Here is a 217,203-nt window from a genome sequence, read left to right on the forward strand (position 1 = left end):
ACACACACACACACACACACACACACACACACACACACACACACACGTACATACAATTATACTCTTTTTTCATGCAGATCTTAGCATGAGAGCGTCTATACTATCAAGGCATCATTCATTTAAGGTTGTGTGAGTAACTACTGAACCCATGATTTCCCAACTTTCAGGAGACCAAGTTCAAGGCCTGAGCTTGATGTAAAAAATGGGTGCAAGATATCAACATATTGTCTTCATCATTGTTCAAAGGCTTTTTTGTTTTGTTTTTCTTTCATTTGGGGAGGACTGTGACAGGGCAGAGGCACACAGGACTGGGGAGGGGGAAAGAGTTATCATTTTGAACCCAGTTTATTGTCTATATGTAAACATCTAGTGACATTTGAGATGATCCAAAATATCAGTTTGGGATGGTAAGGACACAGAGAAAATTCCTCATGGCAGCACCATGTCAGTTTGAATAAACGAAGCCCTAGGTCTCCACTAATAGGAAGGGTAAATGTAGGCACCTTGCTTGCCTGTGGACTGAGCACATAGGTGTATACACCTGTGTTTAGTCCGAGTATTAACCCTGCCTTGATGCTTATATTTTGTTTGGAATTATTATTTCAAAGAAGAAGCCACCATTTTCACACAATTCTCATAACAGCTGGGTTACTACTGTGACCAGGTAAATAGTGCTGAGTGACTTTCATGGGCTGCTCTGAACAGGAGGAACTGCCAGTTCTTCTGTTATAGTGCTGTCACGACATTGGAGAGATGTGCTGGGACCACACTTGAACATTGTGCAACTGTTCAGTTTTCCTGTTTTAGCTTCTGTACAACATCATAGACAATCTCTGAAACTGTGGCTGCCAACCCCCAAACACTTGACAGCTTTATCCGATGACATTTAGACTGACTTGAAACATGTGCAAAGTTTGGCCTGTCTCCAGAGCCAAAGTAGAGAGCCACCTCCACCACCATAGCCTGTTTGCATCTTATTCCTGTTTCAGGAGAAACTTGGAGGGCCCAAAAAATATGCAGTCTACCATGCAGTCACTGTGCTATAGCTTATGCAGCCCAAACCATTCAGCCCTGTTGTGCCTGTAGCAGCTGGGATCTCAAGTCCTTGTTTCGTCTTCAGACTTCATCAGGACCATGGCCCAAAACATGAGTCTCTACTGTGGGTCACCTCCTGTCTCCCTTGACATTACAACATCACCCCCCCCACACACACACTATTTATTGACCTTTTGCTCTTCTCAACAAACATTTGGATGTACCACTTTTTTAATTCCAATATCAGTTTGATCACCCTTCCAGTTTTCATGCTCAGATTATATTTTACTTACCTATAATAACATCAGCCTTGATGAGCTAGCAAGATAAACTTCTTGGAAGGAGTCCTTATGAAAGGTGTGTTTTAGATGGATACTGTCAGAGTGGAGAGATCCAACATTGCTAATACAGCAGCTGCGGATGTTGGAAGTGTTGATCCTACACAGCTTCTACTCCTGTTTCTGGAAAAAAACCACCTGAGTGGATCACAGGCCTGAGCTAGCAGGACACTTCTTTCATATCTCTTTTCCAGACTACTGTGTATTCAGCTAGGCCATGCAGTTCACCTGAAAAATGGTAAGGGACAAAATTTTTGTCTTCTCAAACTGTAGACAATGTGCCTTGTATGGAGATATATCAGAGAAGAAGGTTACTACCTTTTCCCCTATCTCAACTGAATTCTCACCTCCCACCTTGACCTGGAATCACTCTCACAGGGCTGATGGAAAAGTTGTGGGATGAACTCCTCCTGTCCTGTTTCTGTTAAAATGACCTACAATAGAAAAGACATTTCAGTTATCCTGAGCAATCTAATGCCTTTCAGCTTTCCTTCCCAAAAGAAAAGTAGATGTCATCAATTGATCACAGACTGCTGTGATTGAGAATAGTGTGGGCAGGTTCAGAGGTGTGACATGATCCTTAGGTCTGCACAGAAGCCTGTTCCCATTAAGGAAAGAGGTGGGAAGAAGCTTATTTGGTGAAAATGATGAAATGCACCTGTGGAAGGTGTGTACAGTGCATTTCAAAGGTATGTCAACAAGTATAAAGCACTTTGGTTAAACAGAGCCATTTCATTCTTTAACTAGAACTCAGCTGATGTCCTTTCAGTACTAGGGAAGATGTGTAAAAATCAGGTCTCAGATTTAGTATGTTTTGCTCTTTTTGAACACTACTAAGGAGGTTTCACAGACTGTTACTGAATATGCCAAAATGGAGTAATATATTCCATTTGTTGTTCATTCTTAAAATGGAAACTCACGTGTTCTCATACTTGAATACCTTCTTTTTTAAGTCAAGAAAGGATCCTGCTGAGCAATAGTCAAAACAACTCCTATAATGACAAGAAGGCTCACAATATCATTCTGTATTCATAAAAGAACTCTCTGAATTTTGCTTTTTCAGAGCATCTTGTTTAGAAAGAAATCAGATTTTAGGGTTTTTTTACAAAATTCTGTGAAGAAATATCCAACACAGTACTCCCAGGATAAAAGAAGCAAGCAGGAAATAAAGCTATCTGTCCTTTATAACCAGAATGCAGTTAATAATCTGAGAAACTTAGATAATTTATTTTGCTTCAAAATTGATACTTTGGCCTCAGTAAGTTTTCAGAGAATGCTTGATTCAGTATCAGAACTGAAGCAGAATCCTCAAGTCCTGACTCTCAAACCCATATTAGACCCAAGGGAGCCAGAACTGTCCCTTAGGAAAAGTTAAATTAAAATTAATTTTAACTCCAAAGACCACAGTTCTGTGGCTGTCTTCATCACTGGATTATTACTGATGATCTGTTCCGATTTGGAACAGAGACAAAACGACAATTATGCTTCCTAATATGTCTTGAAATAACCCATCAGCTTTGAGATGCTACAAGAAATTTCTCTTTTCACGTATTATTATTGGCTGGGACAACGAGGTTCTAGTCCCATTTTTCTGCAGATATCCCTTTGCACCAAACTCTGATTTCTTACTTAACTAATCAGTGAGCACAGAGAGAACAATCCAGAAAATTAAGCATATAAGAATATACTCCTCAACACCCACCAGAACAGCTCAATTCACCAGTTAGGTGAGGCCCTGTGACTACGGTAGAATATGTGAGGAGAATTAGGTACCCGAGGGTAAGGTCCCTGCAAGTAGATGACCATGTGAATTAGTCAAGAAAAAGTAAAGAGTAGAAGAGTAAAGCCTAAATTCTGACATGCCCTTGGAGCTGGCTGTTTAGCACTGCACTGGGGATACTGCCTTCATTTGAAATTCAGCTATGAAGCCTGGGCAGGGGAGATGCTCTGACAGAAAATCAATCCTGCTTTGTCCATAACACAGGAGGCTTCCCATGGCCACAGCTCTTTTCACTTAGAAGCCCTTGGTTAGTGCTCATATCTGAATCTATAAGAGTTAAGTCAAATCCATCAGGTCTTTTAAAAAGTGGCCATTGGGTAACTCAGGGCACTGCAAATCTGTTTAGTCTGAGTTAATCCTGAGCGTGAATTGGCACCTGGAGTGTAATAAAAGAAATGGACACTATGAAAGAAGAAGAGTTGAAAACCACATTGAAACGCAGAAAATACAGATTGACAGAGGGGAAGTTTTAATCAACAGCTTCTAAAAGACACAGGAGCTAGGAAAAAAAAGGAATCAAATGTAGTTCTGAAACTCTCAATACTTTTAAGCAGTTTCCATTTAGTGCTCTGGTGGAATGGGCAGCACATTAAATGGTGTTACAGAAACCTGCACTCACAGGAGAAACCAAGCACATGAGCAAGTGTGTTCTAAACAGATCACACAGGAAAGTTTGGTTTCTCAAGCCTGTAGACAGTGGGAAAAGAGTGGTGAGGGAGGCTAATCCTTTCAATGACCAGACTGGACCGATAGAGGGGTCTGATGTGTAAAGTCAGCAAATCAATTCTTGAAAAAGCAAGAAGAATTTTCCCATCAGGAAAAATCTTCCTGTACATCCTGAAGCTTACTAAAAGTGACAAAGGCTCTAAGAACATAACTATGGGAAAAATATAATTCAAAATAAATAAAGAAATCTGAGGCAGAATTACATTTGAAATTTCGGGTCAGAAGGTTTTGAAATTTGTAAAATTATGGATTGTGGCAACCAAAACTCTTACTTGGACAAGGAAACCATTGGTGTAACTTATCAGTTGGTTACTCCTGAAGTGAAACAAAACAGAGGCTGAAACACAAAGAAGAACACAGAGAAAAGCTAATTCTACTAACACAGGCCCTGTGGAAAAATGTTGCAACAACTCAGTCTTGATTATTTACCTGAAAGCAAATGGACATTTCAAATTGGTCATAAATGTTTTAGGCAAAACAGTGTTATTGATAGATTGATCCAGAAAGAATGAGAAGCCACTGAGACATTTGTTTATTGAACCAGGCAATAGAAGGGAGGCATCAGAGCTGCTAATGGGGAACAGCAAATCTACAATTATAGAAATAAAAATGTGCTGAAGTTGCTGTAATGATTGACATACAGCTGATTGACTGAACTCAATCACCCGTCCAAGGAATACAGGTGTAAAAATAAAGGTAGTAGTAAAGATAGTAACCGAGGACTTATGCTTCTGTTTAATACTTTGAATCTCTATTCTTTGATTAAAGCCATTTGGCTACATTTGTCCACTTCTAGCTTGTAACCCTCAATGTAATGCTTCAGTTAGTGCATCTGTAAGTCTATTCAATGGAATTACTTGCCTGAGCTATTCTGTTCCTTACACTTCTCTTTTTACTTCTTACTGCATTGAACACAAAGAAATAATTGTTCAAATTGCCATTGCCTGCCATCATTCTGCTGATAGCTGTGTATGACTCCACAGTGGTGGTGACACAGAAATGTGCCATGAGACACCTTGGGTAGGTCCATCTTAATTATATACACAGAACTCTGTGAAATTATTAGAAAGGTGAAAACTGCTAAAACTCCTAAAGTCAATCAGTAAAGAAGATATTAATATCCTCGGTGCAATGTGGAGAAGAGCTGCAGTTAAAACTGGCCAGTTCAGGCTACTCCTGCACATGTAGCTGACATATTTCTTCACCAAATAGTCACTGAATTAGTTGAAGGTAATGCCACTTTCAATTTCATTTTGTAAACAGTAAGGTCATTATTGAAGACTATGGGGTTTGTTGTATTTTTTTTTTAATTCTATTGAATTAATTGACTTACAATGATTTAACTTGGAACAAATGAAAAGAGATCTGTTCCTACAGATTTTTCCTCAAGAAAAGTGGTGGTTTAGTTACTGAAGCCATTCGGACTAGAGACCTCAACTGAATGTGGTATAAACTTCATATTTCTTTTGCCAAAGGTATAATTGGATATCGACAATTTGAACCCAAAGAAAGTAAACAATCTGGAAAAAAACCAACAAGATAAAAAATTACTTCCTATTTAAACTATCCATGTTAAAAATATATTAATAGGGGAAAAAAAGGAATTGAGCAAGAAAATCAATCTTTACAGGAAATGAAGACATGATGACCTAACTGCAGAACCAACTGATTTAAACATTATGAAAGAAATAGAAAGCAAGCCGACAAGGTTTTCTAGAAGTATAAATAAAAAGAGACTAAGAACAGAAATGCAGGGGAAGTGAGGCCAAGAGCAAAGATTATTTGGGTACAAGCCAAAAAAAATACCAAGTAAATACATAATAAATCAGGTTATCAGATCCAATATGGAAACAAAACCCAAAGAAAATAAGGCTTTCTCACCAGGAGAACATCACACTCTTTGTCCCAGAATCCTGAAAAAACTGGCATATTGATTGTCATATGAGTGTTTTCAGTAAATCTGTCAAACTGAGTGCCAGTACGTGCACAAGGAATAGTCAACATGTTACCTGTAGTCTAATAGTGAGAAGGTGATCTGTACAGATACCAGTTGGCAGTCTGGCTTCAGGAGCAGACAGGGCTGTAAGAGCTTCTTTCTTTTAAAAGACAGGGGTAAACAGAAAATGTAACATGACTAAGAAAGAACAAATGCAATTTGTGGGATGCAGCAGAAGTTTTTGTCACTGGGGAAGGGGAAGTATTGCTAAGATACTAAGATCTAAAATACTGCAAACCTGTGGTTTTTTATTTGTGGTATTTGTAGGAATTGAACAAAAGACAGGTCAGAAAAACACTTTTGTTTTCCATTGGCCTTCGGGCACTTGGAAAGGATCCTCAACTTCATTCAAAATTTCAGGAAAGATAGAGCCTGAGAAAGTTACAGCCCATATTTATACACAAATATGGCCATCCATATTGAGAGCAGAGGAGTTCAAACTAGGTCAGGTGCAGAAGTGGGCCACCCTCCACCCTAATGACAAAACAGAGGGATTATCTTCTTATGAGAAGAGACACACTGAGTCAGCTTGTTTAACTTCAGCAAAGTGGAGGCTGCAAAAATATATGCTGTCTGTCAATACATCAGTGTGTGATCACTGGGGAGGCAAACACAACTGTGAGCGGACAGGACAGTGCTGGCAGAAACAAATGGGAATGTACTCCTCATGATTAATTTAGGCTGAAAACAAGAAGGGTTATGACTAGTTGAGGAGTAAGATTATGTGACACTCTTGCATCAGAAGCACCAGAGGAGAGACAAACACAGCCATGGAGATGCAGTCTGACCTGCTTTGCACAGGATTATGTGACGTCCCATGGGAGCACAGACGTAATGACCTAAGGGATTGATTTCCATCAGATGTTTTATTTTTCTGTAATTTGCCTCACTGCCCACTGGTCTTTTTATCTCATAACCTGTCAGATTGAAAAATCCCAGTACCATCAAGGTTAAGGCAGATGTTTTGCTACTGCGAGATAAAAATTGTTCCTTGTGTGTTTGAGTTTCAGTTTCATGCAAAGCTTCAGAATTTTAGATCTCCACAAGACCCTGCACCTCCCTGAGATCCAAGAGAGAGCACAGTTTAACTGGTGCAGTTGCTTGGGTGGTAGTCGTTATGATAACATCTTACTGTAGCCTTACATGGCATAGTTCAGCTCAAAGGATTTCATATGGCTTTAAAAATTTATGACCTGATAAAACTATTCATAATGAGTTTTGTTTCACTTAATGGCTAGATCTACAGAGGGAGTAAGATCAGGTGAGAATGTGTCAGAATTCAGTTCTCAACAAAACAGTATGTGGTGTGGGCACCCTCCACACATGTGAATCCAATCTATAAGCACCAAAATGCAAACTCCTGAGGAACAAAATATGCCAAAAACTACATTGTGATTTGGGAAGACAGAAGTTTATGGCAGGCCATCTATTATAAGGCCTTCTATAATAAGACACCAGAATGAGTAAACTATGCTCTTCCTGACGGATCACAGCTGATAAGGAGTCCCTGCTCCTTAGAAAAATGCAACGTGTACATCCCAAAACTATCCTTGGAAGAAATTTCATAATCAGGTTAGAAACAGGGAGAACAGGGCTAAACTGTGTCATTCCACAACGCCTTGGACACTGGCAGATGTCAGAGACTGTGTAGGTGAGACCTTCCAAGACAGACCTGTTATACATTCAAACCACCAGAAATCCTAAAAAGATGTAGTTATTTAGCCAGACTACCAGACTTGCCTCCCAATCCAGAGAAGAAGTTATGTTTTGTGCAGGGGGCAGAATAAATAGCAAACTAGGGGATGGGCAGTTCACCAGTCCCCTTTCCTGCATATCTTTGTATTGCTATTGCTGACAACATTGAGGATCCATTGTCATGGGTGTAGCAAAATCATAATATAAAAGCTCATTCCTGCACCAAGCTTTTATTAATGCAATGGGAAAAGTTAATACTAGAAAGATAACAATAACAGAAAAAATGACTTAGACAAATATATGCCTTTGAGAACCTTTATAGCATCTCTTCACTTGAAAAATTCATTCATTAGAGCTGTCAAACTTTGAAACATTAGTGAAAATCAGCAAGAACTTTACAAGCTTGCAGGAGACAAACAACAGTCTTTTGCTTGCCATGTTTGACCTAGTCTGTTCATGAATCAAAAAGTGTTGTGTAGCTTCTTGTAATAAATGAAAGAACATTCTGCAATCCCTCACGCTCCTCCTTTGTGTGGGGTGTGTGTTTTTAGTTATATGGTGACATATCACTTTGTTCATAAAATATGTTCCCTACTTATTACCAAAAATTTGGGGATTTTTTTTTTCTGGGATAAAAACAGAGATTTGCTTGCTTTACAAGATCCTCTAGTCTCATACAGAGGCAGGTAACTCTAGGTCAATAGTCTGCAGCTTTCCCATCTCTTGGGGTCAGCAGTAGAATTTATAACTAGGTTGTTATTTTGAAGCTATTCATTATTTCAACTCTTTTTCAATTGCCTCTTTTCATATTTTGTTGCCTTGCCCTTTCCTAATGCAGCCTCACACCATCCTTGTGGTTACCCAGCACAGAGCACTGAACAGATGTTTTCTTTGAGCTGTGCTCAGCCATATCTAGGCCCTTTCCCTCAGTAATTACAGTTAATTCTAGGAATCCTCAGTGAATATTAATAGTGGAAATTGTTCCATCAAATATCCATAACATTACACTTAATGCTCTTTCACAATGCAGTACTCAATTGCGCAGATGCATTACATCATCCTGAAGTTGCATGTACTCTTCTTTATGCTTAATTAGGTTGAAAAAGAGTGCCTGGGGGAGTGGGGGAATGGACTGTGGGTTCCCATAAATCCCTAAAGCACAGTATACCCCACACTCAGAAATGTCTCTCTCCTTAACGTTTAATTTTGGGTATTTGCTAATAATTTTGGGTGTTTATTCTCTAGCATGATGGAAAGGAGCTACTTGCCTTGAAATTTATAAAGGCTTTCCATCCTGTACCCTGCTCAGTTTCTCCTGTTCAGTCCTGCAGTAAAGACACAGATCTGTCATAGTTAGACTAAAACACTGCCTATAACTATGTCATTGACTGTCATCATCCCAGGTTTAGTCTATGACTTCATCCCAGGGCCAGACAGGGGAGTGGAATGGGAAGCAAAGGATAATGGCTGTGATTAAGTACAAATCACCAGAGCAATTACAGAACGTGACCAGACTGTAAAAAGCACAGGGAGATGTCTCTCTGTCCAACGAATTCACAGGGGTTTTTTTCTAGTCATAAAGCTGGTTTTGATGTTTACCACCTTCTTTACTCCTACTCTGTTTAAGGAAGGTTGCCTGGGCAAAGAAAAGCTACAAAGGCAAATAACCTGGTCTTTGTACCCAGCAGCTGTAGAACTGCACCCATGGTGGAGGGCAGAGAAACAATTCTCTAAAGCACATGATGCTCTCTGAAGCCAACAAGGAGCACAACTCTCTGTCTGCCCTCTGACTTGGGCAAGCAACTCTCACTTACAGCTCTCTCTCTATTGGCTGATTTATTGAAAGAAATCTCTGAAGCGTTTCTGTTGGCTTCTATTATCGAATCAGGCACTCAAGAAGATCTGGTTGTCTTGCAGTCATATAGAAATTTGCTCTATAAAGCTGGAATCATAATGTGTATAATTAGCCCTCTGTCCAGACCTAGCAGTCAGTCATTAAGCAAGTCTGAACACTGCACAAAGTCTTATGAAAATAGGATTCTGGTTAGCACAATAAAAATTTGACTAACGGTGTTTCATATAAAAGAAGGAAAGACTTGCTATAAAGGATGTGAAAGAAGCTAAGGAATTATATATTGCAGAGGTGTCCTGTGAAACAGATCGAGAAAGACCATCTGACCATCACCTGCAGTCACATTTTCAAGGTCATAGCCACAGGCCATAGAAACCTCTTAGGGAGGTACTCCCTGGTGTTGTTGTCCCCAGGAGCCATGCAGACCATGGAAGCCAAGACGTCACTCAACCTCGGGTCCAATGTCCTGTGACATTGTTACATTACATAACCACTCAAGGATGGAGTTGCAATCATGCTCTGTAAAAAGTGAACAGACATAAACCCATTGGCCCAATGCTGTAAAACTGCCCAGCGAAGTGCTTGCAGCTGCATTCAACTTGTGTGCATTATGCTATAGGTCTGGCTTTCTCATAAATATTAATATTGATCCTTTAGCACCTTTGGTCTAAGGATCCCAAAGCAGCTGACAAGTATAAATTACCAAAGCTTTGTAACACCCAGAAGGAGAGGGTAAGTGCTACATTCTTTTAACACAAGGCATAAAATGGCAAAATGAGGTTAACTGATTTGTCCAGGGTCAGGCAGTGAGTCAGTCTGGGAGTTGGAAAGTGATACCCAGGAGTCACCATTCTGCTGCTGCTGAATGCACATAAGAAGAGGAAACTGGGGAGTTGCCTGAGCAATGTTTGCTACAGCTTGTGCTGAGTCTCACAGCCCCTTATTCTGTGCATAGTGCACTCAAGAGCTGAAGCACAAACACACTCTCAGCCCATATGCTCAGATGCTGGGAGCATCCCAGAGAGCTTCTACAGGTGCTATGAAGAGGATTTCTCTGAGCTGATGAATGTAGAGAATGATTTTAAACAGTGTGTGAGTTCAGCATGAAAGGGGAGTAGGCAGTGTTGGACTCCTTTTTCTGCGTTTCCAGTAACTTCTTTAGGGCAATTTCTCTGTTGCCATTATCATTCAGGTAGGTGTAAGGATTCTTTTTTAACTTTTTTTTTTGAGATATCCTGCATTGGTAGCAACAAGAATAATATTGTTATGTTTCCTGATTTCAAGTTGCTGAAATTGCAAAAATTTCATTGGTCTGAAATGTAGATAAATCATAAGGTTTCCATTTCACAGATCAGTACTTGGAGGCTAAGGAAGCCCATCTGTAGCAGAACTAGGAACTGAAAATCTTTTAGAGACACTGGACAGCTTTCCTTTGTGGCTACAGGTTTTATATATGAACATGATAAAAATTTAAATTAATCTGCTAGGACATTACCCTGTATACTGACACTAAAAACACTATCTAAAAGAGAGCACAATAAAGATCATTACCATAATTACCAGCCTAGCCAAAGCTATTACCAAAGCCAAAGCCATGGCTGAAATCACTAATGGTACCATGGTTCAGAAATTCCTGCTCTAAGCTAACATTTTTTGTCTCACAGCTGTACAGGGCTATGGATGTATGCATGACCACTTACCATGCCCAGCTGATAGTCAATAACCTGTTACACAATGATGCATTGATTGCTTTGGCTTAAGCAATTGCTTAGACCTCTACTCTAAATTTTGGCTACATTAAAATAACCTTCATCTACCATGTTTTTTTCTCAGTGTAAGTGGAGATTTTTCCTGTCCCACATATGCACAAGGCAGTGGCTGCTTTCCTCCTGCTGTCAAACGTCCACTGGGAATGGATCATCCACTCTGTCATCCCAAAATAAATGCTGCCCGAGTCAGCTATAAAGCAGAGTTGATCTCTGAGGCACACTGGCTCCATGTTGCTCAACCTACACTGATACAATGTAGGGCACAGTGCCACAATCCAGCTGTTGAGATATGAATAAACTACCAGGAATAATTTACAGAGAAATTTAAATACTGCTGACTTAGGGAAAATAAAATCACTGAAGCACTGAGCGATGCTGGCAGGCTTGAAGCCAAAATCATGTTTGCTTTTGTTCTGCTCTGACATGGGGTGTAATTGGGTTACAGCGACAACATTGAAATAATCTTTTTTTAAGGTGAGGAACACAAAAACATTTCTGATAGTGGTCCGTAGCATGTGAGCAACACTAATTGTTCATCAAGAATCAGACAGAATCATAGAATATGATTGGAAAGGACCCATCAGGATCATCGAGTCCAACTCCTGGCCCTGTTCATGACATCCCAAGAATCACACCATGTGCCTGAGAGCATTGTCCAAATGCTTCTTGAACTCTGTCAGGCTTGGTGCTGTGACCACTGCCCTGGGGAGCCTATTCCAGTGCCCAGGCACCTTCTGGTGAAAAACTTTTTCCTGATATCCAAGCTAAACCTCCCACAACTCAGCTTCATGCCATTTCCTTGAGTCCTGTTGCTGGTTACGAAAATAAAGAGAACGTGCCTCTGCTTCCCCTCATGCAGATGTTGTAGACCACTGTGAGGTCTCCCCTCAGTCTCCTCTTCTCCAGGCTGAACAAACTTTACCATCTTCATGGCCCTCCTTTGCTTACCTCTAATGGCTTGATGTCTTTTTTAGGTTGTGGTGCCCAAAACTGCCACAATATCCAAGGTGAGGCTTCACCAGCACAGCTCAGAGCAGGACAATCCCCTCCCTTGACTGTCTGGTGATGCTTTGCCCGATGCCCCCCAGTACACAGTTGGCCCTCCTGGCTGCCAGGGCACTGCTGACTCATATTCAACCTGCCATTTAGCAGAACCCTCAGCTCCCTTTCCACAGTGCTGCTCTCCAGCCTCTCATTCCCCAGTCTATACACACATCCAGGGTTGCCCCTGACTGTGACTGTGTCTGGCCTTCCAGACACTCAGACAGGCAGTGGTCATTTCTGTTAACTCCAGAAAGTTACTAACAAAAACAAAAAAAATTCCTCTAGAATGAGTGTAAAAATAATATTTTTTCTTTTTTCCTTTTTTTTTTTAATTTCAATTAAGTAATAAAGAAAATGTTAAAATATCCAGAATGCATAAACTGATATTTGTTTCACTGAGGGTAATGGGACCCACCAGTGATGGTTTTTCCAAACTTTCTGCGGAAATATGGACTGAAAGCACTTTCTCCCCACACTGAGGTGTGCACGGGTGGGGATGGGACTGCGGTTGGCCCCTCACAGCCCCTCTGGACTGCTCCTCCTACCCCCCCATCTCCCTGCCCCAGCACAGGCCATTCCCTGGGCTGCAGCCCTTCAGTGGGGAGCTGTGCAGCACAGACAGCTGGCACAACTCCCTTGGGAAAGCAGGGGAGCAACAGATGGCTGAGACAGAAGATAGTGTTTAGACTGGAAATGAATTTCAGCTTTTCCAAGCCCTTGGCCTCTGCAGTGCTAGGAATGGATTTTGAGGGTGGTTGCAAATTCTATTTTGGGTTGTCTGGTTTGGGGACTCTTGGTTTTGCCAATATAACATATCACCAGGCACTGTCTGCAGGAGCCAAGGCAGGTCCAGCTGTATCACCTCTTGGAGTCCATCCACCACTGCAAGTGACAACTTCCGAGGAGTTCTCTTTGACATTTACTTGGCTCATGCTGCCTTACCACTAACACACTTCTGCTGCCTCCTTGAGAGAAACACAGGACACCAAAATGCCTTTAAATCACCTGTTTCAGCCATAAAATTTTATTAACAATGAATGAATTTCTGTTATTGAGCAGCACTAGTTGTTTCTTCATGACCATACCATGCCCTTGATTCTTCAGCCTGTCAGACTGAGCAGCTCATTCTGGGGTGCCTGGGGGCACTGCTTTTACCCTTGCAAGTACTTGCAGAAGGTGTTGAATTCCTACCTTCTTCTGCATGGCTATTATTTATTAATGTATTAGACTTTTGCTCACCATATATTCTTGGATTTAGCTTGCAATGAGATATACAGACGTTCAGTCTGCTCAGCTAGCCACCAAAAGTCAATAAAATGCTGTAACCTGAGGAGGGAGAGAAGTTGCACGTTATAGGTTCTGAATTGGTTAACCCGAGACCAAAGCCAGTGTATCTTTCCCAGTAGGATTGGAATGGCAATTATCCCATGAGAACTGGTAGGTGAGGGCAGAATTCACCCTTTTAAGTATTTAATATCTCAGAGCCAGAAGGCTGTATTTTAAAATGAAAAGATTAAAGTTTAAAGCAGACTAGGAAGGATTCATTTAGATGCTCATCCATTAAGGTGGTAACAATGTTTTGCTAAGGTGAGAAAGGAGTTGATAGAAACATGTTGCATTGTTTTTTCCTAGTAAAATGTTTTGGTTTATGTTGATTTTTTTCTAGGACAAATTCTGTATCTCTTTGTAGTGCAAAGTACAGTGTGTCCTCAGGGTGGGAAGGAGCAAGCAATGAGATGGAAAAAAAGAGCAGTGGGCAGTTACAAGATAAATTTCAAAGTCTTTTGGCACTGGCAAGCCTTAGAGGCAAAAAACCCACTAAGTTGCCTTTTGTGTATATCCCAGGGGAATGTTTTCTCCTTTGGCATGTTGAATCTGTGTGTTTACTCATGTATTAAAATTGCTGCTTGGTCTGCAGTGTAAAGATAACACAAAATGAATCCTAAATACCAGATATAGGTTTACAGCTGGAGATACTCTCTAGAGCTGTCATCACTTCTGGGTTGTGGTTGTGCTGGGAGGTAATGTTTTGTGCTCTGCAGCTTCTGGACAATGCCAAGGCTAAAGGCATTTAGAGAAAGTGACCAACAGATGTGGGCTGGGAGACTATGAGGGAAACACGCAGCAAGTAATGAGGAATTGCCAAGGAGGAGAAAAACAGTGCAGAGGGGCAAGATTAAAAATGTAGGTTATCACCTTGCAAAGTTTATCCTACCTTGCTGTGTCAAAAGCTCTGTTAGGGACTGAAGTTCATGGGGACTTGGGGACTGACACAAGCAGGTCCCAGACTTCCATGGAGAAGAGGAGGGGGAGCAAGTTGCAGCTCTCAGGCAGACAGAAAGTGGTCTCATTCCTCAAGGTCACAGCAGCCACTGTGCACTAGATGGAGTTGTTTTATCTCATAGTGTCAATATTACTTGCCTCAGTGGGGTGGAGAGAGGTAAATCTCAGAACACAATGGCAGCCAAGAGTGGCTGTCTTTGATGTGGTCCTGCATAACCAAAAGGAACTCATCTTTCCTTGTGATGGTATTACCTGTGAGATTTTTGCCAGTTTACACACCCACAGCCTGGGAGCTCACAGCACCACAGGAATGAACTTTTGCCCAGGGAGAGCTCTCTGCCTAGTCTGACATGCCACGTCCCAGAGATGATTTTTCCCCATTCCTCAGGAGTATAAGTGCTCCTGAAGTGGTACAGTTGTGTTGACAGCAGCTGTCTTCATCAAAATGGGCTGTGCTGGCAGACACCACTTGGGCTGCATGGCATTTGGGAAGGGTGCAGGGAGGGTGATTCCTCTTACTGTGGGTAACCTCCTCCTTACCCCGTGAGCCAGTGGCTGTATTATGGCAGGGTTTCATTTGTGATTAATGAGCTATTATCAGCATTATTAGAAAATCCACCATAGTTGTTTGTCACCAGATAACATTAATCTCCTACTCAATTTCTGCTTTTGGCTGTCAGGCTTTGGCTGAAATCACACACTAACGTGGAAGCACTGGAAGGCAATGGATGATTTCAATTTAAGGTTATATAAAGAGACCAGTTGCTCTGCAAAAGCACACCTCTGTGTGTTTGGTATTGATAGCACTAGTGCAAGGTTATTCATATTCCAAGATTGTAAACTGGCTCCAGGTTAAATAATATGTCCTGCAAAGGAAATTACCAAGCCCCTGTTTCTTAATAACACAGAACAGGCTTTTTTTTTTTTTTTTAATGAATTTTTAGTACAAGTCTCACACTTCAGGAGTGTCTCAACAAGGCTCCCTTAACTGAAGTTTTGTTAGCACAGTGGGTCCTGGAAATTTCCAGAAAATATTGGCCCTGTAACCTTTGTAAATTTGCACTTCCTAAGGTCTCTGTAGTGGTTTGAACCAGGTTTTTCCCCTGAAGCTAAGAAAGTGGTAAACCCCAGGGGGTGGTGACCATTGAAGTTTTGAAGTTTTACCCAATGGACGCTTCTGCGAAATATAAACATATCACAACCAGAATGGAAGAGAAAAGTAGTTGTAGTTTGGTTGAAGAAGTGGTAGCCATGTTGTAGGAGCCACGAGGAGAAACAGCAGCAGCAGCCCACCAGGGGCTGGGCCCCCCCCAGCCCCAGTTGGGGGCTGCAGGGACCTGGAACAGCATAAATCTGGGCTAGGTGCCTGCAGCTGGAAGCTAAATAAGTTTTCTCCACCGTGAGTGAGCAGAGACAGAGCGGCAAAAGCAGCGTCCAGAGATTGTGGCTAAGAGCCAGAAAAGATAAGAACTGAACTGGAGAAGGAGCAGACACAGCATGCAGCTGAGCAAGGAAGACAGAGTTGCCTGGGAGAGCCGAGAGAAAGCCAGCAGCTGAGAGACAGAGTTTTGAGGGTAAGAACTGAACCAGACACCCCTCCCCCAAAAAACTCCTTGGAAACCCCTCACGTCCTAGAAGGGAGGGGTGAAGTGCGACATGCACTGCAGAGAAGAGCTAAGAAGCTCAGTCATCCTGAGAGCTCAGCCAGGACAGAATGTGTGAGAGGTGGACCTTGGGCCCTCCCTCGCTGCAGCTATAGAGAAGCTAGCAGCTTGGAATCAGGCTTGAAATCCCCTGAAGATACCAGACCGTCACGGAGACTCCTGTGCTTCGTTGATATGACCGTGGTGGAGCGACCTTTGTCTGGGGTGACCACAGTGCACGGACAGACCCCTCACTTGGAAGACAAGTGGCCAAGGGGCTTGGATACCCCCTCGTGTGTGCTGGCAGAGATCCAGCAACAGCTGCATGCATGAGAGAGAGATAGACTGCTACTCTGAAGAAGCTGCTGCCCTGAGAGTTGGAAGGGATCTTTTTCTTCTCCCCTCCTGGACTTTTATTTGGGAGGGAGAAGAGATCTGATCCATTGTAAATACTATTATGTCATGGTAGAGATAGCTAAGATTGTATATAATGTATTGTAGTATTTATTTGTACAGTCATTGTAATATATTCCCTTTCCCCCCACTTTGAGTCTCGTGTGATTGTCTGGAAAACACATTTCACACTGGGTTGAGATGTGGGAGGCGGGATGGAGCTAGGGAATTAGATTTTGGAGATCTCAAACCATGACAATCTCCTTCAACAGAACTCTAGATTTGTTCTGCATGCTCTGATTGCCTGTGTAACTCAGGGGAAGGCAGCATTAGGTATGGTCTGACATCACCCAGGAGAATTGTGAAGATAGCAGAATTAATTTATTGGGTTATTGTTAATTCGGTTCTAAGAGAAACCTCCCATCAGAAATGTTACCTCTGTTGTTTTGGATCCTGCCTCTGTAGAGTGTTTCAAAATTGTGGGAATCATAAGAGCACTGCCAGACTGCACTGAGAGGCTGTATGTGAAGTTACCTTGTCTTCCTGTCTGCAAGAAGAAATTGGTGAGGTGTATGCTTAAAGTATGCTTATGGTCAGATATCAGACTGACACCAGAAAGCAAAAAAAGCATAATTTTCAGATATGTGATTAGAGTCAAGCAGCTTCTTTGAATTATCTTATCTTGAATTGTGTGGACAATATTTCATTCTCACAAGACAGGGCTTCTGGCATGTATTTGTGTCGGATGACATTTTGTCTACAATTTCAGTTCCCACTTGTCACCAGCAAGCAAACATTAGGCAGGTGAGCTAACCTTATGTCTCATATTTGTCAGTCTGTGGAAAGCAGCAGGACATGTAACATACAGGGGTTCAGTAGGTCTTCATCAGCAGTAGGGTTTAATTAGTTTGAACATGGACATGTTGAATAAAGGCAATCATTTCATTTTGGCACCAGGTCTATAGAAGCCAGTGGCTCATTCTGTATGTGGGCTATACATCACTCTTCTGTTCTGTTCTTCCTCTCTTCTGTCATTACATGCGAGACAGTAGAGATCTTACTCAACTTAGGTGATACCTCTCACCCACAAATATTTGCATTAAAGTTGAGAGGATTACAGAGACACCATAACACTGAGCGTGCATAAAGATGCCTGCCACTTTCTGGCTTTAAATAGTTGTCAGATCCTCTTAGCAACTGGTTTTTGCATATGCAATAAAGTGTTTTTCATGAGTGCCAATTGTCAGACATTGATGCCCATGCTGGAAAGTTAACATTGATGCCCTCTTTGTGCTGCAGCTGTTACTCAGAGATTTGTTCACATTGTACAACTAGATCAAATGATCCTCTTACATGTCTCTTTTTAATATTTCCTTGAGGGTAAATAGAAGCATTTACTTAAGAAATAAATTTGTTACTTAATTTTCCCTTGGTTTGCTTTAGCTTTGAAAACAGACGCTTCAAATCAGCACTGATGCTGATGGAAAACTTTACTCTGTTAGTTTGTGGTGGTATGTCATCCCACAAACCCATGAAATGATCCCCACTTTTGCTGTTTATTGAATCACTGCATTTTAAATTAACATAAAACCTCATCCAGTCATAAGCAGTTTTTTTCAGCAGCCTGTGGCATCATTTGTTCTTATGTCATGGTAAAGACCTCCATTCTGTTGCCAGACAATTTGATCCAGAGCTTGATTTTGCCAAAAATATCCAGAAACCTCTCATTTCCTTAACGCTTTTCTCTATATATATATTAAGGTAAAACATTCTTTCTTGTCTTTAACTGTCAATTGCCTCCCAGAACAGCTGCAGATTTTGTTTAGAGTATTAGTGAATGAAGGCAAGGAGGAAAAAGTATGATGCTTTTTCATATTCTCATATTAAGGGGCAATGAAGCATTTGAGGTTTTCAACCTTGACTTTGAAATGGCTTTGTAATTATGCTTTCTTATGACAGTAGGTTTTAAAGTCTGCTTGTTGCTGACTGAGTGGGAGAAGGAATCTTGTCATTCATGATGGCTGATAACTCGCTTGCCAGATCAAAATTAAGAATAACCTTTCACCATCAGTTCTAGCACAGCCCTCATCCTTTCTGCCTTCTCAGTGGGTACCAATGAGCTTACAGTCAGTTTGCACATGACAAACCAAAAATAACCCCAGCAGTCTGTTAAAATTTAACTCCCCCAAAAGATTACATCCTCACAAGCTCTGCAGCCTAGTGTGGTTCAGCTGATCAATGGGAGGTGAATCATATGCTTTATTTTTCTCAAAGTTTTCAAAAATCTCAGTCAGAAAAGAATTCGTGTTGTGAACAGGGAATGATGTATCATGATGTAATATCCAGCACAGATTGCACAGTAACGTCTTTGCACGATTAGAGCCCCAGGCCTTCAGAAGTGATACGGTAAAATTCAGAACTAACTCTTTCTCCTAATAAAACCTTAGCTAAATCCTGTCTGCTTCCACTCCCTGGGCCTTCATTGCCTTAGTAGGTTTCTCCTATTCTGTACATATCTGTCTGCTGGAAAGCACATAAAACTATGATATTAGCTAAGGGGCAGCTCAATTTGCCACCTGTACTCCAAGCAATTACAATGAAAAGGTTTTTTTTACAGTTGTAAGATATCTCTTTAAATTGCTCTTTAAGGTGTCTCCCATTCACCAGAGACACAGGTACTCAGAATTGGTCGGGTAAAAATTCTTAAGGTGACAAAAGTTGGCTGGGAAAAAAAAAAAGAGAGAAAACATCAAAGAAAAATAATCAGCAACTTTGAACATCTTGAGTTCAGTGCACAGTGACAGTATGTTTGGGGCCATCTCCCCCAAAGAGGGAAATCATCAGATATCAGAAGTGCTTAGGTCACTGAAGTGTGGAGATTTTCACATGAAAGAGTTTGGCTATAGGCTTTGCTGCCTGGCTGCCACCATTTCTCTCTACCTACTGTCTTTCATCATTGCCCTGTTTCTTTTCTTCCCCTCTTGGGTTCATGCTTTAAACTCTGATCTTCCACTATTAAAGTCACTGACAGTTTTGCCAGTAATTTCTATAAGCATAAGATCAATCTCTGGCTTTCCTTTCATACTCTTTCCTAAGTTTCCAAATGTTTCTTTCTAGACTTCGTTCCCCCAGGCACAGGTGTTCATTTTGTCTCTCTATTTCTTTTCTTGTTTTTTTTTTTTTTAGCTAAAGAGTAGAAACACTTCACAAAATCAATTAATAATTTAATTTGTCAGATTTGTTCAAGCATTTTGGGAAATCCTCTTTAGGATGGGGTGATGATCAAAGTAGTTTAGATCTTTCAGCTCTCCTAGAAGTAGCAAACCAATATCTGTAGGACGTTTAGTTGCCAGCGAATAAATTCACATACACATTCACATGCTCACTCCCACATACAAACCTGCCTCTAAGTAATTTGGTATTCATGTTAAAAATAATTAAATAATTTCTGGTTGCTCACATCTAAGCTCTGTGAACAATTCATGCAGTTAAAGTTGCTAAATTAAACCTTCCTGACTCCATAATGCTGGTATATCAAGCAGATGTGTTCCGGAGTACTACCCACTGCCTTGATATCTACTGAATAGCTGCACAAAAAGAGGGAAGAACATTCATGTAACACTGTCTATAAATATAACAACCAGCATACGCTCTGGAGATGTTGTGAGGGCTCCAAAGTTAAGTTTAGTTTGAGGTTTTGAGCTCAAATCAGAACTAAAACTGCCGTAGAAGATATTATAATGATAGAATATACTTTCCAGATTAAACATCTTCACAACCCTTTTTAATTTCCTGTAATATTTTTAGCTCACATGAAAAGATGTTCTCCCTATTCATCAAAAGTTATTTTAAACCTGACAGGGGGAAAATGAAGTTACTGATGTCTGCTTCCTTTATTTAGTACTTTTCACTTGACATCCTGTGCTGTCATGTCAGCTTCTTACAGCTGTTCTGGGAACCAGGGAGAAGAGCTGGTCAGTAAAATTGCAGGGAGTGTAGAAACATGGGATAAGGAGAAAGATAGGCATTTGGGACCGGAAGGTATATTAAGTTTGCTGCTGATGCTAAATTGGGAGAAGCTGTTCACTCCCTCAAAGGCAGGGAGGCCCTGCAGAGTGATCTTGACAAATTCAAGGGCTGGGCAAATTGCCAACCACGTGAAGTTTAACAAGGGCAGGTGCTGGATTCTGCATATGGGACAGGGCAATCCTGGATGTTTGACCAGGCTGGGGAACCAGAAGCTGGAAAGCAGTGCTGGGAAAGGGACCTGCAGGTCCTGGTCGATGGCAAGTTGAATATGAGTCAGCAGTGCCCTGGCAGCCAGGAGGGCCAACCCTGTCCTGGAGGGCATCAGGCAAAGCATCACCAGCTGGGCAAGGAAGGGGATTGTCCTGCTTTGCTCTGCACTGGGGCAGCCTCACTTTGAATATTGTAGCAGTTTTGGGCACTGCGATATAAAAAAGACATTAAGCCATTAGAGAGTGTGCAAAGGAGGGCCATGAAGATGGTAAAGGTCTGGAGGGGAAGCCGTAGAAGGAGCAGCTGAGGACACTTAGTTTGTTCAGCCTGGAGACTGAGGGGAGACCTCATTGTAGTTTACAACTTCCTCACAAGGGGAATCAGAGGAACAGGCATGATCTTTTCTCTCTGATGACCAGTGACAGGACCCAAGGGAATGACTTGAAGCTGCGTCAGGGGAGGTTTAGGTTGAATAGTAGGAAAGGGTTCTTCACTCAGAGAGTGGTCACTAGAACAGGCTCCCCAGGGCAGTTGTCACAGCACCAAGCCTGACAGAGTTCAAGAAGCATTTGGACAATGCTCTCAGTCACATGGTGGAATTATTGGGATTGTCCTGTACAGGACCACGAGTTGGATTTGATGGGTCCCTTCCAAGCCAGGATATTCTATGATTCTATGACCTTTCCATGTTCATTTCAGGAGTGTGTCCACTGCATGTGCAGGAGTTACAACCCCTCCAGCACTTCCATGCTGGATGGTCAGCCTCCAGAATCACTGGAAAAGGCTACAAGGACCAACAGCTTCAGTCATATGTAGTCACAGAAGATTAAGTGTTTTCTTCAGATGATATCAGAGATGCAGTGCATTCACCAGGACAATGACAAAGTCATCTCTACAATGTGTCTGAATCATTTAAATAAAAAAGTCCTATACTGAAGACCAAGTGTGTGAAGATTGAGACACTAATCATTTCTTGCTATAACAAAATAATTCCCAGATAAGCCTAAGAAATAGGCAATGCCTTATGTTCCAGGGAAAAGAAAATAAAATATCTAGGCCTAAGCCAATACTCAATGCCAGAGTGAAACACCTGATGCCAAATCTGGTGCTTGGCTTAACTAAGACTGTGGAAGTAAGATATACAAAGTGTGTCATTCTGTGCATCGAAGACTTCCTGGATTTTATGCACTTTTGTTCAAGCTGTCATTACTTTCCTTCAATGATGGCCTTTGCAGATGTACTGCTTTTAATAAACAAAAAACACAAGTATGGCACAGGTTTCAGTGGGATGTAGAAATACCTGAGCCTGCTTTATCCACACTACAATGATAATGGGAGCAGATTAACTGTGAAAGCATAGGACTTTGTGCTCTCACGTTAATTAATTCCTTCTTAGCGTGAAAAATTAACCCATTCTACTTCAGCTACATTTATCTTAATGCCCTTGATAGATTCATTAATTCTAGCACTTTCATACTAACACACCCTACAATTAAATTAGAGGTACTAATAAGTAACAGTAATAGTGTGGCCTGCTGTTTGACCAGATCTGGTTCTCCATCTTGGGGGTAAGGTTTAAGGGTGTGTGTACAGAAACTTGTTTTCAGGGAGCACAGATGATATTTTTTTCTTATTAATCAGGATCGAAATCCCATTACAGAGTAACTAGAGGGATATCAACGTAAATTTGTGGTGCTTAATGAAGGCTGGGCAACAGATTCATGTGGTCTGAACTAACCCTAAGCCCAGTATTGCCAAGGTCCAGACTATAAGGCTGAGGGTAGGATAGAATTATGGTTATCCGAATCTGCCCAGGGTAATATTTTAGGTTTTCTGAGTTCCCACTGGGCACCAACAAATGAGTAACAGAGAAGAAGGTACTCCTGAGAGGATCACCAGGAGACAGTTAACCCAGGATAACTTTGTCATATCTTTACACTGGATGTTGGTTCTCCTGAATGCTGGCAGGTGGACTGCACAAGCTTGAGTCTTGCCATGTCTCCAGATCACTGAGGTGCTCTGTATCCTGTCTTATGCAACAGTGCTCAAGTGGTCTTTTAAATTCCTCAGCCAAGACACTTCTGCATCGACCTGTTAGTTTTGTCCACACGGTAGAGGTCCTGAGGCACCTAAATCCATCAAACAGCATGTAGGATTTGAAGGATTACCTGCTCTGCCTCCATTTTAGAATTTCCTCACCAGGCAAGCAAGCTGGTTCATGGCCTGGAGGAGTCTTAATTCCATCTTGCAGGAGGAGGAGACTAAATGCAGAGGAGGACCTGAAGGCACAGGCAAAAGCATACAAACCATACCAATGCATGCTGACTCTAAAAAGTCATTAAGATATTAGAAGTGGTAGCTCCCAAAAGCATAGGCATGTATTTCATATATATCTATGAAATAAATGATATCCTAGAAAATGTGTCTATACTTAATTTGTTCCTAGCTGAATGAAGGAAAACATGCACTCAAAAGATTTCTGATCTGATGCATTGCTACTTTATCAATTAGGAACATTAGCTGAAGGAATTGTTAGAGTAACTCCAATCTAGCTAGGTTGCTGTACCATAAAAGCAAGTGGAGAGGAACCAGCAACCCCTGCATTCAATCCTTTTTTAACTGTTATTTCTTGCTTCTTCCTTTATCATCCAACTCATGATGTTTGAATCTGTGGGACATCAACTAACTGATAGGGATTGTTGCTAAATCAGCCTATGAAGTCATTGGTGGATCTGATAGCTACAATATAAACCCTGCTTTTGAGCTGAAAATGGAAAGATTAATGCTGTAACAAAAGATAAATAGACAGACATACAATTTATTCCATGCTCTGTAAATTAGGGTACTAATAAAAGCTATGCTAGAAATAAATAGAAAATCTGAAACAACTTTCAGAAGGTAAAAAAACTTTTATATGTGACAGTATCGTCCAACATAAAGAATTGCCACATGTTAAATAATTACAGAAAGAATAAAGCTGACCTTAGCTTAAGCACTGGAGCAAGGTTGAAAGATGCAACAGAATGTACAAGATGACCATTGCATTATTAATTTCTGCTGTGCTGGCCCAAGGGAAAAGCTGCTCCTGCTTTTGTGCACAGTGGGACATGTCTTGCATAAGGACAACAACTCAAAATTCCTGGCAAAAAAATATTTGTGTTTGAAAGATTTCACACTTTTGTATTCTTCTGTCCTGTGAAGAAAAGAACATAGTGATCCATGCTGGAAGAAGGAGCACAAGTTCCCTCAAGAGTCTAAAGAATGAAATATTTCTTAGCCTGCCCCCTAACTCCAACAGTGGTGTGTGCAGAACTTAATTACATGCTTTCTATTGTGGGCATGTTGAGTCACTTGTGTTAGATAAACAGCATCCGCAGCCACATTACATCTGTTTAGTGCACACTTAAAGCAGGCATCTTGAGACACATCTAATAACCTTGCAAGCAAGCTGAGCATAACCATGTGCTTATTTTTAAAATGTCACAATGACCAAAATAGTGGCAGTAATTTAATGTGAAGTATTCACCATGAAATCCTTTCAAATTTTGTTCTTGTGAGTAATTAACTTTATCATTAAATTTACCACAGCACCCCCAGACTTCTAATAACTTGAAAACTAATAGTTTCAAGGTCTCCCCCCCCCCCCCCCCCCCCCCCCCCCCCCCCCCCGCTAACAAGCTGCCTGGAACTGGCTCCTTAATTTCCTGTTTAAAAAAAATATGAACTACTGTGAGTATAGATCAGAATTCTGAACCTTTGTGGGACTACTGCTGCTGGTAAGCAATGGAAAAATCAATGTGCAATCAGTCATGAGCATCTTGATCAAGACTACTCAGAAAACATCCCTGGAGCAGTTAGACCCTATGAGCTAAATAATTAATCAGTGTTGAGAACAGCTTCAAGCCATGTTATACCAGATAAAAATGTACAGCCAATGCTGTAGATAGCCAGGGCTAATATCCCTATGTGATCAGAGCATTGAGATACTGGAGGGATCATCTGATTCAGTATGTTTTTCACCCAGGAAAGAGTTACAGCCTAGTGCTCACTGTTTTCTGTAGTCACATGGCAAGTATGTCACCCTATCCCTGGAGATGTCTTGGTGGGATGTGGAGAGAGGAAAACCTGACTTTCCACACACTTTAGATGCATGTGTCAACCATCACAGTTGTCTGGGAGGTCAGTAAAAGCCTAGACCTGACATTTATCCCTCTGTATCAGTCCTAATTTAACAGGAAAAGGGCAAAGCTCTATATGTCAGATGCAATCCTTCCCCATCATCCCAGTATTCGGGACTGGCAGAGGCACTGGAAGTTGTAAGCAGAGCATCAGTATTGCTGCTTTCTGCTCCAGGCTTTCTGTTCACCTGCATGAGATGAGATTCAATGGATGATTTAGATACTCAGTTCAGGCACCCAAATATCTGTGTGCACACATATGAGTTAAGTATCTGCTCTCCCACTAATCCAACTGGTACAGTCTGTGCAGCTCAGGGCTGTTCTGCTCTCTGAGTGAGCTTTGTTGCTGGCTGGTCAGATCTGTCGTGCTATATCTGAAAATGGATGTAACTCTCCACTCTTACAGATTCATTATTAGGCCACTCTCTGCATTGATACCACAACAGAAGGAGGTGGCAAAGCTTGAATTAGGAATAGGAATTCCTGTTCCCATGGATGTCAAGTAAGAACAGGAAAGTTATGCCGAGGCTGTGTCCCACTGTGCCCGGCACTCCTCTGTTATAGAGGAATATCCTTCAGTAAAAACAACTATTCCACTAAGGAGAGACCCAAAGATTCATGTATTTTGAGGACACAAACGCGTGAGTCCCAACAGAGTTGTTAGCAGAGATTAAACTGCTTTGCTAGATTGCATTCTGCAATAAGAACTGCAAATTGGGTTTTATTTTTCTAAATGGACTTTACATATGCTGAATTCTGTGCCATTTCAGTTTACTTGTTTGACTCAATAGAGCTCTTTCTTCAAAGAAAATCAGATAATAATATTCCCTTCCATATTGCCATTTTTTCCTGAAGGTTTCATAGAATTGTCTTTGTTTGAACCTGTCCGGTTGAACGGGGATAGTGTAATCTGAGATATTAATGAGTCAGCTAAGCAAAAGGGCCATCATACATTGTGTTGAGAAGCATTGTTGCAGATGCTGGTGAAACACTTCAGGAATAAAATTGGACAGGTCTGGAAAAGGCTGATAACCTCCTCCAACGACTTCAGAGTTCAAATGAAATATCACATGCTTACAGATGATTGTTCTGAATTCTGAATGCTGATTAATTGCTTATGGCAATGCAAACCAGCAGAAATACTGCAAAACAGCATCAAATTTACACAGGTACAAATACTGTGTGCTATTGTTACTGCCTGGTTGTATAAATCAGACTTCTGAGGATACAATGACCTCCAAAGAGCTTATCCACAGTTCACCTTCAAGGAGGGTGTGATTCATTTGCCATGATAACACAACTCATCAGTTACTAATGAATGTGAACTGGAGATGAAAAAGAAGCACAAATAAGTTATCTGTGCCACACACTCCGGCTGTTCCTGTGTTGGTCTCAGTGGCTCCATTAGCACTGTGGACCTGCATCTGCAGATCCTTCAGTGCTCTTTCCTTTGGAGGTGCAGCTCTTACAGAAATTCCATATGACACAGCCTCTGTAAGCACCTTTGCTGAATCACTTTAAAGTTATTGACATATTCTCATTATTTTAAAGGCACAATATTGAAAACCCCTCACTATTATAAAGGTATTTGCCTCTAAACAATTGATCATCACCCTCACATTTCTATCCAGACCACATATCTCGTTACATATTAAATCATCAAAGCAGGAGCTGACATTTTAGGGTTGAAATCCACTTTCTGTCCCTCTTCTGTCTTCATAGAATCATAGAATCATAGAATCAGACAGGTTGGAAAGGACCTCTGAGATCATCAAGTCCAATCCTTGATTGACTACCACCACAGTTGCTAGACCATGGCACTAAGTGCCACGTCCAACCTCATCTTAAAAACCTCCAGGGACGGAGAATCTACCACTTCCCTGGGCAGCCCATTCCAATGGCTGATTACCCTCTCTGGAAAGAATTTCTTTCTAATGTCTAACCTAAACCTCCCCTGGCGCAGCTTAAGGCCATGGCCCTTGTCCTGCTGCTGGTTGCCTGGGAGAAGACACCAACCCCCACCTGGCTACAACCTCCTCGCAGGTAGTTGTAGAGAGTGATGAGGTCTCCCTGAGCCTCCTCTTCTCAAGGCTAAACAACCCCAGCTCCCTCAGCCTCTCCTCATAAAAATGTTTAAAAAAATTCCAATGTTCATACAGAACTACCAGAGAAGAGAAGCCCTCACATACATTTTGAAAGGCAGGTAATAAACTGCGTAAGACCTGTGGCAGTGGTTTGATTGGTGTGAGTCTGAGTTACGGGGAGTGGTTTCATTTCTGCACTGAGAGAAAGGACATGGCAGCAAGCACTGAGCCATCTGGGGAAGGTGTGATTATGAGACCATGCTGCCCGGGTAACATCCTAAAGGCATCCAAAAGTTGCACCAGGTAGTCCATCATTATCAGATAAAAGCCCATCCCTTGCAATCAGACTGAGATAAGACTCTTATATTGAAAGGCTTAAAAATGGCTAATTTCACATGGTATCTGAGATAATCCAGAGCCTCTGAGACATTCCCAGTTCTTTTCTAGAGATATATTTTAGAATATTCTACATTCAGTGGCCTTTCCCTGGCCTCCAGCTAATACCGTTTTCTGGGTACTAGAAATGGGCCAGAGCTGTGAATCTTTGTTGCCTGACCAATCATCAATGCCAAACTACAGACTGCTTATCTATGGAGCACAAAGGAAAAATGAAGAATCTGGTGTAAGAAAAGGTTTACAGGAACAGCATCAAGTCAAACTGGATTAAAAATCTGGTTTAATTTGCAGGGAAAGTGAGTCTATTAACACAGTATTCTGTCTGTCTCAATTTGTTTATTCCAAGAAAAAGCACTCCTCCACACTACCACTGTTCATTATATTCACAGTTCCTGTAATGTGGGTTTAGACCTTGCATCTTTTAGCACAAATCCTTTCTCCTCTTTTCCTCTTTCGGTGGATAAAGTGAGAGCAGCTCATCTGCTTTGCATTCTGCACAGTAAGAAATCCTTCCCTGTCTGATTGGTGTGAGCTTGTTCTGCAGTACTACTGGGTCTGTGAATCGGTCATAGCCTACAGACCAGATTGTTAAGGAAAGCTGATGTGCAGTGTTGTAACATAGGCTAAGATGCAGCAATGACTCTGCACTCTTCACTTATATAAAAATCAGAAACTTTTCAGAAAGTCCTCATGGATTTAAAAAAACCCCAGCAACTGGATTGTTCAAAGCAAAGATCTGAGACCTTTGCCTGATTTTCTCCAGTTTAGGCCATGATTAAACACCATGTGGGAAAGAACTCTCTTTCATTCTAGCTGCAATACTTCATGCTTTTAGCTGGAAAAATCCTGAATCAGGTGGCCCGTGTCACAGTCACATATATGACCACCTCAGGTGCAAAATGATAGAGCTCTCTGTGAAGTTAATGCCAGGAAATATAGAGATCCTACTTAATCTGAGAGAATTGAGCCATACATTTGGCTCCACAGGAGTTTCATTATGAGGACTCCGTTCCTTGCCCATAATGGAAAACCCACTAAACTGTTACCTGGACCTGGAGAGTACAAGCAGTGTTGTGGGGTGCAGGTCATGTGCAGCCACACAGCTCTTCCTTACATAGCTGCAAATCTTTGACCATGCTACAATATCCATTGGGAATGGATATTGCATGCAACTTTTCTTCTCAGTGTCCCACTCCATTTGAAAACTGAGATCATTGCATGAAGTGCTCATGTTCACACGTAAAGGTGAGTGTGTGATGGAGTTTGAGAAGGCACATGCAAAGAAGATACAGTCCCAACTGGAAATGGTTTTTTCACTTGGCAATCCCACCTGGTTGAAAGTGCTGTGTCAGGTTGAAAGTACTGGAATTTTTAGAAGTTTTTTTTTTTTTTGCAACGTAGGGTCAAAAATAGAAAAAAACCCCACAACTATCAAAACCTCCAAACTGGTTGAAGTCTTGGATAAAGAGCAAAGACTCACTGTAAGAATCTGTCTGACCATCAAATTAACATTGTTAATTCCCTACCTAGAAACTCTGTATTAGAGACTACAGAGGCTATTTCTGGACAGTACTGCCTTCACATTAGAAATTCACTTTCAGCTATATCACCTTTGGAGGACCTAAAATATTTGATGTGAGTGACTGTGAAAAAAGGGAATTTGGTCAAGTCCTAGAAAGGATGGGTGGGTGGGCTCTTTCACTGGTTTTTTTTTTTCTGGTTGTTTGTTTTTTTCTATCTCCTACAGTCTTTTGATTTTCATTGATTTAAAATGGGAAGGTAGAAAATGTCAATGACAGTGTTTTCAGTCATGGCAAAAGGCACAACAGACATTTCAGAAGTTTCTCCCGTTTGCATTTTTTGGAGCTTTCTAAAAATTTACTCAGAGTATATAACTCATTCCTCTCCTCCTTTCTAAAGAAATGTGAAGAGTTTGTGGGAAGATCAGTGCATGTCTGTGTGAAAGATTCAAATTCTTGTGTAGCTCTGAGATTTTGTCATGTTTGAAGTAGACTCCTTGATCTTTTTTCTCTCTGGACACAGCAGCGTTCGTGATATTTAAAAAGGTACCTTCATGGAAATTCTTCTCCAGATGTTTAGGCATTCGTATGGATGATTACCACACTTACCTTAGGCTCTTTATATAATGTGAATTCACTTCTTTACAAGGGTTGCTGAAGGCTGGGCACTTGACAGGCTGACTTTCAAATGTCCTACACTTTTATTTTGCAAAAATTAGAAGAAACCAATGTATGAATCTTAAAGTTTACCTTCAAATGGCTTCACACAAGTTTGTTGATGTTTTTTGGAGAATGTCCTGTCAGAAGCATTTCTGAAACTCCTTTGATTTGTGGGTTCTGCAGCTGGGGCTGCTGGGTGATGCAGTTGGGCTCTGTGCTCTCCCTGCTTTGCTGTGCTGCATGGCTCTCCGTGTTTCCTTGTCTGTGTGTCTCAACTCAATTAGCAGCACGCTGCCAGCCAGAGATAATCCCATGGATAAGCATACTGGTCAGGGCAGATAAAAGCCCCAAACAATGGTTCAGTCCAATGCCCTTCACTTAATATAAAAATAGAATTTAAACCCCCTAACGAAGTAACTCAGAATATTTAGTTGCAATGGTCAGAAGCTTTTCTGTCTTTATTCAAGCTGCAGGAGGATAGAAGAAAACTCCTTGGGAGCTAATGCTGTCATTGCCTCTCCTTTGCTCCTGCCATCTATCTCCCAGTCAGTCACCCATGTGATGAGATATCTAGGTCTCTCCTAGTAACTTATATATGCCAGGCCTCTTAGAGCACCTTTAACACTTGTCTCAAGAGGGATATAGGATCTTGGTGGATGACTCTTGTCTTCCAAGCTGAGTAAAACCAGGAAGGGAAATGTAGTGTTCTGGGCTGTTTTGCAGTCTTATGCCAGCAAATCTGGGAAATGTGTCAGGCCATTCTCCTGAAATGTCCCCTGGAGCAGAAAATCCAGGTTGATGGTGTCTGTGCTATCTGGCATTGCTGACCCAAAATACTTTGTACCAGCATGCCAGACTCCCTAAGAAAGCTGGCAATAGTGGTCAACAGACACCAAAGAAAAAGGTTTTTAGGATGGACCTGAGGAAAAAGCAACAAGACAAAGCGGCTTTAATGTGAGTCTCGGCTTATACACAGAGGAAAGAGGAATCATCTGATATAAAAGCTGTTCTTCTGCACCCTGGGTGCCCTGCTGTGAAGCACAGCTTTCCTCTCCCAGATCTTGATTTTAAAAGCTTTCCAGACTTAAGGAAAGGGTAGTGAAACTGATTCAGAGGCATTCCTGCCAATGAGAACATCAAAAACCTGGCATGAGCGAGGGTTTGGGCTTTTCTTGCTCAGCTTCCTACCATGCAAGGGACAATGTCTGTCACTTCTGTCACCAATGGACTAGTGTCATTCTGGGCTACCACCTCATCACCTGTCAGATGAGCTTGTATGACAGTGAGACTAGGGTACTTTTGGTGAACTTTCTTTACTTCTTAGAGTTTTCTTCTGCATCTTGTGGAGGAACTTGCTCTGCCTCTGCCACTGCAGCAGAGCAGGAGTGTAATTCATCTTACTGAGTGTGGCATTTCTACCCTGTCCTTGCTGTATGATGGCATAGAAACAGGGATTCCTGCATGGAACCATATGTACTCAGTGGAATCTTTTGAACATCCCTACCTGTAGGACTTGCTGCTTTTTCCCTTCTCCAGGACCTCCACTAAGTGTCTCGGTGCTTTTCCCTGCACACCCTGTACTTTTGTAGCCTCACAAAGTGTTTGGATTTTTCCTGTCACCTTATCTCAGTACTGATCTCTGTCTTATTGCTTGGAAGAGCAGAGATTCAAGAATCTGAATATTAAACAGTGAATATTCCCAAGTCTGTGGAAATCAGGCATGCATTCCCTTCTCTCTGAAGAGCTGTTCTCAAATATTTGGTAATGATTTTTTTTTTTTTTTAGTGTTAAAAATCCCAACTCAAGCCTCTCATTAGCAACCATAAAACGATCAGTGCAAGATACTGCAGATGTTCTGTGAAAAATGACGTTTGGATGAAGAGAAAAAGATGGTGGGTAGGAATATAGAGCAACTGAAAAAACTGTGAGAAAAGATGCATTTTTAATCCTTATGGGTAAAAGCAATAGTTGAAGAAAATAAGGTTGTTCCAATATGAAATTTGGGAAAGTGTGTGGGAATCATGGTTTAGAACCATATTGCTTTGAGTACCCTAAACCAAAAATTTAGCAAAACATTGCCAGATTTTCCTTATATATCACAATCTTAGAGAATTTCATTAGCATTTACCAGGTGGCAGAACATAATGAAACCAGAGCACAAGCTTTAAGGGAAGATATGAAAGTTTGAAATGAAGCAAAGCAGAAAAATCTAAGATCCATATGAACATTTGGAGGCAGAAGAAATCCCAATGGCTTAAAAGAAATGGTATTGAAGAAGTGAGAGCAAGCAGAAGTCTGCACTGTCACACTGCAGAGGATTTCTTACTTATAGCTGTTCAAGAGACTTTCCTGCCTAGACCCTGCATTATTATTTTATAACCAGGATCCTTGACCACATGTAGATGTGATACCTGAATTTACAGCAAGGGAATTCAGAAAAATCTGGTCATGTAAGAAGTGGGCTGCTGTGGCCAGGAGACAAATTCTTTTAGTAGTTGAAATACATGAACATTATTAAAAGGTGGTGCTTGTAATTATATCCAAACCAGGGCTGAACATAAGAAGTGGCATTCAGCTAACTTACACAGGAAACATCCCCATTGGAGCTGGTCACCAGAGTCTGTCCCTACATTTACAGAGGAGAAATGGCCTCTCTAGATACTTCTGACAAGCTTGAGCTCTCTACTTCGAGGCAGCATAAGTTGAACACTAGAAGCACACATTACTATCAACTAAGTCTTGTTGAGATTTAAGATTTTGTCACACAGCACAAAAATTTGCCAAAATGATGCCACATGCAAATGTTTGGCCTGCCTATGATGTATGTAGTCCTCATAACAGCTTCAAAAGCACTGCTATGGTTTGGAATGGACTACAGGTAAATTACGATGTGATCTGCCCCTACAATTTTGAAGAAAGGGATGGTGAAAAGGAAACATGATAAGCACCTGTATATAAAAAATATAAAGGTTCTCAGCTAGATCTACATTCTTTTGGCTTCAAATGAAAGCTGATAGATAAGAAAATCTCAAAAAATGGGAAATATTAAAATCAGTAAAAATTTACCAAACAAAACAGTCTGTGAAGCTCATCCAAGAAACATTAGATTCATGATCATGCATAGTCATAAATTACTTCTTCTTTTCTGGAAAATTATATATTGTTTTTGGAATGCTGTTTTTAATACACCAAAATATCATAACTAGAAAACATGATTATTAAATACGTGATTTCTAAAACTAAGAATATTTACAAGAAAAACATATTACTTGTGACAGTGACAAAAGAGCACTGCCATTTGGTGATCTGCAACTTATGCATACAACAAAGTAATCAGATTTTAGGCATAATGCTGCAAACAGGGACAATGCAATGTGCTGTGAAAAATTATGTAAAATAATAGCAAGGATAATTTTAAAAAGCTGAAGAACCACATTCAGGTACTTATTTGGTATATGTGATTTACACACTTGAAGTCTGGACTGCCACCTGCTGAAACACTGTTTAACAGTAAGCTTCGGCTTAATAGGACTCAATTTTCATTTCAAACTTTGATTTTTACCCTATTTCTTTCTTCTAACCTTTGGTACCTGTGTCCCACGAATCCCACAGTATGGGCAGAAGCAGTAAGGGGAAGATGTACCTTGTTATCATCTTTGCTGAGCAAGGGAGACTATGAAGAAAAGATGACATCTGTGTAACATCTTCCAGAGAAAGAGGACACAAGAAGACTTGCAGGCTTCACAAACACCAAGATCCAAAACAGAAGAGGCTGGGCTGCATAGCATCAATGCAAAATAAAATTCATGGAGTGCTCTGAATCGCAGTTGCAATTGCAAACGCTCAGGAAGGATTTCTGAGATGTGAGTTGATTAACTTGTGGGTGTTTGCAGTTGGTGTTTATCCTTTGGAAATGGTGCAGCAGGAGAACAGCTGACCTTCCAAGGTGGATTGCACCTATGTATACAAACACAGGCTTTTCATCCCTTCACACCCCGGATTACTGCAGGAAGGGGCAGGAGCCTCGCTCTGTGGTCTGTGTGGTTTTTGGGACCGCAAATTCAGCAATTGCTTCTCTGAGGTGCATTCATGCACTTCCTGCAACAAGGGTTTCAGACCACACTCCCTGCTCAGATTTGACCTTAAAATTATTCATTGTCGATTGTGATCTCCTGGCTCACTCTCTCACCCTATTTTTACTGAGCTTTTGTCCTGCATGATCTTTTGTTTTCATGGGTGGGCTCTCACTTGGTGCACTGGATCTTGCAGCATGAGCTGTGCCACAGGTAGCAATCAAACAAGCAGCACCCCTTGTCCATTAATATCAGCACTTAGGATTTTTAGTGACCAAGAAAAAGCTCTTTCACCACCGTGAGACTCCTTTTCTTGTATATCAAATACATGGGTGCAATCACCTGAACATACCTGCCCTGAGCCTGTTTCATGGGGAAGGAAAACAAGAGCGAGCATTATCCCCTTGCTCAATGGAGCACCGGTACCCTCTAGTGGTAAAACCGCCGGCATTTTTAGGCAAAAGATGACGATTTCATTACTAATATCTTCTGTCTTCCTCTTGGACAAAAATCTGTACATCATCTTTAATTGACAGTGGTGTTCTGTGGGATGATATGGGAAATTCACGCCTTTAAGTAGCTAATGATGTAATGCAATGATGTAATTTCCTTGGACTGTTTTCACTGTGTTTCATGTTTCATTAAATCATTTAAATGGTGCTTGTGAGCTGATGGGTGACTGAATTTTCACATGAATAAATGTGAAATAAAGAAATGTCTGTAATGGAAAGTACCAAGAGGCAGCTGCCCAAGGCTTTAAGTGAAGTGTTAGTGATGGTACCACTGTAATGGCTGTAATGTGGCAGATCCAGAGCTTATAGATAATCAAAGGAATCGTTGTCTTGGTTGAGGTTTCACTAGTTTGCTCATGGAGTTGCAGAATAGCTGGATTAGGAGTCTTGGCAAGCCAGAGAGCCACTGGTTTCATAACTGCAAGGTGGGGACAACAAGGTATGGTGTGACAAATCAAGAGGACATAACAGGAGCATCACAGAATTGCTAAGTGAAGGCCAAATGTCTTGAGCAGTGAGAGTGTGGTTGTAGGTAGATGGGAAAAGACACATTCTGGACCCCACAGCTGTTTCCTACCAACTACATAACTCATGCTATGGAGCGTGTCTGGTGAGTGGAAAAAGGCGAAACTTGTCAAAGAAATTCAAAATTATTTAGCATGAGAAAACACATTTATTTCTGTTCTAAACTTGCTCAGAATGGCTGATCTGAAATTTTCCTGGCATAAGAAACTTCAGTCTGAACAGCTAATTTTAGGAAACCACAGCAAATTAATCCTTCAGGGTTTGCTGTGAAGTGTTTCACTGTTGTCTTTTCCTTGCATGGAGGTTGCTAGTGGATGGAAATTCCCCCCCAAAAGGCAGCGGGAGTTATCTGGAGCTCAACTCTGCCATTTACTCCACCTGCAAAGAAGTTGCAAATTCTCAGAACACAGTTCTCTAGCCCTAGGTTTTTTCATACATGAAGGAAATGAAAACCCAAGGCAGGTTAGAGGACACGTGTCTCTGAGCTGAGCCCTTGCACGCTGCCTCCACACTGCAGGACGTGGCTCTGCTCATTTCACCCAGTGAAACAAAGTGGAGTTTTACTCAGCAAGAAATGAAATCACACTACAGGTATCAGATTGAAATTCAAAATAGGTAGTACAGACTAAACACAGCTTGATTCCTCACAAGCTTTTTCCCCTGGATGATTTCAGTACCTTATGCCTATCATTTCTTTGATGTACCATAGCTATGAAAGCAGGGGATCCAGAGCTTTTATGGAGACATCCTTCCAATTTATTTACTAAACTCAAAGTATTTCTGTGGCCACCTGCCCCTCTGTTCCTGTGGATCAGATTTTGGAAGCACATTAAAATGCCCATGATCTGGGTACACAAAGTACCAGAATATGAGCTTTGCCCACTCTGCTTCACAGTAATCACTTATGAGACTCCCTTGATTTTTTTACCTCTTTGTATATAAAGGGTTTTGAGTAGCTTGACTCTGGGAATAGCAGATCAACGAGATTGAATTGGATTTACCAGCAGTGGGAGTTAAATTTTTGGTTAAATCCCTGCGTTCTGGAGCCTCACAGGCAGTCTGATTTATCATGCACTGTGTTTACTGGAGAGCAGAAATTTACCCTCTCCTATTTCTCTTTCAAACCTTTTCATCTTTTCATCTGCATAGAAATGAGTGCAAAAAGAAAAAGAAAAAAAAAAAAAAAGAAATGCAGTGCAGTTTTCAAGGGAGGGTTTGTCCTGGTGCTGCATTGTAAATAAGCGTTTACTGTTTCCCAGGTCTCAGGAAGCGCCAAGTAGATTCATTCCACTGTAACTGTAGTGCCATTCTGGGAAGCACACAGCACATCAGCTTGGAATAGACCTCCTGAGCAATACAGTCCTCTGCCATATCATACAATTCATTCCAAAAATGCAGTATCACCCATTTCATTCTTGAAGAATGCAAATGAGTTAATTAATGCATGTCTGTTCCAGGAATATTCTGACTTAGGATCTTGCCATCACTGCTAGTTTCCCCTGCTCCATCCTGGTTGAGAATCCTTGGTCTTCATGAAAGCCCACCTCTCTGCTCACAAATAGGAAGGGGCCATCCCCTGATGGATTTTATAGGCAATATCTCCAATTCAAATACAGAGAGGGGTAACAGTACTGTGTTTTTTTTCTTTTATTTCATTCCAGGTTTCTGATTGTCTTGGGGTGTTTGATCTTAGCTGTCCTGACAACTTTCAAGGAGTATGAAACTGTTTCGGGAGACTGGCTCCTCTTGCTGGTAAGTAGACTGTGGCTTGTTCTTCACTCCAGTAACGCCCTTGAATTGAAATCAGCCCCATCAGCAGGGATGGAAGCTTACTCCCAGCTCTGCATGTCATAAGGTTTCTGCCGTTGGTCCTGGAACAGTGACTATACACTTACCTACTGAAGAGTTCCTAGTCCATCGTCAACAACAACTGATTAAAAAGAAAGTGAGGTTCCTGAGTAAAAAGAAAATGAGAGGAAAAATACCAGCCTGAGGCTTTTAAGCATTTGCCTAACAGTCCTTCCATCAAATTCCTATTAACCATGCCAGACTTAAGCACATTTGAAAACTATTTTTTGGGGGGATCTTTCAAATATTCTGATTCTCTCTGTAGTAGTCTACTAATCCCAGTATTTTTTTCAAGGGAGGTCATCAGAATCGAACTCATGCTTGTGCCCAATAGCAGCATAACTAAAATTGTTGCAGGCAGTGCCTCTGAGACAAAATGTATTTGCAGCAAATACATTCCTTTCTCTATGTATTCCAGAATGCTGGTTCTATAAATGTTGAAGTTCATGCTCAAGACTTTATTTCTGTAGGCCTCCCATTTGGCAGAAGAGTTAAAAAATAGAGAACACTCCCCCACACTAAGTACAAACATGGCATACTCAAAGTTTTATGAAAATGACCTTAACAGTGAACTTCCTCTGCTCTCATAGCTGTCATGAAATAGAGAGCATGCCATCTCGCTTAACCTGTCCTTGTCTAAAGTATCCCCAGCAAAATTAATTTTAGGGTTTCAATTTCTCTTTCCCCTTGTACCCCCAGAGGCATGTAGATCTGAGCAACAGCAAAATGCCATAAGGAATGAAAAGTGAATTCCCCTTGCACGTTTCTTCTCAAAAAGTGCCTATATGAAAACACCCTCATCCCTTAGGGAGTGTGAAACTTGCTTTTGGTCTCTGTTACCCTGCTTATAGCCCATCTTTCACCTTTGAAAAAGCCTGAGGTTATTTTTTTTCCTCCTGTGCTTGTTTGTATGTGGTTCTCAGCAGTTTTCAGAAGCATCCAGGAGCTGTGGGTTTGAGCATGAGGAAAAGTGCCCCTTTCCTCCTTGCCAGCTCTTCACAGAGAGGAAGAGTAACCACATGCCCAGGCTGCCCTTGGCCCATCTCTGCTGAGCACCTCAGAGAAGCCCTCTCCTCCCCATTCCCTCCCCATACTTAGAAAGGTTATTGAGCAAGGTGGAAAATCCCATTTTTTTGTCCACCAAAATTTAGGGGAACAATACATGTCTTAAATTTGTCCTATATATGTCTTTATCATTGCCTTAAATTTATGACCATATGAATATACTGTGTCCTGCCCTGTCTCTATAGATTTGGCTGCATGAATGAGCTGCTGGTTGGTGGTCCTGGGTTATGGGTATAGAATGCACTGAGGACTTTGCAGTCACCACTCACATATGCCTCCCCCTTTTGTGTGGAACAAGAGGTCTTTCTGTGAAGTAATTGCCCTTACATTAAGGCAGGGTGAGCACTTCACATTTACCCAACAGCAGGGGCAAATCCTCCTGCAGACTATTTAGAAGGCTGGAAAGGCATTTCCCACTTTGCCTTGCCTCTTTCATCAACCTGTATTCTTCCTCCTTTTTTTTTCCTCTGCCTCTCACACATGTCCTAACACTTGTGCCTCATTTCCTTCAGCTATTTCCTTTGGGACCTTCTGTCCAGAATTACTGCAAAACTTGTTATGAGACTAACAACGTAGTTTGTGTCTTGATACAGGAAACTTTTGCCATTTTCATCTTTGGAGCAGAGTTTGCCTTAAGAATCTGGGCTGCTGGCTGTTGCTGTCGCTACAAAGGATGGAGGGGGAGACTCAAATTTGCCAGGAAGCCTTTGTGCATGCTGGGTAGGCACAAGCTCTCTACTATTGTTTTCTCTGATATGTCCTTTTCTTCTAAGCCAGTTTGGGGAATGTCAAAGAACTGGTGAATGGCAGTGCAAAGAGCACTGAAATCAGATCTGCCCTTTATGCTAAGACTTGTGTCCTGCTTGGAGTAGTTTTTTGAAGTAGCCAGCAATAATTAATTTGAGAGACACTTGGGTATCTAGTCAGTGAGAAAAAAAATGAATCCTTCTACTCTTCAAACACATTGTCCTTATCCTGAGTCCCACTGCATTTTTCTTAAACTCTTCCCCAAAAAGACTCTCTCTGCCTTCAGTTTCAAACGACTTCAGATCCCAACCCTATCCCATCTTCCTCAGCCCTCTCATGTTTGTGTTGTGGTTTACCATTGTATTGTCAGTCTGCATTTGCAAACAGGTATCTTTGTGATTTCACCTATGTTGTCTTTCAGGCTTGGAAGGCACTGCCTATTACTATCCATAAAACTACTCATTATTCATGTTTGAATCCCCTCCTGCAACTCCTCATCATAACCACAAACCAAACAGACAGTATTTAGGAGCTCACTCTGCCCCAAGCACCTGTCTTACACATCCCCATTCATTCATTTGTACAGCACACAGCACTCTGGGGAGCTGTGGTGCCACATGAATGCACACCTCTCTTCCCTCGCCCTCCTTTTGTTCACCTCTTGGCTCTAAATTGTAGACAAAATTGTAACAAATTTTGTTTGTGCATCTGTGTTATCCTCAATTTGGTAGTGCTCCTTTATATTCTACTGTTGTATAGATACATCTTATACTTCTAATAGGTTTGTGAAGTCAGAAGAGTGTGGTGTGAGCAAATGGGATTGACCCTGTCTCATGCCTTCTTGGTAAAATTGCCATCTCACTTCTGAGAATGGATCTTCATTGATATCTGGGTAAAGAACAGAAAATATTTTGGACTTATTGATATCATCTTTCATTTATCACTGCTGCAAATTTGTTTTGAGAATGATTGGAAGTGAATAAATCTGAAATCCCCTCTTTTTGGCTGGAAATAGAATATAAAGACAATTTATATTATTATAAATTTTATGTTATTCTAAATTATATATTATTATTTATATATGCTCAGAGCATGTTTGAAGCTGTTTGATACCACTTTCTTCTTGTATATGTATAGGATAAAAAGCAAGAGGGAAACAAGGAAAAGAGAAAAAAAAAAAGAAGTCAATGCGATTTTGCGTTTCAAACCTCTTCAGCTGATCAGCAAATTGGTCCTGTGAGCACTTAACAAAAAAAAAAAATTGCACTAGCTTGGAGATTTTAATGGGAAAACTCAGCCAAAAGAATCAAATACTAGGTGTACCATCAAAACTGAATTTCCCATCTGCTGACCTGTTCGCTGTGGTGTTCCTGTAGTGCAGATGAATAAAAGTCTGTTTTTCTGTCAGCCTTAGGACACTGTTTCTGTGCATCCCTAAGCAGGCTCAGACAGAGTCTCAAGTCCAGTGCATCAATCTGTAAACAGATGCTGAGGCTTTCCGGTAGGTTTTGTTTGTGATGCTGCCTGTGTGGCAGGTGCAGATATCTGTTCAATTAGAAAGAGCAGGCATTCCCAGGCAGCTTCAAAATTTGCCGTGGGAAATTTTCAGCACAACCAGATGGGATTAAGAAGCAGGTGATAGGGCCACTCTCGTTGGCAGGCTTTGTTCTTTTCACCTTGCAGATATCTTTGTGCTGATTGCTTCAGTGCCAGTGGTTGCTGTTGGGAACCAGGGCAATGTTCTGGCCACGTCTCTCAGAAGCCTCCGCTTCCTTCAGATCCTACGGATGCTCCGAATGGACAGGCGGGGCGGCACCTGGAAACTTTTAGGATCAGCTATTTGTGCACATAGCAAAGTAAGTGAGGAGCTTGCAGGGCTCAGCTGGGGCTTGGGGAGAAAGATTGAAGGGAAAGAGAAGGGATACACAGGTACAGCAATGCCTTGGGTTTATGTTTAGTAGTTCCAAAAATAGTTCTGTTCTTTAAGTTTTATTCCCTCTTCCTTTCTCTGAACCATTTCTACCCCTTGTTTTACCCTTCTCCACTCAATAGTGGTGCTGGGAAGGGAGAGTATGTTCATTCCCAGACATTACTACAGGAATTTTGCCTTTACACTGAATGAGAGCAGGGACAACCCTTTAATGGTGAAAGATGCTGAAATTTTTGACAGAAATGCCTGCGAAGCTGCAATGTGTTTGTAGTGGCTTCTCAGACTTGTCTGATCAACAGATGGAGCAGGACTCCAAAGGGATGGCAAGAGGCTGATTAGCAGAAATGTGGTTTCAGAGTGAGCTACTGGTAAAATTTTTCTGTGTAAGCATGGGTCAGACAATACAGAAATGCACACAGTGTGAACCCAGACAGGGAAAATTTCTAAAATCTTCTTTCTTTGGTCTAACTTGATGTTGTAGTCAGACACACTCTGTCTTGCACCAGACAGATACTTGTGTTCTTGAATTTTCACAAAACATTATTACAAGTTAAAAACTATCTGCATAATAATCCTCTAGATAAGATTTCTCATCTGCAAAGGGTGTAAAAAAATTACATAGACTCTGTGCTACATACTGCTATTTCTTATCCATGAGTGACATTCCTGACATTTTAGGGGGGGTTGAAAATTAAAATACCAGCTGGTACAGCATAATTAGACTTTGCTTCTGCATGGTGGCTGATGGGGATACCCACCCTGCTTCATTGCTTACCAGCTTCTGTTTCTTCCCTGTATAAACTTGCTACAAGGCAGGTGGCACATAAACAGAGTCAAAAATGTTTCCTGGGAAACAGATCATGGAAGAAGTTTGTACCAAAGACATTGTTTAGAAATCGTTTAAGGCTTCACTTTGTGGAATTTCATTCACATGCTGCTTGTTTGGTTGCCCACCACCACCCTTTGGATCTCAGCTGGCTCAGAGAGATAAGAAGTGGTTTAAGAACTTTGCTTTATTGGAGACAATGAAGAAACAATTTTGCTAACAGTTTTCTTCTGTGATTGCACACCAGAAATTAGCTGAGAAAGTTCACTTATCTCAAGATTCAATTTTGAAGTTCCCAGCTTGAATGCTTTATTTTTTTTTCTTCCAATACAGTTCTCATAAAATTAAGTGGAATATTGATTTTTTTTACCCATTTTTGAAGAACTTCACCAATTTTTTCTCTTCTTTGTTTCAGACATTGTTGGGATTTTAACTTGGGTGGCTTCATCTCCCACCTCAGTAGGATTAGACACATACTCCAGTCACTCTCCCTAAAACAGGGAGGCTCAGGTTTTGTTTTCACACAGATACTTTTCAAGGTCTGTTCTTATTGCATGAATTCATGTTGAAAACATCATTCATTTATGATGGAATCCACTTTGATATGGCTAAAGAGAAGGAACTGCATCCTGCTGTCTTGGGGTATCTGTTGGTAGGTTTCGGCCCGTGAGGAAAAGAACACACACACACACATGAACAGAGTGATGAGACAAGGGGTGTCAGTCTGCTCAGTGTAGCAGGCAGCCTTTATTGAGCTCGCTCGCCTCTACTTTCTCACACACATAATATAAACATATTCTTGCAAAAACACTTAGGAATGTAACACCTGCACACAGTCAAACAGCTTTGTCCTTGTATTCCTTAAAACTCAAGGCTGTGTCCATGGGAACATCCAATTAGCCTTACTGTTCTCATGGGAAATGGCCTAACACTATCCAATATTTCAAACTCCTCAAGCTTCAGGGGTTTCGTGGAGCTGCCACTTCCCCCCACATCCTGCAGCTGTGGCTCTCTGGAGGGAGGGAGAGGGCAGAGCTGTGATTTGCTGGCTAAGACTGACCAAGCCCAGGGGCAGAAGAGATGTGAAGAGCCAAGGTCAGGGACAGAGCCCTGCAGCAGCTGTGTCACGGGTGCAGCTACGTCCTTAGCCCAGCTTTATGCAGAACTACAACTGCAGATTACTCCGAGCTGTTCCCCAGGAAGATGCCATGTAAGGGCTAATTCTTGTAAATCTCTGCATTATTTCCCACTGAGTGCTGAGCTGGGCTGGGCAGGGTCTGTGACCAGGCCAGCAGTGACAGCTCTGCTGTTACCCTGTGTGCTTCTCTCTCCTCCTGATGTTTACTCTACCACTGTGGGTATTGAGGATGTTTTCAGCCCCTTCATGTCCATCTGTTTCTTTTGCAGGAACTCATCACTGCTTGGTACATTGGGTTCTTGACGCTCATCTTATCCTCGTTTCTTGTTTATCTGGTTGAAAAAGATGTTCCTGAAAAAGATGCTAATGGAGTGGAGATGAAAGAAGAGTTTGAAACCTATGCAGATGCACTGTGGTGGGGGCTGGTAAGTGACTCCAAAAGTACCTTATCCCCTTCTTAAAAACTTTATACCCAAGAAGAGATAAGATGTTGATGTTAGAAATTATAGTGCAAGAGCTGCTATATTTGGGTAAAAGGCATGTTACCCGTGTAAAATTACCAAAGTAGGGGTGCCCCTACAACCAAATAACAGAACTTACATCCTTGTTGATTTTCAGGTTGATTTTCAGTCAGACAAAGGCTCTTAGGTGCTTAAGCCTCCTTCAGAAATCAGTCTGTGCTCCTGGCTTCTGGGATCCCTCTCTTTTAGAGGAGTATCTCTTCAGATACAACTGCACTATGCCTGTGGAAGACCTGGCTCTCATGAAAGCAGTGTCTTACCTGTGGGAGCTGCATCCCTCAGAAGATGGCAGAACCAGAGCTGCCAATGGATGGTTCTGTTGGACAAGCAAAGAGCACCAAAAGTTTGGGCAATGAGGTAGACACTCATGGAAGTTTGGTTCTTAAGGAGCCAGTGACTGAAGATGTCTCTGGATTCAGATGCAGGAAGTAGAAAAATATTTCTGGAAAGGCTAACTCAGCAATTCTCATGTCTTACATGTATTCCACAAAAATCAGGCAGTAGGATGCTGAACAAGAGGAACCTTTGATACATCTGTTCTTGTCTCTTCTGATGAAGAGAGGACTATTGGTTTAGATCACTAACTTATTTGATCACAAAATATTCCTGTCATTCCAGCATTCATGTTGCTTTGCTACTGAGAGAAGCCTATGTTATGCTGTAACTAAAATTCAGCAGCTTATTTTTTATTTAATGTAGTTCACTCATAAATGGTAAGATATTTCCCCACACCTCCCCAACCTCCCCATTATTAGTCAAAAGGTACTGTTGCATAGAACACCTGGATGTTTTCATATCCTTTCATATCCAGGACATTTAGACAGAGTCTCACTGGTGAGAAGAGGTACACAACTGGAAATTAACAACTGAGAAGGAAAGGAGTAAGTTTTCACAAAGTCGTCTTTGTTTTAAAAAGACCAGGAGCTCACACAGAGCTCGTCCTGACTGGTTGTTAAATGCCTGTAAGTTGTTAACTGGCAAGTCCCATTCCTAACTGTGCACTGATGGTGGGTAGGAAACTCACTGTACAGGCAATGTCCCATGAAGTTCCCTGGCAGCAAATGCATCCTAGAGAGGCAGCTGCTTCAGGACTAAATGCATTCTCCGTGCAATGCCTTGGGACTGTGACACCATTAAAGAAAATTGGTTGGCCCATCATCAAGTTCCTATTTCAAGGAGCTGTGCATGAGCACCCACAGAGCAAAGTGAGTTATGAAGGTTTTGTGGTGACATTTAAAGCAGAGCTGTTGTTTTTTTTTTCTCATGGGGAGTCCTGCTCATTCTGCCCACAGATCACCCTGGCTACGATTGGGTACGGCGACAAGACCCCCAAAACATGGGAGGGACGGCTGATTGCAGCTACCTTCTCTCTCATTGGAGTGTCTTTCTTTGCTCTTCCTGCAGTAAGTACCTTCCCCCTCCTCTCTTAGACATAGCCCAGTGCTTTGGACTTGCAAAACAAACCATAAAGCGAACAAAACTTTCTGTAGAACCAAATCCCCTTTTAAGAATTAATTCAGAGACCTGAGGGTGTCTATATCAGTAAACTAAACCTGTTTCTTCCCAACTTTGCATAGAACTTATTGGGAGTAATATACCACCCCAATACTCATCAAATCATGGGTGGGCATTGCTGGCTGGCACACAAACAGAATTAATCCAGCAAGTGAACAGTCTGGGAAATCACAAGGTAGTTCATGAGACTGTACCCTGGCACATGTTAGTTTACTGGTATTGAGATAGGCCCCACAGGACATATTTTTGAAGGATTTACAGCCTATTGTTTTGATAATTAGAATTGGGCCCATCTTACCCAGCCTTGTATTTCCCTTACCAGCAAAGTCCTCAGGTGAGAATGAGACAAGATCTGAGTGGGATGGTCTGAATAGCAACAGAAAGTGTCCCAAGCCCAGATTTCAGGATACTTTTCCTTTACATCGGAACCTGGAAAGACTTTCACAGAGGATGGCAAGTCCTGCACACCCAAATCCAGAGTACGGTTTAGCATAGCTCTTGTATCACACAAACACAGTTTCACTCTCCCCTGAAGTAATACACCAGATGGACACCTCCATGTGAAGTAATACACCACATGGACACCTCCATGTGAAGTAATACACCACATGGACACCTCCAGCTTGGAAAGGCAGTAGACATTGAAAAAGCCTGTTGAGGACCTTAAAATGGTCTGTGGTCCTTGAGAAGACCATGAACATCTCCTGTCTTATGAGTGGAGCAGTAGAAAAGACATGCTGTCTCAATCTCCCTCCACAGACCTGTTTTTTCTCATCATTAATCCATTTTTTTCTAAGAATTCTCTAAAATCTTGTATCACTCTGTGTTTTCAGGGCATTCTGGGCTCAGGGCTGGCACTGAAGGTCCAGGAGCAACATCGTCAAAAACATTTTGAGAAAAGAAGAAAGCCAGCAGCTGAACTCATTCAGGTTTGCAGCCACTTATGCTTTCCTTGAGAAAGTGTTGTGTATGAAAACTGGTCAATCATGTTAAAATGGGCCACCACTTCTCCCCCACCCAAATTCTCATTTCCCATTCCAGGATGTGGGAAGCTGTGTTTGTTAGTTTTTTCACACTGAGCTAGATAATTCAGAGGTCCTTGCAGTTTTTGAGGAATTGTTCAACTCTCAGAATATCTTTCAGAAGAACGGCTTTAAAGAAAGAGTCTCATCTGCTAGGTTCTGGAAACCAACTAACTTCTGCATCAGTGCCACAAAATCACAGAAAACAAGCTGTTGAAAACATATTCTTTCTAAAATACAGGTTTTGTTAGTTCCCTTGAGAGAGTGCTTTTATGTGCAAACAAAGTTACGTTGGTATTGATGTGAAAACAGCAATAAAAGTAACACAATGGACAGCGACTGTTTCAATCAAGGCAAATAAATAGAATGTATGGTTTTAAAAAACTAAAACACACTCTGGATCTTCTGTTATGTCACTGAATGATCTGAGAATTCACTGGGAAGAGAGTCCTTAGCTCACCTGGATTTCAGTTACGGCCTTTATTATTAATTCAGAAAATTAAGCTTAAAAACACTAGTCTTGATGCTGACAAGTTTGACAGGAGTTACTCTTACTAGATATAGAGCGCATCCTGATGGCAGTGAAGGAAATAGAAGCATTTTTACAGAGGGATAAAGAAAGTTTCTGTGATATCAGATGAAAGTGTTGGTGCTCAGAACTGCCCAGGATCAAACCAGTCCTCAGGATAAACAGACTGAGTGGCATATTATGCTGTTCTCATTAAAAACACTCTTTAGCAAACAGAAGGATCTGCAGTCATGAGTTGTGAATGGAATTCATATTTTAAATCAAAGCATCTTCCCTTAGCAGGTAGTTTGCTTAGCTACAGTGGGTTTTGGGTATGTGCTTAAAGAATTTTCTTTGGAGAATTTTGATTGGAGCTAAATGCTGAAATAGAAGATCGCTCAGCAAAATTTTCTCTGGTGATACATTAGGTAATAAACTACCTTAAACACTTCCAGAATTACTGCACAAGTCCAGCAGCACTTGAAGCTCTTTAAGCTCTTTCTCTCTCAGAAAGGAGAATAAAGCCAGTTTAGTCTAATGTAATGTCATGTTGATATTGGTGGTTCTCTCCTTGTTCTGTCTCCTTTACAGCCCTCCCAGATCATAATCCAGTGTCAGTAGTTGTACCATATAGTGCTACTCATTTGGTATGGCTGATCAGTAATTAATTTCTAGATAGTCACTCAGGTGCATTGTTGTGTTCTTTCAAAGTCTGGCTGCAGTCAGCCTGGGCAATATGTTTACTGGACACTAATTATTTCCTCTCCCCTGTAATTCAGGCTGCCTGGAGATACTATGCTACTAACCCCAACAGGATTGATTTAGTTGCTACCTGGAGGTTTTATGAATCAATTGTATCATTTCCATTTTTCAGGTAAGTGCATTGTCCGCCTCTCCGTCATCATTCTCTGTGAAGTATCAGTCAGGACAGGAAACACAGACTTTATACATATCAATGAGGCTTTTGTAGGTAACAGGTATTTCCCAGAAAACTGTTCTGAGGAAAAGGAAACTCTTCTGAGGTTGTGGTTTTATTTCATTCACCACTTCTGAGTTTATTGGAAAGCATTCCACACATAAAGACATTCAGATATAATGGATGCTCATGTGTTTATGGCCATGAGTCTGTCTGATTCTCGTTTTTCTTGCCTGTCAAACAGGCGCCTTTCTCACACTCAGGTCTTAAATTTTAAAATGTTGTTTAAAAACCTATATGGCCCTATGAAAGCCGAGATTTTAGCAATAGACTATGAGCTGCTAATAATAGAAATTACTTATCCAAGTTAATGTTTTAAGCTTTCATTCTAGACTTGCTGTGGGGCCTCATTCCGAAAATAAAGTACCCTTAAACTAGTCCTTGGCTCAAACAGAGCTCTCCACATGTAAGTTGTGTTCACTGCACTAATACTGCAGCTCCAGCTGTTGCTCAAAACTGACCTAAAAAGTTTCAGGCTCCTGCCTTCACAAAGTGCAAATTGCAAATACTAAATCTTTATTTTATTTGCAATATATTTCTTTAGGATCAATTTCATATACTTCAAAAAGAAAATCTCTAAAAATAAACCCACCGTAAGTGTTTAATTAAGGCTCAGTACATGTCTTTCCTTTTCTTTAGCCTTTCTCACTATCTGTCTATTCTAACCTTTTCCATTATGGAGTAATTTTTAGAGGGTTTCTGGACCTAAGGCTTTTTTTGAGAAGAATTCCAGGCTTGTGAAGAGTCCAGACTAATTACTGTGACTTCAAGTTTGTTCATTGTATGTAGGTTCCTCTGATTTGAACATAACCTGAAATTTAATAGGTGTTTTGCAAATAAGGCTCTGGGAGAGAGGGCAGAAGAGATCACCTCTCACCAAAGACTGGATTGCCAATCTAAGCAGCACAGATTGGTTTCAGGAATCTATATCACTTTCTTTGCTTTATGGCTAATTGAAAATATTACTTTTATTCTACTGTCAGTTATGGTCACAGAACAAAAGATGTATAATCTATTAGCATAGATGTATAATCTATTAGATTAGTAATTTATATTAAAAAAATTGCTGAATTTGTTATGTGACTCCTTTTTCTTGCTTTTTTGTATTGCTTCCTCTCTTCTATAAAAGGAAAGAGCAATTGGATGGTACTGCCAGGTATGTAGGTGCCATGATTTTATATATATGTTTTAATACAGTTATTGGAGGATGCAAGTTAAATAGTTCTTTGTGGATTCATGAGCTGTTAACCAAAACATGCTACTAACACCACAGGTAGCCATAAAAAAATTATTAACCAATCCATTTTCTAACTGCTTGCTTTTTTCCAAATATAACAACACAGCTAAAATGCTAACTGTACAAAGGCAGTGTTGCTTGCTGATTGTCTGTAAACAGCTTTATTGTTTGTTATGATTAATCATGGTCTAGATTTCTCCTGATCCATGCCATAGAGCCAGGGTTTAGCATCCAAGCTGGTCTGGGGGGGAATTTAAAGTTCTGCTTCATGCTGTTGTTTCATAGTCTTGCATAGAGCAATGTTATGGTGTAAGGGATGAAGTCTCTGTTGATTTACCATGTGCAAAGATTTCTTAACAATAAATACTAAGATGGATGTCTCAGATGGAACAGCAGGATAGTCAATCTCTCTGGCAGTACTGTAAAAGCTACATTAAATTTGAGGCTTTGGTCCCACCCCTGCTGAAAAAAATGGGAAAGCTCCCCATCACACTGGGGAATTTACAAGCAATGAAAATGAAGGAGTCATCAATCCTAATACTGGTCAGTCACTGAAGACTGCAGCAGAGCAGTCATTGTCAGTCAACCTGCAAGGTCTCAAATGGAAATGATATATTTATAATCCTCTTCAGCTAAGTAGAAGAGTCAAAGGCACATACAGTAATTCTGAGGCAAAAGTTTAAGCTAAACTGCTATCAATGGATCATCCATAATGAAATTCAATAGCAATTAAAAGAAAAACAGCTCCACAGACTCCTGCTGAAGCTAGGTCTGTTTGTATCCCCATTTACAGTGTAGAGAAAAGGAACAAGAATTGTAGCAATATTTGAAAAATGTTAGTCGGGGTCAGGCTTGAGTTCCAGTCCCTGGCCTGATGAAAAATTGTCTTTTATTTGTTTGTTTTTTATGCAACACATGACAGCTTCAATAAAGGAAGTTGGAAAAAAAAATATTAACACTTGCTGTTCTCTGAATTTTTGAGGTTCAAACCTCCTTTAACAGAAAGAGAAAACCTATGCCAAGTTTTCTTACAATACAGGCAAGTGTTGTAGTGACAAGTTATTGGGAAAGGTTGTCTTCCCCCTCTTGCCACCATAATCATGAGCTAACCTGCTCCTCTTCGAAGACTGCCTGGATGGGAGCTACCTAGTTTGGGAACCCTCAGAAATCTTATGTACTCCACATCCATGGCACTGCCCAGACTAAGCAGTCACTAACATAGACATCTGGAGATTTCAGCTGTCTGCAGTGTCAACAACAGCTGAATTTTGGTTTTTAATATGTAGGAGAGAGCTTAGGAGCTGAAATCCTTTTGAGTATGTAATTCCATACCTTGAGTCAAAATGTTCTGACTCACATGCAGCAGCAGATTAAAATCAGGTAATTGAATGGCTGCTGCTGTTGACTGTTGGTCACAGCCCCCCAGAGAAGCTCCTGCACTTGCAGCAGCCAAACAGTTTGTGGAGTAGTTTCTGAGTTAGTGTAGCTTTCAGATGTGTAGAAATCATTTTATCTTGACACACTGAATTGAAAATGGAAAAGTATGACTCACAACTCAAACTCTTTAAAACTGTAATCCCAAGGCCCCTCATTCTAGCTGGATATATCTTGCTTTTATGTTGTTACATATGTAATAACCTCCAGCAAAATCATCAGTAAACCTGCCTTGGAGCCTTCCTGTTAGCAGGAATGCGTTTATGGAATGAAGCATTCAATTAAAGGTATTGGAAACCCTCCAGGTAAAGAGACAAATGATGGTACTTGTGGGAGCATCCACTGACTTCAGCAGAACTGGGATTGAGCCATAAAATCTGGTTGTTTTGACAGTCCTACCTCCCATCTCTCATAAAACTCTTATTTACAGACCAGATAATTTAAAAAAAAAAAAAAAGGGGGGAAAAAAATCTTCTTCCTCCTACAGTGATTTAGGATAGAATGTATTACTCATACTCCACTGCAGTTTGTGCTTTTGCTGTACTGAAATAAATGAGCAATAAAGGAATGTGGTACTACTGGAGAGAACAGCCCACAAATGCCCTCAGTCTCCAGGTTCTTCCATCAGTTAAGTACTTAATGGGAAAGCTGCTATAGTAATAAATGGCATTGTCTAATCAGTGGTTGATAAAGAAGAGAGAAGAATTGGTCCAAAGCTTTCACAGAAGCTTTTAATAAACTAAAAATTACACCTGGCTGTTTCAAAATTTGAGGATTGGGAGCGCTTTAAGTGTCAGCGTTTCTACTGAGTGGTGTGAAAACTCTTTAGGAACTCCACAGTTCTAGAGTTAAACACTGTGACAGATCCTTCCATGATCACTCCTTGGAAGCAGGAGCTGGCATTACGAAAAAGACACAGCTACATACAGGTCCTTGTTCTTGGACCATTTGGGAAAAACATAGAGGACACAATAGAGTGGAAGAGTCCATTTCAGAAGCTGGAACCCAAGGCAAGGCTGCAAGAAAGGACTTGTCATAGTAGAAGACCAATTGAGGTTTGGCAGCAGCCCCTTCAAGGCTTTACTGAAGCTCCCTTTAAACTAAAACTGTGAAGATATGAGATATGATGAAGAAGACAATTGACTGCCCTGGAGCTGGACTGGGTCCTGTGAGCAATGAAGGGAAGAGGAACATGTAATGCAGCTCTGTTAAGAATAGCATTTTCCCTATAGGCTCTGTATAGTTCCCCAAACCAGGAGGAACCATGGCTCACTGGTGGGGAGTTTACTGCTTTTATGCCAGAGGTACCTCCAGCTTTATTTTTTCCTTAATCGTTGCCTGAACCTACCAGCTCCATGAAATCTCAGATAGCAATTGCTCTTCTGCCAGTATTGCAAAGCCTTTTCATCTATTCGGCTCTCAAGAAGGAAGATTTATGAGAAAAAGATACTAATGCTCATTTCTGCTGGAGTGCAGCAAATTGTTTAGCAAACATTTGGTAGCCTGACCTACATTTAAGATGGGCCTTTGCTTGATGGGCATATTGTTTATTCTGAACCAACTTTTTATGTCTAAGTTTGGTAATGAATATTGAGCCTAATTTTTCAGTGCTGTTGTTAGCAGCTGTTCAACTGATTTTGACTAGTGTTGAAACTTCAGCACTTGAATGGACAGGCATTTCAATGAAGAGCTTTGAACTTTCTCCTAGGGTCCTATTCCTAATCTTCATTTTCCAGCTGTAGAACTAGACATCAGGAGAGCATGTTCATTCCTAGATCTATTATTATGTGATTGCAGAGAAGTCATTTATCCCTGTTTCCTTATCTCTACAAGATAAATAATATTTCTCTGCCTTTGGAAAGTTGGTTCAGTTTTTTTAAGTGGTATAATCAGTACCAGTCCTTCCTATTATGCATGAAAGAATTCATAAAATGTGGCGCATTTTTGTATTGTCAGTGTTAGCAACAAAATGAAAATAAAACCATACTTTGCAAGGTGTAAAATTTCACTGTCAGCATTTCATCTTAATACATCTGCCCAAAACAGGAAGGAGAAAAAAGCCACTCTGATCTCCACACTACATTAACTACAAATGAAAGGCTGTTCCCATTCTTTTTCATAGAGCTTTTCATGGGTAATCATTAACGTCTCATCTTAATAACTTTTCTTCACTTTACAGTAATGTCATGTTTAGTAGGGAGTCATTCTTTGGATCAAGCCTCACAAGAAAACTTAGGTATATACATTCAAGTAACAGTTGAGCCTTATTCTTTTCATATTTCTTGCATGCCATTCCCTGCCTGCACTTTCTGTTTTTACTACAGTAGTTCACCTACTGCAATCAAAAGTAAGGGGCAATAAGACTGAAAAGTTATTAAGCATAAAAAGGAAGTTGCATGACCTTGCAAATAGTTAATTGTTCTGCTGTTCAGAAAATATGGAATATAATCCTGGCTCTCCCAATGATATGCTTAGAAAGAAGTGCTTTTCTCTGTTTTCATAGAATAGGAGTGATACTAACCTACTCTGCAAATCATTTTGAAATTTACTGTAAAAAAATATACTGTAAGAGCTAAACACTGTTCCTTATGCAGTCCCAACCCTGCCAACACAAATTCATGCAAGTTACTTGGAATCTGAGTTCACTGGAAGAGCATCCTTGCATGTGTATTTGCAGGTTTTGGTTCAGCAAATGGAAAAGAAGTGGATGCTTTTGATCACCTGAAAAAGTTAGTGACATGCTTGAATATCTTGCTGAACTGTGACCTAAGAGGAAGGGCAAGAACTTTATCTTCCTTCAAAGAGTCGTAGAAATAATCCTTCTCATTTCAGGAATAAGAAAGAAATATCATTAGAAATAATATTTTGACTGAATTGTCAAACATTTTATCCTATCCCATACAAACTCTTTGCTGTCATTCAACTTTAGCTCATTGTTCTCTTTCCCACTTCATTCCACAAACATGAAATCATCAACACACAACTCAGCTTTTCTAGCTGAATCTCTTCAACTTTTGGAGAGCAGCTAGTGACGCTCTTTGTTTTTTTCATTTGGTGATTGACCCATACAAAATGGTCAGAAGACACCGATTTGGCAGTTTTATTTGCTTTCTAGTGGTTGATACATATGTTCACTTCAAAGCAAAAAGTGGGTCAACATCCATATGGTTTCTACCTACAATGGCTGCATGCACTGGTGAAAAATATCCATCCTGTTTTGACAAAGAATTGGATTTGGATCATTCTTCCCATAGATTTATGTGACATTGTTTATTTTTGCCCATTCCCAATCACTTTTGAAAGCATGGATGAGAAAAGGGGCTAAGCAAAGGCCTTTAGTGTGCACAAGGTCTCTTTCTGTTTCTGAAGGGCATCAAAGTTGAACGCAAGTTGGACTTGTGTTCATGTTTCTGGGTAGATAATCTGGGTGATAGAAGAGTTTGGATTTGGAGTCACACTCAGCCTTAAATACCAATGAGGTATTGAGTTAGAAGGGATGTTTTCTCCTCAGACATTTGAAACTTGTAAATTTAGACCTCAAGGTTCAGGATGCAAAGTGACAATTTCAGTTGTCAGGAAGCTGGGGTCAACTATTTTGACATTTTTGTGAGATCCTCTCTGCAGAAAAGAATGTCACTCAATAAAAGGGAAAGCTGATTGGCCAAAGTTCAGAAGTACCTTGGAAGTGCAGAATGTTCTTTGTTTTATCTTAAGGAAACTCACAGACTCTCAGAGATCATTTGAACACGTTCAGTGCAGGATTCATGTCTGTCTTTATAACATTAGTTTTGTGCTAATTTCTATTAAGAAGAGTTCAAATTAAAATACTTCTGGAAATCTCACTCAATGTTTGTTTTTCCAAATCTAAGTTCACCCATATAAGTTCAGCTGATAAGGTATAAAAATATTGGAGTAAACATGACTGCCTTTTGCTTCTAGTTACTTGAGACTAACTGAATCCAGTGATTAGCTAACCTGTGAAAAATATGGAAAAATTCCCTGATTATTTTTATTTCTTGTTAGGTGAAAGTGGTAAACACATGGCAGAGGGCTGTTTGATTCACTGTTAGCATTAATTTATTATTTTTCTCCTCATACATGTACCATTTGTTTATGAAACTGCAATACTAGGCAGAGGACAGAGAGGAGAGTATCTGGCTTGCATGATGGGATGTAACTGCATTGTTTCTTTGCATGTCTGTTTCTGGAAAAGTATTTCTAGTTCAGTGGTTCCCACTCTTTATTCTGAGCAAGGGTAAAACGTGCTGCAGAAGCCAGGCATCTCTTGTATATATCCACCCACCAAATTAATCCCTCTGGTAGTCCAAAGTAATTCCCACTGCCCTTGGGGAAAAAGAATTTGAGAGCTGAATTTTTCTTTAGGAAGGAAGAAGCTGTCTGCACTGCTTCCACCTTCCTCCCTTTATGTATCTACCACAGAGTTAAGGAATTCTCATCTTGGGTCCCCATTTCAAACACATAGGTTTTGGAACACATGAGGGAGAGGATGCAATAGCATGCAAGATGAGCAATGGAAACATATCCAAAGTAGTCAGAGAAACTACTCTGCATTTTTATCAGCATGTTTGGAATGCATTTGAATCTCCCCAGTTCCTGGAACTGTGTTGGAAGTTGGGAATCACATTTTATTGAATGTAAGAGAGACAAATGAAATGGGCACACTGTTCCAAGGGGAGGAAGAGTAGCTAACACCAGCAGGAGGATTCTGAAGGAGACAGGCAGCAGTACATGAAGCTGTGGGTGGGAACCACTGTCCTAGCCATTCTCATGGAGGATGATGTGACTGCGCATGCTTCATACCCCGGGACTGAGCCATGCGCATGCTGCCCTAATGAAGGAGATTGTGTCATGAGAACAAATGTTGCCTAAGTCTTTTCAAAAAAAGATCAACGAAAACAAAAACCCCAGCAGATCCAGATTTCATCCCTTGGAAATGAGAATAAAGTCCATTTTTTTTCCTGATGACAGCTAGTCATTATCTGGAAAGAAGCTTGGGTTTTGTTTTGGGTTCTTTTGTATACAACATACTGTTGTACTTTTGGATGTGAAGCTGATTACTTATTTTCTGATGATTCTACTGCTCTGGCTGCCTAGTTATGAACACAATTGTCATATTTATTGCATAAACATACTGTTACGAATCTGAATGTTACTTTAAGGGTTAATCATCAGGATTCAATTAACGAGGAGGGCTTCAGCTCAAGTAATTTTAGCTTAGACTAGAGACCTGCTTTTTAAATGACCTCTCATCTAGATCTTTCTGTAATCAGTAACAAGAGCCAAGTTCCCCAAGCGTAAAGTCTTCCCAAGCTGAACCACACTCTTCCCACTGACTGGTTAGGGTTGCTAACTTCCCACTGATTACAGATATAAGTCTAGAGATTAATCTTAGACAGGAAGTTAAGCTTTTTTAACAGCTTAAGGCAGATCAGATGAGTTCTAGCTCCTAAATTTAAGATGCTAGACGAACAGTCTCGGGAGAATAGTTTGTTCCTAAACTGACATTTATCAATGAGGATAGCTGAGAAACTCCCTGGAAAGAGAGTTTGGGAATGCTTTTAGTTCATGTTATCTACTGTAAATCCCACCCCAAAAAAAAAAAAAAAAAAAAAAAGAAGCACCCCACAAATGCATGTGCCTACATATCCAGTAGAAACTGTCACTGCAAATAAGTAGAGTTTTGTGTTCAATGCAGAGGATTATTTTGATCTGTTTTCATCTATGAGGATGAAATCAAATTTTTGTCAATCCTATTTTTGTATAGCTCCATGACAGAGCTTACTGCATATGTTTCCTATTCCATTGGAAAAAAAAAATTCACTAGAGTAATGTTTTGGATACTTTGCATCATCCACTGACCCTTTTCTTTCTGGTCTGATTCTTATAGAGCCTTGCAGTGCACTTTCTAGCTCCTTGTGTTTTGGTAAGGAAGGCAATTATAACAGGAGTTTTAAGGGGGAAATTTTGGGATATCTGGATACGCATTTTGAAGCACTAAGCAGGTTTCAGGGGAGAGAGTCAGAGACCACCTGTAGTGGCACGTATTTTCTTCTTATATAGTATTAAACTGCTTTTTATAAACAGTAGCAATCTTCTTTCTAATCTATTTTTCTGCTTCTTCATATTTCAGGTTCTGTGCCTTAAATGTATTCTCTTGAGATCTTCTCTGTAGTGTTACTAACTCAAATCTTGTCACATTTAATATGTTGCTCGAAGCCAGTATGTAGTATGTGACCTCTTCTTGCCTTTGAGGAAATTACCTCATCATCTGAAATCATCTGATTTTCACTGCTAGATTTAATCCTTCTCATCCTGTAAGGTCTCTCCAAAAGCTCTGAATCTTAAATCCTGAAGAATAGGTTGACTACACTCTTTCTTTCATTTGAGATTTGTCTATCAATTGTCTATCATTGGTGACCTGTTAATCCTCCCACCAGGAAAAAACTGATCTCCACAAAAAGCCTTTTGAACGTACCTTTTTTTTTCAGATCCAGGGATAAATTTCTTCATTTTATTATCATTGAACAGATCTCATTCTAAAACTGCTTTGATTTCTTCCTTCTTGTAGCTTAGCTTATTTCAGTCTCCTTCTGTCTACAAAGATCACCACCATACCATGCTTGCCTAAGTGCTCTTTTTTCTTTATATTAAAGAAATGCTCACTCTCACAAGCTCATTCTCTCTAACACCTTCAGGCTCATCAGTTTCGATTGCCTGGCTGATTCTGTTATCACTCAGCTAGATTTCTGGTGCATTTCTTTGCATTAAAATTCTTTTCAGTGATGTACATGATTCCAGACTCTTCTTGACCATCCTTCTCAAAATTAATTCCTCCTTCAAACTTTGATTTTATTATTATTGAGACATGTGAATTTATTTTCCCTACTTTACTCTCCCAAAAAACCTCCATACAGATCATTCTGTTGACTTTTACTTCCTCACCTTTATTTTTTCATGCTCTTTCAAAATTGCTCAGTAGTTGTTATCTTCTCCTCTGTATATTTTTCCTATGTGTGGTAGCCAAGTGCTTGAAGAATGCAAATTTCACAGAAATACCATGGAGTTAAGACATCTGTCTTGTAAAGCAATACTGCTCCAAACATGGCCTCTGAAATAGAGAAGTGAAAGAAAAGAGGTCACAGGATTCTTCCTGAGTAGAACACTTGTTGGCATTCTGCACTCACCATTTAGAGTGCCTTGGTGGGCCAATCAGATCAAGATTCCAACCCAAAAGCAAGAACTATGGAAGTAATTTTTAAAATGGGTTCCCAAAACGTAGTTTGTAAAAAAATATGAGATGTTACTTGTTGACATCCATGACAAAGAAGTAATTAATCCCTGATTTTTGCTAATTACATTTGTCTGAACTTTGTGCCATGAATTATTCAGGAAATGACAATAGGGCAAAGTTTGAGTAATACTGCTATCATTCACTTGGACTGTTCTAATTCTTCACTCAATCCAGGCTTTCATCTCCTGGAAATGCTGATATATCAGGACTAATTGTGTGTCTCCATACACAAGTTGTTCTTAGTTTCCAGTTCCATACTTGCACACACATATGAACTTCATACATGCAATGACAGGACAAGAGTCTGAATTTACTGGGCTGCATTCACAAGTATATGTCATGGTTTGAGAGCTCCAAACTCCAATTCCCTAGTCCAAACCCCCTCCCACATCTCAACCCAGTGTGAGATGGGTTTTCCAGACACCACACGAAACTCAAAATGGGGGAAAGGGATAATATATTACAATGACTGTACAAATAAATACTACAATACATTATATACAATCTTAGCTATCTCTACCATGACATAAAAGTATTTACAATGGATCAAATCTCTTCTCCCCTCCAAATAAAAGTCCAGGAGGGAAGAAGGAAAGATCCTTTCCACTTTCAGAACAGCATTCTCTTCAGAGTATCAGTCTATCTCTCTCTCTCTTCCATGCGGCAGCTGTAGCTGGATCTCTGCCAATACACTCGAGGGGGTATCCAAGCCCCTCGGCCCATCGTCTCCAAGCGAGGGTCTTTCTCTTCCGTGGACTGCATAGCAGGGACAAAACTCGCTTCACCACATCATATCATGGGGTGTAAGACCCCCATGAAGGTCCCTTCCTCAGGGGATTCACCCCTGAGTCAGAACATCTTGGGCAGCTTTCAGTTGAAGGCCTTTGCCTCAAGAGTTCTATCAGAGCTTCTGTGCTCTGACCTCAGGCTGCTAGCTTAGCTTGGCAGCAGCGGCAAGGGGGGCCAAGGTCACCCCCTCTGCATTCCTTTGGCCGTCCTGGTCCAGCTTTCCAGGACGCCTGAGCTTTTCAGCTCCTCTCTGCAGTGCTACTGCACTTCACCCCTCCCTTCTAGGAGGGGTCTCCAAGGAGTTTGGGGGCTTTTGATTCAGTTCTTACCCCAGAACTCTGTCTCTGTCTGTAGAGCTTAGTCTTGCTCTCTCTGCTGCTGGTTCTCTTTCTCTTTCTCTCTCTCCTTACAGGAGTTCTCTCTGTGTTGCTTCCTGCCTGTTGGTGCTGCTCGGTCTTCTCTCTTCTGGCTCTCTGCCACTTTCTCCGTCCACTGCTGTTCTGCCGCTGCTTTTCAGTATCTTTTGCTGCGGCTCACAGTGGAGAAACATACCCTGGCTCAGCTAGAGACACTTAGCCCAGTCTTACACTGTTCCAAGTCCTTGCAGCCCCCAGTCGGGGCTGGGGGGGGGGCTTAGCCCCCAAATGGGGCTCCTGCCCCATCTCCTTGTGGCCTCAGAACATGGCCACCTCTCCTACAACTACCTTCTTTCCGTTCTGCTTGTGTTATGTTTATATTTTGCAGAAGTACTCATTGGGTAAAACTTTAAGGGTCACCACCCCCTGGGGATTTACCATTTTATAACTTCAGGGGGAAAACTGTTTCCCCCCACCACAGCATATCAACAAGAAAATTCAGAAGGGCTGAAAAAACTTCCTACCCAAAGCTTTAGTGCTTTCCTCTTTTTGTGACAGGGAAGCCCATATTTCATTACTTCCTGGGTCAAAGATATATTAATCAGAAACAGCTAGCAGAAATAAGGACCTCAGTAATTAATGTAGAAAAAAACCAACAAAAAAACTTGCAAGAGCTGTGATGTTCAGTGCTCAGATCAGGTGTGAATTTTGTATGCTGTAAATTACAGTATTTTTACTAGAGTTAGCACTCTTATGAAAGCTGTGCTGCCATCAAGCATATCTTTAAGTCTTTCCTTTATCATTTTAAGAGGAATTTCCTAAGGACTTCCATTATGGCAGAATACTCTGAGATAGAAATAGATGCTTTTTTCACACTTGCAAGGTCAGCAGCCAAGTCTTCATCTTTGTCTACTATGTCCTTGCATGGTGGACCCTCCCCACACTTGCCTCTCCTGCCAGCAGGTTTAGTGGCTTCAGCTGATCCTACTGCACAGATCCCTTACTGAATACCTATTAATTCTTTCCTCTGGTAACCATGGCTGTTTATCCTTCAGCTCTGCTCTCACCCATGGCTCTCAGAAACCTGCCAGCTGTGATGGCTTCTTCCCTCCCTGCCTCCCCACACTCAACCTGCTTGACCTGGTGTCCCACACAGAACTGCCTCTTGATCATGTGTGCACAATTCACCTCTCCTAGAGTTGTCCCACACTTCAGCATCCAGAAATATGTTAAAAGGCAGACTTTCTTCCCATGGCTTAGCCCTGCTTTTTTTTTTTTTTTTAAATAACAAATGTGCAATTAACAAATGTTTGAGCAGCAAAGTGAACAAGCAAATCAAATATTTAAACCATCTATCACCTAAAAAGTGTTTAGAACATATATAAGCTTATATACTCACTAGCAGACTCCTTTTCTGTTGCTCTTTTCCATAGTATCAGTGATTGCCTTTTAGGTGGTTTCAGTCATCAGGCTGTCAGGGTTAGTGATGCTGGTAAAACGGCAGATAGATGAAATTCTAGCTATATGTTGTCACTGAAGGACAAGTGTCTTTGGGCAGTAAATCTGTAAGAGGACAGTGCAAGGAATCATCAGAGGAACAAAATATGTCACTTCACTACAACTCACATAGGTCACCTCAATTCTTGGAGTAGTGAGATATGGCTGACAGCAAATGTTGGAGAGAACAGGGCAGCCTGCCCTGCCATGTATGTAGTCATTGCTTGGCAATGCCTTGCCAGAGTTTTGCTGGTAATTTACTTTGTTCACAGCACATCTGACTTTCTTTTACTCCTGACTATGCACAGCTCTTCTATGAATAAACGGCTGAGAGAGTTGGGGTTGTTGCATTTGGATAAGAGAAGGCTCTGGGAAGACCTCAGAGCACCTTCCAGTAACAAAAGGGGGACTGCAAGAAAGCAGGAGAGGGACTTTTAGCAAGGATATGTAGTTACAGGACAAGGGGGAATGGCTTCTAACTGAAAGAGGGCAGATTTAGACTAGATATTAGGAAGAAATTCTTCACTGTGAGGGAAGAGAGGCACTGGAACAGGTTGCTCAGAGAAGTTGTGGATGCCCCATCTCTGGAAGTGTTCAAGGCCAGGCTGGATGGGGCTTTGAGCAACCTGGTCTAGTGGAAGGTATCCCTGCTCATGGCAGTAGTGGTGTTTTGTCCTAATACTAAAATTAATGCTTTAGGCATGCTACATGAGCTGAAGTACTATGATACCTTGCATGGAGAGGATAGCAAAATCCTCTGTTAACATTTATACAAAAGTGCTCATAAAAAGCAGTTAATTATCTGTGGAGCTTAACTGTTGCTTATGAAGACATTCATTTATTATGGTAGCCCCAGCAGTGTCCTTGCATATAAAACATTTACTTAACCCATTATATACTTAAAGCATCATGAAAACAAATTAATAGTGTACAAAGGAGGAAAATGTTTACTTTTGCTTATTTTGTAGCCAAAAGCTGGGTCTCTTGGATCGGGTTCGTGGTACCAATACTAAAGGAAAGCTATTTACCCCTCTGAATGTAGATGCCATTGAAGAAAGTCCTTCAAAAGAACCTAAGAATGTTGTCTTGAATAATAAGGAGCGTTTTCGCACTGCATTCCGAATGAAAGCGTACGCTTTTTGGCAAAGCTCAGAAGGTAGCCCATCTGTGTTGGTTTGTGTCTATGCATCCCCTGTTCTCTCCATTTTACTTTGTTCCTCTGCATCTTCTATTGAAGGTTTGTGACTTTCTGGGCTAAGCATGTCTGGTACCTGGTTTTATGTGGTACAATTGGGGAAGCCCAAGGAAATGAATCCTGGAGTCCAGGCAACACAGCGCTTGAAAAAAGACAGGAACCATCCATGAAAACAGCAATTGATATGGGATAAAGCCAGTGTTGCAATCAGCCTATTTGACCTAGAAAAAGAGGGCACGCTGGGCAGTGAATGTATATCCCCTAAAAAACCTATGCCATCATGGCTCGGTTTATCAGCAGGGCTGCCATGCTAAGGTAGCTCTCTCCTAGACTGCATCCAGCCTTGCACTAGCCTGTGTCCAGGCATCTCAAATTGCCATCTCATAACACCTGGTTTTATAGAGTCAAGGTATTCTTCCCCTCTGCCCCTAAGCAGATTTCCATTGGGTGTCCACACATTTTTCCTCTTCACAGGACAGAAATGTCCACAGGGCATTTTTCCTCTCAGCTTCCCTGACCACACATTTTCCTCCTCCTTCCTATAGCATCCAAATGGTCTTTAAATAACAGTTTCTCCTTTATTGAACCAACTGGCATCAGTGCTGGACATACTACCATAGATATAGTCAGGGTGTCCACACTGGAAACTTGATTATTCTTCTTCATGAGGGTACATGAGCTGCAAGCAGTGCAAGTGAAAGGAGAGCTTGGCCTGTGGCTTCTAAACCTGTTTTAGCCTTTATGTTAAATATTTGGGCAAAGATCCACTGTAAAGGAAAATATGTTCCTAACATTTCAGAAATGCTGGAATCTGAGAGGAGATCCCTCAAATAATGTGACTTATAGATGTCCCAGAACTATTAAATCCCTTTCAAGAGCTGAACAGCGAAAGAGGAACATGTAAGAGATGGTCCTTTACTAAACTGCACTTACTTTAAGCAGCGCTTTAGTCAGACAGACATCCCTCTAATTACTGTGTGGTCAGATGTTCACACAGCTGGTTTATGGCCTGCTTTGCAGATGCAGGAACAGGGGAACCCATGGCAGAAGACAGAGGCGACAGTAATGATTTTCTTATGGAAGATATGATCCCCACATTCAAGACAGCCATCCGAGCTGTCAGGTAAATATCTCCACTGATCCTCAATGCCTATTTTTTTTCCTCTCTTTTTTTTCCCTTTTTTTTTTTCTTCCCAATGTTTATGCTTCAGAAAATCACTTCACCACATTGCTACATGTTGATTCATTGTTGCTGTTATTGCTTTTTTAAAATGCAATAGAATAGATAATTCTGACTGCATTCAAAAGCACAAGACAGACCCTATTCAAAGGCTGTTGAAAAGATGCAGAAAGGAGAATGTTTTTCAATAACATTGACCATGTCATTTTTGCAAGATAATTATATTTATTATAAAGTAATATTGTATACAGTTCCTCATTAAAATACTATATAAATATGATATATTACTCACTTTAGTGACTAATATTTGTATTAAACTGGAATTTTCACTAAACAAAAAACTCTGAACTGACTCAGCTTTTCTTTATTCACAATCATATGAGTGTGCAATATACTTTTCAGCTATCATCTTTTAATAGATGCTGAGGTCTCCATTTCAGCAGTTTTTGGCTTGTGACATGTATCACCTCTATTTTCCTGTCACAAGAGATATTCCCTGGGGTTAGAAAACTCCTAGTAAGCCTCAATAATATGCTTAGCACATCAAGCAAATAGAATTCATTCACTGATGCCCTGTTACTTCTCAGTGTTCTGTTTTCCCTTGAAAAATGCTCCCATATGAAAATACTCTGCTTTCATTGCAATTGCTGTTTATTTTATTCCAGAAGTTACTAAGTTTTGGGTCAGAGACTTATCACCTTCCAGGTGAAATACTGCAAGTCTGGAGTGCCCAAAAATCATCTAAGAAAAACTTCAAGGAAGATGGTTGTAAAAATATAACCATATATTATATGTATATAACCATCGTATGTACTTTCCTGGTTCTCTTCCAGTTGGGTGCAGGAGAACCAGCCACTAAAAATCCCAAGTTTTCTCAAGCCTGCTGAAAGCCACGTCCCACAGGCTTTGCTCGTGCTACCCAAGGCTGCTTCCCTCCCATTGGAAGTTTCTTCATCCCTATGTCCTCCATAGTTTTCCCTTTCTTTCCCTGATACCTGCTTGCTTTCTAACTCAGAGACATGTTACTTATTACTTTTGCAAAACTTCTTTCCCACATCCTGTCCAAATCTAATTGATTCATGCAATTTCCCTTTAAACTCAATCAGGAGCCAAGATTTTTTTTTCTTGTGTAGTTTATCCAGACCTTGAATGTTAATGGGAAGTAATTCTTTCAGACAACACCACTTAATGGATTTCAGGGTCATGACCAAGGAGATTTTAAATTGAAATTGCTAACAGTGTGATTCCTGTTTTTCATTTATGTCTTTTAATGTATAATTTTGCTGTTATCATATATGATTTGACTAAAATAGGCATAGTTATAATTCTGAAATCTTGAAAGATTTATAAGCAACAGAGTTGAAGAGTCAGCAGCCCTTAAAGAGTCATAATAGAATTATGTTTGCTAAATGAAAGTTTATGCAGATTTTAAAAACATTAAAAAACCCACCAACATTAAATAAAAAACAAGTCAGAATCTTAGCAGATAACAGGAATTCCCCAATTCAGACCAACAAGAACATGAAGACTACTGAGAAAACAAACCCCCAGAACCCAAGCCTAAAACATATGAAGATAAAGATTTCATTCTTTAAACATGTTTATTCTATTTGTTTAATCTACCAAGACTTAACAGTTTAAAACAATGTATAAACAGAAAAGAATGAAGAAAAATAATGCCAAATATTTTTTAAGTGCTCTGGCCAGCAGTGGTCCTTATTATAAAAATTCTGTTACTAATTACTAAGTCATTTTATAATAATAGTAATAATAACAGCAATTATTATCATTACAACAACAAGAAAAATGTTATACTGCTGATTCTTCAAGGACAGTTCAAACAGTTTTAATAATTTTTCTTCTCTTCACAACTTGAACTGCTGCTAACTTCCTAACTTCCACATTTATATCTAATTCGCGTTTCCTATCCAAAATTCTCCGAGGTGCAAAATGAAACCCAAGATGAAAATGATTCAGCATTACATATACTATAAATTAGCTTTGTAATGGGCCAAAGCATTAAAAAGCAACTTCCACATCACAGCTTCAAAATCTCCCATGGCTTGTATTGTTAAAATTCAAACTCCAAATAAGATTCTGTAGCTTTTAACCATTTGTTTTATCCTATTAATTATGAAAAGTATTTCCAAATGTGGTATGATGTTAGAGATTCTCTGCTTATATTTTATTGACTTGTTTGGAAATAATGTGCTCAATGTCCAAACACCCAGTGTATTTATCAATTATTTGATGAAACTGGAAATTATCACTATGAAGTTTATATAATAAATTAATATTTTTTCTGTTTATTATGCAGAATACTACAGTTTCGTCTCTATAAAAAAAAATTCAAGGAGACTTTGAGGCCTTATGATGTAAAGGATGTGATAGAGCAATACTCAGCAGGGCATCTTGATATGCTTTCCAGAATAAAATACCTTCAGGCAAGGTAAGAATCTTCTGGCTAATGGGGAAAATGTTTAGCTTTGCTGGCAAAATGAAGGCATACTCGGCCTATTTGTGTAAGGTCACCCAGAAGCTATGACTTTGCATAGTGTAGCTGGTCTACTGAGGTCCCCAGTCAGTCTGAGCAGCAAAATGCCACACAGATAATTCCTTTCATGAATAGGCTGAGGGAGAGCAACCCTTGCTGCACACTCAGACCTTGGCTTTGTAAGGCTGCTCTGGTCCTTTTGTTGGACATTGTAATTTCTTATTTGGAAGTGATTTTCCATGTACTGGGCTATCTCTTTTTCATGTATATAACATGCCTGGTTCCTACCTCCCTATTATTGCTCTAGGAAAACTTCTTTGTTTGATTATGTTCCACAAACCACCATTGTTACTCTGTAAAATGAGCTCTGCATCACATGAGCTTAGATTTTTTAATGCAGTAATATCTTCTTGAACTCAAGAAGTTGAGGAGTGCTCATGATATTAGAAATCTGCACCATCTATGGTGGGTTCTATATGTCTTATACTAGAGATCCTTCCATTACCTCAGACTGAGGTGTTGCATTTTGGACAACAGTACCTCTCAGATACTCTCTTGACTCCTGGCAGCACTAAAAGTGCTTGATATGATTAGGTCCATCTCACACAGTGGTTATGTCAGAGCTTTGGGGGATGGAGTCACATTCCAGGCAGTCAGGGCAAGAATCACAGCACAGCCCTGGTGTTCAACTCAGCAGCACCATAAAAAATCACCAGTGGCAGAACTGCAAAATTTCAACAGCCATGTTGCATCTATACAGACCTTTTTAGAGGTCTTTTGAAGAAAAATCATAATCCTGCAAACCCACATGAGATTCCTCTTATGGTTAACAGAGAGCTAGCCAGCACAATTGTTCTTTATGGCCCATCTAATCCCTGCTTAAATCAGATGTATTCATGTAATCAGCTGAATCTCCCTTACTGTCTCACAAATTTTCTTCACTGTGTTGGCTGGATCTCCACTGATTGCAACTGGACACAACCAGGGAGGTATATCCTACTTGTTGAGTTTATGAATAGCAAGGGGCCATAGAAGTTTGAAGAGACATGGACTGATGTCTCAGCAGTGCTTGGGGGCCTAGCCAATATTTAGCTATCTTTGTGAGGCTTGTCTTGAGCTTTTTCAAGTTCCATTTTCAAAACTCCATGGGGCACTGTGAAGCCATGTAATGCATGGGTTGTCTGATCATACAAGCAGCTGGTCTGTGCACTAGTGCTGACTGATATCAGGTCAGTTTGGGGTGTGAGCTGAAAGAACAGAGACTTGCACCCGAGCAACTGGATATGCCAAATGAAAGAACATTTTGATATAGTAAAAGAGTGTAATTTAATGTGCTGAAGCCTTCCAAACAATCCTTTTGCTTTTGTGTCAAATAAAAAGTCAAGTAGGATTCATTGTGAAACTTCATTTAAAGTTATGTTTTTCAAACTAAAAAAAAAAATAAAATAGTAAATACAAAAATATTACCGGACAATTAGATACAGCAACTGCCAGAATGTCCTTGGTTTATTAAGAATTTAAGGAATTCTACTTTTCACCAAGTTCGATTTTCATTATCCAGCATAGAACCTGATGGGTCTCCTGACATTTTTAAGAGCAGCTGCTATTGGGGATTTTTTAACAATCATGCTGTTTGGTTCCTTTGAAGGAAAAGAAGTCATGTGTTTCAAATGTTGAAATTTGGAAACTGTGAGCTAGAGCATTACTTAATTGCCATTAAATTACCACGTAATTGCAATTCAGTGTATTGGTTGTGGACCCAGAACAGAACAAACACACCATGACCCTCAACATATTACCAAATCAACACCTGCTTTTTTTTTGAATCTTTGCTTCAGACATGCATAGCATATTCTGTCACCTGTTAGCATTTGGAGATGGACTTATGCGGTTGCACTTTTCTTTTTTTCAGAGTAGATATGATTTTTACACCTGGACCTCCATCTACTCCCAAGCATAAGAAATCCCAAAAAGGAGGAGCTTTTTCTTACCCTTCACAACAGTCTCCCAGGTGAATTTTTTTATGCCTAGTATTTAGCACAGACCAAAAATAAAAAGTTAATTCATACTAATAAGCATGACCTTTATTCAGCCACAGTTACAATGATGATACTGAGAGCATATGTTGCTGTAAGATATGCATGTGGGTAAAATGTTGAGCCAGAAAGTCACTACCTTCCCTAAAAACAAAGTATGATGGAAATCTAAGCAATGGCATCTTATTTGTCTAGGTCAGCTTCTCCACAGTTTGGAAATATGATTTTAAATTAATTAGGCACATTTGATTGCTGATGTGCTGAATTTCTAACATTCAACTAGTAAACTCACTTAAAAGCTTGAAATTAACAATAGTTCGAAAGTAAACTAGTTATCTTCCCGAAGTGAAAAAAGCTTCATTACGGCCCCCACCAAGTGCCAAGCAAAGATTTTTAATGCTGCTGCTTTTAAAACAATGATTGCTGAGAAATGCTCAAAATAAATTGTAATACCAGGTTTCTGGGTGTGAAAGTTGCAGCATCTTATTGTATTGCTGCATTCCTGGTAGCAAGAATTCAATAATAAATGACATTTCTTCTGTTGTTTACAACTATCAATCTGTCAATAAATACCCATCAAGAACCACACAAGACCATCAACAATCTGTCCCCAAAGCTGTCGTAGCTGCTCAGAACAAAAGCAATCTTACAGAAAATAAATTATCCCCCCTGGAAAAAATCTGAACCCATGTAAATGGGAAGAGAGAGACATAAGCATATGGAAGAGACAGTGATCATTTGGGAAACAAAGCAGATTGCAAAAATTGAATGAGCCCATATCACCAATAACTCAATGTGGAAAATCTGACATATTTTAGTTATAGTTTCTGCTCTGGTAATATCACTGTTGTATTTTGGATTTTGTCAGAAGGTGAAGAACTGGACCTGTTAAAAGTTTTAGTGTATTTGTTACAATTCATGTTAAAGAGCAAGTGCTTAGAAACTGTTTTCCTAAACTTTGGCATAGGTTATGGGAAGACACAGATTCCTTTGAGTTTGGGGGATGGAGTCACATTCCAGGCAGTCAGGGCAAGAATCACAGCACAGCCCTGGTGTTCAACTCAGCAACACCATAAAGAATCACCAGTGGCAGAACTGCAGAAACCATTTGATAAAGTTTTAACTTGATCATGAGCAGCCTAGCTCCCATGAAGTTATAAATCAAAGCTCTTTAGTTAGAGATCATCTTCTTACCTCCTGAGGTTTGTCCATATGGTGGACAGGAAGGAAGAAATTGCATAGATGAAAATTCATTCTGGAATCTGCTGCCAGACTGTCTCTTTTCAGCATTTCCAGTCTCTGCCACTTATTATTTGGTTTAATGAAATCGAGAAAAAAAACACACTCATCCTTGAAACTCAGATTCAGTCTCTAAATACACTAATTATAAAGAATTAGATTTGAAAACACATGGCCATCTGCAGACCCACTAACTAGACTATCTCGATATTTGTCACAAACCTGAAATTATTCCACCAATCAGAGATTAATTTCAACATTATTTTGAATTTTTTTGCTTTTGGCTTTTCTTAATTTTTATCTTAATCGTGAACAAAAAAAATTAAATTAAAAATTAATAGTACAATTTTTAGAATTGAATTAGAATCACATAGAATTTTTACTCTTGTTTTTATGATAAATAACTAAATGGTCTCCGAGGGTCTATAAGAATGCATCACCAAGATGTGAATTGTTTCTAACAGAAATTGCTTACTGCAATGCAAAAATTGAGCACTAATTAGAATTATTAATTCTTTGTAGAAATGATCCGTATGTAGCCAAAGCATCTACAGCAGACACTGAAGACCAAAGTATGATGGGCAAATTTGTCAAAGTTGAACGACAGGTATGTAATTTCATGACAATGATGGAGGCTGAGGTGCTTGTACAGGAATGGTAGAGCTGACATAAATTCTGTATGACTCTGGCTGACCCAGGAAGAATTCTACTGCTGGTTGTTAGTTTTTCATGATAGAATTTACTTACCAGGGATGTGTGCATTTTGAAACCTGTTGAATCAATATCATTATATATGGCAGAAGATCCTAACCATGACGTTTAAGTGGGACTTTTTCATTTCCCTAAACGCCATATACATCACACCTGATGTTCTGTCTTGAGCAACCCCTTCTTCTGCAGGGTCTGGCACTCAAAATGATTGGCCCCAAAGATATTTTTGGGCCCTATCAAAAGAGAAAGGGAATGAGTCCTGAAATGTAACCCTGATGTTGTGGGACTGTTAAGAGTTAGAGAATAGGTCTGTCTGCAGAGGTACTTCCATATGTTGTATTTTGGTAATGGCTATTTACCATATGGTATCAAGATTTTGTAATAATGTTGTAGACTGCTGGTGGATACTGGACTGTTAAATATCCAGCTACACTAAGAATTTTTTTGGCAGAGTTCATAGGGACAGGTCTTGTTATTCTGAGGCAGTTAGAGGATAAGCTGGCATCCACTGCAGTCCAGCTTGTGAGGGAAGGTCATGATTATCCTGTAATTACCTTCATGATCAATAAAGATGACAGCACACCATTGCTGGAGGCAGTGCATGTATGGAAGCATGGATTCTCTTGTTGAACAACTGACTTGAGGCAATGTCATGACATTGGTATTTTTCAGGTAAATGACATGGGGAAGAAACTGGATTTTCTTGTTGATATGCATATGCATCATATGGAACAGCTGCAAATACAAGTCGCCGAGATAAGTCCATTGAAAGAAACTGCTTCTCCTGCAAGGGAGAAGAGAGAAGAAAACAAATATTCTGAATTAAAAACAATAATATATAAATACACTGAGCAGTGTGCTCGTGAAACTCCTTACAATTTCCAGCAGGTTCCAGTCAACAAAGTCAGTCCTTATGGTTTCTCAGCTCGAGGTCATACGACTCATTCACAACCTTTATCAACAGGTGGGCAAAACTCTGGCAAACTGCAAGCCACACCTTCCTCAACTTCGTATGCAGAAAGGCCAACAGTTCTGCCTATATTCACGCTGATGGACTCCCAGGTTAGCTACCACTCCCAAGGAGACCTACAAAGCCCTTACTCAGACAAGGTGTCTCCAAGGCAGAGAAGGAGCCTAACAAGAGACAGTGACACTCCATTGTCCCTTCTCTCAGTCAACCATGAGGAACTCGAGCGCTCCCCAAGTGGCTTCAGTATCTCCCAGGAGAGAGACGACTTCCCGTTTGGCCCCAATGGGGGATCGGCGTGGATGAGAGAGAAACGCTACCTAGCAGAGGGGGAGACAGACACAGACACAGACCCTTTCACACCAAGTGGCTCCATGCCTTTGTCTTCTACAGGAGATGGGATTTCAGATTCAATATGGACCCCTTCGAACAAGCCAGTCTAAAAGTGCGTGTGGGGGCAGTCACTGGTTGACTTCTCCATGTAATGTAAGCATACTTTGTATATCTCACTTACTCTACACCCAAAGCTTACTAGTTCCAAACACCAATGGCTGCATAAGATGCATGTGATATTAGTGGTAGTCATTCTGCACCATTTCATACGATTTAATAATGCAGTTTTTTTCATGCTACCAAAACTAAGGAGCTTAGTTTTGAGCATGGTTTGCATGACTTTACCCTGTATAAATGGTACAGCTGATTTCTTCTATGATACATATCTATCTGATACTCTTCAATACAACAATGGTGAATTGATAACAGGCAAGATATGGTGGTCCTTGCTATATTTTGTAAACAGAGCAGCAAAGTAAAAATATTTTCAGGAGCAATATCCCTTTGTGGAAACATAATGTATTAATCATTTTTCAGTATAAGTCAATCTCTAACCAACCTAGCCAAGAACTTCTACTGTCAAAAGCAGGGAAAAAGCTGAGTCAAAGTATGACCTTATTGAAATGGGTTTCTGAACTAAGTGTTTCTCATGTGATTTCTTATATAATTACCCCTGAAATATAATGTTGAAATTAAATTAAGGGTAGAATTTTAAATCATCAAAACCACCTTATGGGATTGATCATAGCTATTTATTTATTGTAAAATGTAAATATAAATCCCTCAAACTACTTTGAAAGTCTTCACTAGTGTTTATAAAATTGCTCAAAGTGTGACTGCAATGCTATTTTGTAGAAAATCTTTCGCTAAGTTGATTTGTTACTTATGGGGCCAAATTTTCTTTCTGTTCCAAAAATAAGGTTATTCAGTGTAGGGAAGCCCAGGTTTATACACTCCACTCGTTCACTGATTTGTGTGCTGCTGAGTAAGATGCATAACGTAACACTGCCTCAGTTTCCCAATCTGTTAACTGGGAGTTATAGTTCCACACATAAACACAGGTTGTAAGGCTCAAGTCACTAATATTTGCCAAGTGCTTTGAGCTCCTCAGATGTACAGAACATCATTATTCTGTCTTCTGTGAGTCCCACAGTGTGAGATGCTACCAGGATCTGTTTCACTCTGTTTACTGCTTCTCTTGGAAATAGACTGCTCCAAATCCATGAATGTTTCCCATATTTAAGATCTATGTACGAGTAAATAAACACCATTTTTGTCACCTGTCTCTGAGCAGCAGAGGGGTCAAGATGCTCCCTAAGCCTTGGCCAAGTATTATTTTCACAGAAATTGGATATTATATTGAGGGAGAGCAGGAAATTCATTCAACCCACTGGGAAGAAACAAATCAAAGATCTCACCAGCAGAAATGTAGTACCTAAAAAGCTAGTGAAACTAAGCCTATCTGAATATCCTATGCAGGTCTAACCTGTGTCAATTGAGGTGTCCATAAAATAACATCCATTTGATTTCAAGTTTGATGGCTGTACACTCTTTACAGCTGGTGGGAAATTAAGCAGTGCAGTCAGTGAGCACAGGGTACAAGAACCAAGGCACACATCAGCTTTAGGATGAGATTCATCTCACCTTTAACTCAATTATCTACAATGACCAAATTACTACCAGCTTCACAGGGAGCAGAGGGTGACTTGCTTTGATGTCAAATGATCAGAGACACCCACAGTCAGTGGGAAGGCTCTCACCTCTACCCCACTGATCCAAGGTGCAGCCTCTCTGTCATGGCTCCTGTCAAGAACGACACCTGTCACTCCACACAATGGCCAGAGCACTGACCAACAAAGACACAAGCATTTGGTTCATGTAAGATGTTAGAAAGTGGTCTTTCTGTAGTGACTGCTGGTATTATACTGCAGTTGCATAACTGAGCATCCTTTGCACACTCAGAGCACAAGAACACGTTACTGGGCTTCCCAGTACTTAGTGGGTATTGAACAGCCCTGGATAGAGTGCACTTGAATAGATGATATTTCGTTGGGTTTTGCTCACCATAGGAAACTTCATGTTCAATTCCTCAGCATTGTTGACATCTCCTAACAGTAATTCCATCCAGGAGCTTCTATTCCTTTCCAGATGTAGGCATTGCCTTCATCTTCATTGTTTATTCTGTATTGGAAGAGACATCTAAAGGATTAGGATCTTCTTACTTCGTCTGCTTCTTCTGCTAAATCATGCTGCATCCTTTTGGGATGGATCTTCAGGGAGAACAAATTGCTGTTGTTAGTGGAGTAAATAACGCAGACCAGTTACAGCCTTTGAAGACTGGCCTGAGTCCATGGAGCTGTTCTGAGGCTGGTAACTATGATGACATGAGGCACAATTTTGGTAATTACTTAATTGACAGAATAGCCATTGACGTGAAAGATAATCTCTGTTTGGTGCAATTTTTGTGGCTAAATTTGCAGAGAATAAAACTAACTGACAAACTCATTATAATTTGGTATATTGAGAAGAATTCTTTGGCCTTTGATGATTCTTGGAAATACCTGTTTTGCACCTGCTGCAGGCTTTCTGATATAGGAATAGATGCCCGTGGCAAATCGTGAGATTTAACCCTCACACAACAAGAGAATGAAAAACAATGAAAAATGACTTTGACATTGCAACACTTCTGAAATTGGTGTAAGTGTATGCTAGACAAGCCTGCTTATTTGTCAAGGGCCTGTCATTCCCACTGATTTCATATGAGTTTGGTCCTTCTTAAAATGCTTTCTGGATCAGAGCAATCAAAAATCAAGGCAGTTCCCTGTCCAATTCCGACTTAAATTCTTCAGTTCAAGTTTCTATTCTTTCCCATTCCAGGTGATATAAAAGGAATCTTCACTCACTATTAACTCTGGCTGAAAATCCATAAATAACCTCATTATAAAGGTATGTTCAAGAGAAAATCCAAGCAAGGGTAGAGACTTGGATGAGTCTTCACCTGCACACAGAGTGCAGCCCCAGAGAAAGCACGATTTGGGCTGCCCTGCACTCTGTACACTTACCAGCTCAACTGCCTTTAAGTTAGTGTTTTTTATGGCCTGTCATCACCAATTTGCTATATGCAGCTTAAAGGCACCAGGTCAGGTATTAGCAGCCACATCATGAAATATTTAATGATTTGCTAACTGGCCAGATGAGGTCTGCCTCTTCTTAAAAAGCACTGGTGGTAAACTCAACAAGACCCTCTGCAGGGGACATCTGTGGAATCTGTGGAGAAGACCCAAGAAATGGGACAAGGAAGATCTGAGTGGTTTATTTTATTTCTTCCTACACACTTCTTCACACTGAAACCTGTTGCTGCTCTGTTCAGAAGGGTGATGTGCTTAGCAGCTCTCTACCCTCTACATCATCTGGATTAAAAATAGGGTGTGCATCAGTTCTGCTGTCTGTGATGACCACAGACAATGTGCCAAGGTGTCACCAGCCAGGCGAGATCTGGAGACCATCCCTGATCTGGGATGTGCACACAAACTTCATCAGACTGTAGTTCAGATGAGTCCACAGAGAGCATCCACCTTTGCACTGCAGTTTATGTGCCTGCCATAGATACTGGACAAAACAAAACAAAATATGTGTGACTCTGGTAACATTTAGAAGGTCAGGGTCTTTTTCCACATGCAGTTCACAATTTCATTTGAGAGAGCTGTCTGGGTCAACAATAGTCATCACAATAGGAATGAATTAGATTTATTCCTTCTGTTTCTGTGTGATGGTTCAATTTAAGAGCTACCAATGCTCTTTGGGTCAGATCCTTCTAACATCTCAACTGACACTGACACTTTGTTTATATGTGGTTAATATAAAAGAGAACTGACCACTGAAATCCCCTCTTTGATGACTCTTAATTCAGTCCTTGAGATATTTTTCATAATCAGAAAGTGTGGAGCTTTTCTCTGTTCTCTTGAATTCAGAAACCTTCTCAGACTGATGCAGTGGGAGCAGGACTGAGTCCTAACTTGCCTTTATTTGTTAATTTCCTTGTGAAAGACAGCACTGATCTGGAAACATTTTTCTGGGCTACATTTTTAGGCTGATTTTCAGTCCCTAGTGAGTGCCACACATCTGAAAGTTTTCAAAAAGATGAATCTGTGTTTACACTGTGTGCCTCTCTTTGCAGCATTATTATCAATTGAGGCTCCTCACTTTAGATTCAAAGTGGGAATACTTGATTAAGGCAGAATGTTTAGTTGAAGTATGCAGGTATAGAAAGTGTAGTTTATGCTCTATTTAAGGAGAACTTAAAAAAAAAAAAATCTAGTCAGGTAATGGCTGTTGTCGCTGCCTTGGCTTTTCCCTGCACTGAATTAATTAGTTTGGCTCCCATCAAAATAAAAGGGAATTCAACATGTGGAGAGATTGATTAAAAAGTCCCTAAACTGACTTTGGCTATATTTGCTCTGTTTTTATCTGTAACTTTGCTGCATTGTTACAGTTCAGAGTGGAAGTAGTTTAAAATTTTTCTGCTCCAAGTTGTGGCCAGGGAGCACCACAAATTCAACCCGACCTCAACCCGCACGTAGCGGGGCCGCTGCCTCGTGGCCTTCAGGCAAGCACCGAGGTCCAACCAGTTTGCAAGATCACAGCCTAAAGCAGTCAGAAAATTCAGAGTAAGGAGCAAATTTGGCCCTGCTGGGAGCCCAGTTGCTGCAGAGGTGTCATATCTGCTTAGGTAAGAGCTAAATTCATACTGCTTTAACTGAAGAGCAGATGAGAAAGAGCTGGATTTTGACTCCTTGCACCCCACAGCTCCCACCACCAAGCTTTAGGTGCCTAAGAGGGCAAACCTAAATCTTCTGAATTTGGTGGGATATCACTTTTTCAGGAGCCCAGCTGAATGTGGATGTTCACCCTGGAAGATTATTTTCAGAGGTACGGAGGAATAAGGGGCCATTTTCAACTGTTTTTAGCTGGGCGCTGTGGGAATGAAGATCCTGGGTATCAGTTTTGCTTCTGATTATTTAGGCTGTAAGTATTGATTCTTCCAAATTCAGCTTTGAGTAACTTCCCTCTGAAGTCAAGTGAAACAAAATACTGAAAGTGGGATCCTATTCCATCATCGAGAACGTGCTGGGACTGAAGGTTACATAGCCAACTGCATTTTGTTTTCTAGTTATAGCATCTTATTATTACTAGTATTTGTGCCTTGCTCACTGAAATTTTCTCCATGCTACAAAGATGCTTTTTCAGATTCTGGCTGACAAGGGAACACAACTTTTATACAAGTGGCCTTTAGTGCTCTTTATAATATTATTTATTGTAATTTTTAAACAGTATGTGTAATTTCTATTCTGGCACTGTCCAATATTTGAACAACTTTAATATGTTTATTTCAATATATTATGCAAACAATACTTCTTAACTGATTTTTTTATGTTCTGTCTTTAAAAACTGCACCACTTATTAATAAATAGAAATTTCAATTATGATGTGGATGGATTTATTTTCATTTAAGTCACAATATCTTCACGCATATTCAAAGAACACATTGTCAAATGTACCCTCAGCAGAGACATTGACAAAGACCCTTTTGACTTCATCTAGGCAGGACTGAACTCACAGCTACAGGTAGATTTTGTCTGGCTTCCACAGCTAGTCCTGTTTTAATACAGTACACAGTAGATCCCACTATTTGTGACTTTTTATATGTCTGTGAGGAAATGAAAACTGGGGGAAAATACATTCATATTAGAGACATTAATATGCTAAAATATTATGAAACTGCAAACAAATATATAGAGAACACAGTAATGGCACATGAGTGAACAGAATATCCTCTGCAGGGAAATCGCTTGAATTCTGCCCGTGGTTGTGTTGCAGCATTTCTATGTGGTCTTGTGTCTGAATGAGACAGGAAGGGAAACACATCAAAAGTCACCTCTTCACAAAACAGCTGGACTCAGTGAGGTAATTTCAAGGCATTCCCTGTGTCTTCCTGGCCGTCACCAAAGAACCTGCTCTGCTCAACACTTGAAATACAACCTAGAAAGGGTTTCTTAATTTTTTGTGGTAAGTAAAAAATTATTCAGCATTTATTCTGTGTCTTATCCCACTTCTGTATCCCTGTAAAGTGAGGATAATTAAAAAATCCTTTAGTACTGCAACATCATGTTGTGGTGCTTTTTGAGTTAGTTTGTTAGTTTTAAATGGATTTATTTAAATAAAAATAATAAATCAATAAGAAACAGGATGAGTACCAGGCTCTCACAGCCAAGTTCTATCATTTTGTCCAAAGATTGACAGTCTGGGTTTTTTTTAAACCAATGCACCAGAGCATGGAATTCTGAATCTCTTGGCTTCGGTTTTCCACATGGCTCTGAAGACTATGTACAACACTAGCACTTTCTCTATTCCCTACATTTTTTTCGAGGAAAACAAAAAGGTACTTCAAATATCTTAACTTTTATAGGCAACATTACCCCACATCATCATTGATGACTTAGCAGTGAATATCCCAGCTTGAACTGAAGAGCAGCTGCTCAGCAGCCACAGCAATGACATTTAAATGAGTGTTTCACAGATACAACAGGTGAACCACTCAGCTTTTGTTCACCTGCACTGAAATGTATTGCATTAACATTTCCCCTTGGCTGTCACGCAAATACAGAACCCTGACAAATCACTAGATTTCAGTAAGGCACTGGGTCTGATCTTTAAAGAAACAGATTCTAAAACGGTAACAAGGTGTGATACCTATCCTCAGGCAAAGCCCAGCTTATATCCAGGGAGTTTTTCCCTCCAACAAGCTATGCTTATGTTTATATGGGATTTCTGATGTCTTATATAATTGTCCCCCTCCTAAGCAGAGTAAGACTTAGACTTAACAGTTTAGAAAGGGTAAATATTGATGCATCCAGTATAGCTCAAGCAACAGTGTCAGGACTGGAAGTTTCTCAGTGTATCCTTCTCTTTCTTCTCAAGATGTTTTGATTTTTAAGACTTACCAGGGTAAAATGGTCACTTGATTAACATAAAGCATCCTCTTGGAGCACAGAAAATGGATGGAATCAGGAAAGCCAAGTCCCATGGCACAGAGCAGCAGGAGAGCTAGACTGTCTTTAAAGAAATTACCCTCTAAGATGATGGTTGATAGCCCAGCGTGCTTGAGACAGCACCACAGCTTTTATCCTGCTTCCTTGTGTCAGACGTAGATGGTCAGCAGAATACGACAAAGAACCATGAAAAAAGATGTGAGATGTGCTATGAATGTTTTGGCAGATTTGAAGGGATCAGTTATGTGTCTGGCACATATCCTAACAGAAATAAAATTGCTGGGTAGGTCAATAAATATTTTTCTAAGTAAGTTCTGGACAGCTGCAACTTCTCTGTATCTTATCAAAGCTTCATGAGACTCTGTATTTACAAATGCCAAATGCTTGATCACGATCTTTGGAAACCCCAAAGGAGCAGTGCACACTAGCATGTGGGCCTGTAAATATCTCGTGTGATGTATCTAACACACAGATAACAAAGAAGACCACTCGGACTTCATGCCTCTCATCCCTTCATATTTTCACAATTTCCACGCCTCCTTTTTTTTTCAGTTTTTCTCCTTTTTCCGCCCTAAGAATATGCTTGAATTCATAAAAGTTTTACAATGTCAGAAACTTCAAAAGAAAGTATTGCCTGCTTTAGACAAACAAATATACAACATATTCTTACTGAAAACAGTAAAAGTGAATGCTTGTAAAATTTAATGCTCATTCTTTTCAGGAAGTTTTGTGGTGTTAGTACCAATCTTAGCAAAATATTGATAAGAAGAATTAAAGAAAGAATGTTATAAAGGGCAGGAATTATTTGCAATTCTAAATACATTTTCTGAAAGAAAGTTCTGTGAATGGGAATAAATATATGTTTATGTGCAACTATATATTTAGGGTTCAGCAAAGCAATGTGCTGGATCCTGCACTTGGGTCACAACAACCCCAGGTAGCACTACAGGCTGGTGAAGAGTGTCTGGAAAGGTGCCCAGAGGAAAAGGACCTGGGGATGCTGATCAACAGCCACTGAATATGAGCCAGAGTGCCCAGGTGGGCAAGAAGGCCAAGGGCATCCTGGCTTGTATCTCAAATAGTGGGACCAGCAGGACCAAGGAAGTGATTTGTCCCCCTGTACTCAGCACTGGTGAGGCCACACCTTAAATCCTGTGTCCGATTTTGGGCCCCTCATGACAAGAAAGACATTGAGGTGCTGGAGCAGGTCCAGAGAAGAGCAACAGAGCTGGGGAAGGATCTGGAGCACAAGTCCTATAAGGAGAGGCTGAGAGACTTGGGGTTGTTCAGTCTGGAGAAAAGGAAGCTCAGGGGAGACCTTATCACTCTCTACAGCTCCCTGAAAGAATGTCTGGAGCCAGGTGGGGTTTGGCCTCTTCCCCAGGCATCAAGTGACAGAACAAGAGGAAATGGCCTCAAGTTGCACCAGGGGAGGTTAGATTCGATATTAGAAGAGATTTCTTCAATTAAAAGGTTGTCAAGCACTGGAACAGGCTGCCCAGGGAAGTGGTGGAATCACCATCCCCAGAGACATTTAAAAAATGTGTAGATGTGGCACTTGGGGACATGGTTTAGTGGTAGACTTGACAGTGCTGGGTTAATGGTTGGACTCGATGATCTTAGAGGTCTTTTCCAACCTTAATGACCCTATGGTTTTATATACAGTTTTAAGAGATGAAATATTATTCTTCTAAAAAAGACTGACAAATAAACATAATTACATTTAGAGAACTATCCTTAATAGAATTTTTGCATAAATAAATAAAATAGAAGAACGTTGATAACATATGAAGTTAAATTCAGATGAAAATAAACTTTATAGCGCTAGTGAATTTCTTAATAAAATAAACTAAATATCTTGTAAAATTGTAATGGCAGAGGAAAAACAGAGAAGTGTTGAACTGCAATCAGGCTTTTTCAGAAAAAATGGAATGTACACAGCTGATACTTTTCTAAAGAAAGTTTATTAACCAATTACTCAAAATGTGCTTTCATGGAAACATTTGCCACAGTATAAGGAAGTGTAACTGAAAATAAGAATTCAATCCTCTGGAGTAAGCTTGGGTTAGGTTTGCTTCTTTGTTCTTTATTTAAAATCAGCATTTCCTTCTCTATTGCACATCAGCATCTGGTGAGAGAAGGGCACAGTTGGACATTTGTTTTCCTGCTAGGCATATAAGACAGGTTTGCAAGATGCTTTAGGTACTACAATATTCCATGTACCACAGCTCATTTTTAGGGCCCAGATGGTTCACACCTCAGCCAGGGTGGAGGGTGGTGCTACCTGAGGACAGCGGCAGACCAGGACAGACCAGGTGGGAGGGGATGCTGGCTGGTGATGCCGTCACAAGAACATATGTCTGGAGCCCTTGCAGTCACTCACACGTATCACAATTGCTATGTAGAAATGTGGTGTTTAAAACATGTTTAAAAGATTAAGAAAAAGCCAGAAGGAAAAAATAATGCATTGCTTTCAGATTGTGTTTCTCAGCCCACAGAGAGATAAAGCACCAACATTCAGATTTCATTTTCTCCCTCCTTACCAGAACACCACACCACACTGTCCTCTCTCTTACAGTTAAACCGCAAGCATTTCCTTGAATGTGTGTTTATTTGAATTGCATTAGCAGAGACTTGACCTGCCTAACCTTCAGCAAATGAATGCATTTACTCAGTATTTTATATGAATTATAACTCTGTTACTAAGAGACGCTAAAAATGTGTTCTTTTTCTATTCTGGATTTTGGGATGCTAGTTATGGGCACAGTTCTGCCACACAAAGGGATGCTGGAAAAAGAAATCATGTAAAGACTATACTCCTGAGAAAGCTAGTTGCTCAGAGGGATGCTCTGAGTGAGAACACAGCATTGTCCCCAAGAGTCAAAGTTGGGGCTGAACAATAGCCCCCTCCCTGGTCACCTGAGCATTGCTCGGCATCTGAGGAAAGTTAAAATTACAGAGTCCCAGGGTAAAATGCAGCATGAGGCAAAACCTGCTGAAAGTCTAATTATCCTCACAGCCAAACATCAAACGGCTGGAACTGATCCCAGTGCACACATCTTCCTGGCTATACCTGGTTTTGTCAGCTGTTACAGAGAGGACTTTCATCCCAGCCTTCTTGATGTGATATTGAGCAACTGGTAATTAAGTCAGTAAAAGTAAGTCTTGTCAAAGAAAAGCTGCAGCATTTAGTCACGAGTCACAAAATTTTCCTTTTATCACACCTGTAACTTCCATATAGAATTAAATAATTTTAGATGCGATGACATGCCTGGCCATAATGCTTTTTTGTGAAAGGCAGAGTGAAAGAAAACAAAGGTAAGATTGTGCATGTATTTGCACAGACACGTGTAAGCATGTAATTTACCAGCTATAGCTCTATTAAATTGGCTGCAGTTGCCTTCCAGCCTCTGAAGTTCTTGGTGAAGGCAGGGTTTTCAGGCAGACAGAGACACAGCCCAACCACACACATAACCTGATCACTAAAGAACTTTTTATTTCACAAACTGACTGTGAATCCACTTAGCTTTCCTTTTATTAATTGCTACAAGGTTGTGAGTTATTTCACAAATTGGAATATTTTGTGGCTTCTGATAAAATTACTGAACGGAGAACCACTGGCTTTTAACAGTTTGCATCTAAGCTCACTTATATCAGAGGAATCACTTGCAGTCCACTAGATTAAATGGGAGCAGAATATTATCCACTGTTTCTAACAGTGATCATCTCTTGGGTACTACTAAACATCACTCAGCATCACTGAAATTGCCCTATGTCATTGTTGTGACTAGATCTCTCTCTCCCTTCCTCACCTCTTCACCGTGATGCCAAGCAATTTTCTGTTTTAACTGTCATTTTATTCCTTTCAAGGTTCCACACTTAAGACACACTTCTGGTTTCATCTCTGTTATCCTGACAATGTCCCTTGTTTGAATTGAAGGATGGCTAAAGCTTTACCAAAGGGGCTTAACCTTGCCTGCCTCTCACCATCAAAGGTGGCATTGGTCTAATTGCAGTAAGATGAGCTGTTCCTTTAAAAGGGAAAAAAAATCCTCCATAATTCAATTCTACTGCCAAAAGGAGCTTCCAATACCCACCTGACCTGCCACAGAGTCTTTCCATTTGAGATTCAACAGGCACTTTATGTGCTTATGATTGTGTTACCTCTAGTTAGTCCTTCGGGGATTAAGATGATAATTTTCACAGGATTTTAAGGAAAGACTGTCAAGCCTGTCTACTCAAAGTTTTTCACAAAGTGTTTATTAAGACCTGGCAATAACCTCCAGTTTTATATAGGCTCTGAAGATTACAATCTTTGTCAAGAGAAGTCAGGTAAGTTGATATTAACTATTCCAGATCTTGGTGTTTTCGCACGTACTTGGAGGAAACCATTTCAGCTGTGTTATTAAAGCTCAGTGGAAATGTAGCAAATGAAATGTATTTTTATTAAATGTATATTTATTGCATTTTATTGCATTCTCACACAAATAAACCTGAACTTAAAAAGTAGTTGTAGCAATGTAATGAAGCATGTAGTTGTAACATGGGCATATTTTCACATTAACTTGAAATATTTCTTTAGAACTCGTGCATGATGGTCTTCTTAAAATGAGAGATGACCTTTAGATGTTGGAACTGAATGAAGGTAAGGGAATTCTCTTAACTTCTGTTCTGCTCTGTTAAGCGTGAAGACATGAGGGAACTACTTGATATCTCATTGAACTCTGTTTGTACAGGAAAAATGGAAACAATTCAAACTTCATGGTTACCTGCTACATTAAAATGAGTTCTACTGAAGCACAGCTAATAAATACATTGGTTTCAGATTGCTGTTAGCCCAGAGTAACAGAGAGGTATTTAATGAGAGGTATTTAATAAGAGGTCTTCATGAGTGTATAAAGGTAATCGAACTGGATTAAAATCTCCAGTTCAGCAGTTCAAGGAACTCTGGATCAACAGTTCTAAGTAAAATGAATTCTACAAATATCATTCAGCTTAAAATAAACAGAGGAGGATTATCATATCCAGTAGAGGTGAAGGAGAATTTGTAACCAAAGGCTTGACCTTCAGTCTCTATCAGATAAATGTTTGGAAGGAAAATATTCTCTGAGTCAGTTTATGGGTTTTCTCTCTGCTCACAGCTGTGTGGCACCTGTGCCTTCAGTGCCTGTGAATTTCAGTATGGTTTGAAATGAAAATTGTGATTTTGAGCTGGAGGACAATAAGGGTTTCATATTTGCAATCTGAACATGTATTTCAGTCATCACAGTAGTGTCACTTCAAGAGAGATACGGTTACAAAGTAATAAAGACTTGCCCATGATAAATGAAAATTAGATATCAAATAAGCAGAGCAACGCAAATGTGACGTATCGTAAGAGTTAATATTACTAATATTCACACTGCTGAGAGATAAGGTATTTCAGGCAACAGTTCTAGGAATTTTTGTCACACATGGCTTTGAAATTTAGACAGCACAAATTTCAGACGGTTAATGCTGGCAATAGACTTTGGGAAGCAGCTAAAAGCTAATGCCTCAAAATTAAACCAGCCTCTACCAATTGAGGAGCAAAGGTGGTCTGTAGTGATGTCCCTAGTATTAGGACTTATCTTCAATTTCTTTTTAAGCATCTTCTACTAGCCAGGGGTAAATCTGGCATTCAGGCAAAATAAACAGTCCCATGAATGGAGGATTTTTCATCATTTTATACCAACAATATTCAATATTTCTTTGCTAGAAGTAAAACAAGATTTGTCTTATTACGATCCATCCTTTCAGGTTATATTTGTCTATTGTCCCAATCCTTAGATGCTTTGCCTGGTTGAGTCTGTAGTGTGTTATGGCCACACTAATGCCTTCTCTGAATTCCTGCTGGAAATCAGCATTGTATGTGGAGAAAATTGTGTTTGTTAGCATGGAGGAAGAGCTCAGCAGGGAGAACAGCAGGGAACTGACAGTTTAGGTGAGCAAGAAAGCATCTCCAAATACGCAAGGGATGCTTCGAAGTACAACTTTGCACCTCACTCTATTTTGTTTGTACTTTTACAGCTGTTTTTCCTCTTTCTCTCCCTCATTCAGTGCTTTGTAAGATAGTCCTTTCGTGTGTTAATCCTCTTGCCTCTTCTCTGTCTCTTAGGAATATGCTCTCTCTTAGACCCTGCTCTCACCTGCTTATGTCAAATGACTTTTCCCTGGCCCACCACCATGAAAAACTCTGAGTCAGTTTAAATAAATCAGTAATAAGTTAGATCTTTGACAGGAAATTATCTACCATCTACCACTTTACTTACGAACCTTTATAAAACAGTTCTGTTTGCCCATCAGTCTGTGAAATGCTTTTATTAAGGATTTCAGTGTTAGTCAAAGTGTGATTCACTGGTGACCCAGGAGATCCCATGCTCCTCAATGAAGGTCCTGGAAATCAAAATTTCTCACTCTGGATGAGCACTGGCCTTTGATCTATAGAGGTAGACTGAAAATGGGGCAGGGGATGCCCTCTTCTCCCACCTCCTAGGTCTATTATTTGCCATGCAGACAAAATCCTTGTGAAGGGCAGAGGTGTGGGGTCTTTCAGGGCTGCAGGGACCCTCCAGCCAACCAGCCTCACATCTCAGGGACAGTACAGTGGCAGTAGTTCTGTTGGCCATGTTTCCTGCTGATGTCCCTTGGGTCAGTGAGCACAGAGACAGCACTGGCCTGGTCACACCTGTGTGCAGGGAACAGGTCATGAGGCATGTACTCAGAGGGTCTGTGGCTCATAAACACTGAACCATCATCATGAGGTATGACTCATCCTAATGTAAATTTTGCAGAGCCAAGGAGACACTCACTTCTCATAGTACAATCCAAATTCATAATGTTCTGTTCATAAACCAGCACATCAACCCATTTCTGACCTCAAAGACAATAACCAGTAGTTCCCCTTCAACGGGACACTTGATTGACTAGATGCACCAGCCACTCTAGACTCCCTGCTCCAAACACATACATACCTCCCTTTACATGATCACCCAACTCCCCATCTCCCAAAGCCTTCTCTCCCCAGCAGCCGTGTCCCTGCACCTGTGAAATGTACCAGTTCCTCACACTCAGCTCCACTGAGGCTTATCTCTCACTAACTCCTCTCTACTTCATTCAACCAAACCAAAAAGGACAAAAAATACAAATCTTGAGCAAAATCCAGAGATGTGGATTCATTTTATACCTGTCTCCATGCAGACGAAATCACCACTGCTTCCATCACATCAGGATGTGAGTGAGCATGAGCTACCATAGTAGTCTCCCCTAAGTACAGAGTCCAGAGATCAATGAAAAAAAGCTGTTACAAGCCCCAGCAAGCTTCATAAGACCAGAGAGTGGAAGTGGGGATAGCCCCTTACCAGGCAGGGTGTCAGGCCCTGTGATTTTCAGGACAGCAATATATTCATGGTCTGTAATCTAGTAGTTTGTCGGATCCCAAATACTGTTCCAAGAAGAGTCAAGTTTAGGATTCTTTGGTGCTAGACTGGTCCACAGGACATTGGATTCTGTCCATGCAAAATTAGTCCGGCTCACAGGGAAGGTGATGGAGTACAAAGTCTGGGGACTGAGATTTGGCCAACGCTTTCTCTCTTTCTCAGTCCTGTGCTTCTGCACATGCTGTGAAGAAACCATGGATGAGTCCAGGCTTGGGGCTGAGTAAAAAGGATTAGGCAGATGGGCTAAATAGATAGGATGAACTGCCCTAAAGCTTTCAGAGCTTTGCTTGAATTAGCAGAGCTGGCACTTACACACTTTTCACTCATTAGACAAGCAAATACAGACATTTCAAACACAGAAATACTTAGTATTGTTTCATCATCCCAAGGAAGAGTCTCTTTAGAGCCACTACGTACAAATTACCACATTTTCAGAATGTGTTAATTCTCTAGTGAGTTCAATATGAGAAATATTTTAAATATGATGATAATAGTTTGCTAATCAAACAGTATTATCTTCAAGATAATGATTTGCTGTGCACTTGCAAGATTAGCTATTCCAAGAGGATATTAAAAAAAAAAGTGGACTTTTTCTTTGCTAATTTTCATATGGTACCTCATTTTCTGACAATTATAGAGTTATTTGGCATGTTCCAATACTACAAAAAGAGGGGAAACACGAAAAGAATTTGGTTTTATTTCCCCCTAAATATCTTCAATTATATCTTTGAAATCTGGAAAGGAGCTCATGATCTGAAAGGCAGAACACTGTTAATCCTTCCCAAGCAGCTAAACAAGGCAGCACAGGACAGAACCTGGTGACAATAACTACAGAAATACAAGACTAGGGATGACTGGACAAGCAACATTTCTGCACAAAAGAAGCTCAGTCGATATCTGGCCTAAAATTGAACATAAGCAAATTTTATCTTGTTTTAACAGAAAGGATTTAGGCACCCAATGTGTCAGTGTCATTTAGGCACACGTTATCCTGCTAGAGAAGAAGATTGTACCAAGTCCCAAAAAAAGGCACAGCTATGTAGGACTCAAAAATCAAGAGTTACATGCTAAACTCATGACACCCACACGTATATAGAAAATACCGATTGTGGGATTTCTGTTTCTTTGCCATTTCCACCATCAACCTTTCTCTGCATCACAGAGATCTACTATTTCTCCCGTGGTCAAATCATTCTGGGACAAGGGCTGGACAAAATTGCACAACAACACAAACATCACCAAAAGAGCATTTCTCTCTCCTAGACCAACCAAACCTGGTGGAAGTCAGCATCCATAATGCAGTGGTTCTGCTGGCATGTGGCAGTGAAGATGAGCCTAGGATTTCTGTGTCTTTTTCTGGTTTTCAGCACAGGTAAGGATGATGGTTTGGTGTTTCCCATGGAATAATCCAGGTGTCTCTTTTCCAACTGGTCCCACAGATCCATTCCCACATCTGTGGCAGGCTTGGTTCTTTCACCCTGTGTAGGCAAGGCTGATGGGCTGGAGCTCCACGGCTGGTCCCATGCAGCAGGGCAGAACAGATTATGTCTGTTCTTGGATCCCATGCCAATAATCTGGGGTCAAAAGGCTTGTAAGAAAAGAGAGAGAAGGGTTAAAAAAGCTCCTAACACTTAGATTTTCAGTCCAAATTTAGGTCTTACTAAGTGAGAGTTGTTAATAGATCTGATTAATACTGAAGAGTTACAATTTACAAGCCCTGGACCATAGATTTCTCCTTTACACACACACATGTGTGTGTGTGTGTGTGTGTGTGTGTGTGTATAAAGGGAAGCCTGGATGGATTGAGAAGCTGAAGCTTCAGAGGGACATGGAAGTTCAGCATTTGCTAGCTAACATTTGAAGATCCTTCTACATTACTCTTTGGCAGCATTCATCTCTCCACTGGTGGGATAGGGAACTTAAACCCCAAACACCTGTTTTCAACCTGTTCTGTGATGTCTAAATCACTGCTCTGCACCTTGGTTGGTCACTGAGCGAATTCAAGAAAGCCAGTCCAATCTCCTGAGCCCAGCTCCAGCTCATTCCTCTTGCAACACAGTGGCTCTTGAGAACAGTTCTCAATTTCATGATGGCTCTGAATAACAGACATGCTCACAGGCTGGCAATATTGGTTTAGATATGGCCTTATTTTACTGTGTACCTTGCAGCAAATGTTGTGTGGAAGCCTAGTGAAGATCTCTACAAATGTTTACTACTATATTTTCCTTTTGATTCTTGAGGGTCAAGCTCAGACATTAAATCTGTTTTCTTTCCTTAGCTGGCAGCTGAAGGACCTGGCAAGTCCTTTAGTACATCCTTATTCTCAGGTACTTGATGAATGGATTCTTGCTGGCCTGCTCTGCAGTGTTGATGTCCATCAGCTTCTGAGCTCTAATAAGCAAGAGCAGAGAGCTCAACAGAGAGTTGTGTGGTGTCTCAACTGTTCCTCAGTCTTTTTCTTCACTTTTCAGCTTCGTGCATAAGAAGAGAAAATAAGAAGGAGAAGCAAGTGGCAGTGTTGGCTACTGCAGGTAACAAGTAGCACGTCAAGAGACACAGTGTCAGGGTGTTAATGGGAGTGGGAGATGTTGTGCTGGGCATGGAGGCGGCGGCAGCAGATGGGCCCTTCTCCTTCAGAGTTTGTGAGCCCAAACCCACCCCTGCTGTAAAGGCACCTCACCCAATCCAGGGTTTACCCGAGTCCTGGGCCAGGTTGACCACTGTCCTTCCAAAATCTAATCTGCTTTCTCTTTTTCCTTTCTCTCCTTCCCTGTTCTTCATTTACTTTTGTTTTTCCTTTCCTCTCTTCAGTGCTGTGGACAACCACTGATTTTAACCCTAGGGTGCAGCTTGGCTTCAAATTGGTTATAAACAACAGTGATGTCACTGGAAAATTGTATTTCTCCACAAATTTGATTTTGTTCTCATCTCAGCTTTCTGTGCTTCATTTTCCACCCTGTTCTGCTTTTCCTCTCTCTGTCATGCACACACAGACCCTCCTCCTCTCACACAGACACCAGCCTGCTCTGCTTTGGCGTGACTTTGTGTGAGGGAAGTAAGAGAACATCTTCAGAAATTTTGACTTGGTAAAAGCAAATAAGCGACATTGACAAAAAGAAAGGATGATAAAACAAAAAGTGTGATTTGGCTGCGGTAAAATTATTCTGTTGTAGCAGTAGAGCCACTGAGGCAGCTGAAAAAAAAATCTGTATTTTTATGTAGGGTTGGGGTAGGGGGAATATTTCCTGGGCAGTTGCTCTGCTGTTTCTAACCCGCAAAGGGAGATCTAGTGCCCTGTTGGCAACAAACACCCATCGCCCAGCAGGAGGGGGCACCAGCACGCCAGGGAATGCTCAAGGGAATGCTCAAGGGCAGAGCTGACAGACCTGAATTTTGGGCCACCATGCACTGCTGCTTTATCTTGCTATTTTTCAGACTCCTCTCTGCACTCCTGGAACTTTATTTTTTCATCAGTGGTTTTTTGGTGTGCTCTGGTACATAATCTGCTCATTTTGGTTCTCCCATTCCTGAAGATTTCTACCGTACATAAGCAGGAGATGAGCAGCCGTTTCCTCACACCTTTATGCACCCCTTTTTTTTCAGAGCTGCCGGCAAAGTCCCTGGACCTGGCTGCTATTAACCTCACGGAGTTGGTGAATGGGATGCTGAGCTCTGCGCTCAGAGGTAACGGGACACAGCTGGGGAGGTCACAGCCTGTCAGCCCAGCAGTGCCGGAGATAAAGCACTAACAGCATTAGCAGGAGAAGCTGTAAACATGTGCTGTCTGCCTCCAAAATTGCTTCTAGGAGCACATTAGCCTCACACACTTATAATGCAGGTGGCTGTCTGACCCAAAGAACTAAGAAATTAGTGTGGGTTTATAACATAATTACTTATGGGATGCCTTTAGAAAGTGCTTTATAATCCAGTGTAAGTTTCAACTAAAAAAAAAAAGAAAAAAAAGAAAGAAGTAATACAACTGATCCTTTTCTCAGTGGAAATGAGAAGAAACTGAGTGTCAGGCAGCTGTATCATATCAGCACCTCAGGAATCCTTTGGACACTAAATTAGCAGAGTCAAAACATGCTGTTCTCATAATTTGTTCCAACTGCTAATGGCATGGGCATGTGTTTCTACAGGTACCAAAAAACTGTTCTCTTTGTTGAGTGTCACGTCTTACAGCTCATTCGCCTTCCACAAAGTGTCAGTCACCATTTATAACAGTGAGTGTCTGGTGTTTTGTTCTGCTCAGGGGTGGTTTCTCTCTCATAGCATGTGCAACAAGATACTCATTTTTTCTCTCTCTCCCTACAGTCTCTAATGCAAAAAATGTTGACCCTGGCAAGTTCCCTATGCACTACTGCTACTGTCTGAACAATGTGACAAATGACTTGACAGGTGGGCACACAAGGGAGGTTGGCAATTGCATGTGTTTAAGCTGAATTACTTCCTTTGGAGCTGAAGGCTGTAGCCTGAATTCTGCAGACTGCATCCTTATGAGTAGCATCACCACACTGAGATCAACAGCCATAACTCATGATGAATGGCTGCTCTGAGTCAGTGAGCCAGGTCTCAGGTGGCTGCATCCAGCCAGCCAGTCTGGGATGGAGCCATCAGTCAAGCGGCTGGAGTGGTTTGCCTGGCGAAAAGACCTCCCTTTCCTCCTCGGAATACAAACTGCAGCACAGGAGAGACAACCACCAATGTATGATACATCACCTTGGCCACTTTGCTCTCCTGAGATAACCCACAGGAGATAAACAAGGGCTTCTCTGTGCCGATGGACTCCAGTAACTTCAAAGAGCCCAAGAGAAGTGAAAAGCAAGGACCAATTTTATACAGCAGTTTGATTGAGTGTGAAATGCTTTTGGGCAAACCCTTCACCTATAATCCTCATTCACACACCCTGATAATTTCAGGATGCATCTGAGCATTTGGATTCTATGACTGGTTAATGTAAGGTATCAAGAGTAGCTCAGCAGCTTGGGACCAGAACCCAAACCCTCTATGCTGCATGTGGTGACCCCATCTATGAGCCACAGTAGCTTTCATGGCTTTTTCTGGACCCACATATCTCACGAGCCTTACTGCATAATGACCCACTCTGCCTTGGACAATAACAGAGAAACTTCAATCTTTCTCCCTCAAATCCAGAATATCTTGGTGATTAGAGCATTCTCCAAAGTAGTAAAAGGGCTCAACACAAGGCTCATGTCCATCACTCCCTAAGTGAGAACACTGACCTGTTACTGCTAAAAGGTACCACTACAGCACCAGCAGCCATTTTTCAGGCTGACAACATCATCTGTATGTCTGAGGAGACAGTCTGATGCCTCTTGGGAGATCCTACACGGTAGATAGTCAGTTAGAGCAAGCAAAGCCTGCAGGCTCTAGATCTCCTTCTATATTTAAGCAAACCACGTCAAGTATTACTTTAAAATGTTCTCTTGAACAGATAAATTCCATTCAAATTTACTTTTAAGCACATTGTTGTTATTTTGGATATCACCTTTGAAATATATTTCTGCAGAATATTCTCCCAGCTTCTTGAGTCCAGTCCCATCCAGGAAAAACACTGGGAACTTTAAAACATTTTAAACTTTGTCATATATGAGCATATATCCAAAATATCATCATGTGTAAAAGTGAATTTTTGACTCGGCATACATGATGGACTATGTGCTTCAACAGTAAATTTTCTATATTTGTTTTCTAGATTTTACAGCTTTACTTGTTGATATCATTGGAAACTCCACCAGTTATCTCACAGAAATTTTTAAATCCACTTCTATTCTCTCAGGTTTGAATTTCTTTTTAACATTTTCATTATCTTATTTGTCTCATTTACTTCTGGCCTGGAAACAAGCATAGAAATGCAGATAAAAGCCTATTGCTCTTACTCAGTAACAATTGTTTTGCAAAGTATGGAACAAGATATGTATATAATGTGTGTGTATGTAATATAGAGACACATGTTTCTATGAGCAGCTATGTTTTGTTTGAATGTTTGGTCAATAATTACTAAAACCTGGTATTTTTGAGAATCATTATTAAATACTCATATTTGGGGCAATTATGATTCCCAAGAATAATTATGAGCTATATTATCTGAATAATTTTTTTCCATATAAAAATACTTGTAATTTAGAATTTTTATTAGATAGAAACATTTTCCCTGAAAATCTTAAACATGTGGATTTGATGCTGGTTTGAGGTTTTGTCAAAAATCAGATAAGAAGGAAAATATTTGACCAGCTGCCATAACCACATACCATATTTTGTTTGTTTTCTCAACTGTTTAAGATAATGTCATATAATGAAAAGTGGTAACAATGATCTCTTTTACATTTTTTTGCCTTTCAGTACGTCAGAGCAATGACTCAGATTGCATCTATATCTGTGTGATGACAGGGCAGACAGGTAAAAGTTAAAACCATTCCACCCAAAAATATTGCCCTGTTTATTCTCAGTGATGACATACTAGAAAAAAAAAAGCCTTTCTTGATATTTGTAAGCATTTCTATTTGCAGGGAAAAATCTGTCTGACTTTTGGGAAATATTAGAGAAGTCTCCTGTTATTAATTACACATTTTCCAGTAACACATCATCTGACCTGGGTAAGTACATCCTGGGGTATAAAAGGAAACAGTAACAACAGTGAAAACCACATCCATGTAGCACTTGCAATAGTACTCCATCTTCATAGTGTAAAAATACTTTAAACGTTATTTTATATTTTTATTATTGCTCCATAAGCAATAATATATTTACACATTATTATGTACTACACTATAATTAAAATAGAATTATATTTTATATTATTGTATGTTTAATATACTAATCATATCATAAGTAAATTTTACAAACTTTTAAATTATTTGTTATAAGGTCTTCTAGTGGAGGAATAAACGAAGCGTGCTGGGATGAGAGCTTTTACAGAATTCAGCACTGGGCTGGGGAGGGTCCCTAGTGCTCTAATCTTCCTTAGCTCTCAGCACAAATGACCTCCCATGTGAGTTAGTTACCTTCAGAAAGGACTGGAATATGGTCAGTGTGCTGCATGGTTCCTCCACTCAAAGATGCTTTGCCAGGCTGAGCTGCACTTCTGATGCTCACCTCTCACTGCTGCCCATGACTCTCATTTTCAAGGTTTGATTAAAGTGGGCAGATAGACAGTGAAATCAGTGGCAAGTTATGTGTGCTGAAAGCTGTAGGATCCTTCTCTCCTGCTAAAAATAAAAAAATCAGGTACTTTGGAAAACAAGACAAAAAAAGAAAAAAACAAACAAACCTTTAATTAAAAAAGATAACAGCTATTTCTATGATACCAGAACCTGATTTCTTTTTTTTTTATCACAAAATATGTGACGGATGGTGAGTGCTCTAACCCTGCCTTCTCATACCTCAAAGACTTAGAATCGATTTTCTCAAGTTTCGTGAAGTTACAGGAAGAGCCAAACAAGACCCTGGATCCATCAGCAGAACATGTGTGGGCACTCAAAAGTGAGCACATATTGTCAGAACTGAATTTGTGCCATCCTTGACTAATGTCTTGACAAGTGATCATGTATGTTTGCTGCACAGCACTGTGATGTTACCTACAATTACAGAGTAACATAAATGTTTGTTGGAAATAATAGGAGGTGAGGTCAGTAATGCATTGACTAGCTGGAGGATAGAAAAACTATTGTAAAAAGTAATTTTATTAGAAAAATATGTCTTGTAAAGCGACAGAGAAGTAAAAAAAAAAAGCGGTTGCTGGCTTCAAACCAAAAACCAAGACTGTTTAAATTGTTTCCTCTTCTTTTTTATTGCAATTTTTTTCTGTATTCATCTCTATCTTCCTCTTTATATGACAGTCAGTTGTTTTTACCTGAGCATTGCATAACTTCAGTAGATTTAACTTTGCCACAGGACTTCAAGATAGCAAAGTGCTGGTGTGCCACATTTTGGAAGCCAAAAAACAAGGCTTTGCACTTGCTCGTACATAGTAGAAATCAATAGAAATTCAGACCTTGACTTCATACCTCCTTGTCACTGCAGCTGCATCTCTCTGGTGCAAAATTTCCACATTTTCCATAGTCAGTCTGATGTCTTTTTATAAACTTTTTTAATTTCCTTAACCACATGCCAACCTTTATCATCTCTTCTAGCCATGAGTGTCATTTCAGTTCTCAAACGGCAATATTTGCCTCCAGTACCTGCCTGCTAACCTTCACACAGAGATCTTTTATCTCTTTCCTCTGTAGTGAAGCAGCTTAGGAAATAAAAAAATAAATTATGTGAAGAAAAGAAACAAAACACTTTGCAGTAGCATTTTGGTTTCCTTTTTTGTTTGTGAAAATTTGCACATTAAAATGCTCTCAGTTAAAATTTCAAACATTATTGGCACTCCCTGTGTTTTCATACTTAAAATGAAATGGAAACATGGTCACTCACCTGGCAGAGAAGCACTCAAGGAGTAGATGGGATTTTCTGGGTGTATTTTAGATATCTTTGTTCCTCAGTGTGTTGCACTCTCTGCTGCCTTGGGGCACCAGTGTCCCCAGTGTGCTGGTGCCCTCCCTCTGTCTCTCTTTCTTCTCCAGCCACCAGGATCCCTCTTGCCCAGAAAGGGGAGGAAGTCCCCAGCACAAGATTCCCACCATGGCCAAAGACAGCTGGAGTAAAAGGATCGTGGTTTCCATCACCCCATGTGGAAGCTTCCAGATCACAAGACACAGCTGGATCCCCTCCTACTCCTGGGAGGAGCTCAGTCACATCCCCAGCCCCACAGTCCAGCCCCAGTGAGTAGAGGGAGGAGGACTGGAACCTGCTTCACCCCACTGGCTGTGGGGTTTGGCCAAATGTCTCTGAGGTGCAGGTTAGGAGGCCCCTCAGGGAGACCCACTGTGGGTCACTAGTGAGTTGATTACTTTATTGCAGAAGTGCTAAAATCAGCTATAGGCAACCAATGTGTAGTTTCTTATCCTTTAGAGAAAAACTCAGTCTTGCTCCTCATAGATGCTTCTGCCACTTGGGTCTTCCCTCACATTTTGCTCCAAATTTGGTGAGCAAACCTGTGGAAAAGCAATATAGAGCTGCTTCTCTTGGTCTCCTCTAAACACACCTTCTTTAAATCCTGCCCTTCCATAGCCCACAGGCTTTTCAAGCTCTAGTCAACTTTAGCTTTTGTCCTTCCTACTTCATCTTGACATTTTTATATACCACTGGCAGTACTGGGTGAGGACCTCTGGCTGTTGAGCTGTCTCATACACAGCAATTCTTCTCAGTAGACAGATAAATAACAAATATGAATGACAGGCAGCGTGTCTCTCTGTTCCCATAGCTGACATGCCCATGTTTTGGATGCAGACAGCGTCTCTACAAGAAACCAGCAAACAGATGCAAACAGAGCCAGGTAAGACTGGGCTGGGATAGCAACAAAGTGTGTCAGTTGGCACATTTATTAAATAGAAAGTAATATATAGGAATAAGTGAGTGATAATATATTTATTCATCAATGTCTATGTAAGTGTTTATTAGTGAACTATGACTTCAATGTTTGGTTTTTTTTTTCTTTTCTGTTACTCCTTCAGTCAACCTTCCTTTTTGTTTTAAGGTGTCAAAGGAAGTTATATTTGTTTCCTTCCCTCAGATTTGCCTTCCTCAGTACTGTCTATGCCACCTTCCTATAGACCTGGTGTGACACTGAAACTTTACTCAGCTACCAGTAAGTAGATGCACCTCATGGAGCAAAAATAGTAGTATATTTGAAAGTAATGCAAGATGCAAATTTTCCCATGCAGCCACAACATACATGTTTAATTTGCTTATGGTAGTTTATGTATATAAACCACCCAAGATGTCCAAGGGACTGTTTCCATAATTGTTTCATACACAATTGCACATTCAAAACATAGATTGTACTGTGCTGATAGATATAAGACAGGTACTCTGTGTGCCAATTTTAGCATCAATTAGTTATTGGAGAATCTTGAAATTCATTCTGAAAGAAAATATCATGCTTTAAATCTCATTGCTACAAGTAAAAAGATGAAGCCAACTCATGCCACATGAAATCTCCAGAATTAATCTGAATTTCCAATACTGCAAACTGCTTCCTCAGATAAAGAAAGATCATCATCAACTAGGTTTTTGTGACAGCTCAGTTCTTTTTAAGCACCTAAACAAAAGGTTAGAAATTAAGAGCTAGAGTAAGATGATGAGTCTCTCCATTTACAAGTCTTATACCTATATGGACAATAAAACTATATTTACAGAGAAGTATTTTGTAAGAAACTACATACTTTGAAAAACTGGACCTGATTCAATGCCAGGAAGACAGTCTCAACTCTGGGAGAGTCCAGCAGCTACTCTTGATGCTAAGCATGTGTGTGTGTCTGGCTGGTGTGAAAGCTCCTGTAGTACAAGATGCTGGGGCAGTGCCTGTGCTCAGCTTGAGACTAGAAAAGAAGTAATGGTCCTCAGTTTTCCAAAAAAAGTGGGTGGCTCAGTTCCAAATTTTCCCTTCATTAGGACTATGTCCTTCCAGTTTGGCTGCTTAGAGTTGTGATGGAGCTCTGAGCCCATGGGATGCTCAGGGAAGAGGAAGGGGCTGTTCTTGGTCCCTCCTCACTGAAGTTAACTCTCCTGCTACCTCAAATAAGTGAGAATATGAGCCTGGCCGGGTGGTGAGGGCTGATGGAGGCAATTTTGGAAGTCTGTCTCTCACTTGCTTCTGTTTCTGTGTGGTGACTGTCTCAGAAAAGCATGGATGCTGTGTAGAGCAAAGAATATATCGGACTAAATTGCAGGGGTCTTCAATGTCCTTTGAATTTGCTATTACAGATAAAACCAGAGGAGTCTAAAGAACTAAAATACCAGGCAAAACATATTTTTCAAAGGTCTATTTGAACATCTAGGAAATAAAACCAGGAAAAATTGGTAATATGAATGAGCAAATAAAGACTTACATAAAGACTCCGGAGGATGGTAGGTGAGAAGAGCAGAAAGAAATGCTGATTATATGGTTTGTGATGGATTAACAGGAAATGTGGAAAAAGTAAACTGCACTATTCTTATATCGTCAAACGAAATTGTGGGTCTTTGGTATGGTTTCCTGATAAACCTGAATAAGAGAAGATTGCTGCCTGTCAAAAGAAGAGAGGTGAGGTGAAAACTGAGCATCACCAGGCAGGTTTGTGCATGAAGGGAAACCGCAGCCTTGTGGTCCTTCTCTGCTAGTGGAGCTGACCCTGAGCACCAGGGGTGTCACCAGCTCCCTGGCTCCATATAGGCAACCTTTGGATCTTCATTTTGGGATTATTTGGAGGCTTGAAATGCAAGCTCTGATCTGGATTCTCTGCTAATCTCACAATTTCTAGTCATATTTGGATTATTGACTTCTCCTGGCTCGTTGATGAATTCCAGTGTAGCTTTACTTATCTGTAAAGGTGTTTTTTGGGGGGTAAACATATGTGACTCAGAGAGTGTCATGGTTTGAGATACCCCAAAATCCAGTTCCCTAGCTCCATCCCCCCCCCCCGTCGCATTTCAACCTAATATGAGATGGGTTTGCCAGACAAAACATGCCAGACTCAGAATGGGGGAAAGGGAATATATTACAATGACTGTACAAATAAATATCATAATACATTATACACAAAATCACAACTATCTCCACCATGACATAAGTATTTACAATGGATCAGATCTCTTCTCCCCTCCAAATAAAAGTCCAGGAGGGAAGAAGAACAGATCCTTTCCAGTCTCTAAGCAGGAGTATCTTCTAAGGCAGCAGGTTCTCCTCATGTCATGCATGCAGCAGCTGTGGCTGGCTTTCTGACAGCACTCGTGAGGGAGGTATCCAAGCTCCCTCAGCCCCTTTTGACGCAGGCAAAGGAGTCTTCCTCCATGGACTACGTCACCCCAGACAAGGTCGTTCCACCACGGTCATATCACGAGCACAGGGGGCTTTGTGACAGTCTGGTATCTCCAGGAGATTCAAGCTCCTTGCAGGGCCTCTGTGCCCTGCCTGAGGCTGTGAGCTTCTCCGTAGCTTGCAGAAAAGGAGGGCCCCTAAGGCCAACCTCCCGCACCGTCCTGGCTGAGCTCTCAGGACGACTGAGCCTCTCAGCTCCTCTCCCTCTCCGGTACTGCATGTCCAAAACTCTTCTCCTTAACAGAAGTCCATCTCCCTCTTTTTCTCAGAGGGGTCTCAAAAGAGTTTGGGGGGTCTGGTACAGTTCTTACCCCAAAAACTCTCTCTCTGCTGCCGGCTCTCTATCACGGCTCGAGCAACTCTGAGTCTTCCTTGGTTGCATGCTGTTTACTGTCCCTTCAGTTATCTCTTGGCTCTTAGCCATAACCTCTGGATGCTGCCGCTTCTTCTTCTCTGTTTCTGCTCACTCACAGTGGAAAAAAAAACATCCCCCAGCTTAACTACAGACACTTAGTCCAGTTTAACACTGTTCCAAGTCTCTGTAGCCCCCAACTGGGGCTGGGGGGGGGGGGCAGAGGCCCCCCAGAGGGCTCCTGCCCTCTCCTCGTGGCTCCTACAACATGGCCACTTCTCCTACTACCAAAACTACAACTCATCTCTTCCGTTTGGTTGTGGAATGTTTACATTTTGCAGGAGCGCCCATTGGACAAGACTTCAAAACCTCCAGGGGTTTCCACCCCTTGGGGTTTTACCATTTTTTAGCCTCTGGGGGAAAACAAGATTTAAACCACTACAGAGAGAAAGATTCTTTCACAAATCTTCAGTTTTTCTGTCACTGGGAATAATTGCACAGTGAGCAATAGTATCTTACAATTTTGGTGTCATTTGCTTCTTCATTGGTTTTGCTGGTTTTGCCTATTGCAACAACCCAAGACCAGGATCCTGTGCTGTTAATTGTTTTAGCTTTTGCTGATATAGATCAGGTTTTTCATAGTCCTATGCTGGTTATCTGAACTATCAACATATGTTGGGTTGCTTGCCTTCCCCCCCCTGCCCCCCCCATACTATTAAAAAAGAAAGTATTTAAGGGCATATTGCTCAGTGGGTCATCTGTTTTCAGAATAAAGTAGCATTTTCAAGTTAAGAAGATGACAATAAACCCCAAAGTTTGACAACATCCTCTAGTGATCATACAAATACAACTGCTGCAGACAGGCAGTGTCACAGGGGGAGGAAACTATTGCCCAGGAGGCCTGAGAACACTGCAGTAAAAATACTATAAACTGAGACTCATTTCCAAGGAAAAGACTCATTGGTGCTGAGCCAAGGAGCAGTTCTTAATGTAAAAGACCCTTCAAACCATGGAGATAGGAAGCCAAATAACTTCAGATTTCATGGTCATCTTTTTAACTCTGATAATGCTTCTGAATTCTGAAAACTGATGATCTTTCTCTCATTTAAAGATCTCCAAATATCAGAGTATCCTCTTACCTCACATGACATACACTGGTTGCATGAAGGAAATGAGTCAGTACCATAACATGTGAATATAGTTTGATTTCTTGACACTCTTGATAGTGTGAAGAGAAGAATTTAGGATGAACTAGATCTTAAACTTACTGGGAGCAGAATATGTTACAACAATTCTCATCCATCAAAGATTCTGCAAAAGACCAAAGTTGTCTGTGTGTCTTGTTTGCTTTGAGTGAATTTGAGTTGAGGATTAACCAGCAGTCAGCCATTTGGAAGTTGCTGGAGTGTGTGACTGGACTTGTGGTGTGCACAGCCCAGAGTTTGTTCATGTGCCCCTGCTGTCAGAAGGGTAAATCTACAGACTCTGGAGAACCTAGGACTGGGAACAGCCCATTTTGAAAAGGTTGGGAAACATGGATTTCAGTGAGATCAGTGCATGGAGAGTCACCAATTGCCTCTCTATCAGAACCATGATGGCAGAGGCTGCCTGCCTGCATCTAGCAATCATGAATTTGGGGAAATAAATCGAACAGTAGGATCACAAAGAAAGGAAGGACATCAGCATCGTTCTGGGTGCTGAGACATTATTACAGTAATTCATTTCTTGCATCACGAAAGTTGGTGCCAACTTGTAAAATATGCAAATGTGCATATTAGAGCATGCAGGGAGGGATATTTTAGGTCTGAATCATTTGCAGTAACCATAACGTTGCTTTTCACTGGCAGCAAAATTTAATCTCAGTGTCAGAGGGGTGTGATATTGAGTTAATAAAGGAACTGTCTGTTTACTTCAAGAGTTGGTCACTTCTCTGCCTGTGACAGTATGTGGCAATTTCAAATATGCAGGAGCAAAGCTCTGCACAGCGGGCTCTCGTCCCTGCCTTTTCTGGTCTCTTTTGACTGAATCAATTTCTTAGGAAAGAGCATTCTTAGAAAAGAAAGTTCTGAAATAATTCCTACTTTTAATTATTTTTTTTTTTATTTCAATCCAAATCTGTATGAGTTTATGAATGGAATACAAAAAATACATTTCACAATAGATATGTATTACAGAAGAAATATAAAACATGACTATGGATCACTGAAAATTTTAATTTTAATTATATGATGTGAGTATACTATGCATTCTAAAAGAAATTAAATACTACATGAATTGAAAAAGAATTTCAGCATTAAATAAATAGAGTATTATGCAAATGCGGTGTTAATTTAAAATTAGGATGTTGTCAAAAATGAAAACTAGAGCAATTTCCTTAGCTTTTAGCTTTTTTATTTGACTTCTCTTTTCCACACAGATGACTCAAAATTGAAATTACCATTGTTCAATGTACAGTTAGACAAAGCTGAATTTCTGCTGGAAAAAAAATAGTTTGAGTAAAGCATTTAGCACCCGTTTGGCAGGATGGGAGTCCCCACATCGGCAGAGGCTGAGATTCGCAGGACAGTAACCTTTAGGAAATTTGGATCATTCACATCAACTGTAACATTACTTTTCAGGGGCAACTTACATTGAAACCTCATTGCCTCATGCTTTGATATTTGGTTATTAACATGAAGTATATTTACTGTAGCAAGAAATCATTAATTTTTTATTGATATGAATGAAAAAATGTCAAAGTGTGTCAAATACTATTAAGTGGACAAAGCCTAATTGCATTTTTACAAAGTAGCTGAGATTAAGAGAAATGGGGCTCCCTGGCTAATTACACCTGATATTTGTGTAGTGCCTTTGACAAACAACTGGTTTTCAGAGGGGCCTGTGAGTTTGGGAGCTGTCAGTGTCTGCCCCTTACTCCTCCATGACTCCTCCTACTTTGAGCAAGCGCTACCAGAAGAGAAATAGTTTAGTAGCAATCTCTTTCAGGTTGGCAGAGCCTTTATTTTCCTCCTGCCCAAGAATGCCATTTTATATTAAACTTCTTGTCAGCACTAGATGACTCAAGCTTATTTCAACAGAACTTCATTAGTCCAAATTTAACCCCCATAACCTCTGCTATCACATAACATAAGATGGCCCAAAGCTATAAAGTGTGGGAGACATGTGAACCTGGAAATGCAATTACAGTGTCTAAGGGGATTATACTCAGCAGGTAAGTCAGTTTATCCACACATGGCCAAAGCCTACTGCTAGTTACACAAATGGAAGAAATAGTTGACAATCACACAGCGGCCACTTTTGCACTGCTTGTTCAGCTCTTCCACCCCAATGGGTGCATGTGAAGGGGACACCCATATCATGCAAAATGTGCCTTCTCACAGCCTGGGCCCTGGTTATCTTTTCAGAGCCTCAGGGTGGTGTTTTCAGGGGTTTCCCTTGCTTTTCAGAGTGCTGGAGTAGGGAAGGCATTGTTCTGGAGCTCATAGCCCATATAAAGTGTTGCAAGACGTTTATTGGGATCAGTATTTGGACTAGTTCAGAGCTGTGTTTTTTCCCCCAGGGTGCCCACAGGCAATCCTCAGAGAGCCTCGTGTGACCTCCCCTCCTGTCACTCTTATAGTGCAGAAGATCAACCCCTGTGTGATGGAGCTCTGTAGATTCTTTCAGCTGTGCCTCTGTGTTGGTCAGAGAAGATATTCCAGAAAGGAAGCCATGAGGTAAAACCTGGCACTAGTTTCTCTTTCCCTCTCTGCTTTAAATACTCCATCAGGTTTTTTTCCAAATGACAATTTTCAATCACTAATGCTTATTTTTGAGAGTCTGTGGCTACTGGCTGAGACCCGAATGGGTACCAGGGCAATGATCAGTAGCTGATCTGGCTTCCTGTATTCAGACTAAGTGAATAAAGCCCAGCTTCATTTTTCCAAATATCTGATGACTGGACTCTAGCTTTTTATTTCCATATTCAATAGTACCAGCATGGTATACTGTGCTTATAGAATCATATAATGGTTTAGGTTGGAAAGGACCTTAAAGACCATCCAGTTTCAATCCCCCTGACATGGACAGGGAACATGTTCCAATAGACCAGGTTACTCAAAGCCTCGTCTAGCCTGGCCTTGAACACTTACAGGGATGGGACATCCACAACTTCTCTGAAAAACCTGTGCCAGTGCCTCACCACCCTTCTGGTAAAGAATTTCTTCCCAATGTCTAATCTAAACCTGCTCTCATTTAGTTTAATGTCAATCTAAACCTGCTCTCATTCAGTTTAAGGTCATTCCCTCTTGTCCTGTCAGTACATGACCTTGTGAAAAGTCCCTCTCCTTAATGAAAGATAAGCTACTACTCTCCTAACTTTAACTACATCTTCAGGTACTGTGTTGAATACTATTCTTGGTTTGTGAAAAATGCAAGTTTTGTCTGTGAAAGAGTCAAAAGAGTTACCTCCCACAGTAAGTACATTTTCTCTTTGTATCTCTATATCTCTACACACCTTATTGTGTAAATATAACAAAAAATTTTACATATTCAAAGACTATTTGCTGTCTTTCATCAGATAGCTATTTTATCTGATAATGATTTTTAAGGGATTAAAAAAAAAGGATTATTTGACCTTCATGTATGTTTTTAGCATTTCCTCATAAACCCTAATTAACATTTTCTTGTGTCCTTCCAGCCTTAAAGCAAAAATGCCTCAAAAACATCTGTGCATCAGTTTAGAGCATTGAGAAATGATACTGCAAGTTGGAAGACTGTGGCAATTTTAGTTGTCTTTTTGATTTCTCAGTGTAAACACCAGAATGCAACGTTTTTTGCAAATATTTGTAATAAGAAAAGCTATTAACTAGATGTTAACCTAGAAACTTCTCTTCCTCCAAGACATTGTAAAAATAATGTGTACAAACAGATATATTTTATACAAGTGATGTAACTACAATAAAAGAATTGAAAGGCTTTTAAAAATCTTATTTTATAAAGGATATTTATATGGTTGGCCAGTAAATGAAAATAGATTATACTAGTTTTGTTTACAATTAAGACATAGTAATCAACATGAACAAATACAAAATAATTTTAAAGCAACCTGAAATACTGAAGACAAGGAGGACTTTCCCTAGTGTTAAACACCGGCAGATTATCTTCTAAATAAAGAGTTTCCCAGTACTCAGCAACACATGGATTGCAGAGGTCAACCCAGGAAGTGTTCAGGCCTCTTTTACTTTCACTCTGAGACATATTTGTGTGAGCTTACCAGGATTCATAGAAACAGGGAATCATAGAGTTGTTTGGGTTGGAAGAAACCTTAAAGATCGTTTACTTTCAATCCCCCTTCCATGGGGATGTCACCCATGAGATCAGGTTGCTCATTCAACCTGGTCTTGAGCACTTCATGTCCTTCTTTATATGCAAATCTGGTGAACTAAAAGCCAGTTCTAAAAAATGAAACAATTACCAAATCAATTGCATGAGCCCATAGTTTGCTACCCTGCAGCAATATCATTCTGCTATCTCCCCAAAGTGTATCATCAAACCATTAATATTCTTTTACATAAGTTTATTTGCACCATATCTGGTGCACATTGATGTTTCACTGAAGAAATATGTATTCAAAGTAAGATAAAGCTGAGGAGAAAGATGGCACCATAAGGAATACTGACCACAGGGAGAGATGGGATGGCAGCAACCCTCTTTCCAAATACATTTCACTGTTGTGCCCATGACAGAAGCATTTCTTTCATGTCAAAGAGCAGGACAGATTGGAGTAGTACCAATTACAGTTCATATTGAAAGTTAGGCTACTGGAATAAGTAGGAATGTTGATACATTGGGAATGTTAGCATGGCTGTGGTACTGTGATGCTGTAGGAGATTTCGCTCTGCAGCAGCTCTCTCAGTGTGTGCCCACTGCCTCTTGTCATGGGAGTCTCTTATCAGAGACTGGCTCTGTCCTCTTTGCACCCTCCCCTTGGGTGATCATGGGCATTGATGAGGTCCCACTGTGACTTCTCTAATGAAGAGTCGCAGCTCTCTTGTCCCCTCCTCACAAGAGATGTTCTAGCCCATCACCTTTGTGGCCCTTCTTTGAACTGTCTCAAGTTTGTCTGTGTCTGTCTTACACTGAGGAGCCCAGAACTGGACCTCACCAGTGCTGAGTAGAGGGGACCCACTCCTTTGATCTGTGGGCAGTACTTTGCCAAATGCAGCCGAGGACATCCTCAGCCTTCTCTGCTGCAAGGGCATGCTGCTTGCTCAAGTTCAACCTAGTGTCCAGCAGGACCCCAAGTCCTTTTCTACCAAGCTGCTTTCCATCTGAGTGGCCCCCAGCATATATTTGTGTATGAGGCTGTACCTCCCCAGGTGCAGGACTTTGCACTTGTTGAACTTCCTGAAGTTCCTGTTGGCCCATTTCTTCAGGGTGTTGAGATCCCTCTGGATGGCAGCATGACCCTTTGAAATATCAGTCACTCCTCTCAGTTCAGTGTCATTTGCCAACCTACTGAGAGTACACTCTGCCCCATCATCCAGATCATTGATGAAGATGCTAAGCAAGACTGGACCCAGCACTGACCACTGGCACACACCACTAGTCACTGACCTCCAAATAGACTTTGTGCCACTGACTGCCACCCTCTGGGCCCCATCATTCAGTTTTCAACCCACCTCACCAGGCACGTCCAGCACAGATGTCAACAGCTTCTCTATGAGGATCTTATGGGCCACCATGTCAAAGGCCTTTCTGAAAACCATGTAGTTCACAGGGTCTGAAGGAATCAAGCCTGTTCTTCATGTGAGTATTTTCACAATTTCAAATTTGTCAGACTTCTCCATGCCAAAATTCAGTGGACAGTTTGCCTTTGTTGGTGGGCTCTTTGCAGGGTAGCTGTGTCTGGCCCTGGCAGAAAGCACACCTTCCCAATGAGGAGAATCCTTCCCAAAGCTCATTGACTCAACCTTTCCCTGGATTTCTCTCAGCCTTGGATCAGAGACTCCGTGGATAGACAAGAGCAGACTTCCCAGCCCTGAGGAATGCCAGTGTTTAAAGCTGTGTAAATTCTCACTCATCTTTCATCACTGAACACTACCTCTTGCTAAGCTATTAGAGCCACATTCACATGCCCAAGAGATTTCGTGAGTGATTAATAACAAAGGGATGATTGTTATTTAATTACAGCCAAGAGTATTAGGGAAAGTTATTATACAGTGAATGCACCTGCAGAACAGACTTCTCAGTATAGATCCTTTACATGGCTGGAGCCATATTGTTAAATACACTGCGGGCATAATGACTCTAAGGAATCTTATGCAAGAATTAATTAATAAATGTTGAAGTGGGTTTGATAAAGGAAGTGATCACATGGGTGACATCTATATACAAGTGGGTATAAATAACTTAGTACTGACTTTGTTGAAATCCATTTGTCTTCTATCCAACTGCTTTCGAATAATATCCCTCAAGGTAAGCCTTTCTCGACATACTCTATAATATGAGAATCAGGAGGAAAATTATGTAGAATAATCTATTTGTGACTGTGGAGTTGTAGACTAAAGAGTAGGTAGAGAAATTTGGGATAGTAGACTATAAATATTTAAAGCTGTTAGGTTTATAAGCTCACTTCCTGATGAAATATTACAAGATTTTATAACAGAAATGAATGCAATATTTGAACTTAGAAAACAAATAATCATCAGGAAGTACATATTTGAAAACTGATATATAAATATTCATTTATTTGTCTGTAAAAAGCTCCATGCCTGACTTACTTGGAAAATCATTCTAAATTTAGAGTAACCTGTGACTGTAGTTAAAAAATGATCTTCCATTTAATGAATATCAATTCAAGACTTTTAGCTTCAGAAGAATTCTTTACGCATTTCTGTAAGGTCAAGCACAGCCAGAACTTGAAGATCTCCAAACATCATGTCTATCATTAGGAAAATTTATGATACGCTAGATCAGTCTCAACACAGATTAGAATAAATGTTTGACTACAAAGTGGGAGAGATTTTTGTGATATGAAACAAACTCATATAATGAATTGAAGATTAACTGGAGTTAATAGAAGTAATCCCAGAATATCTTTTCGTTTACACAGTGTTTCATGATATCTGCATTTAAACATGCAAAGAATTGTTTAAACATCCTGTTAGATCAAGGAAAATGTGAAAACTGCAAACCAAAAGAATTTTCAATTGCATCATTTTGATGCTAAATTGCACTTTCACAGAGTCTGTTGACTCACTTAAAACAACACCAAAATAAATATTTTCAGTCAGATTTGTAGAGGAGTTCGGTAAAATTTGAAGGATACATAAATATAATTTCTGTAACATGTGCATTTGCTATGATAAGGGTAAAAAATTAATTATATCAAGTAGAAATATATTCAGGCTACAAAAGAATGATTTTCTAAGCTAATATCTTCCCACTTCCAGAGTCAAGAGATAACATTCTGCCTAATATTTTACTTAACTCACCAGGCACACCAGTCTGCTGTGTGGCTTTTTTTCCTGTCTTTGGATTAAACAAAAAATGATTGTAATTCTGCTGATGTCTATGTCTGTGGTGGTGTACAGTGGTAAGTGCCAATGTATTTTTATCATTATTTGACATTATGTCAAAATACTATTTTAAGTATGAGCATTTGGAAACAATCCTTTAGAAACACGCCTTCTCTCCCCTGAAATTTGGATGTTTTTGTTCAACATCCAAATGCACTTAAATAGGTTTATTTATGAAGTACTTAAAAAATATTTTTCTCGGGACATCTAATGAGGCAAGAAGTATTTAGTGGGGTTAAAAATATAACCAAAAAATTGCTACTTCCCTTTGCTAGCACTTGGTCTATTTAAATCTTTTAGACTCCAAAAATTGCAGGTTACATATACAGAGATTCTGCTCATTAAGTACATGTGTATTGTCTTAATTCTCCAAACTACTCAGTGCATCCTGAAATAGAACCCCTGTTCACATAAAGCTCCTCTTTCAAATTTTACTATGAATAGGATTTTTTTCTTCATGTAACTCATTAGATTTTATTGTTATGATTGAATGAACTTCCCAGAGGCAGGGATGGGTGAACATTTCAAATTTCTGCAGTCCCTGTACTGTGTATGAATGTCAGTAAGAGCTGTGACGTGCAAGTGAAGAGAAGGACTCTTAGAAGATCTAACACCATTTCTGGTCAATCCACGGGGTTATTTGTAAAGGGGAAAAAAAAAGGCTCAGTACAAACTCTGCACTGACCTACTTCAGCTTCACCAGTTGCCTCTCTTCTGAGTGTTGCTTGCATTGGAATTCAAAAAAACCCCTGGATCTAACACAAGAAACCACACAGGGTGAAATATATTGATGAAGCTGAACTCTTAGTCTCCCCTATATGAAGAGAAATCAGTGAGAATATTCACATTTCCCACTGCAGTGATAGAGAATGCTAAAATACCTGCACCATTTATTAATATAAAAAATTATTTTAAATTTTTAATAGAATTTTTTAATAAAATGTTTAAATTTTATTAATTTTTTTATGTTGATAGTGCACTCAAAAAAATCTGGTCACTCATAAATTTTTCTCACATAACATTTGAAAGAGACCCCAAAAACCTCAAAAGACTGTGCAACAGTATTTAGATTCTTTTCGCCCAGCTGAGCACAATCTGAGCTGTTACCATGTTTAGATTTGGAGAGGAAAATTGATTTATATTTGTGTGGGATCTATTCTGCTGATCTCTGCTTTGAGACTGAAGCAAATATCCGTACATGAAGTAGCATCTTTGAGAGGAGTTAATGTGATTTACCTTGAATAAATCAAATAGGTTGGTTTTGATGCACCCTGACTTTTCCTGGCACAATCGATATTTCTTCTCCCCAGGGATTATAATGACTGTACTTGTGCCCTGTATTATGACATTTTAATGAGCCACAATTGCAAAAAAAACCAAAACTGGAGGTGCACTGATGTTTTTTTATGGGCTTTTTTTCAGGCAACACTTCAGAAAACTCTTGTCAGACTAGGAAAGTCACAGATGCAGAAACAATTTTACACGTAACTGAATGTTGAAAGAAATTCCATGGATAGCATATACAAAGGGAAAGCCCAAGAGCTGATGTATGTCATAAGTCTCAGAATATGTGCCAAGTTTTTTAGCAGATTTTAGAGAAAGGCAAGAGAAGTTGACATCCTCAGGGTCTTCTGAGATTTAGAGGATTGAGTTTTGTAGTGCAACCTTTCACTCGCTGTACAGGGAATGACATAGGACCAGTAGCTCCAAATACATGATACCAAAAGAAGAAAAGAGAATAATTAATCCAGAAAATATTTTCTCTTTGTTTCTCCTCCCACCCCCCCCAATTTAAACAAAAGTGAGCAATCTTGTTAGCAAACATTGGTTCATTGATCTTGACTTAGTGACAATTGGAAATATTGTTCTTTGTAATGAGAGGATTAGAAGAGCCAATGGTTTACCAAGCTGCTGCCCCCGTGGCAGAGATTCTTTTCCAGGGGGAACTTCAAACATTTGTGTGTTAATTGTGTGTACAGTTCAGTTTGCTGAGAAGAACTAAGTGCAAGTGAAGGATACTGGAGCAATCACGGCTTCCAGCAGCCCTGGAATATGGCTCCATCAATTTTCTCTTCTGATGCATTTCAAATCAATGGGATTTTCATGTTTTTCAAAGTTTTGCTGAAAGGACTAAATGATCAATGGCTGTTCATCAACAGACACTGTGTTTGAGCCATGGTGTTATTCCGTGTGTGTCAAACCTGGCTCTAGATGCACTTGGTAGAACACAGCTCAGGGGAAGGATATTTGTCATTGCAGAGGAAATACAGGTTTTAGGCCTGACAATAAGGGTCAGTTTTTCTTTAGCAAGCATATATACAAATATAGCATTCAATGCTGTTTTTGCAAATCATGCCATTATTTTTCTTGAATCTGAATTCCTTATGGCATCAAGCTTTCAACAGACTTGTTCCAGTTCTGTGAAAAGGACAACCTTTATGGGGAGACTTTTCCTGGATTGTGAAAAACAATTTTTTCCCCTTGGACCTGCTGCAATGATGGACATTTCTGATTAATTGCTGTTTATCTGAAAGCATAAGACTTTCAGGAAAAGAATAACACAAGAGGTAGCACCTCTTTCTGCCTCACTCAATCCCCTATCCCTATTTTGCAACTGAACTTGAGAAATGAATTGCTGGACTGTTACCATGAACATCTTGTTCATGCCACAAAAGTTGTGGGCATCCTGAGAAAGCCCTTATATGTGATTAAAAAAAAAAATCCTATTTTTCCTAATCCTTTGCTAAACATGGAGTTAAGCTTTACACCTAAAAAGCTCCTACTCTGCTTTACTCTCTTCCACCTATATTTATTACAGGAAAATGTAACAGATGAGCAAGAGAACTCTTTCCCAGAATCTTTTGTAGAGAAAAAGGACAGCTTTCCTAATGCCAGTTATTCTGACATAAGATATACCATATATTTAACATTATGATTTTTTTTTCAGTTTTCAGTTTTTAGATTCTTGAGACAGTAAATACCCTTGACTTACTATGTTTTTTAAAGAAAAGCCAAATTTAAATAAATCCAAAGTAGCACATTTTCTTCTAAAATCATGCAGAGGAAAAGAATAGGTTAAAAAATGGGAAGAGAGATAACAAATATTAGATTTCACTCTAATTCAGGACTTGGCTAACAGAATAAAAATGACAGTGTGAAAATATACCAAATATACCACAGCATCTTCAAAAAGAAAAAGAGATAATTAACTTTATAAATAAATAAATAGTGATAGGAAGAGAGGCAATGAGGCAATAAGGTAATAGCCAAAAAGGACTCAGAAAAACTAAACAACTTGTCTTCAGATAACCTTGCTTCAAATAAGAGCACAGGGTTACAGAGTAGAAATATTTGGGGCATAGTTGGGCACTAAAATAGTTTTAAATAATTCTCCTGATTTATCCCAGTAAGGGCTAATGTTCAGGTGAGTACAGGAAGACAAAGGTTAGCACACCCTCAACAGCAATACCTGTCTAATAAAGACTGGTTTTTGAGATGAAGTGGATGTGACTTACCTCTATGCTTCTGGGCTTTCCTGGGTGTGGATGGAGCTGAGCAAGTGCTTCATGGCTTTGATAAATCAGCTTATCAGTGCAGGAAGGTGTTCAAAATGCCTGCAGGGTACGTGTCATAATGAAATATATGTTGCTGGTTTACTGTGTTGTTGTGGGGTTTTTTTAAAACCTTTTTCTTCTGAAATTTGTTTGCTGAGATAGGTGGCCGAGACCTGGAGCCGCCAGCATTCCTGCCAGAGCTTCTTAACATGCCTGAGAGAATCTTGAGTAAGAATGGTTTAAACTTTACTTTCTGTGTTCTTGCATGGCAGTGGGGAATCCCTCCTACTCCAGAAGCATTGAGGGAAGCGGGCTGTGAGCAAATAGCTGGGAACTCAGAATGGTTTAACACCTGAAGCAAGACCAGGGACAATCTAGGGACAGTTACTGTCATGTACTTTTTTAAAAATAAGTGTGTTTTGTTTATTTTTTCATTTAGATAATGCCACACTCTTCAATGGAGTCTTTCAAAATGTGGAAAGTGTTGCATTATTTTTTGGTAAGTATGGGTTCCAGTTGTACTTGAGCACTGAATAGAAATCCTGTGGAGTTTGCTTTTATATGTTTAATGAGAAGAAACAAGAGTTTTTGAAGCTGTAGATTTCCCCAAAGGCTGCTGTAATACTAAATACTGCTGATTGCCAAGCATTGCTCAATGTCCCTGTGTTACTGCCTTGTTTAGGATCCATGTTCACGTGAATGACCCACTCCTGGCTCACCTCCATTTACCATGTCTTTTATGACTGTTCCCTTTCCAGACTGCCTGGGTTCTCACTTCACCTGGTTACAGTCCATCTTCACTAACTTCCCTGCCCTTCTCAACTTTGTGAACAAGATGAAGTGTGTTACTGGGTTTTGCCCCAGGGATTTTGAAGACTATGGTTGCTCTTGCAGGTTTGAGATGGAAGGGCTCCCCGTGGATGAAGTTGATGAGTAAGTCATATCCATGAGATGTCCTTTTCTGCCCTGACTGGCTCTAAATGCCCTCATGCTCTGATTATCCAAAGCATAATACGTGTGTAAATGATTTCAAGACAGTTGTGGAAAAAAAAAAAGATTTACTTGGGAGTAAATAAGACTCACACCATCTGGCTCTGTTTAATTAATCATCACTCACTTACCACTGGAATGTCTGATATGACCAATGAAAGATAACTTCAAGTCTGGTATATCAGCCCTTCCTGTGTTATTCCTACCTGCTGGTGAGCACTGTCTGCTTTGCTGGGCCAACAGCCTGTGCTAGTTGCCTTAGAGCACGTCTTGGGAACAGACCTTTGTGAAGAAAACCTCATTCATTCCTTGGTACTGGGGAATTCTCCAGAACAAGTAAATCAGTGACAAAAACTGGAGGCCCTGTTAATAAAGAGAGTGGGAGAGCTCTAATCTGAGCAGTTTGGTGGGTTTGCAGTTTTACCAAACTGTTAGTATTGGGGGCTGTGTAATAAACCAGCAATCTAAGTTCATAGTGGACTCTAATAAAAATGTTGGCATCTGAGGGGGATTTAAGCATCAGCAGAATCAGGTTACAGCTAAGTATGACTTTAGGTGACATAAGGAGGTTAAGTAGATCATGCCCTGAGTGCCTTTGTACATGACAAGGTTGTAAGACATGGGAACATCAAGGCCAGAAAAGAGCACTGTAGCTCAATGTTTCTTCTCAGTACCATGCAGCAGGAAAAAAAAACATCCAAACTCCACTCTGTGCTTTGGAGGGACATTGCCCCAGACTGACTGGGCTAGTGAGAAAAAATGTAATCTTGGGCCAGGACAATCAGATGATTGTTCACTTATGTCAGCAGGGGGGTTAAAAGGAAATTCAAAGAGAATCAAGATACATTTATGTGTTTGCAGAAAAAAGTGTTTCCAACAATATAATGTATTCATTCCCTGCATGAAGACAGCAATGGCTCAGAAAAGGCTGATGCCTATAGCTAGATGGAAATTAATCCATCCACTTTGCAGCATGGGATGGCTGGGAGAATGGAGACCTAACTCTGCTACTGGAAAACAACCATGGAACTTCTCTATGAAAGGTTTTCTGAACAATTGTGATGACATCCTGAAATGAGAGCTCGAGTCAGTTCAATGGATTGATACACAAAGAACTGAGCACCTGGGCTTTTGCTTCACTCAGCTTTATTTTAATGTAGACCAGCATAAAACCAGAAACTACAGAACCATCCATCAGCAGGTTTGTCCTGAGAAACATCCACAGAGTCAGTCTGTGTTTACAAATTGGTTTCCAGCCCCAGGGTGAGGTATTCTTAGCAGCACAGAAATCTCACTGCCGTGTGCAGTGAACAGGGACTGACTATTGCTTTGCCACTGACACAGATGTGCCCTTGGCTCAAGAGAGCCTCCAAACCAGTGGCTGTTATGTGTTTGTCCCAGAGACAGTTCCCAAAGTGTTGCAACTTTTTTCACCAACTTATTTCTTAAAAACTAGTTTAGCAATCCTTGGGTTTTGTCCCTGTCATTTCTGTTCCACAGGAAAGGGCTGAACACCTCACTGCAGGTTTTTAAGGCATTAGAAAGTGCCTTAGTGCCTATAAAACCAACCCTTTCCTATTTCCCAGAGTAGTTAATTGTCATATCTAAATTAGGAGCCCAGTTTACCTCCATAGTCCACGTGAAAAAGAAGCATGCCCAGGGGACAATCCACGCCTTACAATCTCCTACTTACAAAGGCAAAGTAAGTAAATTTTCGGATTAATTGGTGCAGTAAGTGTTGATGTAATTGTGATGCTCTAAACAAACAAGAACTGCATGGAGCTTGTATTAGACTAATTATGCAGCTAGAGGAGCTTTCAAATACTAACACATCACTAGACCTCAGGCAGAGACAGGAGTGTTTTGAGACATGTCATCAGCTAGATCGTTAAGACCCTTTTCCTGATGGAGCTCACAAACTTCAGCCTCACCTCTGAAACAAGGCACAGTAGAATTTGTGGTGCAGAGAAGCCACCAAGGCCTCTCTGCTGAATGCTATTTCGTTTGTTAGCTACATTATTTGGACTCCCCTGGTTGTAAGGACAAATTAAATATTGTAATCATGATTTATTAATATAGTGAGCGATTAAATATTAAATGCTTTCTAAATATAGAAAGTGAGAAAGTGCACTTGTAGCCTAGAAGGGAGCCTGGCAAGGCACAGGTGTTTGCTCTGTGCTCTAATCACCGCAGGACTGTTTTGTCTCCTGGTGCCTCAGGGCTGTGGGTGATGTGTAATAACATGTTTCACTGTGCCTTTAACAAAAATCCCACGTGAGCTTAACTAAATGCAACTCCTTACTTTGTGATCACAAGTTCACCCTTCCTGGCAGCAGCTGCTGGATGTGGGAGTTCATGTTGTCTTTACATTTGGCATGGTCCAGCCAATGGCAATTCAATAACAGAGCCATATGCTGAGTCTCTTTCTCTGAAATGAGGATATTTCAATCTAAATCTAACAGCAAACTTCTGTTTAATCTGTACAACAATTTTATGTGGGTTAAATGATGACTTCAGTCTTTTACTGGTGTTTCATTTACAGCTGATGTCAGTGTACACAGATGCTGCTATTATATAAAAGCAGATGATTTATCTGTACAAACAGGTGAAGAGAGGAGAGGATTGATAAAGACCTTGTTGTTTTACTTGAATTTTTATTGCTATTCACAGCTATAGTGGCCATGCAGGCATTTGAGGTTTGCAGGACAGCAACTGTGTAGGAAAACACAAGGTTTCTGACTGCCTGTGTTGTGTGGTGGTAGGAGAAAAGTGCTTCACTCCAGTGTGAGAAAATTATTTTGTGGCCCTTTCCCATGGATAAATGGTGCATTTTAATTCTAATTGTCTAATTGTTGCATAGAAGTAAAAGAAATAGAGGATGACAGTACCTCTATTTATGGAGTCACAATGAGACACAGGGATCTGAAAGGCATTGCAAAGCCATTAAACCTCCATGACTGTCAGGTTCAGAGTAGTTCTCCAAATTTGCAGTGGGAAAGGTTGGGACAGGACTGCATCCAAGACCTCTAGAGTCGAGCCATGGGACAATATTTGTCAATGTGGTGACAGTGCTGGGGGGAAGTATTTGGGCACTGATAGTGGATTTCTTATTTAAGCTGCCTGTAGACTCCTTGTAAGCTCAGGTACCACAGCAGGACAGAAATGTGTGGTCACACACAGTACGCAGACCCGCTCCCACAACTCAGTGCTGAATCCAGATATCTTTGTCCAACTACTTTCACTCAGAGAAAAGCAGTACTCAGCCTTTCTTTTGTCTGGGTATCACACCATGGACCCCCCTTTTCTCCTTTAGCACCTTTTGCATTGTTGTGCAAGAGCAACATGGCAGCATTACTTCGAACTGAAACTAAATTGTGAGAACTCTCTGTTATTTCATTCTTAAGATGCTGCTTCCAGCACCGCAAATGCTATGAGGAAGCACTGGAGATGGAGTGCACATGGGACCCATCAAAGATTTCTACAGATGTCAGCTGCTCTACTGAAAACCTGACCTGTGGTGAGATTAACCTGTCACAAAAGCTAACACCGGAGCCTCACCGTGACCAGAAGTGCATTCTGGTCTATCTACCAAAAGTGATAGACAAATTAAGCAGAAACCACCTGGGCTTGCCAGGGCTCCTGCAGCAGGCAGCCTCTCCTTGAGGTTTCCCTGACTTTTCAGGACCACTAAACACTGCTTGAGATGTCTCCACACAACAGAAATGCAGCAGATGCCGAGTAGAGACCTGAAAAAAAATTCTCTTCTGAGGCGTCAAGGTCTGATTTTTATAAATGAACCAGAGAGGCAATAATCTCTTTGCCAGGCATGCCAGACTTCATTGGTTTGTGTTTCAAAACCAGTGTTGGACTATGAAACTTGACTGTGTTTGGCATGGAGAAGCTCAGTATAAATTGGTTTGCACTAATGAATACAGGCACAAACCTTACAGGGAGGAAAAAGCAGATGGAAAATGTTTTTCAATAGTGCCTTGTTTGGATTTTTGTTTTATTTCCAGAGTCTGGGGATCCCTGTGAACAGTTCCTCTGCACCTGTGACAAAGATGCCATTGAATGCCTTGTGAATGCACATATTAACTCTTCCCTGAATGGGCTGGATGTCTCCTTCTGTCCATCTCCAGTTACAGGTAATAATAAGGATCTGATCCACTGCCTCCTCCTGCCAGTTTGTCTGCCAGTATCGAATCTGACCCAAGGAGAATGAAGCAGTAGCTGGGTGCTTTCCTGCCATAAACCTGGCAGTCTGTCCTGTTCTCAGTTTCATGTGTCCTGCCCATTTACTGCTACTCAAGTGAATATCAGGAGAGGAGAAGGCAGCAGACTAATTGCTGTCCTGGAGCAGGTCCAGGAGAGGTTATTGGGATGGGGAGGGGGCTGAAGCTCATGATGAAAGAGAAGGAGGCTCGGGGGAGATGTTTTTGCTGTCCTCAGTAATTAGTGAGGTGTGTAGAGAAGATGGAGCCAGACTCTTCCTGGAGGTGCACAGGGACAGGACAAGAGGCAAGACACACAACTGCAACAGGGAAGTTCCAGTTAGATATGAAGAAATTTTTTTCTTCAGGAAGGTCCTGTCAGCCTTGTGAGGCTTTTTGCAGCTGGAATGAATGAGTGATATGTGTGATGAGGTCACTAGCAGGAATGCTAAAGATATTGCTAGCCTAAATCTTCCTTTGAACCATGCAAAAACTAACTGGAAAAGTGAAAAACAGGCTTATTCTGGTCAGTTACTTGGTTTCCATTTTGGAAGGAAAAATCCCTGCTAAAGGTGAAGGGGATGTTTATGTCCATTGTCATACACTGATCCCAGCTCTGTAGCTGAAATTACAGCCTTGCGAGACCAAATACCTGTCCTGTGGGAGCAGGGCTGGATTAAAAACTTCATTCCTGTGGATTGCAATTGGAACATGGCAGGGGGAGGACCTTTGGACTCCCACACTGAGGGAGATGGGAAAAAGCAACATTAGCTTTTCTAATCCTTTTGGCTCATAGCCACAGACCTCAGTGCTGAGATCAGGCATACACCTCTGTATCATGCTCTGGATGTGTGCATCCCCTCCTGAAGAGGTCAAGGGAGAAGGAAATGCCCCAGGCAAGTTTGCATGGAAGCCAAGTTGTTTTTTGGGGGTTTGTTGTTGTTTTTTTTGTTTTAAGACATTAATCTTTTACTGGGATCAGATGGCCCTAATATACAGTATGGTAGTTCCAAGACACTGCAAATAAAGGGGAATTGTTAGGTGCTAACAGGAAAATCATGCTGGTTTTACCACTGCTGATAAAGATGGATTCATTTTTAGGTCACTGGATACCTCCACTGATTTTAGGTCCTCGATTATATTTCTCAATACGAAAAGAAAGCCTTTGAATGAAACATTTTTATTTAGTGTTCAGTCATGTTATTATCCTTCTGTGTAGCTGTTCTGTTCAGTTCAGATTTTGGGGGGAAAAAATCCTACTTGGTAAATTTACAGGAAAAGGATTTTGATAGATTCTTTATTACAGAGAAAAATTTTAGTGAAATGGGCATGTGTTCGACTAAACCTTTGTTTTGATAGGAATATATTCAATGAATGCCTGACCTATTCAGATCAAACAGTGACAAATCCCCTTCTCACACTTTATGAGAGACCTTTTTCTTTTTCAGAAACAATCAGCAAGAGAGAGCTGACAACACGTCATACAGAGGGTAGGTCATCTCTATAATTCTTTGTCTGGAACATATTAAATTGAGACCAATTTATACTCAGAAAAATAAGCTGCTGAAACAGGAATTTAAAGAATGGTGATTGCTAGCCAATTCCTCTTTTTTTAATGTTGAAACTCTTTGAGATTATTTTTTATTATTATACTAAATGTTGCAGAGTAGAATTTAGTATCAGCATGGTATAAGTACTAAATCAGAATTTTAATACTGCTACTGTAATTATAAATAACTAGGTTTATATTTTCTATATTTATATCATGAAATAACTGCACAACAAGGATAATAATAATATTTAGAAATAAGTTCTTTTTTGATGACTGTTCATGTTATGCCAAGATCCAGTCTAAGGAGCATCCTAAGCCATGAGTCTCTGGAGTTAACAATGCTTTTCCTTTTGCAGAGCTCCTTCATCGTGGGACTGATGAAACACGGGCAGTGACTGCATCTGTGGAAGAAGGTTTGCAACTTAGAGGGCAAGAAGCCCTGTTTTCAGCTCCCAAAAGCTGAAAGAATACAAGCTGTTCACTTTCTTTCTGCCCTTCTAAAAGGACTGATGTAGAAGCAGATACAATGTCTTGGTGATTGAATTCAAGACTGAATGGCAAGGTGCAATTTTTCAATTTGTGCATGTAATGTGTTTAACCAGTGTTTACAGTAAGTTTCCCAGGAGCTGAGAATGAGCACTCTACAACAAAATCTGTTTTCACAAAACAGCCTTTTTTTCCCCTGGGAACACAGGCTGGAGCAGGTGAGCTGTTTGGCAGAGACGTGCTGTGTGGGTGCCAGCCACTGGACCCACAGCTAGTTGCATATTTCTTGTCTTTAAAGAGATGTTTAATTCCACAAGATCAAGCAGGAGCACGAGGAAAGATTGAGCATGGTTTGTGGCAATGAGGCAGCAGTTTGGTGGTTTATTTACTTGTAATGCAGAGATCCAGGTTGAAATCTTCTCACTCTGGTGCCTCCTGGGTGAGTCCCTAAACCACGAGACCAAGTGGTTCTTGTGACAGTCTTCATTTTTTTTCCTGCTACAATCAATGGTTGTCTTATTGAGGAGTTGATGCTTGCAAAAACTCATTGCTGCAGTATGAGAAAACTACTCTCTTCCTGCCTGCATGGTGAGCACTGCAACACGAGAGGCCAGGGACAGAAGTCACCCAAAGCCCTTGGTACCTCTGGGAGGGCACACCTGGTAAATGAGGGCCAAGTCCTGCAGGCAGGAAATAGAGAAGGAGACCAGTCTTAGACCAGCCATTGCCCAGTTTAGCTGCTGAACTCTTGCTATGAGGCTCCCTCACAAGCAAAGCCCCACTGCCATGTTCAGAGACCCCCTATCTGCCAAGCATATGAGCACTGGGTGGGTACAACCAAGCCACTGCTTAACTCAGAAAATCACAGAATGGTTTGGGTTGGAAGGGTCCTTGAAGATCAGATGGTTCCAGTGCCCCTACTGTGGGCAGGGACACCTTCCACTAAACTTTGTTGCCTGGGGAGAGGTGGAAAGTTGCATTGTTTTAGAACTTCAGAACCTGGTTTCAAGGTGTAGTGTGCTCCTCTCTGTGAGCCACTGCCCTAAGTGTCAGTTTGGAATAATGAAAACCATACAGAATCTTACTTTTTTTTTTTAAGAAACAACACTTCTGACTTTTAAAGGGTTTTTTTTCTATTTTTTTAAAAAAAACCAGCACAGGCATAAGTGTGTGTACTTGAAAAGGCTGAGTGTAAGTGCTGGCTGTTCCTTCATATCTCTCCTGTATTATCAAAGTAGTTTTTTTACCAGATATTTCTCATTTTCACCTAGCAACAGCTCCAGTTTTGGTCCATGTTTTTCTAGCTGCTTCTGGGAAGTTTGGTAATAGAAAACTGAGAACTCCTGAAGGAGCAAGAGCACCTGTATTTGCACATCTGCAGCAATCTTTTACTTCCTGAAAAACAATTACTCATGCTCTCTAAAGAGGTATAAGTCCAACATAAAGCTCAAAATATTACCAAGGGATAAAAACCTGTACTAGGAACATACTACTGTATCACAGATAACATACCTAGTCAGACTTTGAAGGAGACATTTGGAGAACCACCTACCATTTAATTCTCCTCATTCAAGCCCAAAGGAGCTTCTACTTTGACAACTCTGGAAGATGCATTAAACACAAGTTAAGTATCACTCAGAAACTCATTCAAAGGCAAAGGTATTCTTCTTGACATCCCAAAGCCCTAACAACACACAAAAAGAGGCAGAGATGATTTTTTGGATCATTTGATAGCCATGCTTCTAATTTGTCAAAAGGTAACTGACAAATTATATTCATTTTATCAGGTAAAGAAATAAATTAGAGGTTAGGGAGTTATTTGGCCTTATAGCTGCCTGCCTATATCTGTGCAGGCAAACACAAGGTGTTCACAGGGAATGTGGCATCCTTCTCTGCATAACAGTGGGATTTCAGACCTAATCTTGTTTAGTCTATTTGTGTGTCAAATGGACTTCATTTTGAATTTCCCACTTCAGTCATATTTATGCTGCTTCTTTCATAGAAACATATAATCCTATGTTAGTGCAAAGTACATTATTTGCATGCAGCAATGAGATTATTTTATCAATATCACTTTGTCTACAACAATCAATACACCACTGAAAAAACCAGGCAAATCTCTCTCCATGACATGCCTGGGTCTTACTGTTTTCAGAGTAATCTCTTAGCAACTATTCATAAGAGTCTGTGCTGGCAACTTGTTTTCTGAGTTTACATTTTCTATCTTCAACAGTGATTTCTTTTGAGCCCAGTGAAATGATCTTGGTGACTCCCAAAGCCAGAGGTAAGAATCTGATTAAACTTCTATTAAAAATTTGGTGGTCTTGACTCAAGGTGAAGTTGGATTTTCATTTATGAAGCTCTGTGGTGTCACAGTTAAAAATCTGCAGCACAGGACTTATGGATAATACCTCTACTGCTTCTGCTGACTCGCACATCCTTCAGCAAACCACTTCCTTTCTCCTAATTACCCTCTTTATAAAACCACACTAATAGTGATGTTTGTTTAAGCTTTATAATGCATTCAGGAATAGTCACTCCAGAAATGCACAGCAGAAATGCAGTAGGTAGGTCACTACCATGATGCCTCTTTTTTGTACAGTAACCATGAAGGACCACAGAGGAACAGCTCCTGCTCCTCCCATCCTGTCGATGAAAGGTCAGTGACCCTCAGCTTTCCTCTTTCTTTGACTGACACAGCAATTCTTTCTCTAAAAGCATCACAGTTAAAACCCTGTGCATGGTGACAACAGGGCTGCCAGAGAATCAAATTTAGATCAGGGTCAGATAGCAGATACACAAACAATAAAACCAGACTGAGAAGCATTAGCTGTTTCGTGCCTCCAGCCACTCATTTGCACTCCTCACCCAAGTATTTCTGAAAACCTATTCACACAAGGTTTTCAGATGTAATGGTTGGTGCTGTAAATTACATTCATAGCATCTGCTGCCAGAAGGGTTCACTTTGATTTTGCCTCCTCCTTTATTATAGATAATTTCATCAATTTCTTTACCAGTCTAAAACCTGTTTCAACTTTCACAGGTGTCTGTGCTTCAAGCACAGCCATACCAGTAGGTACAGCTAAAAATGGAGCACCTTGGTAGACTTGGAAATTTTCTGTGGCCCTCTCTGTGTAGAAAGGATTATCCAGGCAGAATGAAATGCACCAGAAAAATGTTAAAGTACACTGCATATGGAGAGTAGAAAGTAATAATTTTTTGAGTCTGATTACACTGAACAGTATCCTGTCTCCCACCTCAGTGCAGAAATTTGGCATTGCTGTACAAACACTGGTGAAAATCACTAAATGTTCTCCCCCTTAATTTGAATGTATCAGAAAATCTGTGTATTGTGTTCCAGGCCTGCACAGCTCCCAGGAGATTATTTGTAATATTTATTCTTTGTGCAGAACTTCCCAAACTCTGGTTTTATTTTCTAAATCTATCAAGAATCGCTTTCATTTCAACACATCACTGTCACAGTGGTATAAACTGTGCATCTTGCTGAGCCATCAAAACTAGTGTGTGACTATTGATCCCTTTCTACCACCTTTCATGGGCTTTGTTGTGTTCTTAGCAGTACTTTCATTTCTTTTTATCTGTTCTCTTATCCTATGACAGGTTATTTTCAAAACATACTAAAACCAGAACATCAGAGAGACAAGTTTAATGAATTTGGGTTTAGTCCAATTAAAAATTTCAGCCAAAGAATTCAAAAGAAAAGCTCTTAAAATATTGAAACTCAAGCTCAGTGGTATTTTCAAAGTATTTAGTTTGTGAAATGCCACATGCTTCATACTGACATTTAGAAAAAATGAAACCATTTGATAACAGTGCTTTCTTTTACAGGCTAGCTTATATAAAAAAGGTTTAAAAAGAAAGAAAAAAAGGATGTTAAGTATCCACAAATTTAACAAAACACTCCTGCTCAACAATAAACATATACCAATTTAATTTTTAAACTAATCTCCTGAAAAATAATGTATTTATATGTCAAATTATTTTGCCCTTGGTATTTCCCTGTGTTTACAACCCAGTAAACCCCTCAGTCACCCAGCTCTGCATCAGTCAAATAATTTCCCACTTTCACTAATGTTGCTCCGCATTTTGGAACATTCAGGTGAACAGACACTTTTTTTAAAGCAATTTACTCAGAAAATGACATCTCATGACATCTCACCTGGGCTTTATCTCTCAGTACAGCTGACTAAGAAGCAACCAACATGGTTTTCAGCAACTGGCACAGCTCTTTTTCTCAGTACACATAAATAAAATTAAAATAAAAAATCAGCAGTTAAACTGATCATCGTTAACAACAGTCCCTCCTTCTGAAAGGCAAGAGATGTGAAGAAATGACCAGTGTGGATACACTGCTTTTCCAATTTTCCTGTTGAATGTTTTTTCTCTATGACCATCAATTCCCACTGGTTCTGCCTGAGGATATTACTCTGACCAGATATCTAAAATTAAAATCTTGCTGTTTATTTTCCATGTTTTCCTCTGCTTTCCTGTTACTGCTTGCTCAGAAGAAGATGGATTTATGGGAGCTGTGGCCCCAGTGGAAGCGATAACCACCTCCCCAGCCTCATTCCCAGGAGATATTAACTCAATGCAAGTCAAAATTGTCCCCACCGAGAAGATTTCCGCAAGCACATCTGCAAGGACAAAAGAAAAAGGCAAGTAAAAAATTAATTTATAGCACCTGATTTATAGCACTCCCCTATTCCTGTTCACAGCTATCTGAGGAGTCAGCATTTTTCATGGATATGTAGAATAACATTATTTTCTCCCTAAATCTGGATAGGTTACATAGAATGCAGGGTGCACAACACTGACTGACCCTGGAAAGGGTAGTCTGACTGGACAAGGAAAGCTTAACTGACAAGGAAGGCTTAACTAACATTTAATGAACAGCCTCCCACTATGAATTTAAAAGTTTTAGAAGACTGCCAGTTGATTATGCTTCAGAATGTGCACTTTTGGACACATCACTGAAAGAAGAATTTATTCTACCTTCACACATCTAATCTATGCATTTGTCTTCTCCAGAGACAAGTCCTGCAAGGGGTGGCCCAAGCATAGCTTCCTCTGCAATAGCTCTGGAACTGGGACTGTCTGACAGGGGACCCAATGAATCTGGAGGAAAAGGTAAATAAGGGGTTATTTCCCCATTATAGCTAATAAAACATTCATCTACCTCTATATTAAAAGTAGGTATATATTACATATAGAGATTATAGTTACTCTAAACCAGTTAGATAAGCACAGATGTATTGGTATTTATAAGAAAGGAGATGCAGACATCTGCAAAACCTTCCATCAGTTTAACCTCTTCTGCCAATGTGTTATCACTAACACTTAAAGAACCTACTTATTATTAGGTTATAAGAACATTTTTCATACAGTGCAAAATCTAAAATGAGCTCAGTGAATGTTTCCACTTGCTTTTAGGCAGTTCCTACTGCTTGTAGGCAGTAATTTAATCACATTTTTAAGTTACCTTATTTTACAGCAGAAGCAATATTAGGAACTTCCTTGATCCTCATTCTGACCTTTTGCAAGTCTTGCCAGAGTCAGACTTCTTCTCAGCATTTCTGATTCTATTCCCATTCCTGCTAAGAGATCTCAGAAATCTCAAGACATTTCAGACCTGACACTGCTCTAAATTCACACCCATGGACTCTACCATCCATCTTATTTGGTTTCCCAATGGAGAGAAGCAGCCCCAGAACTGGAAAAGAGCAAACATGAAGAATCAAACCAACCTTCCACCAACGTGGAAAATTTGATTGTAAAATATCAGCTGTTACAGAGCACATGTCAATGCATGAACCTTGTGGTTCATTATCAGTGAATTAACACGAGAGAGTGAAGACTCAAGTAGGTATATAGGCAGAATTTCCTTCTGGAGGCAGTAAGCAAGGGTTGTCCCTGGAAGAAGCAGGGAGTCAGTCTAGAGCTCCAGAAGGGAAAATGGGATTACTCATGGGAGAGAGGAGGATGCAGAGGGAACAGAAGCCCTCCATCTCTCTCCCCCAATCCAGCCAATCAATCCCTTCAAGTCCTTTCCCTGGCAAAGTCTCAGAAGAGGCACCCTTGACATCATTTTTCTGACAAGGAACACTGTGTTCTCTCAATTCTTAGGAATAATTCCCACAATATCAGTTCTTCTTGAGTGGGGGGAGCCACAGAGACATTAGGATTGGGACATGGTGATGCCAAAACCTTGGCACTACTGCAGCCACTACAACAGATCATTCCTGCATCTGGACTAGGGGGATTATAGATTGAATTGAACTATATTTCAAAGGAAACCAAAAAAGATATTGTTTCCTCCAGCACAACATGGTCATTGCCCAGCTATCACTGTGCAAGCACAAGGGGTATTTGCTGAATCAGCTGAGATAGAAGCCATTGAAAGAAGAAAAATTTAGCTATGAAGGATTACAAAGGACTGCAAAGTATTCTCATTGCAATCCAATTTGACTTGTAATTATATTTTCAGAGGAAATCTCTCTCCCCTTTAAATATTTCCCTATCCTTCTGCTGTCTTGCTCAGCAGAATTCTAAGAGCCATAATTCATGGACTGGAGCAATAATTTACAGATTTTAAAGTGTTGTCTTTCAAAGTTTCTGACAGCTCTGAAAACACTTTTGTCATGACAAGGGAGCCCCCAAGCAGTGAAAACATGATGTGTCAAATAACAACTTTGCTTTACAGTGTGTGAGCGATTAACCTTTCTGCAAGAGAGGGGAAGTGGAAGAGCGAAGAGGGAGCTGCCCCAGCTTGGAGAAATGCTGTTCTGCTTAACTGAGCGATGCCCAGAGGAATTTGAGTCTTATGGTTGCTATTGTGGCCAAGAGGGAAGAGGTCATCCCACCGATGCACTGGACAGGTGTGGGCTCTTCTGTGTTTGCCATTAACTGTGGGCATTATTGGGGCGCCCAAGGACTAAAAAAGATCAGTGCATCTTTTGTTGGGTATGTATCAGTAGTCAGGTCACATTTTGGGTAAAAAAACCCCACTTAAATACGTAACACATGAAATACTCTGATGTCACAAAGACCCATTCTACTGTTGCAACAGTGTTTTGGAGAGGACTTACTAACTCAATTAAAATAAGAAAGGAGAATGATGGCAGGTAAGCAGAGCAGAGGGAAGGGTATATTAAAAGGGATGAGGACAAGTGAAACTTGGCTAACAGGTGGTTTGGAAAGTGATGTATGAAGAGAAGAGTTAACATCCACCCACACTGCACTGTCCTTCAGAAGAGAGAAGAGCTGGACCGAAGTCCTCCTGGAGCTGCAGGCCAAAGCCCTTCCATGCCTGACCGTGTGCTGTTATGGCACGGCTGTCAATGAGGAATAATACAGAGAATTCAACCAAAGTAAAGAAATCTCCTCTGAGAGTATTGTATTTACAAATAAAAATCTGTCCCTCTGTGGAAGTTCATGATAGTTGGGGCATATCAGGTCTAATTATAGCACCTGGTATACAGTACACACCTTTTTTCTACACTTGCACACAAGTAAGACTGCCCATGCATGAAAAATTAGGCTAGATGAAGGCTAGTGATCTGGCTATAGTGATGTAGTTTTCATATTTTCAGCCAAGATTTGAATACTGGAAGACACTTCTCATGGCAGATTAGGTCATGGTCACAATTGTAATTATGTGCCTTAAAATTAAAACAACCCCCCCTAAAAAAGAACAGCATTGTTAAACATGTGACACCAAAGGAATTAGGAAGGAGGAAAAAAAAGTAGGAGTAAGTATAGAAGGTAAGAAGGAATAGTTCAAGTTTTCTTCTTTATAGAAAAAAAAATCCATGGTATGAAAATTTCTATAATTTCTAAAATTTCTTAGTTTTAATAGGCATTGAAAATAAAGACCTACAAATAATTGTGAGCACTCTGGGATGCAGGAAGTGTAAGTATTTTCCATTTACATCTACTATTTATTTTAGATGCTGCTTCTCTCATCACTGTTGTATGGAACAAGTTAAGAAACTTGGATGTCATGCAGAAAGAAGTTCCAGATCTGAAGTATTATGTATTGATCATATGCCAAAATGTAAGTATGTGTTAGAGGAAATTCTCATGTCCTGACAGTCTATCGGCATGACAGACTGAGAGCCACCATGAATGAGAGCTGCTAGGGTTGAGTATGGAGACAGACTAATTATTTAGTTTAGAAAAAGTTTGCAACATTTACTTTAAACTAGAGCTTTTTTCCTAGTTGAGACAAAGATTATTACACCACTGTGCATGATGTGACCAGATCAGGTTGAGCAAATTACATTCAGACATTTTGTAATTGCAGACAGGAGTCAGCTCTTTGTGTCTTTACATTCACAAATTCAACTAAAGCCAGTTGGACCTTCTGCTGCCGAGCACCTTGGTGTCAGGTTTGTATTTAGATGGCTAAAGGTGAATTTGGAGACTAAAATTTGAGGCAGATTTGAAAATTTTATCACACATTGGCTAATTTTAACTGCTTTCAAACATTAATTCTTAAACTCTTCTTTTTAAGGCATTGGTTGGAGCATATGTGAGAAACTCCTCTGTGCTTGCGACACAGTGGCGGCCGAGTGCATGGCCTCTGCCTTCTTCAACGAGAGCCTGAAGCTTCCACATGGGCAGGAGTGCCGGGAGGAGAAAGCCTCCTGTCAAAGTGACCCTTATGAAAGGCCCCCAATAGGCACAGAAACAGGCACAGGTGTTTCCAGCTCTGAGGAGAGCAGTGAAGAGGAGGGTCCACTGTGGAGACAATTAAGAAGAGCAAAGAGAGGGACGCGCCGTTCTGTTGGGAACTCCAGAACTGTGGGACGTGGAGGCAGATAACCAGCCACCTTCATGGGCTTGGAAAGCAGCATGGAGCCTTTTGCAGTCAGCCACCGTGTACCTTACTCCTCCTTACCCTCTACAGGCTGCCTTACACAGCACACAGATGATGTAATCATAGACTAGGTATTAGAGTTAGGCTGTATTAACTCATTACTGTAGGGAGGTCAGCACTACAGACCATCTATCTAGGTCAGATACAACATTAAATAATTATTTGACAGTGTTCTGTATAATTTCACTTGATTTTTATGTAAAACCTGCTCTGATCACAAACTGATTTTTGTTAACTGTGTGCTTGGCTCAGATTGAATCTCGTTGATGGTGGCTAAGTATTTCAGGTTTTTAATTAAACCAATCTGCAACTACTGCAACTCCTTTTGCAGACATTCTTCCTTTACTGAGCTTAGCAGGAAACACCCAGAAGGAAAGCTAAAGTAATTACATGAAGATGAGCTCCTTTTTCCATTCCTATCTATAGCTGTGTGTGACTCACTTCTGAGGGGAAGAGAAGGTCCAAAATGCTGGACAGACCCTTCTCTTAGGGAAGTGTCTTGCCTCCCTGGGGCCCAAGGGTGATCAAGAGACTTCAGCACCTTGGAATGGTTGGTCACGGAATGTGAAGCACAGGTAATTTTTAGCCCTATCCTTCCAGAAACAGACAGACCCAGTCTATTAATATCTGTCTCCATGGCTGGTGTCACTGCTAGAATTTTGGGGTTTTCTGGTAACAGCACCAGGCCTGCGGGTGTCAGATGGGATTCACCTTTCTCGTAGGGGAAGGAAGGTTTTTGCTCATTAGCTATCAGGGCTGACAACCTTTAAAACAAACTTGAAGGGAGAGAGGGGTAGTATCAGGCTGTGACAAGTCTTTAAAGGTCCCTTCCAACCCAAACCATTCTATGATTCTATGACTCACATTTCTTAGAACAAAAATTTTGCTACAAACTTCGCAGGGATTCAGATGCTCTGAAAGGTCTGGATTTCTTCTCTATCACCTCGTTCTACAGGGCTGAACTTTGTCACCAAAGTTTTCCTTAAAGACCAATGACTGTATCCTCATGCTGGATACAGAGATGCTACCTGTGTTTTTCCAGATCATGCAGCAGTTACCTAAACCCCAGCATTTGATCTGTGCAAACTGAATGGTGTGAGAACTGCAGGTGAAAACTCCAGTGAATGTTCTTGGATGAGCAGTTTATATGGTATAAACCTCTGGCTGGTGCTATTCCCCTCTCAGTATTTTTCCTACATTCAAACTGCAAAGGATTAGTGCAGTGCAAAAAATCCCCAAAAAACCAAAACACAAAAGCAAAAAAACCACCACACACATTCCCAAAATAAACCCCCAAAGGTGTTTAGTCACGTGAATCCCACTGGATCCCAGTGGCTACACCACCAGCACTAGTGAAAAAACACAACAGAATAAAAGGACATTTTTTAAGGGAAGGCAGAGAGGACAGCCAAGTGATGTGAGAAATTCTATTTGCAGACAAGATTTTAATTAAGTCCTCCCTTATGCTGTAAAGAAAGAGGACATCTCAGTTCTGAAGCAAAACGCTACAACTGCAAAATGCCCATTTTTGCCCTATGCTGAGGATGAGATCTGCATTACACTGGAACTTTCATCAGCCTTTTATCTTAGGGATGAAAAATTATTTTATATTTCACAGCATTTATAAATAAAGACGGCAATGAAAAAGTGAGATAATGAGCTGAAATGGGAAAAACTGGCCTTTAAACAAGTGAATGAAGTGCACTGCTGAGCAATTATAACACCAGCTCATTTCTCTGATGAGAGCAGTGCTGCTGCTCTGAACACTGCACCTTAAAATAAAAACTCACTCCTTTCTGCTAATTATTAGAAACCAGTATTAACTTCATGGTTATACAAATAACACATGCACATACTCACTCAACAACGCTGAATTTTCTGATTGCAGAGATAGGGATGGATCATCTGAATCGATCAAGTAACAGAGAAATTACAATATAAATATGCTATTATTCAGGCAATGTTGTCATTAATTCCTTTGGGCTTTTTTTTCCAGTATCTCTTACTTCAGGTAGAATTTAACACCCAAGTTGTGCCATAATTACTATCACATGAATTGTGTGGATAAAGAGAAGTCTTAAATAATCTAGCTATGATTAGCTGTATTTATTGATTCTCAGAGATCAGTGCTAAAATAATAGAAAAATGTCAAGCAGATCAAGACATTGAGCATAGCTTTCTTCTTTCTCCTCTCATTCTCACAGTCACTTTACACCATATTTTTCACAGATTTTGGGCACAGCTGGCTGAAACCTAGTTGAGGCTGCACTCAAATTTCACTGTCCATGTCACTGACAAAGAAGTTAAGAAGTGTCAGTCCCAATACCAACACCTGAGGATGCCACTCGTCACTGGTCTCCACTGAGCCATGAATGCAACCATCCAGCCAATTCCTTATCCAATGAAGTGGGCCATCAGTCAAATCCATGTCTCTCCAGTTTAGAGACACCTCTTCCACTGCTTCCCTGGGCAGCCTGTTCCAAAACGTGGGACACCTGCTGAAGGAGGTGGGTGGTTTAGGAGAGTACACACACAGCTGAGGCACTCAAAGGGACCTCAGAGGTGACAGTTTCTGCTAAAAACAGGGTCAATTAAGAGGCCACACCTGGTACCTCAAGGCTGCATGCAGTTGGGTTTTGAAAACCTCCCAGCACAGACTGAACAACCTCTGCTGTGCCTTCCCATCACCGAGGTCTGCCAGGCTCTGTGTAGGGACAGGGCTCGAGGAGAAGCAGGAACAGCAGCAGGTAAGCTCCGGGTCACCAGTCACTTGGGAGGACTCTGGGTTCCTTCCAGCCTGATTTATTTTATGACCGTACCCCCAAAACAAGGGGCAGAAAACTCACACAATTGTATCAAGTGACTAGAATTCATAGAATCATAGAATCATAGAATAGATTGGGTTGGAAAAGACCTCCAAGATCATCAAGTCCAACCCCTGATCCAACTCCAATTACTATATCATGGCACTAAGGGCCACGTCCAATCTCTTTTTAAAAACCTCCAGGGATGGTGAATCCACCACCTCTCTGGGTAGGCCATTCCAATGCCTGATAACCCTCTCTGTAAAGAATTTCTTCCTAACATCTAACCTAAACCTCCCCTGGCAGAGCTTGAGCCCATGTCCCCTTGTCCTATTGTTGGTTGCCTGGGAGAAGAGACCAACCCCCACCTGGCTATAACCTCCCTTCAGGTAGTTGAAGAGAGTGATGAGGTCGCCTCTAAGCCTTCTCTTCTCCAGACTGAACAACCCCAGCTCTCTCAGCCTCTCCTCATAGGACTTGTGCTCCAGTCCCTTCACCAGCCTCGTTGCTCTTCTTTGGACCCGCTCCAGCACCTCAATATCCTTCCTGAACTGAGGGGCCCAGAGCTGAACACAATACTCCAGGTGTGGCCTCACCAATGCAGAGTACAGGGGAAGGATCACTTCCCTGCTCCTGCTGGCCACACTGTTCTTGGTGCAGGCCAGGATGCCATTGGCCTTCTTGGCCACCTGGGCACACTGCTGGCTCATGTTCAGCCTCCTGTCGATCAGCACCCCCAGGTCCCTTTCCGCCTGGCTGCTCTCCAGCCACTCTGTGCCCAGCCTATAGCGCTGCAGGGGGTTGTTGTGGCCAAAGTGCAGGACCCGGCACTTGGCCTTGTTGAACTTCATTCCATTGGAGTCAGCCCATCTCTCCAGTCTATCCAGATCCCTCTGCAGAGCCCTCCTGCCTTCTGGCAGGTCGACACTCCCTCCCAATTTGGTGTCATCAGCAAATTTGCTGATGATGGACTCAATCCCCTCATCTAAATCATCGATAAAGATGTTAAAAAGGACTGGGCCCAACACTGATCCCTGGGGAACACCACTGGTGACCGGCCGCCAACTGGATGCAGCTCCGTTCACCACCACTCTCTGGGCCCGGCCCTCCAGCCAGTTCCTGACCCAGCACAGAGTACCCCTGTCCAAGCCGTGGGCTGCCAGCTTTTCCAGGAGTATGCTATGGGAGACAGAATTGACACTATAAACCCAACAGGTTTTTTAACCAGCAAGGCAGGCCTGAAAAGCACAGGTTATTTATCTTCTTGAAGCTTATTTGCTATTAGAAAATTATTTTTGTATCTCTGCACTCTCAAATTCTAGTGGTCTTAGTAACAGCAATGGTTTAATAGTAAATAAATGTAGTATTTTAATAATGCTGAAGTGCTGTAACATTTGCAAAAACAAGTAAAATGGTGTGTAAAATGAGCTCTATTTTAAATGCTAAAAATTATGTCATTGACATCTTAACTGTGAGCAGTAAATATAAACTGACACACCTTAGAAAAGATTAATCTGAAATTTTGGTTTATTTTATTGCTTAAATATAGATTGCACAGTGTGTTCTTACATTTATTGAAACTGGTTCATTACATACAGTACAGAATATATGACCATCAGAACAACAGACAAATTGGCCCTACTGTGATTTTGGACAACAGGCTATTTCTATCTTTTGAAATTACCACAGATTTAATTTACCTTAAAGTGACCCACTACAAAAGCTATATTTTTTTCAAAATGACATAACGGGAAAGAGAACCCAAAGCACTGGAATACACTTAAACAGCTGGGTACCAATTCATAACCATTATGACAGTGCACAAAATGTTGCAGAAAAAACAGGACCAGTTTGCATAAGGAGCTTTTAAAGCTCTGCAACTTGTCTGAAGAACATAAAGAGAGAAGTGAAACATAGCAGCTTCATACTGTACAACAAACAGCATTCTTAATTCTTTTGGTTTCATTCATTAGCTACCTATAACAATAGCTACCAAAACAATACATTTTACAGTCTCTCCCGTCTCCCATATGTCTAGAAAGGCCAAAGTGAACCAATTACCAACTTACAGACTCCCTGAATTTCCAGAAAGGAAGAAATTAAATATCACGTGAACACGCAGAGTGTTACAAGCTCTTCGTTCCCTGCACAAAACCTGCACAAAACCTGCATTTACCAAACAAAGCTCATTTGAACACTGGAAACATGGAAACCTGCCATTAGCATAAATGAAAAATACTTCATAAAAAGAACGGAAAATGAAATGCTGAATCTAGTTATTTTAACATGCAGCATTCATGCAACAGAATTCAATCAGAGAAACAATCCTGTATTTACAGCATAGTCTTCATACTGCACAAGCGCAAACAGAAGTACATTCTTTATTACTTAGACTCCTTATTTTCTTTTTGTACAAAAGTGCTGAGTGATATTCTTAAAAAATTACAGTGTGGAGAAATGTTTTACATTGTATCCCTAGCTTAGATTTACTGTTTAAAAAATTACACTCTTTATATAGGCCAAAAAGCTATTAGTCTTACCTTAAAAAAAAAAAAAAAAAATGAAAACTAAAGGCTAGAGTCCTATTTATGTGTAGACTGTGGTCTGATCAGGCTGATACGCTGCAGCAGTAAAAATCGCAACGGAATGCTGTAGATAAGGGGCTGTTTCGTCATCCACTAACAGCTGTGATTGCACTGTTAAACTGAAAAGAAGGTCTCAATTACCTTTTGAGCTTTGTGAATGCCTTCTGAAAGTCTCAGCATGTCATCTCATAGGTTTAAGTAGCTGATATTTGTCTGATGTTATGTCACATCAGGCTTTTAAAAGTAGTTCAGCTGAATACTGAACTACAGTTCAAAAAACTTAAAATCCTTCTTACAGTGGGTTTGCAAGTGCTTCAAACACTCAGCAAATTAGCTGGGCTGATAACCCTTCAGATGGTAGAGTTATGCAATCAAAGATTAATTTAGGTTGGGACTTCTGAAAGTCATCTAAACCAAGCTCCTGCTCAAAGCAGGGTTAACTGAAGTTAGATCACTTTGTTCACGGCCTGATCACTGTTCATGCAAACCACTGGCTAAATTAAATGTCTACATTTATTACAGATTTTTGAGAGCATTCATTCATGTTTGTGCTGCTTCAGTCAGATTCAGAGAGATTAAGGGACTTCAAACTTAATATGCATGGCATCAATGAATGCTGTTTTTCCTTTTTGCCTGCAGAATTTAGTGAGTCATAAAGACAGTCTTGGCAATTATCATCAAAAGTCAGTGATTTCCTGTATCACTTTTACTTTATTTACATTTAATAGTATGCTCAGATACATAAACCTATGAAAGTTACCTTAAAGTTTTGAGAAATGAAACAAAAACAAAACACAGAGATGCATCTCTAAAAATGCTTTTGCTTGAAAATATATGTAATAAATTCTTGATCTTTAAATGGTTTCATTTAGTTTTCTTTCAATTTCTAAAATATCACTAAAAAGCTGTAATAAACTACAGAGAAATGCCTCATAGAATATATTTATAATTTCATTAATTATTATTTAAAATGCCCTCAGTTTATCTTCTGCTATACTAAATTCTCTCGTGTATTTATACTAAAGCAGACAGTAAATACTACTATGTTTTCAAAAGTACAGTCTGTAAACCATACACCTTAAGACACGAAAAATATTGCACAATTTCTTGCTTCGAGAGGAGATTTCTCTTCTCTTATGCAAAGCATTAAACTTTTAGCAAGAAACACAGGACATATACTGGGCATATTTATCTAAAAAGCATGTTATGTGATGCATCCAAAAAATACTTAACAGGTGTCCATTAATTCATTCATTGTACTTGAACACATGTAAGGTATTGGTTTTTTTCCATATATTTCAAACCAAACAAGTTGACTAGCTATGACAGTATGAACAAAAGGGAGCGACGGTAGCGCTCCACTGGTTACATTTAATGAAATGAAGCAAGGCAAAAGCATTCTAGTTAGACATAGAATTGAGGTGGAGATGAGAAAAAAACCCAACCAACCAAAAAAAAGGGGAAAAAAAAAAGATTTAACAGGTTCTTCAGTTACAGTATCTCCAATTAAAGGAATTTGCGGCAACACAAATTCCTAGAGTAACTGAAATATTCACCTGTATGGCAAGACAAGTTTTATATCTGACTTTTACATGTACTCAAATATGAAAATGAATCAACATGATCTATGAAAAACCTAACTTACAATATATTACAGAAGAAAACAATTCAAGACAATTTCATGAATTTGGCTAAAGTAATCTGTATTTGGCTCATGTCCATCATTATATTACTTAGTTTAGATACAGTAAACAATAAAATTTGAAAACTCATCTTGTTCTTTCTATTGTACTCTATTCTAAATAATGTCCAGCAGACTTCAGAAGACACTTAATACACACAAAGATCTGGAAACTTCATCTCATAGACTGGAACAGAATGGTAATGAGCATGTCCAGCAGTAATGGTCATCGTTCCTGAGGGGCTAGGCGGAGGACTGTGTGAGAAGCACAATCAATATATGTAATTTATAATTATATGGATTGCTTTGTTATAATACATACTAATTGCTGAGAAACAAGAGTAAACTATCCCCCCACCCCCCACCAACAGTATTTTATCCTCCTCCTGAAATTCTAATGAAATTACCATGCCCCAGGGATTTTTGTATTCTCGTCTATATCATCAATTTCACTGATGTTACAAAACTACCCAAATGCATTTTATTGCTAATAAATACTATTTATTCTGAACAATGGATGTTCACAGCTCTGTAATAATGCCATGTACTATTTTGGGTAGTATCTAATTACATTCTCAAACAGATGCAGCAATGGGAAAACAACAGCATTCTGCAACACTACTGATAGACACAGAAATACTGTAAGACTGTGAGACACTGTGACATGGTTTCTGGAGAGTCTTCACTATCAAAAAGATTCAAAATAGGAAGAAAATCAAAGTGATGAAGAGTACTCTTTTTCAGTGTACTGTTTTTGGCTGGGACTGAGAATTTTTTTACATTAGCAGGTCTGGGACTGTGTTTTAGATTTGTGCTGGGAACAGTGTTGATAACACAGGGATGTTTGTGTTACTGATGAGCAGAGCTTACACAGAATCAAGGCCTCTTTTGCTGCTCACGCTGCTGTGCCAGTGTGAGGGCTGGAAGTGGGCAAGGAGTTAGGAGGAGACACAGATGGGACAGATGACCCCAACTGAGCCATGGGATATCCCAGACCATGTGGTGTCATGCTAACCAATAAGAGCTTTAAGGAAAGAAGTAGGATAGGAAGGACAATTCAGAGTGTGGCATTTGTCTTCCCAACAAGCCCTGATTTCCTGGAGATGGCTAAACACCTGCCCACCCATGGGAAGTGAATGAATTTCTTATTCTGCTTTGCTGGTATGTGGGATTTTGCTTTACCTATTAAGCTGTTCTTATCTCAACCCATGGTTTTTCCCACTTTTACCCTTCCAATTTTCTTTCTCATCCTATTGAGGAGGGGTAAGCCAGTGGTTATGTGAGGCTGAAACAGCTACCAGGGTTTAACCACAGCACACAGTTAAGCCCATTATTTTCTCCCTATGACATTTCTTTATGAACACTATGACATAACCAACTGAAAGTAGCCATAGCTGTTTTATAACTCATTTTTCACTCATGACACTCTTCCTGCATAAAGCCTTACCGAATGGTGAGTTCCAGTATCTGTGCAAGTCTGTCATGAAGCAAGTTTGCCTAGGGAAGAAAAATTAAAATTGAATTATTAACTCCTATATATTGATTGAACTGAGCTCCGATGAATGTGCCAGGCCATACTCAGTGAGTGTGTTCTGCATTGCCACATGCAAATCTAGGCAGCAACTCCTGTCCCATTTCCTCACTGCTGAAAGGATTCTGACCCTTGAAGATGCATTTGAGATTGAGTGAGCCTGTCCTGGAGTGCCAGGAATTATATAGCAAATTCTGCTGTTGCAGACAGGAGTTTAGCAAACCTGAAATACATTTAGTTGTTCAAAATATACAGTGGGGTAAATACTGCTCCAGTTATCCCAGAATGAAATAGGAATGGACTGTGAATGTGGATTTCAAACACAGCAAGGAAAGCATTAGGGTGAAGAATATATGAGATATCCATTTCTTTCCAAATGGTCTCGGAACAACCAAAAGCATGCTTTAAGTTACTGGAATCTCCCAGCATTGACAACAGTGGAGGCAAAACAAAGAACTGAACTTCTTCTTTACAGCAGCAGTGACACAACATAAATCACCTGCAGCCAGCACATCCCCATTAATGCCTACATCAATTTCTTCAGTGCTGTATAACATTTTCCAGAAACTCACTTTGGTTTCACACTGGGCTGCGATTTCTTCAAATGGCGCTTTTTGGAACTTTTCAATCACAAGACGCCTTTTTTCCTTTTCCTGTTCTTCAAGTCCATTGTTATCTTAAAAGAATAATAAAAAAATAGAGACAACTGCAATCTTCGCCTATCAAGTATAAGTGATATAAACGTTCATATGTGCACTGCAGAAAAAGCACTGTGCTTCAAGTGATGCACCCATTCTCAAGTAAGGTGTCATCTGGCACTGCCTCTAGCGAAATGCAGACAAAATTTCAGGGAGCTGGTTTGAGGACCCAGTTTTGCCCCTTTCTTACTATGTGCTTTAATTATGAGTACATCTAGACTCCCTTTTGCTTTATTGCCTGGACTCAGGACTGCACTTGGGTGCATGCTAGTTCAGACTCAGAAGAAGGAAGCATCCTGCCTCCCAGTACCATGCTGACAGGTGGCCAGAATTTTCTATTAGAATTTGGAAAAAGTGAGTTCAACCTCCACAGACTGAGTGAACTTACAAGCAGCTGGAACTTTCCAGCATCTAATGAATTTAAGTACCTTGGGGATTAGGCACATCTGGAAGACTGATAGACTAAATCATTGTTTAAAACATCAGTGTCTATTGTTTAAAACACCAATGTTTAATCCATATTTTGAACAGGATTTTAGTGGACTAGACAGCATTAATTAGTAATTACTTATAGTAATATGAAATAAGGAATTCAAGTAATTCTGTGTTCTTGTAGCTGGGTCACTTGTTACAAAAATATTCTTTTAAAAAATCTGAGTGTTTTTGAAGTCCACAATGTGCACCTTACAATCTGTTTTCTGAATGCATTGAAGACCTTAAAATCTTAATACATAAAAAATATTTAAGTTGCTTTATAAATAATCATCCAATATAGCTTGCAAATCTCATGTTATTTATGGCTTGGCCTGTAAGGCAAATTTAACAGATGACAGGCATTTCCAGATGCTTTTCATTCAGTCCCATTAACTTCAGAAAATGAATTCACTAACATTATCAAAGTATCATTTCAGAAATTTAGAAATAAATAACTGAAGTTTTAAACAAATTTACTAGCTGAAGAGAAACAAATGTAATGTTTTCATTATGTTATTCTGGCCATTCCTTTTTCTCTAGCAATTCCATAGTAATTGAGGACTATTCTGCATAAACACAACTGTAATAAATCTTACCAATGGCTTTCTTCAAAGCTTCAAAGGTGATTTCTTCAGTATTATCAATCTAAACACAAAGAAACAAAACCCTTAATCATCACATATAACATATAAGTTTCAAAAAAATAAGGAATGTGAAAAAGCCAGGGCTTTTCTGCCTTACAAGTCTCTAATAGCTTTATCTGGAGTTTCTGTGACAGACAACAGAACACTAATTCATTCACATTTTTAAAGCCACTGCAAATAGTGAGGAAATTTTTATCAAATGAGGTGAAGGAAAACTTTGCAAATTCTAGTCAAGATGCTCTATAGCAACTATACTTTGGAAAAGGACTTGAATTTTGGCAGAACACTCCTTTGGGTCAGGAATAGGCTGTAGTGTTTCTATACTATAAAGTCTTAGTACTGGGTTCTTAAACAACTGATGTGAATAAAGGCAACTGGTTCCTGAGACTTGTTGAGTTACCAGCAATGTGATGCTAAAATAAGAGATGGCAGTAGAGTGGAGAGTGGAAAATGGTTATTGCTTTAGTCTAACTTTGTACCAGTACGGGTTCCAAATAATTTGGTGCTTATGTCATAAACATGGGAGTTAAAGGGCTCTTCATAACAAGCTATGTCTGATGCACTGAGAAAATCTGTTCATCTAGTGATATGAATATCCATTTGCTGCAGATGTACTTCATTAGGAACTGCTTGGGGCTGCAAAATTACCAAAGATGTATGAATATTTCTCTGAAGAGCTCCAGTTCATGGATCTTTGTGTTTCAATTCATTACAGACCTGGAGTTTCTGTAGAGTTTCTATACCGGTAAATACATTTACAGTGAAACCACTGTGATGATATTAGGGGAGAATGCTTAGATGGCAGAACAGTGTTCACCTGAATATAACATGGTTCCTTGGCTTGAACCGCCTCACTTCAATCCTTCAAACAGGTAAATAGGCAGCACTGTTATTTTTCCTTATAAACACTAATTGTTTAGAATGGTCTAATGTGATTTAAGATAAGAGATTTGTAAAGTAGCAAGAAGTTACTTCATCCAATTCAGAACACTCTGAATTCTTTCAATTTTTTAATTTATTGGCTTGAGCTATTGTAGAGGGAAAAGCCAGCAGAAATAGCTGTTTCCTTTTTACTTAAGTTTTATTTCAGGAGATGGAGCTGTAAATGATACTTTTCTATCATTTTACTACATTAGCATTGTATTCTCTACCTCTGAATATATAAAAGAATAATTAATAAACAGTGAAACACCCTTTGTGTCAAATATTTGTGGATATGGCTAGAGATCAAGGGTATTCTGAAATAATCACCTTTTATACAATTCACATTTGATGAATTAATCATTAATTCTAAAATTTCCATTAATTAAGTAGGTAATCCTCTCAATCATAAGCTTTATGTTCCTTTTTTTCTGCAGTTTAGTTCTGCTGACAGTTATGGATTGTTATACTTACTAATCTACAAAGCAAGAGAACCAGATTTCATATATAGCTACGAAGATGCAGTCAGCAAATTGGAAAATACTGGTTCTTCCTTTGCTTTGTAAACAAACATCATAAGTAAGGGAGAAATACTTTGCTTCCTGTGTTTCTGATTAATAAAATTCTTCTTTTTAAGAGGTAAAACAGTAATTCATTATCCAAGACACTGGACCACATTAAGACCACATTAAACTGAGAACCCATAAAAAGGTTTTGATTTATCTACAACCACTTCAAAAATGTCTATATATCAATGCTTGATATAATATCAGCATAATAATTTGAAATCTGAAATGGAAACTTCATTCATTTAATTCTACTTTCAAGACAGTTGTTCAATCATATATAACCACATATAATACACAATCTTAAAATGAATACTAATGACAAACACCCCCAGTCCTGCGAGGACCATTCACTTTCTTCAGAAAGCTAGAGATCTGATTGTCTCCCTTATTTTTCAAATACTTTTTTTCTTCTTTCTCCTGAACTTTTATTTGTATCCTTGCTAAAGCACAAAAGTGAACACAAAATATCATCTGAGGTACCATCAGCACAAAACAGAAATAAATAATAATAATGATCATGCAAAACATAGATCACTTCTGTCTAAAATGAAGCTTGCTCCTTTGCAATAGCACTCAGCTTGACTAAGTCCACATATTCTGTCTCATGTCTTTAGGCAGTTTGTGCTTGAACATGCCAAAGGTAAGAATCATCTGTACTTCATCTGAGGTACAAACACCTCAATTTCAACAGCTAATCTCCACTGCAACCAGCAGAAATCTGGTTAATAAAAATAAGTAGAACCTTAAAAAAGATTCAGTAGAAATTTATTTTAAGAAATACTTCAAATGAAGTGTCAAAAGACGTGTGATAATTTTAATTATAAGGCAGTCTTCCTAAGGGATAATTAGCATCAGCTCCTGTACCCTACATATGAACTTTCTGTTGCTACTTTATCCTTTCTGTGAGTTTAAAGTGCTGTGTGCTAAACTCTGCTGGAAGGGAACAGTGATACTGTAACACTGCGGTGCACAAAGCCTGACTAGTCTTCACCTGTCCCTCTCACAGAGGGCAGGTCAACCACTAATCTTGCATCTCTCTTGTTTTACATCTCTCAGCCCCATGTTGATGAACAAGTTTCTCAAATACTTCAAATGATGAAAGGAATTTACTGGTTGCCTCAAAAGGCAGATAAAACATTTCAGAATATTTACTCATAAAACATCAGTTGTTCAGTGTGTAAACGTATTGCTACCCCATATTCTGCAGCACTATCTGTAAAAAACTACAGTGATAAAACACTTAACATTTTTATACAGCAAGACCAGCACCAGTGTCTTTGACAACACACTTCTGCAAAGACAACTTAAAAAAAATCAACCCCTTGAAGTATTTACAATGCTAGAATAATCAGATATTAGACTTTCTGGAAAAACTTCACTTGCATTATCCCCCTCCCTCCAAGATGCTGCTTTAAAATATTCTGGGATTTTCATACCTTATCCTCTGTGTTGTTGCCAGGCAGAATATCCACCTGAAGAGACACTGTGTCCACAATGCTTTTTCTCCTGGAGAGTCTGTCTTCATCTAGCAGAAAAACAACTTCTCTCACTTTTTGTGTAACACTTGAAACATGATCAATCAAATTTCTACCCATGAGATGCAAATTTGTTTCCATATGCCTATTTTACCCATGATCATCTATTTTATCATTTGAATAGTTGTGAAAAAATGATCAGTTACGGCTCTAAATTACTAAATATGAAAGAAAATAATGTTTTTATTGTCTCTTTCCCATCCCAGATCTTGCCAACCTTCCCTTGAAAGCCCAGAAATTTAAAAAATGAGATGAGCTCTTATTCAAATGCATAATAAGAAACATAGCACATGATGATATATAGCTGCAGAGTTCTTTACAAAAGCCTGAACTTATTTTCTTGGTTGTGAAATTTAAATATTAAGGTCTTAATTCTGAAACAGAAAAGGGCTTCTTGGAAATGACTCATTAACAGAAGAAATAGATTTCTGAATGGAAATGAACAACAATCCTTCCTTATTCTTGTTGCTACAAGCACCATATTCAGCAAGTCTAAAAATCTACTGGGTGAAAAAAATTCTCTCCATTTCACACTTCCTACAAAGATTTTAGCAGGTCCAGCTGGCCTAAAAAGTTGTCAGAATAAGACCAACTGTGCTGATACTAAAAGCAGCACAACAATTTCATTAATGCATAAGCAGATTATGATCGAACCATCCATCAGTTAATGGATTTTCCTTCTGTGACTCCATTCCTGAGGCAGTGCAGCAATAATCTTTTCTCATTTTTAACATTTAGTGTATTAACATGAGATTTTAATAAACAGTAAAAATGTATTTTAAGACATGTCATGAGAATCCTTCAACAAAGAGAGACTCGAGAGGTCTGACTTTTGTGTATCTCATTTACAAAACCATGAATTGCGATGTCACATTTTAAATTTTAGCCAAGATCAAGCCATTTGGACCTGGCTACTGTTATTTGATTACTTGCACTGCCCACAGTTAGAAGCACCTACAGGCACTTGAAACTAAGATTGAGAGAAGGATTTAAAATTCCCCCACCACAAGGTAATTTATGCTGGTTCTTCTATAAACTTTGTTTAAGCCACTTCTAGCAAAGTGCTTTTGCTGTGCAAATATTGAGCATGAACAAACAGAATTCATTCCAGCAGAGCTGAACATCCTCAGCTTTTAAAAACCAAGAAATAACTTTCAGAAATTGCATAAATGAAATGTCATTTTAAGATCAAGAGGCAGTGAAAGAACAAGATTAGTGGAAAACACCTGAATTCTAGCTATATTTGCCAGGTTCCCAGAGACCCTGAGCATTTGAAGTGGCATTCTGAAGGATTTACTTAATTTTTAATCCCTGATGGCTCGCTGGTACATGACCCAATATATACAGAGTCTGAGGAAAGCACCTCAGCCCTCAAAAGAAAACACAAGACAAAACTACATCTCTGCTGCCATCTTGCTGCTCTCTCTGTAACTGACACACAAACACAAGATACATTTTCAGAGCTACTTTGGATAGAAATCATTTTTGCAATGGATGCTTCACTGTACTTGACTGAGAAAAATACCCATTTGTCTCTAATTTCAACATATTAAGTGGCTAAAAAATGGGGAAAGTTTCCATTTTTTCTGTTATATGATACAAAGCTCATTTCCATACACACAAAGGAGCCCAGAGGCACGAGGAAAGCCCCAACACCCACTGCCCCAGCCCCTGACAGGCCTGTCCCAGAAGCCTTGGCTCTATGGCCTGGGGAGTGGCACCCACACCATGGGGCAACAGGAGCTGCTCTCTGCATCCACCTCACTGGCTGATCACTTTTCACAAGGGCATGTAGGAATAGGACAAGGGGGAACACCTTTGAACTAAAAGAGGGTAGATTTAGATTGGATATTTGGAATAAATTCTTTACTGTGACGGCGGTGAGGCACTGGAACAGGCTGCCCAAAGGAACTGGGGCTGTCCCGTCTCTGGAAGTGTTCAAGGCCAGGTTGGATGGGGCTTTGAGCAACCTGGTATAGCGGAAGGTGTCCCTGCCCACGGCAGGGGATTTTGGAACTAGATGATCTTTAAAGTCCGTCTTTTCCTGGGTGAGGAACTCTATTCTTTGTGCAGTTATGTGCATGGGGGTCTGAGCACAGTAACTGGAGTCAGACCACAGGTCAGGGGCCTGGTGGGTCTGGAGCAAGCAAAGATGCACAGCACGATGATTCCCACGCGATCATGAGGGAACATCAAGCTGGACCAGCAGGCAAATAGGGCAAGTGGTCTGGGAGCGAGCGGTGACCGCGTGTGTCTGGCTCTGTGTGTTCCTGAGGGGCAGGCCCCTGGAGAGACCAGGAGGCCCAGGTCAGCTGTCAGGAAGACCATGGAGCCTGGGGGGTTGACTGGGATCCATGGACATGCACACGGGCATCACAGTGTGCAAGGGGGATCTGCACCAGCATCTGGACTGGGGTTGTGGCACTTGAAGGACTCACATGCTCAGGTGCCAGTGACTGGGGAGATTGGGAACCAGGAGACAGTTGGTGGGAAGACAGTGTCTAAGTCCAGTCCTGGTGGGATGCACACAGCTACTGGGATGCAGACAGAATATATGCACATACACATATTCTGCTAAAGGATCTTTATCCTGAACAGCCAGTGAGTAAGATAACTCTTCATTCTTTGAACAATTGAGAGCTTCTTCCAACTTTCTACAAGTTCTTGCAATGTCACTCAAAGAGGTAATTAGTACCATCACAAAAATGATACCTCTAGCCCTACTACCTGCTCAGGAAAAGAAAATAGGAAGCTACTACCATTGTAGAGTTTCAAATCAAGAGTAAACATAAAGGTAAACCTGACAGCAGCTAACAGTGCTACAGGTATATCAAGGAGATGAACAAAAAGAAGCATATGGAAACACTAAGTACACCAAGTACAACACAATTTCTGGCCTAAAGATCTAAAGGCCTTCTAAAAGCATTTTTTGACAGTGCACATCCTATAGAGACACCACAGGCAGCAGGAGAGCAGGCTGACCTACAACTCATTTTTACCTTTTGACTTGTGTTTGCATTTATGAGGTTTTTTGCCTGATGGAAATAGAGCTGAATTAAAAAAATATATATGTACTGACAAAAAAAATTATTAAAAGTGCATTTAAATTATCATTTTTCTCCCTCCCCCAAGTAAGGAAGAGAAAAAGGCAGATAAAAAAACCTGCAGATATGAATGTTTTTCAAACTGACAAGAAATATCAAAACATGAAACAAAGACAGGATGACAAAATTATGTCTACAAGCCATTGTTAAGCATTGTGTCACTGATATTTGGAAAAATCAGAAATAATCAGGATGAAATATTTACTGGCTTTTTGGGTTCAACCCTAGATTTCACAGGAATATAGAAAAATGGATTAATTTTTACTAAGATTAATGATTTCTTTTGAAACACTACATTCTAGCATTATAATATTAACAGTAGAAATGAAACATTTCATTGCATTAAAAAATTAAAAGCTTAGGAATTCCAAAATATCCATTTGTTCCTGATTTAGTTAAAAGAAAACCTTGGAAGCTCAATATTCCACAGCATTAGAGATTAATGTATTTATTAGCTATGGCAACAGAAAAGGAACAAGTTTTGGTTGCTGCTCTTTACAAAAACATTACAAAAAACCCCAAACCCATCTGACTCACATATACTAAGATTTAGGATTAAATATGGCAATTTCTCATCACGTGCAGAGGCAGTTAATCACATACTTGCAGGTAAACTCACTTAATCTTGCTGTCAGAACTTTCATGTCCTCCTGTGTAGAAATGCATTTTCAGCAAAGTATCCAAGAAAACCCTAACAAGGTCATTTGGGCACAAATACACCTTGGTTTCTAGAAGAGGCTTAACATAAATTTCAAACCAACCTATCTTTCTCATTCCATTCTCATTTACTCAAAGTCAGTAATGTTTCCTTACTTGCTGGCTACCTCTTCTGCCAATACTAAAATATAACGTTAATTGTTTTTCTGGATGCCAGAAGAAGAAATCTGTGAAGGATAGGAACATTATCCTTTCTAGAAGACAACCAGCAACAGAAAACACAGACATTGTAGTTGTGTCAGAACATATCACTAGCGTGCCTGGTAGCATCTGGGACAAATCCACACATGCTGTTTGCAGAACTCAATTCCTCCCATAGCAGCTATCCAAAAAAGACACTCAAGAGCAGGCAGCAATGTCGCTGAATCAGACTGCAAGAACGACAGATCTGGCATTCACTGTCCCTATGTACTATGATTCTTCCTATGTGTGAGCTACAGAACAGAGAAGTCACATTTTTCTGCTTTAAGGCTGCGGTGTCCCACAGACTGTTTACAATAGCAACTGGTTACATAGAGCCACAAAACACACATTGTTAAGAAAAAAAATTCTTCGAACCATTTTTTGAGTAAGTTGCTCAATTGGCTGTTGAAAATATACTAAAAGCCAAAAGGACATAATGTCACATACTTGCTAGTCCTCCACACACTGTCCACACAGCCTGCATAGCTGGAACTCCCACAAACCTTCCTCAGGCATTTCTACTGTTACCTGACACTAAGCTTGCATAAGTATCTAATGAAAAAAACATCCCATTCTTGACTAAATTAGCATCTGTTCATTTAGAATTTATCTAAGGCAAATAACTCAGCACAAGACCATATGGCAAAAGCATGGAATATTTTTCATTCAGTGTTTACATAAAAAGAATAAAGTATGCTGGCTTGTATATTCTCAAATTAACACAGGTAGTCTTTTGAAAGCAAAGACTTCATTAAAAAGAGTCAAAGTGGGTTCGAGGCCTTTCTGCCCCTCTTCCTTTCATTAAGGAAAAAAAAAAACCTTAAAAAGACAAATAGTTGAAACTTTTTACAGTTTTGCAGAGTAGCTAATGAGAAAAAACCACTCCATCCTAAGAAGACAAAATGATCTGATTAGGTTTTGTTGCCAAGCAGTCACATTACATTTCACTGGCACACAACACATTAAGAAAGCATTCTTAATAACTGGTACTTTGTGGTGTTGCTACTAATCAGCACTTACCTGTTACCTGGGGTACATACGGAACTGACAATCTTTCCACACTGTATCCACTGCCTCCTAATGATTCTGCAATCTGGTTCGTCAGGAAAAATAAGTCTTTTTCATGCTTCTCTAAGGATTTTGGAAGACTGTCAAAATATATATTTGAAATTATTGTCTACAAATAGGTATTTGTTGGTTACAGAAAATATTCCTCCAATGTCTGTGAGCAACCAATGGTAATGATTTGATGGAAATGAAGCTTGCTCAGTTTTTTAGGAATGAATATACACCCAAAATTAGTTTATTCAACACCTCTGCATTATTTTAAATTACCTTAACACTTACTGGCTATCCAAAATATGTTTCTCATCTATTCTGCTACATCTTGAGAGAAAATAGTCTCTGTTAAATAAAAAAAAAAACCTGCAGAGCAATAGTAATATTAATAGTAATTAATTAATAGCAACAGTAATATTTGCCATTTGCCAGCAGCGTGCCCTTGTGGCAAAAGAGACTGAGGTATCCTGGGCTGTATCCTGTATCCTGGCTGACAGGAGGAACATTGTCAGCAGGTTGAGGCAGGAGATCCTACCCCTCTACTCAGCTCTGTTAAGGCCACACTGGACTATTGAGTCGGGTGCTGCACTCGCCAGGGAAGGTGAGGCTTTACTTTAGGGAGTCCAACTAATCCACTAAGGTGGATTAAGGGACTAGAGCATCTCTCCAATGAAGACAGAGAGAGAGAGCTGGAACAGTTCAGCATGGAGAAAAGAACATGGATCTTATCAATGTGTACAACTACCGTAAGGGAGAGAAGGTGGAAAGGCTTGTCAGTGCTGCTCTGTGACAGAGCCAGAGGCAACTGCGCAAACTGAAACACAGAAGGTTCTGGCTGAATATCAGGGAACAGTTCTTTACTGTGAGGGTGACCAAGCATTGATACAGGTTATCCAGAGGGGTTGTGGAGTCTCCATCCTTGGAGATATTCCAAAGCCATCTGGATGTGGCCCTGCTTAAGCAGGGACCAGATGACCTCCAGAGATGCCTTCCAGCCTCATCCATTCTGTGATTCGGTGAAAACGGATTTGGCTGTGTTAGCACATACACCAAGCATCATATTGTAAGGGTGTTAGTGCCTCTGACTACAATAAAAAAAGTCTGAAACTCACCTTTTTTTCCCCTATATATGCTCATGCTTTCAATATTTGGGTTTCTTCTGCCTACCCTGTACACTACTAAACCCCTAAATTATTTTTCACATATGTAACATATTTCAGTGATGTCTGAATTTTAATAGTAAAAGAGGTACTTCACTGTCCACTAATTGACATTTTGTCCCTCCTTACTTGCATTTGTCTTTGAAAATTGTTTCTGGGAGGAAATAAGATGCTTCCACACTTCTGGTTTCAATGACCTGAAAAAAAGACAAGACAAACAGTACAAATGGAGTAGTTCCATAGCTGTTTTCTCCAATAACTAACTCTCACTAGCACATCTACCTCAGCACAAATGAGGCCTTCAGAATTTCTTTTAACCAGAGAAAGAGAGTCTGGCACTCACCCTTTAGACTAAAAATCTGGTTCTCATGGTCTTGTACCTGTCAGTACTTTTTCAGCCAAGCCAGTGAGGCTGTAAAGTCTTATACCAGATGAGGATTTAGCCTATTATATATGGTACTATAAACAAAGTAAAAATGCTATACTTTGAGAGAAGATTATTCTGTTTATAATTTGAAGAGTCAGCAAGTAATGCCATCAGAGACTGAAGACCAAGAGCAATGTCAGTGGACACAAATATGGGAGAACAAGACCATAAGCCATTACTTGATACAAGTTATTTACTCATTTTAAAGTAGAGTGTGTAGTGTCATAAATGACATTTAATTATGTGTTACCTTGCTGACATGCTGACAAAGGGCAGGAACTGCAATCATCTGACTCAGAAAGTTTAGATAGGCTGCAACCAATGCCATGACACCACAACGATTAAACATTGGTAGATTATCCTCGTTGATGATGGCAATGTCCTGAAATACAAAGGATAGCATTATGCCTTCCAAAGTTAACAGGCTGTCCTGAATATATAGAAGTCAAATTTATTATTAGTAACACTACCAGACAGATGATGACGATCTGCTACTACTTAGTATTTGATACTTCTCATCTTAAAATTCTAGTCTTTTAGCTCACTCCTGAACTACAAATATATTGATCTGAAGTTAAAAAGCTTAAAAATTCAACAATTACGAAGAGAAATAAATTTACTCAACTCAAAATTCTGTTTCTCAGAAAGGAAGTACTGGTTTATAACTGGTAATCTCTTGTACTTACCACCTCCTGATCAAAACATTTTTTCAGGAAAATTAGAAATAGCAGTTTAATCACAAAGATCACCTGTGTGAGTCACAGATACAGCATCATAAAGGGAATTATTTCATCCTTATTAGCATTTCTATGTTTATTCAGACTGCATTATTTTTGCTCTAGTAAAACTCCTAATGTCATTTTTATTAAGTAAGGATTTGGTTCTGTGACAAATTTTATAATTAAGGATGCACACTGCATTTCAGAGGTTTCATAATACAGATGCACATTTGGGAATAAGATTAATGACAGAGAGAACTGGGAATACAGGGCCTGATTTCATCAAATTTACAGGGCACATGTTAGCACTCCTTTATTTTTTTTAATGCTTTGATTTCAACACAGACAAACTTAGTAAGTTTGACAGTTTCCCTGAAGACTGTATGCAAGTATGAGACAATGTATGATTTTTTTAACAAAATGTTAAGGAATAAAGCCTATCAACACACTAACAGAATTTTACTCTAAGGTGAGATTAAATAGCTTGGTTTGACAAATATTCCCAACCAAACAATTATACAAAAGCTTTCATCCAAGGCAAGGACAGTTCATACCTTTTATACAGAACACTGATGCACAATGACATGTTGTAAGAACACCTTTTCAATCTGCTAACAAATATCAGTGATTCTAGGAAACATTTCAACAAATTTCCACATCTGCTACTTTTCCTGAATAGCACATGCTGTAGAAATTTGTTACAAAACTGATTAGCTGAAGCTTTCCCTATAATAAGTGGCATGTACAAAGTGTACTTCCTTAGTGGCTCAAACATGTTTGGACCAAATGATGAGATTTCCAATTTGAAGATCAATATACAAACAAAACAAGTTACATATCCAATTACAAATATAAATTGCCAGTCAACAAACACACCACCAGTTCAGCCTCATACCTGCAAGGCAATAGCCAATCGAATGAGGTCAATAACCACTTCTTCATTGGCCAGTTCAATTGTGGTAAGAGCTAGAGATGTAAACAGGAGTTCAAAGTTTTTTTGGACATTGTCTTCTTCTTTGCAGCCTAAGTAGATGTGTCTGTACAGCTGCTGACCATGCTATAAAAGACATAAAAGGGAAAATGATATTAAAATAATAGAATAACTTAGGTTAGAAAGGGTATTTAAAGGTCTTCTAGTCCAACTCTCTACTTCAAGCAGGGCCATCTTAGATTCCTCCTTTTCATAAATGGAAAATTATTTTTTTTAATATTTCAACAGGAAATGAATGCCAACATCTGACCACAGTGCAGTATTCATGCAATTCTCTGTGTAAAACAGACCAGTACTGTGTTTATAAAGAAGCTGTTGTTAGAAACTAGTGGTAATATTGGTTAATCATGTACTTGTTTGTGTATGCATGTGTACACATCTATTTTATCCTTTTTTATTCTTTTAATTCTCTGTCTAATTTCATGCATACAAGTTTTCACCTAAGATACATGGCAATTTTATTTCATGGAACCATCTTTAAAGTATCTAGAACACTTCAACATTGAAATCACTGTAATTTGATTAAAAACATTTAGTACTGATCTTTGCAACGTCTTGCAAAAATACAACTGTAGAAGACAAGCAAAATAACTGGTTCAGTTACTTTATTTCTAAATACAAAAGTGATGTTTCACTCTGCTACCTTTTTCATGAAGCTCACATCCTGCCTTGAAATCTTGTCTCGTTTTATCTTTAGATCAGAAACATCTGGTATTATTCTACAAACATAAGAAAAATATCATTTTAGCAAAAAAAAAGTTGAAAAGGAAGAGGATGTGAAATATAGGAACTATTCAAACCAATCTTAATGCAATTTCCCTTTTAATTATATCCAGTCTTAACAATGGTATTCAAATTTCAGTTGAAGAGGGAGAACAATAAACAGAATTATGACAAGCACGTTTTTTCTTCGCTACATAAAATAACATATTCTGTCTTCCACAGCTAAACTAGCAGATATTTGAAATGGTTATTTAAGGTATGAGCACTGAGGCTTACCTGTAAAACGCCTGCCATCAATAAAAGACACTGTGCATTTACCAAAACAGTACATCAAAATTTCACGTTAGGAACAGTATTTAAAAATCAACAGTACTTATCTTTCAGGTATTAAACTAGAATTTCAAGTAGGCCAAAGCAAACAAAAAGCAGTACCGTATCCCTCTGAGCTTCGCTCGGTTGTCGTGCCGATCAATGAGGTTATGCAGGATTTCCAGGACCAGCTGCCTGAGCTCAGAGTCCTCCATGAGTGAAGGAGACAGTAACGGGTCCAGGAACGGGGGAGGAAGTGCATTACTGATCGTTGTGGCTTTGTATCCTGAAGTCACCTGTTCATTGACGGAAGTTAAATTAATGTGTGTCGTTACTGCTCTGGAAGAATTAACTGTATTTGTCACACACTTTTAGTGGGCTTGCTTTGGCATCTGAAAGGTGGATTCAAATTGAAGTATTGGATTAATTTTGAAAACTCCTGACCTCACTATGGATTTGGAAGGACTCCAACACACATTTTCAAATTAACTCTCTCATTTGTTAAAAGGATTGTTTCCCAGGATCCTTCCTTTACCAAGACACCCAGAAGAAAAAGAAAAGGTATGAATTCTTTTTCTAAATGGCCTATGAAAAGTTGCAGGGCATAAAATGAAGATGGTAATAATTACAATAGAGATTTTTCCATTTCAGGCTATGTGCTGTTCAGTTCACATATGTTACTGAGTAAGCTCATGTGAATTAAAAAAGAGAAGTCAGAGCTTGTATGTACACCTTAAACATTTATTGATACTACTTTATTGCTAAACATAATGTAAGCAGCAAACACCACTTTCTTAGAAAACTGGTACCAGAGTGTTTTTTTTTTTCTTTTGTTAAACTGATACGACTTCTGACTTGCCTCATTCAATTACTTTTAATTAAAGTAAACTCTGTAGGTATATAAAGAAAAGTAAACTTCTACTGACAATTCAGATATTAATTAGCTGAACATTTACAGCAGTCAGAAATGTTTAAAATTTAAAATGGAGGTTATCAGAATACTAGAATCTCAAAAACAAAACAGATTCAGAAACTGCAAAGTATAAGGTACTGAGCATGAGGGGAGAAAAATTATTCAAAATTTAATTATAATAAACACAGTAATATTTTTATCTAAGGCTTACTTAATAATTGCATCTTTATTATACATATTCCATATCCTTTTACATGTGAACTGTGTTGTGCTGGTTTTGGCTGGGACAGTTAATTTTCTTCATAGTAGCACATACGCTGCTGTGTTCTGGATTTGTGACCAAAACAGTGCTGATAATATGGGGTTGATTTAGTTACTGCTGAGCAGAGCTTGCAGACTTCCAAAGGGATATCCCACACTAAAATGTGTCATCTCAGCAACAAAAGAGGTGGTAGTTTGCAAGGGCTGCCACTCCTCAGGGACTGGCTGGCTATCAGCTGGCTTGTGGTGAGCAACTGGATTTTGGGTGTGGGTTTTGGTTTATTTTGTTATTACTTGGTTTTGTTTCTCTTGGTTTCCTTCTTTTACTTACTAAACTGTTTTCATCTCAACCCACTTTTCTCACTGGTACCTTCTGATTCTCTCCCTCATCCCTCTGGGGAAGAGTGAGGGAGTGACTGGGTGGTCCCTGGTGCCTGCTGGGGTTAAACCACAACACGTGAGCAAGCACTGTGCCTGCAGCATAACTGAAGGTGTTCAAAGAGAAGTGGTTGGCAGAGGAGTACAAGGGCACATGAAGGTATCTAACCAATCATTTTGAAAATGGAAAATGGCTAATATTACAAGCAGCAAGGCTGCAAATGTAAGTGCACACTTTTAATTAAGTGCCAGATTTCAACTGCCTATTAACATTAACTTGTCTGCCTGTGTGTATGCATGGGAACAGACTAATTATTTTATGAAATATTATTCTTTTGTAAAGAATACATGATGTACAATGCTCACATTTTTTTCACAGTATTTATCAATGTCTGAGTAATTCATTAAGCAACAGAACATTCACTTTCACACATTTGTGCCATGATGGGATTTTACTTCCATATTCTAAAGAGAAGGCAAATTTAAATTCAGTGTCCAAAATGTTAAATTCCTCCCACATGCACAACCTGAATCCCTTAAAGTATACTTAGGCTATGCAGTACTCAAAATCATGAGAACAATTCTTACTGACTTGGATGGAACTTTAAGACCAGTGAGATGAATATTGTCAGGAACAGCTTAGGCATACCTGAGTCTATCTTTACTGGAGACAATGTGCAAAATGACCACCTGAGGCCCTTTCTAACAAGTTTTCTATCTTAAATTGCAACTGTGAATGCTCAGGTCTTCTGCAAACCACAGTCTAGGATTTCAGATTTGTACAAGCAAAGAATGGTTTAAACAACTTGCCTAACACCACACACAAACATCACGTCAAAGCAGGGATAGAAGCTCATTTTCCAGGAAAGTATTCTTCTGCTTTAGTTGTGAGATCATTCTTTATGCTGTATCCCCTACTTCAGTGACTAAACAGTTTTCAGCTTCTGCAACAAAACTGGCAGGCTTCTACTGGTAAGAGTTTCCTTTACCACCCACTTTCTGATTCTTACCATCTGTGTCTATTTCCAGAAATACTCTTTAAAGGTTTACAGTTAAAAAATGTATTTTTGCTAAAACATTCAGTCATACCTTACAAGAAACTTGGGAAATATTAGGAAGGAAAGAACATTTGCGTCTGAAGCTTTAAGGACTTGGAGATAGGCATCCACTTCTGTGCTTTTAAAAATATTGTCCACTCTACTAATTACTGCTTTTCTGGGCTCAGAGACAAAAGTGATTTCACTTTGATATTGCCAGTATTGCTGGCAGAACTCAACCTACTCTATGATGTTCTTTTGGATCTGCAGATCCAATTATAACTGATATTCACTAATATGCTCTAAGAGATGGAGGAGTATTTCTTGACCTGTTTGTAATCTAAGTTGGGAAAATGCTTTCACAATTTTACACAGTAGAATTCCAGATGTATGTAATAGGAATGTATGTTTAATTCATAATCCAGAGTTGTTATACTGTACTTATGTATGTAAAAATATAGATAAAGTGAGACATTATGTGTTTATAACATAGTATACTGAGCACAAAAGGCTTACCATAAGTAAAGATCTCAGTAACATGATCTGAATCCTTCTAGTTCCCAAATCTCTGCAATTAGAAAAAAAAAGTTGCAAATTAGGTTTTTTTGCATATCTTCAAAATATTACCTAGACATCATTCTAGCAACTGCATTTCTACAGGTGAATACAGCAGACTTGGAAGGGATGCTGGATGATCATAAATAAAGGGCAAATATCTCCAACTGAGGTGCAATAACTAAATGTTTTTGGAAGAGACATTTACAGAAAGGCTTAAAAAAATGGAGCTCATGGAACTGAAGAAAACAGTAAATTGTATACTGTAAAGCAGATCTAAAATTCATGTTTCATTTAGCAATCCCTTTGTATCTAAAACATTCAACCACTACAAGCTTCACTTTCTTTTCACAAGCAGCAGCACTCAGAATTTCTTCTGAATCAGAATGTAATTGAGTCTTCTTAAGAAACAAGGACACCTCTTATTTAAATCAGACCTCAGAACGCTGAGACTGGAAAAAAATTATTCGCAAAATCAGTAAAGGAAAACTGAAAGATCCCTCAGTTTTGGTATCACAGGAAGGTACACAGAACACTACTTAACCTGTTCTTCATCTGTTTTCATTTTCTGTCTGCTGGTACTAAAAGAAGCCAAAGAGCTAATGGTATGTAGTCACTACTCTTGCAAGATCTTACGAGATAAAAGTGCACTTGGAATAAATTGCTCCATTCAAAGAGACTCTCTCAGGAAAATAAAAAAGGTACAAACCACTTTGTGCATCAGTAGCATAAAGAAAGAGCAAAACTATTCACAGGAGTTGGTCCCTACATAACAGTGGAAACTTCCACCTACAGGGGCTGTAATCCTGGCTATTGTATCATTCAAATGTTCTGGGTAGCAGAGACCAAAATTTCATGCAATGCAAGACTGTATCAGCAGTCAGAATGCCTGCTTTATTCAGAATGACACATGCACAGCATACTAACACACTCAGGTGCATGTTTACACAGAACCCCATAAAAAGAAAATTGTGTAGTTAAAAAACACACACACACAACTGTTAATCCAAGCACAGACTTTTACATGGATTTGTTCTTCAAATACCTTCTTAATGAGTGATAACTGCCTGGCACAGACAGATTTCTATCTTCCATGGAATATCATCCCACGCCACAGGGACACAACAGTGTACAAAAAGCTACCAAGAAGCCAGGAGAATGACAATAACTTCCTACTTAATCTAGCAGAGGACCAGTTATGTGCTGCAAAGTGTCCATGCACATCTGGAAAGAACAGTTGTAGCCTCTTCAGTGACTTTCCCCATACTGAGGAAGCACAGTCTTTTCAACATAATTATTCACATTACAGGGAAAAAAACTACTTCAGTGTATGGCAACTTTTTAAATATGGATTTATTACAGAAATCTGACCACCTATAGCTTTTTCCTATTTCTAAATAAATAGGGAAAAATTAAAACAAATTCACTGGAATTTGTACAGTTTATTTCTTAAGCTGAAGTCAGCTTGAACAGAATGTATTAAAAACAAAAAAATTTGAAAATTATGCAGCTATTTGCAAAAAGGTAGACATAGTTTAATTTTCCTCATTCCCAAAACACTCATGTAAGAACTTATGGAATTAACCAGCATTCGCTGGATAATTTTGGAAACATCTGTACAGATATGGAGAGAAGAAATGTTTTAGTGCAAAATAAGCTTGATTCCAACCAGGTATTTTCTATCAGTATCAAGTCTGTTGGCTGATTTCATATTGCTGACACTGCGCTTGTCTTGGTATTTGCATAGTATTTGTCTTCTGCATAGTATTTAATACAGCCCCTAAGGAGTAAGGATTTGCATTTCACTTTTCTTAATGTTTTTTGCTTCATACTTTATCAAGAATCTAATTAAAAATGTAGGATATACAAACCCAAGGTGGCTGGTATCCAGTGATTGTGAAGTCCCCAAAACAGGTACTTTGCCCATAATGAACATCATAATCTCTGATCTCTGGTAATCTGGAAGATTGCTTCCAAAAAATCCTAAATAAAAATAGAATGAAATCACAGAAGATAAATAGGGCTCTTCTCTTTATAAGGAAAGCCTTATAAATACAAGGAATATATTAACAAGGTCAAAATAGATGAGAATAAAATTATGATTTGTTTTAGGCCATAATCTCACATATTCATTTCTGCTGAATGGCTTTAGAGAGTCTTTTTGTGACATTTGCTTCCAACTCTGAATCCTAAAGTGTTCTAATTTTATCCTCCTCTAAATATACAATTTAAAAATTACATGCGTGGCATCTGTTAATTTGTAACTAATGAGGAACTGGAAGTGTTCCACACGGTACACAGTGCTGTTACTTTTGTCTGTGAAGTCTCCGTTAAATGTTACAAGTGAGGGGACACAAATCCCAGACATACAAGTGATATATGACTATTGCTGTACCGAGGGACTGAGGATGCAACCAGCTCCTGATGGGAAGTGGAGTGCTCCAGGGAGCTCCACAAGGTGCACAGGGGGAGCTTCCCGAACCAAAGGAACCCAGGGGAGCAGAAAGACCCACCTGGAGCCCACAGCCTGTGCCACAATGGCTGAAGGGGCCTGTGCAGGGCCAAGAGAAACATCAGGCACACACACCCTCCCTGGCCTTAAAAGAATCCCTTAGGGGGTGCTAGCAACAGTTGGCACACAAGGAGGGTGCTGTAGCTCTTCCAGCTCAACCAGGGAGAACTAGTTTCTACCCATAGAAGGCCCTGGCCTCTCTAAGACCTGCACCCCCCACGACTGAGGCAGCTGCCCAGTCAAAGTTCCAGTAGGACTGCACTGCCACCCCAATGCCAGCTGCAGGCTGAGCCCTGCTCTTACGGTAGCATGGCCACAGCTGTGAGACTGCACCCAGGGAGGGGAACAGAGATAATGCTGTTATTCCCAACATTCCCCATGGAAAGAGACCTGGGGTTCCTGGTCAACAGCAAGTTAAGTGTCAGTCAGCAGGGTGCCCTGGCAGCTAGGAGGGCCAACTATATCCTGGGGGTCATCAGGCACAGCATCACCAGCCGGTCAAGGAAGGTGATTGTCCCACTCTGCTCTGCACTGGGGCGGCCCCACCTCCATAGTTGTGGGCACGTCAATATAAGAATATCAAACTATTAAGAGGCTGTTCAGAGAAGGACAACCAAGATGGTGAAGGATGTCGAGGGCAAGACTTATGAGGAGAAGCTGAGATGACTTGGTTTGTTCAGCTTGGAGAAGAGAAGGTTGGGAGGTGCCCTCATCACAGTCTACACCTTCCTTGAGGGGGGCAGCAGAAGGGCAGGTGCTGATCTCCTCTCTCTGGTGACCAGCGATAGGACATGAGGAAATGGAATGAAGCTTCATCAGGGGAAGCTCAGATGGGAAAAGGTTCCTTACTGAATGGGCAGCTGGTCACTAGAACAGGCTCCCCAGGGAAGTGGTCACAGCATCAAGCCTGACAGAGCTCAAGGAGCATCTGGACAATGCTCTTAGTCGCATGGTTTAGTTGTAAGAAGTCCTTTGAGGAGCAGGGATTTGAAATCAATGATCGACAGAAAGAAGTTTTACTTTAAAAAGTTGGGTTGTGAGGTTTCCAGCATTTTTTTTTTTGGGGGGGGGTTAATATTTTAAATTGGAGTTCTACTGCAATGATGAGAAATAATCTATTACATACTTGGTACTGCTCTAAAAAGCTTCAAGGTACAGATTAGTAAACAACATTTAAGTTACACTTCCCCTTGTTCTTTAAGGAAAGGAATACACATCATAAATGCAATGCAATATATAATATCAGTATCACAAAGAGAAAATCTGAGAAAAGGGGAGAGGGTATTCCAACAAAACAATTTAAAGAATTTGTTACGCCGCTTACAGTGCTGCCCGTTAAAGTACTTAAGTTGTTGTAGCACACCCGGCCATTAGGTGTCATTGTTGCTACTGTGTTTAACATTCGTTTCTACGAGTTTTCAGGTAGCTCCTACTAAAATATATTTTACTGTATACGATTGTTTGCAATATGATTCTCATAAAAGGACTAATATTAGTCCTAAGGTAGGGATTTATTTCTATATTTCAAGGGCCATACAATAACGTAACTAAAATTTAAGTCTACCAGCATTTTTAATTATCATCGAGCTTCTTCCCTATCTGCTCAGTTAGCATTTAAAAGAACAACCTTTCAGAAGACAAACACATAAAGTGAGCCTGAGAATGAGGCAAATACAATCAGAGATATCACACTTGGTATTATTCTTTTTGGATTCAAGCTGGTCCAATACCATCTCATTGTGGAAGGGGAAAAACAGGAGGGATTTTAAGTGAGCCTGTGTTACTGTCATTACTCACCAATTGTTTGAATAATTGCATTCTGGACAATCCTCTCATCGCTCTCCTTGGAGCTCGTGCTGAAAGCAGCACTTCCCGCTGAGCTGCGCCTGTCACCCAGCTCGAAGTCAACGCTGATGCGCAAGTGCTTCAACAAGGTATTAAACACCTCCAGAACTGTGGGGCCTGGAAACAACAAATAACAGTGATTGCACCTGTCAAGGGAAAGATGTCTCAAGAAAATGAAAACTGACCTTTTCAATCCCTTTTCACAAGAAATCTGAGTAAGCATAAGAAACTCAAGTGAAATTCATGTTTGAGGCGTAAGGAAGTTTTGAAGTGTGCCTACATCTTGATGTTTTAGAAATTAACTTGGAATCAGGAAATGCAATCAGATACATCTGCATAATCCATTCTGATCAAGTGTACTGGGTCTGGCCAGGATGGAGGTAACTTTTTTCCTTGCCCATGTAGCCTTTGCTCCACCCATTAAACTGTCTTTATCTTGATCCATGAGACTTCTCACCTTCTGTCTACATTGTTTCAGTCCTGTGGGAAAGGGGAATGAGCAAACAGCTGTTGGCCAGAATCAAGCCACCATGCAAGTTTCAGATAAAAAATAGGAGTGGTTGCTGAAATTAAGCATCAACGATGGGTTAAACTGCAGGTACCCAACCCCGAACTTCATTTATTTCAAAACCTGCTATTAAAATCCAGTTCTAAATATTGGATCAAATAATGAGCTCTTTTCATCATACAGTAAAAGACTTCACAGGTCTGTGCATGCAAGTGGGTCTTGTATAAAGAGAAAGGACAGGCTCAGACTCAAACTAATGAGGCAGAGCAATAATATTACAGCACGAGACCAAAAAAAATCAGAAGCAGAGCACATGTGTGTATGTATCTTCCTAACTACTTCTATTTCAAGGAACTATATCACATTTAAATTACATATTTCACCTTGTTTCAGCTGCTTCACAGTTATTAAGGTAAAATTTCTCAAAGGATCATTTTACTCAACTCCCATATTACCACTCAGGTCACAGTAGCTGTGTCAAAAAGCGACAGTGCTCTTGACATTCTGTAGTCACACAGTTCTCTCAGACTTTGCAAACTTCTTAACAAACAGGAATTCCAGCCCTTCACGACATTTTCATTCAGTTTTTCAATACAAGGGTTATATAACAGTCAAACAATAGAGTACGTTTGAGTAATTTATCAGCACAAAGGAGAAAAAACGAGTAAATACAAAACCTTCTCAAAATAAATGCTTTCATTCAGTTTGAAACCAAAGCAAAAACGAGCACCACCCTGCAAATCTATCCTTTGACCTGATGTCTTGAATTTAATACAACTTACCTATTGATCCTTTAGCTGCTATTGCAACTGCTTCCAAAAGAACTTGAATAATGCCGGCACGGACTCGTGGGGAGTCCCTTTTGCGGACGTCAAGGTGTCCAAGGATTTCTTGTATGACATGATGGGAATATTGTGCCTATTAAAAAACAGACAGAAAAGCTTCATCTGTGACTGTAATGAAAATGAACTCATACACCGCTCAGCTATAGTCATGACCATGTTCCTGTTCTGCAACATTTTCATTCAGAAATTTAACAAAATTTCCATCAATTCATGACTAAACATGACTTCAAAAAAGTACCATGATAGATGAAGCTACACAGGTCCATTCAGCCCAGCATACAAAAGTTTACAGTCTTAAAATATCAAGGAACATCTACAGCACAGAGGACGTGTGAAGTGGTCCTTCAGTGAGCCAACTGCAGTTCAAGGACTTCAGCACCATTGATATAAATGCTGAGAAAACTCAGTTTTCTTCTACAAACCTGGACTGTTATGACTTGATCTTCTGCATGTCTGTTTGACACAAAGAATCAGACTTGGATCATGTTTATCACAGACAATCATATAATCATAGAATGGTTTGGGGTGGAAGGGACCTTAAAAATCACCCAGTTCCAACTCCCTTGTCATGGGCAGGGAACCTTCTGCTAGACCAGGGTACTCAGACCCACCCAGCCTGGTCTTGAACACTTCCAGGGATGGGGCATCCACAACTTCTCTGGGAAACCTGTACAGTGCCTCACCACCCTCACAGTAAAGAATTTCTCCCTAATATCCAATTTCCACCTTTCCTCCTTCAGCTTAAGGCCACAATACAGGCTGCTCACTAATAAAAACCTTGAGCACAACACAGTTCCATGTGAAGTTGGTTTCTTGAGCTGTAAAAGCAGCACAGCTGTACTGGCACACAGAAATGACCAATTTGAGAGATCTATTTGTCAAGCACAATGCCAGATCAGTACAGCTATCCTAGTCCTCGTTCTGGAGCTTGCTGAAGGACCTCTGCACTACCTGCCACTGGAGTTATTGAAAGGGATCTTCTGGATTCTTTGACTTCATCTACTGTCTACCATTATCATGGTAAGGTGAGCATTTAAACCTCTCTCATGTGTTCGAAACATGCATGCAAGGAAAAAAAAAAACACTGGAGAAAATCCTACCTGTATAGAATACATGATGATTTTAAAGCAGGAAACAGCAAATTCATTAGGATCCCATAGTCTATGGTGGTCTAAATGCCTGTAAGCAAAAATTAAGAGACCTGAAATAATGACATTCTGCAGATATAACAAATGGTATCTTAGGGTTTTCTCAAAATTCATCCCCAAGGGATTATTTACTTACATAAAACTTCTAAAAAATGACTTAATAACTCACTGAGAAATCTAGAACTTAAAAAAAGCATTTTTTTCAAGGTTTAGGATGTGATCACAATACATGCCGCTGAAACAGAAATGCCTGAGCTTCTAGTTCCAGAAATTTAAGGAACCTTGTCACTCCAGAGATATGCAGTTAAGAATATATACTTTTTCCACACAAAATGCAAGCATAAAAATGGCTCTGATATTAGATGCTCACTTATATGAGAGGTATGCTGAAGAGGATGTTGTAACACCCAGACAAACTTCTACTCTACAGAAGATAAATAACTTGTTTTTAATCACAAGCTACAAAATAATTAGGGCTGAATGTTCCATTCAGAACAGAGATTGTAAGAACTATTTTTCTTTTCATGGTGGTTTCATGAATAAAATATATGGAAAACAAAAAAACCCTACTCTTCATGCATATACACCTTTACATCTGAAGCAATTCAACAGTTTCTGCAAGAAATACCAAAACAGAATCCAAATGATAAATGCATGGTTCTCTTTTTAAATGGGAGAGGAACCACAAATGACAAACTCTGTCAGAGTTTAAGCAAATACAAGGAATTCTGCTTAAGCACTATGCTGAAAGCTATGAATAGGGCACACAAAGTTTTGCAAAAAGGAGATCTGAGTATCTGAAAAAGCATGACAAAAATAACTGCATTTTTCAATCTAGAAGACTGAAAGAAAAGGTAATTTTGGATGCATTTTAATTGCTATGATTTAGGTTTAAAAAAAAACATATGAAACCCAACAAATTCACCAAAAAACAACAAACAAACAGGCCAAACCACCAAAAAACTTTCTAACAGAAACTGAATTTAGGTTGTGTTTCTAAACAGGTATCTCAGCTACAGAATCCTCACTGCTCTGCCCTTTCTCAAAGAACGTAGGAAACACATAAAGATGCTTCAAACAGCAAGCTCAAAAGTCCACAGGTGAAAGGAGTCAGTGCTCTGAACACAGGAGGACTGAATGGATGCTTAAACTTTCTCTGTCTAGAAAATGGAGGTCTCAATTCACTCAATGGGCAGCTGCTCCCAGCACAGTGACCCAGCTGCGTACACAGGTCTCCTTCAAGCTTGATTAAACCAGCTGACACAAAGCCATCCTCTCCTGTGCCCTAAATTATCTTGCAGTCCACTGCAGAGCTTAAAAAAAAAAAGAGTACTGCCATTTTGACACATTACATACCTTTAATAGAAATCCCTACAGGAAAGAATGTCAGGGATTTTAAAGGTATTTTGCCTGTCTAAATAACAACAGATCTGCATTACTAAATATCAAACCCGACTACCTGTTGGGGATAACTGCCTTTCTTGTGCACACTGCAAATGCACAGGTATAATTAATCCTGCCTTGAGGTAGAAAAACAAACAAAATCACCTCTTTAAGTCCTTCAGGGAATAGAGGTTTATAATGTATTTATTCATGTCTTCTTCCTTCTTAATATCATTTCAGTACGGTCCATCATTTCTTGTACATGATAGCTTATTTTAGCTAACCTATTTTATTTTTTTCTCATCAAATAGAAAATCATACTCTCCACTATTTTCTCCTGATTGGAACTGATCCCTTAATCTTTCAGGGCAGCATGTGTTCTCTGTTACCCTTGACAGTTCCTATTTATCTGCCCCAAAGATCCATTCAGGCAGATTACAGTCAACCACATCTTATATCATGTTAAAAAAAAAATCCTCTCAAAACAAGACATACAGTTTTCTTCTTCCAGAAAGGCCAAGTATTAGCTGCTTCAGGTAGATGAACTGATGGGATGACAGCAGAGGGAAGATGACAGCCTAGGTCAAAGATCTGTGTAACAGCTCAATGGGCAGCTTACTTTGTGTACTAGAATTTTCCTCCTAAGAACACCAGTATTAGATTACTGTAGGTGACACATTTTACTGATCATAACAGAGTGTATTCAATGTAGTTTTGTTTTTGTAAAAGAGGGTAAAGGGTATTTTCAGCATGGTGTATTTACTTCGTTAAAATTGAGTCACACCTTGACTCCTTTGGTTTTTTTTCCAAATTACATTTATTTCAATAAAGAAGATCCAAGTAAGGTTACAAAACATTTTACTGTTGGATTAACAAATGCCAAGCTGCCTTCCATTGAGATCTGTTGCATATATGTGGCAAATGTGCACTACTGGGTTTCTCAATTTAAAAGGAACAGCAGAACCAATCACGCCATTAATGATCCCTGAACTCCCTCTCATTGTCACACATGCAAGCAATCCTTACAGTACAAGATGATACTGAGGATTAGAGAGTATAACTGAGGCATGCATGTATGGGAATATACAAAATAATCTGCTCACGCATCATGCACCAGTGTGTTAGTATTTGAAAGCCTTGCAGAGATGATGTGATAACTGACAAGAAAGGAAATACAGTAAGATAAACAGTTTTTACACTTGGGAAGTTTTTTATATTCATTAGGTTCCTGGATCTCTTTGAATCTACCTAATCTATTCACCACTGCAAATTCATGCTAAGTAAGTCTCAATAGCTTCTGACTGTTGATACAACATAGAAAATTTTTTCAGGTAATGTTAATATAATTATTTTTTTTACTTTCATTAAACAATTTCCCAGACTGATCTGTCAGATTTCATTAAAAATTATTATTTGAGAGTATTTAGCTACATGAAGACATTTATAACCATGGAGATTTTCTACCAAAGGCAAGGAAAATTAAGGTCAATCCAAACCTGTATCAGGAGACTGACTTCAGATTTCTACTATCTTCATTATTTTTAAATCCCTCAATCACTGAATACACCCAGTTTCATGATGACAGAAGCACTATTATCTCAGCTTTGCAAGGAAGTGATACCACTTTGCCTGATATTCCAGTGCCACATGAAACGAATCTTCCAGTGGGGAATTGAATCTGTACCTTCAGTGTTAACATAAGAGGCCTTATCTATTGCTCCAGAGTTTTCTTAAAAGCTGTAAAATTGTTGAAAATTGTTAGGGGAAATTGTTTCCTAATCATATGCTAAGTCAGGTTTTTCAATCCGATAAAGTACAATGGACTCGCTATCTCGAACTTTCATTCTACCTGTTGTGCTCACTCACAAAGTGAAGCTGATTAGATACAGCACTCCCTTTTTGTTTAGGAAGAACAGATTGAAATTGCATTTTCTGCATCTCTTGTTCTTCAAAAATACTAAACCTTTACAGCAATCATTTCTAAAAAGACACATTTGGCAATTCTTCCTCAGAATGAACACAAATGGTGACCACAAAGACTGTCTATAAAAGAGATGATATATTCTGAGCACCTGGTTATTATCTACTGATTTCAGGGCAGCATGTGGCACGCTGAGGTGAACACGCTGGGAGTACATCAGGCTTTAGACTTTCAACAGGATAAACAGGTATGACACCTCCTCAAATCCCAAACCAAGCACTAACTCTTGTCTAGGGAATCAGGAATTATTTATAGGAAACTTCCCTGATACTAAAATGATACAAAAGACTGCAGTAACTGCACATGATGATAAAGTTTTGTGATAAACCTATCAAAAGAATTTAAAAGTGGTAAGAAAGTAGCTGCAATGTAGTTCCAAATAGTCCATTCAGACTTTTTGGCACCTAACTGTTCACTCTGGTGGCAGGTATTTGGGGAATGCAAATTTTAAATCTAGGGAAGAATGAGTATTTCTTAATTAAACACTCAATTTTGCAACATTTAAAATCCTATCAGGCTGGTATAACAGGTACCTATGGAAAATAAGAGAATAGTATACTTCTTTGTATTTAATGCTTTCTGGGGAAAAACAAAAGGATACAAAAATTTTCTGCTCTCAGTACCAACCCTACCTTCCTTTGCAATTTCTGTTCGTAACAGCAGTAACTTGAAAATGGCTTTTGGTAGCTTGAAAGTCCTTCAGTGTACGAATAAAATACTTAATACCTGTGGGAAGAACTAAGGCCATCTAAGAGAACGTATTCCTGTAACAGAAGCATATCTTGAAAAATCTACAAGGAGCAAGCAGCTCTTCTCATCCCCAGGGAAAGCCGGGGTTTGAAAGTGCAGAGCTTCCTGCAAAGATTTATGCCTAGAACACGTGAACTTTCATAGAAACACAGAATGGTTTAGGTTGGAAGGGACTGTAAAGATCACTTAGTTCCCAACCCTGCTGTCATGGGATGGGACATCTTCCACTAGACCAGGTTGCTCAAAGCCCCATCCAACCTGGTCTTCCAACATTTCCAGGGATGAAGCATCCACAACTTCTCTGGGAAACCTGTGCCAGTGCTTCATCTCCCTCAGAGTGAAGAATTTCTTCCTAATATCTAATCTAGATCTACCCTCTTTCAAGTCAAAGCCATGCCCCTATGTCCTACTGCTACACACACTTGTCCTAAGTCCCTCTCCAGCTCTTTTGTGGCCCCATTAAGGCATGGAAGGGGCTCTAAGGTCTTCCCAGAGCCTTCTCTTCTCCAGGTTGAATAAACTCAACTCCCTCAGACTTTCTTCATAGGAGAGGTGCTCCAGCCCCTTGATCATCTCTGGGGCCTCCTCTGGACTCGCTCCAACAGGTCCATGTCTTTCTTACACTGGGGGCCCCAGAGCCAGACACAGTACTCCACGTGGGGTTTCACGAGAGCAGAGCAGATGGGGAGAATCCCCTCCCTCTCTGATGCAGCCCAGGACACATTTGGCTTTCTGGGCTGTCAGAGCACATTGCCAGGTATTGCTGGGCTGTTCATCAGCAAACACTCCCAAGTCCTTCTACCCAGGGCTGCTCTCAATCCCTTCATCCCCCAGCCTGTACTGGTTCCGGGGATTGGCCTGACTCAGATGCAGGACCTCATACTGAATCTCATGAGGTTTTCACAGGTCCCACCTCTCAAGCCTGTCCCTATTCCTTGGGATGCCATCCCTTCCCTCCTGAGTTTGACTGCACGACACAGCTTGGTGTAACTGGACAATTTTATGAGGGTGCACTCAATCCCACTGTCTATATCACTGACAGAGATGTTAAACAGTGCTGTCCCATTACCAACCCCTGGGGAGCACCACCTGTCACTGATCTCCACTTGGACATGGAGCCTGGAAAACTTCCCTGTACGCCACGAACCCTGCTCTGCTGTGCAATGTGCCTAAGCAGAGCCAGGAGATAAATGCCTACTTTGCAACAGACATTTAACAGAGGTGAAAGAGGCAGACTTAACTCATCTCAGTGCTTGTAGCTTTTTTCACAACATATTTTTAAGGAATCAACAGGGCAAACGCAGAGAACTGAAAAACACTGGACTTGACTTGGCAGTATAAATTGCAACTTTTGTTGTGCTATTTGTATTTTACTTGGTTTGTCTCTCCACTGATTGCAACACTCATCCATGGGAAATTAATATCTTGAATAAACAGATTCACGTCGAAAAAAAAGGCCATCTGAGGCAACGATCCATCCAAACTATTGCATTCACTTCTAAAATCAGTTTTCTCTGCAACTACCTTTGAGTTAACATACAGGCAACAAAGAGGTGACATGAAAAGAGGAGCAATTTTTTGAAGAAACATGAATGGAATCCTTTGGGTTGAAAAGGAGGAAGGAATTTAGTGCAACAGAAAAGAGGATGAAATAAAGAAAATCTCTTAACACATGTCATGAATTTTTAACTTACGCAAAAACTGGTCTGACAGCATTATTCATATTTCCATAGGTTGCTCGTCCTAGTAGTTCTCTGAAACAATTCTCGGCCAGCAGAGCAGGATTTTCCTCTTTCTCTCCTCCTGTCGGAGAGGATGGAGGGCCTATTCTGCTGAAATAAGACAAAATACATTGCTTATCCTACTGATTAATATTCAGCTTCCTTACTGTACCCATCCTTGGTACTAAACCACTCACGAGTCACACTCTTGATCTAGGCAGAAACTGTATTTCAAATATGCATTAAAACAGAATTCTGAATAAAATATTTTATTCTCTTATAGCTGGACTATAAACCCACTCAGTACTAATCATTGTATTACTATACATTTATATGGCAAAACCAAAGGCTGCTAATACTGAGTTAAGTTGTTAAATTGTTACCCTCTCCATTTTGACAAACCACTACCTGTTGCCAATGATGAACAAAGGCTGTGAAACCATGAAAAATGTCAGGCAGAATCTTAGTCATTTTGTTCGGATTAATGATCTCATTCACCTGCCCACTACTGAATCCATACTGTGTGGGTGAGTGTTAAATGAAACTCCAGTACTTCTGCACAAACAGATGGCTTGTGAGTTGAAAAAAAAAAAAGGCTGATTGAAGTAATTAGAACATTATCACCCACACAGTTACCTCTAGATAGGCAGTGCAGAAGTTGGTCACTTTCTAGCTGGTGTCTCCCATCATTACAATGGACAGAGCACAGCTGAGCCCCTCAGCCAAGCTGGGCGTGCTGGGGCAAAAACAGTTCAGAAAGAAAGCAAACAGTTCCCCCTCAGGCACCTCCAATACTTATCAAGAAACACTGTACCTACAGGTGGTTTAAACACATTATAGAAACTTAAGTGAGGATTCATTCACCTACATTAACATTATGCATTAGGAGATTTATTTTGAATTGCAGAAATCAGTACACTAAATCTTTAAACATTATTTCAGCTCTGCAGAGCAAATTTGTGAGATAAAACGTTCACCAAGAGCACAACCTTTAGTTAAGGTTTGCTCTTCAGCATCATAAAACCTCAGCTTCAGAGCATTATAAAAAGTTGCAAACTGAAATACCACTAGTCAAATGAACATGTTGACATCATAGTTGTAGTATATCTTCTGATAGCAAAAGATTTTCTACTGTTTCAATACTACTGAAATCTAAAAGCAGTAATATAAAAATCATGTTGCCTCTGGTAACATCGGTGTTTCAGAATTACCACAACATTGTCAGCTTGTCAGATTTTAAAAACAGCAGAGCCTCAGGCACCCTGTTATGTAAGTAAGGAGAAATACTTTTACAAATGCACCATGATTAGAATTTTAAAAGGCATGACAATTTATACATAATCCATCACGAGCACCACTAAACTACAGCTTTATTCAATTGCTGTGCCACTTAATCTCCCTTTTTTTTCCCCCCTGTATTGCCTAGAATCATTTCTAGGCAGATGGGCATCCTTCTCAGCACAGAGAAGGTACAAATGACAGTGTAGGTACTGTCATTCCCATTGCTGTTTTGACTGATTCCCTAAAACACAGCAGCATTGCAAAGGTAGGTGGGTGGGGAGGAAAAAGCAAGCAGACTGCAGAACACACAGAGCGAGGCTGTCTGGCAGAATGCCAGTTAAAATGCAGTAAAAATAAGTTATGTTTTAAGTGCTTGTATATGCAAACCTACAGAAGCTGACTTCTCAGCCCTGCCTGGAGTCTTATTTTCGAACAAGTTAAAGGATGAAATTGCAATCCAGTATTCCTCATATAAAACAGTCTCTGACTGCATAGGAACATTCAAAACTAACTTGTGTTGTCTGTAGGAATCACGTTTTATTTTGAACAGCACCCATGTAAAAGGATTTCTCACTAAAGTGTTCCTTGGCATTATCGATGAAAGACAATGAATAGAAAACTATGCCTTTTAGTTTTAGAGAAAAGCTTCATGCAGCCTCTCGAGTTTCCATTCCAAATGAGCAATTCATACTCATTTTGTTTCACTGACTTGGCTTTTACAGAAATATCAGAAAACATCTGACAAATCCAACTTTAACACTTTAAAAAAATACTAGTATTCCTATGCATCTAGACTTTTTGTATTACCACAGGTCCAGACGGCTGAAAATGTACTGAAATGGGCAAGAGCTACTCCCTTTAGCTGCTCTACTGGCATTATTGTGGGTAATCTCTAACAGAAAAAGTGGCAACAAGGATATGGAAGGAGGATGTGTAGAAGTTCAGCAGTTTGAACAGCAAACACCTTATCAAAGGCTTGAACTGGCTTAGAGCAACTCAGCATCTCAAGCATTAGACTTCTTTAATACCACAAAACCTGGACTGGCCAAAAAAAATGACAGGACATAGGAAGTAAGACTTAACCACCACTCATGAGCAGAGTAGCTGCAGGATTGTTTGACTATGATTTACTAACCCTGAGAAAAAAATACATTCTAACCTACCACTAAACCAGAATTTGTATGAACATTATAGATATATTAGAAGGATTCAAAGTCAAGTTTATAAGTGCTAGAGTGTCCTTCTGCCTGAAACAAGGCTGGCATGTTTAGCCAGTGAATTACCAATTTCATACATCCCTTCCCCATTTTAGAGATGCACATAGACATACGAGTCACGTTATGTCTGATAGACACATAACTAGACTGTGCATTCAGACATACGAACAAATAACGGCATCCAAGAATACAATTACCTTCTTAAAATGTTGTTTAAATAGTAAATTCTTAACTCCAAGAAGTGTCTCTTCTGACAGGTACTCAGAAGAATCTTCAATTAAGTTATTACAGTTCCACAAATTAAAATTACACTGACCTTTAAAGTAAGCTTTACCTTACACATAGTTCAGCTTTAACCAAAAATCATTCTTTTCCATGGACCTAAGTTGGGGGTATTTTCTGGAATTTCTGCTCTTTCTCAAATAATGCTTTGATTCCATCTGCCAGAACAATGTGCCTCCTACTCCTACCCTTCAAGATGTCTCTGTTTGTGCTCCACAACTATGAAGTCACTCATAAAATGAGAAATTCTGTGTAACACCACTTAGGGTCAGCAGATCAACAATTTATAAATACAGTTTTCAGCTTTTCTGTCATATGCACATCATACAAGGCCCTACTCACCACTCAGAAAATCACTAGTCTTTTTTTTTCTGTTCTATGTGTGTTATAGAACAAGATTCAAAGAAACAGTTCAGATATGTAAGTAACAGTTACTTTTTGACAGATTTGTTTTTCTATCACCACTATTGCATTGCTCAACAGATGATAAAAATCAGTCCTGCAGGACATATAAACTGATCTGCTCTAAGTGGTTAATCCAAATCCTACTTCATTCAGCTTTCTATCAGTAGTTAATTTATTTTGCTATATAAAGGGAAGTGCACACCTGAGGGCTCTGTAAAGAGTAACATAGGAAAGGGCCCACCTGCAGCCAGGAGCCCTCTAAGAGCAAGCAAAGGCAAACCAGATTCTCCTTGTTCAAACAGCAGCTTCAGAAACCTTAGTCTCTTACTCAAATCACTCTTCAGATGTAAAATTCAAGTAGCCATCTCAGTACATATTGTCTGGGCCCTCAGTTATATGCACAGATATAACTGAACAGACAGACAACTATTGATTTTAGTCATTTAGCCTGAAAATTTGCTTTAGAGAAGAGACAGATACTGGGACTTAGAAATAAGAGAAGAAAAATAAGGCTGAGGAATGGAAAAATAAATGCCACCAAAACTCAAACCAAAAAAATGAAACCTGACAGAAAGCTCAGTGAAAGCATGAAAAGTCTGTTGTTATAGAAAGGCTGTTGAGTCTCCTGTCAAGCAAGTTTTGAAGCAGCAAGGGTTGGACATGGAATGAATATTTAAGCTTGCCTGCACAGCTGAAGTTGGTTTTATGGAAATTTCCCAGTGCTACAGAGTTTTTACACCTACAGAGTATTTAACCACAAATACAGACTTTTCAATTGTAAAGTGACTGACATCTCCTCAACTTTAATAATCACAGATACCTTTTTGAAGATCTTTTTGCATACCTGGCAGGTACTATGCCTAGGAGTCATTGAAAGCAAAAAAAGAGTTTATATAAATAAACTTTAAATCCTTACTTTATGAACTGCTGCAGCCAGGACAGACAGTTGCTGCTAATGGTTAATGGGAATTAAACCTTCAATTTTTGACAAATGTAAGTAGCAAAGTCATTTGAGTCACCTAAAAGCCTGCACATAGTTATCTCTGCACCTGATACTATAAAACACTATTTTACAATTTGTATCAAGTCAAAACATGGATATACAATTTCTGGAGCAACTTTTAGGCCAATAGAAGCTAGAACAAGTGAAGAAAAAGAGGTGGACACTACTTTGAGACAAGAAACATTGAGTCGTTATGCAGAGCTGTGCTATCAGTTTCAACCAGCCTCAGCTAGTAAAGTTTAGTTGTTGTTTCCACTAAAAATAAAAGAAAAAGATATCCATCACAAAACCTAAGCCTAGATACTGCTTAAAAAAACATGCCAGCGATAAGGAACAAAATTACCTGTCAATATCTTCTATTTTCTGCATGTTGAACAGCAGTGATGGGACGATCTTGTCCATGTGCTGAGGTTCCCATATAGTTGCTCGAAGTTCATCGTTAACTGTTTTTCGAACCACTCCCTGAATGCCCCTGATTCCAGCAATTCGGATCCTAAGGAAGGAAAAAAAGGAATTACAGAGAACAAGAAACACAGCACCTCCTAGTATAGCTCCTTACCTACTGGGCAACAGTAATTACGTAGTGTGGAATTCCAGTACGTTCTCACAAGCAGCAATCGGGAAAATTGGCCAATTCATTAAGGTTGCCCATATTTTCTCCAAACCCTTTTAAAGCCCATAAGGAACCTGACAAAACAAACAACTAAACAGAAGACGACCTGTCAGGATGGAGCTGACACTGGTCAATGAAGACTCAAAGTGTTTATACCACCTCTGACAAACGTCATGTGGGAAAAACCCATGAACTCTTCCCCACTGTACTCCTCGTCAGTCAAAATTTTGCACAATTTCAACCTATTCCAGTGCTGAAGAAAAACGCTGTGAAGTGACCACAGCACCACTGCAGTAACACCTGGCCATGGGAACAAGTCCTTAAAATTTGAAATTAAGGCTACAGATTAATCAGAAAAGATCTCTTCAGATTTCTTAAGGCTTCAATAGATGGAGAGTAAAGAATGATTCTGTCAGCTTAAGCCCAATGTATAAAAGGAATCACCACTTTTATCCTAAAACTATCTGAATGAAACCAACTGAGAACTAATTAACAACAATGAAATAATATAAAGAAAAACATAATTTCAATAAAGGCCTTGGTCTAACTTCCAGCTGTTTTCATTATTTTGTTAAACAAAAATAGCTTGCAGGAAAATCTGTGCAATGAAATGAGTAGCAAAACACTCTTTTTTGAAATGGTAATAACGTATTAGCCATCATAATAAATGGTAGAAAGAAAATTGTACTTCTTGAGGGTAGTACAGCTGCCAGGTGAAATAAGCACAAGCTTCATTAAAATTTGAAATTATTTCTATCAAAATCTGTACCTCATTTTTTAGATCTTGATTTCAGTATGGACAACACACAACTAGCCCTTGCTCAGTCAAATTCACTGAATTAAAACATTTGTAAGATGAAATACAGAGGTAACCAAACTGTATAATTAATATTTTGTTTTGATTTCAATTTGTAAATACTTTAATCTGTAGCCTCCTATATTTTAGCTATTTCTGAACAAAACCATGTACATTGAATATGGATCTGATGCCATTCTAGACCTTTTGAGATAGTTTTAATAGGATTATATGCAAAGCAGGTAAGAAAAAGGATGCGTAAACAGATAGAAAAGCAATTGATATTGCTGTACTACAACTACAGTGCAGTATCAAATGTTGAGTTTTCAATATTAATGACCTAAGATTGACATTTAAGACCCAGAACCTTCAGAAATCTACCACTGAAACTTTTTTCTAATTATTAGATCTTAAGGTAATCAAGATTTGCTGATACTGTGGCTTTAGATACATTAAATACTAGCACTGACCTCCCCTGACAAAAGGGAAATCTCACTTACTGGTGAGATTCCAGTTCAGGCTCAGAAGCCCACTTTACCTGACAACAACCACATGTGTAGGTGAGGTTCAAGCTCCCACTCAAGCCACTCAGTTCAGTGGAACCTCAAGTTATGCAGGTGAACAGCACCTGCAGATGTCTGATTTAGGATCAGATGAATTACCCTGTCCCCCTTCAATGGTATTGACTGGTTGTGACACCTGCATTTAAGAAATGTCCTCTGCAGTCACAGCTGATTGTTGAATTATCTCAGAACCAACAAACCTGCAGTGCCAACTCCAAGAATGACTGCTGCTCACAAAGTTCTCTTTTGAAAGAGATACATTTAAACTGTCTAGGATGATGTGGAAAAAGCCATATTGCTATACATTTGGTCACCCTCAGTAAAAAAAAAATTCACACGTTGGAAAAAGGCCATACTTTTGTGTACTGGAGCGCCAGTAGCACTAATTCCATGTTCTTACTATTGCACAAAAGGATGAAAAGTGTGTGCTGAAGTAGTGAGGAAAGTGCAGCATCAAATCTCATCGCACAGGAAAGGTTTCATTTCGCTAAACAAGGCTCAGACAGGGAGTAAAGCCAAGATTACATTTAATTTAAGGTCATGTATAATATTATGTCACTCAGATGAAATTCCTCCCTGTCTAAGGGTACATCAACACGGCAAACTGAAGCACAGATAACAGTGCAGGCTGCCAATCTGGAGAGCAAAAGGTTAGCCCAGTTCTCTTACTCCTAGAGCAATCGCAGTTTTGAGGCATTTTACTCTGAGGTACCATTGTGACAGGTAGATCATACTTGATATATGAATCAGGGATGTCCTAGTCACTTAACTTATTCCATATTCCAGTTCATTACTAATATTAGCTCTCATTTGCAAGGGGTAATGGAGGTGAAAGTAATGCTGAAAATCCTGAGCTGAGCTTCATGTCTGAACCTCTTATGAAACGTTTTACGGTCAGTAAGTAGTTGAACATTTCAGGTTTAGTTTCACTAGACCTAAAAATATAAAATATCCAAAAGCTCATTGAAACCTTTATGAATACTATTTGCAAGCATCAGCTTTAAGTAAATACACTGTACCTGACTGAAGCCTAAGTTATGAGGTAACTGCATGATATACCAGCTTCACTGGTGACACCTCTTTAAGAAGTTTCTATCCCATTTGCCCTTTGGTCCCTGAGTACAAGTCCTTAAAAACGGATGGTGTAAACCCATTCACTGGGATAATCTTCCTAAAGGGAAAGCTGGTGGGGGCAAGGGTAATGGTACAGGCAAAGCAGGTAGATTTAATCCTGACCCTTTTAGAGTTTACAGCAGAACCCTATGCACAGCAGTAGGGTAACAAATAAAATGGCAGCAAATAACTAAATATAAGGAAGAATTATTTTTGGGGTTTATGTTTGGGGTTTCTTCCTCCTAATCAATGTACACAGTATTCATTCATTTTGAAAATACAGTTCACAGATTTCTGAAGCTGCAAATTTTCAGAAAAATCCTTGTGCACTGCAGCTAATGCAACAACAGTACACCTGAAGGGTGGAATAAATGCTCAGCACACGGACTTGTCATAGCTGGATAAACAGTTTAAGGCACGGAAACAGAAAAAACTACTACAACGGAGATGTAAATAATATAAACTAAAAAGCCTTATGTTTTCCAAAATGCTCAGGAGTTAAACACCGATTACCGATTCCTGTGACGGACACATCCACCAGGGGGAGCCACAGGAAAACAAACTGCGGTGTTTACGTAAGAATGGAAAAATTTGGAATTCTCATCCATACAGGTGCTTCAGTTTCACACACGTGAGCATACTTCAGACATCTAAGACAATCCAATTTTAATGCGTAATTCTCAAATAGCAATCTCCAAATATGCTTTTGCTGTTCATATAAGTAGTCCAGTTATTTCTCAAGTAAGTTATGAACTCACATATTTACAGTAATAAGTGGTGCCTTTCTGGGGAGAACCCACACAGACTGAGAGGCACTAGTCAGGCAAAATTACACTTAAATATCCTAGGAATGCCAGCTACCTAAGATTTGCAATATTTGGTGCTATTTAAAAAGTCAGACTTTCATTTTCTTCCTGTGAACTACTCCACTAAATACCCTAATAAAAGCTGTATTACACACAATATTAATGTGTCAAGGTAGTTTTCTGTAACTTATACAGAATGGCACTTACTCAGTTTGTATTTCTGGATCAGGGTAACATGAATGACACATGGCACTGAACCGAGACACAAAGAAGTCGTAGCGTCTGTGATAGGAAGGTGTGTCTTCCTCAATGTTGGCAAATTTGACAAACTGGAAAAAGAAATACATTTTAAAAAGTTTTTAGCATCAATTTCCCCAAATAGAACAATGAGTACTAAGCTTCATTTAAGAAGCAACATAAACCATCTGTATGAATGTACGAATCTAGATTTGACAACACTTTAAAACTTCAGAGAAGAAAAATCTGAATTAGAGAATTTTCTTTTTAAAGTCTTTCCACTAGAACTTCATTTAGATAATGATGAAAGGGTGCAACTACATGAAATACAACATACTATGCAATATGGAAACATCTAACACTTCAACACTGAGTGTCGTCAATTGGTAGAATCATTAAGGCTGGAAAAGACCCTTAGGATCATCAGGGTCAACCATTTACCTAACACAAGTCCACCAGTAAACCACATGTTTAAATAACTCCATGGTGACTCAACCACTTCCTTGGAAAGCCTGGTTCAATGCTTGATAACTATTTCAGTGAAGAAATTTTCCCTAATATCCAACCTAAACCTTCCCTGGCACAACTTGAAGCCATTTCCTCTTTTCCTATCTCTTGAAATTTGAAAGAAGAGACTGACCCCCACCCAGCTACACCCTTCTCTCAGGTGCTTGTAGAGAGCAGTCCAAGTAATCAAATGGTCCACTGACACTACCAGGTTACCTACATTCTGACTTACCAAAGTCCAAGGGAAATAAACTTGGAGCCATACTGTCAATTCTATCTTGGCAAAAAATGAAAAAGGAGTCTGGGAATTACAAGCCAGTCAACTTTAATTCCATTCACAGAGAGACACTTAAAAAAAAAAAGCCAATTTGCAAACATCTACCAAGTATCGAAGGGGTAAGCAACAGTCAACACAGATTTGTCAAGAACAAATCACATCAATTCATCTTATTCCTATGACAAGAAAGTAAGTTTTGTGAATCCAGATGAAGTAGCATCCGTCTTAATTTCAGTGATGCTATTGACAAAAAAATACACAAAATTCTCAAAGGGAAGCTAGAAAAACACCGTCAAAAGAACACTCCCCATAAAGCAGATGGAAAGGAATTTGGAAAAAAACCCCTGGAAACTCTTGTAAATCAGGAAAGTACAAAGTATTGAGTGAACTTCTGGAGGGGCCTGTCTGGAATACAGAAGAATTTGAGCTTCGCTAGAGACTTAGATGGCAGAGTGGGCTCACCAAATTTGCAAAAAACACTAAGCTGGTCAGACTTGAAGGTACACTTGATGCCTGGTTCCTGACAAACTGGACACAGGACCTGAAAATGGAAGGAGGTTGCAAACCAGCACTTTAAAACAGTTGTACAAATACAAGCCAGAAACAGTAGAATGCACAAAAGGAACTTGGTCAACGCTGTAATAATGGCATGAAAAACAAACCAATATATTGTGATACATCTGTATTGCTCATGACACCTATGAAGAAACTTTTGCCATCTAATTGGGCCTAGTAAGCCCTTAGATGAAATGCTGCATTCAGCTGAAACATCAGCACTGAAGATGGTGATTAACTGATACAGTCCTTCAATTATTGAAGGGATGAACAAAGCTTTAGATAAACATCTGTTAGAACAGACTGAAAGACATTAAATTATCTAGTCTAGAGCTGCTTAAAAGATATCAGTCTGACAATGTACAGAAGAAAGTTATAAAAAAGAAAAGAAATAAATGGTTTTCTTTGTCCAATGGTAATAGGAAAAGCAATAATGGGCTTACACTGAAGCAAAGCCTATCTAAGTTAGACATTAAAAACCCTCCTTTCTAAAGTGAGCAGACTGCCTAAAGACTTTTTGGATTCTCCACCACTGACAGTTCTAAGAACAGACTACAGACAGAAGGAAAAAGGAAAACAAAATGTCATCAGGAAAGGTTGAACATAGTGCAGGTTCTGCCCTGCAGCAGAGTGATGTCCCAGTGAGAACTGAACCCTCTGCTTTTACCCACTCCAGTGTCATTCTTACCAATTCCTAAGCACAAGCTGAGGCATTTCTTTTATACTTTCCATGATGCAGAACCTGCTTTTATCAGTACATTACCCATCTACATCTAGACAAGCCCAAAGCACTGTAGCATTATCTCCAGCACACTGATTTGGGGAAGTTTTGAGATTTTCAAGTGGAAGTGAATGAAAAAAACCCAATCATTTTTCTACTCTTTTGTTTAGTCTTTTTCTGTTTTATCTAGAACACTTTCAGCTGCACTACCCACTAAAAGCTACAGGGGTAGTTGAAAATGATACAGTTTGTCAAAGTACATTCTCAGCTATTACTGAAAATGGAGCAAAATTGTATAATACGAATCCATTTTATAATTCATTCTGTTAGGAATATCCTGTATTTCACGTGGTAAGAAAGTGACAGAAGTCAAAAAGTCAAAATTCAATTCTGTATGGACTGCCACACACTGAAAAATAATCCTCAAACAGCACCCATAAGTTTTCTTCGATACAATAAATAATGAAAACAAGTGTTTCCTTTGCAAATGACCCTGGAAAATGCTTTATATGTCTTATGTCTCCCTGTTTTGTTTCATGGAATTGTTGATATCAAAACAGAGATATATTTTTCAAATTCTTTTTGAAGACAAGAATTTCTTTAGTTCTTACAACTTAATAAGGTGTAAAGACCAACTATTATCAAAAATCCCAGACAATATGATCTTAGTATCATATTGATGATCTTAGTATGATCTTAGTATCATATTGTCTTAGACATTCAAGTGTTCAAGTCTGCAACTGATTCACCCAGCAAACTTCCATAAAAGCAGGTAAAAGAATGGAAACAAAAAGTCTGAAGAACACAGAGTACTATGAGAATGGCTGTGAGAACAGAAATATTAACTCATGTAGAATTTAATATCAACATTTCATTTAATATTACTTAAATATAAAATTATTTGATTGACAGGCTCTGCCAACATGAAAACTTAAACTCTAAGAACTGTTTCGCTTGCAGAAACAACAAAAAAAAAAGCTGATTTTTGCTACCACAAAATCGCTTTTTAAGAATAAAAGATGAATTGAGCCCAAGAAAGTGTCAGGAACTCCCTTCTCCTACATAGTGGTGCAGCTTTAGAGCCGGGAAGCAAAGACCACGAAGTTACATCTCTTTAAATGGCATGCACAGGAAAATGTCCAGAAGGGACAAAGTCTTTTTATGTCCTCGTGTCTATAACAAAACAATTTCACTCACTGAACACGCAGCATTTCTGAAGCACGTTCCAGGATTATAATTCAGATGACTGAACATTTAGGACACAGGAAAGCTGACTGCAATAACAGTTTTAAATTGTGCACTGTCATCTAGTTAAGTATAAAATTCCATTTCATCACAGAAATTTTAAGTTTTTACAGCACACATTAATCTATACTTTCTCTTTGCTTTGCAGTGCTGCTCTGAAGTTGTTACTCTTGTTAAACAAAGAACATTTTACTCCTAAGCACATATATTCAACTGTACTTCAAATATAAAAAATATTCCACCTAAAAAAGGATAAAATTCTTAAGAAAGTCCAAGCACTTGCCTCGGATTTACTTACAAAGCTTTTATAGATTGTAGTAGTTTGGAACCAGATTTTCCCCCTGGAGTTGAAAGTTACCCAGGGGGTGGTAACTTTTGAAGTTTTGTCCAGTGAGTGCTTCTGCAAAATATAAACATATCACAACCAAACGGAAGAGAAGGGTTGTAGTTTTGGGGTTGGTAGAAGTGGTAGCCATGTTCTGACAGCCATGAGGAGAGGGCAAGAGCCCTCTGGGGGGCCTCTGCCCCCCCCAGCCCCAGTGGGGGGCTACAGAGATTTGGAACAGTGTTAAGCTGAACTATGTGTCTGTAGCTGTGAGCTGGGGGATGTTTTTCCACCGTGAGTGAGCAGAGACAGAGCAGAAGCGGCGGCAGCTGTCCAGTGGTTATGGCTGAGAGCCAAGAGATAACTGAAGGAACAGCAAACAGCATGCAGCCGAGGAAGACTCAGAGTTGCTTGAGCCGAGACAGAGAGCCGGCAGCAGAGAGACAGAGTTTTTGGGGTAAGAACTGAACCAGACCCCCCAAAAACCCTTTGAGACCTCCGAGAAAGGAGGCAGATGGACTCCTATTAAGGAGAGGAGCCTTGGAATGCTACAGTACTTGCAGAAAGGAGCTAGAGAGCTCCGAGAGGACCACTGCTGCCAAGGTGGCAGCCTGAGGCAGGGCACAGAAGCTCTGCAAGGGGCTGAGTCCCCTGAAGATACCAGACTGTCACGAAGACCCCCCTGGGCTCGTGATATGATTGTGGTGGAACGACCTTTGTCTGGGGTGATGTAGCCCACGGAAGACCCCTTGTTTGGAGACGACGGGGCCGAGGGGGATACCCCCCTCCTGAGTGCTGGTAGAAGTCCAGCTATCAGCTGCTACATGTGAAGAATACAGATTGCTGCTGTAGAAGATACTCCTGCTTAGAGACTGGAAGGGATCTGTCCTTCTTCTCTCCTGGACTTTTATTTGGAGGGGAGAAGAGATCTGATCCATTGTAAATACTTATGTCATGGTAGAGATAGCTAAGGTTGTATATAATGTATTATAGTATTTATTTGTACAGTCATTGTAATATATTCCCTTTCCCCCCACTTTGAGTCTGGTGTGTTTTGTCTGGAAAGAATCATCCCACATTAGGTTGAGATGTGGGAGGGGGGATGGAGCTAGGGAATTAGCTTTTGGGGTATCTCAAACCATGACATAGATGTAAATATGTCATTCAGTCATAGTAAATGCTTGCAAGCACCCAATGGCAACTTATGGAAGTTTTACCACTACAAGCATCTTCTATATTTCATAATACAGAAGGTACAGAAAGGAACTTACATTGGTAGTATCTTATTTACGTTAATTTTGAAACCAAAAAATTTCAGCAAATATAAAAATATATAAATCTATCACAAAGTAAAGAAGAAACATATTATCTCTTCAGAAGATGTTTGTTCCAGCCTGAGTCAAGAAAGTTGGATCGTATAACCAGGGAGAGAGAGATTGTACAAGTCTTGCAAGTAAATCATGCAAGTTCTCAAGCTAATTCCTAAGGACGTAATTTCTTCCATGTATTAATGCTGTTTTATCACTGTTAATGCAGAGAGTACATTAGGAGAAAAATAGTAACTTTTAGTGGTTCCTGGATGTCTTTAAAGAAGGTCAGGTTTTTTCACGAAGAATCAGGTTTTTTCACACATCATATTTGAGTTTGAGTTATGTTATTTAAAGTATCCCCCTGTAAGAACAGTAGGCTGGATCTGAGCAGTATTTTTTTCATATTTGAGCTCCCTAGTCTGCCTTCTACAGCCTGGAATTTTCCCTTGCTTCAAATGGGGAAAGAGGTACTTACAGGTATCACCTTTTATGGACCAATGTATTTTATAGACCAAGTACATTGTTATTATGAAACTACTACATTGGAAGACTTGATACCTTATAAATATAAGATTCTTACAAACCACACACTACAGGCTTCATAGTAAGTGTGAATGTATGTATGCACTTCACCAAACAAATGCCAGAGGACAAGCACTTCAACTTTCCTAAATAGAAAAGATTAAAACACTGGATTCACACATTAACTTCACGAACCCAGTATTAAAATTGTCACAGTAAATAATCCCAAGACAAGGTTCTCAGCAATAGAAATCAGTGATTTAGTTTAGTTGTTAATTGTTAAGGTCACCTGACACTCACTTTCAGTTTTATCAGAATGGGATGGACAATTTCACATTCTGTTTTACTCTGTGTCACTTGGATGAAAATTATCCTGAACACCACGTGTAGAGATGTATAACAAAGTCAGCAATGGTATGCTGGCTCCCAGGGCCACGTTAGTGGGGCTACAGAACAGCAAAACCACAGAGCACATGTACGAGGGGGAGGAAAACTGCTTGTCTTCCATTAAATAACAAATGATAACAACCAGCAATAACAGTCACCTCCTTGTGCACAGGAAGCTCAGCACTGTCTCTTATGAGATCATTATTTCACTGCTCCTAAAAAGAAACAGCCCTCATAAAATGAAGCACCTTATCAACTAAAGAAAGCATTTATGATAAATAATCTAAAATATATCTGCTGTTTTTCAGACAAAACCCCAGTATTTTACTGTCAAAATACAAATAATTCACCCCACCAGAATTCCAAATTAGCTTAAAATGTTTCATATTCAACTGAGTTTTGTCAATATGGTTAAGATGAAATTTTTACTAAATTACATATCCCATTGGTTTTGACCAGGTGCTCACTAAAGAAATTTTCTACCTCTTCTTTAAAAAAATTGTCCTAAAATTAAAAATAGATATGAATTGGATCTAGATAATTGTCCCCAACAATTTTGACCACAAGTTCAAAGACTTCAAAGCTTTTCACTTCTATCCTAGTAATATAACACTATGGACCTAATCAATACATCTAATGACATGTACATGAGAGATGGACATGTTTTACATAATACTCAGTTACTAAAATTCCGCAGGAAAATAAAGAGAGAAATTTAGTATTGCTGTAAATTTCTAAGGAAAAGCTTGTTGCAAACAGTCTTCAGATCCTGTAACACTTAAGCCAAAGAAATATCACTTCTTCCCACCACGTATTTTCAGTTTCTTCACCAGCATATGCTATCGTAGCACATGGTTAATAAAAATATCTTCCATGACAGAAAAAGCCATTTTGAACCTCACAGACACTGTCAATTCAAAATCTGGTCCAAATAAAAAAACCTCCAACAACTATTCAACATACCCACTATTGAATTTCACCTGTTTTCACGTATCTGCCTATATAAATAGATTTACAATTATGTTACCAAAAAAAAAAAAAAAAAAATCATTGCTGCTGCAGGAAATAAGCTAGCAAAACTTACATATGCAACACATAAAAAGTCACGGGAATTAACTACACGTAACCTGAAGATCAGGCTTAAAAATACATACATAAAACCCAAACAATTATATATCTAAAATGGTAATCTTCAGGTTTACTTTTTATAAGTGAATCAACTTAAAAAATGAAATTTAAATTTCAAAAACAATAAGAAGACAAAAAACTGAGTGAAAGTTTGAATTTTTTTCTAAGACATAAAGCAGCGAATAGAATAAGTTCTGCATCCAAAACCAGATATTTTGAAGTCAGTAAAATACTTTTAGAAGACAGTTGGAGCATCCAGATCTTTCCAAGCCTTTAAACTACTGAGAGACACCCAGTACACAGATTTGTTTAATTTGAAACCCTGACTTCACAAGAGTCCTGACAGTTGAAGCAAAATCTGCTTGTGATGTTGAAAAACCCTACAGCTCAAGTAATGAGATTTCAATCTTACTTCAAAGACATAACTGTCTTTGCATCCCAGTGAAGCTTTGGGATGAACATAATCAAGATCTACTTATAGCCACAATATCTTTTTATCTGCAAGCAGACTACAAATTTGTAGGGGCCTAAAACTGAGTTTAAACTAAAAATATTATGAAAAGTTTTCCAAAAGTTGCCTGACTTTTCACCAATTTAAAGACATTTACTTCACATACAATTCAGTCTTCTCTTCTAGTCAACAGCAGTTTCCACTCCAAAGTAGTAAATCAGAATATCTAAAGCACATGAAACATTTATTCAGTCACTCTACCATCTATTACTGTTGGGGTTTTTTTTAATTTGTTTGTTTATTTCCTTCTGAAGGAGAGAAAAAAAGCCGAATTTGATTGCAAACTTTCTACATCTCTAATAAAATTTATTTAAAAATCCAGTAGGTCAGTGTCCTTGGTAACAGACAAGCTGTCAGTGCCAATACACTTTGCTCCTCTTGAGTCAATACAAAAAGACTCTACCTTTTGTCTTCATTAACTACAGAAGGCACCTAGGGAAATTAGCAGAGTTAGGCTAAAATTAGTTTTTGGAATACTGTTGAAGAGCTATAAAGATTAACTTTCCTCACAGAAATTCACATTTTATTTAGGAAAACTTAATTATTTTCTGTTTCTGAGTTTTACAAAAGACAAACACAAATTATCTCCTAATTCAGGAAGTCCATTAATCTCCTTTGCTCATAAAAGACTCCCTTAGGAAGTGACAGGAATATCAAACAGATTACCCTAGGGTGGAGTTCTGTACAAGAACATGCCTTTCGAAGTGACACGCGTCTTGTACACCCAAGTGGAGGTTGGCAGTAACTGTTTGCCACCAGGGACTTCAAACCAATGGCAAGTGATGTACATCTTGCCATTTGGCAGCCTGGGAAATAAGTTCCAAAGCTATTTCCCTAAGAGGCCTCACCGAGGCATTATTACACAAACAAATCAAAAGAAGAAGGGTAGCCTGGCTTGAAGATAAATAACATTTTGCATGTTTAATGAGATGTATATCTCATTACCCTCAGTAAAACTGCCCTGTTAGTTCGGAGCACAAGGGGACACTTCTAGCCTACATCATACCAAAATTCTGCATTCTGTGATATCAAGAAATTCTACTCCAGAGCAGTATCACTTTACTACACCCTCCTATCTCCCTGAACTGCAACTCCCAACTGGCAATCAATCCCAAAGAAAAGCCCAAAAGTTTTACTGAATCCATAAAGAACCCCATGCAAGCACTACTCTATACTCATATAAAAACAATCACTCTAAGTGAAAACATTACATATCACAATCCTGGAACTTATAAAGTTCCTATTTTACCATCTGGGAAATACAATGGTTAGAAGGGAAGTATGACAGAACTGTAATGCTGATTGCACCCATCACTCGATTTGGAAAACTGGATCTCCAAATCTTCATTTTGACACTTTTAGTTATGCCCTTCAAGCAGGGATTTGAATCCTAAAATATTTAAGCCAATAAGATGGTGAGGTGTTGATTCTGAAAGGTACTTTTCAGTTAACAGGAATCTTTCTACGTAGTGTCAATGCTGGGGAGAAGGATGTTATGTTCTCCTCACACCATCACTCTTGTTCCTGGAGAGCCAAACACTGTCTCACCTATACACTGGTTCCAGGAGGGCTGCTTAAAGATTCAAAATATGAACTCCCAGAACAGCATTCTTGTTCCTTCCAGAAGTCACTTCTGCAGGGAATGAGCCCAGACATCAAAAGCATTTGAGACATTGAAAGGAGACAGTTTTTCTGCCTCCAGCTGCTATTTGCTCTGTGTTTAGGCCCAAGTGGTACACCCTGTCACAGATAGAATCTTCTAAATTCATGTGAACTGGCAGACACTTTGTGACTTCTGAAACTACTTTCCCATGTAAAGGTTTACTCTGATTTGATTTAGTGTCTGAGCTTACTCACAGAATTAGTTCCAAGGACTTGCAGCTTTGGTTCGCCTGATTCCAGAAGCTTGGCCACCATATGAAGGAAGCTTTCCACAAATGGTTTTATGCTTTGAGAATGACAAGCCATCAGAAGTTGGTCCAATGCCTCCATGGCAATTAAAACATAACTGAAAATTAATTAGAGAGACTTGCATAAAGACATACTGCATTTATCATTAACTCCATTAGTTCCTTACTTAGGTCCCTATTACCACAAAAATTAGGAAAGTATGGAACGCATGTACTTCCCACTGTATAAAAATGAAACAGTGCTATTTCTGACATCTGTATTTTTTCTTTTTGGGGATGGGAAGTGAGGAATTGAGTGTTGGCCATTTATGCTTTCTATAAAGCTATAAAAATAGTTTAGGACATCACGAAGGCCAAAAAATGATGGTCTGTGATGGATGTTGCCCTTCTTTTCCAACTCCTGACATTTCTTTGACTCAACTTAAACATGATTCAGCCAAAAGGGCTGAAAAAATATATATATTCCTGCTTCCCTATATCCTGACTTACATTCAAGGGTGTACTGGGCTTACAAGGCAAGGTTTTGGCAGTGAGGGGCTGCAGGGGTGGTTTCTGTGAGAAGACACCAGGAGTTGCCCACCATGTCAGACAGAGCTCCAGCCAAGCTCCAAGATGGACCCACCAGTTCCCAAAACTGAGTCCCTCAGGGACACTGGTAGTGCCCAGACTAAGCAGATATCCATGCTGCAGACCATGGAGGACCCCATGCTGGAGCAGCTGGATGTGTCCTGAAAGAACACATGGAAAGGCCGTGCTGCTGCCCATGGAAAGGCCGTGCTGGAACAGGCTCCTGGTAGAGTCCATGGTGAGGGGCCCACACAGGAGCAGCTTTTCTGACAGGACCTGACTCATGAGCTTTGCATTTTATTTTCTCCCCTGTCTGGCTGAGTAGGAGGAGTGAGTACAGCTGGGTAGGCACCTGCCAGCCTGACAAGGTTAACTGACCACAGAGGGACTGGGTCTGTCTTGCCTCCCAGACTTGATCAGAACAAACATGACGAAATCCCACGACATATAAGCATCTCTTTTCAATGCTGTGACCTCTCTGCTCACCCATAGCGGTGTCTGACAACATCCCTGCTCAGTCTCTCTGCCAGGTAAGCCCCAATTCGATCCAGCTTTTCTGGTGCAGAAACTGCATAGAAAGTCAACTTCTCCATGTCAGCTTTCACAAGACCATCCTAAAAGCAGAAATACAAATTATAAAATAGAAAAGGTTCACAGAAAGCATGAAGCCTTTGAAGTGTTTTTCCTTTTGTCTACTCAAGAGTTAAAGATTCGAGCCTTATTGATAGGAATAAGCTACCAAAAAAACCCCCAGTCTTTTGAGCAAAACCGCTGTTAGCTCAGCTGCAAAAATCAGCAACTTAAAAAAATTACGTAAAATATTTTTTAAGGAAATGAAGCAACTATCTTCTTCCTCCTTTTTGGTGAGGGAATGGGTATTCTAAAAGAAGGTATTTAGTGAGAGATGTCACCAGTTCTAAGACACGCTTCTTCCCTATTGGCATAATGTAATTTTTTTCTTTTCCCATCCCCCCAAAAGTTTATTTGATGCATAATTTTGACAGTACATACAAACAAGATTGTAGTTTATACATTTTTAGATTGTAGTTTAAACATCTTATTTCTTCAGTATCACATCTTGAATAACACTGACCTACAGCGTACCCAAAAGCTATTTGTTAGAAAAAGCTAAAAGATTAACAAATTAGTTCCAACATGAACTGTAACATGGATGTGCTCAGATGAAGTTATAACTATCAGGTAAGCAAGATAAGGCTTTTTTGTCTTTTTATCTTTTTTTATTTTTTCCCTGGAAGTTCATAAAAACACTCTATTTTTCAAATTAATGCATTTTATCAACAAGTCTTCTCATACTTTGGAGAAGGCCTGCAGCTCAGTGAAACATCGTGCACTGGCCTGTGTCCTGCAATGAACTGATGAATATTAACCAAAGCAGAGACTAAGAACTCAGAGCTCCTGTGTGAGATTTAAGTCATAACATTAAAACTATAGCAACTCCAGGTGTTTCTACACCTGTACAGATAAAGTAGATTAGAACAAATAAACCTACAAAACCACATTGTTCCGTGCATGCAATATACTGTACACACAGAAAACATTTCCTTTAAAGCCAGTAACACGCAGTAACAACACTCAGTAACAACATATTTTAAAGAAAAGCCCACATACTTTGTAACACAGAAGCCAAACATTATAGAAATGCCGACTGTTCTGCTTAAACTATAATAAAAGATGAAAAAATTTGGTAACACATTTTAAAACATACAGTAGCAGAAGCATAAGCTCTTAATCAGTCTGAACTGTCACATGATTATGTAAAGAAATAGGCATTACCAAATGGTTACACTGAAGTTATTAGAATAAATAACACACAGTGTAAGAGTGAAGTTTTAATAGAGCTCCAAGACTGTTGCAGTGAAATGCAAAGAAAAAACTGGACATGAGTAACTGGAGAATTTAAAAGACACCACCAAAAAAACCTTTTGGGTCACAACAGTTTACCAGAACTATGAAGTCAGTAAGTAAAGAATTTAAAAAAAATCCTGTAGAAAACCAGAAAATGTTCACACGTGTAACGATATCAAAGCAAGTGTTTGTGGTTCAACGTACTTATGAAGCTAAGTGCTACCTCTGCAGCAGAATACCTTGTTGAATTAAATCTCTGTCTCTCTGGGCAAAACATACTAATTTTATTGTTCAATGAAGACCCCCGCTTTGGAAAGGGAATTAGACAAGATGATCTGTACACGTCCCTTTCCAGCTAAATTATTCTACTAACCTCTGTTAAAGCTATGAAGAGCTAAAGCAGAATTTACTGTAAAATGTTAAAAGAGAAAAGAAAAAATAAAATTAAAAATTTGCTAAAGCATTAGCTATAACTAAGAATTTCCAAACACCAATCCCTTAAAATTTTAAAGTCATCACTCACTTTTGGATCTTCAGGAAATATGTTATCCACCAGACGCTTGTAGCGAGGTCTTAGCGCAGCACAGCAACAGCAAACTCCTGCAGAGGGAATTACACAAGGGGATTTAGAATGCAGTTTTAGGGACTCATTTGAAGGGACAAGCTGACAAGCATGGAGGAAAAAGATATACTGAATTCAGCTGCTTGTCACCCTCAGCAATAAGGCAGAATCAATGTAACTGAAAATTAGCACAAAAAAGTCAAATAAGCAGAACTGCTACTACAGAAACTATGAGAGAATATGGAAGCAACTTGGGTACTAGAAATGCACCTGCCATGCAGCCATACTTAAATACACGCAGAAAAATCAAGACATTTTAAAATTTAGTCATATTAACCAAAGCTACTTTAGTTGCTGTTTTATCTTCATTCTGAATGACTATTTCAAAACATCAAAATGTGCATTATGTTCATTCTTCTAAAAAAAGAAATCAACTATGAAGCCTTCTGTTTTACAAGCACCCATATAAACCATGTAAGCCATAATACACAAAACAAGCTCTACCTTCCTTATCTGGCCTTTAACTGGGCATCAGTGAAAAGACAGGCACTTGGAAGTGGAGAAAGGCATTTTTTTTATTTCATTTCTACTTCTATGAGTACTAATCCTGCACTCATATAATCAGAACAACACATGTAACTTCAATTTTATTAATTTTAAAAGTCATACTGCCTGTTCTAAAAAGATAAACCTACAAAGCATTGACTGAGTTTATTTTCTAGCACTCAGGGCTACTAGAACCTTGGAATTAAGTTAAAATTCAGCACAAAAATAAAATTTAAAAAAAGTTCCTAAATATCTGCCCAACTGTTTTATTAGGATACATTTATTCCCAACTCTTTTTGGAAATTTTTGAAAATGAGGTTTTAAATGTTTCAGCGGACATATTATCAGACTAACTCACTGGTCCAGCCTCAGATCAACACTAAAGCAGTTCTGATGCATAAGAGCCACTAAATAAACAATAATACACTCAATAACAATATATCAAGTACATGCAGATCAGCGGCTTTCTGGTCTTTCATGTCTCAACTCCTGAAGGATTCAGAGTAGCTAAATACCTTACAGATACCTTATTAAAGGTATCCATTTCCATATTCCAAAAAACCATTATACACTCTACTAAAAATAGTAAAAACTGCAACATGATAAAGTGTATACTGGCAGAAACTTTGACAATTATAATTTATCTGCAAATTTTTCAGGCTGTGAAGAAGCATTAGACAAATATATTAGGACCTGTATTTTTTTACTTAAGATATCTAAGTAACCTTAATTGTTTTTAACCATATTTATCAGAATATCTGGGAGATTCACAACAAAGACTCCCCCTGATGTACTTGTTTTTATTACAAGTGTCTACAGGAATAGACATTCTCCCTCTATTCCACCTGTTTATTGAAGCTATTTGTCTTTTGGACAAAAATGTATTCTGCTCATACTCTGACAACTTAATGCTTGCAATTATTTAAATAAAAACTATTATCAAAGACAGATCTGTGATTTTAAAGCCATTTACTCAAAGTTCTCCCCAGTGGTCTTGAATTCTCCCCAGCTCATGAATTAGAGAATCCGGTACCACCAGTGAGATCAACACTGACTTACGACTTCAGTTAGTAACTAGGAAAACAAAAAGCATTTAAGGAATAAATGACTGGAATATTGAGAATTTTTGTGTTATATAGTGCTTTGTTACCACTGTCAAGTTCTTTGTATGACTCCTGTTGACATGTCCTACTCACCGAGGTCTAACCAATGTAAAAATAGACATTTACATAAAAGCTGCAGGTAAGAAGTAGCTAAAATCAAAGTTCTTTCATATGCAACTCGAAAATGCAGGTACTAAAAGAGATTAGAAATCTACTTGACTTAAAATTGAAATAATTCACAGTTCTACAAAAATATTCTACTGAGAGCAATACTGTGCAACATTTTAAAAGTAAGTAAAATCATAATAAGAAAGGAACACTTTATTAGTGTCTAGTATTATCACTCCATATTGGGAAACTCCAGTAAGACCATCAAAATCCACCAAAACAAGACCTAATATAGTTAAATATTTCTTGAGTTAGGTATGCAACTCTGCACCTGGCTCAACACTCTCTGTACCTGGTCTTCCTACTTGATTTTCTACCTTATTGTTGACCTCTAACTCTGGCCCAGAGTAAACAGCATTAGATGACTACTAAGTATAGAAAAACGTTCTTACACTAACTGTAGTAAAATATTTTGATATAACTACCTAAACCACGAAAAGAACAGGAAAATCTTTTAAAATATTGCATGCAAGACAGAGGCAATTAAAAACACATTTATAATTAGTTTTTCTAAGTGATAGAAGAAAAAAATCTTTGCAAAGAACCACAATTTAAATCTTAAAATGGCATTTTAAACCCATCATAAATTTACCATAAAACCTGGATACTGTTACTCCTTTGAGATGGATAAAAAAATATCAGATAACAGTAGCAACTCATTCTGGCCCCCCTAGCAGGTGGTTTCAGTTAATGGAAACTCAATATTGTTGAAACACTGCTCTTCAAATTTCTGGTACATAGTAGATTTCGACACAAGAAAAGGCCTAGCAGTAAGTACACTGAGTAAGATCTAAAATTTTCTCTTCTCCTCATCTTAGAGTTTCAGTAGTGTCTTTACATTGTTATGTATTTAATTATAGAACAGTTTACATGGAAAAAACCCACAAACTTGTCAAAAATTTTCTGTCATCAAAGTATAAATCTAAAAGTAATATGGATGTTAATCTCACTAAAAGAACTGCCTAAATTAAACAGAACATTCAAGTATCAGCAAATGAGAGTTAATCAGCAAGGCTTTCAGACTCCAAAGATATTTTCAGTAGAGAAATATAAGCAGAACAATATCAGAAATAAGACTGACAGGCATTCCAAAGAACACAGAAAAAAATGAAAACGAAAGCGAAAACCAAAATGATTAACAGTCATAACACAGATTTTGTGGGAAAACTATTGACCATTGCTCAGTTATATCATTTTGACATAACAATGAAAGATTAATAAAATTGTAGGAATAGGTTTAAAGAATGTATGAATATAAAAAGAAAACAAAACACAATCCCACAAAAATCATGTCGTAACAACATACATTAAAAAGAGACTGAACTTATAAATAACCCATAAAATCTGGGAACATTTTTCTACATAGATCAGGAAAGATGAATGTTGCAAAGATGTACAGAAGCTGAGCAATTGAAAACGGATTCTCTACATCTTGGATAGCAATTTAACCCAGACAAAAATTTATCCAAATAAACACGTTTGTTTCACACATATAAGCTGTTTTGTAGGTCTACAGAACATAGTCACTAAGTCAGGTAAAAAGAACCTGTTCCATTTTATGCAGGTTTATTAAGGAAAAATCCTATGACAATTCCTTTTCAGTGTCAGGCAAAATTTGCATTTTAATCATCTCACCCTTGCAGACATCTTTACATCACATTATACCAGTAAATATAAAGGTTTAAGCATTATCTACAGAAGTTCACATTGCTATGTGAGAGTCAACATGAAAGGATTAAAAAATACTTATTGTTTACTTTTCCAATAGTGGGATTTTCCAAGTTAAAACATGCATGTTCTCTTCTGCTGAAGGAGTCCTATAATCTGCATCTTCCATGTTAAGACTGTCCACATTTACCAGCTGTATGGGCAGTTCTTGTGACACACATTTATTCTACACAGCAGCAGCAAGATACAGTCCCCGCTATCAGAAAATGGTAATTTCACCTACCCAAACACATACACGGTCTCGGTTCAAAAGCAGAATTATAATCATAGGCTTTTTCTTGCTCAACAGTTGGAACTTGCACATACTGCCTCATCTTGCATTTTACTCCCTGGGAACTCTCCCGGTTCAGAAATTTGCTCTCTCACACTCCCATAGCAGCAGTTCCCATGAGGGCTCTGCAGCACTGTAAGCTTATCTGATCAGCTCTGTGACATCTACATAAAGCCACCAAACACGTGAAAAACATCAGTATCAAATTCTGTTAACAAGTCCAGGCACAAGAAAGTAGAAAAGAATAAAAGATGCATTGTCAGTGTGTGATTCACAGCTCCTCGAATGAAACTGCACAGAAACAGTTTCATTACTTCGGCTTTCCTGGTACACACAGTTCATTATTTCTGTGACTAGAAGTAAAAAATCCATACAGTTTCAGATAAAACTATGCTCAGTCAGCTGCCACATATCACTGCAGAGTGATAAATATTTTAGTAAAACCTACTCACTTGATCTTGCAGGAGAATGGACAGAAAGAAAAGTATTCAAAGCAGACTACTGACCAAAAAGACTTTTTAAGACAGAAGGGTTTACCCCTAAGATTAAAGAAACATTTGAAAATTAATGAAATTAAACATTATCTCTAATAATACTTCTGAGTTTAAGAAGCAAGGATTAGAGAACTTAAATCTTTAACACCTTTACTCACAAAGATTATGATACATCAGGTAAAAAACCACTTCTGAGTTAAACAATTCTGAAGTTACTTTCTTGCTTCCCATTAATTCTCAGCACTTTATTGTTTCGATTCCTACATTAAATCCACTTGGGCAACATAAATACAGGATTTTCATGCAGGTATTTTTTTAAACCCTGAAAATCACAACTACTGGTTTTAATAAAAACACAGCTAATAACATCCACTAAATGACAACTCCATACCAATTCCAGATTTAGAAGATTAGTGTTAATAAAGTAGTGTTTACTGCTAATAAATTCAGAGAAAACACTAAGTTGCACAGAAACTGTCACTACATATTTCACTAAGGGAAATCCTACAGTCCAAATTAGAAAAATGCACATGATGATAAGTTTTATTTCAAATTAGTTTGTCTGAATATTTGTGCTACCTCTTACTCATAATAAGATTACAGGAAAACAAAACCTTCAAAGAGACTTTAAACATAAAGCACTAACTTCTTTCCATCAAGTTTAAAACTTCCACATTATTTTCTTCTTCATGAAACCCTAGCAAAACAGAAAACAAATCAACTGTATGATTTATCTAACGCTAGAATTTCTTCCAAAATTTGGTAATGCTGTCTAATATTGTTGTCAACAGTTTGCAGAACATTAACAACCTGAAGCAAGATTTCACGGTCACTCACAAAATATTTTTGTCATGACTCAAGTTCGGATCTGGTTGTTCATATCTTTATTGACTATCCTCCAAGATTAAAAAAATAGATCTTATTCTATCAAAAATAGTATAATTAACATAAAAGTTTGAATCTACAAATAAATGTTTTGCCAATATCAAGAAACTGAGAAATACTAAAGTTACATTTGTTGCTCAATGTATTTAAACATAACTACGTAAGAATTTATTTGACTTCTATACATTAAACTTTCATTTTGTTTATTTTTCTGTATCCAAGATGAGAAAAATAAACAAAAAGAAAATTCTTTTAAATATCGAAGGAAAGTGCATAAAATAACACTACAACCATTATCACTTACTATACCTGGTTAGTTTGGAACTGTTAATATCAGTTGACGCATTTAATTCAGAACTGAAAAGATTTTCAAGGGCATTCCCCTTCTATGAAAAAGAGATCAGATATTTTAGAACAAGGAAATTATTCCAGCCATATAAGGGAGCTAATTAAAAATATTCTTCAATCTACTATAAAAAGAACAACTGCTGTAAGGATGGGCTCATCAGCCATTGCAATGTCACTGCAATGCACTCCCAGAGGGAACAGCGCACTCATCATTTAGACAAGATGAAATCTCATCCCTGGGTGAGCCTTTCCTCCTCCCACCTGAGTGACAACTGACTTCCACACACCTGGTTTCCACCCTCCCTCCACCAAAATGCAGCAAAAACAATGCCCAACCTGCAGATGAAATTTTTGTCTTGAGAACACGATATTCATCTTGATGTGAATTTCTTACCTGCTGACAGTAAAACCCCAGTAACAGCTAATGGGGAAAATTCCATCCATACGTAAGTTTGGCAATTTTACATTTATTTGTAAAAATATTTTGGTGCTCAGTTAATTTGAAACAAGTGAAAAAAAACCCCAACCTTTTTCCCTAGAATTTATTCTTACTGTAAAGCTAATTATAAAGTGTGTAAAGTATCACATATAAGGTGATATAACTTCAAGATGTGTTTTTCTATACTGGAATCATAGAATTACTAAGGTTAGAAAAGACCTCTGAGATCATCAAGTTCAACTGTCAAAACAGCACAACCACCAGGTTCACCATTAAACCATGTCCACAACTGCCACATCCACATGTTTTACGAACACTGTCAGGGATGGTGACTCCACCATTTCCCTAAGCAGCCTATTCCAATGCCTGACCACCTTTTCTGTGAAGAATTTTTTTCTTAATATCCATGATAAACATCCCCTGGTGCAACCTGAGGCCATTTCTGCTCATCTGTCACTTGTCACCAGGGAGAAGAGACCAAACCCCACCTGGCTACAACCTCCATTCAGGGAGCTGTAGAGAGCAGGAAGGTCTCTCCTGAGCCTCTTCTTCTCCAGGTTGAACACCCTCAGCTCCCTCAGCTGCTCCTCATCAGACTTGTGCTCCAGACCCTTCCCCAGCTCCGTTGCCCTTCTCTGGACATGCTCCAGCACCTCAATGTCTTTCTTGTCATGAGGGGCCTGAAAATGAACATAGGATCTGAGGTGTGGCCTCACCACTGCTGAGTAGTTGGTTGTCCTGCCGAAGCAGGACAATCACTGCCCTGGTCCTGCTGGTCACACCATTTCTGATACAGCCCAGGATGTCATTGGCCTTCTTGCCCACCTCGGCACAGGTTGGCTCACAGTCTGCTGCCTTTGACCAACACCCACAGGTCTTTTTTTGCCAGCTTTGCAGCCAGTCTTCTCCAAACCTGTAGCATTGCATGGAATCAGCATGGAGAGATGCACAGCATGCTACATGTAAAAATAATTTGAGTATAAACTTTTTGTGAAAGCAAGAAATGACAATGCATGTGAAGATACTAATAACAAGCAGGAAAAAAACCCAAGCTAGTCAAAAAACCCAAGCTAACACTAAGCTTCTTCAATGAAGTATTCTTTTCAGAAGTAGCAATTAAAACAAATCCCTAGGAAAGATATTATCTTTGGTAAAGTGCCTTTTAAAGACTCCTGATCCATTAAAAGGAAGTTTTCCATTACATCAAATTCTCCGGTTGCATTCTTTTACACAAGTTCCACCACCTGCAGTGTTTCCATACTGTCTCTTCTTTCCTCCACCTCTGTTCTTTTCATATAGTAACTTTGTTTAACTTGCTCATTTCTGTTCTCCTCAACACCACCTCCACCTTTCCTACTCTAAGATAATACCAGCACTCTCTATTTTTAATACAGCATTAAAATTACCTAAAATTAATTTGATTCCAGTGAAAGAAGCTCTATGACATAATGAGTTTTGCTTATTGGTTTGTTACTTATCTTCCTATTAAGCTGGCCTAGGTCATTTATTTCTCATCACTGAAACAATATAAAAAGGAAGTTTTGTCCCTCTGACTTCAGGAGACTGGAAAGACACATCTACATAAATCTCCTTGACCCCTCTCCTTCACAGGTGGCACTGATAACCTGATCATGGTTAAAAAAAAAAATGGGCCAAGTCCAGCTTTCATTCCTGCTTTCAGTATTTGGTTCACAATCAGGAAATGAGTTCTAGGTGATAAACCCAGCACAGGAAAAAAACACCCCAGAGCTTCTGTGTCATCACATTCCTATTTCTAAACAAATACTGATTTCATAACAAGGTGTTTCATCTGAAAAATGGGGACGTAAGCAAACTACTGGACTAAAGGAGAAGGGGAGGGAAATGAAGGTTCATAGTGCTTTATGTATTCTCTGAACCACATGAACTGGCATTATTCCTCCATCCAGGCAAGTAGCAGAGCATGGAGCAGACTTGTAACACTAACAAAACACCCCCCCTCCTGCCCCGTACACATCCCGTAACACACTGAGCCAGGAGGACATTCCTTCCCTACTATTTTATTCAGAATAAAAAAAGTAAAGAAGGATTGACATTATCACAGCAACTACTTTCTTCTCCTGCTACTTAACACAAATATTTTGACCTATCTCTGCCTACCCAAATGCCTGGCCTGTCCCAAGATCCATAGGTACAGGTGAATGATGTCTCCTCAGCACAGTGATGATCCTGACATAGAGATAACCACCCAGTACCAGACTATCCTGTTGAAAGCCTGGCTTCGCCTTGACCCTGACCTATTCTCTAACCCACATGAGCCACTTTCAGAATGCTCCATCCTTGAACACTTCCCAGCTGCAGAAGACAGCTACAGAGGGCAGAAGAGTGTGCTGTAACCTCTGTAGGAACACAAAGGCCAAATAACTGGCTCTACACTCCTCCCCGAGTTCCACTGAGTAGAGGGACTGCAACACCCGCACCTCTCCTACCACTTTGTCCCCACTTTGTTGCAACCAAGGAGCAACACCTAACACTGAAGATCATTCTACAGAAGGTGCTGGTGCACCTCAAGATTGAGATGGACACTGTGTCTGAAGGGGAGAAAAGACACTACAGAAGGCATGGTTGAAAGGTTAACAGTCCAAGGAGGAACACTTAGCCTATCTCTGGGGTGGCCAGAGGTGGGTAATGAGGAATTCTTGAGGGATGTCAATGACAAAATTTTTCCAATAGTGTCACGCTCTGCTTCTGGAGCCTTCAAACTCCTGATCAGCAGGATGCCCAACTACAGGTAAAAACATATATACTTGGCTAAATGCCTCAGTAAACTTTGGCAACTGCTACATAAAGCCAGGCTACAGAATTCCTTCCAGATGCTCAAGCTGGTCATATCTTTTCTTCCCAGTCCCAGCTCCAGGCAGCACAGCAGATGAAGACTTTCTCTGTGCTATTCCATCCATACCCAGTTCTAGTTTTAAAATTTCTAAACTAGATTTTCCACATTTCCCATTCCATTGCATTTCCTCAGATTACTGAACACAGCTGTCTTTCCTGACAAGGAAAAAAATTGCTGTTTTAACACTTGCTGCTCACTTCTTTTGCTACAGGAATTCACGTGGATTAGGTTGTTGCCTTTAAAGGAACACCTGTTGTACATATATGAATTCTAAGAATGAGCATCAAAAGGGAGCTGGGACAAGAGCACACATCTGGATACAGCTCTGGGGGAGCATTAGGACATGATAACACTCACAGTCTATTAAGCAGATGCTAATCAAGGGCAACATCTCACAGCAGTACTGCAAGTTACACGAGCTCCCATTGTAAACATACCCTACAAGGCAAGCCCACTTCAAACCAATGAGTAACTAGTCAGCAAGTGCCCAGGCTTTCAAGTCTTCTCAGGGTGATGAACACCTGCAACTTTGTGCACTGAAAAATCTGAATGCAAAGAAGCATGACGAATTTTCCTGACTACTGTTACTTTTTCCATTTCCTTAAAACAATGCAGTTTGTTTTCTTGATCCAATCCACAGGGCAGGAATACAGTTGCAGTGGTAAGAACTCCCAGAACCTTATGCTGCTATCCACCTTTTCCCTGAGAAAAAAAAGGATGGTCAGAACAGTTGTGTGACTTCTCCATCACGTATCCTATGACTGCAGTATCTAGGCAGGGAGGATTAAATTCTCCACTCCTGCCCAATGGTGCCTTCCAGCAAACGTTGCACAAACACACAGGGCTGAAAGCAATCAGGGAGTAGGTACCATATTGTCACTTGAAGTAAAATAAGGCATGAGAAGCTTTTTGTGAATGAAAAGGGCATGTATGTCATGATTAAAAGTCCTGATGATGAGGAGGAAGCAAAGGTTCACAGGTTTTCTTTCCGGAACCTCAAAGCTAATGCAGCAGGTAAGTTTAGCTCAGGGATTTTAACCAGTATAGCCTAAACTGCTGAGCTGTACACAGGACACGTAAGAGTGTGTGGTTCTATACATCCTTTTTCCTTTTAAAATATCCCAAATGCCAACATAAGCACAGCCAGAGCTTCAAAAACAAGTTTTAACTTCATGTGAGCACATTCAGCTACAAGCTTCAGTACATATGCACAGATTTTGAAAAACATTTCCCAATTAAAAAGAAAATGTTCTGTTCACAAGTAGTTCAATACCACGTTACATAAATTTTATTTCCCCCAAACATACACATACATAGAAAGCAACATAAGAAAGAATAAATGAAAGCATTTTTGTCCATCCAGAACCATACTGTGGTATCTCCTCTGAGAAAACAGAGTGCAGCAATTCTCCCAAGGCACATACACAGGGCTCCAAAGATGACAAAACATCTGCTCCTATTCAGCTACAAAAGTGCTTAAACTATATTGACATTAATGAAAAATAAAATGCTAAACAAAAACATTGTAATGTTACTTTGAAAAATAACAGTCACAGAGGATACTTAAGAACTCAAATTCCTGTTTAAATATCACCAATCTTCAATAAAATACTCTGTCTATGCCTACCTATTCCTTTGATTTTCCCGGAAAACATTTACAAAATAGGATATGGCAATTTGGACAGGGAAACATACACATTGTTTCCATTAAAAGAACATTAAAAGAATGTAGAATCAAAAATTTGAAAAAATCTTGTTACATATTACAAAAACAGGTCCTTGGAGCTGCCAATACACTCCATTTTCAAGCTTTCTTTTCTTTGCAGACAGCTTTACCTAGTTCATCCTGCCCCCACAGAAGAGAAGCTTTTGAACAAACCAACGAACAGAAGTTTATGCAACAACTTCTCAATACCAAACAGTTTTAAACACAGACTTGAAAGAGACAAGTTTCATTAAAAACAGCCTCCTTCTAGGTTAATCTGAGTTATAAAATATCCTCATGGTTGTTACCTTTCACATTAGTTCTAAAAAGTGCTTCAGCTCAAATTCAGGTTTCCTACAAGAACTGAAAAGCAGCTGTTAAAAGGTTCTGAACTGTCTTCTCTCCCAAACAGTGAGATTTAAGGGTAAAACATATTCCTACCTAGAATCAAATATTCCAGCTAACTAAAAAGCATCCTTCCCCCTCTTGTAACAGCTAATGAATCAGAGAGTACAAAAGGAACACAGAGGCAGTGGATTTGCTCTTCTATGCACCTTCAGTATCCAAAGGCCACATTCCTTTACTACCACAACTTCTGTTTCCCACCAAAGTGAACTGTTCAGTCTAGGAGACAGACAGCTTTGTATTTATACACAAAGAAGTAGCTTTTATAAACACATCTTGTTAATCAGTAAATACTGAGTGTCCCAGCTGTCTGCAGAAACCAGATGGGACATCTGTGGGCACACAGGCTCATCGGTTTCTACAGCAATCCAGCAGTTCCCGCCCACAACCAGCACTTCTCTAGTTGCACCACGCTGCAATTCCAACATCAGATTCAATTTGTAAAAATTATGTGTCGTCAGTTATGAAGAACTTCAAGCTCACCACTAAACTAATGTCAATAACAAATCACAAACTCATTTAAAAAAGCACCACAATAGAAAAGGTCTTGAATCCAGCTTACACTGCATTTATTACAAGACAAGAGGACTCTGCTAACTCAATCATGTCAGGTACAGATCGATTATAATTTAATAACTATTCATATTTTATTACATATGAAGTTCATAAGTAGTGTATCAGCATCCTAAAGTCCTTTTCTAATCATTAGACAGTTATAGTGCAGCTTACTGAACACAGGGAAATTGGTTTTAGTAGCATAAATTATTCTGTATTTGTTGGTGCATTTGTGTATTCTAACAAAATACCTGTGAAGTTTTATCTACACATATTTCCTCACCTATTAACAGCTTTACAAAACAATCAGGAAAGAGAACTGATTTAATATAATTATATAGCTAAGTGTTAGGTTGAAATTCCTTACTCATTCTCTTACTAAGGAACAAGTAAGCATTCTCAAACCTCAACTGAAGACTCAGGGTACCCATTTCAAGCCAAAGCACAGACCATAAACAGCAAAACACTGTAACAGGTCCCAGTACAATTTAGAATCACAAATGTGCTCTTGAAAAATGAAAGGACTGAGACCTTATACAGACCTCAAGTCAGACATCAAAAGGAAGACTGAGTTATAAAGGCAACAACTACTTTTTGAAGTCTTGGGGTCTACAAGTTGTTCGAAAAAGAATCATAGAATACTCTGTGCAGGAAGGGACCCAACATAGATCATCGAGTCCAACTCCTGGCCCTGTACAGAACAGCCCCAAGAATCACACCACGTGCCTGAGAGCATCGTCCAAACGCTTCCTGAACTCTTGGCAGACGTAGAAGAGTCTTGTTCATCTCCCTACCTCACCTTTCTATTCATTCCTGTCTAATTCCTGCATGAATTAATCTGGAATGATGTAACTTCCTAGAAATGAAAAAGCACTCTTGGAAAGCCAAGAGAGCTAAACACAGCTACCTTTCCATCTGTAGGAACCTGATTCTCTAGAGAGCCACTGGAGTTCATAGTGGCTGATGGTGGGAAGGAAAGTCCATATACCAAGGAAAGGAAAGGCCAAAATATTTTTAAAAGCAGTTCATCCTGGCTTTTCCAGAGACATGCATGTAATCACATAATGGAAATCTTACCCCCCACTCACCAAAATCAATTTTTCTTTGTTGTCATGCACAAAAAAATAGGACACTTGCATGCATAGTCAGCATGAGCCCTCTTACCCTTTCGTCCCATGACTGAGAAATCAATAGCAAACAAGGCTGCACATGAAGGTTAATCGACTGACAGTTGCAAAGCGATTTCTGTAAATAACAACAACAGCCATATTTTAATAAAACCTGAGAAAACTATCAAGCTACATTTTAACATTTGGTGAATTGTCCATGTATAGTTTAAAAGCACATAAAGGCTTTGATGGGGACTGAATGGAGTTCATCTTTAAAGCATTCGATTTTCTATGTCATACGCCCAGATTGTGCACAGGTAATTAAAAACAGCTGAAAAAATAAATTCCTCAGGTTATGACAACAAATGGATGAAACAAAATTATTCATTTCTTGGCTACACTAAAGTGTGTTCCAAAACAAATGAAAGAAATGGAAGAATGAATGATGATAATAATGTCACTGGACTTTATTTGCCATGACTTAATAGGAGCGTTTTCCACTTTCTATGGAACTGCTTCTAAACATTAACTTTCCCAAAGGGGGTTAGGATGATGTGTACACAGAAATAACAGCTATCAGAAAACAACAAAATGAACACTTGTCAAAGAAATCCACGCAGATTCATTAAAGAATATGGAAGCAACCAACTCACTGGCACTTAAAGTTGCCTAAGGTACCATGAGTTAAATAAACAGATGCACAAACAGTTACACTTTTCCAGCTGCAAGTTCCTGTTTTGTTTTTTTTCCTTAGCTTTGTCAAAGGACACATTTAGGGAAGTCACTAGTTTTTCTTTTCAGTCCAGAAAAGATAATCCCCTAAAAATCAGATGCAAAAATTCTATATCTAAGTGTTTACATATTGAAAGTATTTCTTGTATACTACTATGCAAAGAATCCATTATATATTCTGTAGCCACAGTACTATAATAGTTAACAGGTATTCTGAAATACATTTATTTTCCTTTTCTGGTCTAGGTCTTGTAAATGGCAAACTGCCAAAGGAAGCCCAACCATGACATTCCCTTGGTGACTGTTTTTCAAGTTTCTGGGTCCCTTCAGTTAGTAGTTGAAAAGGACTTGCTACAGGGTTGCTGCTGTTTCTCCTCCTGACATAACAGATTCAAGCTGCAGACAATAACTTCAGATACCCCCCCACATAACTCTTCTGTAATAGTCAAAATATGAAAATGTTAAAGAATTATAATCTATTTAACTCTATTGTAAGTAGTCAATGATGCCCTCAGAAAATTAATAGGGTTTCTACTGCCTATAAAATAAATTAAAACAGCTATGAAAATTTCTTTATTAAGTGGAAGGTCCCATTTAGGGTTTTAAAGTGTGAAGGCTACAAGAGAAACATACTCCAGACGAGGAAAAAAGTATGTTGGATGGAGAGTAGAGACCATTATTAAGAACTATAGTTTAATTTTCAGTAAAAACATTAGCATGCTTAGTCCATGAAATATTTATACAGACACACCTAGGATCACATCTCTAGCCACCATGGGTTCAGAACTGTATTTCACAGGGAGATGAATCTTCCCTTTTCATTAACAATCTCATTAATATTTATTATATATACAATAAAAACTAGAACCGCAGAACACAAATAAATGAATTTCCCAAAATTGCTGTGAGGGGAGAAACCCAAAACAAGGAAATTACCTGCACCATAAAATGTGTTAAGAACATTAAATTCCAGTTAAGAATTCACTCATTTCAAATTCCATTTCAAGTGCTGTTTTCCCTCCTACACTTGGCAAGGAAGCTCTGTTCACATAGCAAATTATACTTTTAAAAGTCTAGTGGGTATTTTTGATTCGGGGGGAGGGGTGGGTTGTTTATTTAAAGACTATGAAGTAACTGAAAGCAGTAACATCCCTGAATACAATAAAAAACCAAGCACTGTTCAATTGTTATGTCTTCTGTTTACTTTCACCTGGCACCAACCAGGGAAGCCACCAGCACTTTTCATCTTCTGCCAGAGTAGCTGCCTCTGCACAGACAACTGGCAAAAAGCCACATGGTGTTTGGAAGGCCAAGGAAACACAAGGTTATGCAGTTTGACAAGAAGCAAACTGCACTAAGGATCCTTGGAGGTGCATTCTGAAGCTACCAAAACCGCCGCTTCATTGTAACCAAAACCAGGCCAAATCACAGAATATTTTCCTCATAACTGATACAGGCACCTCTTAAATCAGAGTGGTCTCTTTCCAACTGGTAAATATTTGACAGAATAGCATAGGAGGTGTTCATAATACTAAATTTCACAGCAGAAACTCAAGGGAAGAATATGGGAAAATGACATTTGGCAAAATCCTAATTTTTATTTATGTGCTCTCTTAATTTACATGCTACAGGCAGTTATAAGGACTTGATAGTCAGCAGCTAAGAACAGTTCAGCATAACAATTATTATTAAAAAAACCCTGAAAAGCAAAGATATAATTAAGTATGTTAATGGTATAAGCCATAAAAGAAGTAAAGGAAAAAAAAAATCACACACAGAGCTACCACAAGTAAAATACATTCTGATGTATTCTGATGTCAGCAGGTGCTCTCACCTGTATCACACAATTCTTCTAGTTCATGCAATTTCATTTTAGCACAAAATCTGCCTTTAAGTTAAATGTTTAATTCAAGTCAGGGAATACAGCCAGTAAGTAGGTTAGCTCTTTCTGAAAAAAACCCTCATTATCTACCATGCTGCGTTTCAGGCATCTGATTAATAAGTGTGAATATCCAGAACATACTGTTCAAAAAGCAGAGTCTCTTAAACAACTGTTTTGATATATGACTTAGCTATTGCTTTTTTTCCTTAACAGAAGCATTTGTAACATTTCAATCCAAATACAGCCAAAAAAACCCTACCAAAACCACCAATGTTCCATAAGAGAAGTAGGTTAAATGAAATTATTTGCACAAGTTATTTAACAGGGAAATTGAGAGCACACTTGAAGCAAATGAAAAACACATACTGCCTGTATTGCAAAGGCTATCTGGTTATAAGTTCTTTGGTTTTGTTTTTAAATAAAAGGACAAATTCATCTTTTAATCCACAGTTTCTCTGTGATAAAGTACAGCATAAATGGTTAATAAAATAGCTGTGGCTCAAATCCCTCTGCTCATACTGTATTATAACAGCAATGAGAAAACATATTTGCTTTCTCAATATTTCAAAATTTGCACTTCAGCTGAAGACACCATGTTTGTAAGCATATCTCACATCAATGCCCATGTTACTTGCACAGGAGAAACTCATAAAGTTTCGTACACAAAGAATACAGAGAAAAGGCTCTATATTGGCAAGGCTGATACAAGTGCTGCAGCAATGACAGAGCTTCACACCTCCTCTACAGACTAAATGTTGACACAAATGCCATGCTATGGCTACTCAAAGCTAAGCACTTTTACATCTTCAGATTTTTCACTATTTTGGACTATTACTGCACTGAGACTAAAATCTTAATATTATTTTATTAAGGACTCAATGCAGAACAAAATCCCCACATTCCTAAATGTGATCACTGAGCAGAAACATCAACGGAAAATCTGATAACTCGAATATGTGAGAAAGAACCAATGCAAAGAGAAGCACCCATGACTGAGTTCAGTGAGAAGGGCATTACCTCTGGCTAACGACCCACATTCATCTCTCCCCCTCTCAACACCCCATCCCAGTTCGGACTACATGCCTATTTTTTTCCACAGTTAATACTGAACGAGATAAAAAGCATATGGTCCTGTGAATGTTTCATGCACAATTTCAAGACTGACTTCCAAAATGTCACTAGGAACAGTTAAAGTCTCCAGAAAGACTAATTAAGTCTTCTTATACAGTCTTTATGTAATACCAGTATCTTTGCCTCTCCTGGTATTTCCAAAGCCCACTTTTAGACCTACACATTCCTTAACTACTGTACTGGAAACAAAGGGGTAAAATTACCAGCAGGAACTGATATATAGACTCAGGAAAGCAAGAAGGGCAACACTGGATGAGGGAGTTGGTCAGTAGGACCCAAGAACTCCATCAAACTTTCCTGTTAACCAGATATTATTCTTCTACTTAATTTACATAGAACTTATTCTAGCATGACAGAAACATTTAAGGAATATATCTCACAGTAACAGCCTTTTCCACATTTTATTCCAAAAGATGTTTGAGTTTCTTCATGCGTGGGATGAGAGAACTCCATGTGAAAAAAATAATAAAATTTAAAACAATCCAGCCTTTTGAAACAACTTTTTTCGCATTTCAAGGACAAACACTTCAAGATTTCAAAGTAACACTAAATAGCAGCAGCCCAGCCCACCAAAATGCTCTGAAAAGAAGCCTATGGAACCTCTAGAGAAGCCTAAATTAGCAGGCAGAAGCTTTTCTTCTCACATGCAACAAAGCTGCCATTCTGAAGGTTCTCTCTACCTCTACTGATAATAACTTAACCAGCCACAAAAAGATGTTTCTTTGCCTTAAAATCCAATCACACTTCATTGCCATCACTTTTGGAAATGAAATATTACCAAAGTACTGCTATGAAATTTCTTAAGAATTGCAATACACACGCACACACACCTGTTGGGTTCCCTTTCCTTCACCTGTGCACTCAAACTCATTAAAGACAAACAAGTGGCTGCAGAGCTCTGGATGTCTCACTGCAGATAAACACTGCATCCGTTGTTTTGGTCTCCTCTAAGTCCCATCTGCTGCAGAAATGCAGGCTCTACACGTGTTAGTACTGACAACCCCGAACATAAGCATAACTGGTTTAGAAGGAAAAAATATCACTTTTCCAGTTTAATTGCTTAAAAAACCCACTCACTCCCTCACAGCAGCAGTGAGTCCCATGAGAGGGGCCTCAGCAGCCCTGACCTGCAGCTGAAGCCTCACCAGCAGGTCCCTGTGTTCCAAACCTGAATCCCAGTGGACACAATCCACGCCGGCAGCTTCTCACGTACATGTGACATAATAAACACACATGTGCCACTAGTCTGTTACAAACACAAGTCTATGCAGAGAAATAATTTCAATCTATTCAGTTTTTACCACGAAAGCAGAAGACACCTAAATACAGTAAGATGTTTTACATGACAGTGGTTCAAACAACACAACACAGAATTACTGTAAGGCAGTTCTAGTACCCAATAGTCATAGCTTATTACAAAGCATTTAAAAAAAAAGTGCTCAAACATTTCCTCATGAAATTAAACACCTATGAAATCCATTACAAACCTATATAATTAAAGTGCATGCAATATGACTGGTACTGTAACTTTATGAATACTTCTTTATCCCCTGGATAAAGCAGACTGCTTTAGCCAAAGTCTGATGTTGGTAATCTTACTAGAGATCATGCAGAATTTTTTCTAAATGGAAAACAGAAAAAATAATCTTAAAAAAAATGTTAAATTAATATTATTATAACACATTACATAACTTGAGCATTTGTGTTAGTGAAATTTGCTACTCTTGAAGGTAATTTGATTCTTAGAGACAACTGCCTCAAAAATCTCACTTAACTTTGAATGTTAAAAATTTTAAGCCTTATCACTTTTTATCCCAAATACTGATTGTATGTCCTATAAACACTAGTTACCATTTTCCAAAGTTAGGATTATAGCTATATCAGAATATCTTTTTATTTTTTGAATACAACTATTTCAGAACATACTTTAAATCACAAAATTCATCAGTGTTAAACTGTGAATTTCTGAACGAGCCTATACTGGGTTCTTTGAAAAATATATGGAGATTTATAGAGACCAGATAACATCAAGATCTTAAAGTTCCTAAAAATGATGGCAAGTATAAGGTTTCTTTTTTCCATCTTAATTTTGCTAGAACTTTTAAACCCCAAAGAAAATATCTAATAGTAAACACCCCTAAATATTGTCTTAACGTACTTAAGGTAAGAATACTTACTGGCAGGCATTATTAATCAGGAATCTGTCTTCAATTTTGCAAAAATATAATAAACTATAAAGAAAACAAACAAACAAACAAAATGTCAAGACAACAGCTTTAGAGAATTTACATCCAAATAAGCACAGTAACTTCTGCAGAATGAGCCAAAGTCACATTCTTCAGCTCCAACACCAAAGAGGCTGTTACCACAGAAACCCAGATATCACTTTATCTGACCAGACTATCTGTAGGTTTTGCCAGCGCTTGAAATGTTGTCATTCCAGTCTCGCCTTTGATGCCAGAATAAACATTTTTCTCTGTGTGTGTTGGGATGACCTTTCCAACTACCACTGTTTCAGGAAGCTAAACTGGGTACAGCCTCACAGGATACTTCCCCTTCAGATGGAAATTACAGCACTTCCCCACTAAAATGCCTGTGAGAGGTTTCTGTTCAACACTATGAAAAAACAAGGTGTGTAACACTTTCTAGGGCATTTTTCTCCCAGTATCAAAAGAGGCAGATTTTGTAGATCAGAGTGCAAAGTACTATAAACATCAGCTGACCAAAGGATTTTTGATGCAATTAAATATATTCGTACAATTAACTCAATTGAAGTTACAACAAGCTACTTTGAGTATAAAAGTAGCCTAATCTACCATTTAATTAACTAGCATTAAAGTACAAATCATTTGAAGATTTTTCTGTATTAAAGCACTGCATTTTAGGTTTCATTAACTGCCCAATGCAAACTCCCTGCAAATGTACCTTTCCACAAATAAAAACAAAATCTCAGTTAAAGACACTGAACTTTGCTGTTTTAAAAAAATACAATAAAAAATTAAAGATATTCATCTAAGAATTGCATGCATATGCACACCAAAAAAACATAATTCCAGAGACTGTTAACGTGCTAATGTGAGAATAAACATTATATTTGGTCATATGTTTTAATGAGCACACATTAAAGCAATGCTCATAGTTACTAAAAATAAACTTTATTCTCATTGTACATGTATTTCAATCAAAGGCTGCAATTTGCTGACAGCAACTGTGACTAAAAATAGCATTTCAAAGTAATTTATTTAAAATAACCCTTCCTATTAGAAAGCTGTGTGCGTCCCTCTCCAAGGACAGAGTGAGAAGCACCATAATTTTATAAAAGAAAACATGCTGTGGATTGTGATGGTCAACAGACACACAGAAAAGCAAAATCTCTAATTCAGAGTGTAGTTAACTTAGCTGAGAGATTACAGTAGTCAGATTTACTGGTATATTAGAACATAAAAACGCAAAGAACCTGGTGACAGTTTCAGGGAATCAAGTGCCAGAGACTCTGAGTGTTGTACTGACCATCACAGCAATCAGGAAATGACTGCTGCTGCCAGCAAAGTCAACTCACTTTGGAAGATATTAATGCAAAAAAGTTGTATAAGCAACTAAAACAAGTAGAAGACATTTGGTTCTGTTTTTAAATAATTAACTGCATTTTTAATCATTTTAAGATCTGTAACAGGACCAAAAATTCAATATAGAGGTGGCCTGGCTTCTACATGCAGAACAGACCACGCAATTCCCTCTCCATAAAGCCTTCAATCACTGCCTCATTTCGCCTAGGGCAAAGTTTAATCCCCAGATACTGTTTTCTGTTCCAGCAGAACAGAACTAAACTGAACCAAACCAAGAAGCTTCCCACCATGAGTCTGCTCAGTTGTTTGTCACTGAATTAAAATTTTACATAGCGTGAGGAAAAAAAAACTCTTAAGCAGAACTTGGCTCCAATTAAAAGACAGATATGGAAAATCATGAGATACTAAACAGCGTCTAACACTGTTTTAACATATTCCATGTCATTTTGTGACATTTCAGAGATTAGCAGAAACTTAACGATGTTATATATGTATACAGTGTTTCTGGCACCAAAGGAACTGACTCTTGGATATTAAAATGGTAAATAAAATCATGTCTGCTTTTTTGTGGAGGATTAAAACTTATTTTGTTTTCCCAGGGATATAACGATAATTCTAAATTCAATTATAATCAAAGTGCAATGACAGTGAATGTACCTTAAAATGCCGATTGACACTTGCACGTCATGCAAGAGTCACTACTCTGAACAAAACATTTCAGTTTAGAGAAGATTCTACACAATTTGGCCAGCACAGGAAACCCAATGTCCATGTGTTGTTCTATCAGAACAAGAACGAAAATACAGTTTGTTAGACTTGCTGATTTTTTTTCGTTAACTAACCTGGGATCTGAAATTAAAGGACAGTTTCTAAGCACAAATTACTTATTATTATCACAAGATTCCATAAGTGGCACTGAAAGCCAAACAGAAAAGCAAAGATTTTTTTCCTGCCTATAGGAGTGGATCTCTTTAAGTAAAATGGAAAAATGTACATAACCTTGTGCTATGGGCAAAGGAATAGAAGTCAGCATGTCTGAGTTTTTGTACTTTCTTCTAATAAGCCCTCTAATACATTTTTCTATTATGTAATGCTGCAAATGTTTAACTTGATTTTAAGTCTTCAAAATGAAATTGTCAGCTGGGCACTGATTCATTCCTCTAACTTGAGCCAACGAAGGGAAGAGGTTTAAGCACCTCTGATAGTCATGCAACCCAAGCTAGGCAGGCATGAACTGAAAAATTAAAAATCCACTGCACATTAAGTTTTTACATCACTTGGTTCCCCACTCCTATTTCCTATTTGAAAAATTAATCAATGCCTTTAGCTTTGAAGGTAGGAAAATGGCCAGTGCAATGCAAGATTAATAAGTCACATACTCATTCCTAAATACAGACAAGTCAGGCTCCAACTCCACCTACCAGAACCCAAAAATGCAAGATAAGAATGGATTTACATAGCACAGTGTAATTGTGTGAAAGTACCTGACTTTCTCAGGTGAAGAAGCAATGCCATGCATGAGCCCAGTTAATGAGACTACCCTGTTCTCCTCCCTAAGACAGAATACAACTACAGAAAACAGAATTTGTTTTTTACTTAAAAAAATTAAGTATCTTCGAAGTTGTTTAAAGATTGTACAGTAACCTTACAAGAATTACTCCTTATAGTGTTAGGCTGGGCAGTTAAAAGTCACTGATACCTACCAAAGCTGTTTTGTACTCTTTATAATTTAGGTTTCATACTTAGAAATGCAATCCCCTTTTATTATACTTGAAGTTTGACTGCCAAGTCTGATTATTATTCTAATGCCTCCCTCAACTTGCATATAACATGAAATTTGTTCATTCTTTTCTCCTGAAGAAGTTTGGATCAGAAGCAGAGAGAAGGTACTGGCCATCATTAATCACAAACATTTTCATAACAGGATTAAATATAAAAATATGTCGTTTTAAAACAGTTACAAAGTGTACTCTATTTCCCATTTTTGCAAAGTTTCTCCTGAATCAGAAATTAAACCATTCTAGCAGCATTTTTTAGACAAACATTAAAAGGCTTAATGGATAAGCCCTTAGGCATATCAGGGCACTGCAGTCAAGGTTTCAACTCCAAAGCACCAATTTCTCAGAGAAATTTCACCATATGTTTAAGAGCATCCAGGCCCAGTCTTCCAACAAGATGCCCTGACGTTATTTGAGAAGACACTTCAAATTATCTAGAATGAATTACAAATAATTCAGGAAGGAATTGCCTATAAAATCCCAAAGTCTTGGTTGTTAACTCTGGTTTTAGCTTACCTACTCGACTGGCACAGCAAACATTTGATGTAGCTTTACAAAGTATAAAATCTGGGCGAGCAAACTTGGTTTTGATAAAGGCACTTAAACTCTGGTTCTAAGTTAGTGGCTTTCCTACAAGTTCTACAACAGAGTAGAGATTTGTGCAACTCGGGATCCTTTCTTCCCTGTGTATCAGCTCAAAGTACGACGGGATCCCTTCCTAGATGTATTCAGAGAGACGCACTGTACTATAATTAGTTCTCAGTAACAGGATTTGTGAATCTACACCCCAATTATTCAAAGCACTGCTCCGTGACTCACAATTAACTTTAAAGTAGAAGACGAATCTACTAAAGCTCACAGTGTCGTCTGTCTGTAAATCTCCATTGCGTTCGGTTAATATCTCCCTGTGTTAAACTCCATTTGAGGAAAACCTGCTGAAGTAAATCCCAAAGCCACAGCCCTCCTCGGGGAAGGCAGGGGGATCCCCCTGACACAGCTCCTGTGGGGAGCAGCCGCCCATTCCGGGGGCAGAGAGCCAATATTCCCGCCAGGACCACAGGGACACCCCGAGCCGCCGTCCCAGCGGGTCCGGGCTGAGGCGATGCCCTGACGATTCTCCTCCCGCCGCAGCCGGGCGGCCTGAGCCTCCCGCCACCCCCTCAGCGCCCGCCCCTCTGGTGCGTCCTCCTCGGTCCCGAGCGTGGAGAGGGGGAAGGGAGCGGAAGGTCTGGAAGAGGAGGCGGCTGTGAGGGTGAGCGCGGGTGACGGCAGCGCTGCCGAGCTGCCCGAGACTCACCTCAACCACCGCTCGCGCTCGGCTCCGCAGCCGCCATCTTCCTCCCACCCCTTGTTGAGGTGCGCGGCGCGCAGTGCACGCCGGGAGCTGTAGTTCTGTTGAAAGCCGTGCTTTGCCCTTCTGCGCCCATCTGTCCCGCACGGAGGAACACCGAGGGCTCACGGAGGACGAAGAAGCGCCTCAGCACGGCTCGGGGGAACAGCCACGGGCATGGAGCCGTCTGGGCAGCGCCAGGCGCGGGGCAGGCGGGCGGAGGCTTCCGTGGCGGACTACAACTCCCAGCAGTCCTTGCGGCGCGGGCTCGTCGGCTCCTGGGGTCAGAGTCCTGGGTCACGTGTCCGAACGCGCGCCGGGACAGGGGAGGCCGTGAGGGAGGATCCGAGACTTGGGAATTTGTCCTGATGTCCATCGGATCGGGGCTATGGGATCAGCCGTGGCTGTGCTGAGGCTCCCCTCAGCCGTGGACTGAAAGAAGGAGAAGGGGATGCTTGGGGGCTCCGCTAAGACCAGAGCTCAAATCCACCTGCGCAGAACGTGGTACCAAACCCCAGTGAGAATCATGTGAAACCCAAGGCAGCACAACCTCTTAGTTTTCCTGGAAATAATACTACTGACTTCCAAATTTGGTGCCTTTGATACCTGTTTTTTTAGACGGGCAAGGGGAAATCTGAAAGGTTTGTTTCATTGAATCATAGAATCATTAAGTTTGGAAAAGACCTCCTGTATCGAGTCCAGCCTTTGATCCATAGTCACCTTGTCAAGTGATGGTAGGTGCCACGTCCAGTCGTTTCTTGAGCATTTTCAGGGATGATGACTTCACCACTGTCCTGGCGGCCCTTTCAATGCTTGACCACTCTTTCAGTGAAGAAATTCTCTCTGATGAACAACCTGAACTTCCTCTGGCACAGCTTGAGGCCATTTCGTCTTGTCCTGTCACTTGTTGCCTGGGAAAAGAGACCAACCCCCATCCGGCTACAGCCTCCTGTCAGTTGTAGAGAGCAGTAAGGTCTCTCCTGAGCCTCCTTTTTTCCAGACTAAACACCCCCAGCTCCCTCAGCTGCTCCTCACAGGACTTGTGCTCCAGACCCTTCCCCAGCTCTGCTGCCCTTCTCTGGACATGCTCCAGCACCTCAATGTCTGTGTTGTTGTGAGGGGCCCAAAACTGAACCCAGGATCTGAGGTGCGGCCTCACCAATGCCCCCTTTGGCTACAGGGGGACGATCACTGCCCTGGTCCTGATGGTCACACTTTTGCTGACACAGGCCAGGATGCCATTGGCCTTCTTGGCCACCCGGGCACAAAGTGGCTCATATTCGGCCACTGTTGATCAGCACCCCCAGGTCCTTTTCCTCAGGGCCACTCCCAGACACTCTTCCCCCGGCCTGCAGTGCTGCAGGGCTTATTTGTGACCCAAGTGCAGGACCTGGCACTTCACCTCAGCCCATTAATGTAGCCTATAGCCCGTAACAGCCCCTTTCCTGTTGTAGTCTCGTCTGAGGGAAGACATCAATCCAACTTCCAGGTTACGTGGACGAGTCCATTCGAGTTTATATATTTTACTGACTTCAGGTCTGCTCATGTTGCATCTATTAAAGACTAACATTTTATTTTCTTACACTTTTTGAATCTATTTTCTTTCCTTTCAACAACAGTCAAAACAGGATCAGTATTTCTCAATTGTGTTCTTGAAAATAATCCCTAAAAATGTGAAATTGAGGAGGTGAGATGTCTATACATCTTGCAGTTTTCAGCATTATCCAAGGCATGTTAATTTGCAAAAATTGATCAGACTATCACATGTGGGTGCAACTGAGGGAGTGAAAGGAAGAAAGTAAAGTCCTTCTTGTTTGCTTATATGATTTCTGAAATACAGCTTATGGTTTTGAACTCTTGGGGCCAAATATAATGGAAGTGATAACACACAGTGAACAGTCATACTCAGTATGCATGTTGAGTCACTGCCTGCAAAGCAGAACATGTTGGAATTGCCATGCAATTTATTGATGTTTCTGCCAACAACAGTCAGCACTGAGATATTCTGTAGAGCTACATTTGTCCTTTGTCCTTTAAGTACAGCTAGTAATAATAATCCTCCTTGTTATTTTTAGAAACCTAGAGGAAAGTTATAAAAAAAATTTTCATCAACCAAAAATATGCATTAATTATTATGCCCTTAACTCATGTCAGATGCAGCTTTACTTCAAAGATCATTCTTCATCCATCAGCTCCGGGCAGTCTGCTCTGTTTATTGAACTGTTTCATTCCAGCTATTTGTCTCATTTTTCTATTAGCTGTGCATAAGAGCATGCAGGCTCCAACATGCTCGTCAAGCCATAGGGTTTCACCAAAATGCTGGCAAGTAGTGCAGTTACCAGATCTTACTAGTTGTCTGAATGAGACAAGCAGCGAGCCAGGCTGGTGTTCATTCAGCCAATACTCACAGATATAAATGTAACATCCTAATTTCTCTTTAACAGCTAAAACCAAAATTTCAGTTGCTTGATGACGTTACAGATCCTCTTTCTATGATTAATACCTTTTATTCTCTGAGGCTTATAAAAAAATTTTCCTCCATTTTTATTGTGTTGCAAACATCTCTGAATATGGAGTAGCCTTATAAAGCTCAAATCACAAGATAAATGTAGTGTTGGGATTGAGGTTTGTTTGAAGAAAGCTAGCAGGTTTTAAAACAGGCCTCTTACGACATTATTACATAAACCATGTGGTATCTCATATTCAATAAAAGTCAATAAAGCTCTTAGCATAATTGTAGTGTTGTTATTCAAAACAACTGTTTTCCTAATTCAATTTCAAAACAGAGGAAACAGCTGTAGCCTATGAATATGCATGTGTTGATCTCTTTGAGCTTCCTTATGTGCTATATAATGGGTAACAAATTTAGTTGTGAAATACAAGAATTTTTTGGTTTAGTGAGGATGGCAGAAGAGTATCCAGATACTTTTCTGTCCAACACCAATTTTTCATTTATTGTCAGTGAAAGACAGACCTGATCATTTGACCATATGAAGATGACAATCACACTACCCAGTAAGATTAAGAAAATGTTGAATTGCATACATATAATATTGCTGCATGACTAATTTGCAGCCAAACTGTCTTATTTTACTCCCCCTCATCCCAAGCCCAGGTAAGTGGACTGCCCAGTTTGGCCTGAACATCTCCTAAATCTCCTGGAGCACCAGTTCATACATGTGTTGATCCCCATATACACAAACTTCCATGGCTCAAGTGACCTACCTTTACATTTCTTTAAAAAGTGATTGTCATAATTTTGAAGCGGGTCCAACAGAGGACAGCAGAGATAATTAAGGGACTGGAGCATCTCTCTTAACAGGAAAAGCTGAGGGAGCTGGGACTTTTCAGCCTCGAGAAGAGACAACTGAGGGGACCTCATCCTTGCCTGTCAGTACCTGAAGGGAGGGTGTCAGGAGGATGGACCAGGCTCTGCTCGGTGGTGCCCAGCAATAGGACAAGAGGCAACGGGCAGAAACAGATGCACAGGAGGTTCCACCTGAATTATGAGTGACCATGCACTGGAACAAATTGCCCAGAGAGGTTGTGGAGTCTCCCTCATTGGAGATATTCAAGAACTGTCTGGACACACCCCTGTGCCATGTGCTCTGGGATGACCCAGCTTGAGCAGGGAGGTTGGACCAGACGACCCACTGTGACCCCTTCCAACCTGACCCATTCTGTGATTCTGTGATCATTACATCAGCAGAGCTTTTAGAGCTTTCACTCTAATAGTATCTAAAGTGTGAGACAGAAATGTCCTGTTCTGAGGCCAATAATAAAATGTGAATTGCATGAGTAATTTGGCAGCAGCAGTTCTATGTTTTCTAATTGGATTACTAATTCACCTAAAAGTACAATCAAATGTTCAGTGTCTGCAACAAGCAGCAAAAAGTACCTTAGTTTGAAATGCTCACAGAGGTTCAAAAGGGTATCAGGAATGAATAGTTAGCCTTAGATGGTCCAAGAGAATGAGCTCTTCAAGGAGTTTTAAACAAAATTAAAAAACCCTGAAGAAATTAATGTACCCTAACAACCATATAATGCAGGAATGACAGAAAGTTAATATTACTTTTAGTACAGTCAAGTTTAAAATGTTGTAGATAGAGAAAAAGAGATAAGGAAATGTACAGTACTCATCAACAGAAATGATTAGAGGCTGGATTGATGAGCAATAATAATTCAATTGCTGAGCAATTATAATTCATTATAGCATTAATTTTGTCTTTTGTTAGTGAGAACAGAGGAGTTTTTATAGCAATGACTCCTTTACTTGCTCGGCCACCAGTAAAGAAAGCCACTCACAGGCATTTCACTGAAATATGTTTTATTTATAAAAAACATCCGTCACCAAAGGAATAATCATTTTGTTAATACGTGTTTGTTGGTGTATTTTTCTAACCTTGTATTTTTATGGTTGATTCTGTAAATGAGTGGTAATTACAACATTTTATGACCATCTAAATGTAGTTGATGATAGAAGATGTTTCTACCAAGTGTTGTTAGACTGCAGAGATCAAATCCTCAGGGCCTCTGTTAGGACTTTTACTCTGTCATTGTTCATTTTGTCAGGAGTCATGGTGAATGCCAACTGACAACATTAACCAGCCATGAAAAGCAGAGCAGAGAGTTCATGCCAATTCCTCCCTCCAAACTATCCAGTAGTTCCTGGTTGATCTCTCTTTTTTTTTCCCAGTCTCGTCTCAAGCGATAGCTCTCAGTGACAGCTCTGCTCACTGGGAAGACAGCTGTCAGAGGGACAGCAAAAATAGATTGGAATGACTACATTTTTTTTTAGAAATTCCAAGGAAGTGCTGAGCAGCCACTGTCAGAAAAGTGAGTGTCTTGCAGATGTCTCAGAGCAAGAATCTTAAAATTGCAGCCAAAATCTCCAAATACTTTTCAAAACTATGGCCATGTACACTTAGAGAGTAAATTCCACAGTTAAAGATGTCAATATTACAGAATCCTCAGATGTGTAAGAGAAGTTATCATATCTACACACATGTATGTATTTGATAACAAATAATAGTTTAGATTCAGAGATGTTTTATTCTTATGTCATTAATTGTCTTAAAGATGCTTTGCAAAACGGAGGAGACATTCTTATTCCATTGGATTACATACTTTCCATCCTTTCCTCTGGCATCAGAAGTGTCTATAATGATGATTTTTCTGGCAGATTGAAGCATTTTTGATAGATTTTTTATTTAGGATAGGCAGTGTTTCTATAAAGTAAAAGGAGTTATAATACCATATTAAAATGAGATCTGTGTTATTAAAATTGGACTTACTTGTCCAACTGGGAACAGAAAGGGAATGAAGTACAGAGCTTTCACCAATCCAAAGTGGGTGGCAATGTGATGCCTCACACATGCCATGTGACACTCAGATTTCTCAAAGTGTTGTCTGTAAGGACACGTGCATGGGTCCCAGCTGATTCCACTGCAGTTTTTCATGATCCGAATTAGTAACTCTGTATATTAGAAAATTTCCCACTCCATTCCACTGAGCTGCTGATGTACCTTGGCATATTCTGTATGCCTTCACTTGAAGCATTCTCTTCCCTCTGCTACAAAATAGGAGAGTAATGTCAAAATGTTTTATTACCATAACATCCAAAAATAGAATCTAATTATTCTCTTCCATTTTCAGCCTTGGCTAGATTATTTTTTTGAGAATCAATTAAAACCCTTTAGAAAAGAATGAATGTGCTCCAAAAATCTTTGCTTTTGCTGCAAAGAATGTTTGTTCCATGTCATTTAAAGTACTGTTAACAAATAATGCACATTATGTCCCATATTTTTTTTTTAATTTTTACTTGGTTTCTAGGGCTTTTGCAATCACACTGGCCAGTCTCTAATAACCTGAGAACCAACAGGCCAAATTCAGCCACAATAAACATGAATAGAAATCTAACAGGTAAAACGGTTCTGGAGGATTTGTGAAAATTGTGGTTGGCAAGAGTGAACTGAATTAGTGACCTCACTGAGAGAAAAAAGCCTGACATGAACTTGACATTTTTTTGTTGGCCTGACCATGCTGTGTGTACAAACTACAGACACAACCAACATCAGACAGCCCAGACACACCAAACCAGGCCTGATGTGTGCTTCTTTCATCCCAGCTGGCAGTGAGGAAATGTGGGGGGGCTACTAAAACTATCAGAGGATGACATAATGATGAAAATAAACAAAAAAAAATTAGGCAGGAATATTTTTCAGGAAAATGGGCATAAAATTATCATATTAACTATATTAACCATTTTAAGTGTATCAAAACTAAGTAGGATATTCATCCCTTTCTGTCACAAAACATTTCCCAGTTTTCTTAACCCTATTACCGGAAGTAGTATCTGTTTGGCAAGAAGACCTAGGCTGGGGCAAAAGCCTGAAGCATGGACACAAGGAGGAAACTGGGACTGTGAGGAGGAGTCAGTGACATCCTGAAACATGGAGCGGCATTAGGAGAGCAGAGCTTGGGAATCCCTCTTGGTTGAAATGCACGGGGTCATCTATGCTCACTACAGCATCCTCTCTCCTATGTTAAGAACAGACTCTGAGGCACAGGAATCCCCCTGCCCCTCTCCTGGTACCTGATCTTTTTAAGAAGTACCAGTTAACTGGAAATACTGGGGCTAGGGTCTTGGATCGCATAATTTCATATATTTTAAAAAATAAATTCCCCCCTGCCCCAACTACAGGTGATTCCATAAGTTTTTGTTCAGCTGGTTTATAATGTTTTAATCCTTCCTGTGTCATTTAGATAAATTTTGAAGTAATACTACATGGAGCAAAACTCCCAGAAGATTTCATTTTGAAAATCACAATATAGATGAAATATTTTTTTTCTACTTTTTCTAATCATAGTTTGGCACATACGGGGATTTGCATTTTTCTGCAAAGTTACAATGTGGGCAATACATAAATAAGTCACTGAGCTCTATTTAAAAAATGCCAGGAGATGGCGTGTGACTCCTTAATTTGCTCCCTAAGACTCAAGCACATAGTTTTGCACTTTGAGTACCTGATCATATATATGCATTTTCTTCCACTTGGACTTCTGCCATGTTTTAGGTACATAGCAATTAGTGTTTACCAAATGAGAAGCTATTCTCTAATTTGTTTACTCGTCACTGTTCAGCTATTCCTCAGTGGAGCATTTGTTACCTCTTCAGATTTTGCTTTTATAACTTAATTTCCTTGTGGACTTTTGCCTTAGTGCTCATCAATACTTATCTGAGTTCCTCACAAAATGTACATGTTAATTTGCTTTATACAGCACCTTTTTGAGATGAGTACATAAGACACTTTTACCTTATTTGAACTGAGGCACAGAGAGATTAAGGTCTGGGATACAGAGTTTGCAATGCAGAAAACTTGTTGGGTTTTCTTTTCTGAAGTATTTATCTAGGACAATTGCTACTGCTATGCCATATGGCCCCTTGCAGAAGCAAACACTGTCAATGCCTACCTGCTAATTTCCAGTATCTCCAATGGTTTCCCACTCCAATCCTGTCTCCTAAGTCTAAAATTGGACAACTGGAAAAAAATGTAAAGTAGTTGCTAAGGGCAAGATAGGGTTTGTGGGTTCTGGGAGAGATGAGAGACCCATAGTTCAGGGGAACTAGAGCAAGAGGAGGGAGACTAAGAATGGGAGACAGTGGGAGAGGAGAAGGATAGGTGGAGGTAAAGCCCCTGTGCCCTACTGTATCCCAGTCTTCCAGAGTCATGCTGGCATCACTCAATATTCCTCACCAAAAGCCCACCCAAATTCCTCTGCTTGCCTCACAGTCCCTTGGTCTTCCCAGACCCTGCATGAATTTCTCGTATTTTCCTTTAGTCATCTCCTGCCATCTTTCCTTTTCCCCACTTACTGTCCATATTACCAAGTTGAATTTTGCCTGAAAGAGCTGAAAGACTGTAGCGGGTTGACCCTGGGCAGTTACCAGTTACCTGGTACCAGGTACCCACAAAAGCCGCTCTCTCACCCTCCCTCTGCAATTAGACAGAGGACAGAGAAAAAAAAAAACAGCTAAGGATTCATGAGTAGAGATAAGAGCTAAGAGAGGTCAGTGACTGATTACGTTCACGGGCAAAATAGACTCAAAGTGGGGTTAGTACTTATATTTATTACTAACAGGATAAAAGCCAAAGAGTAAGAAATGAAAGTCTTAAAAACATCTTCCCCCCACCCCTTCTTCCTTCCATGTTCTCTCTCCTCCTCCCCAGCAGTGCAGGGGGTCGGGAATGGGGGTTGCAGTCAGTTGTTGTTTCTGCCGCTGCTCAGAGAGAGGAGCCCTTCCCCTACTCTCAGAGAGAGGAGCCCTTCCCCTGCTCCCATTGGGTCCCTCCCACTGGAGACAGTCCTTGATGGACCTCTCCAGTGTGAGTCCATCCCTCAGTCAGCAGTTCTTCCTGAACTGCTGTCCTGTGGGTCACTCCTCCATGGGGTGCAGTCCTTCATGAATGAGCTGTACCGATGTGGGTCTCCCACAGGGGCCACATGTCCTAATCAGGAAAAACTTGCTCCAGTGTGGGCTTCCCTCTCCATGGGCCACAGGTCTCCGGGAGGATCCTACTCCATCCTGGGCCTCCCACGGGGTCACAGCCTCCTTCATGCATCCACCTGCTCCAGCATGGGCTCCTCCATGGGCTGAAGGTGGTTCTCTGCACCCCAGTGGTCCCTCATGGGTTCCAGGGGCACACCTGCCCCACCATGGTCTGCACCACGGGCTGCAGGGCCACAGCTCCAGTGTCTGGAGCACCTCCTGCCCCTCCTTCTGCACTGACCTTGGTGTTTATGTTGTTATCCCCATGTTCTCACCCCGCTCTTCCCTGGCTGGAAATTCTTCTGCACAACAATCTTCCTAAATATGTTATCATAGAGGTGTTACTATTGCTTCTAATTGGCTCAGCCTTGGCCAGCAGCAGGAAGTCCATCCTGGAGCCAGCTAGCATTGGCTCCATGGAACAGGGGAAGCTTCCAGCAGCTTCTAACAGAAGCCACCCCTGTAGCCCCCTGCTACCAAAATGGCTGAATAAAGCCGCCATCACCAAACACACAGAAAGTTATTTGCTGACTTTAGCATCATTATTTTTCTCCTCCCCTCCCCTCCTCTCCCTTTCCCTTGTCTCCCTTCCCCTGCTCCCTTCCTTGTCCCCTTGTCTCCCTTCCCCTCCTCTCTTCTCCTCTCCCCTCCCCTCTTCTCTCCCCTCCTTTACCTCCCCTCTCTTCCTTTTTTTATGTTATATCAATGTACCAAGTTCATAAACAGAAAACTGTGGTAAAGGTGTTGCTTTATGCAGTTTGTGTTGGATTCAGCAGCCTGGGAGGAGGTCATGCCCTGACATGACATTTGTGACTATCAAAATCTGAAACTAGTTTCAGCTTTGCTCTTAGATGTGCCAGCTGGTCCTCGTGCTTAAGCCTGATTCCCTAAGCCATATGTCCTTCATTAAGGGTTCACATCAGGTGTCACCCTGAAGACAAAAATCCTTAGGGCCAAAACTGAACAAAAAGTTGGCAGCGAGGAAGGCCAGCATTTCCACAGCGAGGTTACTGCTGTCAGTAAAGTAGCCTGATGGTGTCTGTCATTCACATGCTTTTTCTTTAGGCACTGGAATTTATTAATTTTGCCCAAAGTGATCTAGTACTTGCACAGCCAAGCGCTATATCCTGCCATGTACTTCTTAATCCCCTGAAGCTTATCGCTGCTCCCTAGGAACAGGTGAGATTCTCAAATTCATCTGACTTTCCCAAGCTAATCGGGATGCCCAATGAAAGAGTGAAGGGCTGAGCATGTATTTAAATAGTATGGAATCTGACTAAAAAAAAAACCAAAACACATCGAAAACGTAAAGAGGACGCAGCGTTAAAATGCAGCTTCTCGATGTTACTGACTTGTAAAACCACTTCAAGAAATGTTGTTCAGAAACTCAGTGACAGGGTTGATTTCTGACCTCATTTTGCCCTATAGTGTTGTCTACTCTCTTATACGGTTCCAAATCATGGGTCGTCTACCGCCATGCTTGACCATATTCTGTCCTTTATCTTGGTATGATTTTTACAGAAGAGATATTACATTTATCCTGTGTTTAATACATCCCAGGAAACTCTTTA

At 39.6% G+C, this 217,203-nt stretch overlaps 4 protein-coding genes and 1 long non-coding RNA gene across 12 annotated transcripts in view; 3 read left to right on the top strand and 2 right to left on the bottom strand.

Moving 5' to 3' along the window:
• Nucleotides 1–70,116, top strand: part of KCNQ3 (potassium voltage-gated channel subfamily Q member 3) — a 198,324-nt gene extending 128,208 nt beyond the window's left edge. The window contains exons 3-17 of the mRNA XM_027645548.1: nt 36,403–36,493; nt 38,248–38,374; nt 40,085–40,257; nt 42,565–42,720; nt 44,109–44,219; nt 45,165–45,260; nt 46,641–46,735; nt 47,967–47,993; nt 51,688–51,744; nt 60,431–60,618; nt 61,678–61,780; nt 64,155–64,286; nt 66,244–66,342; nt 68,129–68,213; nt 68,990–70,116. Of these exons, the coding sequence (XP_027501349.1) occupies nt 36,403–36,493; nt 38,248–38,374; nt 40,085–40,257; nt 42,565–42,720; nt 44,109–44,219; nt 45,165–45,260; nt 46,641–46,735; nt 47,967–47,993; nt 51,688–51,744; nt 60,431–60,618; nt 61,678–61,780; nt 64,155–64,286; nt 66,244–66,342; nt 68,129–68,213; nt 68,990–69,727 (2,278 nt within the window). The 3' untranslated portion in view covers nt 69,728–70,116. The remainder of the gene's footprint in view (nt 1–36,402; nt 36,494–38,247; nt 38,375–40,084; nt 40,258–42,564; nt 42,721–44,108; nt 44,220–45,164; nt 45,261–46,640; nt 46,736–47,966; nt 47,994–51,687; nt 51,745–60,430; nt 60,619–61,677; nt 61,781–64,154; nt 64,287–66,243; nt 66,343–68,128; nt 68,214–68,989) is intronic.
• A 15,303-nt stretch (nt 70,117–85,419) lies between these two features.
• HHLA1 (HERV-H LTR-associating 1) lies at nt 85,420–101,295 on the top strand. Its single transcript, XM_027645739.1, has 15 exons — nt 85,420–85,495; nt 86,595–86,654; nt 87,727–87,807; nt 88,263–88,346; nt 88,438–88,521; nt 89,840–89,923; nt 90,487–90,543; nt 90,654–90,740; nt 91,534–91,626; nt 92,712–92,909; nt 93,431–93,523; nt 93,761–93,835; nt 99,958–100,114; nt 100,773–100,852; nt 101,077–101,295. Exons 1-15 carry the CDS (start codon nt 85,420–85,422, stop codon nt 101,118–101,120), a joined length of 1,353 nt encoding a protein of 450 aa, XP_027501540.1. The 3' UTR covers nt 101,121–101,295.
• A 3,635-nt stretch (nt 101,296–104,930) lies between these two features.
• OC90 (otoconin 90) lies at nt 104,931–125,094 on the top strand. The gene is made up of 15 exons (XM_027645744.1): nt 104,931–104,968; nt 107,133–107,139; nt 108,672–108,741; nt 108,953–109,012; nt 109,272–109,446; nt 112,908–113,020; nt 113,520–113,648; nt 115,163–115,204; nt 115,623–115,679; nt 117,986–118,036; nt 120,282–120,428; nt 120,802–120,900; nt 122,474–122,648; nt 123,720–123,826; nt 124,286–125,094. Exons 1-15 carry the CDS (start codon nt 104,931–104,933, stop codon nt 124,594–124,596), a joined length of 1,581 nt encoding a protein of 526 aa, XP_027501545.1. The 3' UTR covers nt 124,597–125,094.
• On the bottom strand, nt 115,938–126,982 carry LOC113948274. Its single transcript, XR_003528075.1, has 6 exons — nt 126,512–126,982; nt 121,253–121,483; nt 120,766–120,888; nt 119,933–120,407; nt 116,297–117,436; nt 115,938–115,948 (listed from the first exon to the last, which is right to left on the bottom strand). It is a non-coding gene; the product is annotated as an uncharacterized LOC113948274 (long non-coding RNA).
• A 1,982-nt stretch (nt 126,983–128,964) lies between these two features.
• On the bottom strand, nt 128,965–207,099 carry EFR3A (EFR3 homolog A). Of its 8 annotated transcripts, XM_027645664.1 has the most exons (25): nt 207,049–207,099; nt 202,585–202,638; nt 196,718–196,798; nt 183,993–184,069; nt 182,090–182,217; nt 180,984–181,134; nt 171,609–171,730; nt 167,854–168,003; nt 163,296–163,433; nt 157,440–157,518; nt 156,277–156,412; nt 154,939–155,103; nt 152,501–152,612; nt 150,591–150,642; nt 147,609–147,781; nt 147,097–147,172; nt 146,358–146,519; nt 144,994–145,125; nt 144,446–144,513; nt 143,118–143,245; nt 137,995–138,083; nt 135,021–135,069; nt 133,825–133,928; nt 133,169–133,218; nt 128,965–130,159 (listed from the first exon to the last, which is right to left on the bottom strand). In XM_027645664.1, exons 3-25 carry the CDS (start codon nt 196,728–196,730, stop codon nt 130,042–130,044), a joined length of 2,472 nt encoding a protein of 823 aa, XP_027501465.1. In that variant the 5' UTR covers nt 196,731–196,798; nt 202,585–202,638; nt 207,049–207,099; the 3' UTR covers nt 128,965–130,041. The 8 variants fall into 8 exon arrangements, with proteins under 8 accessions (XP_027501465.1, XP_027501467.1, XP_027501466.1 ...); XM_027645666.1 differs by lacking the exon at nt 196,718–196,798; XM_027645665.1 differs by lacking the exon at nt 202,585–202,638 and having other exon boundaries at nt 207,049–207,065.
• Between the last annotated feature and the right edge of the window lie 10,104 nt (nt 207,100–217,203).

Source organism: Corapipo altera, unplaced genomic scaffold (assembly GCF_003945725.1).
Source record: "Corapipo altera isolate COAL_440 unplaced genomic scaffold, ASM394572v1 51, whole genome shotgun sequence".
NCBI lineage: Eukaryota > Metazoa > Chordata > Aves > Passeriformes > Pipridae > Corapipo > Corapipo altera.

Coding starts and splice junctions, on each gene's coding strand:
- HHLA1 (XM_027645739.1), top strand. CDS start 85,420: ATGCAGTGGTTCTGCTGGCATGTGGCAGTGAAGATGAGCCTAGGATTT. Junction 85,496..86,594: donor TTTTCTGGTTTTCAGCACAG/GTAAGGATGATG, acceptor TTCACTTTTCAG/CTTCGTGCATAAGAAGAGAA. Junction 90,741..91,533: donor TAACACATCATCTGACCTGG/GTAAGTACATCC, acceptor CATACCTCAAAG/ACTTAGAATCGATTTTCTCA.
- OC90 (XM_027645744.1), top strand. CDS start 104,931: ATGATTGTAATTCTGCTGATGTCTATGTCTGTGGTGGT. Junction 113,021..113,519: donor TACTGAAAACCTGACCTGTG/GTGAGATTAACC, acceptor TTTTATTTCCAG/AGTCTGGGGATCCCTGTGAA. Junction 115,680..117,985: donor GACTGCATCTGTGGAAGAAG/GTTTGCAACTTA, acceptor TATCTTCAACAG/TGATTTCTTTTGAGCCCAGT.
- EFR3A (XM_027645660.1), bottom strand. CDS start 187,890: ATGAGGCAGTATGTGCAAGTTCCAACTGTTGAGCAAGAAAAAGCCTAT. Junction 168,004..171,608: donor GATCCAGAAATACAAACTGA/GTAAGTGCCATT, acceptor TTCCTTCCTTAG/GATCCGAATTGCTGGAATCA. Junction 156,413..157,439: donor TCATCATGTATTCTATACAG/GTAGGATTTTCT, acceptor GTTTTTTAATAG/GCACAATATTCCCATCATGT.